This window comes from Oryx dammah, unplaced genomic scaffold (assembly GCF_014754425.2).
Source record: "Oryx dammah isolate SB20612 unplaced genomic scaffold, SCBI_Odam_1.1 HiC_scaffold_28, whole genome shotgun sequence".
Lineage (NCBI taxonomy): Eukaryota > Metazoa > Chordata > Mammalia > Artiodactyla > Bovidae > Oryx > Oryx dammah.
In genome coordinates, this window is record NW_024070212.1 from 99,430,334 (window position 1) to 99,677,584 (window position 247,251).

Here is a 247,251-nt window from a genome sequence, read left to right on the forward strand (position 1 = left end):
ATCAATGTCATCAAGGTTAATTGTAGACATTGGAAAGTGGTAATTTGGAGCAGCAGGCTGGCTGCCAGAAGACCCATGCCAGGTGGTACTTCCCATGGCAAATTTATCAAAGTCCAGACCCTGGCCCTCAGCCTTACAGGTTATACTGCCTCTCCAAAGAGGGAAAGTTAACAAAATCAGTTTGGGTATGTTGTGACTGAGGTTGCTGATGGCTATTCATGAGATCAAGTGGTCCAGAACTGAGAGAACCTAGGGGGGTTTCTGCATGTTCACTAAGTCGTAAAAAACTGAAGATTAAAACTAGAGTACCAGTTTATTAATATATGACCAGATATTTGCTGCCATCATCTTCTCCCTGTAGCCAAGTGGTGTGCAGCCAAGTGACAGCCATCTCCCAAAGTGTGTAGCCAAGTGATGTGCAAAGCCAGACTCCTGGGAGACCATGTGGTAAGCCCAGAACCAGCACACGGGGCGTTAAGTCACGAGATGAGGAGGTTTAACAGCACCAGGCTCTGAAACAGGAGCAGAGCACAGACTTTGAAATCAGAGAACCCTGGACACACACAGAGCCCCTTACTTCCTAGCAGAGTGGCCTTGGGCAAGTCACTCAGTCTGCAACTTTCAGTTCTTTAAAGGTGAATGACGGTACTGACATCACGGTCTTATTGTGAGGATTCAATGAGATAAAACATAAGATACTAGGCCAGCTCCTGTCGTGTGATAGGAGCTCAATAAATGGCAGCTACATATCCATCTCCACGTGTTAGGGGTTAAGGGTTCAAGTCAGCCTTGTAGAATATCCTTTGCTCTGAACAAAACAGGGCAAGCAAGCCTGGGGTAGTGAAAGACCAGTAAGAAGGATGCTTCAGTAATCTGGAACACAGATACTAGTGGCTTAAAACAGGGAGGCAGCCACAGAGAGGTGAGGAGCCAGAAGATAAATATACATATATTACTATATACAGACTTGAAAGATATTTAGGAGATAGGCAGTATGTTGAGTGTTTTACATAATTATTTATAGTCCCGACAGGAACTTATAAAGTGGTCCATTCTTCAGATGGAAGCCGGAGATATTAAGCAACTAGCTGCGGATCACATGCAGTGACTGAAGTGCAATCCGAATTATTATTGGTGTGGTTCCAAAATCTCTCTTCTTCCTACAAATATACCACCTTGGTTCTCAACCAAGATGTCAACCATGAGGAATAGAGTAATTTCTTAGTATTGAAGTTCAGAGAAATGATTGAGTTTTTAGAAAATATAATTTGGAACAGATCAAGGTCATCACTATAATAAATAACGTCACTTTTGCTCTCTTGCGTTATGATATGCTTTCTTGAAGGTGGGGAGACAGAGTGGAAGCAGAGCTCATGGATCAGAAATTGTACATCATTGTAGGTTTGTCTATGACGGAGTGCCAGGCACATGAACTTTATCCACTGTGTCATCCTGAAAACGGTTTTAGAAAGAAACAGGCATTCTTGTTGAGCAAAGAAAGTCTTAGCTGGGCCATACAAGGTTTCATTGTAACAATGACAGCTTTTCAGACAAAAAAACATAAGCATTAGTCAAAGGATAATCTCCTGACGCTGTGTTCCTTAGATTTTCATCTTTCCAGCCACACTTGTATACAAATTATAACCTACTTCAGTAACTTAATTATTTTATTTTTATTTTTTAAAAATCTATTTAAATTGGAGGCTAATTACAATATTGTGAATATGAATCAGCCATGGGTGTACATGTGTTCCCCATCCTGAACCCCTCTCCCACCTCCCTTCCCATCCCATCCCTCTCGGTCATCCCAGCACACCAGCCCTGAGCGCCCTGTCTCCTGCATTGAAACTGGACTGGCGATCTGTTTCACATATGAATAATATACATGTTTCAGTGCTATTCTCTCAGATCATCCCACCCTCTCCCTCTCCCACAGAGTCCAAAAGGCTGTTCTATACATCTGTGTCTCTTTTGCTGTCTCCACATATAGGGTTATCGTTACCATCTTTCTAAATTCCATATATATGTGTTAGTATACTGTACTGGTGTTTTTCTTTCTGGCTTACTTCACTCTGTATAATAGGCTCCAGTTTCATCCACCTCATTAGAACTGATTCAAATGTATTCTTTTTAATGGCTGAGTAATACTCCATTGTGTATATGTACCACAGCTTTCTTATCCATTCATCTGCTGATGGACATCTAGGTTGCTTCCATGTCCTGGCCATTATAAACAGTGCTGTGATGAACATTGGGATACACGTGTCTCTTTCAATACTGGTTTCCTCAGTGTGTATTTCCAGCAGTGGGATTGCTGGGTCATATGGCAGTTCTATTTTCAGTTTTTTAAGGAATCTCCACACTGTTCTCCATAGTGGCTGTACTAGTTTGCAGAATCCCACCAACAGTGTAAGAGGGTTCCCTTTCCTCCACATCCTCTCCAGCATTTATTGTTTGTAGCAGCCATTCTGACCAGCATGAGATGGTACCTCATTGTGGTTTTGATTTGCATTTCTCTGAAAATGAGTGATGTTGAGCATCTTTTCATGTGTTTGTTAGCCATCTGTATGTCTTCTTTGGAGAAATGTCTATTTAGTTCTTTGGCCCATTTTTTGATTGGGTCATTTATATTTCTGGAATTGAGCTGCAGGAGTCAGCAACTTAATTTTTTTTAGATGAAGGACAGTATCACATAATAGATTCGAACTCCTTTTCCATATGAACCAACAACCTAGGCCTTTTCTACTTTTACAGCTTAAATTTTTAACTGAACCGTAACATTTTACATTTCTTCTTATAAAATTTTGCTTTGAATTAGTTTGAGCTAAAATTTTCATCTTCATGAGATGGATGTAAATCAGATTCATTTCTCTGCAAATTTAATACTCATGACATCTCTATTGCTACTTCAAATATTGCTTTTAAGCAATGGCTGTTTTCAGATGTTTTATAAATTGTTCATTCATTAGACAAGCGTCACTGCATGCCACCCAAGTGCCAGGCCCCTCAAGGAATTCACAATAAGGAAAACAGATTGACATGTACCTATAATAATTGTTATAACATTAACAACAATTTGTACTATTTACCACCACCTGCTCTGTGCCAGACACTGTGCTAGGCCCTGAGAATGAAAAGAGAAATGAGAAATTTCTCTACATTCAGGGGTTTCCCATGCCTTCAAAGGGCTTATGGCTTATACAATCTGATGGGGGAGACAGGTATACAGACTAAACATAACGATAGAGTATGGTTAATCTGTGTACTAAACTGTATATTCTAGCCCTGCTAGAAAAAATAATAGTGTGTTGAGGACAAGAGATTGGCTGGAGGGGTTTCATAAAGGAAGTGACCTTTGAACTGAGTTTTAGAAACACAGTTTTTCAAGACAGGAGTCTACTGTGTCCCTCTTTTCTTTAAAATTATTTTTTAATTAATTTATTTATTTTAACTGGAGAGTAATTACCTTACAATATTGTGATGGTTTTTGCCATACATCAACATGAATTGGCCACAGGTATACATGTGTTCCCCCCAATCTTGAACCCCCTCCCACCTCCCTCCCCACCCTGTCCCCCTGGGCTGTCCCAGAATACTGGCTCTGGGTGCCCTGCTTCGCATCGAAGTTGCACAGGTCATCTATCTTACAGACAACAAGCTGACTCAGTGGAAAAGACCCTGATGCTGGGAGGGATTGGGGGCAGGAGGAGAAGGGGACGACAGAGGAGGAGATGGCTGGATGGCATCACCGCCTTAATGGACATGAGTCTGAGTGGACTCCGGGAGTTGGTGATGGACAGGGAGGCCTGGCATGCTGCGATTCATGGGGTCGCAAAGAGTCGGACACGACTGAGCAACTGAACTGAACTGAACTGAATCTACATTTCAGTACGTTCTCTCAAATCATCCCATCCTTGCCTTCTCCCACTGAGTCTAAAAGCCTGTGTCTCCTTTGCTGCCCTGAATGTAGGATCACTGGTACCGTCTTTCTAAATTCCATATATACGAGTTGATATTACTGTGTCCCTCTTTGCTTGGCAAAGTAATAAAGCTATTCTTATCTACTTCCTTCCCCACCCCCCAAAACAAAAGAGTGTTTTCCAAATTAAGGGCAAAAGGAAGAAAAAGGATAACTGGTAAAGACGGATGTACAACAATTTTATGCGTTCAAGGAACTGTGAGCAATTTGGTAGAGATGGAGGTTACAGGAAAAAGGGAGGGAGGAAGGGTTAAGAGGAACTTGTAAGAGCTGAGACCTGTTGGGCGGCAGGCAGATGATGGAGGGCCTTCCATGTGGTGTTGCCTGTGAGGCAATGGGGGTCACCGAAGGGTTCCAGGCACGGGAGTTACAAGAACAGGGCTTGTCTTGAAACAGAACTCTGACAGCAATGAAGAGGATGGAGTTAGAGATAAGGAGGGCAGTCAGAATATACAGAATATATCTGTAGGTTGGGAGTTCCGTGGTGGTCCAGTGGTTAGGATTTTGGGCTTTTGCTGCTATGGCCAGGGTTCAACCCCTAGTCATGGAACTGAGATCCCACAGGCTGAGATTCCTCCCTCGCCCACATATATATAAATATATATATTTGTAGGAGATTCTTATATGGAAATTGAAAGAGAAATACTAAGTCTATGAGAAGAAATCAGGTTAAAGAAAACTCAACAGAAAAATGAGCAAAACTTTGAATAAGTACGTCACACACACAAAAAATCCAATGGCCAATAAAGATATGAAAAGGTACTCTACCCAGTAACCAGGGAAATGTAAATAAGAACCACACCACGTCATCATTATATATCAACAAGTCTGGTGTAAATGAAAAGGTCTCACAATACCAAGCACTGGTGAGAATGTGGAAAAACAAAAATTCTTATGCACATGTTGGTAGTAGAATAAACTGGCAGAACCTCTTTGGAAAACAGTTCAATGTTAACTAATAAAATTGAAGAAGCTCTTATCTCAGAACCCAGCAATTTTACGTCCAGATTTCTACCCTAATGAAATTTATACCCTGTACACCAGGGCACTTAACAGTACAAATATTAAAATATTTTCAGTAGTACTTTTCATGAGAAGAAAAACAGGAAATACCTAAATGTATACCATCGTTAGAATGGATACATGAATCAGGGTATATTCATACAATGGACTATAACATAGAAATAAAAATGAATGAATTCTAGCTACATGCAATAATATGGACAAATCCTATATTCTTAATAATGAGTAGAGGAATCGAGACCCAATAGTACAAAACCACAATTTTACCCATCAGCTCAGTTCAGTCGCTCAGTCGTGTCTGAGCGACCCCATTGACTGCAGCACGCCAGGCTTCCCTGTCCATCACCAATTCCCAGAGCTTGCTCAAACTCATGTCCATTGAGTCGGTGATGCCATCCAACCATCTCATCCTCTGTTGTCCCCTTCTCCTCCTGCCTTCAATCTTTCCCAGCATCAGGGTCTTTTCCAAAGAGTGAGTTATTCGCATCAGGTAGCCAAAGTACTGGAGCTTCAGCTTCAACATCAATCCTTCCAATGAATACTCAGGACTGATTACCCTTAGGATGGACTGGTTGGATCTCCTTGCAAGTCCAAGGGACTCTCAAGAGTCTTCTCCAACACCACACTTCAAAAGCATCAATTATTTGGCACTTAGCTTTCTTTATAGTCCAATTCTCACATACATACATGACTACTGGAAAAACCATAGCTTTGACTAGATGGACCTTTGTTGGCAAAGTAATGTCTCTGCTTTTTAAAATGCTGCCTAGGTTTGGGATAACTTTTCTTCCAAGGAACAAGAGTCTTTTAATTTTATGGCTGCAGTCATCATCTGTAGTGATTTTGGAGCCCCCCAAAATAAAGTCTCTCACTGTTTCCATTATTTCCCCATTTATTTGCCATGAAATGATGGGACTGGATGCCATGATCTTAGTTTTCTGAATGTTGAGTTTTAAGCCAACATTTTCACTTTCCTCTTTGACTTTCATCAAGAGGCTTTTTAGTTCTTCTTCACTTTCTGCCATAAGGGTGGTGTCATCTGCATATCTGAGGTTATTGATACTTCTCCTGGCAATCTTGATTCCAGCTTTTGCTTCATCCAGCTCAGTATTTCACATGCTGTACTCTGCAAATAAGCTAAATAAGCCAGGTGACAGCCTTGACATACTCCTTTCCTGATTTAGAACCAGTCTGTTGTTCCTTGTCCAGTTCTAACTGTTGCTTCTTGATCTGCATACAGATTTATCAGGAGAAAGGTCAGGTGAGCTGGTATTTCCATCTCTTTATGAATTTTACTTTGCCAACAAAGGTCCATCTAGTCAAAGCTATGGTTTTTCCACTAGTCATGTATGGATGTGAGAGCTGGACTATAAAGAAAGCTGAGCACCGAAGAACTGATCCTTTTGAACTGTGGTGTCGATGGCTCTTGAGAGTCCCTTGGACTGCAAGGAGATCCAACGAGTCAGTCCTACAGGAAATCAGTCCTGAATATTCACTGGAAGGACTGATGCTGAAGCTGAAACTCACCATTGGCCACCTGATGCGAAGAAATGACTGAATGGAAAACATCCTGATGCTGGGAAAGAATCAAGGTGGGAGGAGATGGGGATGATGGAGGATGAGATGGTTGGATGACATCACGGACTCGATAGATGTGAGTTTGAGTAAACTCCAGGAGTGGGTGATGGACAGGGAGGCCTGGCGTGTGCAATCCATGGGGTAGCAAAGAGCCAGACATGTCTGAGCGGCTGAACTGCATCCAGTCAAAGGCTTTGGCGTAGTCAATAAAGCAGAAGTAGATGTTTTTCTGAAACTTTCTTGCTTTTTTTTTTAAACACACTTGATTTATTTTGTATAAAAGGGTTAAGTTTACAACTAAACTTTTATAAAAAGTTTAGCATGAATAAGTACATCATTACACTTTGTATGCAGAAATGTACATTTCTGCCACTATACAAGAAAACTTTAAAGAGTTCACTAGGTTTCACTCAGTATATATATATTTATATATAAATATATACACAGCATTCAGTAGGCTTGTGTCAAAAAGGTAATTTCTGACCAAAAGACTTCATTTAAGTAACTGAATACTGGATCCTTCTGGTATTCACGTTCCACCTTTGAAAAAAGTCAAAGTCTGCTTAAATTGGGCAATTCCTTGTAATTTTAATGTTTTCGCTCCCCGTGGTGGGAATAGTATATAAAGAAAACCTTCCAACTGCAGAAAGGGCATTTAAAAGTCTTTTTCATAAATAACTAATATCACAGTCCAGGTCAGAAAACACCCTGCGGAAGTTGATCATTCTTAAGTTTTCCTTCCTTTTTTTTTTTTTAAGATCCATTTGACTTGTTGTCCTCCTTGTGAAATGGTTGGAAAATAAGTTCAGTGCCTTAAAAGAGCCTGTGGATTTGTTGTTGTTGTGCAAATGGGGAAAAAAGTCATGAACACCATTTATTCAGCCACAGAGCGCTTTGCTGTCATTTGACATTAACTCAGAAGGGGATTCAGAAGCCTGCAAGGCAGGATGCTGATGTCGGTGTTGAGGGTGGTGAGCAGCATCCTGGACGCCTGGCTCGGGGTCGCGGGCGGAGCACACTAACGATGGAGGGGTGCGAGTCCAGCGCGATCTGCAAGTCGATGACGCGGTGCAGGATTCCCACCTCACTCACCGTCTTGTTTGCGGGTGCTGGGCGCCAGCCCCTTGAGCTTGGGGTAGCACTCGTTCACGTTGTGCAGCAGGCTCATCGGGCCGTCCACCGGGGTTTTGCTCTGGGAGATGCCCAGTCCGTGGTCCGAAAGGCTGTTTTTCCTAACGGACCTCACTGGACTGAAGGCTTTCATGCTGACCACGGGGAAAGGAAGCGAAGCGACTGGGAGGAGGGAAGCGGGCTGCCCCAAAGCTCAGGCCGCCACCACCGCTGCCGCCGCTGCCTGCGAAGCTCGCTGTGCTCGGCACCATACTAGGCTCAGAATCTCTCTTGCTTTTTTGATGATCCAGTGGATGTTGGCAATTTGATCTCTGGTTCCTCTGCCTTTTCTAAAACCAGCCGAAACATCTGGAAGTTCTCCGTTCATATACTGCTGGAGCCTGGCTTGGAGAATTTTGAGCGTTGATTTGCTAGCGTGTGAGATGAACGCAATTGTGTGGTAGATTGAACATTCTTTGGGATTGCCTTTCCTTGGGATTAGAATGAAAACTGACCTTTTCCAGTCCTGTGGCCGCTGCTGAGTCTTCCAAATTTGCTGGCATATTGAGTGCAGCACTTTCACAGAATCATCTATCAGGATTTGAAATAGCTCAACTGGAATTCCATCACCTCCACTAGCTTTGTTTGTAGTGATGCTTTCTAAGGCCCACTTGACTTTGCATTCCAGGATGTCTGGCTCTAGGTGAGTGATCATACCATCATGATTATCTGGGTCGTGAAGATGTGTTTTGTATAGTTCTTCTGTGTATTCTTGCCATCTCTTCTTAATATCTTCTGCTTCTGTTAGGTCCATACCATTTCTGTCCTTTATCGAGCCCGTCTTTGCATGAAATGTTCCCTTGGTATCTCTAAGTTTCTTGAAGAGATCTCTAGTTATTCCCATTCTATTATTTTCCTCTATTTCTTTGCATAGATTACTGAGGAAGGCTTTCTTATCTCTCCTTGCTATTCTTTGGAACTCTGCATTCAGATGCTTATATCTTTCCTTTTCTCCTTTGCTTTTCACTTTTCTTTTCACAGCTATTTGTAAGGCCTCCCCAGACGACCATTTTGTCTTTGCATTTCTTTTCCATGGGGATGGTCTTGATCCCTGCCTCCTGTACAATGTCACCAACCTCTCTCCATAGTTCTTCAGGCACTCTGTCCATCAGATCTAATCCCTTGAATCTATTTGTCACTTCTACTGTATAATTGTAAGGGATTTGATTTAGGCCATACCTGAATGGTCTAGTGGTTGTCTCTACTTTCTTCAATTTAAGTCTAAATTTTGCAATAAGGTATTCATGATCTGAGCCACAGTCAGTTCCCAGTCTTGTTTTTGCTGACTGTATAGAGCTTCTCCATCTCTGGCTGCAAAGAATATAATCAATCTGATTTTGGTATTGACCATCTGTTGATATCCATGTGTAGAGTCTTCTCTTGTGTTGTTGGAAGAGGGTGTTTGCTATGACCAATGCATTCTCTTGGCAAAACTGTTGGCCTTTGCCCTGCTTCATTTTGTATTCCAAGGCCAAATTTACCTGTTACTCCAGGTATCTCTTGACTTCCTACTTTTGCGTTCCAGTCGCCTATAATGAAAAGCACATCTTTTTTGGATGTTAGTTCTAAAAGGTCTTGTAGGTCTTCATAGAACCATTCAACTGCAGCTTCTTCAGCGTTACTGGTCGGGGCATAGACTCGGTTTACTGAGATGCTGAATGGTTTGCCTTGGAAACGAATGGAGATAATTCTGTCATTTTTGAGATTGCACCCAAGTACTGCATTTTGGACTCTTTTGTTGACTATGAGGGCTACTCCCTTTCTTCTAAGGAATTCTTGTCCACATTAGTAGATATACTGGTCATCTGAGTTAAATTCACCCTTTCCAGTCTATTTTAGTTCACGGATTCCTAAAATCTCAATGTTCACTCTTGCCATCTCCTGTTTGACCACTTCCAATTTACCTTGATTCACGGACCTGACATTCCAGGTTCCTACACAATATTGCTCTTTACAGCATCGGACTTTGCTACTATCACCAGTCACATCCACCACTGGGTGTTGTTTTCACTATGGCAAAAATTTTACCCATATGAATATCCAAAAGCACAAATTGTTTAAGGATAGAGGTATATGTAATAAAATTATAAAGAAAAACTGAAAGGAATCATTATAAAAGTCAAGGGAGGAACTTCCCTGGTGGTTCAGTGACTAAGACTCTGAGCTCTCAGTGAAGGGGGCTTGGGTTCAACCCCTGGTCAGGGAACTGGATTCCACATGCCGCAACTAAGAGTTCCCATGCTGCAACTAAATATCGCACCTGCCACAATGAAGACTGAAGATTCCGAGTGCTACAGCAAGACCTGGTGCAGCCAAATAAATAAATAGAGTTAAAGAAAAATGAAGGGAGTCAGTATCCAGGTAAGGGAGGGGTGGGTTGTGATCAAGGTGAAGGATACAAGGACTTCTAGGATGCTGGAAATGTTCTGTTGGGCTGGCTGCAGTTTCACTGAGTGTTCAATTATTTGTTTAACTGTACCCATATGTTTTGTGAACCTTTCTCTAGGGAAGCTATATTTCACAATATAAAAGAAAAAGTAATGCACTTAGGAAAAAACCAAGAGGCACATTAACAATAGTATACTGCTAGACACATTTATAAGTGAAAAGCTATTTTCGTTGAGAATTAAAAATCAGAAAAGGCTTCACATAGAAGATACCTGCGAATCGAAACATAAAGGATTCCCTGCTTTCCAACCTGGGTCCTACAAAGAAGGCTGGAGTGAATGAGAACTGTTCTGGCATCAGTGAGGTAGTGACTGCAGACTACACCATTAACAATTACAGGCGCATCAAAATGACAGAATGATTTCGGTTCGTTTCCAAGGCAAACCATTCAACATCACAGTAATCCAAGTCTATGCCCCAACCACTGGTGCCAAAGAAGCTGAAGTTGACCAGTTCTATGAAGACTGGTAAGACTTCCTAGAACTAACACCATAAAAAGATGTCCTATTCATCCAGGGGACTGGAATGCAAAAGTAGGAAATCAAGAGATACCTGGAGTAACAGGCAAGTTTGACCTTAGAGAACAAAATGAAGCAGGGGAAAGGCTACCAGAGTTTCACCAAGAGAATGCATTGGTCGTAGCAAACACATTTTTCCAACAACACAAGAGAAGACTCTACACATGGACATCACCAGATGGTCAATACCAAAATCAGACTGATTACATTCTTTGCAGCCAAAGATGGAGAAGCTCTATACCGTCAGCAAAGGCAAGACCTGGAGCCAACTGTGGATCAGATCATGAGCTCCTTATTGTAAAATTCAGGGCTCATCACTGACTCAATGGACATTAACTGGGGCAAACTCCAGAAGACAGTAAGGGACAGGGAGGTCTGGTGTGCTACACTCCACGGGGTCACAAAGAGTCGGACATGACTTAACAACTGAACCACCACCACCACCATGGCGTAGATTTCAAGAAGTATACCCCTCAGGCACTCAGATCTGGAAATTTGCCATGAAAAAAAAAAAACAAAACTCCAGATGAGTGCATTGATACCAGGCTCAATAAATTTGTCTGGGCCAAAGGAATAAGGAATGCTCTATACTGAAGCCATTCAGGTGTGGTTGTCTAGAAAACATACTGAGAATGAAGTTTACCAAATAAACTGTGTATGCCGGATACCTATGCACCTGTCACTGCTTTCAAAAATCTGCAGTCAATATTGGTGAGAACTTGTGACTGATTGTGAAATCAAGTTATAAAACTGAAAAAAGAAAAAAGGATTCCTTGACCTAATTCCTGTGAACTATGAGCGCCGAAGAATTGATGCTTTTGAACTGTGGTCGAGAGTCCCTTGGACTGCAAGGAGATCCAACCAGTCCTTTCTAAAGGAGATCAGCCCTGGGATTTCTTTGGAAGGAATGATGCTAAAGCTGAAACTCCAGTACTTTGGCCACCTCATGTGAAGAGTTGAAAGTGAAAGTGAAGTCGCTCAGTCGTGTCCAACTCTTTGCGACCCCATGGACTGTAGCCTACCAGGCTCCTCCTTCCATGGGATTTTCCAGGCAAGAGTACTGGAGTGGGTTGCCATTTCCTTCTCCAGGGGATCTTCCCAACCTAGGGATCGAACCTGGTTCTCCCTCATTCCAGGCAGACGCTTTAACCTCTGAGCCACCAGGGAAGCTCATTGGGAAAGACTTTGATGCTGGGAGGGATTGGGGGCAGGAGAAGAAGGGGACGACAGAGGATGAGATGGCTGGATGGCACCACTGACTCGATGAACGTGAGTCTGAGTGAACTCCGGGAGTTGGTGATGGACAGGGAGGCCTGGCGTGCTGCAATTCATGGGGTCGCAAAGAGTCGGACACTGAACTGAACTGATACTATGTACTTATGTCTTAAAATACTTGCTACAATGTAACATATTTGATTACTTATATATCTGTGTTCACAACTGTTAAGTTTCTTGAAGAAAGAAGCTGAGTCTTCTTTAATTGGATTCTTATGACCTACCAGTTCACAATGTATAGTAGTTAGGGGTGTGTGTGTGTGTGTGTGTGTGTGTGTGTGTGTGTGTGTGTGTGTGTTCAGTCGCTCAGTTGTGTCTGATTCTTTGTGACCCTATGAACTGTAGCCCACCAGGCTCTTCTGTCCATGGGATTTCCCAGGCAAGAATACTGGAATGGGTGGCCATTTCCTCCTCCAGAGAATCATCCTGACCCAGGGGTCAAACACGCGTCTCCTCTATCTCCGCAGCAGGTGGATTCTTTACTGCTGCACCATTAGGGACATCCCTATAATAGGTAAAGTACTCCATAAATTTGTGGAATGAAGAAATGCTGCTTGCTCCTCTTATAATCTTGTCTAAAGTAGTCTATGCATTATATTCAGTGGAGATCATAAACCTTCGCCATGTATTAAGTTTCTAGCTGCTACTCTGTCCTTTCCTCCACAGATCTCTAATTCCTACTTTAAATGTAGAGGCCACTAGAATCTTCCTCCCCATCAATTAAAATTATTATTTTTTAAAGTATCAAATTTATTTCAATATCTAGTTTTATTTTTAAATTAAAGCTACTGGACAATTTTTTGCAATTTAAAAATCACTATTGGAGGTGAGGAAAACATTAATAAGCTATTCATTATTGACAACAAATAAAATTATCAACCATGCATTTTAAAAAGCCATGTTTAAGAGTTAAAAGTTCCAATTATACTATTTAACTGAAGGAAATATTCTTTACCTCTTTTTTCTAATTATAACATTCTCATTTTGACATACCCTTCTCAGAATAACTGCTCATCTCCAAGGCTAATCCTTTATCTATCACCTTGACTGTATCTCTTGTACTTCTTCCTCAGATTTGCATCCTTCATTATTCCTGTTCTGAATGATTATACATTTAATCTTCCCCTCATTCATAATCACACCAGCTCAGATGATGTGAAGGTACCAGGTTCACCCTAGAAAATACTAGATGCTGTACTTAGGGAAACAGACTAATCTAGAATTCACATACTGATGGTAATTCTCTTTAATATCCTGTCATGCATGACTTTCACAGGCTCAGAAAATCCCTGGAGTTGTGATAGCAGACTAAAAGCCTTGGTCTCCATGGCTGCTTAGGGCTGGGGCAGCCATAGCCTAACACATCTTTCAACTGCTGGATGAGATGGGATTGTATCAGGGAAAGGACTTCCCATTTAAAAAAGGGGGACCAGCACTCTTTCTTTCTAAAGATAGAACCTTGGAAGTGGCCACCACAATAGGCTCTAGGGCAGGGGATGAATCAAGTCACACATTATGCTATATAGAAATGCCTCTGCCGGGCTTCAGATGTGATGCTCCAAGCATGCTGCTCTCCTTGGCAATACAGTCATGAGTCGTAGGGGCAGGCCCTGGGGAGAGCTCCCCCTTGAATGTGGCTAACGTCAACGCTTCTCAGGAACCTGAAGGAGGTTTCCTTTCAGACTCTGAGAAACAGGAGGTCAAGACTCCAGAAAACACTCTGCCTCTAAGCTCTCTCTTACACTTACTTTAAGGTGGGGTCCCAAGCTCACCCATGATTAATGTTCCCTCAATAGAAGAAGGACCATGTTGAAAAGGAGTCTGTTCTAAGTCAGAATCCCTTTTACCTTGATTGAGAGAGAATTTGGCAGAGAGTTCTGCAATCTGTTGCAGAGGTACAGGAAAAGAGCATGAGTTTTTAGCATCAGCACAAGTCTGGCTTTGAATCCCAGCTCTGCCACTAACTAGCTGTGTATTGGTCAGTGTCTTAAATACTCTGAGTCCGTAAAATGGAGATATATCTACCTGAAGGGTTGTTAAGGGACTAGATCTGATAGACAGAGTGCCTGATGAACTGTGGACGGAGGTTTGTGACACTGTACAGGAGGCAGGGATCAAGACCATCCCCAAGAAAAAGAAATGCAAAAAAAGCAAAATGGCTGTCTGAGGAGGCCTTACAAATAGCTGTGAAAAGAAGAGAAGTGAAAAGCAAAGGAGAAAAGAAAAGATATAAGCATCTGAATGCAGAGTTCCAAAGAATAGCAAGGAGAGATAAGAAAGCCTTTCTCACTGATCAGTGCAAAGAAATCGAGGAACATAATAGAATGGGAAAGACTAGAGATCTCTTTAAGAAAATTAGAGATACTAAGGAAACATTTCATGCAAAGATGGGCTCAATAAAGAACAGAAATTGTATGGACCTAACAGAAGCAGTTCATACTGCTAAAGAAGAGACATTACTTTGTCAACAAAGGTCCATCTAGTCAAGGCTATGGTTTTTCACGTAGTCATGTATGAATGTGAGAGTTGGACTGTGAAGAAAGCTGAGCGCTAAAGAATCGATGCTTTTGAACGGTGGTGTTGGAGAAGACTCTTGAGAGTCCCTTGGACTGCAAGGAGATCCAACCAGTCCATTCTGAAGCAGATCAGTCCTGGGTGTTCTTTGGAAGGAATGATGCTAAAGCTGAAACTCCAGCACTTTGGCCACCTCATGAGAAGAGTTGACTCATTGGAAAAGACTTTGATGCTGGGAGGGATTGGGGGCAGGAGGAGAAGGGGACGACAGAGGACGAGATGGCTGGATGGCATCACCGACTCCATGGATGTGAGTTTGAGTGAACTCCGGGAGTTGGTGATGGACAGGGAAGCCTGGCGTGCTGCGATTCATGGGGTTGCAAAGAGTCGGACACAACTGAGCGACTGAAGTGAAGTGAACTGAACTGAACAGAAGAAGATGATATTAAGAAGAGGTGGCAAGAATACACAGAGGAACTATACAAAACAGATCTTCACGACCCAGATAATCATGATCGTGTGATCACCCACCTAGAGCCAGACATTCTGGAATGTGAAGTCAAGTGGGCCTTAGGAAGCATCACTACAAACAAAGCTAGTGGAGGTGATAGAATTCCAGTTGAGCTATTTCAAACCCTAAAAGACGAGGCAGTGAAAGTGCTGCACTCAATATGCCAGCAAATTTGGAAAATGCAGCAGTGGTCACAGGACTGGAAAAGGTTAGTTTTCATTCCAATCCCAAGGAAAGGCAATGCCAAAGAATGGTCAAACTACCGCACAATTGCACTCATCTCATACGCTAGTGAAATAATGCTCAAAATTCTCCAAGTCAGGCTTCAGCAATACTTGAACCATGAACTTCCAGATGTTCAAGCTGGTTTTAGAAAAGGCAGAGGAACCAGAGATCAAATTGCCAACATCTGCTGGATCATTGAAAAACAGAGTTCTAGAAAAACATCTATTTCTGCTTTATTAACTATGCCAAAGCCTTTGACTGTGTGGATCACCACAAACTGTGGAAAATTCTTCAAGAGATGGGAATACCAGACCACCTGACCTGCCTCCTGAGAAATCTGTATGCAGGTCGGGAAGCAACAGTTAGAACTGGACATGGAACAACAGACTGGTTCCAAATAGGAAAAGGAGTACATCAAGGCTGTATATTGTTACCCTGCTTATTTAGCTTATATGCAGAGTACATCACACAAAATGCTGGGCCAGATGAAGCACAAGCTGGAATCAAGATTGCTAGGAGAAATATCAGTAACCTCAGATATGCAGATGACACTACTCTTATGGCAGAAAGTAAGAAGAACTAAAGAGCCTCTTGATGAAAGTCAAAGAGGAGAGTGAAAATGTTGGCTTAAAACTCAACATTCAGAAAACTAAGATCATGGCATCCAGTCCCGTCATTTCTTGCCAAATAGATGAGGAAACAATGGAAACAGTGAGACTCTATTTTTGGGGGTTCCAAAATCACTGCAGATGGTGACTGCAGCCATGAAATTAAAAGACGCTTACTCCTTGGAAGCATATTAAAAAGCATATTAAAAAGCAGAGACATTACTTTCCCAACAAAGGTCCGTCTAGTCAAAGCTATGGTTTTTCCAGTAGTCATGTATGGATGTGAGAGTTGGACTATAAAGAAAGCTGAGCACCAAATAACTGATACATTTGAATTGTGGTGTTGGAGAAGACTCTTGCGAGTCCCTTGGACTGCAAGGAGATCCAACCAGTCCATCCTAAGGGAAATCAGTCCTGAATATTCATTGGAAGGACTGATGTTGAGGCTGAAACTCCAATACTTTGGCCACCTGATGGGAAGAACTGACTCATTTGAAAAGACCCTGATGCTGGGAAAGATTGAGGGCTGAAGGAGAAGGGGACACAGAGGATGAGATGGTTGGATGGCATCACCAACTCAATGGACATGAGTTTGAGTGAACTCCAGGAGCTGGTGATGGACAGGGAGGCCTGGCGTGCTGCAGTCCATGGGATCGCAAAGAGTCAGACACGACTGAGTGAATGAACTGAACTGAGACAGGGAAATCCCTGTTTCCCTTTCACTTCTTCCATAACAGGCTGGGAGCATCAGCCTCAGTCCCAGGGTCAGCTTTGACAAAGTCCCTCCATTCTTGGCTATGCCCTCTTCATCTTTCGCCCTTCTCCCTTGCATAGTATGTACCTGCTGGAATGAACTCTTTTCAATTCCCTGAACACATAGAGCTCTTTCTTCACAGAAATGGTCCAACAGAACTTTCTATAATAATAATAAGAATAAAAAGAACTTTCTGCAGGATGACAAAGTTCCATATTAGGGAATTCCTTGGCAGTCCAGTGGTTAGGACTCTGCTTTCACTAATGAAGGCGTGGGTTCATTTCCTGGTTGGAGAATGAAGATCCCATAGGCATGCATGTGGCAAAAAAAAAAAAAAAAAAAAAAAAAAAGAAAGAAAGAAAAAGAAAAATCTCCATATTAAAGCAGCCCACTAAAATATCCATAGCCTTGTGGGGGTAGTCAGCACTTGAATGTAGCTAATGGGATCAGTGAGATAAAATTTCAATCTTCTTCAATTTTAATTAATTTAAATAGCTCCATATGGCTAGTGGCCATCATAACTTAAGAGTTCTAAACTGTAAATCTTTGCATTTGTCATTTCCCCACTCTTCACCTACCTAACTTCTACTTAGTCTTAAAATTTCAAGCTGCACATCTATTCTTCCAGGATGCATATCCTAAGACCCTGGACCCAGTTCAGTTTCTTCTCTGTTACTTCCATAGCATCCTCTACACTTCTCCTATAATATCACTTAACACATTTTTAAAAATTACTGTTTTGTATTTTCCATCAGGATATAAACTTCATTGGTGGTCTTAGGGCCCTACAAATGTCTTCTCTCAGGTATGGATACTTCTTACCTTCCCTTTGAGTGGACACCCATGGGACCTTAGGATTTAGACCCTTTCCAAGTTGGGAACTATTATCTTTGAGGCAATTTCTACAGATTGGAAGCTTTAAGGATGAATTAGGTGTGCCTTATACCTTTCAAAGTGAAAGTGAAAGAGTTAGTCTCTCAGTCTTGGCCAACTCATTGTGACCCCAAGGACTGTAGCCCACCAGGCTCCTCTATCCATGGAATTCTCCGGGCAGGAATACTGGGGTAGGTAGCCATTCCCTTCTCCAGGGGATCTTCCCAAATCAGGGATTGAACTCAGGTTTCCTGGAATGCAGGAACACAGTCTTTACTGCCTGAGTCACCAGGGAAGCCCAGAAATGATAAGCTAAAAGTTAGAAATGAAATAGGAAAGGAATAGTAAAATGCCTCATTATATATGCAAAATAAACAACAATAAAGCCCCACCAATATATCAAGACAAATGATAAACTGGGAAAAAATATAAAACATAATGTATATATAAAAAAGTATTAATAAAAAGAGTGCTTAAAATCAGTAAAAGAAAAATGGGCACCACAGGGATAAAAGAAATGAACAGGCAATCCAGAAAAGAAAAGAAAAAAAAAAAACTAATCTCAATATTAAAAAATGTTTAACTTTACTAGTAATTAAATAAATGCAGATTAAATGAACATAATACCATTTTTGCTTATTAAATTGGCAAAGATTAAAAAGTTGCATCATAATGTGTTGATAAGAGCATGTGTTGATAAGTAACCTGGCAAGAAGCACAAAAATTGACATAAGCATATTTTTATCCAGCAGTCTACTTTTAGGAATATATCCTCTGAAAATGACCAGGCATTTGACAGAGGTGAATTTATAAAGACGTTCTCGGTAAGTGTTGTTTGTAATACTGAAAAGCTGAGAACACTCTAATTAGACAATCAGAGGTTGGTTACATAAAATACTATATATCCCTGCTATGGAATACTGAGTAACTATTAAGAGTGGTGCTATATAGATCTGTATTTACCAGTATGGAGCACTATCTAAAATAAATGAAAAAGTGAAAAGAAAGTCACAAGCCAGCACATTAATATAATTTTACTTTGATAAAAACTTTTGGTCAACTTATCTATCTACTCATAAAAAGAATCTTGAAGGATATATGCCAAAATATTAATAGTTCTGTGAAGATGTTTCACTATTTTTCCCTGCTTAAAATCATGATACGGAGAAGGCAATGGCACCCCACTCCAGTACTCTTGCCTGGAAAATCCCATGGATGGAGAAGCCTGGTAGGCCACAGTCCATGGGGTTGCTGAGGGTCGGACACGACTGAGCAACTTCACTTTGACTTTTCACTTTCGTGCATTGGAGAAGGAAATGGCAACCCACTCCAGTGTTCTTGCCTGGAGAATCCCAGGGAAGGGGGAGCCTGGTGGGCTGCCATCTAGGGGATTGTACAGAGTCGAACACGACTGAAGTGACTTAGTAGCAGCAAAATCATGATAACTAGCCAGTCCTCCCTAGGATTCTCTTGTGCAGGGTTTGATGTTCTCTCACGTGGGTCACAGAGGACCTCAGATTTATCCAGTACTAGGTGTCCTGATTGATGCAGCTGTAGACTCTCTGGTCCTCTGTACCTTACCTGTTTTATTCACCACAGCATCCTCTGTGTTTGTAACTGCCTAGTACATAATAGGCATCCAATAAATATATGTTAAATTAATGCATCATACCAGAACACCAATTCTGTTAACAATAAAGCATATTTAAACATTGACAAATTAAATCCAGAATGTGTAATTCACAAAACTTAAGATAATGAAAGATTCCTAAATAAGCTTTACTCTTTATTCACCCTTAAAATGCTGGGGCCAGAAATTTACTTTCTTCTATCATCTGTGTCCTTTCCCAGAAGAGTGTGAAAAGCAGTGAACAACATCTTTGTGCAAGGCCTCTCCCACCCCCTTCTGACGCTAGGTATTACAATTTCTAACTCACAGATGAGAAAATGAAGGTTTGGCAGTCACTCAAGGTCACGCAGTTAAAAAACAGGGGAATCAGGACCTAAATCCAGGTCCATTTGTGTCCAAATCCATCCATGGCTTCGAGAGGTACAAAATAAGACAATGAAAAGGACACTGCAGGTTCGTGACAGCTAATGTTTGTGCTTCCTAACAAGTCACCACCACTTAGCCCTGAGCTCCCATGTCTAAGAGGTGCTTTTTCTTAACCCTTGGAGAATCCAGAGGACGATTTGTCACCAGGGTTATTAGCATTTCTCCCTGGATATCGACAGCTTGTCTTTCCTCCCTCCAACCAGTGACTGATTTCTTCAAATGCTCGCCAAATACAGCCCAAGTCACCATGGTAAACGTATTGACAGAATCATATTAAAAGCTACTGAGCATTTACAGGGTTGTAAGTTATGCAACGGGAGGGGGGAAAGATAAGAAAAAACACAAGGAAAGAAAACAAGTTCAATCAGCAGTGACAATTATTTATTTAGAAGCTGCTGGTTAGAACAGTTTTTTAAATATGCTTTAATTGCTAATTATGGTTTCTTCAAGAGAGGGGCCTCAGTTTGAGTTGCTTCACCTTAAAGCTAATCATTAATATTTTAGTTGCTCAGCTCAGAGACGATGTAAATGCCGAAGACCCACCCACAGCCACATCCATACAGATAGCATCTGCTGCTGGCTCCGAAATAGAGTCTACCCCATTGGTTTGCTACCCTAATCCCAAAGTCGGCCAGTCCACTTACCATAAGGGAGCAGACATTTAAGTCCTTATTTCTCTAAAGATTAGGGCTGGTTCAATAAGCAAAATTCTGCTCTAAGCTACCTAGACAACTGACAATTTTTCAAAGGAATGACCTATCTTTTCTAAGTTAATTTGCACCTTTTATTGGGGGACATAAGTGTTGCCTTAGGCAAGATAGAGAATACAGAAGAGTTTGTTTCCAGCTCCTAATTCCCTGGGTGCTTCGATGTGAACCTGATAACAAATAAGGTCAGCCTCCAGGCCCAGGAGGCACTGAGGGTAAACAGGCACGAGGGCTCCCGGGTCCCCGCGTGGGAGTTTGTTTGGCGGAGCCCCGTCTCCCGTGTCTCTGACTTCACATGCTTCTTAAGGAGCCTCTAATCCTCACAGGAGAGTTTAATCTGTGCATTTGCACGCATCTCATCAGCACCCTGCTTTGTGGAGGGCTGTTTGATGTCCCAAGGAAAAGACTTCGAAGTCTTTTAAAGCCTTTTTGATGTGAACCAGAAAATCACGTTTTGTCGAGAGTGCACTCAACTTGAACCTCAAAAGGTTCAGGATTCAGAAACCACACGGTTCAAGTGGGATTTAAACTGGGCAAAATCACTTCCTTGTCTTCCTTGGCAAGTCCCTCCCCTGGCCTTTGTGCTAACAGTTTCTGTACACTGTTGGCCCGTTCCCCCTTTTCACTTCTTTTCACTCACTCTCTCTTTCACACACACATGCACAGACACACATCTTGGCAAGAAAACCTTATGAGAAAGAAAGCTATATCACCCCCAAAGAAGTGGCTCTCACCTCTCCACTGAGGATGAAAGCAGTACCCCACTCCACCTGTCCTCAGAGATTCTGAATGGCCACAGCTGCAGTCTCAGAGACCTGGAATGCTCCAGGTGGGACTCAAATGATTTACAGAGTCCAACAGCTATGATTACATCCTTAAGAGGGGCATTTCACTAGGTACAAGACTAGAGATCCCTGTGCTCCAGGGAGCTTTTGCAGAGAAAACTGGAAACTTGCTCTGGGGAGTAGCTATGGTGCACGCGAAGGAAGCACGTACCTTAGGATTTCACTGTTTCATTTGGGAATGAAGTGACGGGAGACTTGACTCTTCCTAACATTAAAGAGTTTTCCAGTTGTCATGTACTGATGTAAGAATTGGGCCATAAAGAAGGCTGAGCACTGAAGAACTGATGTTTTTGACTTGTGGTGCTGGAGAAGATGCCTCAGAGTCCCTTGGACAGCAAGGCGATCAAAGCAGTCCATCCTAAAGGAAATCAACCCTGAATATTCATTGGAAGGACTGATACTGAAGCTGAAGCACCAATACTTTGGCCATCTGATGCGAAGAGTCGACTCACTGGGAAAAGACTGAGGGCAGGAGGAGAAGCGGGTGACAGAGGATGAGATGGTTGGATGGCACCACTGACTCAATGGACAGAAGCTGGAGCAAAACTCCAGGAGAGAGTGAAGGACAGGGAAGCCTGCTGTGCTACAGTTCGTGGGGTCGCAAAGAGATTGGAAATGACTTAGCGACCGAATAGCAAAATCAAAGGGAAAAACTTAGCTGAGAGGATAATATAACCCTAAGTTTATCTTTCCAGAGTTCTCTTCTTATTTTTTCTCTTTAGATTTGAAAATCCCGTTACGCAAGAGCCAGTGAAAGTTTAGATTCAGGAGACAGGATCTCAACTGTGAAAAGATTCAAAGTGTTTGTAACACCCTAAGGTACCCTCAGATGCCCTGTCCTCAAGGCTGGAACTGCATCAAAGCTCCAGGGGCCACTGTCTCATGTCCTGCCAGCCCATGTGCTATGCTTAGTCACTCAGTCATGTCTGACTCTTTGAGACCCCTTGGACTGTTGCATGGGGCCTGCCAGGCCCCTCTGTCCATGAGGATTCTCCAGGCAAGAATACTGGAGTGGGTTGCCATGCCCTCGTCCAGGAGATCTTCCCAACCCACGCATCAAACCCAGGTCTCCTGCGTTGCAGGTGGATTCTTTACCGTCTGAGCCATGGAGGAAGTCCAAGAACACTGGAGGTAGTCTATCCCTTCTCCAGGGATCTTCCTGACCCAGGAATCGAACCAGGGTCTCCTGCATTGCAGGCAGATTCTTTACAGCTGAGCTACCAGGGAAGCCCGCTAACCATCATAGTCACTATTTATTGAGTGGTTACTGTAGAACAGGTGAAAGTGAAAGTATCAGTCGCTCAATCCCACGCTCCTCTGTCCATACGACTTCCCAGGCAAGAATAAAGGAGTGGGCTGCCATTCCCTTCTCCACGAATCTTCCTAACCCGGGAATCGAACCTGAGTCTCCCACATTGCTGGCAGATTCTTCACTGTCTGAGCCACCAGATCAGGTACCATGCTATAAATATATTATCTCACTTAATTTGTTCAATAAAACAAAAACATGAGTTAGCTATTCCCATTTTGCAGACATGAAAACTGAGGCTCAAAAAGTTTAAATGACCTGCGCCAAAGCAGCACAGCTATTAAGTGCTCAAGCTGTAACTAAAACCCAATCTGTTAAGCATCAAAGTCAATGATCTTGGCTTAACATCCTGTTATGCAGCATCTGTTCTGTTGCAGTTTTGGGGTTTTTAAAGACAGTGCTTTATACATTTGTTTATTTAGTATTTATTAAGTACCTACTATGGGAAAGGCACTGTGGAGATTTCAAGAACTGTAAGACATGATTCCTGCCCCCTGTTCCACTGTGGCTAATGCCTTTTGACAGCGGTCCTCTTTTACCGGCACTTACCTTCCTTCAATTGGTTATTCGCATAGCATAGCAGCCTGAGTAATCTTTTTAAATGACAAATCACAACATGGTTATTTTACTGTTTAAACACTGTGTCCTCCTGTTGCATGGCATAGGAGGCATGTGGCCTCCTAGAACAAAATCCAAACTCTTTATGATCTAAAAGATTCTGAAGTCGAGCCCCTCCCCAGTTCATCTCCTCTGTATTCCCCCAAGTTCACCCCATCCTAGCCCAACTTTCTCTCTGCTCTTTCAATGAGCCAACACACTCTTCTTCCAAACATTTGTGTGATTGTCACCTGATCATCATTCATATTTCAATTTAAACATCACCTTCAGAGGTATATCAGGCATATTTGACACAGCATAGTTTTTTTATAACAAATAATCATGTCATAATCAGGCACAAACTATTTTTTGATTAATTCTTTAGTTTTAACGTAGTGATTAACAATTTTAAAAGAATGTTTTATTTTTAAACATTTTCTAGCTCAGTAAACTATTCACTAGATGAACTAAAATTTGCACAGACCAAACAAAAACGTCACTCACCTCAGTTCACAGCTTGTTCCACTGTTCCAAAATTTAAACATAAATGAAAACACCAAGTGGTCACAAAAAATTGAAATAACAATTAACATGCTCTCATTGTTTACTGTGAATATGCTGTTCACATGCAGAATATGCAGTATATATAGGACTTGGGAATAGAAACTGCCCTGAGTGAGCTCAGATGTTGCTGAGCTCTTAGGTGCTTTCACTTGAAGCGAATCTACAGCTGTTGGGGCCCACAGTGTAACTGGAAGTTCTCCCAGGTCTTCCTTATAGAACACAATGTTTATTAAAGAATGAATAATAGAAAAGGTGCAGACTTGAAACTTACACGCGTGTGTGCATGCTAAGTTGCTTCAATCCTGTCCAACTCTTCGCAGCCCTATGGACTGTGTAACCTGCCAAGCTCCTCTTTCCATGGGATTTTCTAGGCAACAATACTGGAGTGGGTTGCCATTTCCTTCTCCAGGGGATCTTCCCGCCCCAAGGTTCGAACCTGCACCTCCTATGTCTCCTGCATTGGCAGGCAGGCTCTTTACCACTAGGGTCACCTGGACACCCTGAAATTTATGTATGTAAGATTAAAATTCAAGAACCACAGCAATTTTTCAAATCCTAGGCCAACAAAAGGTGCTTTTTGAGAGAACCATTTTATAATCAACATTGTTTAAAACTGCCAGCCTGGTATTTAAAAGTAAGTAAACTTTTAGTTGATTGCTGTTTTAAAATTCCTCTATAGGGTAACATAACTAAACTACTCCCCTCACAAATGCATACTTCACTATCTTATCATGATAAAAAATGCTGCAACAGGGGGAAAACCAGGTATTATGGGAATAAAAACAGGGTTAAAGAAGTAGAAAAAGAACCAAAGGAGTATCATGTCCCAGAAGCCAAGGGAGGGGAGTTCCAAGAAGGATGAAGTCATCAATTCTATCCAGTACTATAGAGGATCCCTCCCATGAAGCAGGTGCCAAGGCCAATGGGAGGGCCCAGAGACCTCCCTCCACTCCATGGGAAGGTAAAACCAAGGCCTCCTTCTTCTGGCTGCCATGTAAACTAATTCAGAGGAAACATTTCTTTTTTTTTTTTGAAGCTGTATTTTACTTTATTTTTTAAATTTAAATTTATTTATTTTAATTGGAGGCTAATTATAATATTGTATTGGTTCTGCCATACATCAACATGAATCCGCCACAGGTGTACACATGTTCCCCATCCTGAACCTTCTTCCCACCTCCCTCCCCGTACCATCCCTCTGGGTCATCTTATACGTGGTCTTTACCATTTCTTATCATCAGTGGCAGAAAGAGATGTGGACACATATTGAGCCAATGGTAGGTGTGTTTTCTAGACCTTAAAGCTGCAAAGAACTGCCAGTGGACACTATGAGCTCTGATGGTGCATGGAGGAAAGAGATCCCACTTAGAGGATGGTGAGGGATAGAGTCTTCTGGCCTGCTCCTATGTGGCCACAGTGCCCCACGTGAGGGGCAAATCTTACAGAAATGGCCACAGACAGAGACAGTTAGGTGGGATTCCACGTACCACTCACATCTGTTCTCTGTCCACCCCACCCTGCTCATTTAAAGAAAGTGGCATCATCTGACCACCTTTAAGTCTCTTCATTTTTGAACCCCTGTTACCATATAGCTCCCAGACCAGTCTATACTTTTGGGACATTGAAACTGAAACAACCATCAGTTAAACTTTTTACAAACTAATTCAGAAAAGAAAATTAATAAACTACAACAAGAAATCAGACACTTGCCCAGAAATTGTGACTATATATCCCATACGATTTGGCCATGAAAGAAATGGAACCAATTAGTAATTAGTTCTAGAACCAGAGGAATCATTCCATTTTATCAATTCATCTCTCCAAGATTCAATCTTTAGATGCTAGGTTATGGGTCTGTCCCATAATATAGTCTTCCAGATTGTCTTTTTAAAAATAAACCTTTAAGAATAGCTTTTAGATTTACAGAAAAATTGCAAAGATAGTACAGAGAGTTCCCAAATTCCTCACACTCAGTCTCCCCTATTATCAATATTAACATCTTATTTTAGTATGGTAATTTGTCGTAATTACTGAGCCAATATCAATACACTATTATTAACTAAAGTCCATATTTTATTCAAATTTTTAGAGTTTTATTCAAATTAATGAGTTTTTCCCATTAACAAGGGCTTCCCCATGGCTCAGTGGTAAAGAATCTGTCTGTAATGCAAGAGATGCAGGTTTGATCCCCGGGTCAGGAAGATCCCCTGGAGAAGGAAATGGCAACCCACTCCAGTATTCTTGCCTGGGAAATCCCATGGACAGAGGACAGGCCATGTGGTTGCAAAAGAGTCAGACACGACTTAGCCACTAAACAACAACAAATTTTTCTGTTCCAGTGCTTCCAAATTATCTGTTTTAAATCATAAATCAGATTTTTAAATTATAAAAGTAATATATGCACATGTTAACTATTCAAATACTACAGAAGAACATAATTAAAGTATTAATCCTACTTTCCATCTCAGTCATATTCCTCAAAGGAGATACTGTTAGTAATTTCTTTTTCAAGAGTTCTATATGCATATACAAAGATATATACAGAGGCTCTTCTTTTCTATACAAAGCGGTCATATACTTCTCTGTACCTTGTTTTACATATAAGCATACATGGTCCTAACTCATTTTAAAAAACCACTACCTAATATTCTATTATATAGATGTATCATAATTTATTTTACCAATAAATGCATCAGTGTACATTGTTTCTGGGTTTTTTTTTTTCAAATTACAAACAATACAATAAAGTACATACTTCTTTATGTACTTGACCAAATACATGTAGGATAATTTTTTACTGTTGAATCTCATCGAAGGATATTTGCATTTAAAATGTTCATATGCAAATATTGCCAAACTGCCCTCCCAAGAGACTATACCACTTTATACTCCACTCAATGCTGTGTATGGGATCCTGTTTCCCCATACTTTCATCAGTGGCTATGTTACAAACAAGACATGTAATTCCTTGAAATGCTTCAAAACTTCCACTGTCTTCCTGCCTTCTTCTTCAGGTTTTCTTTCTTTTTTAGCTTTCTGGTCACTTTTCGTTTTCTTCCTGCCTCCTTCTGTGAAAACTGTCTTATATTTTTTCTACATTTATACTCCTGATACCCTTTCCTCACTTTACTAACAACTTCATTTTTTTTTTTACAACTTCATTTTTTATGCTCACAAAGTTCCCCTAAAGTTTCTCTGCAGCTCATCATGATTCAGTACAAAAAAAAACAAAAAGAAAAAACAGACTCTATTCTACTCTCTCAACCTGCTGGCCATCCAGAACCAATAAGGAATGTTAATAGGGAAACTCAAAAATCTTTAACCTGGGTTAAAATATCAGAAGGAATAAATTCATCTTGGCATAATTCTGAGGGAAAAAACATCAAGAAGAATTCTGCATTGTTTCCTTGCTAGAACTTAATCTGTTATTTTTTCCTATATTCCACACCTGGATTTCCTTCCTTTGAATCAACAGTTCTTAATTTTTTATTCACTACTCTTTTGCGTGTGTGTGGCTAGAATTGGAATGGAGGCAAAAGTTAAGGTGGAAGGAAAGAAAGAGAAAAAAAAATCCCAAAGCAGTTCATCGAAGCACAGGAACAAATGGACAGGAAGGGTAGTGGGAAGGGGGCAAAGTACAGCTCAGGAAAAAGCCAACTTAAGTCCTCTAAGAAAAGTTCTATACTTTGGCTTCATCACCATTCCCTTCACTCCTGAGCTCTGAAAACAGAATCATGGGGCAGGAATGGGTTGGATGGTAGGGCAGAATGGAAGAGGGAGTGAAAGCATCTTGTTCCTCTAACTCCACCCCCCATCTGCCACTACCCCCAACTTCTTATCCAGCAAAACCCTGTGCACCATCAGCAATCAGCTTAATAGAATAAACCACTTAGGGCTGAGGCTCAGAGAAAGTCAAAGACCCCACAATCTCCTTGCCTATTAAGCTTCTTAGAAGTTAGAATGCTGCTAAAGAAAGTGATATTGTGGCCAAACTACTTAGAAAGAACACAAAGATGCTAAGTTGGGAAGAGGGAGGCCAGTTTGGGGGTTTACGAGCGTCAATATATTCTTAACTACAGATGATGGTGGAGACTGAAGTGGGAGCAAAAGTGGCCAGCAGTGAGAATGGGGGCTTTCAGAAGTCTTCAAGTCTTCCAGTTGAGATTGAGGAGAGGATATTTGTACACTACAAATGGGATGAAAATCTGGATAGTAAATAAAGGAATATTTTTTCCTTAGGATAAAGGGGAAATTGGGCTTCCCAGGTGGCACTAATGCTAAAGAACCCGCCTGCCAATGCAGGAGACATAGAGATGCAGGTTCGAGCCCTCAGTCGGGAAGATCCCCTGGAGGAGGGTGTGGCAACCCACTCCAGTATTCTTGCCTGGAGAATCTCATGGACAGAGGAGCTTGGCAGGCTATTGGGTTGTAAAGAGTCGGACACACTGAAGAGACTTAGCACACCAAAGGGAAATCAATCAGTCTTAAGCTTCATGTAAGTAATTAGACAATAAGATAAATCAAGCAACCTGCAATAGTTCCTTCTTAGCTCAAATTTCCCAATGATTCTAGGCATTCTGCCACTCCCTTATCCTCTCCCCAGTATAGCTGGCAAAGAGCCCAGGGGCTCGCTATCTCAGTGACTGGCAGGGCAGAGGTCAAGAACAAGACTAACCAGGGATTCCCTGGAGGTCCACTGGTTAAGAATCCTCACTGCAATGCAGGGGACACCGGTTTGATCCCTGGTCTGGGAAAACCCCACATGCCATGGGGCAACTAAGCCCGTGTGCCACAATTACTGAAACTCTAGCATCTATGCTCTGCAACAAGAGACGCCATCATAATGAGAAATCCGTACACTTTGACTAGAGAGGAGCCCCTGCTGGCTGCAACTGGAGAAAGCCCACATACAGCAATAAGATCCTGCACAGCCAAAAATTAAAAAACAAACAAAACAATAGTAATCAAACCTTTGATCCCAAAAGAAAGTCCTGATGGCTCACTGTCCTTTCCTGGGTAGGAGTTCTAGTTATTTCCACCCTAAGCCTTTGAGGGTAGTTAAAAAGGGGGATCATCATCAGGTGATTTCGAGCCCTCCTCGCCCCAACCCCATTTAAGTGGAGTCAAGAAGGAGAGACAACATTGTGGGTACCAGTTCCTTAATATCAATCAGGAAATTTTTTCGGCTATAGAAAGACCTGTCACAATCTGTACTAACCCATAAGAGATCAAGGCTCACCAGAATCAGTATCCCTGTAATGTTACCAATAGCAGAGGTTGGGGGTGTGGGGTGGAGGGAAAGAGCCTGATTCAAGAGACTCCACATCTGTGCTCAAGCCCTGGTGAGTCTAGCTAACATGTATTAAAGGCTTACTTTTTGCCAGGCCCTGTCTTAGGACTTGATTTGTATTTTATATGAACTCATGTAACCCTTATAATAACCCTAGGGGATTGATGCTGTTGTTCAGTCGATAAGTTGTGTCTGACTCTTTGTGATGCTATGAACTACAGCACACCGGGCTCCTCTGTCTTCCACTGTCTCCTGGAGTTTGTTCAAATTCACGTCCATTGACTTGGTGATGTTGTCTAACCATTTCATCCTCTGCTGCCCTCTTCTCCTTCTGCCTTCAGCTTCAATATCAGTCCTTCCAATGAACTCCCAGGACTGATCTCCTTTAGGATGGACTGGTTGGATCTCCTTGCAGTCCAAGGGACTCTCAAGAGTCTTCTCCAACACCACAGTTCAAGAGCATCAATTCTTCAGTGCTCAGCCTTCTTTACGGTCCACCTCTTACATCCGTACATGACTACTGGAATAACCATAGCCTTGACTATACAGACCTTTGTCAGCAAAGTGATGTCTCAGCTTTTTAATACACTATCTCGGTTCGTCAGTTTTTCTTCCAAGGAGTAAGCGGCTTTAAAAGGGGATTGATATAGTGCCAATTCCACTTTACCCTGAGGAAACCGAGGCACAGAAGGGTGACATGTCACTGTCCTGTCTCAGGAGCTGGCTCTTCTGAATTGTGGCATCTGTAAAGTGCAGAGTATCCCCAAAGCAGGGCCTACACTGCAAGAAGCACCAGGACTCAGCAGATGCTAAAACATCTTCCCCTCCCATCCAGCGGAACACTGGACACACTGGTTTTTGTTTTGGTTTAAACCATAACTAGTACATTCCGAGCAACACGTGAGGCACGGACAACAGAGATGACACAGTCACCACTTCACAGAACTCACAGCGTAGACAGAGTGACAAAGGCTTGTGAAGGGCCGAGCAGATTGTGCCTAAGGGCTGTTCACTACAGGAGACTTTGAGTAAGGACCCAGCCTGACAGACGTAGGTGTGGTGCTGAGAACTGTGCCCAGCATGGGTGAGCAGGATTCAAGGATTCTTATTCCCTCACAAATCTAACCCACAGACCTCCCTCTCCTGGGGTTTATCCTCCTTCTCATCGGCTCTGGAGCCTGACTGCCTGGATTTGAATCTCATCTCTGCTATTTCTTGCTGTTGTGACAATGAATATATTGCTTAAACACTGGGCCTCAGTTTCCTCATCTGCAAAATGGAAATAACAATATCCATCCCATAGGGATTTTATTACGATTAAATAAACAATTGCCTGTAAAGCACTCAGAATTGGGCCTGACACCTAGAAAGCACTCCAAAAGTGTTACTATTCTTGTTAGGAGCAGCCTCTGTGCCTGTCTGGGTCCACAGTCATTCCACTCGCAATAAAAAGACTGAATATAAACGCATCTGGTACGGTTAGTTTAAGGAGGATAGGAAGTCTCTGGGACTAAATAGAAGGAGAACAGTTCCCTTGGGAGTTTGGAGGAATAACCCTGGAACTTGTTAATTAAGATCTTGTTAATGAATCTGCTTGTTAATAGTCTATTAAATAATCACACAATGAAGTTTACCACACAAGTAAAGCCTTTTTCAAATGCTTGTTCTTTCCAATCCTCCTGGCCCAGCTCTGACTTCTAAAGCTCTCCCTTAAGGGCAAGCCCTTCCAAATCCTTCCAATCTGACAGGGGCCTCTTCATCTTGTCCTGCTCGCCTGGAGAAGAGGGCTGTTCTCGCAGCCTAGGAAAGGTCTCCAGGGCAAAGCCCTCTTCAATTCGATTCTGCCCATCATTCCTTAGGCCAGGGCATTATGCCTCTGAGCCAAAACATTTCCCTCCAGGAAGCAGGAACAGAGTCACTGGCCCTGGAAACCAAAAAATAAAGGCACTTTGAATTTTGTTGAAAAGAAAGGCAGAAGGTACATGCCTTTCAGTGGCAATCTGGCAAGATAAAATTTCAGTGGAGGTGTCACAGATCTGTTACAGCAAGGGGCCTGCCAACCTACGTTCACAAAAAGTCTACACAACTTTTGTCCCAAACCTCCTAGGAAAATAAATAGCTGTGGCCAGTGTCAGGGAGTGCAGCCTCTTTGGGAGCCAACTGCAAGGAACAAACAGTGTGTAAAAGGGCTCCCTCCAGGCCGAACACTCAGGTACTTCATAAATTATTGATACTTTGGTCTCCTATGGCCATTCTTCTCTTTAGACAGATGTTCTTGGAAGAGGAAGATGTATATATTATATATATATATTGTGTGTCATTTATATGGTTACTTTTAGAAAACCAAAACACATCTGTATTATCTTCTCTGATTCAAGATGCAAGAGATGCAGGTTCGATCCCTGGGTCGGGAAGATCCCCTGGAGAAGGAAATGGCAACCCACTTCAGTATCCCTGCCTATCGAATCCCATGGACAGAGGAGCCTGATGGGCTATAGTCCATGGGGTCGCAAAGAGTCGGACATGACTGAGCGACTTAGCTTGCCCACACATTTAGAGTAGGGCAAGGACTGTCTGTCAGCTCTCATGGTATATGATATATAGGAGCTGGGGCCGAGAGAAATGGAGCAACTGACCCAAAGTCACACTAGTAAATGACAAGACAGAGCATCTGGCTCTGTGACCCTGTCCTATTGCTGAGCTGTTCCCTCTCAACGCCTCTATTGCTTGTCATCACCTCCCACTTGAAAAGGAGCCATGAGGTGCTCAGCCTTTGGTAGATCCTGTGTGGTTCTTCAGACTGTCAATGCATAGAGCCAGCTGGTAATGCTCAGCATAACTGGGCCCAGAAAACAGAGATCCAGGGTTCAGTTACTCTCACAACAAGTATTTATTAAGCCAGGTGCTACACGAGGAGAAATAGTGGATAGAATCACACAAGAAGATAGACATGAATCCTCAGAGGCAGGACAATTAAGCAAATAATTACAATACAAAGTGATGAAGAAGGAGGAAGTATGTTGGAAAAGACCACCACCCCAAGTCCATTAGCAGGGCCGAGAGCAACCATTAGTGTACAGGTGTCTGCAGCTACCTGAACATTGAACCAGGCCCCTATTCCTGGCTCATTTAACCTCCTGGCCACTGGCAGCTGCCCCCAGAAGGGTTAAAGCTTGAAGCACCGAGCCAGCCTGCAGGTGCTGATCACCAATGCTGCCACTGCAAAATTCCTCTCACCCTAATTTCCTTACAAACGAGCATTTCAGCATAAGAAATACGTCGGGGTGGGGGGAGAGGAGATAGAAGGCTGGCAAAAAAAATACTCTCCGGCCCATTCTCAGCAGTATAACAGCAGTGGAAGATGAGCTGGCTGGAACCCAAGGAGCACTGAAGTGCTCACCCGCCTCCCTCACATCTGGCTAAGCACCGCCAACCCCTCCGCTGGGCTGCCTCATAATTACAATGCTGCCCAAGAAAGGGGAGGTCTGCGCCCAAACCGTTAGCTGATCGCCAATAAAGGAGGAAAAGGGAAACAACTATAGGAGGAGCAAAGGCAAAGGGGGCACCCGGAGGCAGCTGGCCAGATCCCATCCACAACAGGCGACTGGAGAAGGTACCACTGTGGGCAGACCCCGGGTCTTCACCCTTACCACCTCTGGCCCCCTGGGTTTGTTCCCTCCCCACTGCCTAGCTTTGATTCCCCTTCCTCCAAAGTCACACTCCTCTGCCAAAGCTTCCCTCTGAGTACTCTCACCCTGGAAGAGGGGTTCATAAACTTTAAGGAGAATCACCGGCTTGTTCAATATGCAGATTTCCAGGGCACAGTCCCTGTGATTCTGATTGGGAGGTCTGGTGTGGGCCCTAGGAATCTGCATTGTAAATCGCATTCACCACCACCCCAACCCCAGGCCACCCCCTCCTCCTTCACACTGGCAAGTGATCAGGACGCAGGTGGTCCTTAGATCCCATTTTAAGAAAGCATCCTTGGGGATTACTCCTTCTCCTGAGATCCCAGAGCCTTATCTGTCTGTTATTTTACATTATCGTTTATTTTCTCCCATGTACATGTTAACTACTCACCTTAACCATAAGGCCCTCAAAAAGAGGAAGTATCATCTCCTGATTCTTCGACTCCCCTGCAAACAGCGCCGAGCACAAGGCTCTACACACAGAGCTCAGGAAATGCTGTGGATATAGAGCCACAATGGTGATAAGAGGCCTTGGGGGAAAGAAAACCACAGCAGAGATGGCAGAGTCCCGTGGCTCCGGTTGAAAGGAACTGATGTTAGTATGCCTACGCGTGCCAGGCGAGGACAACGGTTGGTTTCGCCTTCTTTCTTTCCTTCAATAGTCTTGGCACTACACCCCTAACCTCCGTCATGAAAGTCAAGTCTGTGCAATGCACCTCCTACAGGAAACTTTGCCAAGAAATCCTGCCAAGAATCCTGGGTGCTCTGTGGCTTAGTTTAATGGCCAGGAGTACTCCGGATCTTGAGACCCATCAAGTCTCCAGGCAAGGCAAGTATAGAACAGGAACAGGAACAGTAGTAGAACAGGAACTCTAGAATAAAACTTAGGGCCCTTGACCTACCCCCTAAACACCATTAGGGTCGAGGTTGTCCTGCATTTGACAAATATTTCCCAAGTGGCTGCTCCATCCCAAGCGTGGTTGTGGGTGCTCATGGTTCTTAAGATATGTGTCATCAGAAAGTATTTGCTAGTGATTGATCTTTAGAAAGCTACTTTACAAGAAAGATCCTACATGATGTTAAGCCTCAGAACCATATAAGCACCAGACAGACAGTCTCAAGAATGGCTGGCTATAAGATGAAATATAATAGAGATCCAAAGTCAGCTCTGAAGCCCTGGCAGAGAGAAATCCTATTCTTACTCACCATCATGGGGCTTTCTTGCCTGGAGAATTCCATGAAGAGAGGAGCCTGGCGGGTTATAGTCCATGGGGTTGCAAAGAGTTGGACACAACTGAGCGACTAACATACACACACACACTCACCATTATGAGTAATGCTTGGCAGCTCTGAAGTTCTTTCTTCCACACTCAGATGCCATACTTTGTCCAGAAAAACAAACTGTCACACCTAGCCTCTTTGAGTGACCTCCTGATCTTCAGATATCAGCTTATCCCATAGAAACTATCCCTGACTCATAGACAAGATTAGGTGCTCCTGATTCTAACCTTATGATGTTTTACATTTCCTCTATTAGAGTACTTTTCACGACATCCTGCAATTGGTTGTTAAGCTTCCAGCTCCAATAAGGCAAGGACTCTAATCTGTCTTGCCCATCATCATATCACCAGCACCCAGCACAGTGTCTGGAAGGACAGGTATTCAGAAAATACTAACTGAATGATTAAATGAACTAATGAACATATCATACTATCAGATGGAAACTGAACCATGCCTCCTGTACTCTGCCATAGGTTTATCCACGTGCGTGAGTGTTCAGTCGCTCAGTCTTGTCTCTTTGCAACCCCATGAACTTCTGTCCATGGAATTTTCCAGTCAAGAACACTGGAGTGGGTTGCCATTTCCTCCTCTAGGGGATCTTCCCGACCAGGGATCGAACCAGCATCTCTTGCATCTCCTGCATTGGCAGGCCGATTTTTTTTTTTTTACCACTGCGCCACCTGGAAGCCTCAGTTTTATCCACAGTGCCACCTAAAAACACCCTCGATGAGCAGCACCCTTCCTTCTGCAGTACCAGTATTTTATAGATGTGGAACAGAGACTCACAGATCACCCCAATAGAGATTCCAGGAGGCACTTCCCATGATCTAAGAAGGACACAACATTCCAAAGTCAATGTAATGTCACCAAGAGCCTGTTAGTTACACTTGCCAGAAGCCATAGTACCAGCTGGATGGTAAGATCTCTTTCAAGTCATTCAACTTCTCAGAGACCCAGCTTCTTCATGAAGAAGATTTTGGGTCCTTCAGCAGTAGGGACTCTCTTCGAATAAAGAAACAATAACAATAAAGAGCTACCCACACCATGAAGGGAAGCTGGGAGAGGAGGGTAGCGTTTCTAAGGAGTCATCTCGGCAGCTAGGAAGGGGTTAAGCACACATGTCTGTCTGGACCTCTTACCCGTAAATCAGCCTTGACTGCTGCTCAGGCTGAATGAAGCCCCACCAGGTTGGCCTGTCAGGAAGGAAGCCCATGCGTCCAGACTTTTGTTGTTCTAAGGATTTTTTTTTTACATTTTACTGCTCAGGAAGGAAGCCAAAGCCTAGGCCCTGACTGCGGTCCTGCTGATTACTTACTCTCAAATGCACTGCTGCCCTCGCCTCCCTATCTACCTCTCAGACCCAGCTCTTTCCTTTCCTAGAGTTCCTTCCTAACCATGACTATGGCATTGGAGCCTAAATCCCAGACTTTTCTCCCTTTCTTTAAAAACTGAACATTAACATTCAACATTTCCCTCCTTATTCCCATATGCCTCCAAGTCTGCGAGAAGAAAGAACTGGGGCCTGGGAGAGAGGAGAATGGGTGCCCTATGATCTATGGAGACATTCTGGCCCTCAAAGTGACCGGAACCCCTTCTCTTAAATGGAGCCATGAAGGAACTCATAGGGATTGAGGTATCGGACAACTGGCCTCCAATGGCTATTTCTGCTACACATGTATTTGAACAGCAGCCTTTTCAACTTTGAGCGGTTATATTCAAATAACAGACCCAAATCCAAGGTCCTCAGGCAGAGGGTCAGTCTTTCTCACTCCCATCCTCCTACTTCCCAACTCTCCCACTGATGGGCGGGCAGCTTCTGGTGTTCCCAAGCCCCCTGGGGCTTTCTTTCTACAAAGAGAAAAACACTGAGTTTATTTGTGCGCTCAGGGTAATGGACAGCCTTCTTTTACTCCTAGGAGAATGCACACAGACACTATGGAAGAGGTCTGTCCCCGCCCAACTCTGCCCTCCCCTTCCCCTGCTAATCCCTCCCCAGCAGCCCCCCCAGCTCAGTCCTGCTGCTGTATTTCTCTCCTGACCTACAAGGCCCCTTCAAGCCCCATCCTAAGCCTCCCCCAAGCAGAGACAATCCATCATGCTGTGGGACTGTGACACACACAGATGGGGGAAGGTTCACAGATTTCTCTTACATAGGCGAGAGGGGGAGAAAGTGCTTGTATAACTTAAAGTCTGAGGACATATTAGAAACTCTGGGACTTTGAATTCTAATACTAGTCAAATGCCATTATAGCAAATCTGATTATATATGGCCCAAATTTCTAGCACACACAAATTCTAATGACCCATCTATTTCAAATAATATCTGATAATACAAAATTCCAGAATAAGACAATCTGGTGAGATTTGGATTTTCTAACCTGGGCCACTAGGTTAGATATCTAGCCCTAGTTAAGTCCCTTCCTGGCTCAGAGACTCAGTTTCTTTAACTGAAATATTACCTTGTTTCTCAATAAAATGAAGGGAGAAAGAGGTCAGAGGGCCACCAGGGCTAATCCTGGTAGATGGATAATAATGCAGAGAGGTGAAGCAGCTGCTATCACAGAAAAGAGCTGAGCCTCTCTCCCTCCCCTCTTTCCACATCACCATAAGCCATGAGTGCATGAAAGGATCCTACATACATGCTAGCCATTAATGACCCTGTGTTTGACTACATCAGTGCTTCTAACAAGGACGATTATACCACCAGATTGTCCTTGAAATAATAATAGTTATTATGTATTGAACACTTAGTATGTGTGAGGAACTGTCCTAAGCATTATTAGTTTGCTTAATCTCATTCAGTCCTTCACAACAACCCTTTTAGGTTCTGTAATTCCCACTTTACAGATAACAGTACTGAGGCCCAGAGAGGTTAAATAATTTGCCTAGGGTCACAGAACAAGTAAGCTAAATGGTCATGATTTTACTCCAGAGGCTGAACTCACAGCCACTACGTTATATTGCTTCCCTACTTTTGATCTGAAACAGCTTCAAGTTGAGGCTCAAAGGGGCAAACACAGCATTTATCCCTCTAACAGGTATTTATTATGCTAAGCCATTCTGATTCAGTTTAAATCAAACCCTGAAAAGCAAGATCAAGTGAGAGCAGTATAGGATTAGCTAGCACCTAAATGGGAATCATATACCTGAAAATAAAGCAAAGGTCTCTCCAGGGCTGGCCCTTGCCCCCTCCCTACAGCTTTCTGACTGTCTGCTGCTCTAAGATGGATGCAAAGCCATAAGTCTCAGCCTACAAATGAATTTCAGTGGAAAAAGACAACCCTCATCTGGTGAGTCACATTCAGGCTTACTGGGCTTGATTTCTCATGAGACTGTACCAAAAGGTTCCTCCTTCACACATTCAGGTCTAGACTTTCCTAAAGCTCCATGTCTGCTGAACAGAATGCACCGGACGCAGCACCATGTTTCCCCCCACCCAAAACACAGCTTCCATTTCCTCTAGGTCATCTTCGATCAGAACACATTCCACAGAGAAAACTGACGGTCAAATGTCTGAATTGCCAGATGGTTTTATGTGTTTACAAAACCCACATATCACCTGTCTGTTTCCAGCTCCAGTCAGGATCCAGGTAGAAACTTTTTTTCCCTAAAATACACACAAAGCAGATCTGTATTTGTGGACTCCATGATAGGGGATGTGATGCTGTGGGAAAACATTTGGGAAGGGGATAGACTCTAATCTTAGGTTTCTAGAGTAAAGAGAGAAAAGCAAATTTTAAACTACTTTTTCAAGTTATGAAAGATTTTTTCAACCAAAATAATCAACAAAATAAATCTATATTTGAGAAAGGTAAGTGCACATATCTCTTGAAAAATTGCCTACCTACCTTTATCCTCATCAAATCTCAAGGCATATAAATTCTTCCTGCCTTTCCTCAAACCACTATACCTGTGGGACAGCCCAGTTTTATGGATATTATCTAGTGTAAGGCTGAAGTGTGGCAAATTGATGAAAACTTTAAAAATCAGATTATAATCACCACCATCAATTTATTCAATATTCAACTAACACTGAACCCTTTGCTGTGATTGGTACTGATTTAGTGTAAATTTTTTTTAACACTAGCAGTAAAATGTGATTGAGATAATAGAAAAGTCTGATCCATTGGGTAAGGTTGTAAGGGTATGAATTATTCCTATTTACTTAGCATCTACTAGATTGACTGATTTATACCACAGCCTCTCATTTCTCCAGGCCTAAACTCATAGCCCCAGTTCAGGATCTTTTCCTGGAAAAGGCACAACAAAGTGACTAAGTAGGTGAAAGTTCTTTTGCAGAAAATTCTCCTCCTTGCCCCAAAGAAAGATATTTAGAAATTTCCACCCTGGAGCACGTACTTTGAGGTTCCAAAGGATAAAATCACACTCTGTTCAACCACAAATGCCACAAATTAAATGGCATTTTTTTAAAAAAAAGGATTTAAGGCATTTTAGCTGCTATATAGCAATGTTATCCTTAGGTCTGCATCTCATCCCTCTCTGTTGTTGCCGTTTAGTTGCTTAGTCATGTCCAACTCTTTCTCGACCCAGTGCACTGTAGCCCACCAGGCTCCTCTATCCATGGGATTTCCCAGGCAAGAATACTGGAGTGGGTTGCCATTTCCTGCCCTAAGGGGGTCTTCCCCACCCAGAGATGGAACCAGCCTCTCGTGCATCTCTTTTTAGGGAGGGTGAAATGGCACTGGAAAATGTAGCTCAACTGTCTGACGGGAAGATTTGATTCCAAAAATTGTTAGTTTGGTGTTAAAATCCTGTGGGTTTTACAATAAAATGTATCATCACTCTGAGTCTCAAATATTTAAAAAGAGTACATTCCAACCTGTATTCTGATATTTATTGACCAGATGGATGTGGTTAAAAAGAGTTAAAAATATGAAAATCCATCATAAAAATATAACTCTATTAAATGTACTATCAGTCCAAATTCTGAGTATTTACAAAAACTAGTTCAACGTGTGCCAATATTTATTAACCAGATGGGTGACGTTAATAAGGGTTAAATATAAGGAAAACCAATATAAAAATATAATTCTATTTTTCAGTTTCCTCTTCCCTGCCTAATGAGGAAAGGGGGTGGGGAGGGAGAGCAACTTTTGTTATTTGGATACAATGTGTGTTTTTTGTTTTCAAACAAAAAAGGGCCACCAAATAATCAACCTGGGGCCGCTGACCGGAAGGCAGCCCCGGAAAACTTCCCGTGGGAAGAGTTCCAGAAATTGCCGCGACATTAACGAACCCCGCTGTGCTGGCTACGAGCCTCGGACGGTCAGAGGCTAAGTCCACTCGCCTCGCCCGAATACCAGCCATCCTGGCGATTCACGAACCCCGGGACTTGGGAAAACATTCCCCGACTTGAAAAGCAAGACGAACGCGGAAAACATTTCGAACCTACGTGAGAAACCCCAAGTCCTAGGGTGCCGAGGGCAACGCTAGATCCAGATGCGCGTGTGCACACACGTCCATCCTCCCGGCTCCCGCCTCCCCTAGCCTCGTCCCCCAAGCCCCCTCCCCTCGCAGTGTCCCCTAGCCTCCTCACTCCGCCACCCGCCCCTCTGCACCTCCCGCAGGGTCCTGGATCACTCGGACCTCCGCGTGGTCGCGCCCCCTCCTAGGTTTACACCCCCGCCCACTCCCTCGCTCCGACCCCATTTCTCTGCTGCTCGGACGACGTACGGGAAACCCGCCCGGCGCTCGGTTCTCAGCGCGACCTGGAGGCGCTGGGCGTGGAGGGCGGAGCGGGGGTGGGGGACCCGGCAGCCCCCGGAACCCAGCCCCCGGGGCAGCTCCCGGAGTTTTCCCGCAGTCCTGCCGAGCGACGGCGAGGTCACCAACATTTCTGAAACCACTTGAACGCCATCTCCGTGATGGAGGCTGGGGGGGGGGGGGTCCTTTTCAAGTGAGCCAACGGGGCCCACTCTCTGGTCCTTCTTCCCTCCCCCGGGCCGGCCTCGCGCCTCTCCGCGCCCCCTCCCCCCAAACGATCAATTACCAGCCACCCTTCTGCCGGGAGCGGCGAGGGGCTGGCTGGCGGCCGCGAGGAAACAGCAGCCCGGATCACTTCTGCATGACAATTGATGGGAGGGAGGGCGCGAGGCGAGGAGGGAGGACGGCTGCGGTGTCCGTTTTCTCACCATGGTGATTAGGCATTCCGGCCGTGCGAGGAGGCAGCCGCCGACCAGAGCGGCGCGGCGTGGAGCGAGGGCAGGGGAAGAGAGCGGGAGCGGGAGCGAGCCCAGCCGCCCGGCGGGCGGGCGGGCCAGCGGCGCGCCGAGCCAAGCCAAGCCAGGCCAGATGGCTCTGCAGCCATCAGGGACTGCTCCCGTCCAGCCCGGCCCCACTTTAGCTGTGCAAACATTTCTTTATCCCAACAAGACAATTAAACCCAGCAGCATGAAAAGGAGTCTCCATGACTGTGTTGGGAGCGAACAACCAGAAACAACCACACACATCACACGAGTTCTTGCCCCTCCCCTCCCCCCACCCCAGCTGGGTAAGGAACAGGGACTCCGGGAGAAGCCGGGCGCAGCTGAGCCGACAGTCGACAGTTGGGCTAGGCCTGGGCAGTCAGTACAGCGGGAGCCATCTGACCCATCTCTGATGATGTGCACGCCCTTTCAGAGTGGTCATCTGCTCCAGCAACGATCCAGAAGTTGAGCCCGGTGACCTGAGAACTGCCCCCAAACATCTTCTCCACCAAGAGCAATTCTCTTAAAAGCTCAGAGCAGGGTCCCTACCCACCCCAGTCCCAGAGCCCTTGGGACGTAGCCCCCTCACAACACTCCAGTGATGCAGCCAGCCAGCTCCTTTCAGGCTGCCCTGGGCCTATGTGGGTTCAGTTGACTTGATTCTTAGGACATAGGGTTTTCAATGATAGGTGCCTTTGGAAAGACACATCTCAGAGTACAAAATACCATCTCCTTCTCAGCGCTTTTCAAATGTGAGTCACTTTTTAAATATATCAAAGATGAGAGCAAAGCAAAACACCTGGAAACTGCATCTGGGAGCATTCAGGTTCCCTGACCACAGGGAAGGGTCAGGAAAGAGGGCCACCTGAAGTCAGTGCCCAGTACCCACCTCTGAGGTGAGCCAGAAAGCAGGGCCCATCATGGCTCCCCAAGGGCAATTCCGGTCCCTCTCAGCTCTCAGGGTGAACATGCATCCTGGCCAATGCCAATTTGGGCTGAGTGGACAGACTGGCAGGCTGGCCAAAGACTGGGTCTCCCAGACAGGCACTGGGCCCTGGAGTAGCCTAGAGAGAACAATCAGGAAATGCACATGCTTAGAGCCAGAGTGCTAAGGGGGCCATAAATGTACAGACTCTAGTACAAGGCAGCAGAGAATTCCTATTTTCCCTTTTGTTGTAAAGTTTCCTTAATGAGGAAATGTTTATTTTAAAAGCCTTGGGAAACATATCTGTAGACACTTGGTATATAAGACATACGTGGACTATTTGTAATTGGTCCATAAATTTTCGCATCATTTCCCAGGACATGGACAAGGAGCCTTGGGTTCAGGGAATGACAATAAACAGGAGTTACCTCAGTCCCCTTCTTGGGGAATCATGCATCCTCCATGAATGGCTCCTCATCAAATACTTCTATTTCCACGGTAAATAAGTCAGTCCTGTTGAGTAAAGCCTTCTTTTTTCCATAGAGCCCAACACCTACCTCAGGAATCACCTGTGATGCCAGGTAGATGAACAGCAAAATGGAATCATCTATTAGGAGAGACAATACTTTACCCAAGGAGCTGTGTTGGTTTCTACAAAAATGGGTACTTAACCACAAAAGAAATCCTTCCTATCAGTACCCAGATTGAAGGAGAGAACACGTGTGCATTACACCATGTCTGCAGGCCCCTCTTTCAAATGCTCTCAGATGTGGACATATCTGCATATGGATGCAGTGTGTGAGCAGGGGGTGGCTGCGACAGTAAAAACTGTCAGTGTTTCCATTGTAAAACTGATTTTTTCATTGACCTAAAACTCAGTCATAAAACTTCTACTCTAAGGGACACACACCCCCATACTCACCCCGCCCCCTCAACAAAACCCTCAAGCTACATGCTTGTTTAGGAGATTTACTGTTGTATTTAATTATAGCTTCTCTTACATTTTATGAAAAAAAATTTATTTATATGAAGAGAACTGAAAAATCAGTCAACTGTATCAAGGATTAGCTCTAAATTTTAAGAATTACAAAATCTAAAATATACATGGTTGATTTTTGGCAAGCTGGGCAAAAGCCACAGTATCCTATCACTGTGCTCCTGAACACTTTGTCCTCTCTTTTCTTGCCTCCCCACCCCCGCCCCCTTACTGCCCCATCTGCCCCTCAAGCGCTCCCCTTGGAAGCAGTCTTGTATACTGTCACTCGATTATCTGAGAAATATTACTTATTTCAAAACGGTTCTGTAGGGAGGACCTGAAAGGCATCTAGTGGGAATAATCAGGCCTTCTAACGGCCCTTAAATATGTATTTACATAAAACAGACCATAAATATTCTGACACACGTCGGCATATGACAGGAGCCAAGAAAGCTGCAGCAGACTTGGTCACGGTGCCTCTTCGACCCTTCCCTACAGAAAAATGTTTCCCCAGCCTTCCAAAACTCAAGATCCAAAGCACAAATATTCCCCAGGACAACCCTGTGATGGTTGCTACCCCACCCAAGAGAAGGAAAAGAGAAAGGAACACAAATCCAGGGTTATCACAAGATAACACTCTCCCATGCACTTTGTACCTTTATTTCTCATTTAAGATCAGTCACAAATGCAACTCTAGATAATGTGAGTGGACAAACATTCTACACTCAGACATGCCTATAGATCTAACATTTGTTTAAGAGGAAAAAAGAGAACACAAAATACTCACTAAAGGAAGGATATTTTAAACAAAAGGGGGAAGGGCTCAAATTTATACAACACTACAATTTGAAATAAGTTTCCCCACCCTTCTGATCAGAATCTCATTAATTTCAAGGTCAGAATTCCATTTCACTTTGGGAGACAGACTCATTTAATTTTTCTCCACCCAGGCGTATTCCTGTCTGAGGGATCCATCTCCATGGGGGATGATACCCCCACACAATGCGAACCAGGCAAACAGAAGAGTTATGGCTTTGACACTCGGAGGGGAATGGATATCCGCATCTATGAGTTCTGACTCGACTAACAAGCTTCCTCCTACTCTGGGGGTCTGATACAGGTTTGGGCTAAAAAATGGAAAAATGGAGACAAGCTGGATTTGTTAGGAGAGAAGAAAGGTTTCTTGATCTCCAGGTGTTACTTTGTGGCATGTTAGTTTTGAGAGGGTTTCATTTTCAACTTGTGTTTGGAGAAAAAAAGGAGCAGACTTGGTCACACCCGAAACCAGGGCAGTTTTGGCCAGAGGTCAGGTTAAAGCTCGCCTTGATCACTTGCACATTGACAAATGAAAACTAAACTAAACTGAAACAGACAGACACAACAGCATTCAGCAAGTATATCCCCAAAGCAGGATCATTGCGAGCACACGCACAGACACACACACACACACACACACGTCAGCTGTACAGAAAGGGGGAATAGGAGCTAAAGCAAAAGACAGAGAGAACACAGGCAGTTGTGCTGTCAGACACAGCCTTCTCCCTGAAGTGGGGAGGTCTCAGGCTTACAGACGCTGACATAAAAGACACACTCGCAACATATTTCAAAACCAAAGAGCGATGGATTTACAAGGCAGGTTGATTTTATGATGACTTTTATTGAAAAGGTACGCTGGGTTTAGGCAGATGCCTTTTAGCGCAGGAAAGTTAACACAGTGCCTAATTCAAGGAGACAGCCTGAGGAAGCAGTGCCGACAGGGGAGAGAGCAGCAACGTCTCTATTACTCTCCTCGGCGTCATAAAGAGAAGAGAAAAAAATGGCATTCGTGATGGTGGTTATAGAGAGGACGGGGGAGCACAAAAAACCGAGAAGAGGGAAAGCAAACCTCAAATGTAGTTTTCTTAAGAAAATAAAATGAAGCAAATCTTAGAACAAAGGGTTGGTTGGAAAAAAACATCCCCAGTTCATAAATTCTCACCAGGCTTGAAGAAAACTGCTCTGTGGGGGTCTACCCATAGTCCAAAAGCTTCAAAACACAATTATTTTCTGATTACATGAGAGGTGAGGATGGCAGGGTTCAACATTCCTAGTCTACAAGTTCCAAGCAAAGGTTTAGCCCCAACTATTAGTGAGTGTAGCCAGAGCCCATCAAGGCCCTTGGAGAATATGATAGAGCTGTTTCTTAAGCAGAAATTGGTAACAGTTGTGAGCATCAAAAAAAGAAAAAAAACAGCAGTCGCATAGACCAACCTGTCTAGTTCTACAAGGGAGCCCCAGGATAAGCACCCAGCAAGCCTGTTAAATCCCAAGAGAACTTGGCTTTCTAGCCTCGCGATTGCAAGGAAAACACAGCTGTTTGAAATGCTTTATGGTGATTGACGACACCTTTGTCCTTCTCTGAAAAATAGCCTGATTTGGACAAGGGCTGAGAGTTGTGAAAATAAAATCACGTGGAGTCTGCTGGATGTGGTACAATGGAAAAGCTAAAAAATAATACCGAGGTCAGAGAAACATAATGAGGAGAGCAAAGGGAAGAGGGATGGACGGGTGTCTTCAGTGCCCCCTCCAACACACAAATTCCCTAGGAACCTATGCTTACTAATGAAATGACATTCACTCCGGTATATATACGGCACCCCCCGCCTCCACTCCAGAGTCCCCAGAGAATAAGCCACTCGTGCCCCGGAAGGAAGAGCAGTGCAGGCCAGCGTGCCTCCAGCTACCTTCAGAAAAACGTTTCGTATAAGAACTATCAATGCTCATTGACAAGACACAAGTAAATGTCAGCACTCCACAGCTCCTGAATGGGAGAGTCAGCCCTTCCCATTACGAGGAGCATGAAAAATGCCACCGACCTGTTGAATACTACTGTAAGGCAGGGCCTACTGGGATTAGGGGAGGGCTGCACCAAGGTACTTACATCTGTCATTCCGATCTTCTGGGCTAGATGAGGCTTCCCGATCTGAAATGAGGCCAGAGACAGCAAAAATCTTCTTCCCAGTGTCGTCAACCTTAAGTGAACCGGGGGAGCTAGATGGCAGCTGTGTCCCAAAGTCATATTCCTTGCCATCTGCATCTGAGAAGCGCAAGTGGGGAGACTCTGTGTCATGGCAGTTTTTAAGTCGCTTGGCGGGCGTGAAGGCTGACTGATAACTCTCCCGGTCCTCAGTGGAAGCAAAGGGACGGAAAGCCCCCACTCCGCTGTGATTCAGCATACTGATTGGGGTGCAATCTAGATTTGGGGGAGCAAACTGCGGGTGGAGGTGTAGCAACGAAGGGGGAAAATCACGATTGGCAAAAGTCCCTGGTACCCCACCTTGCCGATGGTACATAGAGGCAAAGGTGTAGGAACCATTGGTGAACGGAATATGCACGTCCTTGTCTACTGAGACAGGTACACCGAAGGGTCGTGGCTGCTGACAAGGGATGGATGCATCACGGCTGGCCTCAGCCGTGGACGCCAGGACCATCAGGGCTGGGGATGCCAGCGGGTTGGGGAGGTAGGATGAGTTCTCCATCTTGAAGGCTGCCCGGTGTAAGTCCATCGGAGTCTCTCTCTGTGGCCCGTGTCACACAAGAAGCAGTCTTCCCTGGGAGGGAGTGGCACCTGGGAGCAGGGCAGGGAGTATTACTGGGGCATTGTCCCCTTTTAAGACCTGTGGAAACAGCAAAGAGAAAAAAAAGGGGGGGAGGAAGGTCAGGGGGAGGAAAGACAAGGGAAACCCCAAGTGATTGAAACACCATCCTTCTGGCTTACACATGCTCGGGCATGAGACACCACAGGCTTTAGGAGCCAGTGGGCAGCAGCATCAGACCATTTTCATTCAGGAAAATCAATAGACAACTTACTGTGATGTACGCGTAGCTGACTTTGGTCCCTACACGTTCCGGGTGAAATGCGCCTGAGCCCAGCAAAGGAAAAAAAATCATAAAACCTCCAAATACAATATTCCCTGAGCAAATGAGCTTTGGAAGGCCAAGTCACCCAGTAGATGAGGTGGGGTCTCTATTTTAAAGGGCCTGCACCTGCATACACCACTCATGACAGGCCTGATGTTCAAACAGAGGCCAGGTTCTACTCATAAGACCCCTCTATATTTGCATCCTCTCATCTTCCCTAACAATGCTCGGAGACTGAAAAATCCCTAAATCAAGCACATTTAAACCATGAATATCTCCACATGTTAGTTGGTACAAATTGTACGTGTGGATAAATCACACATATTGGCACGTACATAAACACCCATCTTCATGTATCATCTAAGTCTCTTTCCAGAAAGAAGTACTATGTGAAGAAACAACAGCAGCATTATTTTTGATCCACACCCCTCTTTAATCACATAGGCTTTCTCTTTTCTGAGAAGGAACAAAACCTTCATCAATAAAGCGCCTGCCATCTCTGACAATATTTAAAAACATAATGGGTGCCTTTGGCATATGTTGCGGGGAAACGTCTGTCTTCCAGGGGCAGCAAAGAACGGATTGGTAATTTTAGTTACTAATGCACTCACTCTTAAGTAGATTTGTAAACTGCCTTGAATTTGCCATTAACATTTAGAGCAAAATGTTAACAAAATTTCTGACTTATTTTCCTCTGCTTATTGGCCCAGTCAGAGTTGATGTCCGCTGAAGGCCCCTGGAACAAATTGGAGTTCAGAAAGACCTCCTTCAATTTCCCTTTTAAATTTAGGTTGTACATTTTCATAGACACTGATCCTGTTGCAAAATTTATTCTGAGTAAGGGTGTGAGAAGGGCTGTAGATGAGTCAGGATAACATAAGATGAACACTAGGACTTATTAGCTTCAGAAATATACTCTAAATAAAAACTTAATGAAACTCAAAGTGTAACCAAAAAGCACCATCTGTTACAAATTATAACCTCTAAACTAACAATCATGTCTCAAATAAAATCTGTCCCCTTTCTTGAAAAAAAAAAAAAAAACAACCCATCTAGATAAAGGAGTATCTTTGCTATTCCCTCAAACAGAGAGATCTCAGCTAAGCACTAGATGAATCCTCCCGGCTTAATGCAGTGCATAGAGAGTATTTCCTTCTCCCATCCTGTAGCAGACGTGTCAATGACTGTTATTAATTGGGAAGATGAGTGCACACCATCAGACTGCTTCCTCATTTGGCATCTTTCCTTATAGACATCATTGCTAAATTACCAGATTATGTATCTCACATTAACGGATTTTTCTCTCTTCCAAATTTTAAATAACTTTCCTGTCAAGTTATAGCAGTGCAGGGAATGATCTGCCAAGGACAGCCAGTTAGCCTGACAAGTCTGGGAATACTGTTCTTGGCTGTTTTCAAGTCAGATTAATGGTCATACAACATGGATGCTCTGAAAGTGGGTCCAGGGCTGTTCCAAGGGTTCTAAGCAGCTCCTCACAAAAGAAATAACGAACTACTTGTCTGTCACACAGGCAATACTACATGAGGCAAGCTGGAGAAAAGGGCAAACATGATACACGAGGGGTGAGGGGAGGGATTTTTTTCCCCCAAAATAACCATCACCCAGAGGATTCGCCCTTCTATTTTTACTTCCTGGATCACCTCATTATGTTAAATGAGTTTCATAAATTAGTAATCTGGCGACAGCACCGGACACTCCAACAGAACACGGTGAATCACTCAAACCTGGTTATTCATTTGAAACTTCATTATACTGAAAATAAATCAACAATATTTTCCCAGGCCACATCTCTTTTACTCCACTGTGTGGGCGTTGGTCTCTGTGGGGGAGGGGGGTGCCGGGTTTCTTTTCCTTTTCCTTTCTTCCCCCCTCTTCACATTAACAACTTGTATAGATGAGGCTTCAGCAGACCACAGTCATTATGAAAATCTATAGTTAATACACTCCCAATGTCAAAATGTCATGGGTTTAAACACAGAACCCCAAATAAGAAAACTAACTGACCCTCTTAATTAAAAAAATATGGATTGTAAGATAATCAGCTTGATGGAGCATTTGGGGGACTGTAAAGAGCCAGGCAAAGGGAAAGTAAGTAACTGTTACTTTTCTGCCTCTATGCTGATTTTTTTTAATTTAGCACTTCGTGCAAATCCAGATTAAAATAACTCCAGCTATTGATCCGAGCAGTGGAATTGACATTAATTTTAGTTCACTTCTCACTTTGCAAAGGGATCAATAGGAAGTAATAACAGCTGACATCCCTGCTGAAAGGAGGAGAAAGAAGGGCTGAAGACAGAAATCGAAAAGCAACCAAATAAATCATCAGCTACTTTTCCACGGCATCAGACAAACTCCAAACAGATTGCAAAAAGTCTTTGTTGAATTAACTAAACAAGGAGGAGGGATCAATTCACGAAGCTAAATAAATTGTCTAGCAGGCAGTGAGGTTGGACGGAGGGACCAACAAATATTGAGTTTTAAAAATCTCAAATCCTTGACGTGATGCTTTTGGTTCAGGAGTGTATGTGTGGGAGTTTGTTAAATCACACATCCGACCCTGGTTTAAAGTGATTACAAAACGCCAGCTAACTGAATAATTAGTGAGATTACTAACTGCGTTGTTAAACATGCCAGAACCAAGACAAATGAAACGAAGAAGGTGACGTTTGGAATGTGAAGATGTCTGAAACTGGGCTGATGCGCAGCGCTCCTCGCTCTCCCGCGCGAACTAGCCACTTTCGCATTGAAAAACCGAAAGCCAGAGAGAAAGTCTCAGAGAGCGGGCAATCTCCCACCCCAGCCTCTGATCATCCCTGTCCAGGGTCTGGGCTTCCTGACCCGCGCCCGGGATCGGCGTAGAAGGAAGCGCCGCCGCTGCTGCTCCTGCTGCAGCCCGGAGCCAAACCCACTTGTAAATGACTGCCACAAAGAAAGCTGCAAAAGCCTCTTTCCCGGAGCCCGAGCTCTGAACGCCCACCAAACTACGACTCTGCCGGTAATTAAATCGCACACACAACCCGCCTCTGCTTATTACAACAGGTGACATTTTTGTGGTCTGAACCATTTCCAAAAGCCAAGAATTAAAATAATAGAACAAATTAAACGATATTTTCCCTTTGCATAAATAAACTTTTAAAAAATTAACAGGCAACTTAAAAAGCAAAGAACAATGGGAAATGGGGCCAGGGTAGTGGGGGGTTGTTAAGAACTCAGGAAAGTTTTTCTTTTTTTTTTAAGTTCACAGACTGCTTCGCTGGAAGAGAATTCCCGCACACTAAATGCCCGGGGGGTATTTGGAAACACCGCTCTTGCAGAAATTTTACCGCCATCTGCACGAGCTCAGGAAGCAGAAGGCTAACCTGGTTCCACGGCTGGGGCCAACGCCTGCGGTTCAGACGTGGCTGGGTATCCGTCCCAGATTTGGACCCCGACTCAGGTCGGACTTGGCCGGCGGGTGACCATCTGGCCAGTCCGAGAGTGCGGGCCCACGGGGCCGCTGGTGCACACTTCGGTCGCTACATCTTCACCGGGAAAACCCAACTCTTAGGGAAAAGGAAGAAGTAAAGGCGAAACCTACATAAACTTAGGGCCGACGCAGAGCCGAGCCCACCAATCCTCGGCCTGACCTCTCGGTTGCCTTTGCACAAAGAATACTTTAGACCCCAACAACCTCCGCACGAAACATCTGTTTGTAACTTTGGGGAACCAGGGCTCCGGCCGGGGAAGAACCGTTAAATGCGATGGGCCCTGGTGCGCGGCTGGGTCTGACCTGCGGGGCTGCAGCTCGGAGGAGACTACCTTCCATCAGAGTGCAAGGACCTCGCCCCCGGAACAGCCCCGCCCCGCGGGTCACCCGGGTCCCGGCGCCGCGCGCCACCGCTTCGGCGGGCAGCTCCCGGGCTCCTGGACTGCGGGGCTCCTGCCTAGGCGAGCCGGCGCGGGGACAGCCGGGCCCTCCCGGTTCCCGGGCAGCGGGCCTGGGGTACGGGAGGGAGGGCTCCGCCTCTCGCGCCGCGGCCGCCCGGCCGCCGCACACGACGCGACTCGCAGAACAGGTGTGTGTCCCCGCTCGCTCAGTGCACGGCCCCGACACCTTCTGTCACCGGCGGCGCGGCGCCGCCCTGTCCTCGGCCTTTCCCCGCTCGCCCCGGACTGCCGCGAGCGAACTCAACGCCACTTTTGCCGGGTTTCCGCGGGCCGGGAGGGATCGGCACCGAAGACGCTCTCGTCGCTCTTCCTCGACGCTCTTCCTGCCTTTCCCTCCTCGGTTCATTTTCCATTTGCGGGAAGAACCCCTGAGGCGGGCAGAGGAGGAGGCCGGTACCCCTGCCCAGTCCGCTCCCTCCAGCCTGACCCGCAGCTTCCTCCTGGCCCGCCCCTTTTTTCCTCTTTATTTTTCCTTTCTTTCCCCTTTGCCCATCAAGCCGAGTCTGGTTGGGGGGGACGAGAGGCGAGCCGTGGCTGGTGGGCATCGTGGGCAGAGAGTCTCTGAGCTGCTCCGGGGCAGGAGGCCAGGGACCCCAGACTGCCGGCCCGGCCCCACCGGGCAGAGCTGAGCCCCACGCCGAGCGCCCCCGCCCCATACACCCGCGCCCGGTGCGACGCGCGCCCGGCTCGGGGCCCGGGCCCTGACCCTCCGCTGGAGCCGCGCGGCCCGGCCCGAGACAGCGCGTTCTGATCGGGAAGCGAGAGCTCTTCCCCTGCCTCCGAGCAGCCCGAGCCCCGGCTACTTCTGGGCTCCCGTCGGCCGGGGTCCACCCGGGTCTCGAGCTCTGGAGGGGCTCCTGGAGCGGAGGACAGACCGGGCATCCCCTCAGATGGCCTCACCACCGTGGGCGGCCTCGCCCGGGGGGCCACACGGAAGCTCTCCGCCCAAGTTTGTTGTGCCCTGGAAGAAAAGGTTTTCCCTTACAAAGCACAAAGGCGAAACGCCCAGGCGGAGCCCTGAAAAGCCCGGGGTTGGGGAGGGGGCGGCCGGAGCCTCGGGAGCGCGGTGGCGGGCCAGGCTCCGCGCGGACAAGGTCGCTCCGCCGCGACTGACAAGCGCGGCTGTGGCGGCCGCAGGACTGCAGTGCTCGCCGTGCTCGCTGAAAAGTTTTGTTCTCAAGTCGGAGGAAGAGAAATTGTTACTCAGTTTAAGGCAAGTCTAAGATTAAAAATAAAACTACAAAAAGAGCCACGCGTTGCTGTCTGTACCGCGGTCCTCCCACCCCGCTCGGTGGAACCGCTGGGAGAGAGTCCCGGCCCGGGAAATGCCGGAGACAACCCCCCCCCGCCGCCTCCACGGGTCGGGCTGCTCCGAGGCCAGGCCGGCGGGCCGGGCGGAGCGCGAGTTTACCGGCTGCGTTTCGAGCGGTCCACCTCTGGGCCAGCACCTGCCTCCTTCCTGCTCGCGGCGGCTCCCCCCGAGCCCACCCCCACCGCCTCCACGCCCTTCACCCCCGCCCCCTCCAGGAAAGTAAGCCGAGCCCCCGGGGGGCCCAGGCTTCGAGCCTCTCGCCGAGTACCCAACCCGGGCCGGCCGCGTGTTGTGTGGGGGCGGTCGAGGTCCTTTCTCATTCGGATCGCCCCTTTCCCATCCCGCCAGCCGCCTCGGGCACCCCGCTGAGTACCACCCGGCTCCGGCCCCGCCGGAAATCACCGCGGGATCCACGGGGAAGCCGGGCGACAGGGCATTCCGGCGCTCGACCCAAACAAAGTGGGAATGTGGCTTATTAAAAGATGGAGAAAAAGAGTCCTGCTCCTTTCCCTCACTGCCCCTGCCCCCTCACCCTCCCTGCCTGTCCAATTCCCGCGTCTGGTCCCTCCCCCTCGCACCCCCCAAATAAAACACATTAAGGAAAACTCAAGACGGAAAGTTTGAGTGAGGCAGCGCACTGAGTGCGCAGGGCACCGATGCCGGGAGGCACCGTCGCGAAGATCCGAGACGCGCCAGTCCAGGTCCCAGCCCCTGCCCCTATCGCCGGGGAGCCGCCCGAATCCCTAGGAAAGCGACCTGGAAAGTTAGCCGGGTTCCTGAGACAGCCGGCCGCCCTCGCACCCACCCCTCTGGTGTACGCACACGCATCCACACCCTTTTCTGGTCTCCGTACTTGCCGTGGAAATTCCTTGGGAGAACGGTCGCACTTTTCAGGACACAGAGGGAAGGAGGCTGTGAGTGTGGTGCATGAAAAGTCCCGGGTGCGCAGAGCCGGCGGCGGCAGAGGCGGCGGCGGCGGCGGCAGCAGCAGTAGGCGGCTGGCCCCGGGTTTGTGTTCGCGAGCTGCCTGGGATTGCATGTACAGATCAAGAGACTTGGTTGGTGTGAGAGAAGGAGCAGTGCTGCCTCTCAGCGCTGGCTCTAATCAGTGAATGAGCCTCCACTCTCCCAGGGACTCGGAGACACACGCGCGCACACACACACGCACACACGCGCACATTCTCTCACACTCACACACATACAGGCACTCTGAGCCCTGAATACATTAGGGCACTAAGGGACTCTGGGAAATGGAGTCCAGACCCAGGACACTCGCGAAAGAGCTGGAAAGTCTTGGGGTCGCGAGAAGAGAGATCCTGCTTTTGTTCATGTTTACCCCCACCACTGAAAGATCTCCGTGGATGGTTGACTGTTCTTCCTTTCTTGAACCAAAAGCGATCAAGAATAAATGGTTATCTTTAAAACGGACATCCACTGCAGCTGAATGACTCCCTCATAAACTCTGCCTTTTTCCCAGAAAAATCTTGCCTATCGCCTTGCTCCTGGAATGCTTCTCTGGGTCTTTGCCTATAAAAATAAGATAATAAATGAATATAAATAAAACTGGTACTGGCAGAAGGGATGGACAGGGCCTAGGTTAGCACCCATATTTGAGAATAAAAAATTTTATTGGTGTTTATATTTACAGTTCGTTCTTTTTAAATAATTTTATATTATCCTTTAATTCACCACGTACAGAAAGATAAATAGGGGAAATGGATAGAGAACTAACATTCCCTGAGTGCCTTCTAGCAGCTGGGTCATGGGACTAAATGCCTTTACATAATCTCATTTAATCCTTAGATCAATTCTGGACATAATATTAGCACTATTTTATATACAGAAGAGGAAAGTGAGTTTGAAAGGGTTTTGTAACTTGTCCATGGGAACATGGGTGACTGGTCTAGGATAGCAGGTAGTGAAACCCAACCAAAATCTAACCCCAGTTTACGACATCACTCCTTTCTTTTGTGGCTCCATTTCTAAAACCACAGATTTCTCATCTCAAAAAGAAAGGCTGGGGGTAGAATACATACTGATAATCTGTCCTCCAAAGAACCACATGGATTACAAATTGCTTACATAAAAAACAAAGAGCCCTCACAGTCTCATTCTTGGTATTGTTTTGTGGTCTCCCTTTTCCTCACAATTTCCTACACATTAAAGTAGCATCTAAAAATATTATATATGTTTAATGTGTTGTATGTGTTGTTTGTGTTTAATTTTTTTAGTTAGCAACTCTTTAAATAGTTAATTTGATTAACCTAGAGTTCTATGCTATGACTATATCTGTCTCCACGTTGAGTCATTCATTCACACAGCAGCATTTAATGTATTAGGCACTATTCTTCACTAGATTAGTCTTTCCTGCTGGATTATAAGCTTCATGAAGGCAAGAACCATGTTTGTTTTATTTAACATTATACCTCAGCATCTAACAGCATCATTCTCTTATTTGAATAAATGAAGATATACAAGTAAAATGAACAAAATTTCTGCTTCCATTATCTAGTAGGTAGGACTAGAGTTAGAAAAAAATTTGATGTGTGCTGTGATTAGGGGACCATGTAATTTATTGGCCTCAGACAAGTTTAATAGTGAAAAGCACTATTAATCATTATGCTGGGATGGAAGGGAATCCTGAACCAAGTGGATTGAATGGTCACTCTAACTAGGTAAGGTGTTTCATTCATTAATTTAGCAAGCATTTATTGGGAACTTTCTTGTGTGGTGTGTGTGTTGGAGAAACTATAAGCCACTTGTAGTATGAGCACTGACTACAAGAGAAAATCAGGAGAAGTGGGGCAAAGGACTGTGGACTTATGCTACAGCTGATGAGAAACACCTAGAGGGTTTTTCAGGGGTGTGACATGATAGAATTTCTTGGTTAAGAAGAGCACTAGTTACTATGTGAGCAGAGTAGAGTTTTGACTGGAGGTAGGGAGACCAATTAAGGAGTCTGTTAAAGGTAATTCACTTGGAATGTAATAGGGCCTGAACCAAAGCACTGGGGCTGTGGGAATGGAGAAGAGAGGACAAACTACTGTGAAATCTAAAAGGTGGAATTAACAGGATTTAGCCGTTTACTATAGTTGATGAAGGCAGAAAACCCCATATAAATCCTAAATAGTATTTTATTATCATAGGGCAAGATGCTATCAGTACTTTAATGTTCCTTAGTAATAAAAGGCTTCTTCAGATGAGCTTACAGAGTTCCCACAAATCCAGTGCACGTAGATGATACTGATAAGAAGCCCCATGTCAATCACCAAGCCAAACATTCTAATTGCTACCATATTCTACCATCTGCACTATGATGCAAGTACTTAGGATCAGAAGAAATAATCCCTGTCTACAAAGACAATCTAAATTTAAAAATCAAATGCACAACCCCCACAAAACCATAGTATTATCCTATAATGCAAAATCGAATATGTGATACCTCACTAATTCACAGGGCATACGTCCAGCAACCTCAGCTATCCAAAACACAGTGAACCAGGAAATAAGCAAAAGGGGTCCCAGAATAGCCAAAATAAACATTACAAAGACCATGCACTAAAGTTAACACATTTTACCCCTAGGAGAATTCCTCAAGCCTTCACTCAGAGCTGATTTACTTTTTCTTAGGTACAATTCTAATAAGCTTGATTATTTGGCTTTCCCATTCACAGCTGATTAAGATTGTCAAATTAAAAGGGGGCAGCCATTAAAAAGAATGAGATAGACTCGAATATACTGACATGTAAAGATACCTATTGTATTGTGGAGTGGGAAGAAAAGCCAGTCATAGAACATTGTGCAGAATATGACTTGATATTTGTGTATACACGAGTATACATATGCATGGACAGAAAATGACCGGAAAAGATACATATGGCACTGCTAACAATGGTTGTACCTTGAGAGTGAGTGTGGATGTCGGGGAGGGGCAAGGTGGGGAGCCAAGAAGGAGGGAGGACTTTGAGTTTTTACTTGGAATGCTTCTGTTTCTTTGTCAGTGAACATATTCTTTTATAACTTTAATATTCATTAAAAGACAAAATAGGAACAAAAGGCAGTGTTGTTAGACGGAGCACACTGACATCAAGTCATGACCAAAACATAAGAATCGAGCATAAGACCTCTCAACCCAGAAGAGGATGGAGTTATTTGGTGTGCAGGCAAGAAGTCCTATCCCATCAGTGTCCCCAGAGGATGTCATGGATTCCAAACCAGCATAAGGTTGGTGCTTTCAGGGATAAGTCATCAAGGAACACATTATGCTTAGTATATTTTACTTAAGAAAGGAGGCATGTAAAAACTTAAAAAAAAAATTCCCACTGAAAGCAGGTTTTGATACTTTAGGAAGTAAATTTCAGTTGCCTGGAAAATAGACTTTTTTGGAACACATCACTCCCTAACGATGAGAAGGAGAGGAGATATTACTTTATGTAAGAGCAGAGGGGATGCAGAGGAGATGGTCCATAAACTCAATATTCAAAAAATATTGATTGACGTTCTAGCAAGTGCCAGTCACTAACTAGTCCCTGCCCTCAAGAAGCTTACAGTGTAGCAGCAGCAGAAATGGATAGGAGAACAGTGAGCAGCACTGTACAATGTGAGCAGTGCTGTAACGGAAACTCTGGGTAAAAGGTGGTGGGAACACAAAGGAAGGTAGTCCGAACTCTGCCTGGCACTATTAGGAAAGGAGGCAAAATGTAAGTGGATGTTCAAAAAATAACTGTTGTATGGGACGACATTTAAACTGTTAAAAAATGACTCTTATGGGATGACACTTAAATCGAAATTTGAAGGGTAAGTAGAGTTTGTTGTTCAGTTGCTAAGTCGTGTCTTACTCTTTGTGACCCTATGAACTGCAGCACTCCAGGCTTCCCTATCCTTCACCATCTCCCGGAGTTTGCTCAAACTCATGTCCATTGAGTTGGTGATGCCATCCAACCATCTCATCCTCTGCCACCCCCTTCTTTTGCCTTCAATCTTTCCCAGCATCAGGGTCTTTTCTAATGAGTCCGTTCTTCACATCAGGTGGCCAAAGTGTTGGAACTTCAGCTTCAGCATAGTCCTTCCAATGGATATTCAGGGTTGATTTCCTTAAGGACTGACTACTTTGATCTCCTTGCAGTTCAAGGGAATCTCAAGAGTCTTCTCCAGCACCACAAGTCAAAAGGATTAGTTCTTCAGCCCTCAGCCTTCTTCATGGTCCAACTCTGACATTTATATATGACTACTGGGAAAACCATAGCTTTGAATACATGGACCTTTGTTGGCAAAGTGATGTCTCTGCTTTTTAATACACTGTCTAGATTTGTCATAGCTTTCCTCCCAAGAAGTAAGTGTCTCAGTTTCTTGGCTGCAGTCACCATCTACAGTGATTTTGGAGACCAAGAATATAAAATCTGCCGCTGTTCGCACTTTTTCCTCATCTATTTGCCATGAAGTGATGGGACTGGATTGGAGAAGTCAATGGCAACCCACTCCAGTACTCTTGCCTGGAAAATCCCATGGGCGGAGGAGCCTGGTAGGCTGCAGTCCATGGGATCATGAACAGTCGGACATGACTGAGCGACTTCACTTTCACGTTTCACTTTCATACATTGGAGAAGGAAATGGCAACCCACTCCAATGTTCTTGCCTGGAGAATCCCAGGGATGGGGGAGCCTGGTGGGCTGCTGTCTATGGGGTCGCACAGAGTCGGACACGACTGAAGCGACTTAGCAGCAGCAGCAGATGGGACTGGATGCCATGATCTTAGTTTTTTGAATGTTGAGTTTTAAGCCAGCTTTTTCACTCTCATCTTTCATCGTCATCAAGACACTTTTTAGTTCCTCTTCACTTTCTGCCATTTGAGTGGTTTACCTAGGGAGAAACTAAGGACAGCACTCAGGATGAGGGAATAGCATATGCTAAGCCTCAGAGACCTGAAAGTTCTTGGCACATTAAGATACTGCATTTCAAACTTTTCCACAAGAAAGAGGTAGTATCTGAGGACAAGCTTGAAATGACTTTCTATGTATCTTGTTTTATCTTTTAAAAAAATCAATGGAAATGTTGCCTTCGAGTTCACAAATATATTGTGCTTTCATACAAAACCATACTTTAAATTATTTATCATCTGGTAATACTGATGCCCCGTAAAGATGCACCGCATTTACCCAGGACTTCCTTGTATCCGATGTATAACACTAAATGATCCTCTAGGGATTCTTGTTCCTAACTTGAAAAACAAAGGTATATGAGACATAGGGTGCAGTGGAAATGTGAAGCAACAGGTTGTGAAGGTTTTGTTTGTCACACTAAGGAACTGGATGCTTCAGAGTCTAGATAACTCCTATTTGTGCTTCAAGACTCGGCTTAGGCATGGTCTCTTCCAGGAAGCTTTGCTGTCTACCAGTCCTCTCTCCTCTTCAACTGCTGTTAACCTAGCATCCAATGCATTTATCTATCCACTTACTACATTGTACTGGAATTATTGATTAAGTTCTCAGGCTCCTCCACTAGACTTTGATCTGCTTAAAAGCAGTTGTTTTGCATAGTACTTAGCACAATAGAATCTGGTATCTGTTGAGCTGCATTGATTTAAATCTGAGGAGAAGACTTAGGAAGCAGGGACAGGATAAGGTGCTCCTCTCTATACTCCCACAGAATCTGTGCCTACCCTGTGAATGCTAATATGAGACTGTACCAATACTGTCTGCTTACCTGTCTGTCTCTCGATCTAGACCATAAGCTTCTTGAAGGGAGGAACTGGTTACTCACAAACACTGCATCCCAAACAGTAGGCGATGGATGAATATGCAGAATGACTGAATGAGTAGCCATTACAAATTCTCAAGACAGGGATGACAGGATCAGATCAGGGTTTAGAAAAATAAGGTTGGAGGCAATTTTAAACGTAGACTATGTGTGCTAAGTAGCTGTCATGTCTGACTCTTTGCAATCCTATGGACTGTAGCCTGCCAGGCTCCTCTGTCCATGGGGATTCTCCAGGCAAGAATACTGGAGTGGGTTGCCTGTGCCCTCTTCCAGGGGATCTTCCCGACCCAGGGATCGAACCCATGTCTCTTATGTCTCCTGCATTGGCAGGCAGGTTCTTTAGCACGAGCGCTGCCTGGGAAACAAAGAAATTAGAGGGAAATTGCAAAAGAAACATAGGACATACTGGTAAAAGACTGTCTTAAGAAATGTCTTTCTAATTGGCTAACTTGATTAAATGTTTATATTTATTTTACAGGGCTGATTTCTTCCTTCTTTTAGGATTGCCAAACAGAGGATATTCAGTTACCTCGTTTAGGAAGCCTTCTCTGACCCCAACCCCCATTATGCTGGTGCCTCCGTGTACATCTGGGGGTCACTGAGGGCAGCGATTACGTCTTATTCATCTTAGTATCTCCAATGCCTAGGACGTGCCTGCTCAATAAATGTTTGCTGAATGAATGAACACATAAATTGATCTATTAGTATACTGTACTCAAGTTCCGACCAAGACACAGAGGACCTAATGATCCCCAGCGTGCAGGTTTCTGGATCCAGGAAACTGAACAAATAAAGCAAGACTAGATACGGAGGTACACCTATTCCACAGGTAGCACAGGGTAAATTTCTCTCTCTGACCCCTCCATCCTCGTTCTGAAGAATAACTCTCAATGAGTGAAAATCAATAAAAGTCATTTTAAGGGAAGTAGGTTTAGAAAAAGGCTCTGCAGGAGGAGAAAGGAGGAGAGAAACTTCAAGTTCAACCAATTTGGACTTTTTTATGAGAACTTGTAAGCTTCAAAAAACCTTTACAAAATAAAAAGTCAGCCTTTTTTAAAGGAACCCCCCTACACACACATACAAACCAATAGTCTTTTTAAGATTCCCAGCTTTATAACCAGAAAGGAAAAAAGTAAATCCACAGCAGAAATAAAAACTCCTCCATTTCTCAGAATGATATCAACAGAAAACTTTCTGAAGTGGTTGCAGACAGCTCTCAGAGATGTTCAACCAACATTGATGATGAGACTGACCCAGCAATCAATCACCAAATATTTACTGGCAGCATACTATGGATAAGGCATTAGGACAAAATTTTAAAAGATGTCCAAAAAAAGAGACATAATAAGATGCACTTTCTATCCTCTGAGAAGTTTATGGATTTGTGATGTTAAGCCATAATCAAGTGAAAGTCACTCAGTCGTGTCTGACTCCTTGCGACCCCATGAACTATACAACCCATGGAATTCTCCAGGCCAAAATACAGGAGTGGGTAGCCTTTCCCTTCTTCAGGGGATCTTCCCAACCCAGGGATTGACCCCAGGTCTCCTTCATTGTAGGCAGATTCTTTATCATCTGAGCTGCGCGGGAAGCCCAAGTCATAATCAAAGAAAAGTTAAATAATATCCAACTCAATTGTATGCAGATAAAATTCATCAAATAAGTAACATGGCGGACTGTCATATGATTTTAAAGGCCAGAGAGACCATCAGGATTTCAGGTGTCCTGAAGTGTTTTGGGAGAAAGTGGGATTTAAGTAGGGCTTAAAGGAGTTAGGATTTGAATATTGAAGAGTGCAAAACATCACAAAAATAACACCCATGGCATTATTTGTCAGGAAACAATTTACTCATTATGGCACCTTAAAGACTGCAATGGTAAGAGTTATTAAAATCTGAGGTGGAAGTAGAACACTGCAGTTAAAAATGAGTGAAGACAAAGTCTGAGATTGATCCTGTTTCAAAATCCCATGGAGAGAGATGGGCTGGAGTCCATGGGGTCACGAAGAGTAGGACACGACTGAGTGACTTCACTTTCACTTTTCACTTTCATGCATTGGAGAAGGAAATGGCAACCCACTCCAGTGTTCCTGCCTGGAGAGTCCCAGGGACGGGGGAGCCTGGTGGGCTGCCATCTATGGGGTCACACAGAGTTGGACACGACTGAAGTGGCTTAGCAGCAGCAGCAGCAGCTACCACTTATTGATTACTCTCCAGCGTGGGGAGTTATTCTTTACCATTTGTAGCAAATAAGTGCTCAGTGGCTGATAGATCCTTGCTCTCCCCTCAAAGTCAAAGTTTGTAGTCTGAAACTTCTAGGGATTGAAAAAGATTGCTTTAACTGAAAAAAAAGTAAAAAACAAACCTGTAGAGAACAGGTCGCCTGCTCTTTGCTTTCACTCTGTTCAACAGAACAGCATTTCCTCTGCTGGTTTCCATTTGGAGTAAGACTTTAGTATCCTTATTGTTGATTTTGAGACATCACTTCCTAAAAGTACTCTTCCTAAAGCTATTTTTACTGAAAAGTTCTCTGAATCCTTTTCACCTCTACAGTCATCTCCAAGTTTTTCTAGACAATAGAATGCTTCTGGTGGAAAGCAAGGAACTTTGCAGATTTCAGATTCCTGTTACTTGCATTTATTTAGTCATTGATTTAATAAATATTTATTGAGCACTTGTTTTTGAAATGTGAAAAGCCATCAAGTGGAAACAACTTCACTTCCCACCTTCTACTTGCACCTGAACCTCTCTCTCCTTGTTCTCTCCTATTGCAGAGAGGGTGAGAAGGACAAAAGCCCCTCCCTGCCTTTAGGGTGGACCCTCACCTGTTCTTTGGAGCCCTGGCTACCTTTGGGAACCTTTGCACTGGTTTGTCTCTTTTCTGTTTCCAGTCTTCCTCTTTAGTGGTTCTTTCTATTCAGTATTTAAATGTATTCAAGTAGCTCTCATAGGACACAACAGACCCCGTTAGTTCTTCATCTACATGTTTCTTCAGCTCTCACTGTATTGTCTCCTCTCTCCTTCCCAAGCTTATGGCAAGTGCTACCTATATACTCTGCCTCTATTTTCTCACCTCCCACTCACTCCTAGACCCACTAATCTGGATTTTGTGCCTGCTATTTCTCAAAAACTGTCCTCAGTAAGATCTTCCAGTTTCATTTTTCACGATTCCTTCTTTTAAATGTCTTCTTTCTTTGGCTTTTGTCACATCACATGTTTGAGATTTTCTTCTTTCTTCTCTAGCTGCTCCCTTTTAACCATTTTTGATAGATTTTCTTTCATGCAACCATTAAATATTTTACATATTCTGTTCTAATGTCTCTTCCCACAATTGAATTTTTCCTAACATAAATGCATACACCTCCCTGGCTGTATCACCACTGATATACCTAAAACTGCCAAATCAGTAGCTCCAGACAAACAGATCCAACCGAGCTCTCCACCTGAATATTTCGCTGGTACCTCAAACTCAGCATATCTAAACCTGGACTCATTATCTTCATTCCCAAACCTGGTCCTTCTCTGACGTTCCTTAACTCAGTCAATAACAGTGCCAGCTGTTTGGGGAACCATCCTCGATCATTTCTTCTTCACCTTTCATAACAAATCAATCACTGATTTTGTCATTATGCCTTCTAGATATTTCTAAAAATCATACTTTTCTCCATTTCTACTACCATCATCTCTAAGCTGCTGCAACAGCCTTCTTCTGCTGCTGCTTCTGCTGCTAAGTCGCTTCAGTCGTGTCCAACTCTGTGCGACCCCATAGACGGCAGCCCACCAGGCTCCGCCGTCCCTGGGATTCTCCAGGCAAGGACACTGGAGTGGTTGCCATTTCCTTCTCCAGCCTCCTTCTAGAAAGAGTGAATCTGTTTACATCACTTTTGGTGCTTGAATTATGGCTGCCCATTGACCTAGGGTAAAGTTCACAGTCCTTAATAGGGTCTACAAAGTCTTAGAAGTTCTGACTCCTGCCTGCATTTCCAATTTCATGCCATGTCCGTTTCCCCCACTCCTCTTTCCTCTCCTATCATGTTGATCTCTTCTCAGTGTTTTAATTCATCATATTCTCTCCACCTCTAGACCTTGGTCTCTTTCCCATTCCTATCAATCTCTGCCCTTCACCTAACTTCTTTTCATCTTTTCTTATTTCAGCTTAACTGTTCTGGACTTAGTTGCATAGTTGGTTAGTTCTCCTTTTATGTATTCACATGATGCCCCCCTTTTCTAATACTCCTCACTATTATACTGTCTGTCTTCCCCAATAAATAGCCCTATAAGCTTCAAGAGGACAAGTGTCATACCTTTCACATTTATCAATGTATTCCATGTCCATAGCATTGGTTGTTGTTCAGTTGCTAAGTCGTGTCTGACTCTTCATGACCCCATGGACTGTAGCACACCAGGCTTCCCTGAGCGTCACTGTCTCCCGGAGTTTGTTCAAGTTCATGTCCATTGAGTTGGTGATGCTATCTAACCGTCTCATCCTCTGTCACCCTCTTCTCCTTTTGCTGTCAGTCTTTCCCAGCATCAGGGTCTTTTCCAAAGAGTTCACTCTTTCCATCAGGTAACCAAAGTATTGGAGCTTCTCAAGAGTCTTCTCCAGCACCACAATTCAAAAGCATCAGTTGTGCACTCCATGTGCTCTCATGACTACTGGAAAAACCATAGCTTCGACTATACAGAACTTAGTCGGCAAAGTGATGTCTTAGCTTCTTAATACCCTGTCTAGGATGGTCACAGTTTTTCTTCCAAAGAGCAAGCGTCTTTTAATTTCATGGCTGCAGTCACCGTCCACAGTGATTTTGGAGCCCAAGAAAGGAAAATCTGTCACTGTTTCTACTTTTTGCCCTTCTATTTGACATGAGGTGATGGGACCAGAGACCACGATCTTAGCTTTTTGAATGTTGAGTTTCCTCATCAAGAGGCTCTTCAGTTCTCCTTCACTTCCTACCTTCAGAGTGGTATCATCTACATATCTGAGGTTGTTGATATTTCTCCCAGAAATCTTGATTCCAGCTTGTGACTCATCCAGTTTAGCATTTCACATGATGTACTCTAGATATAAGTTAAATAAACAGGGTGACAATATACAGCCTTGTTGTAGTCCTTTACCAATTTTGATCCAGTCAGTTGCTCCATGTAAGGTTCTAACTGTTGCTTCTTGACCCGCATACAGGTTTCTCAGGAGATAGGTAAGGTGATATTCCTATCTCTTTAAGAATTTTCCACAGTCTGTTCTGATTCACACAGTCAAAGGCTTTCGAGTAGTCAAGGAAGCAAAAATTTGTCTGGAATTCCCTTGCTTTCTCTATGATCCACCAAATGTTGGCAATTTGATGTCTGGTTCCTCTGCCTTTTCTAAACCTGCTTGTAAATCTGGAAGTTCTTGGAACACACGTACTGCTGAAGCTTTGTTTGAAGGATTTTGAACATAACCTTGGGGCTTCCTTGGTAGCTCAGGTTGTAAAGAATCCACCTGCAGTGCAGGAGACCCCAGTTCAATTCCTGGACCAGGAAGATGCCTTGCAGAAGGAAAATGGCAACCCACTCCAGTATCCTTGCCTGGAAAATCCCATGGACAGAGGAGCATGTTGGGCTACAGCCCACGGGGTGGCAAAGAGTAGGACACGACTGAGTGACTAAGCACAAAAGAAGCACGAACATAACCTTACTAGCATGGGAAACGAGCACAATTGTCCAGTAATTTGAAGATTTTGAAGGGCAGTGTATAGCATAGCACTTTATCTAGCAAATTATAGTTAAGAAAATATTAATTCATTCATATAATAAGCCACAGGCCAACTTCATCTTTATTTCTGTAAGTACTTTCTTGAACCCCCCAAGCAGAGTTGCTAACTTCCCTGTTGACATCATCACTTTACTGAAGACATTACTTCTATTTTTGGACTTCAGATACTAAATTGCAATTGCTTATCTACATGTTAATTATTTAATGTGAGCTTCTTGTACATTGGGATTGTGTCTTATTTTTCTTTTTATCCTTAGTCCTTCACTTAGTCTCTGGAACAAAGTAAATGCTCGTTAAGTGTTTATAGAATTGAATTTGACAGACTCTGCCAGCCGGCTGGATATGAAGGAATATGGAAAGCCAAAGATAAACTCTGAACTGTGGTCTAGCCTTCAGTAGAAATGGAGAAGTTGGTAGTGGAGGGTGGTTTAAAAATAAACATATGCAGTTGTTAACATAGGTATTGATGGCAGTGGTGACAAAAGGAAAAATTTACTGAGTAGGAAGGTCAGTGAAGCAACTGAGACTTGAAGGGACAACCATGAAGATATTGCCCAGGGTAGGAAGCAGTCTGCTGTAGCCAGAAGGGGGCTAATGAATAGGTTACCTTTGAATTTGTTTAGGACAGTCCCAGTTGACACCTGTTGTCCTAGCATAACAATTGATGGTTCCCTCCCCCTTATACTCTCAAAAGTGTCCAGATAAATTATATGGTCAGTCTACTAGAAGACCACGTGAATTTGGAAAAGTTGAATGAGTGAGTTCAGGAGAGGAATATTTAGGACAAGAGCATGGCAAGGGATTAGAGTGATTTCAAATTGCAAGTAGTGAAGGAATGTACTGACCTGAGGGACATTTTTGACGCGTTAACTATGAAATGAAATGGCTAGCTGCTCTTAAATAAGTGCTATCACTTAACTCTTACAAAACCTATAGGTAGGTATTTTCATCTATATTTTTCAGTTAAAATAATTGATGCTCAGATTAAGTAACCTGCTCAAAATTTAGCTAAAACATAGCTAAAAAGGAAAAATAACGAAATATAAACAAATAATTGGAAAAAACAAGTCAAAGGCGAAACCATCTGGAAGTCCCTGGAGGTGCCTTCTCTGATAACCTGCAAGCAGTTTGGGTAGGAAGGGAGAGATAAGGCACCAATATTATAGATTGACCATAGCGTAGGCCAACCACTACTACCAGGATCCTTTGCTGTAACCTATGGAATCAGTGCCCATTATTTTCTGGAGTAGTGACCTTCATTGAAAGGCACTCTGTTTTTCCCAAGAGGTAATTAAATCCAAAAAGTATCTTCAGTAAAATTGGAAAATAGACCCTTCCATACTGGGACACTTCTGGCTTCAAAACAAGCTCTCAGGTAGAGAAAAATCAAATATTCAGGGGCTGCTGCTGCTGCTGCTGCTAAGTCACTTCAGTTGTGTCTGACTCTGTGTGACCCCATAGACAGCAGCCCACTAGGCTCCTCTGTCCCTGAGATTCTCCAGGCAAGAATACTGGAGTGGGTTGTGGGCAAATGGAAGTTAATCTTAGTTAAAATGGATGTCAGATAATATATCATTGCAGTGACACGTGAGCAGGAAAGGGATAACCTAAGGAGAGCCTGGAAATGCGGTGTAGAAGCGAAAACTATTGCAAAAGTCAAACAGAAGCTAAGCAGTGGAGGAACAAGAAGGAGGGGTGTGCAGAAGAGCCATGCAAGACAAATGAATATAAACATTTCATGAGAATGACTTAAAGGTGCTAAGTTGGAAAAGGAGTTGACGCTTGTGATAATTTCTTCAAAGAGAGTGAAAATTGTATTTTAGCAGTAAATATCCTTCAGTCTTTCCCAAGAGCTAAATAAGGCGCTCTTTACTGTGCAATAATAGTAGTTTCGCTTTTACCGCCTCCCTCATTGAATGATGCCTAATAAGCAATTATGCTTTAGCTCTGCAGTATCTTCTCCCACGCTTTCTTTTGTAGACTGGAAAGAGATGAAGGCAACAGCACATGTGCAGTTTGAATTTCACTTCATGGCAAACTTTGCAAAAATGAGTTTCATTTAAGAATGCTTTCGGTCCATCTGCCTTTCCATGGGACAACACAGACTAGTGAAAAGAACAAGTACTGTGAGCCAGGAAAGCAAGGCACTGACTAGTTGTGGAACTTGAGCAAATCATATGCTTTATTACTCTTTTTTCCCTACCTGTATTATAGGGGGGGGTTGGTGACAAATTCTATACAAAAGTAAGGTAGGTGTTATTATGGAACACCTACCAAGTATTAAGTCCATTTAAAAGTCATAAAAGCAGTTGACTAATTACACTTTCATCATTTCTTCCTTCTATTTTTTTTTTAAACAATCTAATATTTCATTGACTAAAGACTTAGGGACCTTAAGAGATTGAAGGAATGCCAGAGGTCTAGTTAAAATTTGATTGAAGAAGTAATTAGAATTAAATGACCCCTTCTTAAATTACATATTAGTCAAACAACAGACAAACATTTGTTCAGTGCTTCCTATGTGTCAGGACTTATCTTAGGTTGTATGGGGATGTGCTAGGAAGTACTACAGTTCATGTAATCAAAGAATTTCCATCCCGATATCAAAACTGTTTTCCACAATGTGGAAAATATGCATCTTAGGAGTGATTGTATGTGGGTGAAAAATAAAGAGCTTCCACAGTGAGAAAATAATGGAATATACCCATAAAAAGCTTCAAGTATTGGATTCAAAAGGATCCCAGAAGTTTAGTGGAGCAAGAAGTCACAAGGAGTCTCACTGTGTATAATTCTAGCCTAGTTCTGCTAATGTATTTCCTATTGATTCTATAACGTGTTGTAAGAAAGAACAAATTAAAAATTAAGGTTTATACTTCCCCCCTTAAATGTGACAACTTTAAGTTTTGTTAAGACTTCTAAACTCCATGACTTCTCTTATGTTGGAAATTTTAACTTAAACTCCCAAATTTTAAATTAAAAATTAATCAGATTTTTTTTCTTAATCAGATTTTTAAAAATTCTGTTCAGTCACTCAGTCGTGTCCGACTCTTTGTGATCCCATGGACTGCAGCATGCCAGACTTCCCTGTCCATCACCAACTCCCAGAGCTTGCTCAAACTCATGTCCATTGAGTCGGTGATGCCATCCAATCATCTCATCCTCTGCCATCCCCTTCTCCTCCTGCCTTCAATCTTTCCCAGCATCAGGGTCTTTTCCAATGAGTCAGTTCTTTGCATCAGGTGGCTGAAGTATTGGAGCTTCAACATCAATCCTTCCAATGGATATTCAGGACTGATTTCCTTTAGGATTGACTGGTTGGATCTCCTTGCAGTCCAAGGGACTCTCAACAGTTTTCTCCAACACCACAGTTCAAAAGCATCAATTCTTTGGTGCTCAGCTTTCTTTATAGTCCAACTCTCACATCCATACATGACTACTGGAAAAACCATAGCTTTGACTAGGCTAGATGGACCTTTGTCACCAAAGTAATGTCTCTGCTTTTTAATATGCTGTCTAGATTGGTCATAGCTTTTCTTCCAAGGGGCAAGCATCTTTTAATTTCATGGCTGCAGTCATCATCTGCAATGATTTTGGAGCCCAAGAAAATAAAGTCTGTCACTGTTTCCATTGTTTCCCCATTGATTTGCCATGAAGTGATGAGACCCGATGCCATGATCTTCGTTCTTTGAATGTTGAAAATTAAAAAAAAAATTAATTAAAAAATTAAGCAAATATATAATAAGCTAAAATAAAGAAATTGGGGGGAAATGGCCCAAATCATTTAAAATTTGAGCCTGAAAGTATAAATATTTTAAAATAATGGTTTAGGTATAATTTCTATATGTGAGAATGAAAATAAAGATTGTGCTATAATAGAAGTTCTAAACCTTATCTGCACATGGAGATCTAGGCTAGATTCCTGGGCCACTACTAAGTCCCTCCCCTCCATACACCCCACCCCAAGCCACAGGCACCAAGATCTCCAACCTCTGATTAAATAGGACACCAGTGGATACTGAGCCTAAGAGTTTCATCTTCTTAGGTCCACTTTTCACCACTCCCTTCAAAGAGCCTTGAACCTCAAGATTCTTTGCTCCCACTGCTCACCTCTGCTGCATCTGCTGTGACTAATCATATGTCTACAAGAAAAAAGTACTTGCAGAACCTTCCAGACCATAACCAACTTTTATTAAGCCCTGTGTCCACTGTTTTCCATGGGTCAGTTGTGACCAAACCTGCCAAGCTTTGTTCCTATTTTTATAGATCAAAGACTGAAGTAAAAGTATCTGCTGCCCTCCTAAATTTGTCCTCTATGGAGTGTCATACCTAAAATGTGCTACCCTTTCTTCAGCCTAATCGAATCCCCTTCTTGTCCATGCTAAAACTTTCCTTTAGCCCTCTGGAAATTCCAAGTCCTCTACGCCTTCAGTCACTTCTCTGAATGTTCTTTCTGCTTCTTGTCTTATCTAAACCTGGCTCTTTTTTCAGTACTTTCCCTGCAACTCTTCCCAGTAATGTCTGCTCATATTCTCACTCCTATGTAGTGTCAGGCGAGGAGGAAACTCCCAAGTGGCACTAGAAGTCCACTGCTTCTTCACCTCTTTGTAAGAACCCCCACCACCTTCACCCTGGCTGGTCACTGTAACCTATTTCAAATAGTGATGGACACTTTGAAGACATAAAACTAGGTGCTTTGAGAGAGTAACCAGAGTGTGGATACTCTTAGAAAGAGTCATCGGAGGAAACCTTTCTGAGGACATGACGCTAGAACTGAGATTTGTTTTTCCCTAAGAGCTACAGTTTAGGGAGGATTGGGGTAGCCTATGTATATATCTGAAGCCTGAGAACATACAAGGAGGGTGAGGGATGCTTAGCTGTTATGATGACTATTTTCTTTTTAAGAATATATTATTTTTAATGAGGTAACAGTTGATGTACGATAGTTGATGTTTCAAGTATACAATGTTGTATATATATATAAGGAATTCCTCCACAATAATAGCATGGTAAATGTGTAATTATAATATGGCAAATAAAAAAGAAAAAGAAAAAAAGAAAGAAAGGAATATGGCATGCAAAAAACAAAGAATGCACACTGCTGAGGAAAATATAACCAGAGGAAAAGAAAATTGACCATGAATGGTTCATACTACAAAAGAAATTTCTAAAAGCATAGATTAAGTAAAAGAATTTAAAGGTAACATGATAAAACAACAGAATGAGATGAAAAGAGGTATATAAAGCAGAGAAAATTAGAGACTCAATGAACACTATTGTATAACTTATAAATTAAGTAAAACAAGAAGGAACAAAATGATTCTTGGTTTAATATTGGTGAATCAGAGGAAAAAAGGCAATTTTATTTTAAAAAATTGAGATAAGATTTTTAAAAATATGAGAGACACACAAAGATGATACAGCTTATGGAAAATTGATGTTCTCAGAGAATGCAACAAATTAAAAAGAAATCTGTTTTAATGTATAACAGAAGAAATTTTTCCTGATATGACCTATGGAGAACTGAATTACTCATTAAAAGGACACACTGTGTTCCAAGAAAAACCAGTTACAAACAACTGAAACCAAGATAGATCTTGATTAAGTCCTTCAGCTTTAAGGAGGAAGAAGGAATTCCTCAGGCATTCAGGCAGAAAAAAGAGGTCACTTAAAAGAGATCTCAGACTTTTCCACCAGATTCGATGGCTGCAAGGTTTCTAGGGAAATAAAGTGAGCCCAAGAATATCACATCTGGTCAACTTATCATTTAAATAAACACACCAAGACACACATTTTTAAACAAGCAAGAACTTAGGGAATAAAGAACATATGATCCCTTCCTGAAAACAAAACAAAACAAAAAAACACAAAAACTTAAGATGAAATCAAACCCATCAAGAGATGAATGAAAATGCCGGGATAAAAGAACTAAAGGAACTCGCAACATCACAAAAACAATAGAGCCACGGACTTTAGGATCTGAGGGGGAAAAAATGCAACTCATTTTTAGGCAAGTTGTCTTTCAACTATAATATTAATAAAAAGTAACATTTTATAGTTGTAGCTCTTTTAAACGTTTAAAATTTTTATTTATTTATTTGGCTGCACTGGGATTTAGTTGCAGCAAATATAGTTCCCTGACCAGATCGAACTGAGGCAGGGATGGAACCTGGGTCCCCTGCACTGAAAGCACAAAGTCTTAGCCCACAGGAGAAGAAAGAAGGTGAAGTTGCTCAGTTGTGTCCGACTCTTTGTGACCCCATGGACTGTAGCTTACCAGGCTTCTCTGTCCGTGGGATTTTCCAGGCAAGAATACTGGAGTGGGTTGTCCTTTCCTTCTCCAGGGGATTGTCCCAACTCAGGGATCGAACCCGGGTCTCCCACATGGCAAGCAGACGCTTTACCATCTGATCCACCAGGGAAGCTGGCCACAAGAGTCACATTTTAATAAATACTTCCAAATGATCCTCAAAAAGTAGCTGTACCAATGGATATCCTACTAGCAGTATTTTGAGAATACCTGTTTCCTCACACCCTCATCAATTGTGTTAAAGACATTATCAAAATTTCAATTAAATACTAGTGCTACACCCCTCTCATATATCTTTCAAAAATTATATATCAATCTTATGGAAGGGAAATATCACTGCTTCTTAAATTTCATTTCCTTAGTTAAAAGAGAACTTGAATCATTTTCAACTGCCTGTGAGACATATTAATATTGGATGTATTTTCTGTGACTTTCCTAATTCATATCTTTGCTCATTTTTCTATTGGATTGCCTTTTCCTTATTCATTATTAAGTTCTGTTCATATATTGTGGATCTTCATCCTTTATTTATCCTATATATTGCAAATATGTAATCCTAGTCCATAACGTCTTCTGAATTACAGTATTTTTCTTTGTATAGAATTTGAATTTTCTTCCTTAGTTAAATGTTTGCTTTACAGTATCTACATGTTATGTCTTACTTAAAAGGAACATGTCAACTGCAAGATTTTAAAAAATGTTCTGTACTGTTTTCTCATGGTCTGTAAGTTTCATCTTTTTCACTTTGATCCTTATCTAATTATCAGCTTTACAAAAACTAAGATTACCAAACTTTGATTATCATACTCACATAAGCAATGGAGATATAATTTTCCATTTCTCTCTGGAGGTACATAGGGAGCAGAATTAGTAAACTGGTGTGCTGAGGGTATTCTCAGAACTAGTACAGTTGACCCTTGAACAACATGGCTTTGAACTTCACGGGTCCACTTACTTGCTGATTTTTTTCGATAGAAAACACTACGTAATCCATTGTTGGTTGAATCTGTGGGTGTGAATCCTCAGATATGGAAGAAACTTGTAGTGGGAGGGCCAGTTACAAGTTGCGCACAGATTTTCGGCTGCATGAAGGGTCAGTACCCGTGACCGTTGCATTGTTCAAGGGTCGACTCTAATTAAAAGAGGGAAATTTTCACCCAGGAGGTCACAGATGAGAAGAATGCTGGGTATCTTACCGAGCGAAGCAGAAGGGACAGTGGAGCAGGACCTCTCCTGGGTGGAGGAAGTATCAGCCCTGAAGACTAATGACTGAACTGTCCAGGTTCCTCTGTGTCCAATAACTTTCTCCCATGGACTTTGCTGGATGCATTCAGCCAAAGTTTATTCCTCTGCCTTTCCTCTCTTTCCTATATATTGCAGACCATACTGAAGCTTCCTTTCTTTAGGTGTGTTAATACCACTGATTAGAAATCAAGTAACTGTTCCGAGGGGCCTCGGAGAACTTGGGTTCCTTTCATCACCTGCTGATTAAGTTAAAGTCTCTCAAGGGCAACTTGATGTTCCTTATTTGTAAGTTTTATGTGCTAACTAGAAGAGTTTTATCTGGGAAGAGAAGTCTAACAAAGAAAAGTCATTGAACAATACAAGATAGTACAGGACAGGCAGATAATTGTCTAGGACAAGAGAGCCATGGAAGATATTGAGGCATGGGAGTGAGTGATGAAAGTGAAGAGGAGGACTGGTTTCTTGGTCACATGAAAATGGAAGCTGAAGTTAGGGAACAGTGGAGGACACTGAACACAGGGAGACTAGTCAGAGAGCTGTTGCAGTAATCCAGGCAGCCCAGCTCCAAATTCTGGACCACAGAGTCTTTGGCAAATTAGACAAATACCACATGATATCACTTACATGTGGAATCTAAAATATGACACAAGCAAACTTATCTCTGAAACGGAAACAGACTCACAGACATACAGAATAGACTTGTGGTTGCCAAGGGGGAGAGGGAGGAGGGGGAGGGAGGGACTGGAGTTTGGGATTAGCAGACGCAAACCATTATATATAGAATGGAAATACAAGGTCCTACTGTATAGCATGGGGAACTATATTCAGTATCCTGACATAAAACATAATGCAAAAGAATATGAAAGACAATATGAAAAATATGTATAAATGAATCACTTTACTGTATAGCAGAAAGTAATACAACACTGAAAATCAACTGTACTTCCATAAAATAAGTTTTTAAAAAGTGTCATGCTAAAATATTGTTTATCCTATTAATTTGTTAATCCTCTTAATTTGGCTTAGCAATCTCTTTCTTTGTACTTATGCCAACTATTTACCAAGGGCTGGCTTCCTGGTGGCTCAGACGGTAAAGAACCACCTGCAATGTGGGAGACTTAGGTTCGATCCCTGGGTTGGGAAGATCCCCTGGAGGAGGGAACGGCTACCCACTCCAGTATTCTTGCTTGGAAAATTCCATGGACAGAGGAGCCTGGCAGGCTACAGTCCATCGGGTCACAAAGAGTTGGACACGACTGAGCAACTTTCACACTCACAATGTGAGTGACATTTAAACATTTTAATATAATCCCTAAAATAACCTTATAATGATTTATAGGTAAGCAAAGCAAAGGTCAGAAAATTTTAAGATACTTGTACAAGGTTTCATAGATAGGAAATGACAGTCAGACACTAGATAACATACCACAAATTAAGAGAAATGAAGTTTTATTACTATTCTGAAAAACAATAATTATTTTTGACAAAACCTGAGCCACAGACAAGCTAAAATAGTGATCTCCAGATTTCTTAACCATGCAAACTTACTAGGAAAAAAGCACACACCCCCTTAAGATATTTATTTCTAATTTACTATTCTTAGCTAATATATCAAGGTACAATAGTGGAAATTTTGTAATGATTGTGTAAACCCATATTTCACAAACTCTTCTACTTTTCTAAATAATTTTTTAAAGTTTTCGATGATTTCTTGTCAATTTGATAAACTTGTAATTGTTTTTAATCTGATAATCTGACTAAGGACTCCTACTAGGAATAGAAGTGATTGCTTGGGCTTGCATTTTGGGAGTATTATTTAAAAGTCATGTTTTCTTTGTAGGAATCTTTTAAAACCATCAGTCCATTCTATGAAAATGTTCAACTAAAACTAGTTAATATAACCAGCAAATCCCTTAGCTGGACACACGTTAACTGCAATAGGTTATAAGCACCCTAGTTAATTCCACATTGTTGAATTCCGTGTCTCCTCTCAGGATACCTCAGGCTCCCTACAGGACAGGTGACCAAGTGACTTACAAGAGAGGGTGCCTGTCTCAGTGTGTTTGTCAAATATCAGCAAATCCCAAATTGCTTTCTTCTTCACATTAAAAATACATATAAACTATCGTTCAAACATTTTCTTCCTAACCTTTGAAGACCCAGAGATCAGAAGGTTGTCTCAAGTAACTAGGTTTTCTAGTTGGCTTTCTATATTCAATCCAGAGTCTTCCTGAAAACGAGGTTCCAGGAAGAAACAGGGGTACCTGGGTCTCTCTGTTCACCTTGTAATGGGTGAGCCTACTCTGCCTGGAGCCTGGGGAGGAGGTGGGCTGGGCATGGACATCTCAGTTTTAAGGTTCCAGAGCCCAGAAGAGTCGTAGCAAAACCCTAGAACTGAGCTCTGTCCCCTTGTTTTCCTGGTGACTGTCACAAGAAGACACGGAATTTCAAATGGGCCTGGTGACGAAGGAGGCTTTAGTGGAAACTTGTCAGGCTCCCTGTTTCACTGGAGAGGGAGATGTGGAGAGAAGTGCCCAAGATCCCCCAAGCCAGTGGGCCTGGGGCTTTTTGTGACTCAACCAGGGGCCAAGTTTCCTTCTGGGCTTATGTTTTCTCTATCATGTTACCGCTTTCGGCCAGGGCCAGGAACCTGGGGATGAACCCATGAGCAGCACGGAACAGGGGCAGGCCAGGGGTGCAGGGCCACCTGCACACTGCACGGACGTTCCCCTCCACGTGCCACCTCCACTCCATACTCTGTGATCTGAAAGGCAAGGGGATACCACATTCTCCCTACTACTCATGGGTGTAACATCTAGACCAGTTAAAGGGGGTGCCAGGCAGCCCCCAACCATTTTATGCATGTCAAAAGCCTGGAGGTCTCCCATCACCTGGAGTATAGCCCTTCCCTTCCATGACCCTTTTAGAGGTGGAATTCTCTGGACTTTATCAGGAGTCTCCTTAGCACCCCATCATATACACCACTCCTAGCCTAAATCTCTACTCCTTCTCCTTACCTCCCCTTCACTTTGAATGACTTAGAAATTTACTTCCTGATGTTTAGTTTGGGTGCTACAGGCATCCTAGTCCCTTCCAGATCTCTTTCCAATAAATAATAGTAGCTAACCCTTAATCAACATTTCAGTTCAGTTCAGTTGCTTAGTCGTGTCTGACTCTTTGTGGCCCCATGGACTGCAGCACACCAGGCTTCCCTGTCCATCACCATCTCCCGGAGTTGCTCAAACTCATGTCCATCAAGTCAGTGATGCCATCCAACCATCTCATCCTCTATTGTCCCCCTTTCCTCCTCCCTTCAATCTTTCCCAGCATCAGGGTCTTTTCCAATGAGTCAATTCTTCGCATCAGGTGGCCAAAGTACTGGAGTTTCAGCTTCAACGTCAGCTTCCAATGAATATTCAGGACTGATTTCCTTGAGGATTGAGTTGTTTGATCTCCTTGCAGTCCAAGGGACTCTCAAGAGTCTTCTCCAACACCACAGTTCAAAAGCATAATTTCTTTAGCACTCGGCTTTCTTTATAGTCCAACTCTTACATCCATACATGACTACTGGAAAAACCATAGCTTTGACTAGACGGACATTTGTTGGCAAAGTAATGTCTGTTTTTCAATATTCTGTCTAGGTTTGTCATAGCTTTTCTTCCAAGGAGCAAGCGTTTCTTCCAAGGAGCAAGTATATCAACATTTACTATATGCTAGCATATTCAAAAGCAGAGACATTACTTTGCCAACTAAGGTCCATAGTCAAGGCTATGGTTTTTCCAGTAATCATGTATGGATGTGAGAGTTGGACTGTGAAGAAGGCTGAGCGCCGAAGAATTGATGTGTTTGAACTGTGGTGTTGGAGAAGACTCTTGAGAGTCCCTTGGACTGCAAGGAGATCCAACCAGTCCATTCTGAAGGAGATCAACCCTGGGATTTCTTTGGAAGGAATGATCCTAAAGCTGAAACTCCATGTGGAGTTTGGCCACCTCATGTGAAGAGTTGACTCATTGGAAAAGACTTTGATGCTGGGAGGGATTGGGGGCAGCAGGAGAAGAGGACGACAGAGGATGAGATGGCCGGATGGCATCACTGACTTGATGGATGTGAGTCTGAGTGAACTCTGGGAGTTGGTGATGGACAGGGAGGCCTGGTGTGCTGCAATTCATGGGGTCGCAAAGAGTCGCACACAACTGAGCGACTGAACTGAACTGAAATACTTTATATGGATTAACTCCTTTAATCCTCACAGTAAGTTGGGGAGGTAGATACTATGGTTACCCACATTTTATAGGTGAAGAAATAATCACTGAGAAGCTAAAACCCTTGCCTGAGGTCACCTAATTGCTTAATGGTGAAGGTAGACTTGAACCCAAACAATCCAGCTCCAGAGTTCTGTTTTTAACGACTACACCATGAGTTAAGACACACACCATCCAGAAAACGGATGTTTTCTCAACTTGTATAAAGTATGACTGTTAAGAAACAGTATTGATCTGTATCATACAAGCTATACCAATGCAGCTTCAAGGTAAGTCCCCCCAGTGATCTTCCAGCCAAACTGCTGCTGCCCCAGAGACCTTCCTTCATAGAAATTCTGGAACTGCTGCTGCAAGGCCCTACATTCTGCTCCTCCTTGAGACCCTTGCTATCCCATGGTCGCCTACATTGGTGGTCCGGTCTGCACTCAGTGATATTCCCTTCCACTCCTCAAGAGGACACCTGCAGTGCTCACTTGCTTAATGTTTACTCCTCCTTCTGGAAAGGAGATGAAAGCAAGCAAGGAGAGCTGGGTACACAGCCATCCATCACGGCAGCTTTTGATCTCTCTGCTCAGGAAGCAGATTTCACACCCAAGCCAATGGCAACAAGTTTTCCTAGTGAAGTTTCCTGTGTGGAATTGAATCTGTCCAGAGGTGAGTCCCCTCATGCCATGCCCCCCGAGGGCCCCGGGCTTGCTGTGGGGTGGGTGCAGGGAACCCTCTCCAAAGACAGGATGTGCAGTCAACTCCTGTAGAGGCTGGGGGGCCGCATGCCTCACACTTCGAGTTCCTGCTACGTGCCGAGCCTATCATGTGTCTGTACCGGCAGCCACAGCCCACCCTGAAGAGAGACTTGCCGGACAGGGTGACCTCAGCTGTGGCCACAGCAGCTGCGCTTGAGCCCATTCATTTTGATGCAGGATCAGGCAGGGGACCTGGGCGCAAGTGAAGAAACTGTCTCTCTGAAATAAAAAGGAACTGGACAAAAGGATGAGGGGTCTACCAGGAGGAGATGCCAAGTGGCAGCTGGAGAAGAAGAGTCAGTGAAGGCAAGGAGGGCAGGGGACCAGCTGTGATGGAGGCCAGACAGCTGGTTGGCCAGAGGAAACCCTGTAGGAGGTCATTCCAGGCCTGAAATGCACCCTCAGCAGGGTAAGTTATTGCAACGCCCTTGCAGATATAAAGTGCTGTACAAACACTAAATCTAGAATGGCTAATAATTTTGTTATGTTAAAGCATTCATGTCAGGTAATTAATGTACTCATTGTGATCATTTAATTTTATGGCAGGTAGTGTAGGGCTGGACAGAAATAGGGCTCTTTGGCCCAGTCCTCTCATTTCTCGTTAGATAAGCCAGCAGAGTCTCCCTGATCTGTGCTGAGGTCCTGCGGGAGGAGGCTGCTGCAGCAGGGGCACAGCTCCTGGACCTGAGGCTTCCACGCTTTGTGGCTGTCCTTTCCCTTGGCCCCTGGTGCCTAGAAGCCCTAGTGCCCCCTGGTGGTGCCTCAGGCACCACCAAGTCCTCAAAGAGGACAGAAACTTCTCCCTTGACGAATGGGCCTCAGAGCCACCAGATCCCATGCACAGTAAGGAGGAGCTGTCGTTGCTGTGTGGGGCTTCTTGCGGAGCTGGTGGAGCAGAAGGCTTTATAGCAGTTGGAGTTCCTGGAGGGAACCAAGAGGTGCAGCAGCCATATTGCCCCAGAAAGTCCTAAAGGGAGGCCACTCAGGCTCCTGCCACAGCCCAGGCCATGAGTGTGCTCCATGGAAAGAGAGGCTTTCTTTGGTCCTTGTGTGATCTGCCGAGGACCCAGCCTGCAGCACTGATTCACCCTCCCTCCTCTCTGTATTCCTTCTCTCTGCCCATCATCTATCTGTCTGCCTCAACATAACCTGAGTCAGGCGACTACTTGCATTCCTTTCCCCAAACCTTCTTTCTCTTTCATAAGGAGCCCTTCCTGATTAAGTAGGTCCCAGAGAAAAAACTCACCTTCCATCGGCTCTCAGTCCCAGGCCCTGTACTCAGTCCCAGGGCTCAAGAGGGTGTAAGGCTAGGCTTTGTTCTGCCCTGAATGAGCCTCCAATCACAAACATGTCTACATGCACATAAATGTACAGACAGCTGTCTCCAGCTTGATCTTCTTATTGACCCATGTATGCCCAGAGGTGGTGACCAGAAGGCTCCTCCAGGCTAGATATGTTAAGGCTGGCTTGGCGAGATACTGAGTTATAGCTTACAGAATCCTTGATTGAGGTCAACATGCTCTTACTTTCTCTCTCTCTCTCCCCTCTCTCTTCCCTTCCCCATTCTCTGCTGGATAAAGAGCTTGAGGGTGTGAGATTGACATTACACACTGCTATATTTAAAACAGATAACCAATAAGGACCTATTGTATAGCACAGGGGACTCTGCTCAATATTCTGTAATAACCTAAATGGGAAAAGAATGTGAAAAAGAATAGATACATGTATATGTATAATTGAATCACTTTGCTGTATACCTGAAACTGACACGACATTGTTAATCAACCATACTCCAATGTTGGACTTCCCTGGTGGTACAGTGGATAAGAATTCACCTGCCAAAGTGCAGGGGACACAGGTTGGATCCCTCGTCCAGGAAGATCTCACATAGCACAGAGAGGCTAAGCTTGTGCACCGCAACTACTGAGCCCGTGCGCCCAGAGCCTGTGCTCCACAACAGGAGAAGCCACTGTAGTGAGAAGCCTGTGCATTGCTACCAGAGAGAGTAGCCCCTGCTCGCCACAACTTGAGAACAACTTCATTGCCCAGCAATGAAGACCCAGGGCAACCAGAAATTAATTAATGAAAAAACGACACTCCAATATAAAATTAAAAAAATTTTAAAGGGTAAAGAAATACAAATAAAATGTATATTGTATTTTAAAATGCTGTGAAGTGGGTCCCTCCTGTGCTGTAAAGTGGGTCCCTTGGTCCCATGTGGTGGATTTTGTATGGAATTCTATGCTAGTGGATCAAACACCCTGTAAACCTTCCCTTGGTGATGCTAGCTAAAGCCCATTAGACACAAAAGACAAACTCATAAGTGGAAAATGGGACTATTCCTGTCAAAGGGAATTTCTGCTCCTCCTAGAATAGAAAGGGCCCAGAATAGTCAGCTTGCTGCCAGTTGGCTGATCGATCTCTTCAGCAGAGGGTCCCATCCTAGGATTTGGCACTGGTCTCTGTTACTGGTAGGTTGGCCATTCTGTAGTGGCAGTAGCCAGATCAGCCTTGGTAAGTAGCAACTCGTGCTTTTGGCCCCGTGCAGGACTTCCCTCCATCCCTGCCATCACAGCTCCTTCATTCATGCATTCATTGTGCTGATGTTGGGGTAGCCAATGAGAGGCTGGTCGGTATCAGTGGGCTGGTTCGTCTTGCTTGCTTGATGGTTTGGTGGCCCTTCTATGATAGATACTCTCTGCTGGGCATTAACATGTGATATAAAAATCATCACACTTTTTGTTCATTCTCATAGGTCTAGTCACTGGCCACCCCCAGACCTTCTTGTCTATGATCTTCTAATCTTGTTCCTTCTAGGCCCTTGACCAGTCAGCCCAGTCATTAAGTCCAGATATATTCTGGACTTATTCCATATGAGTCCAGATATATTCTATCCTTGAATCACTTCTCTTTCCACACAAAAAGTGGATGACCAGTGCTCTGCCCATTAGGAACACTGTCCCTCAGCACTGTCTCTCAGTGTAGCCCCTGTCCATTTTCAGCATGTCCCCCAACACTGAGTCAACCCAACCAAGAACCAAGTTAGGGCTTTTTCCTTCTACCCCCTGGTTATTCCTCCATGCAAACAGGTGTGAGCAGGGGAGAGGCACTCGTGCACCAGTGGAGTAGATGACACAGGAGTCTGGGACACCCGCTCGGCAGGTGGCTTGTGCCCTACAGTCCTGCTTGCGCTCAGTCTCACACCTGCCTCTTCCATCCGAGGATGGATTGTCACCAGGCCTGCACAGCCTTATGACTTGGTGTGTCTCAAAGTCCAGTTTTTATTAAAGAATAAAGTCATGGGACCTGGCTAGAAAAACCCATGTAGCAAGAGCTAGGGGAAGAGCAGTCTCCTAGAGAAATTTTGAAGGAATACAAGGTGGAGGTGAAGGGAGAATTAGAGTATTTTATATATCACTGCTTTAATGTTCTTTACTGTTTTGATTTTGTTGACTTCAACCCCATCAAGAGTCTATTTCTGTGTGCCATGCACACTATTCTAAGGTTTTTATATGAATTATTATCCAGCACTCTTGCCTGGAAAATCCCATGGACGGAGGAGCCTGGTGGGCTGCAGTCCATGGGATTGCGAAGAGTCGGACATGACTGAGCAACTTCAATTTCAATTTTCACTTTCATGCATTGGAGAAGGAAATGGCAACCCACTCCAGTGTTCTTGCCTGGAGAATCCCAGGGACAGGGGAGCCTGGTGGGCTGCCGTCTATGGGGTCGCACAGAGTCGGACACGACTGAAGTGACAGCAGTAGCAGCAGAGCAAAATCTGAATCTCAGGACTGTGTGACTTCAAGGCCTGTATTTTATTCTTTCTAGCTAATTAAAAAAACTGAACTATAGTTCACACATAGTATTATATTAGTTTCAGGTATACAACAGGGATTTAATATTTTAATACATTATGATCACTACAAAAAGTAGTCTAGTTAACCATCTGTCAACATACAATGTTGTTGCAATATTATTAACTATATTCCCCATGTTGTACATTACATTCCCATGACATTTATTTTATAGATGGAAGTTTGTTCCTCTTAATCCTCTTTACCTATTTCACTTCTTTCCCTACCTTGCTCCTCCTGGCAACCACCAATTTGTTCTCTGTATTTATGAATCTGTTTTGTTTTTTAGATTTCATGTATAAGTGGAAACCACACAATATTTGTTTTTCTCTAACTAATTTCACTTAGCATAATGCTCTCCTGGTTTATCCATGTTGCTACAAATGGCAAGATTTCATTCTTTTTTTAAATGTTGGAGTAATATTCCATTGCATATATGTATCACATCTTTATCCATTTGCCTATCAATGAATACTTAGGTTGCTTCTAAATCTCAGCTATTATAAATAATGCTGCAACGAACATAGGAGTACATATATCTTTTGGAATTGGTGTTCTGGTTTTCTTGGGATAGATATTGCAAAGCAGAATTGCTGGATCTTATCAAGACCTTTTCTTTAAATAGCCACACCATTAGCCATTCTCTTCAAGCCAGATGCCATGAGATAGAATGAAGAAAGAGGAGTGTGTGAGGGGAGGTTGAGGAGCTTTTCTAGTATACTTGAGCTGTGCTATGCAGAAGAGCTTCAAGATTTCTTACTGATTGAGTTGGTCCTTCATCCAACAACAATCACTGAATACCTAGTTAATAGAGAATAAAAAGGAGGGAAACATGTCTTGCCATTATACCCTTGCTACTTCCCTATGGGAAGGTTCTCCTGTGGGGGAAGTTTACTGCTCAGGACAAGAGAAGGGAGCCACCTGTAGGAAGGGCTGTGCGCATCTGCTCACGACAGCTCTGAGGGCTGGAGGAAGGAAGGGAAGGCAAACTGCTCTCCTCTCTGCTTCCAGGAGCTGCACCTGCGGAGTCTGGGCAGACGTGTCAACATTCTGGTCCCCAAAGTTCGTTTCAATAGCCTAGTTTCAGTCTTCTCGCTTCTCAGGGATCTCTGAGCCCTGATGTCTCAGCAGCACCCTGTCCCACCTCATCACTAGAGTGATGGATTACTTTCTGTCTTTCCGGCCCTCTTTTCTGCTGGCTGCCTGGGTGAATTTGGAGCTGCAGCCATGCACTTAGCCCAGGTTTTTAACTTCAGCCTGGAAAGATTAACAACTAAAATAATACCTTACATTTAGTAAGCACTTACTGTGTGTCAGGCCTTGTGCCCAAAGCTCCGTGGATGCTTTGATTGCAACCTCGTGTCAACCCCATAACAGAGGTCCTGTTAGATACAGAGCATGCAGCTGGCACATAGAACTGGCTCTGTTGGCCAGGATCCTGCCCAGACCACCTGGGCCGGCTGCTCTAGCCTCACAACACAGAGCACCCCCAGGTGAGCCCACTGGTGGATGGAGTACACCAGGCTGTGGGCAGGTTTCCCCTGGCCCATTCCCTTCCCTGACCTGGTCTGTGAGGGGCCAGCTCTCTTTCCCTCTGCTTCCCTTGCGCTTTTCCTGGCCTCGGCTCATGCTGTTCCTTCTGCCTAGAATCCTTGTGTTCCCTTTTCTGCCTGGTAAAATCCTTATTTTCAAGCCTTGCTTTAATGTCATCCTGACCTCCCTGGCCTCCCCTGTCAGAATTAATTGCTCCCGCCTTTGTGTTGCTCAACAGCACTTATCACGGCGAACTGCAGTTACTTGTTTCACCGCTCAGCCTGGGGGAAGAGATGGCAGAGGGCCCGTCTGGTCCACCTCCTCATCTTGGGGGCTCAAGGGCCGCCCAGTAAGTGTTTGCTGAAGCCTATTGGGATTGGGGCAGGCGATGTGAAGCTTGATGTCCCTGCGGACGTCCCTGGGCCAGGCCTGGCTTCTCCCTGCCTCCCTGCTGTCAGTCTAACCTCTTTCTCCCTGCCTGGCCAAAGCCGGATTTCAGGGACTGTGACATGACTTCCCCTTCTCTGGGCTATGTGTATCTTCCTCCCCTTCCACATGAGTCTCCTTCTTCAGGGGCCACTCCTTGCCTCCCTTCTGCATCCCCTCTAGCCACCCAGCTCTCCCCATTTAGCAGCATCTGCAGAGTTCATTAACTTGCTACTTAACCCCTTTCGCTCAGATCAGCTCTGAAGATGATAAATCAGGCCCCTGGCTCGTCCCTGCAGCGGCCACCCTCTCTGCACCCCCTCTGATGAGGCTCTGGTCACCCCTATTCATCACTAGCTGCCCTCTCTCCTGCAGTATTACTCCCTGTAGTCTCCCTGCCCCACGCAGACCATGTCAGTGTTGTTACAGCCCAGTCACTTTGGATTGAATTCTGGGACTGGATTTCAGGACAGACCCTGGACCACCTCAGTCCCCTGGGGGAACTGAGTCTTGGCTTCCACAGGCAACGGGGTTAGCCCAAAGGCAGCACCCAAGAGCTACAGGGGAGGGTGGACTATGGCCCAGGAAAGGATGGGGCGGGGTAAGGTACACAGGCTCCCTTCCTCACCATAGGACCCTGCTCATTTGCCCTTAAGAGGGAGCATGGGTAGTGTTAGAGTGGGCTTGCATGCTCCCCCCCCTTACTTTCTTCCTCAAGCCCCACCCTTCCCTCCCTGCCCAGATTCTCCCAAGAGCCTGCCTCTAAATCTCCTCTGTGACCCTGCTTTTCTTGCAGGCACTCACCCTACCCCCATCTCCTGACCTGGGTGGTGGGGGGGTCAGAGCACCATCCAGACTCTCCCCACTGTAGTTCACCCTGCAAGGTCACCTCTTCTCTGGGACTTCTCACCCTCATCTTTCTAGTTCATCTTTCTTTTTCGAAGCTCCTCTGCTTACAATCAACCTGTGATGCCACCTGTCACTGAGGCTGCCATTCTGCTCACTGGGTGGGTCACCCGGGCCTCCAAGGAGTGCTAGAGCTGGCCAGCAGTGTGCTTTTTCCAGAACTTAGCAGAAGGGCCCATCTCTTGTAGCTCCCTTGGCTCCTTTCCTAAGCCCCACCCAAATACTCCCTCTCATTTTCCTTCCTCCATGTGAGAACCTTGTGCTCTCTCCTTTCAACGTCAGGTCTCTCCTTCTGACTTCTTTAAAAATTTTATTTATTTATTTATTTTTGGCTATGCTGGGTCTCCATTGCTGCTCAGGCTTTTCTCTAGTTGTGTTGAGCGGGAGCCACTCTTAGTTGCCGTGTGCGGGCTTCTCACTGCCGTGGCTTCTCTTACGGCAGAGCATGGGCTCTAGGGCATTGTGCTCAAGAGTTGTGATTCCCAGGCTCTAGAACACAAGCTCTATAGTTGTAGTGCATAGGCTTAGTTCCTCTGTGTCATGTGGGGTCTTCCCAGCCCAGGGATCAAACCCGTGTCCTTTGCATTAGCAGACAGATTGTTTTTTACCACTGAGTCACCAGGGAAGCCCTCCTCCAGACTTCTTTTTCCTTCTGTCCCATGCCTCCTCGCTTGTTCCCTTCTGCTATTTACCGACATAGCGTTCCAAAGTTCAGATCAGTTCAGTTCAGTTGCTCAGTCATGTCCGACTCTTTGTGACCCCATGAACTGCAGCACGCCAGGCCTCCCTGTCCATCACTGACTCCTGGAGCCTACCTAAACTCATGTCTGTTGAGTCAGTGATGCCATCCAACCATCTCATCCTCTGTCGTCCCCTTCTCCTGCACTCAATCTTTCCCAGCATCAGGGTCTTTTCCAATGAGTCAGCTTTTCACATCAGGTGGCCAAAGTATTGGAGTTTCAGCTTTACATCAGTCCTTCGAATGAACACCCAGGACTGATCTCTTTTAGGATGGACAAGTTGAATCTCCTTGCAGTCCAAGGGACTCTCAAGAGTCTTCTCCAACACCACAGTTCAAAAACTTCAATTCTTCGGCACTCAGCTTTCTTTATAGTCCAACTCTCACATCCATACATGACTACTGGAAAAACCATAGCCTTGACTAGATGGACCTTTGTTGGCAAAGGAATGTCTCTGCTTTTTAATATGCTGTCTAGGTTGGTCATAATTTTCCTTCCAAGGAGTAAGCTTCTTTTAATTTCATGGCTGTAATCACCATCTGCAAAGAGACCACCCCAAATATGACAGGGGCCTAGAATTTTTGTGGTTCTAATCAGGGTCCTGCTTTGCCCCATGTCCTTACTCTGAGCCCCCTTCAATCACCTCATCTGCCCTCATTCTGGCTCTCCTTTTATCCCCACTCTCACCCCCATTCTCACCTTCATTCCAGCCTTCACAGGAGACAATGTTGGAGAAGGTGAAGCATCCTGCCTGGCTCACAAAAGGCTCCTGAAAAACATCAATTAAGCCCAAACAGAGTCTCCCCATCCCAGTTCCTTACCTGCCCCTTCCCAGGTCCTCCAATGATCCTCTGTTCTACCCTGTGTTGTTAGCCTTCTCCTGGGGTGGCGGTGGGCAGAGTCAAAGCCACTGGATATTCACTCAGTGCCTACTGCCCCCACTCCCCCAACCACCACTAACGTGTGCTTTTTGTCAGGTGCTATTTTTACAATGTCTTCATTACCTCCTAATTGGCCAAATCTCTTTTCTTTATTTTTCTTGTTAAAGATAGATTTAAAGAACGGGTTCAGTAGCTCAGCCATTTTCAGGCCATCATTAATTTCCCACCTTCTTATTTATTAATGGGGCAACTTCCTTGCTGGTATTTCTCGTTCCCTGGATATCTCTGTAAAAGCCTGCCTGGCTCATGCAGCCCCTGGGACCAGTGCTAACTCACTCTGACTTTGTGCTGCCCTCAGCGGCTCTGGCATTCCCTCCGCAGCCCCCCTGCTCTCTCAGCCCTCTCTGGTCAAGGCCCCTCATCCACTGCCAGCAGGGAGGACAGCAGGGACTACAGCTTCATTCTTCCTGTGCATGAAGAGAACAGAGACCCCTAGTTCCTTCCTCCACCTTCTCCCCTCCACTAGGCTCCAGGTCCTACTCTAAGCGGGACACAGGCTGTCCCAGCAACTCCTCAAGACCTTTAAGAACACTGCTGCATTGCAATTGCAGATTCTTTACCAACTGAGCTATCAGGGAAGCCCAAGAACAAGACAGGGGGCAGCAATGGCTTGCCCAGAGTGGCTTGGCTTCGAAGGAACCAGAGCCAGGATTGGAACCCAATTTTACCATGTGACTCCACAGCTTGAGCCTTTCCTCTCTGCCAGCCTGCCTCCGGGGAGCCCATGTGAGAAGTTCAGGTTCAGGATAAGTCTTGACACAGAGGGAGAAACCAAGGCCAATGAGAAGGCAGCAGCAGTGGGATGCAGAAGTCAGTGGCCTGAGGATCAGCAGGGCGGCGGTCAGCAAACTATGCTGAGGGACTTGTGTCTTCCTCCTGGACCTGGCTTGACCTCTTAGTGCTCCACACTCTCATCCTCCATGTCGGTTAGCTAAAGGACTCGTGTTCTCTTGGTGACATTATGTGGGAACAATTATCTGGGGACTCTTGCCACCCTTCTGAAGGGTGGGTCCGTGCACATGGCTCCCTTTGAGAACTTCTGGTGTGTTCTGGGTTGATGCCTTTTGATTCTGGTTCTCCCAGAGCCTCCATCTTTCCCTCCAGGTGAGGGGGTTGGCCCTGCTGCTGCCCACTAATCCCTGCTTTTGTGGGCCAACAGCTACCACTCTAGAGCCCAGGGCTGAGTCACCATATGCTGACTCTACGATGGCTCTGAAACCTTCTCTGAGTGACAGGGACTTGTGGAATGGTCCTGTTAGGACCCTCCTCAATATTCCCATAATCAGGAATACTGTTTGTTATCCCCTTGGCTCTGAGCTCAGACTCCAGGTCAGGGCTGATCAAGCCACAGTGGCTAAGGTTGTTGCTGCCTGCACATGCAGACGAGTGATCCCAAGCCAGCAAGCAGGCCTAACAGACAATCTCGAGGACCCTGGGGCTGCCACCAAATGCCAAGTCATGCTCTTCTCTTTGGATAGGAAAGCTCTGGGCAGGCCCTTAGAAAGTTCCAGAGAAGTGGGGAAAGAGAGAGAACCCAGGGCAGAATCACCTTGCCTGACCTGAGCCTCAGCCGGCCTCCAGCTGCAGTAGCTGGGAGCAGCAGCAGTGCCGAGAGGAGTCCCCTGGGGCCAAGCCCTGGGAGCCGTGTTTTTACACTAAAAGACCTTGTTTCTTGTCTCATCCTGGTCATAACCCTGCTTAATAGAGACATTAAGATGAATGATTGAAGCTGCCTCTTTCCCTGCAGCCGGAAGGAGGGGCAGCCTGGGTGACCCTGGACAGAGGGGACACAGTGGGGACGGGTGGAGGTAGGAGGGAATCCTCAAAGCATCCCCCTGCAATGTGGAGCCGAAGCTTTGGGAGGCTGAAGCCCCCTACCCTGTTAAGTGCTCCCAAAAGGCTGCTCATCCAGCGGGGCATCTCTGCACTGCCGGCTTTGAGAGGTGTTCTGCCTCCTCCTTCACCCAGCATCAGGGAGAGGATGGTGCAGGCAGAAAAAGCCATCCTGGGTGGCCCAGGGATAACAAGGACTTTCACGCATATGAGCTTTCAAAAAGGCTCTGGTAAGCTCCTGTACACACAGGATCTAGTTGCTGTTTTTTAATTAATTAATTTGGCTGCGTTGGGGCTTAGTTGAGGCACACTGTATCTTCACTGAGGCACATGGACTCTCTAGTTGCCTTCCACAGGCTTAGCTGTATGTGGGATCTTAATTCCCTGACCAGGGACTGAACCCAGGTCCCCTGTATTGCAAGGTGGATTTTTAACCACTGGACCACCAGGGGAGTCCCAGGATTTTGTATTTTAAAAAACAATAGCTAGCAGTTATGGGGAGCTCTCTGCTTCTTCCAGGGGCTGTGCTTTATGGGCACTGCCACATCTGACTCTCACAACAGCCTCGTGACACAGGAAGAATTATTATCCCCAATTTACAGATGAGAACACTGAAGCTTAGGGAGGTTAAGCCACTTGCCCAAGGTTACCCAGCTAATAAGTAGTGGAGCTGGGCGATGAACCCAGGCAGTCTGACTTCAGAGCCTGCGCTTGTAACTCCTGTCATCACATGTTGCCTCCAATTTTACAAACTGACATAGTCTGAAATTGGGAGGAGGGTTAGGGAAGACTAGGGTTTGTGTATCAGACAGGGAATTGATTTAGAGGTCAGAGACAACTGTTAGGGATAAACAGGCTCATCTCTGGATGGGGCTGCCGGGGAGGTGGGGCCCCAGGGAGCACTCCTGAGACAGGCCTCATTTACCATGTTTATGACAGGTCTGGCAGAGGGCAGCTCACAGAAAACTGCCCCTTCTTAGATGACATGGAACACTTTTGGGCAGGAAAATGTCTTGCTTTTTGTCTTCCTGAGCCCTGCACCCTCTGCATCGGATCCTTTGCTGGGTGTTTAGCACATATTCAATTAACAGCTTCTAAAAGATAGATGCTAAATAAAAGTGAAGAGCCACAGAAGCCTTGAACCATTTTCAGTGAAAAGAATGCTCTGTGAGCAGATGAATTGGGGAAAGTGGGAAGTGGGACCAGAGAGATTGCACAAAGACCAGGCTACTTCTTGTGTGATCTGAGGACCAGCATCACTGGGAATCTCATGAGAAATGCAGAATCTGAGGCCTTTCCCAGGACCACAGAATCACAATTTGCATTTAACAAGATCCTCAGGTGATTGCAATGTGAGTACATTAAAGTTGGAGCAGTACCACAACACCAAACTGACTCAGTCACGGTCCTGCTTTAAAAGCTCCCTTCAGTTCAGTTCAGTCGCTCAGTCGAGTCTGACTCTTTGTGACCCCATGAACTGCAGCACGCCAGGCCTCCCTGTCCACTATCAGCTCCCGGAGGCCACCCAAACCCACGTCCATCGAGTTGGAGATGCCATCCAACCATCTCATCCTCTGTCGTCCCCTTCTCCTCCTGCCTTCAATCTTTCCCAGCATCAAGGTCCTTTCAAATGAATCAGCTCTTCGCATGAGGGGGCCAGAATACTGGAGTTTCAGCTTCAACATCAGTCCTTCCAATGAACACCCAGGACTGATCTCCTTTAGGATGGACTGGTTGGATCTCCTTGCAGTCCAAGGGACTCTCAAGAGTCTTCTCCAACACCACAGTTCAAAAGCATCAGTTCTTCAGCGCTCAGCTTTCTTTATAGTCCAACTCTCACATCCATACATGACCAGGGGAAAAACTATAGCCTTGACTAGATGGACCTTTGTTGGCAAAGTAATGTCTCTGCTTTTGAACATGCTGTTTAGGTTGGTCATAACTTTCCTTCCAAGGAGTAAGCATCTTTTAATTTCATGGCTGCAATCACCATCTGCAGTGATTTTGGAGCCCCCCAAAATAAAGTCAGCCACTGTTTCCACTGTTTCCCCATCTATTTCCCATGAAGTGATGGAACCAGATGCCATGATCTTAGTTTCCTGAAGGTTGAGCTTTAAGCCAACTTTTTCACTCTCCTCTTTCACTTTCATCAAGAGGCTCTTTAGTTCTTCTTCACTTTCTGCCATAAGGGTGGTGTCATCTGCATATCTGAGGTGATTGATGTTTCTCCCAGCAATCCTGATTCCAGCTTGTGCTTCTTCCAGCCCAGTGTTTCTCATAATGTACTCTGTATATAAGTTAAATAAGCAGGATGACAATATACAGCCTTGACGTACTCCTTTTCCTATTTGGAACCAGTCTGTTGTTCCATGTCCAGTTCTAACTGTGGCTTCCTGACTTGCATAAAGGTTTCTCAAGAGGTAGGTCAGGTGGTCTGGTATTCCCATCTCTTTCAGAATTTTCCAGTTTATTGTGATCCACACAGTCAAAGGCTTTGGCATAGTTAATAAAGCAGAAATAGATGTTTTTCTGGAACTCTCTTGCTTTTTCAATGATCCAGCAGATGTTGGCAATTTGATCTCTAGTTCCTATGCCTTTTCTAAAACCAGCTTGAACATCAGGGAGTTCACGGTCCACGTACTGCTGAAGCCTGGCTTGGAGAATTTTGAGCATTACTTTACTAGCATGTGAGATGAGTGCAATTGTGCGGTAGTTTGAGCATTCTTTGGCATTGCCTTTCTTTGGGATTGGAATGAAAACTGACCTTTTCCAGTCCTGTGGCCACTGCTGAGTTTTCCAAATTTGCTGGCATATTGAGTGCAGCACTTTCACAGCATCATCTTTCAGGATTTGAAATAGCTCCACTGGAATTCCATCACCTCCACTAGCTTTGTTCATAGTGATGCTTCCTAAGGCCCACTTGACTTCACATTCCAGGATGTCTGGCTCCAGGTGAGTGATCACACCATTGTAATTATCTGGGTCGTGAAGTTTTTTTTTGTACAGTTCTTCTGTGTATTCTTGCCACCTCTTCTTAATATCTTCTGCTTCTGTTAGATCCATACCATTCCTGTCCTTTATCGAGCCCATCTTTGCATGAAATGTTCCCTTGGTATCTCTAATTTTCTTGAAGAGATCTCTAGTCTTTCCCATTCTATTGTTTTCCTCTGTTTCTTTGCACTGATCACTGAGGAAGGCTTTCTTATCTCTCCTTGCTATTCTTTGGAACTCTGCATTCATATGCATATATCTTTCCTTTTCTCCCTTGCTTTTCGCTTCCCTTCTTTTCACAGCTATTTGTAAGGCCTCCTCAGACAGCCATTTTGCTTTTTTGCATTTCTACTGCCTTCAAAATCAAATCCAAACACTTTAAGAAGGCTTGCCTACAAGACTACACATGAGAACTTCCCTAGTGGTCCAGTGGTTAAGAACCTGCCTGCCAATGCAGAGGACATGGGTTTGATCTCTGGTCCAGGAACTAAGATTCCACATACCGCAGAGCAACCAAGCCTGAGGGCCAGAACTACTGAGAAACAAGAGAAGCCACCACAATAAGTCCACACACTGCAACAAAGAGTATTGCTTCCCCCACTCCACCCCACTCTCTGCAGCTAGAGAAAGCCTGTAAGCAGCAACAAAAACCCAGTGCAGGCTAAAATACATTTTAAAAAATAAAAAAGATAGACTATGCACGAATTTAACTCTTACCTACTTCAAGCTCCTCTTGTACCACTTGATTTTCCACACTTTCTCCACCTGTAGTCCTTTCTTCCCATCCACACATGGGCCATTTCTTTGCTTTTGAGTCTTTGCTCATGTTATTCCCTTTGCCTGGGTTGCCCTCTTCATTTTTTTCCTCCCCGCCTCCTGGGCCTGGGAAGTTTCAGTTCAACTTTTCAGACTTGACTTAAATGTCACGTGCTTGGAGAAACCTTTCCAGCTATGAGTTGTTCCTCATCATCAGACCACTTGGGGATCTGGAAATGCTTGGGGGATCAGGAAATACTTCCTGAAGCAGGGCACACTTCTCTGGGAGTTCAGTCATAGAGATGGGAATGGGGAAGGTTTCCGCAGTTTAGAGAGCACCACCAGTAAAGTCTAAGAGGCAGAAAAGTGCGAAGCTCCTCCATAAGTAATAATCAGCTCCTTTGGTCTGGAAGATAATGGAGTTGAGAACTACTAGGAATTAAGGCTGGAAGCATAGGTTGAAGCCTAAGTGTAGAGGATCTGATGCCAAGTTAAGACCAGGAAGGAGGAGCTATGAAACCATAAGGGCTGCAGTGTAAGGATAAGGCTTCATTAGTCTGGGAAGGTAAAGGAAGATGGCAGGTAGTAAAAGGACTTTATTCACTAAATCTTGGGGGGAAATGTAGTGAAATGGGGGTCCTGATGGGTTTGGAGCTGATAACTTGGCTACTTCCAGTGTTGGCGAGTTAGGCAACAACCCTGAACCCAAGTATCTATTTGAATCCATTGTTTTACATTAGGCTGAAAATCCTCTTAGAGCAAAACAAATTTGAACTGAATACTTAAGTGGATCAGGTATACACCTGTATATACAGATAACCCAATAGACCCTCTATTGCTGGAAAAGCCAGCAGAACTCCAAAGAGAAAACTGACACGGGAGGGGGATTCTGCCAGTGAGTGTTTCCACAGTGGGACTAAGGGTTGAAGAAGGATGGTGGCTCTGGTTCAGTATGATGGCTTTTATTAAACTCACCCTGTTTTCCTTCTTCTTATGGTAGTAGGTGTGCACAACGGGAAGAAAACAGTCTGGTTAAATAAGTGGGAAGAACTGTCTCTGAAACACTTAGGAGCTCAAACCACAGTGCTATGAGGTGTTATGTCCCCCTGGCTGCATGAAATATGGAGGGAGTCAACTTCTTACTTCATGAGAGAGTGCCATGCGCTCACGCTGTCATGGTACCATGAGAATTGAATGCATCAAGCAGAAGCATTCAAGGAAGCATCCATGGTGCTCTTAGTGACAGATGCCAGTGGAGCTTGGATTGCTCTAATGGCACAACTGCGGCTTTTTTTAAAGAACATTGCTGTGGATTGGTGTTTCCACAGAAGTGGGTGAGGGCCTAGAATAAGCACGACTGGTGACAATGTAAAGTTACTGATACTACTACAAGCTGGTGTAGATGGTAGGGAGCATATGCATTGTTACAAGGCAGGCCAGGGAATAGAGCCACCAGGAGACAGCAGTTTGTGAGTACTTTTGGGAAAAATAGAGGGAGCCTGGGTTAGAGGAGAGGAGAAATTGGCACCATTTTGAAGGGGCCAGGGTGAATGCTGGCATCTGAACAGCGATGGAAGGGTTCTAGCAGGCAACGAGAGCTGAACTTGAAGATGAGATGCGGACAAGTAAAAAATGGGAGTGCTGGTGGCTGATGACCAACTTCAAGGGAAAACTGATGAAGGGAGTTTCACTCACTGAGCAACCTACCTCGTGTTGGTTGGGCACTGTTGAAGGTGCTTTCCTTGCCTTATGTTTATGTAGGTATTCCCTCCATTTTATAGTAAACAATCTTTACTTATATATCAAATAGACACACTTGGAATATAAAGATGATTAAATCACAGTCTTCCTCCTTGAGGATCTCAGCATATTTTAGGCAAGAGATACAGAGACAAATCATTTTATTACAGAGTGGTCCTTAGACAAGAATAGAGACAAGCACAAGATACACTGAAACCACGGAGAGGTCCCCCAAGTCACAGAGTAAGTATCAGAGACAAGGTTCAATTCTTGGACTATCTGGATCCCAAACTTAGCACCACTCTATACAGCAACAGCTGTCAGGACCCTTAGTCATAGTCTGAGTTCTGAAGAACAGTAGCTCTTTCTGCTGGCAGGAAACATTTAAGAGCAAGAGGAAGACATGAGGAATTGGGATGTGGCAGGTACAAGTGACCCAGCAACGTGTTAGGCCCAGAAGAGGAGATGGTGATGAGGAGAGGAGAGGTTACCAGGTCATGAAGCCCCTCCCCTGGGACAGGATGGTTCCAGAGTATAGAGGTGGCAGTGAGTGGTTCTCCTTCTAGGAACCAATGGGGCAAGCAAGAAAATGAAGAGTTTCATAAATCAGCTTGGGATCGAGAGGAGGGGCCATATTGGGAATGGCAGTGAGGATGTGAAAATGAAATCAGACAATTCTTGGGATGGAAGGAAAACCTGCCCAATTTCTAGACTCCTCATTTCCTTTTCATTTCTGTAGAGCTCAGTAGGTCCTGACATGATGGTCTGCCTTTTGGAAAACAACCCTTTTGCTTAAAAATTTTTGCTTTTTCCTCCCTTTTGAGCACAGGTCTGGAAGAGGCCTAAATCTATTTTAGGGGTTCTTTGCCTCTGACTAGTAGTTGGATAGCCTAAGCCAACCTTCCACGGTTGGGACAGCACGGTGGGCCCTATCTCTGGGGCACGTGAATCGCAATTCTCTCTGGAACAACGGGCAAGGCAGGGAGAAGTCAGAGGATTAGGGGTGGGAAGGCTAGGACTAGAGAAGGAACAGTGGAGCAGCTTGGGGAAGACAGCCTCCCTGGGCAGGTGGCTCCATTTGATTTCCAATTTAAAGGGGAGGCTTAGATAGCCAAGAAGAAAAAGGCTAATAAGAAAAATATTAAACTGCAGTGTGTGTGTCCCCAGGGACTTCCTGTTGCCATGACTGACCTCCCGGAGAGCGCCATTCGTTCCCGAGCATGGCAGCTTTATAGGCACTTGTAGGCCTGCAAAGAACACCAATTTGCTGCTGCAGTTTGTTTTGATAACTGAAACTTTCAATAAATCTATATTAAAATCAAAGGGAAAATTAACTAGGCCCCGGTGAGGGGCAGAGAGATAAGGGAGCACATTACCACCCTGGCCTCAGCCACCCCACATCCATCTCTTAGTTCAGATTCAGGTCACCAGGGAGATGAATGGCTCAGGCTCCTGGGGAACAGCCCTGGGGAAAGCAGGGAGAAGAAGGCATGGTAGGTCTAGCCCTGACTGCTCTTGGAGTGGAAAAAGCTAGGGGTTGGGGGGGTGGCGGGTGAGGGGTGAGGAGGTAGTATGGTGGTGATCACAGTAGGAAGAGGAGTTGCCAGAGGGGTGGGGGAGGGGTAAGAATAATAGTAATAGTCAATACATACTCAACTCTACCCAGGGTACTGTTCTAAGCATGTTTAATTCTAGTAACAAGTAGAGACTAGTATTATCTACACTAGAGAGATGAAGGAACTGAGCCTCAGAGAATATGTGACTTGCCTAAGGTCACAGATAGAGCCAGGTTGCAAACCTGAGCAGACGCTATCCACTCTCTCACTCCTTATAACTGCACTATGCTATCTCACACGGCTTACAGGGACTGAGAATGGCAGAGCGGTTTTTCTAGTTATCAAATAAGATGGTTTCAGACTCAGTCTGGGTTCTCTTAGCTGTGCCATGTTTTAGGGCTGCCAGGCACTGTCCTTGGGTCCTTGAGCCGTTTAACTGATAATTAAGATCCCAACTTTGACTGTCATCTTGCTGTTTTTCCTGGTGGCTTGACAGGGCTGCAGAAGAATCCATGTGGTCCTCTTTGGTTCTTGCTCTCAGTGTTCACTTTAGCTCAGTCACTTAATCCAGTAGCCAAGTGGTCTACCCACGGTGTATCTGTGCCTGTATTGGACTCAGTTCATCTGTCTCCAACAATTCACTTGCCCCATCTTTCACATCCCACCCTGGGCCTTGGCCTCCTATTTTTTGGACAGCCCAGCTGCCACTACTATCACTTCATTTACTAATACATTTGATTGTCATCGCTTCCTTCAGGAGGAGGGTTAGGTTGTGATAGAGCTTCCAATGTGCCCACTCTGGTGAGACTGCTGCTGCTGCTGCTAAGTCGCTTCAGTCGTGTCTGACTCTGTGCGACCCCATAGATGGCAGCCCACCAGGCGTCTGTCCCTGGGATTCTCCAGGCAAGAACACTGGAGTGGGTTGCCATTTCCTTCTCCAGTGCATGAAAGTGAAAAGTGAAAGTGAAGTTGCTCGGTCATGTCCGACTCTTCGCAACCCCATGGACTGTAGCCTACCAGGCTCCTCCGTCCATGGGATTTCCCAGGCAAGAGTACTGGAGTGGGTTGCCATTGCCGTCTTTGTGGTGAGACTGCAATGGCCTATTTTGATCAAGCCAGAGGCTCCTTATGATTAGAACCACTGTGCTTTGGGGTGTGGGATCTGGTGCCCCCTGTGGCTGTGGCACCCCTTTGACAGTGTGGATCACAACAAATGTGGAAAATTCTTAAAGAGATGGGAATACCAGGCCACTTGACCTGACTCCTGAGAAATCTGTATGCAGGTCAAGAAGCAACAGTTAGAACCAGACATGGAACAACAGACTGGTTGCAAATCACGAAAGGAGTACATCAAGGCTGTATATTGTCAGCCTGCTTATTTAACTTATATGTAGAGTACATCATGCGAAATGCCAGGATGGATGAAGCACAAGCTGGAATCAAGATTACTGGGAGAAATATCAATAACCTCAGATATGTAGATGACACCATGCTTATGGCAGAAAATGAAGAACTAAAGAGCCTCTTGATTAAAGTGAAAGAGGAGAGTGAAAAAGTTGGCTCAAAACTCAACATTCAGAAAACTAACATCATGGCATCCAGTCCCATCACTTCATGGCAAATAGATGGGGAAACAGTGGAAACAGTGACAGACTTTTATTTTCAGTTCAGTTCAGTCACTCTGTCGTGTCTGACTCTTTACGACCCCATGAATTGCAGCATGCCAGGCCTCCCTGTCCATCACCAACTCCCAGAGTTCACTCAAACTCACGTCCATCCAGTTGCTGATGCCATCCAGCCATCTTATCCTCTGTCGATCCCCTTCTCCTCCTGCCTCCAATCCCACCCAGCATCAGAGTCTTTTCCAGTGAGTCAGCTCTTCGCATGAGGGGGCCAAAGTACTGGAGTTTCAGCTTCAGCATCATTCCTTCCAAAGAACACCCGGACTGGTTGGATCTCCTTGCCGTCCAAGGGACTCTCAAGAGTCTTCTCCAACACCACAGTTCAAAAGCATCAATTCTTCGGTGCTCAGCTTTCTTCACAGTCCAACTCTCACATCCATACATGACTACTGGAAAAACCATAGCCTTGACTAGATGGACCTTTGTTGGCAAAGTAATGTCTCTGCTTTTGAATATGCTATCTAGGTTGGTCATAACTTTCCTTCCAAGAAGTAAGCATCTCCCAGGGGGGGCTCCAAAATCACTGCAGATGGTGATTGCAGCCATGAAATTAAAAGACGCTTGCTCTTTGGAAGAAAAGTTATGACCAACCTAGACAGCATATTAAAAAGCAGAGACATTCCTTTGGCAACAAAGGTCCATCTAGTCAAGGCTATGGTTTTTCCAGTAGTCATGTACAGATGTGAGAACTGGACTATAAAGACAGCTGAGTGCCGAAGAATTGATGGTTTTGAACTGTGATGTTGGAGAAGACTCTTGGGAGTCCCTTGAACTGCAAGGAGATCCAACCAGTCCATCCTAAAGGAAATCAGTCCTGACTCATTGGAAGGACTGATGTTGAAGCTGAAACGCCAATACTTTGGCCTCCTAATGCAAAGAACTGACTCATTTGAAAAGACCCTGATGCTGGGAAAGATTGAGTGCAGGAGGAGAAGGGGACGACAGAGGATGAGATGGTTGGATGGCATCACCGATGTAATGGATATGAGTTTGAGTTGGCTCCGGGAGATGGTGAAGGACAGGGAAGTCTGGCGTGCTGCAGTCCATGGGGTCACAAAGAGTCAGACACGACTGAGTGACTCAACTGAACTGTGGCTTCTGGAGTGGTGAAGTAATACAACCTTCCTTTCCTGTCTGAGAAGTGATGGTTTTACATGGTCTGTAGGACAAAACGACTGACTAGCTGTGCTTTCTTTCAACCTTTGTTCATATTTATATTTTCTTTTCCTCCTTGCTTTCCTCACTTCCATTTTCCCCTGACTTGCCATCCTGGATTTCTACTTCCCAATGAAATCTTACAACATAAGCCTTGCCTCAGGCTCTGTTTTCTAGGGAACTAGAACACAGCCAAGGTGGAATAGTGGTAAAGAATCCATCTGCCAATGCTGGAGACACAAGAGATGTGGGTTTGAGCTCTGGGTCAGGAAGATCCCCTGGAGCAGGAAATGGCAACCCACTCCAGTATTTTTGCCTGGAAAATTCCATGGGCAGAAGAGCTTGACAGGCTACAGTCCATGGGGTTGGGTCGTAATGAGTTGGACATTACTGAGGGTGTGCACACGTGCACATGTGCACACGCACACACACACACACACACAACTCAGCCAAAGGCTTGAGGGAGCCAAATGTTGGCTTAGGCAACAGTATAAGGCACCAAGTGTACTTAAACTATCCTATTATTTGGGTGCATTTTGCCTGGTCCATGTCCAAAAAAAGCTTACAATTTGGCGAGGCCCTGGAAGTTGTCCAGATGAGCTCTAGAGCACCAAGCTGGAAAAAACATATTTTGGGGCAGTCGAGGGGACCATGAAAGTCTCCATGGAGAATCCTGGGGCTGGGCACTAAGGAAAATCTCCAATCCTCATGCAGTACGTTTACTTCATTCTTACAGCCAAGATGGCTGGCTATGACCTATTCTCAGACTAGATTTAGGATATAACAAAGCCAGAGGCAAGAGAGGCCATACTAGGGCCTCTTACTGGTCTAATTTGTGTGACTCACTCACCAATGAATCCTCAGCAAAAGAAACAGTGCCTGACACTTATCAGAGGCACTATATAATGAAACATGTTGACTGATCTAATCAACTGGGATTAACATCTAGATAACATTAATGAGAGGAAAGTGAAAGTTGCTCAGTCGTGTCCTACTCTTTGCAACCCCATGAGCTAGAGAGTCCATGGAATTCTCCAGGCCAGAATACTGGGTATACTGGGAGTGGGTAGCCTTTTCCTTCTCTACAGGATCTTCCCAACCCAGGGATTGAACCCAGGTATCCCATGTTGCAGGCGGATTCTTTAATAGCTGAGTCACCAGGGAAGCCTTTAATGGGAGGAGGAAGACCCAGTTCCAGCTCCAAAAATCAGGGGATAGGTAGATGTACTTTCACTTTACTGACCTTGGGTTAGGAGACACTGGTCTCTGCTGATGCTTATTTCCTGATTTATTCACAAACATTTAGTGTATGCCTGATTTATATCTGGAACTGTGCTGGGTATTACTTCACAGCATAAACAATATGCAAATAATGCCTATGTTAAAGGAGTTTACAGCCCTGGGGGAGAGACAAGAAAGAAACAAGACAATTATAAAACCATGCCATAAATTCTGTAGGTGCAAAGCAGAATCGCCTAATCCACCATGTGGGATTAAGGTAGGCATTCCCTGATATGGGGATTATCAGGTTTTCCCAGCTCAGGCGGAAACCATATTATGTTAAAGTCAGATCTCATGGAGGTGGTAAGGCCCAGAAATGACATCATTTTCTTAAGTGAATATATTCAGATGGCAGACAGAGCGCTTGGTGACTTAAGTTGGGCCCAGACGACGGTTTCTGGCTGAGTGGAAGGCTGTCAAAGCCATCAGTGGCTTGGCCAAGGCTGGGATTCTGCAGCTCAGAACCTGGTACTCTTGACTTCCCAGAGAGGCATAACCAAGATGAAGAAATACATCTCTGGCTTTGGCCAGAGTTTCTTCCAGTTGACTGAAGTAATTGTGGAAATTCTCCGTAGCTGAGGCCAGAATCCTTTTAACTGTTAAGTTCCCTGTGGAGCTGATCTGACCAACTCAGTTCCCTCTTCCTTGGGAAGGCCTTCAGAAATCTAACCATTTTCTTCTTCGCCTAAGATCCCCCTCCTCTCAGGTCTTCCCCACGCTCACCTCAGAGAGGTAATGATAATAATGACTTGTTGAATGAACGACTCATGAGGTGACATCTAAGTACAACATGTCACCTTATGAACCTATACTCACCTCATGAGCATACTGGACGGTGGGAAAACGGAAGTGGGTTACCTGGGTCGTTCTAGGCCTCAAAAAGTTTCGTTTTTTAAAAAATTTTTTTCACAGCTCTGAAGTGAGGCCCCTTGACTTTCTTCTAAATACGTGCAATATCAAAACTACAAGTCCCATAAGGCCTGCCGAAGGGAGTCACCATCTTGGCACACCTTACCGCGCATGTCGGCGGGAGAGCGAGCCTTCGGGGAGAAGAAGCCCCGCCCTCCTGCAGCCCATTGGTCGGAGGAGCCGGCGGCGGGCTCAGCGGTTGGCCACCGCGCCCGCCCGTCCGCTGCGTCGGCCGGGGTCAGAGTGCGCGGAGGTGAGTCGGTGTGTTGTGGACTCGTGGTGCTGGCTGCCGCTGTTGAGGCGGCCGGGAACGGGCGGTGGGGAGCGGGCGGAGCTGGCCCTGCCTCTGCCTGGCCGGCGCCGCAGTCGGCGCGGGCCGCGCCCGCCGCCGTAAACTGTCCTGAGCTTCTGCTCAGGCCGAGGGAGACGTCGGGGCCTGCACCTGGAGGGAGCCTGCCGCGCTGGCCCCGAGGAGGGGGCGTTGCCATGGCGACAGCCTCTCCCGCTGCTGACGGGGGGCGGGGGCGGCCCTGGGAAGGAGGGCTGGTCTCCTGGCCCCCTGCTCCTCCGCTTACAATCCCTTGGACTTGGATGGGCCCGAGTTGGGGGCAACATCCTGGGGTGGGTGATGCGGCGAGGCCCCCCAGATTGGGCCCTGGTAATGCATGCGGGGTGAGGGTCGCGGCGCGCAGTTTGGGCCGCCTGGGGTGCTGGCCCATGTGCTCACCCTGGATGCATACGGTCTACTGAAAAACGTTCAGGCGGAGAGGGAGAGGGGCAGGGCTTTGCAGGACAGGCTAGGTGAGGTGATTAAGCATGCTGGCTTCTTACCTGGGGTTCCTTAGGAGAAAGAGGTTTGATCAAAGAGGATAGAAAACTAGCAAGGAGATAGTAGATAGAACATCCCCTTTACCCTCTCTCCGACACACATAACGCGCAGACACGCTAGGTTAGCAGTTTACGTCTTTGTAAATCTGTATCCGTGGTAGTAGTTATGGTGGAAAGAGTGAATAAAGGGCCTAACTTGGCTAGCTTCCTGTTTGCTTTTCCTGCAAATGCTCCAGCAACAGGTGTTTTCTTAAAAAGTCATGAACTTGGATTGGGGCTTGACTGCAAAGTCTTGCAAAATATAACTGCGTCTTGTTGACTTGAAAAATGCTGAACATGGCTCCTCTTTGGGGGCTTGAATTCTGTCCTTAGGGCTGGATTTTGCAAACTAGTACTACCCATCATTGCCTCTGTTATAGGTTGCTGGTATTAGTTCTTGTCAGACATTTTATCAGCCTTCCAGCTGAAGGGCAAAAAAACAGGAATCCCATTGGCTAAAGACTGTACACTATTTGAACTATAGTAGGTTGTGATTGGCTGAATGATTTTTGATTGTAGAGTTTCTACCAGAAATTGGCTTCATCAAATTCTGCTTTATTTGGACTTTATCATACACAGCATGCCTTGTTTTGGTGGGTTCATGCCTGGAGCTTAAGTATATTATACCTGAATTCCCTACCATTTAAAAGCCAATTTATAAACAGGGACTTGGAGTGTGACTCCACTAATGTGTGTGTCTGTGATCTTGGTTAGAAACCCACTTGGCTGCCTCTCCTCAGAGAGGTGGGGGTTGGGGGAAGGTAGCTGCCGGGAAGTGATTGATAAGGTTTCCTTTATGGATTCTGTGGTGCTTCACTGGAGCTCAGAGCACTTTGGCAACTTAAGCACTCCAAATTAAAAGCTCATTAACAATTCCTGCCCAAAGATCCTGTAAATAATCGGCTAGCTAGGTCACAGAGCTTGGCTGAGAGCTCTCCTTGCAACTTGAAATTTCCAAATAAAAGTGCTTTTATTCCCTTTCATTTTGAAAAGTGTTTTCTTTGTGGTGGGGTAAGTTGGCGAGTGGCATTTTCCTAGGGGATCTAAGTAGAATAAAGTGTTAAATGTGTAGAGTGGTAGACAGGAGTAGATTGGTTCCAAACCTAGGTGTTTGTGCAAGTGCGATGCTTACTGGCTTACAAGGGCACCTCTGCAACTTCCAGTCTTTTGGAAGATGTGGTTAGTAAAAGGTGTAAGATTTACATGCTCTGAAGAGAAAGTATGGAAGATCTGAATTAAGTGATAAATATGATAGGTATCCATTGATGATTTGACTTGGGGTTTGGTTACGTTGACTTTTTTAGAACTTGAGGCAGACCTGCATGTATTCTGCAAGTGTTACCTGGTCTGTGTGGCCCATTTGCAATATAGCCTGTGGTTTTGCAGCAGTCAGTGCTTGCCCCAATCCCTGCTTCAGTTCCTGAGTTATGAATATTGTCAGCTGTTACCAGTGTCCCCTCCTTGACTAAACTAGGATTCTGGATTATCCAGAGAGCCACCTCTTCATGGCCATATTTCTCAGTCCAGGCTCAGATATTTTAAATGTTTAGTGTCTCTAGGAGATAAACCTTTGGAAGAAAAATATGCCACTAGAGAAAATGAAATTCATCATTCCAAAAGTATATATGTTGACCATTGAAAAACGCAAGAGTTAAGGAGACCAACTCCCCACACAGTTGAAAAATCTGCTTATAACTTTTGACTCCCTCAAATTTAACTACTAATAGCTTTGGCTGGAAGCCTTACTGATAACATAAGCAGTTGATTAACACATATATTTTGTTATATGTATATGTACTTGCATTTAACACATTCATAACGTCTTATTTTTTTCTTAAATTCTTTGGCATGTCTAGGCTGCTTGGCTTATCTGCAAGTTTTTAAAAATTGTCACGCATCTCCAAAAAAGTGTCTAGTATATTTATTGAAAAACACCCTAACATAGGAAGTAGACCCACACAGTTCAAACCTCTGTTGTTCAGAGGTCAACTGTAGCTTCTGAAAACTGTACTGGTACTGTGCTTTCACACAGATAACTGTTATCCCAAAGTAGATTGAGTTTAGGAGTTTGAAGTATAGTGTGGTCTTTAGTTGTTTCAAAGAGCAGCCCCCTGGGGATATGATCATTTATATTGAAATAGACTTGTTGCAGAGATGTGTATTTATCCACAGCATTGGGGCTTTCCAGCTCTCACTGAACCTTCAGCATCCCCAGCGGCCAGTCTTGGCATCTTCGAAGTAAGGAGAGGTGAGAAATCTTATTGCATGGTCAAGTTTTGGCTTGACGTCTTCCTGATGAGTATTTGGGCTTGGAGGGAAGGGAGTGGGGACTGGTGCACATTTTACTCTTCTGTAGCTTTTTCTGACAAAATACCATATGCTGAAAGATGACTGAAACTTATGCAAAGTTTATGAACTGGTGAGAGTTGGAGGTGGGGTATCCAGACTTTCAAGTTCTGCCATGATTTCTTTGTGGACATCGCACAAACACTACTTGAAGTTCAGGAATGTTGACTAGAGCTGGAATAATTCTTTGTCCTAAGAAATACACGTCTTAAGACATTAGGAAGGATCATATTTATTTGTTTTTTTTATAAATGCATTTTACAAAGGCTTTTGGGATGTTGGTTTAATTTGGGTTGTGGATCACCTCTGGGTAGATGGTTAATTCCAGCCTATTCCCATTTTATGAGGATTTTTGGGGCTGGCTAAAAAGTTATACTCTGTTGATTGATATCCAGGATCTCAGAGGCTGTTTGTTGAATAACTGAGGTCCAGGCATTTTGCTTGGTGTTGGGGTTGTGGTGAACAAGACAACTGGTATCTCTGTCCCTAAGGAGCCTACATGGGAGAGACAGATAGTAAAGAAGCAGTTATGAGACCTCTGAGAGGGCCGTAACAAGGTAAGTATATGTGCTCTAAGAGTACTTAGAAGGAGCTCCAACCCAGACTGGTGGGTTCAGGGAAGGCTTTACGGAGGAAGTAACCTACTCAGCTAGAACTGAATGAAGATGTGAAGAATTAAGGGTAAAGGTAAGAGATTTGTTGAGTTTGAGAAGCTGAAGTTCAGTGTGATCGAAACACACAGAACTCAATGGGCAGGGGACAGGAGAATATGGTAAGAAATGAAAGGGGAGAGGTAAGCGGAAGCCAGGGCCTTATCAACTCTTAGGATTAAATAGTGGGTAGAAAAGAAAGATTTGGTCAACAAACTTTCTGTATAGGACCAGGTAGTAAATAGTTAGCCTTTATGGGTCTTTGTCACAACGGTTTACTCTGTGGCTGTGGCACAAAAGCAGTCATAGTATGAAAATGAATGAGCATGGCTGTGTTCCAGTAAAACTTTATAAAAACAGGTGGCAGCTGGGTTTGGCCTGTGAACCAACCACTAGATCAGACCATCATAAAAGTAGTGAGAAGGCGTTGAAAAGTTTTAAGCAGCAGCCTAATACTACATTTGTGTTTTGGAAAGTTTGCTTTGATTTCAATGTTGAACGTTAAGAATAGTTTGGGATAGGCAGAGAGACCAGTGAGGAGGCTGTGGCGGTTACCTATGGATGACATTTTATATTTTCACTATTGAGGCAGTGTTTTGAGAACTAAAGAATGAGTGCACCCAAATCTTTGCATCAATGTGTATGCTGTCCTCTTCACTAATTTTCAGATTATCTACTTGAGCTTAAAGGATATCTACCTGAGAAATTGTTGGCAATACCAGCCCTTATTTCACAGACTAGAAAAGATGGGTGGGAAGGACAGGTTGGTGTGGAATGCATGAGAAGTTTTGGGAAACTCTTTTCTATTGAAAAAAGTAAGAAATAAATGTAGTCTGGGAGAGATTTTAGTCTTTGGTCTCATAGCTTACTGTCAATTACTTTGAACTTCCTGAACTATATACACAGAGGGGGACCCATGTTCCTAAGCTTCCCAAGATATTGCCTTATTCTCTATATGTCCTACTTAGTCTCTCCTTTGTTTGCTTGTAGGAAACCGGTGACCTTTCTCTGGTTTTGAGCATGTCTCCTAGTTGAGTATCACGGTATGTGTCAGGTTTAGGGACCAAATAAAGTATTTGTTGAGTGTCTGATGAATTGTCTTCCTCCTCCTACAAGCTCTGGTGTGCATTGCTGGAGGGAAGCCTATACGTTTCTGATAGCAGTGCTTATGTGACCTTGGGCAAATGACTGACTTCTTTGAGTTTAGCTTTCATGTCTGTAAAATGAAAGGTTGGTTAAGGATTTGATGAGATGTAAAACTCCTAGCACGGTGTCCTTAACTTTTGTTATTAATAGTATTTTACACAATTTTTTTAAAAAGCAGCTAGCAATCGGGTGACTTGGCCTTTGGCTTAGTACGTTTGGGGTCCTCACAATTGTCATTGTGGCCATGGGATAGAAATGCAGCCCCTGGTGGAGGCAGCCAGCAGACAGGAGTAAGTTATAATTAAGGCAAGACACTGCTTTTCACAATGGAAAATTTTCAGACAGCAGGAGTTCCATTCAGAATTCCAGAACTTTTCTTTGGGGGGGACCTTAGCCTCAACACCATCAGTGAAGTGAACTGGATGAGCAACTACCTGAAAGAAATTCATCAAAGTGTGACCAGTCATTTCTCCCAGTCTGTCAGGGCCATTTATTAGTGTTGCCACCCTTGTGGTCCTTCATCTTTGTAAAGTGCCTCTTGAACGTTTTTTTTTAAGTTACTTTTCACCGCCCCTCTGGGAAGTGGATCAGGTGCCAGCGTTATTGTCCTTGCTACACAAGTGAGGAAACTGAGGCCCGGGATGGTTGATTGTGCTGTCAGCTGGTGCGGTTGCCTCCCGATGAAATTGTGTGTTTATTGCTGTGATTTCTCTTCCTTTGAGTGAGAGGTGTATAGCTGATGCAGAACCGTGGTCTGCTGCATGCCTTCTCCACATCTGCTCATCTTGATCTGCGTCCGTTTATTCACTTGGTCCTGTTGGGTTTTAATTGATGACTGCTAGGAACAGGTCTGCTGGGAAGCAGATTCCCTTCGGGTCATTGTTTTTAGACCATCCCCCTTTGGGGACATTCTTGGGAGAGCCTTGGGTGACGAGAGATTGCTTTGATATGTTCAAAATTGTGCCTCGTGCCCCACAGCTACAGGTAAAATCAAAAGGCAGATAATTTATGGGAGTGTCAGAGTTGGCCGCTGGCACCTCAGGAGGCCATTAGTATGCCTGTTCAGACCCTCTGTGTCCTTGCAATTGATTCCTCTTTGCATGAGCTTGATTTGGGAAGCTGTAGATTTGTGGGTAGTGATTGGATGTGACAGTCCAAACACCGGTCCCTAAATTAATCCTTTTAATAGTATTCCCGCACCAAGGCAATGCTGGCTCACTCTCTGTAAATGGGGAGGACAGAATTGGTGGGGGGTGGGGAGTAGGAAGAAGAGAGAAAGAAAAGAAGCTTTTCCTGGTTCTTAGGCCCTGCTCTGTTCTAACATGTTCCAGTTCCAGAGCAGTTGACGTCGTAAGTCGTTCAAATGTTGCCTCCCACTTACTTTGTGCCTGGCCCTGTGCTGAGAGTACAGAAATGAATAAAACGTGGTCCTGGCCCTTAAGGATCTAGGCCTAGTTCAGTGTTCCTCACACTTTTTAGAACTCATATACTCCTTAGATGGAGAAAAACTATGCTTTACTTTAATGCTACTTGGAATTTTAAAATGGTTTCAATGGTCCAACTTAAAGAAGTACTTTTATCTTCCATTATTCTCACCTGATGAAACTCCCTGAAAATTCTCATCTCCCTGAAAACGGCTAGTAAGAGGAGAATCAGGTAACTAAAATCTTACAGTATAGTGAGATGAAAGTTAGGAAGTAGGAATAAACTGCGCTGCTGGATCACTTAAGCAATCAACTTTCTGACGAGGGGTCAGAGAAAGTTACTAATGGGGAGATTTGAGCTGGGTTTTGAAGAAGGAGCAGTAATTTGCCTGATGAAAATGGAAGTACATTTCAAAACAGAGGGAGCAGCAATTGCCAAGGCACAGACTTGTAAAAGGAAACATCACGTTAAGGGGCCTGAGCAGAGCTGGTTGTCACCCTGCTTCCTGCCAGTTTCTTTGCTCCATGAGATGGGAAGTTCTGCTCCTATGGAACTGGGTTGGAGGAGAGGCTTTGAGTGCGTTGTGCTGCGGTTGTTCTAATCCAAGACATTGCTTCCTGTTTCCGCTTTTGTACCCAGGGCTGCAATTTGTTTTTCCTTCTTAGAAACAAATTTGGGTGATTTGGACAGACTTAATTATTGCTTATGGTTGAGTTTCTTTTAGTTAAAGTCATATCTTAGCTCAGAAGAAAAACTACAGTTGATATGCATTGTTAGCCCCATGGCTGATGGGAGAATCAGCCAAATGGAGACTGTGGCCCTCAAATATAGGAGAGGAGAACAGAGCCCTGAAGAGCTGAGTGCATCTCAGCCTTAGTGTTCTCATGTGTGAAATGGGAATGCTGTTACCTATTTTGCTTGATGGCTGGGGGGCTTAAATGAGATGAAATACGTAAATTACCCACTGTAGTGCCTGGCTTATAGTAGATTTTCAGAAAATAGTAGTTTCCTTTTCTCTTTCTTCTGTATTAACAATAATTCCCTTTAACTGAGATCGTACTATTGTGCAAAGCACTTTGTACATATTATATGATCTAATTTAATCTTTATGAGATAGGCATTATTGTTCTAGCTATCATTACAAAGAACATATGGTGGAGTCGGGATTTGAACCAGTGTTAGTCTCATACCAGCATTTTTAACAACTACTTGTTTCTATTCCAGTTCTCCATCTTGGAAGCAGGGTGGTACCCAGTTCTGGGTACCTCCCATCTGGGGTCAGATACTGTTCTAAGAGTGTGGGAGGAGCTTAAAGGGATAAGAGTACCATACCATACCCTGCCCTTTCTCCGTTTCTATTCTGTTTATGGTGTGTTAGGAAACGAGCCTTTGCCCCCTCTTCTGTGCCATGGGCACAGCTGATATGCAGGTCTTTGCAAAGAGAGGTTTCTCAGCCTTGGCCCCTTAGAGGAGTTGGCCCAAGTCACTGGATGTGGCTGAGGGTTAGCAAACAGCAGGCAAATCACAAACGGGCACTTCTTTTTTCTGTGCTGTCTTGAGTGGCTGAGATGGGCTAATTGAAGGGGAGAGGGAGCCTCCTATGGCTCGTGATGTTGCTGTCAGAGTTTTGTGTTCCTGAAAGTCTTTAGCGACTTTAGCTCTGCTGGTAGTTTGGGTTTAGCAGCTGCTTCCGATGTTGGACAGATTCTCCCTAGCCTTGTGGAGCTGAAGTAGCTAAAGTGCCAGGCCAGGAGGGTGGTGGGTTGTACGGAGGAGGAGAGTGTTTTGTTTGAGATGAGGACTCAGCTTTAGAGTTCCTGCTTCCATTCTGCTTTGGGGCCATCAGGAAGTCATGTAGAGGTTCCAGGCTTTTGTAGGTCTGTCAAGCTTTGTGCCACCGTCGGCAGACTAGACCGAGCCCTCAGGCTGCTCGCCTCCCCTGTGAGACTGCAGAAAAGCTGAGGGGACAAGTGCTGGTGCCTGCTGCTGGTGTTGGGGCAGTGGCTGGAGGCTCTGAACTGGGAGTTGGGAGTCCCAGTTTCTCTTCTTACCCTTACTTGCTCTGTGAACCTTGGACTGTTCTTTTCTCTTTCTGGGGCTCATTTTCCCTGACTGGACTGTGTCTCCTCTTAGGTTTTCTTTCACCTTTGACAGTCTGTGATTTTCAGCAGCAGTAAGAATGCATTCATTAGACTGAACATTATGACTCTCAAAGGCAATCAGTTTATTTATATTTTTCCCAGGTTATTTTTACTCGCTTGAGGTAGGGCCTGTGACTGATGAGTTGCAGACAGGTGTTACTGTGTTCTTGAGGATGCCTCTGTGGCTCAGGTGCCTGAGTACTTGTGCTGCTGCAGTCAGATTGGGGCAGGGACTTGCCCTGAGACTTGGTGCTGGGGATGTCGCGGCTGTCCCACGTGCTTCCAGTCACCTGGACCCAGAACCTGCCTCAGTGCCATGGGGTTTCTCTGGAATGCACCTCTTGCCTCCCAGTCTGGCTCCCCCACCCCACTCACCAACATGTGGCTTGTAGAATCTTAATTCCCTGACCAGGGATTAAACCCAGGACCACAGCAGTGAAAGCCTTAAGTGCTAACCACTGGACCACCAGGGAACTCCCCAGTCTGGCTTTTTATGGAATGGATTGAGTTCAGGGATGGTACAAACCCATACCCTCCCCAGAGATATCCCAAGTGGATGGGGAGGTGGGATGGGAGTGGACCCCATATTTCATGATGGGCTTCTCTTCTTTTCTCTCCCCCAGGCTCCCCTGGCCTGCATGTGGATATTAAAGGATGGCCCCCTCCTTTCGCCCTTCCTTCCCCCTCCAGTAATGGAAGGCTATAAAATGTCTTATTTACCCAAGACACCAGAATGACTCCTCTGTGGTTCCACTAATCTGGTGATTTGGTGCTTCTCTGGTCTCTCAGGTAAATACGGATCGAGGCTTTTTATAAAGGCATATTATTTCCCTCATTAACTGTGTGTTTTGGCACATGCGTTATTTACCTGACCGACAGTAATGGCTGCAGAGAAGCCGTTGTGTCTGTTGTGTAAATACTCTGCCCAGAGACGGTCCTCCAGGGGCTGTGGCGCGGGCCCGCGCCTCCGAATCGGGCCGTTTTCCCCTCCCCTGCCCCACTGGGAGGCTGGTCCCTTTATTTTGAGGAGAGAGAATCATTCATTTTCCTCTTTGCCATAGGCTACTTACTACCTTTAATTTGCTAGGAGAAGGAAATGGGTGTCAGAGTAAATGTGTATAAATCTTGGTCTCGGGTGAAAGCTGGTGTGCAAATAGATATACTGAGAACATAAACGGTTCCTTTTGAGTTCTGCCCGTCAACTAGATTCTCATAGTCCCGGCTGATGATATAGGTTATCGACTTATATTCTGCAGACTTGTGGCTGAAGTATAAAGACATCAACAGAAAGGGGAAATCCCTAAGATGTCAGCGGGTAGACAGGCAGGTGGGGCGCCTCTGCAGGGAGTGCAGGGGTGTTTCCGGAGCAGATGCTAGCAGCGGCAGGAGTGCCCAGTGAGGGGGCGCTGGGCGGGGGCACTTAGGATGGAGACTGTGCATTGAGGGCTGGCTTTTGCCAGCCTCTGGACAGCCTACCTTCTGTAGGCAGTACAGGATTATGGCTCCTTCATGTACTGTTCCCTATTTCACTTTTTTTTTTTTTTTTAAAATAACATTGCATGTGGCTTAAATTTTTTTTTTAAAGTTTGAAATAGGCCAGACTTATATAAAGTTAGAAGTAGAGTACAAAGAATTTTTTTTCCTGAACTGCTGAGTTGCCTACCTAACACTCCGTCACCCTAAACACTTTGTATATATTTCCTATGTGCAAGGACATTCTCCTACCTAACCATAGCACAATCATCAAAATTAATGTTGATATGTTGCCTCCATTTAATCCTCAAACCCCGTTCAAGTTTTGCCAGTTGTCCCAATAATGATCTTTGTAACAAAATGATCCAGTTCAAAATCATGCATTGCGTTTAGTTACCAGGTCTGTTTAATCTCTTGTAGACTTTTCCCAGTAAAATTTCCATGATATTCATGACTTTGATACTTTTGAAGATTACAGGCTGGTTATTTTGTAGACTGCCTCCCATTTAGGGTTTATCTGGTATTTTCTCATGATTAATTCAGGTTATGCATCTAACGCAGGAGACCCTGGTTCGATTCCTGGGTCAGGAAGATCCACTGGAGAAAGAATAGGCTACCCACTCCAGTATTCTTGGGCTTCCCTTGTGGCTCAGCTGGTAAAGAATCCGCCTGCAATGTGGGTGATCTTCGCTCCCCGGGTTGCGAATATCCCCTGGAGAAGGGAAAGGCTACCCACTCCAGTATTCTGGCCTGGAGAATTCCATGGACTGTACAGACTATGGGGTCGCAGAGAGTCAAGCATGATGGAACGACTTGCACTTCATTTCGTGCATCTTTGATAGAAGTATCACAGAAATGATGCCTTGATTTTCTCATTGCATCCTGTCATGTGATGCATGATTTTGATTAATCCCATTACTGATGATGTTCATTTTGCTCACTGGATTGGGGTGATGTCTGCTAGGCTTCTGCACTGTAAACTTACTCCCTGTTAGTAAGCATTTTGTGGGTAGATACTTTGAAACTATGTGAATTTCCTTGCCAAAGTTTAACTTTTAAAGTTATTCATTCATTTATTTTTATCTTAAGGCCTCATGGTTTCCTTTTTTTATTCAGTGCATAATAATCCATTAATATTATTTACTTGCCAGTGGGAGCCCCTTCAAGCTGGCTTCTGCATCCTTTGAGTATCTCCCTGCTTTCTGGCACAAGATGTTCTAAGCTCATCTTGTGCTTTCTCTGCCATAGCCCTGGAATCAGCCATTTCTCCAGAGAGTGTTGTTACTCCCTGGCCCTTCAGTAAACAGAGCTAGAAAATAGATATACGTGTGTCTATATATTTGTGTGTAGATATATACTCATCCTCACATTTACATCTAGCTTTATTTTTATAGCATATATATCAGAAAGCTTGAGTTCAACTCCAATTCCAGTTGAAGATATTTCCAGTTCCACTTGGATATACAGGTGTTTTTCCCTTTCCATATTTACAGTGAGAAGCCTGGCCGCATTACCCTTAATGCAATCCCCTTTTGGGTCAGTCCCTCTGTATGTAACTAATCTCCCTGTGTTGCCACTGCCCTTTCCCTTCTTGGGTGTTTCTTTTACCTCCCCGTGGCTCCCCCATCAGGCTGCTCTGCCCCCTCTCCCAGTGGATGCCCTTCGTACCCAGCTAGGGCTGTGGTGCGCTACATCACGCCTTCCTGCCTCTTTATGAATGCTGATACCCACCCCCGCCCCCCAACACACATACTCTTCTGTTCCTCCCACTGCAGCTGATGGAGACTTCTACTTTCCTCTTCCACAATTAATGGCTCTAAAGCTTTTAGACTGACTTTTGTAGGAAGAGAAGAGCTGCCTTCTTTTTCTTGACTTGAGTTGAACTCGATTTTAGAAGTAAGGGAAGTATGGAACCCAGTGACTGCATATATGTGGAGGCCTGGTCTACTGTCTGCTCTCAAGTCTTTTTTTTTTTTAATTCTTTAAAATTATGTTTTTATTGGGGTATAGTTGTTTTACACTGTTGTGTTAGTTTTTGCTATATAGCAGAAAAGTGAATCAGCTATATGTATACATAGATTCTCTCTTTTTTGAATTTCCTTCAAAGACTTTTTACAAGAGAGAAACTTTTTGATGTGGGTGAAATCAGCTGAGAAAGGAAGCGTTGGCCATTGTGAGGACCTCTGGCTATCAGTGTGTTTGTTGTCCATGGCAGGGGATAGGGCATGTATAGTATATGGTATGGGAGGTCTAGAGCAGTCGGGGGAGGCAGAAGATGTTGATGTTACTCTGAGATTGCCTTATGCATTGGGTTTATAGGCTCAAAGTATGGAGGTCCTGGGTTGGCCAGGTGGGCATAACCCAACAGGATGATAGTAATAATGGTAAGCTAATACTTATTGAGCCCTATGTGCCAAACCCTGCTCTCATTTCACTCTCATTTAAGGAGTAGGAGCTGCTATTGTCATTTTACAGGTGAGGAATTGAACAGAACTTGCCCAAGGTGCCATGGGCAAGCAAATAAGTGGTAAAACCAGGATTCAAACCCAGAAGTGCTCCTTAATCACGATGCTTAATTGCCTGCAGTATTTGGCAAGTTGAGTCTGATTGACCATAAACACTTTACATAGTATATATACATACTGGAAAACATTAAAACTTTCAAAAGTACTTATACATGGCCTGGCTTTGAGGACTTAGAGAAGAGTTCTAAGGCACTGAGGGACTTTGAATACAAACTAGAATGTATAATCTGAGCAGACTGGTGTCTCCCATGTCAGCAAGGCTTCCAATACTGTTCAGGAGTGGGTGACGTGAAGAGTTATTTTGGATTCCAGCTTTCAAAGGAGTTTTGGCCCGTTTGCCTTTCCAAGGGATTCCATAATGGAACTCAAGCCAGCCTTTGTCTATCTCAGGCTCTGGATCTGGGCTGCGGGGTCAGGCTGCGTTTTTGGAGAGACTGTGAAGCCACAGTGAAAACAAGCACTGTGCTTGTGCTGGGATCATGAAAAACTTAAAATACTCTTCAGTCCTAGTTCTACATGGGCTCTCACTGTAGGAATAGGGAAATTGTGGACCCACACCAGTGTATAAATATGCAGGCAAGTTATTGTAGGTCAGTTTGTGTGTCGCAGGAGAGCTGGGATGAGAAGTAATACTTGGCATTGTTTGTGTTCACTCAGGTGGTAGTAACATCGTTGCCTTGAGGGTGCGCTGGACTTCCCGGCTGCTGGCCTCCATGCTACAGCAGGGAGCGAGTGCCCACTGCAGTCTTTCAGAGACAGGCTTTTGCATCTGTCAGAATGGGGCTTCAGAAAGCTTAAACTGTGGCTGTTTCCATATTGAGCAGCAAGATTTCTTGTTTAACTTTGAGGATTAAAGTTGAGGGAATTTGAGTATTGGGTATGAAATGGGAAAAACACAAAATTTCTGCTTTATTCCTCTTTTTTTTTTAAGGAAGCTTGAGTTATTTGTGAGTAAAACTTAGGCTTTGATTTTTATATTTCGTTAGCTCTCTAAGGAGCAGAGATTCTGCAAATTTAAAGGGAAAACTTGAAAAGTGATTTGGATTTTTTTTTTTTTTGCACATGTTCACTCAGAAAACTTTACTAGATTTTTAGCAATGCTCCCATTACTGCCACATCTGGGTTTTCTCTTTTTCTTCCCTATTTAAAAAAGTCCTGCAGTCATTCAAGGCCTCTAGTAGAGAGTCTAAAGGCAGGGGAGGGAAAGGGCTGAGGCTGTTGCCAGCTGTGCTCTGCAGGCGTCATTCATTCCCCCAGGTGGTGCCACTTACTGTCTGGGGGCTGGAGAGTCCCCAGACTATGGTGAGCAAGCTCCCTGTGATGACTCTGCCTGCCTTCCAATTGGAAGAATGGAGGCGGGCATATGGAGACGGCAAGATACAGAAAGGAATGCCAGGGGCAAGTGGCTGGGAATGTAGCTGAGGAGAGAATCCTGGGCATTTCCTGCTGTTTGTCTGAGTCTACTTAACGACTGCAATGGGGTCACCCCCGGGTAACTTTGGGAAACTTAGCTTTAATGGTAACTGTTGCCACCTGAGACGTGACCACAGCATTTTTGTCTCTCCTCTCTTTTGAACTTCAGAGTTCCACTTAAAGATCAAGGCCAGTGCTGCATCTTGTTTTGAGATGGTCTGGGAGCTGTCATAATGCTGTGGGGGCCAGTGTTTAGGGTCTTGAGCTTCAGTCATGAATACTGGGGTTTAGAAAAGGGGCACAGAAACACTGGGGAGTGGTTCATGTTGTGTGAATATTCCTGAAGACTAGATGGAACAGGGCCATGGTGGGAGGGAGTAACCCAGACTCTGTTCTTTTTTTTTTTTTCTCTTTCTTTTCCTTTTTTTTTTTTAACTTTCCTCCCCTAAGTTTTAGATGCTTCTGGATGTTCAATGCTAGCACCTTTACAGACTGGAGCAGCTCGATTTTCTTCATATTTGCTTTCAAGAGCAAGAAAAGTGCTGGGCTCTCACTTGTTTTCTCCTTGTGGTGTTCCGGAGTTCTGCTCCATATCCACCAGAAAGCTGGCGGCCCACAGCTTTGGCGCATCCATGGCGGCAATGATGTCCTTCCCTCCCCAGAGGTATCACTACTTTTTAGTGCTGGACTTTGAGGCCACGTGTGACAAGCCACAGATTCATCCTCAGGTAACTGTTGGGTCATTGCTTCAGCAAAGGTGGGGTGGGCAAGGAGGGAGGGAGGAGAGACTGGCTTTCTGGGACACAGAGGCACTTTCTCTTGTCTTCTTGGCTTTTAGCTACCTATCTGGAGTTCCTGCCTAAGAAGCAAGACTTGCCTCAGGCATCCCAGGGCGAGGCAAACCTGAGAGGCCTCTGGAGGCAACTGGGCACACTGTTTCTCTCTGGTCTCAGCCTTTGAGAATCAAAGATTTCCTTCTGTCCCATCCTTCCTCTCTCCTTTCCCTTCCCTCCTTCCTTCTCCTGCTGCTGCTGCATGTTGTTCGAAGGAATACTGTGTTAGTCAGCCTGCAAGTTGGCCCCCCGTGATCCTTGCCTCCCGATATTCCTACCTGTGGTAGTTCCCCTTCCACACTGAATCAGAGCTAGCCCTGTATAGTCAATAGAGTAGCGCGGAAGACACTGTGTGACTTCTGAGGCTCAGTCATAAAAAGCATCGCAGCCCACCTTGCTCTTTCGGATCACTTGCTCTGGAAGAAGCCAGCCACCATGCTTTGAGCACACTCAAGCAGCCCTGGGGAGAGGTGCATATGTATGGGAACTGAGACTCTTAGCTAAAAGCCAGTACCAACTTGCTAGTGATGTTTCCTGGCCCTGTCTCGAAGTGAATCTGCCAGCCCCAGTCAAGCCTTCAGATAACTACAACCCCAGTGGACATCTGACTTCAACCTCAGGAGAGACCCTGAGTCTGACTGACCAGCCGAGCCACTCCTGAATTCCTGGCTCATAAAAACTGTGAGAGAATAAATGATTATTGATGTTTTAAGCCACTAAGTTTTGGGATGATTTGTTAGCATTTGATAACTCAAACAACCATTGTTGGCACTGTTGGAAAGGAAAATTTCTTGCTTTTCTTTTTTCTTAGTTAATTACCAGCTGTGTTCAGGGATCTTTTACCTTTTAAGGTAGTGCTGCTAGGAAGCTTGGATTAGCAGCAAGAGACTCGTGCACCTGTGATACTAGAGTGCTTGGTATTTGCTTTGGGGGTGTGTCTGGGGGGCTGATATGGCAGCTCATTATAGTGTAGGGGTCTTGGGTGTGCCTGACTCTAGAACTGTAACTCTTCCCTGTAGGGCTGGATTATCAGGTGTGTAATTTGGGGGTGTGTAGACATGTTGGTCTGGGAGTGGCTTTTAGTAGTTAGAGGAGGAGAAGAGGATGTTAGGAGCCCTGCAGAGGTGAACTGGGTTCATTTCTCATGGTTGGTTTTTTCCCAGGAAAGGGTTCTATCTTTAGATAGGAGATTAATTTTCAGAAAGCAGATACCATAACGCTTTTACCTTCCCTTACTCCTCTCTTTCCTATTCTCCCTTAAGCTAGTGGTCTACTTTGGGAAAGGACTGAAAGCAGGCCTGCTAAGGCTTGAGAAGACAGGAGCCGTATGAGGAGAGCGTCCTAGGGAAAGGAACTTTGCATGAGAGGGAGGACAGCCTGGGAGCTGCCTGAGCCACTTATTTTCTCAGCCTCTTGCTCCTACCCACGCTGTAGAGTCATCTTCTCCACCTCCCCAACCTCCTGGAGATTCTGTAATGGGTGTGCTTGGGTGGTGGGTGGGAGTCTTGGTTACATAGATTCTCTGGAGTTGAGAATCAGGGAGACATACCCCAATGTCCCATATCTCCCTTGCTGATGATTGCAGGCACTGAGTAAGCCCAAGCAGGACCTGAGTCTAAAAATCTAACACATCCCTATTGCACAGGATTCAGCCCTCTTCTGAAGCCTCACGGTTGCTGGGTACCTTCTCAATGACATTTCCTGCTTTCTGCTTCCTGACACCTGCCTGTGTATGTTTGTTTCTGAACTTTTCAGTTAGATTGTATGCTGAGATAATGATGTAGCTTTGTTCTCTTGCCCTACAGAGGGTTCTGCCAATGTTACTGAAGATGAAGCTTGATTCATGTCTCATTTTGGTCCGTCAGTATTACCTTTCATTTCTCTTTCAAGGACATTGTTCTTTTAATTTTTTGTTCTTTTTATTAATTTATTGCAGTGCTGAAAATGTAATGCAGTGCAGACTTAAATCGCTTGTATCACCAACTTCCTTCCGAGGAAGGAAGAAACCTTCTGGACTGGGTTTGAAGTTGGGCTTCCTGCTGTTCACCAGGATCTGAGCCTGATTAAAGATTATCTCCAGAGTCAATGAACCCAGATGATGTGATTCCAAGGGCACTTAAGGAATTGGCTGTCCTGGTTCATTATTAGCAAAGCATTAGCTGTTGCTGTAGAGAACTCAGGAAGAAGCATTTGCTGTCTTGCTTATCTTTAAAAGGCGAATACGAATGATCTTGGAAATTATAGACCCGTTAGTTTACTGTGATTCCAGAGAAGATACTTGACCTGATCGTCAGATAATCAATCAGCAAACAGCTAGAAGAGCATAGGGTACTGAGTAATAACTTACATGGGTTTGTGAAGAAGAGCAAATCCTGTCAGATCAATCTAACTTCTTGCTGTGACATAATGATGGATTTGAGTGGATCTAGGGCAAGTGATAAATGTAACGCATCTCTACTTCATTAGGTCTCTACAATGCTGTGATCAACAGGTAGGAAGGTGAGTTTGGGGCCAGACAGCTCTGTTGTTGAACCAGACCGGCTCTCAGGAAGGGCATGGGTGGCTCAGAGTGACTTGAGACTTACTGTTATTGGCAATTTAAAGCCCTCCTCTCTCTCTCTCTCTGAAAACAAACAAACAAACAAACAAAATCTTCCCTAAAGTTTGCAGGTGGTGGAGTCCTGACAGGATTCAGAGAAAGTTGGAAGGTGGATTGGAAAAGTTGTCAGTCCCAGATAACACCGTGTCCTTCCACAGGTCAGGTCTCATTATAGCCTCTACATTGTTTAGGTCTTTTGATCAACATGGCTAGTGAAGGAATTGGAGAGAAGCTTAGGATAAGAGGAACAAGAATTATTAAAGGCACAAAAATTAAGACTTAGAAAAAAAAATTCAATATACTTTTAGTGACTGATTTTTTTTGTCCAGACTGGGAAGGAGTTGTTCCAAGGAGAATGATAATAACTTGCTTGTCATTTTAATAAAGACCGAAAAAGGATTTGAACGGGAGCAGGAAAGACTGAGATTTGGGATGAGCCCTTCTAGACATGACAGTGAGAGAACCGGAATATGCTGTACAGGTTAGGTCCGTTCTCCCTAGTGGCTTGGTGACTGTCCACCTGCAGAGATACTTCACGGGCAAGCTCTGCATGCCTCCTGGGGATGCATGTGGACTGTGAATGAGAACCACCCCAGCTCCTCTCCTGCCTGGCTCCGAAGAGTTGAACTCTTGAGAATGCTTGAACACAGTGCACTTCTGATTATTCTGGGCGTGTATCATATCCCTCATTTGTGTAGGAGGCAGGAACAAGTTTTGGGCCAGGGCCTCTCTGCAGTCTTGGCGTGGGGTTCATTTCCCTCATCTGTGTCTGCCATTCAGAAGTCCCTGAGTCAGCTTGTAGGGACTATCCGAAAGGATTGCCACCATACAAACGGACAGGCACAAACTCAGTTGTACTTAACAATACTGATGGTAAATATGGTAAAACATCTGGTATTTTCCATTTGTCATAATTTTGCAGCTTACTTTGGCACTTTGTTCAGATTGCTGAAACTGGAATGGTTGGTTTGCCAGTAACAGGCTTTCGCCTTTCTGGAATTTGCACTCATTTTGTTTTATGTGTTTTGATTCAGATTGACATGATAGGTATAGGTTGAATATGAGACTATTTTTCATTTGAAGATATTTTTTCACGTAATTTAGGTGGATTACCATGTTTTAGAGACTCAGAACGTGAGGTATACAATTCCTTTCTTGCCTCAGGAATTGTTTCTCGGCATGAAAGTAGGTTTTTATCTGGTTGAGAATCGTGACTGCCTTGTCCTCAATCAGCAAGAGTTCACGTTGCTCTTTTTGGTGTGGATGTGCATCAAATGATGCCGGCTGTGACCCTGAAGCCCAGGGAGCAGCCTGAAAGCTTTGGTGGGAACTTTAATTGTGCTGCTTTAACCTGGGGGCAAGTCCTCCCACCACCTCAGTGTTCAGAAAAGCCCGAAGCAAATGTAAGTGAGGGAAATGAGGGGTAGGCCACAAAACGTGGGGAGGAGGAAGTAACCTGGGCTGTCCGGATGGCCAGGGAGGGGTAGCCCAGGGCTCCTCTCTGGGAGCACACGTGCTGGTTGCCCCTCCTCTCCCTCCCGGAGTTTGTCCACCAGGCTCTGGCAGGCCCCAAGGTGCAGTCTTTTCCTCGCTGCTCCGCAGCAGCCCCACTGACTGTTTTCCTTCCCATCTGTATTCAAGTGCCCATAACTTTGGAGGAAAATGACCTTTGGGGTTGAGGTTTTCTAGTGTTTGCTCTTTGTCCACAGGGACTTTTTTTTTTTTTAAGGAAACCTTGAAGAGACTCCATCTGCATTTTGAGTTAGAACTATGAGTAAAGGCATTTCTTTTTTATAGAAAGTTGTCCAGATGCTGGGTTATTTGGGGAGGGCAGGGTTGGAGGAGGGTTGATGGTGATAGGAGAAGGGATAATATAGAAGAGGGGCATTTGGTGGGTTTTTGGTGTAGTTTGAAGCTGACTCCTCATTATTAGTCTTGTGAAAGAGACATTTTGGAAAACTTCACAGGAAATTGATTACGATCCCTACAGATCACACTGTATTGGTCTCCTCCTCCATTTGAGGCTGAGCAGCAGGAGGCCCCCCCTCCCACCCCCCAGCCCCCCACCCCCTCATACACACACATTGCTGTTGCTCTGTATTCGGCTTCTTCCCTTCTCTGCTCCTGGTTCCTGCACTTTGCAAGTGGATGGAAAGGTCATTCCCTAGAGAAAGAACTCACCCCTTCCTTGCCTTTCACTCGTCCTGGTCCAGGTTCCTCCAAGTGGGAGGGGTTGGGTCAGGCTCTTTAGCAGGAGGGCCCAGTTGCTGGGTTGCTGTCCATCTGCCCATGGCCCCAGTCAGCCCGCCTCCTTTTTCTGTACAGACAGGCGAAGGCGCTGACGCTATTCTATTCTTCTAAACTGGGAAATGAAATGCAAAACCGACGTTAATGTAACATTATGGTTGAGATTAAATGCACCAAAATCAGGAAATTCAAAGTTATGCTTCCCACAGCAACTATAACTCAGCCTCATCTGGCGTGTGTAGTATTTTGTGTTAGTGCGGATGGTGTTATATGTTAAGACATTAAAGTTAACACCATAAGCAGAGCACAAAATGCTTGAGGGGGCTGAGTTATGATGACTGTGTGAGCCATAAGTGTTCTTGCATAGGCTCTCAACTCCTGGAATAATTTTTCCCCTGCCCATCAGACCAATTATTGCCTTTCTTCTTAGTTATATGTCTGCTTTAACACATCTCTTCTTCCAGGGTCACTATAAATGAATTCCTCTATTGGTGGCCAGTGATGGGTGGGAATGGGGCAGCCCACTAGGCCCTTTTGTCCTTTTTGTTGCTGCTTCCATAAATGTGGTGCCTCCCCTGCCCCCTCCCCAGGCCCCCCCTCCACAGGCTGCTGTTTCCTGGTGGTCCCTCATCGGGATGGGCCTCCCAAGGCTCTCACTGTGGCTCCTCACTAGTGCTCCCTGAATGGGAACAAGCATTTGCTGTGTCCGGGTCTTGGCCCTGTTGAAACTTCAAGTGAAAGCCGAACGGGCCTTCTTTATTCGGAGCAGACATAGCAATGGGAAAGTAAAATATACATCTCGGGGAGCGGAGCACCGGTGCCTGGTGGCGCTCTCTGGTGTGTCTGGCATAGCAGAGGTACAATCGAGGTGGGTTTATTTGCACTGTTCAGTCTGCTCCTCTACCTTCCCCAGGGTTTATACCTTTAACCTGCCATAGCGTGTAGCTAGGCTCTGGAGTTGCCTGGGGGTGGGACCAGGAACTTTCCTTGGGAAGCGCTGGGTCACTGGTAACAAAATCAACCACGTAATTTAGTGCAAATCAGGAGACATTTCCCCCAGCCTGTTATTATCTGGTGGCCTCTCCAGGGCTGAGACAGCTGTTGGAATGCAGATTTTGTTAGACACTGGGCTAAGGTTGGTGGTGGGGAAGAGCTCCAAAGAATGGGGCCATTGATGAATGGTGAATGAAATCAGGGATTGTAAATGAACAGTGACACTGAGCTGCCTTTTAAGGTTTTTGTTGGACATGACAAAACCAACCAAGTCTGTAAAAGAATAGGGAGGACCTCATGGTAACCACCTTAGAGGCAATGAAAAAGCCTCTTTTTACTCTCTGGATAAAAACTTCAACCTCTATGTTAGATGCCAGGATATAAAAACAAGAAATGGTTCCTACCCTCAAGGGGCTCATAGTCAAGGAACATGATAACCACCATCGCCTGGGTGAGTACTTGGCACAGTGGGCGCACAGAGCAGGGGAACAGTCAGCCCTGCTTCTGGAGGGGGGTCGCATAGCTCCCCATTAAGGAAAGTCAGGAGGTCAGGAGTGCCAAGTGGACCCAAGGGCTCTCAGAACTGCTGTAGCAGGAACAAAAGAAGGTGCTCACAGAATGCACCAGGACCAACTGACTGAAGTCTGAAAAAACTGAGCTGGATTGCAAGCTTGCTTGTGTGGATGTTGAAAATGAGGGAGAGGGAGGATGAAGACTTTGAACTGGCAATTTTTTTTCTTTTCTTTTTTTTTTTCTGTGCCACGTGGCTTGCGGGATCTTTCAGGCCCCAACCAGGGATTGAACCCAGGCCCTGAAAGCATTGAGTCCTAACCACTGGACCACCAAGGAAGTCCCAGAACCCAGCCAATGATTTCACCATTTGGCTAGCAGGATTGTCTGTATCATTATTATGGTATTTTTCACATTCAAGAACATCAGTGAGACTATAAAAGCTACAAAAGGTTTAAGAGAATTTTATGCAATAAAAGTGTGAGAGGCGGAAGGGTGAGGGTCAAATAGAAATATGTGAGCTAAGGCCCTGAGGCATTGTCAGGGAGCTGCCCCGGAAGATAGCACTTGGCTGGACTGTGAGGTCTCTAGGGAGAGGCAAGGGCTAGGGGACGACATCACCCCCAACCCCCTGCTCCCAGTACTGGCAGTTAGGATCTGAATCTGCTAGGCATCCCATGGGAAGACCTCCTTCCATAGACTGGGGAGGTTTATACCCTTCAAACAGATAAATGGCTGGCTGACTTAACACTGAGAACAGAAGGAAGGAGGGAAGGATTAATGAAGAGGCAGGAGGAGAGAAATGACTTGCTACAGACGGGAGAGGGTGGAAGGTGGGGACAAAATGAGCTGTCCGTGTGAGCAGCAGCAACAGGTAACAGTCACAGAAAGAAAGCCGGTGCTTTGGGAAGGGGAGGGGGAGTGCAATCCTGAGGAGCATTTAGGGTTGGTCTTGGGCTTCACTTCACTTCTCCCTGCCCCCGTCCTGTCTTGCTTTTCCTCTCCCCTCTGTTGATCACATTTCGTACTTTGTAGACCGGAATCGCTTGTCTGACATGAGGAAAACAGATATTAGGAGGCGCTTCCTCCATCTCTGTGTCTTGTTGGGAAAAAGGGTCCTGCATCATTTTGATTAAGACGCTTTGGAATGATTATTTTTTATCCTCTTATCCTAGGTGTTCACAATACTTAAAAAGCTCCCACAGTCATACATTTATGTGATGAGTTTTGAGCTCTAGCTGTGGAACTTGAGTCATTGCCTAAAAGCCTGGAACAAGAGTGTTCCCGGATTGACATTAGCCAACCCCACCCCCACCCCCGCCCCCCAGGCTGGCAGGTCTGCGGCAGAAGGGTGAGCAGGCTAGGACAGGCACAGATGGTTTGTGTGTGTTGAGTGCTGCTATGGGCAAAGCCTGGTTAGGTACTGGGAGAATCAGAAAGGAGGGAAGAGAACTCTGGAGGGGAAGTCAAGCATTATGGAAGCTCTTCACTTGAAGTAAAACTGCCTTGGAATGGGCTTGTTTAGACCCTGACCCTCCCGTCTAGTCAAGGCTATGGTTTTTCCATTGGTCATGTATGGATGTGAGAGTTGGACTATAAAGAAAGCTGAGTGCCAAAGAATTGATGCTTTTGAACTGTGGTGTTGGAGAAGACTCTTGAGAGTCCCTTGGACTGCAAGAAGATCCAACCAGTCCATCCTAAAGGAGATAGGTCCTAGGTGTTCATTGGAAGGACTGATGTTGAAGCTGAAACTCCAACACTTTGGCCACCTTGTGTGAAGAGCTGACTCATTTGAAAAGACCCTGATGCTGGGAAAGATTGAAGGCAAGAGGAGAAGGGGATGACAAAGGATGAGATAGTTGGATGGCATCATCGACTCAATGGATATGGGTTTGGGTGGCCTCCAGGAGTTGGTGATGGACAGGGAGGCCTGGCTTGCTGTGGTTCATGGGGTCGCAGAGTCGGACACGACTGAGCGACTGAACTGAACTAAACTGTCTGTAGTGGCCAGTAGGAGATCTTGGTCCAGGGTAGTAAATGTCTGTTGTGAGTTCCACTGTTCAGTGCCCTGGTCGGTGTCTAGTCCAGGGGAGGCCCTTCCAGCCAAGGGCTTGTCTGAAGGCTAACTGCTAGCAGAGGCTCTCACTGGGAGGTGCTGATGTTGCTGAAAGAAAGGACGTGCAGAGTCCACAGTAAGGTTGATAAAGTAAAATCGGCAAGCCAGGAAAGGAAGTGTGAATGTTGTTGAGTGGAAGAGAGGAAACAGAAGTAGATGTCGTTAGCCAGTGTTCAAGGGAATGGAAGGGAAGGTGTTCCAAGGGGTTAAATATGGGCAGAGGGAATCCGGTTAGGAGCTATTACTTGAAAGTGGGTTAGTGGGTTGGACTAAGGTGGTGATGGTGGGAATGGAAAAGAGTTTTGTGTTGTAGCCCTTAGATCTGCTGGGAAAGAATCAAGCTTGAGAACCATACTCTTTAGTAGCTCATAGCTTTTTGGGGTACTGGTGGGCTCTGGTTGTCAGTGGTGCTAAGAGATTTGGTGAGGAGTGGAGAGGGGAAACCCGCGGTGGTTATAAACGGAGTGCTCTGCACTGAAGGCCTTTGTCAGGGACACCTGACGTAGGTGGGCTTAATGATGTAGGCAGTTACTTTACTCCTGTGGTATCTGTTTGATGACCTGTTTGACCGTGTCCTTTGGGAAGTAGATGGTGATAGTGGGTAGGCTGAAAAGCTTGGAATGTTGCTCTACCAATGTGATAAACTGAGGGCCATGGCTTGAAATTGCAGTGTCTGAAATGGAGTTCAGGGACTCTGTATTGATCACAGTCTGTGCTCCCCTCTCCCCAGCACTGCTGCTGCTACTGCTGCTAAGTCGCTTCAGTTGTGTCCGACTCTGTGCGACCCCATAGACAGCAGCCCACTAGGCTCCTCTGTCCCTGGGATTCTCCAGGCAAGAACACTGGAGTCGGTTGCCATTTCCTTCTCCACTGCATGAAAGTGAAAAGTGAACGTGAAGTCACTCAGTCGTGCCCGATTCTTAGCAACCCCATGGACTGCAGCCTACCGGGCTCCTCCATCCATGGAATTTTCCAGGCAAGAGTACTGGAGTGGGTTGCCATTGAATGAAAAACCAACTGATCCGCTGAAAGGGATTGGTAGCTGGAGATGGAGGAGGCAGGATTGATGCCTGGGAGGAAGCATGCCATTTTGATAAGGTCTCCTTTCACTAGAGAGGTAAGGTGACCAGAGAAACAATGCCAGGGGCAGGCCTTAGAGGAAGTTCATGGTATGGCGTGGAGGTGGTGAGGTGTCTCCAGCTCGGGCCCTCAGGCTATTGTAGGAATTGCTGTGATCCTGCTCTACATCTGTGGCCAGTGTTAGGCTTAATCAGGACCAGGGGTATAAAGAAAGCTCCTGGCTGATGTCTGTAATGAGAGGTCTTCCTTGGAGAGGTATCTCCAGCCCCACTTTTTGGTTCATTTTTCTGGAGAGAGTAGTATGATGAGTGCTCTGTGGGTAGCTGATGCCCTGGGTCTTGATCACGTTATTGAAGGGAGCAGGCGTTGCCTTGGCAGGAGGACCTCTTGCAAGCTTCCTAACAGAAATGTGTCAAGTTGCTCTACACAGTTCTGGGATGTGACATGCCAGCTTTTCTACCATGGATCTCTGCAGCCAGGAGAATGAAATGTCTGATGGCAGAAGCCAGGAGTGGTTGGCAGGTATAAAGGGCTCACCTGAGAAGCTTGCAAGTGGGCCGAGCAAGGGTTTATTCTAAGAGTCAAGAACCCTGGGCTCTGATGTTCTTTTGTCAGTATCTCTGTGATAAGGACTCAGTCACACAGATATTCTAGACTATACCTTGGCTAAAATGTGGTCTGAGAACCAGTGGCATCCCCATCCCCTGGGATCTTGTTAGAAATACGGAATATCAGGCCCTTGCTGTTCAGTTGTTCAAGTCATGTCTGACTCTTTTGTGACCCCCATGGACTGTAACCAGGCTCCTCTGTCCATGGGGTTTTCCAGGCAAGAATACTGGAGTGGGTTGCTATTTTATTCTCCAGGGAATCTTCCCGGACCAGGGATTGAACCCAGGCCACCTGCGCTGGTAGGTAGATTCTTTACCACTGAGCCACCTGGGAAGCCCGTTATCAGGCCCATCGTTAGATAGAATGTAGTTTGACAAGATGTCAGGTAATTTGAAGTCTGAGAAACACTGCTCTACTCCACCAGTGGTTCTCAAACTTCAACAAGTCTTAGAATTACCTGGAAGCTTTTTAAAACACAGATTGCTGGGTCCACCCTCAGGGTTTCTGATTCAGAAAGTCTGGATTGGAGGCCAGAAACTTGCATTTCTCATAAATTCCCAGGAGATGGGAATTTATGCTGCCTGTAAGGGAACGTGCTTTTAAGTCACTGACCACCTTAGCTTTCTTGTCTATAAAATAGGGCGGTGATGCCTGCCTTATGGAGATGTGGATTCCGATGAGCCAGTGTGCGAGAGAAGTGTTCAGGCAGTGTGGACAAGATGTCAGTCTGTGTCACTTGCTTACTGGTCAGTGATTTTGAAAATCTGCCGTCATGGCAGCCCAACTGTTTCCCTGTCCTGGCTTCTGGCTGTTGGGCACACACAGAGAGCAGGGATCTATGAAGCTCCCTTGGGGGATGCTGTCTTCTGTGAAGAGACTAGCGGCCCCTGGGACTGTGAATGGGAATTACTGTGCAAGGCTTCCTGAAGCCCAACTAGCCTCTCTGGGCTTCTCTTCTAGTTGCCTGGCCAGAGCCCGCTCTCTGCCTGAGTGGGCCTGGTCTGCCTTGATCACCTGTTACTCAGCCCCACCTCTTCACTCCTGGCTATGGGTCTTCAGTGCAATATTTGCATTGATTGGAAAAAATGGACTTTGTCAAACCAAGCCCTTAATTCATCTTTTGTGTTACCGAACTTTCCCCACCCTAGTGGCTGATTAACTGAATAGGCTTTGGCTGCAGCATGTGCCCTTGTGCCAGAATGTGGACTCTCAACCTCCCCTCAAAGTGAGGTGAACCGAGGCAGAGGCTGTTCTATGAGAAGCAGTATAGCAGAGTGCTTAGGAGCAGGGACTCCAGAAATGGACCCTCTGGATCCGAGTCTGGTGTCCGCCACCAGTATGCGGTGCAGTATGACCTGCCTTGAGTGAGTTACTTGTACTTTGTATGCCTTAGTTGGCATTATTGGCAAAATGGGATTAATAATAGTACCAATCTTATAGGACTATTGGGAGGATAAAATATAAGAGCTTAGAACTGTGCCTGGCATGCATGTAATAGCTATATGTGTCAGCTCTTGTTAGGAGAATTCCTACTAATGTTATTTTGACTCATGGCCTCATAGTAAGCTATTGGGGTACAGCAGGTAGCTGGGAGGCAGGCCCTCCTTCTCTGGGGAGCATAAAGAGAGCCTGCAGGTCCTCTATCAACATGTAGACGGAGCCACAGCACTATCCAAAGAGAGTTTTTCCCTCCATTAGAATGGTGAGTTGAATTTGGCGCCCTTCCACTTCCATGCCCTCCTGTGCTGCTGCCCCTGGGGGACCTCTCCTGCACACAACCTGAGATTTGTTTAAATTAATTCCCTGACAAATGTAGGTATACAGGTAACTATAAAGAAATCATTTGGTTGTTTGCTGCCCGGAAGGGTCAGCTTCACAGAGGCCACTAATATCAGAAGTTATTTACAATTGAGTATCTGAAGATGTTTAAACTGAGGCTGATTCAGAGTCGTGTGTGTGTGTGTAGACACCAGCTTGTACACCCCTGGGTGAGGATGTAGTTTCTAAGATTTTTGGTCTCCTTCATTTATTGGTATTATATGTTTTTAAAAATTCAGATTTCAGTAAAATCTAAATTATAATTCAGTTTGCACTCCCCCTTACCCCCGCCGCCGTAAAGAACAGCAGTCTCTATTTTCACCCCCTTTTCTATATTTTAATTGCTTTGGGGTCTATGGGAATGGGTGAAGACAGACGTGTAGGTGAAAAATCAGCCTTGTACAGCTTCAATTTTTTACCCTTCCTTGTCCTGAAACTTCGAGCATCAGCTCTCATCTGTCAAAGTGTAAATCAGCAATTAAAACCCAAACAGCCAAATGCCAAAGATGACCTGAAGCACAAAGCAACTGACAAACAAGTCCGGACAAATCGACGGGTAATTTATAAGCTTTGCCCTAAAATCTAATTATTTGGCAATTCGAATTTGCAGCCAGCCAGGGCTCAGCAATAAATTTAACCCGCCATAAATTATTTAGGAGCAGGCTGTGGTGTAAATCAAAACCACGAGTGTTTGTTTAAGAAATAAGCTCCTTGTGCATAAAATGTCTTTTTTTCTCCCCCCCAAAGGAGAAAAACTGTTAAGTCAACTACGGTCCCTTCATTACCCAGCGCAGCCTGCACTTCTCCCTTCTCCCTCTCAACTTCCCCTCTTCCCTGTGGTCAAGAGGCTCCTTGATCCCTTGGAGAAAGGTCTTGCCTTTGCATGAAACTTTTATCCAAAAATCTTTGTCTGGATAAAATCCACGTTTTCACTAGGTACTGCTTTTTCTGCCTTGTCATGTGTTGATGTTGCTTTTGGATTTTGTCAAACCTTTCTCTGCAGGAGTGCACACTTTTTGAACTTTGAATCAGTGGGTGGAGAGAAGGCATAGATTAGTTGTAAACTGAGAGAATGCCGGAGAAGGCAGTGGCAACTGACTCCAGTACTCTTGCCTGGCAAATCCCATGGATGGAGGAGCCTGGTGGGCTGCAGTCCATGGGGTCGCTAGGAGTCGGACACGACTGAGCGACTTCACTTTCACTTTTCACTTTCATGCAGTGGAGAAGGAAATGACAACCCACTCCAGTGTTCTTGCCTGGAGAACCCCAGGGACGGGGGAGCCTGGTGGGCTGCTGTCTCTGGGGTCACACAGAGTCGGACATGACTGAAGCAACTTAGCAGCAGCAGAGGGAATGCCAGTTCCTAGATTGAGAAGGGGGAGCCATGAAAAATGATCTGCTCGTTTCAGAGAAGACCATAGAAAGATTGGCTCAGGGCAAAGAAGAATCTGTGCTTTGGAGAAAAGGTCTGTAAGAATGCCACACTATTAAACCCTCTGTCCCATTGTCAAAAAATGCCTAACCCAAAGTCCTTCTGCTTAAAATCCTTTTGTTGTTGTATCTTTGAATATAGTCTTACCACTGCAGACACTTTAGCTTAAGGGAGTTGGAATACCCTGAAAGCAACCTACACGTTTATTTATTATAATCTACTGATTGTGGGCGTGAAATTTCATTTGAAATGCTGTTGCAGTTTTGTCTTCAGTTTATCAAGAGAATCACTGGGGTTCCTACTTCAGCAATTAGAAAGTAGCTGCATTTGAAATCTTTGCTCCAAGTGAAACTTCGACTCAAAAAGATAAAAGAATATTTGCTTGGTGCTTCCTTTTTATCTCTCTGTCTTTCTTCCCCTTTAAAAAAATACTTACAGCTGGCATTTTATTGAGTGAGACAGCAGATACAATAGGTTTGGAACCATGGGTACTTTGAGAAATCCAAGTTCTAAGGCTTTTGTGCTTAGTTGTCAAGTTGTGGCTAGTTCCCATCCATCATCAGCAGACCAGCTTTTTGGGGTTGTGGTGCTCTGCCCTTGGACAACCTAGTAGTGCAGGTAGCCGTGGATGGTGTAGGGTGACTAGCTGTCCTAATTTTAGCAGGTTTCTGCTCCAGGAATCTGTGGTCCCAGGCACACAGAAAACTGGGACGTTGGTGGTTTGTAGCAGTCGAGGGAGGCTGGGAGATGAGAGGCAGGGGATCAGGTAGAAAAGTTCTTTGCAGCCTGGCTCTGCCACCTCCCATCTTGTTACCTTAGGTAGGTCACTTCACCTCTCTGGTCCTATGGAGAACTCTGTGAAAACAGAATTTTCCTGTTAGAGGCATGCTCTTGGCTTCTCTCTTGACATTTATCAGCCCCTTTATGTGTTTACTTACCGAAAGCTGAGCGTGGGGTCTGTGTGCTGGAACAGACCTGGGTGCTAGAGATGCAGACTGAAGGCTCATAGTTCTCACCCTCCCTGAGCACAGAGCCCAGCACTGTGTGTGTCCCTGCAGCTGTAGTGGAGGCTTTTCAGCTGGAATCCTGCAGGCCTTTCTGCCTGGATGGTTCACATTCATTGCTCTTATAACTCAAGAACAGTCTTTCTTCTTAGCAGATAGAGCACTGAGCTCCTTAAAGACAGTCTTTTAGACTAAAAGAATCAGATCTTTCTTGACCCTTCAGATTTTGAGAGCTGTTAGTCCTACAGTCTTTAAATCTCATTTTCCCCATTTGGAGTCCCAGCTCTGTCCCTTACTAGCAGTGCAACCTTGAGCAAGTGACAGCTGCTTTTGGGGTCTTAGTTGTTCTGTAAAACAGGCCTAGTAGGGATTCCCATTTCATGAGCTGTTAGGTAGATTCAGTGTCATCATTCCTGTTGCCCGTTTAGCAGAGTGTCTGCCACTGCTGTTGTTCAGTCACTCAGTCGTGTCCGACTCTGCAACCCCGTGGGCTGCAGCTTTCCTGCCCTTCACCATCTCTTGGAGCTTGTTCAAACTCATGTCCATTGGGTCACTGGTGCCATCCAACCGTCTCATCTTCTGTTGTCCCCTTGTCCTCCTGCCCTCAATCTTCCCAAGCATCAAGGACTTCTCTAATGAGTCTGCTCTTCCCATCAGGTGGCCAAAGTATTGGAGCTTCAGCTTCAGCATCAGTCCTTCCAGTGAATATTCAGGACTGATTTTCTTTAGGGTGGACTGGTTGGATCTCCTTGCAGTCCTAGGGACTCTCAAGCATCTTCTCTGACACCACAGTTCAAAAGCATCAATTCTTCAGCGCTCAGCTTTCTTTATGGTCCAACTCTCATATCCACACATGACTACTGGAAAAACTGTAGCTTTGACTAGAAGGACCTTTGTCGCCAAAGTAACGTCTCTACTTTTTAATGTGCTGTCTAGATTTGTCATAGCTTTTCATCCAAGAAGCAAGCGTCTTTTAATTTCATGGCTGTAGTCACCATCTGCAGTGATTTTGAAGCCCAAGAAAATAAAGTCTGTCACTGTTTCCATTGTTTCCCCATCTATTTGCCATTAATGGGAAATAGTCCAGTGATGGGACTGGATGCCATGATCTTCGTTTTTTGAATGTTGAGTTTTAAGTCAGTGTTTTCACTCTCCTCTTTCACCTTCATCAAGAGGCTCTTCAGTTCTTCACTTTCTGCCGTAAGGGTGCTGTCATCTGCATATCTGAGGTTATTGTTATTTCTCCCAGCAGTCTTGATTCCAGCTTGTGCTTCATCCAGCCAGCATTTTGCATGATGTACTCTGCATGGAAGTTAGATAAGCAGGGTGACAATGTACAGCCTTAGCGTGCTCCTTCCCAATTTGGAACCAGTCTGTTGTTCCATGTCCAGTTCTAACTGTCTACCACATCAGTTCAGTTCAGTCACTCAGTTGTGTCCGACTCTTTGCAACCCTGTGAATTGCAGCACACCAGGCCTCCCTGTCCATCACCAACTCCCGGAGTTCACTCAGACTCATGTCCATTGAGTCAGTGATGCCATCCAGCCATCTCATCCTCGGTCGTCCCCTTCTCCTCCTGCCCCCAATCCCTCCCAGCATCAGAGTCTTTTCCAATGAGTCAACTCTTTGCATGAGGTGGCCAAAGTACTGGAGTTTCAGCTTTAGCATCAGTCCTTCCAAAGAAATCCCAGGGCTGATCTCCTTCAGAATGGACTGGTTGGATCTCCTTGCAGTCCAAGGGACTCTCAAGAGTCTTCTCCAACACCACAGTTCAAAAGCATCAATTCTTCGGCGCTCAGCCTTCTTCACAGTCCAACTCTCACATCCATACATGACCACTGGAGAAACCATAGCCTTGACTAGATGGAATGGGAAGAATGAAATGATTCCATCTTGTGTTTGTCTCTGAAGGTGTTGGGGCCAGCTCCTCACTACCCCTTGCCCAGGCTCCCAGCACTTCGGAGAGAGGAGACGCATCACATTGTATTTGCCTTTGTGTCTACACCCAGCCCCTGCCTGGTAAATAGTAGGTGCTTAATAGTATTTGTTTATGACCTGATGATGATGACAATATGACTTACCTTCCAGGATTAAAAAGGGTAAGATGAGAAGATGTATTTGAAAACGTATAATAAAAAGCATAACCCTGGGTATGTTGCTCCATTAAGATACTTCTCGTAGTGCATTGTTCGTCATTTGCTCTTTTGCTCTCTGGTTCATGTACTCCTCCAAAGCAGACCACATCTTATCTCTAAATCACACTCCCACAACCTGACCAGAGTCCCATACAGAGTAGATGCTCAGGTAGTTTAATTGGATGCAAACATCATACAGAAGTAAGGAATTGTGAAATTACTATTAGGGCTTGAAAAGAGGGCTGTTAAACACAAACCAGTTCTTCTTTCCTTCATGGTGCTGCCTTTACACAAGCAGACACTCAGCTGTTCCTTTAAACAAAACTTTGTCCAAGGGGAATGAGGAAATTGAGGGAGGGCAAAGGAGGAAGGGCAGAATAACAGGTTCATGATCCGAACAGCTGCCCCTAGAAGTTGCCACTTAGGGACATCTTCATAAGCTTTGGGTGGAATGAATGTGATCAGCCTATAGCTTTGGGGTTCCCTCTCTGATCATTATCAGCTGAAAACTTATGAAGTGTTTGGCCTACCCTAGGTGTACAGGCTGCAGAGTTTTGTCAGCTGGTACAGACTGGGGGTCCTCTCCCATGAATGGGCTGTTGAGAACAGTGCTTTGAGGTTCTGGGCTTGTCTGGGCAGTATGGAAAGGTTAGAAGTAGCTAAATGAAATCCTTTTTGTTCTAATTCCCCAAAGGGTCTTCTATCAGAAGTTCCTCTTTTGCATCTTCCGTGGCTCAAAATATGCCAGTGTGTAAGGTCGTTGTTACAGTAGCTGATGGTGGTGCTGAGGTAGGACCCCTGCAAAGTCATGTTCTGAGATTGGCCTTGTTCTTGGTCTTGGAGAGAAGGCTTGGCTGATGGCCAAACAACATTGGAGAGGTGTTTAGGATAGGTCCAATCTGCTGCATGCTGGCCCGCAGACATTTCAGAGGGGTTACCGCTCTTCATAAAGAGCCAAGGCTGACTTGTTCCCCCTCTCTGGGAGGGTGATTTTGAGTGTGAGCGCTTAGGTTGGCTCCATTTCCCCAGGGGCGAGGAAGCCAGTGGCAGGAAGGATTGAGCTGCAGTAGGGAAACCCAAAGGCCAAGTTTTAAGAGTGTCTACTGGGAATGCTGACTCGGTGCTGGTCAGAGCGGGAGCTGAAGCGCTTACTATTTTACAATAAATACTAATAAAATTCTGGATCTATAATAACATTTCAGATCTCTAAAACAAACCATGTGCTTGTAAAAAAGTGGAAAGAGATCAACTTTAAGCCATAAATTCTTGGTAATAGAGGGGTTTTTTTCTATTTATGTTTGATAGATATTTTTGTTTCCAGAGGAATGTCAACTCCTAATTTCATAATGTATCATGGGCTTAAGAAAATTGAATTTAATAAAAGCCAGAGACGAATGGCATCCTTAAAGGTCCCAACACTTGTCTTTATTAGCAGGACAAACTGCAGGTCTCCAAACACTGCTTCTCTCCAAATGAAAGTTTAAATGAAAAGTACAGTTGTGTCACAGGTTAAATTTCATTGTGGGCCCAGCTAACATTGTTAGTGAGGAGCTGGCTGTATTTGTTTCCTTAGACACCAGGGCTGCCAAACCCACCAGGCTATGGAGCTCTTTCCGTTGGAGAAGTGTTTCTTCTGCTTAGTGGCAGAGAAAGGATATATCAGAAACGAGCCTAACTCAGATGAGCCCCACCTCAGAGTTAGAGTCTGGAAATATTGGGTATCTGATTTTTCAAGGGGGCCGGTGTGTACTTTGTGTGTGTGTGTGTTTTGTTTTTCAGAGCCAAACTCTCCTCTCTGGCCTACCCTGTGGTACTCTGGGAGGAGAGGCACCACTTAGTTTAAGCAGCAGCCTGGGCCTCCTCTCCTCTCCTCCTCTGCCTCAGTCTTAATTTTTCCGCCCTTCCTGTCTCTAGGGGCTCCTGCCAGCTTCCCCATCCTTGGGGCAGCCCAGGGAACCCAGGCAGCCAGAAGCTTTGAATTTCTCTGTCATGAAATCTGGCTGCCTTGGTTTGGTCTTCAGTCCTGCTGTGATCTGTTGGATAAAGATGCTTGAAAAACGAATCCCATAGAGCAGGTGTGTTTGGTGGGGAGACACCAGGCCGTCCTGGAATATCAGGGAGATAGGCCATTGCTCCTTCCGTCTCCCCACTCATCCATTTCCTGAATGCAGTCAGGTGTCAGCGGCTTCTGTGTTGTTTCTCTGGGCTGTCCCTGGAGAGAACCAATTTGCCTTGATTTTAGTGATGCTGGAAAGGTCCTCAGCAGAATGGGTGATCTGGGGAAAGGATGCTACTGGAGCTGACTGCAGGGGCCACTGAGTGGGCAAAGCCTCCCTCCTGTCTCTGCAGTGGAGGCCTCTTTCACATGCTAATTTTACTCGGAGGATTTTGCTTTTATTTATTTTTTTTATTATTTCCTATTTGTCTCTTCCAGATGTTTTCAGGGCAGTTTTTGTGTGTGTGTGTGTTGTAAACTAATTCCATTCATGTTTTAAAAATTTATGAAAGCACTAATAAAAATGTCAAAGTGGTAAAAATGTTAGCTTTTCCTCTGCTTTGATTAAATTTTGCAAACTGTTTTTGAATATTAAAAAGCAATAATTTTTTTTATTCTCTCTCCTGGCTTCCCCTCGTCTCTCCGGCGCGTGCGTGCTCTCTCCAGCCCTCTCCCCCCCGCTCTGGCGTGTTCCTCCCTTCCCAGGAGCGATGTATGAAGCGGGCTGCACAGTCGGCATGCTGCAAGCCTGTTTGCACACCAGGACCTTGGTGCTGTGCATCTCTATTAAATAACGGAGACAAATTAATCTTAGAGACACCAAACAAATTGTCACTCCTCCTCGTTCTCTTCCATTACGTTCCAGTGGACTGGGAAGGGCTGGCTAAGCGATTGAGTTATGGGGGGGCCAACGCTGAGGGGTGGATGTGCTGCCTGAGAGAAAGGTGGGAGGCACTAGCTCTTAATACTCTTACTCAGGTTTCTCCTCTTCAGTATCGTCTTTGGCTCCTTTGACTTTACTTACTGCTTATCTCTCTCTCTCTGTTTTTTTTTTTTTTTCTTTTTGTAAAAGCTAACGAAACTCGTTGGCTGTGTTTAAACTTCATGCACAGAGGTCTGTGCATTAGTCTGATGGCTGGTTATCTATGTGGCTGGAGACTTAGGCCCCTTCCAGGGAAGGGACCCAGGCAGGAGGAAAGGGGTTCTCCTTTTAGGGGCTGGAGTGAGCAGACCCCTGCTGGAGAACCAGGGGTGGGGGGGAACAGGGCCAGATGCTCCCACTGTGTTCTTCCCCTTCCCAGAGACCATGGGGGTGGAGTGTGTGTCGGGTCCCTGGAACCTGTGAGGACGTTAACTGTGGGAGGCTCAGGATTATAACTGAGCTGGCATCTTCTCACTCACAGTCTTCAGTTTGACCTGGCAGGAGCTAATGAGTCCAAAACACTCCCCCGTTCTTGATTCTGAGTTGTTTGAGATGGTTAGTTTAGAAAAAAACAACTGATTCTTCCTTTTCTGTGCCTTTGCCATTCCAGGAAATCATCGAGTTCCCCATCCTGAAGCTAAATGGCCGGACCATGGAGATTGAGTCTACCTTTCACATGTATGTCCAGCCTGTAGTCCATCCACAGCTTACTCCCTTCTGTACAGAGGTAAGGGCCCTGGCTAGCGGCAGGTGCTGCTGGGACAGGAGCTTGGGGATCATTGGTGCTCTATACCGGCTGCTTAGGGAAAGCATAGGTCTTCTCAGTGGTTAAGGCAGGTACACATTGGGCCCAGCAGTTGGCTTTTTACAAAGTCTGCCACTCCCCTTGGATCACTGTGGTCATCGGGGAACCCAGGGAGAGTAGTGATTCACTCTTCCCTGTAGTGATTCCCGGCTTCCCTGACACTTTCCCTTCCTCGTCATGCCTACCTTTCCTGGTAAACCAGGCACTTGGAGTCTAGGAGTCGGGTGGTGCCTCTAGGGTTCAGCTTCTTTTCAGTTCCATTTCCCCTTAGGGTCCTTGGCAGGAGGTGAAGATTTCAGCTTCTTGGTTATGTAGAGGCTTTCTTAGCTGTCTGGTGATGTTTTTCTGTCCTTGAATGAAGTGGTGCTCTGTGAAGCATTGATGGAGTTTGTGGGAAGCACAGCGCTATCACTAAGGAAAGAGATGGGCAGTCCAAGTTGGGTATGAGGACAGCATGGCCAATGCGGAGATGTCTTTATCCTTATCCTAGGCTGCTTCTGTACTTGGCCACCTTGCCAACAGATTAGTGTGGCCCCATTTTATGGATTTTGAAACTGGGACTGAGATCTCGGCGCTTGCTAGGGGCTCAGAAGGGCCATTGGCAGAGAGGAGGTGCCCCAGAAGAGTCTGACTCTCAGGACTGTATGAAGAAGCCTTCTGTGGCTGCTTTTCCCTGTGGTGCGTCATGTTATATGCTCTGTACTGGGGTGGTGGAATCATGAGCCAAGTGTGTGTGGTAGCAGAGATCCTGGGAAAACGTGAAAGCAAGGCGATCAAACCAGTCAATCCTGAAGAAAATCAACCCTGAATATTCATTAGAAGGACTGATGCTGAAGCTGAAGCTCCAATCCTTTGGCCACCTGATACGAAAAACTGACTCATTTGAAAAGAAGCTGATGCTGGGAAAAGATTGAGGGCAAGAGGAGAAGGGGGCAGCAGAGGATGAGATAGCATCACTAACTCAATGGACCTGAGTTTGAGCAAACTCTGGGAGATAATGAAGGATGGGGAAGCCCGGCGTGCTGCAGGTCATGGGGTTGCAAGGAGTTGGACATGATTTTGCGACTGAACAACTAGCATTTTGGGTGAGAGTACATTAGAGACTTTGTGCCATCATCCAGGGACCTGCTTTCTCCATATGAGTGAATCAGGAGGACAGAAGTTCTCAAGTAATCCCCAAACAATCCCTTTGGTGTGGAGGGGGTTGGGGAAGTGCCTGCCTGTGCTGGTTGGGGAGCTCAGTGGTCTCTGATACTAATTTAGCCCAGATATGAGGTCTTGAGCTCCTAGCCTTGATGCCAATGCCCCAGGTGGGCCTTTTGTTGTAGGTATCCAACTGCCAAGGTGTCTAGTCTCTCCAGCCTTTTGTTGTTCCAACCAATGGTGATGAGGCTCTTGTGTCTCCCCTCATTCCCCTGGGAATTACCTGTACCACTAGGGGGCGCTAATCTGTCCTGTTTCCCCCTTTGGGAAAAAATCGTCACTTTAATGATGATGAAAATCCCCTTCCTTATGGGAAGGGAAGGGAAGGAAAGGGAAGACTTTCCTGAAACTAGCCAGGTTCTTGAGCCCTCCACTGGCCTGAAAGTGTAGTGTCCCCTTATCTTTTCCTTCCTCCTTTCTGTGTGTGGCCTCCCCCTTGGGGCCTCCAGTTCCAGCTCACTGCCTGACGTCCACAGGCAGGCCTAAATTGGAGGAAGCTGGTACTTGTTTAGGGGTGGAACGGAGCATTGCTGGAGCTCAGCTCTGGGCAGGAGTGGACGCTTGAGGATATTGGGAAACGGGGATTTTTCAGAGCAAAGTTGCTACTGCTTCTCTTTTGAGGGAGGGGAGAAGGGATTGCAAGACTCTGATGAGAGATGGTTTTTTTTCTGGAAAGTCTCACCGAGGGACACGCATACATAATTTGGAGGGTAGTGGGCTGGGTGGCATAGGATCCTCCTTATGAAGCCTGCTCTGAAGCGAGGCTGTGACTCTGCTGTAGGCATGGATTCTGCCGTCCTTTCTCAGGCTCCCAGAGCTCAGAACTCCTCCCTGGCCTGGTCCCTGCTTTTTCATCTAGCCTCAGATCTCCCTGCTTCATCTCCCCCTCACTTTCCACAGTCTGTCTCTACACACGATGGTCCTTCTGCCTGTGTGCCCCGCCTGCCCTCCTGCTTGTCCTCCAGCACTCTGCTCAGGGTCACCTTCTCTGGGAAACCTTCACTGAGCCCAGGCTGGGCCGTGCTCAACCCGGCACGGCACCGTCAGATACGTTATACTGCAGTCATTTGTCCATCTCCTCACTAGACTGTGAGCTCCTTGATGGCAGAAACTAGATGTGATCCCTGTCGGTCCTATCCTTAGGGCCTGGCGCCAAGTAAAAATCCATGTTCCTCAAGTGGCTGGTGTCAAGGAGTTTTTCTACCACAGCCTGCCTCCCCCCAGGGTAGCTGTACTGCTCACTGCTCTTTTGAGTAAGTAACGTCTTCTTTGAAAAACCTCAGGTCATCTAGATATCGCCCTGTCTTCGTACTAGATGGACTGTAATGCCAAGGGAGGCACAGACCCAGGATGGGGCTGTCCTTCTGAGACCTCATCCAGTCTGGCAGAATGTGCCTTTGCGGACGGGGAAGGGTGAGATCATTCCAGCCACAAGGAATCTTTCATTGGTAAGGGTAAGGAACAACCCCAAACCTCCAGATTTTTCTAAGCAGGTCCTCCGGGAGGATTTTCTCTCTTGGACCAGAAGTTTTTCTTTAAAGAACCCTGGCCATGTGTGTGCACGCGCGAGCACATGCTTGTGTTAGGAGAGAGACAGGCTCAGCGCCGGGCAGCCAGAAGAGGGGTTCTGCCTTGAGTGAATCTGCAGCCCGCGTGCAGACACTCTCACTGCTCTGAGTGATGAACATGTCATTAGCCTTCTTGAGGTCCTTTCTTAGTCCCAGTTGATAGGCTGCCTGGAGATGTTCTGACAGAAACAGGATGGGGGTGTGTTTTCTTCCTTCCCAAGCCCTTTCCTACCACCTCTAGAATCCACTCCAGCTCATTACGTCTCTGCCTGTAGCAGCTGGGCTGCTGCACAGTCCCTGACCACGTGCAGTCCTTTTTGTTATTGTTGTCACTATGGAAAAAAAACAAACTAGGAAAAAATACCCATTTTGCTAAATGCCAGTAAAGGGCTTTGTCTTGCACCTGTACTTGTAAAGGGTGAGATTTATTGGTCTCTTTGTCTGAGGAGAAAGAGTGGGTCTGATTATCAGATTGCACACCAGAGACAAGTGCTTATGTAATCAACAAACTATCTTGGTGTCAGAATACGATTGTGCTGGAGATAAACTGTGAAGGGAGAAAGCACTGGATGCTGACATGCTATTGGCAGCGAGCATCCAGGGCTGCTTCCTGTAGTTGCCCGTATTTACGAACGAGGAAGCCCACTCGTCCCCAGACAGAGCTCTGGTGCGGGTAGGGGATCTCAGTCACCAGTTACGTTATCAGTCAGGGTCAGAAGCCCCTCGCCTTGTGGTTTCTGAGTCTGGGGAAGCGGGAGTTAATCTGTAATCCCTCAGTGAAAGGAGCCACAGAGCACACATTAATCCTTCCTCTCACCTCTCCTGCTTTAAGTGGTTAAGGTCTCTGAGCTCTGTTTAGCCTGTGAGCCCTGGTTCTCAGCTTAATAAATACTTGGCTTTGCTCTAGTACCTTTCATTGTGAGAATGTGAAAGCTTTTTACCAACATATTAACTCAAGTGGGAATGGGCTTAAATAGCAGCGTGAAAGATTTAGGTTAGGCCTAAGGTATCACTTCCCAGTATGTATTTTATTATATTTTCTTTCTTCCTCACAGTTTCTGGTATGTCTTATAGGTTGTCGGTATCAGGTACGGGGATTGACTTCTTAAATTTCACCCTCCACCATCTTCATCGAGTGCCTTGACAGAGCTGATCAGATGTGGTCCATTGTTGGAGGCGTTAATGCAGGGGATCGAGGCCTGTTCCTCAAGCCCCTGTGTCTCTGGGGGTTGAGTTCAAGTCCCTTAGCTGTAAGCTGTAAGCCATGCCTTGGACCACAGGCGGTTTGGGAAACATGGAGAGAGGAAGCCAAGCTCACTAGGCTCCTCCCAGTCTGATGATTCTAGGATTGCTGACCACTGCGGGGGAGTGTGAGAAAGCCCCAGAATTCTGGAGGCCATCTGCACCCCTGCACCCGACAGTGTCAGGAGGCGGGCCTAGTCTTTGGTGAGAGACCCCGCAGGTCAACACCTCGGTGGCTGTTTTCGATGTTGTGCTTTTCCTGGGACCTAGGGCAGGTGCTGACCTCAGTCCCATCTCCAAGGAGTGAGGGTTCTTGGCAAGGATGCTGTTGGTCTCCTGTGTAAGAGGGATTTTCTGGAAGCCCTTCAGAGTTCATCTGAGTGACACTTGGTGGGAGCCAAGAGGAGGAGGCCCAACCTTGCCTTGGGAAACTCAGACTGGACACGAGACTGTGAGCAGACCCTGGGGCTTTCCCTGACAGGTGGCTCTGTGCCCTCTTTTCCAGGATTGTCCTGATCCAAAGCCCCAGCGCCAGGCTTGGGGATGTGACTCAGCCCTAGGAGAACCTAGCAGGAGAGAAGCTGGGCGAGAAAGGGCAGTAGTGGGTGCAACCAGTCATCTGGCTGTGGGACCTGGAGTTGGCAACAGGCCTGCTCCAGACCCTGCCGAGACAAAACACAGGGCCCCGCCTGCTCAGTTGGCTCTGGGTGCCGACTGGACTGGGCCAGGACTGGGCTGCCAAGAACTCAGATTCCACAATGGCAGGGTTGTCATGCCTTTCTTCACTGCTGGATTCCTGCTTGCTTGAGTGGGGCCCAGCCTTTCCAGCAGTAGATGCTGACTGAATGGAAGGAGAAGTCTCAGCACTCCACGATGAAAGCCACAAACCTGGGGCTCTTCCCTATCCCCACCCGAGCCCTCAAGGGACCACCTTTTCTTCTCTTTGGCTCAGGCCCTCCCTCTGCTGGGCAGTTCTTTGGTCTTCCAAGCAAGGAAAGGGTGTAGAAGTGCCAGCCGGGTGGGCATGCTGTGGGTTAAAGCCTCGCGAAACAACAGTGTAGTTAATCTTTCTAATTTATTTTCCTTTTAGACCATGGGAAGTCTGTAGGCAGCAGCTGTTACCCAATTAAAATACAGATTAATATAAAAACAGTTTCTGGAATATAAAATAGAGTGGCTGTGTCCTTACACTTCCTTAAAATACCACCTAATAATGACTTGATGAACTACAGAAACCCACCTAGAGGAACTCAGCGTTCTTAAAATGAAAATTTCTTCCCTAAAAGGTGTGTATTACCATTCCGTGTAAGTCGCTATGAGAAAATAACCTTCCCTCTTAGAGCCAGCGGTTTGTGTGAGTTGGGTATTTGGTATTCATTACACATAATTATAGTTTAATTGGAGTTTAATCCCCACCCCCCACACTTAAAAAAAAAGAGAAGTTTCCAAGCAGGCCTGAGATGCTACTCTGTCTGGAAGTGGCCGGGGGCATGCTGGCCATGGTGATTTCCAGCTGGGTCCACGTCTGTGCAGGGGCCTCCTGCTGCAGGCCGTGAAGGCAGCCTCTCTAGTCTGTACTTGAGGGATATTTTCCACTTCAAAATAAAGCAGACCAAAGCACCAAGCTGGTTGGAACCTAGGCCTGACCTGGGTGGAGCAGAGGCCCTTGAGTGAGAAATCCTCTAGACTAGGTTTGTAGGTTTTTTCCTCTGCTGAAGGTGCCAGTTTCCTGCTTGGCCAGCTGGTATCGAGGGCCCAGGAATGCAGGGTGAAGGGTGGATGCCTGGGGGGCACCCTGGCCCTTGACTGGTGCAGAGCGGGAAGTGCTGGACACCGAGGCTCAGAGAAAGGGGGACTTGGAACTAGAGGTGCTGGTCCCATGTGCGGGCATTCCCTGAGTTCTGCAGGAACTCCTAAGGAGCCTGGAGGTGAATTTACTTGGGCTTCCCAGGTAGCTCAGCTGCTAAAGAATCTGCCTGCAGTGCAGGAGACCCTGGTTCGATTTCCAGGTCAGCAAGTTCCCCTGCAGAAGGCATAGGCTACCCACTCTAGTATTCTTGGGCTTCCCTGGTGACTCAGATGGTAAAGAACTCACCTGCAATGCGGGAGACCTGGGTTCAATCCCTGGGTTGGAAAGATCCCTCAGCCTACGTGAAAACTAAAGCCTTGATAGCTTCCTTGATGGCTCAGCTGGTAAAGAATCTGCCTGCAATGGGGGAGACCTGGATTTGATCCCTGGGTTGGGAAGATTCCCTGGAGGAGGGCATGGCAGCCCACTCCAGTATTCTTGCCTGGAGAATCCCCATGGACAGAGGAGCCTGGCGGACTACTAGCACAGTAATTCGGGAGGAGTTATTGCACCTACTGAATACAAAAGATGTGTAAAATCAGATTTTCTGCAACATGAAAGCTGAAAACAGGTCTGAGATCCAGCCCTTGCCCCCATCTCGGGGCAGGAAGTTGTGGGGGTACGTGATCCCCAAGGCTTCTGCCAGGTTTGGAGCCTACAGCTGTGCAGGTCAGAGGCTTTTACTGTAGAAGGAGGAAAACAGAAAAGACTCCAGTCCAGCTTTGAGTCCCTGCGTCCCTGGTTTCCACCCATAGGCTATTTCTCTTTCCTTTCAGCTCACCGGGATTATTCAAGCCATGGTGGATGGTCAGCCAAGCCTGCAGCAAGTGCTGGAGGTAGGTTGAGTGACCTTTAATTCCTGACCTCTGACCCCTTCCTGCCGCCTTCCCCTCCCTCCCCTCCTGAGAATGTAGCCGTGTAATTTGACTATGATTATGGCTTGATTAGAATAACATTTGCTGTCACATCAGTGACATGCTGTTGAGAGTATTGAACCATTGATCTGTCATCTCCAGCTGTTCCCGTCAGGGTTACTGACAAGATGTCCGCGCGCCCCCGGGAGTCGGTGGAGGCCCCGCCTGCTCGCAGCCTGAGGCTGTTGCTGGCCGGTGGCTCCAGCGACTATCGGGCAGCCTGTGCCGGGAGGCTGGGAGCAGGGGAGCCGAGCTGCGGCACTGTGGGCGGCCCTGGGGACTGGAGGTGTTTTTGTTTAGCTTTAGTGTTGGCTTCTTGTGGCATGTGAGCACTTCATTAACTCGCCCAGAACTCCCCATTGATGGCTTTTGTTTGCTGTCAGCTCCTCCAGGAGGTGCGGCCGGCCCGCCTGCCCCACTGCAGCTTGCCGCTGGATGCATTGTGCCTGTCAGGGGTGCGGAGGCTGCACGGGGTAATGATTCCTAATCAGAATAATTACAACAATTGCCTATGTGAGGAAAATCAAATTAAAGGCTTTAGAACCCTTGGCAGAGACCACACTTCTGGGATGTTCTCCTTGGGGAGCTGGAAAAGGTTAAGACGCGCTTCTTATGCTCCAACCTGAGGGAGTCGGGAAGCCGTGCTTGGCCTCAGCTCATCTCCCACCCCCACTGGCCTGGGGTTTTCAGAGAGAGAGAGAGAGAGAGAGAGCCCCCCCCGTATCCCCGCCCCCGGAACTTCCTTCTCTAGGGGGAGGGGAGAGGAGAAAAAGCCTGTGGATCGCATTAGGTGCTTTATTTATCCTTAAGAGCAACCCACTCCAGTGTTCTTGCCCGGAGAATCCCAGGGACGGGGGAGCCTGGTGGGCTTCCATCTAATGGGTCGCACAGAGTCGGACACGACTGAAGCGACTTAGCAGCAGCAGCAGCAGCAAGAGCAGCAAGCCCCAAGCTCTGCCCTGATCACAGGAGCAAGCCGTGTGTCTGGGAGGACAGCAGAGCACATGTATGCTGGAGGGAGTAGGGTGGTGGCAGGGAGGAAGATCTTTTTCTTGAGTCCAGAGGGCCTGTCCCATGGAGGAGAGACATGCAGACTGAGTTTCCTGGGGCTCCTCAGGGTGGAACCAGGGCCAGAGAGACAGGTCCAGGCTCACCCAGCAGCCGAGTATGTTTCCAGTCCCAGGGAGCATGCAGGCCCAGGCTCTGTGGCTGGTCAGGCTCTTGAAGGGTTGGGAGAAGATGAGCTCTGAGGTGTCTCCCAGCCCCACTGACCCTCTTCTTGGGTGGGGAGATTCACCCTTATGACTAAGGGGTCTCCTCACCCTGGACTGCTCTCTCCAAGACCAGACTCAAGGAGAAAGAGGGGACCCTTCTGTCCCTGTCTTCAGCCAGCATCCCAGAGCGAGGCCAGGGGACAGGCAGCTTTTCCCTGGAGTGTCTCTGGCTGGGATCTTGGGAGGAAGATGCTTTTTCTGGGCCAGTACCAAACCAGGGCTGTTGAGGTTATGGAGTTTTCTCCTGGGTGGTGCTGGTTGAGGGGGAGGTTGGTCTTCAGGAGGCTTTCCCCTGCTGACCCCGAGCCAACCCTGAAACAGGGTGCTCAGAGGAGTCTGCGTCTCACCCAGTCTCAGTGTACTTTGTGGGTGAAGAGGGGAGATTGCTCGCATTGAGGGAGTCTCTGGGGGCTCGAGGAGACCAGACTGGGCTCCACTTTTTCCCATGAGCCCTGAGCTGGTTAAAGAGCTGAGGAGCTAGTTCTCATCCTAACCAAGGCCTTGAGCAGATGGCCAGATGGGTGTTTGTTCAACACATTTGTTCTTGCCGATCTCAGACTAGGCTTCTCCACACCTTCAGTAGTCAGGAAGGCTAGCTACTGTGGGTTGTCTTGGTGGTCCGTCCAACCATCTCTCCATTCAAACAGAGAAGGGAAGGAAAAGGACAGGCCTGATTCCAAACACATGACTTCCCTGGACAGCCTCGTAGCAGAAGCTGCTCACTGAATACCTGCTGCATGAGTGAATGGCCTTGGCCCTAAGCTTCCAAGGAGCAGCGAGTGCTTCCCATGGTAGAGGCCTGGTCTTGCTGGGCGTTGCCTCCTGACAGTCCTGTCCTGTCCTGCTCTCTTTTCCAGGACCACTGCTCAGGAGTTGGGGCGTTGGGGAGCCCCCTAGCAGGTGGGGCACTTACCTTGGGGATTTAAGGCCAGTGAACCGGAGCGAGATTAGCTGACTTAGGGAGCTCCAGGTTTGCCTTACCTCTTTTCTTACATAATGTCTTCCTCATTTTCTTTAGGTCACCCTAGGGAAAGGATGCATGTGTGCATGCATGTGTATGTGTGCGTGTGTGTCCGTGCAAGGGCTGGGGCCAGAGTGGCCTGGGAGACACACATTCAGCAGTGGAAGGTCCAGAATTTAGCTGCCAGGGAGACCCTTGCACTGAAGAGGATGCTCTGGGGTGCAGATTGTGAAGAGGGTCTGCAGTCTGGCCCTGATGTCCCAGGAGGTAGGGCTGCCGTAGCCATGAAACTGCATGGGACCCTCGGCCCTGCTCCAGGACTGCTTCAGCTGGGCCAGACCTCCAGAACCTCTGAGGATCCAGGAAGCCCAGGGTTATCATGGGCTGTCCATTATCTGCTGGGTACACAAGGCCGTCACAGTCTGGCCTCCCCCAGCCTCAGTTCCTGCCCTTCCTTTCAGTCACTGCAGAACTCCAGTCACATTACTTCTTACTCATATCTCAAGAGATTGAGAAGGGACTGTGCTCGGTTAGGGGTTAGGACAGTGAATAAGTCACCTAAGAGCCCCTGCCTTCATGGTGCTGATAGTCTGGTGGGAAAGGCAGACTTTAAACAGACAATTGCTTCTCAGATGCAGAATGTCTGTGCCTTTGCCTCCTGTCCTGTGTTCCAAGCTGTCAGGCAAACTCAGCCACCCAGCCATGAGTTCAGGCATCTTTATACAGCCTTTCTGAGGCCTTTCCCTGTGAAAGGTGGGGCTGGCCTCCACCTCTTCTTGGTCGGATGGCATCCTGGGTGCTTCTCCATTGATGCCTCTGTTACATTGTATTAAGATAATCTGTCTTCCTCGCCTTCCCAGCCTACTGTCTATTTTTAGGTAGGCATTTAATCCATTATCACATATAATTCGCAAAACAACCCTGTAAGGTTAGTCATCCTACCTCGTTTTATAGATGAAGGAAACTGAAGTTCAGAGGGGTTAAATGACTTTTAAATGACTTGCCATCAGTGACACAGCCAGGATACGGAAGAGCCAAGGTTAGAACCCAGATGTGTCTGATTTTTCAATCCCGAGTTTCTAACAACTGTGTGATATAGCCTTTAAAAATAATCCTCCTGTGTGAGAGGCACAGCGGTGTGATCTGCTGCACTCTTGCCCCATGCCTGGGATCTTCTGAAAAGTAGGCACTGCTTCGTGAATGCTTTATGGTAATTCTCTCGTTATATACTGATTTTAGTGTTTGTACTTGCAGTGTGAGTGCAAATAATAAAACGGATCCAAGGGATGAAGGGGAAGAAAGACTTAAAGTGTGTTTAGGAGCAGTTTCTTTCTCTGTCTAGGAGTTGAGCTCAGCCTTCAAAAGATTCTGCTGAATTTGAATCCCCAACCAGGAGGAGAAAAATATAGATTCTGGGTCCAGTTGATGAATTTCTAGCGACTGGAGCAGGCTGTGCTCTCCCAGTTGTCAGAATGGGGCTACAGCCCGGCAGAGGAGCCTCTTCTGCTAGCCTCTTGGTGAAAGTTAACTTGACCTTCATTTGGAGAATAAGTAAATTAATACATTTGGTTAGTAAATATTTGGTGGGAGGGTGGAATGACTAAACAAGCGAACGATCCTATGGAGTTCCCTGCTTGGGGCCCTCCTTCCAGCCTGTTCTCATGGTCCAGGCCAGCCTGTGTCTGTGCTAGGCAGTACCTTTGTTTGAGGACCAGAGGTATTTGGACTGACCTACTGGCTTCTGTCCTTATCCTGTCCAGGGTGGGCTGCCAGGCTCTGGGAGAGTGGAGGGGCTCCCTGCCCCCACCCCCACCCCTCCAGCACTTGGGCTTGTGGGATCTGCCTGCAGGGATCATCCTGCAAGGGCCTCCATAGTTCTGAGCCAAGGCTGAGAGCCCAGAGTGGAGCTGTGGTAGGATAAGATTACAGTTTTCTCTTGCTCTGATTACAAGCAGCTTATCTGCGTTTCACTGTTGTGGCTCTTCAGAGACTCAGGAAAAAAAAAAAAGGAAAATCTCATCTGTTCTTGTTGTGTACTTTTCAGAGGGTCGATGAGTGGATGGCGAAGGAAGGCCTCTTAGATCCAAACGTCAAGTCAATTTTTGTCACCTGTGGAGACTGGGACTTAAAAGTCATGTGAGTATGAGCAGGACTCCTTTGCTGACAGCGCTTGGAGCCTGCGGGACCAGGTTTTGCCTTTCACAGTCTCAAATGTCCAAGCCTACAGGGCAGCTGGGTCAGGCAGTCCTTGGATCTGGGGGCTGCCTGGGCAGAACAAGGGCTGGGAGCTCTGCCTTCTGCCTCTGGATGGACCTTTCCAGCCCTGCTGTTGCCGTCTTACCTGTGCTGGGAGAGCTCTTCCTATTGTGGGCTACACGTTACTGCCCTGAAAGAAAGGTGTTAAAAGAGGGTCTTTAATTTTCTTCTAAACTAAGTACATAGTATTTATTCTTCTAAATGCTTTAAAAATAGTGACTCATTTACTAACCCTTGGGACTCTTATTATTCCTATTTTATAGATGAAGACATTCAGGCGCAGAGAGGTTAAGTATCTTGTCCAGGGACACACAGAGCCAGAATTAAGACCCAGGCAACCTGGCTCCAGGGTCCATCTTCCTAACCATGATGCTATGTTAGGCTCTCATGTGGGATGTGAGGCCCTGATGATCCCCCAGAGAGCCCAGGGTGGGGATGGGAGAGGGATGCTGCTGCCGGGTCACCAGCCTCCTCTTTTCCTCCCTTGTCCCCACTGCTTTTTCTCCTTTGTCTCCTGATCCTGCCCCAGTTCTGGAAGACAGGGCTGGTTCCTTTGCTGGGTTGACACTTCTGCCTCTTGTCTACCCTCATGGATACTTGGCTTCAGAAAGTCCCCAGGGAACAAAAGCAGGGTGGAGGTCGGGAGCGGGGGGGCGCTGTTTGCTGAGGATTGATAGGATCGATACCTCTGTGTTCTTTGTGACTGAAGGCAGCAACGAGCATTCTGTGTGTGTATGTGTGTGAGTTTTTGAGCATAGCATGGGGTATTGGTGGGGGTGGGGAGTCATGGCTCTGGAGTGACATTTCCTTCCAATTCAGGCATTATTTTCTCACCAAGATCCTTTTTATGCCTTTTGCTGGGCATTGAGGTGAAGTTCTGCACCCGGGTGGCTGTCCAGCCTGCTGTTGGACCCAACCCTCTAGGTGAGGTGGGAGGAAGAGCAGGCCCAGGCCACATACTCGCCCGCACACCTGTCTCCCCCGGGCCTTAGATCATATGCGCGCGCTGACTGCATAAGCACGCTCCAGAGCGCCCCATGACGCTCATTGTTGGGGAACTTAATAGGGGCTGTGCCTGGAGGCAGAGCTGAGTCAGGGAAGGGTTCCGAGGAGAAGGTGAGGAGGAAGAATGCTGTTGCTCTGGTTTACAGTGTTCCATATCCTGGGCAGCTCTGAGCACTCAAGTGAGAAGGGACGGCTGGGGCGGGAGCTCTGACCCAGGAGAAACTGTCCGGGGTGGGGCATGGTACAGGCTGACACCCAGGGTGCTAGGGCTCGTGTGGCCCAGGCCAGAGGCCTGGTTTCTCTAGTTAGCTGAGACTCCTACTCTCCCAGTGGCTTCCTCTCTCGTGTTCATGTCCCAAACACCCAATTTCAGCATCTTCTGTGATAGGGGTGAATGGGTGTGCTTATATGCGTATGTGAGAGCTTTCCTGCGCGTGATGTTGGGGACTCTCTGGCTGGGCCTCCGAAGCTTGGGGTTGGTTTCTCCATGACAAGGAGAGGGGATGGCTGGCATTGGAAGCCTTAGCATGGTGAGCCTTGGACAAATCTTGGTGACTCAGGAGGCTGCTTTGCATCTTGATGGAACTGATGTCATCAAGAAGAGGGATCAGGCTGGGGAATCAGAGCACATGTAAAAGGAAAATCAGGTGTTAATGAGCACAGTTTCTGGGTTACTCTTTTCCTTTGCCTCCTGGGGAGAGTCTGTTTCACTTTTTCATTTCAACTACTAAGGGAGTGAGGGAATAGAGGAAAAAAGGAAAAACGTGAACATGACAGCTAACATCAATTTCAAGAACTACATTTTATGTTTCTGATCTTATTTCTTAGTTGATATTTCTATGATAACATTACTACTCTATGATGCCAAAAGAATTTCATTAAATGGAAGAAATTAGATCAGTTGGGAGATGAAGGCAAAACAACCAGTTAGATTGGCAGAATCTTAAAATCTATAACTTGTTTAGGCATGGAAGGTTGAAGTGTGTTCCCCCAGCATAAGTGCCAGGGCCTCTGAGAAGGCAAGCAAATATAGACACCATCTCTGCTCTCGAGGTAGCTCATGGTACAAGAAAGGGGCAAGGGTATAAAAAGGAAGGAAAAAGAGTGATACATTGATAACAAATCAGGAATAAGAAATTAAGGGACCAAATACAAACAATACACCCTTTTGAAAGTGGCAGTGACTGTAATAAAGTGCAATTTAAAAAAATGTTAATGAGCACATGCCGTATGTCTCTCAGTCCTCCTACCTGTCTTCTTGGGTAGGAGGTGGTGTCTCTCTTTTATAGATGAGAAAACAAAGCCAAATTAAAACCCGAGGCTCAAATTGGTAGACCCAGCTAGGCATAATCAAATTCTTAAGGCCACATAGCTTCCAAAAGAGATGACTGGGGCTGACTTTGGCAGCTGGTGTGGGTCTGGCTCGTGAAGGCCGGCCAAGCTCTGGAAGCGAGAGTGCAGGGAGGAGTCAGATGTCTGGTGGCAGGGGTAGGGGGAGGAGAGCTCTGTGGCCGCCTTTTCGAAGCAGGATTCCGCGTAACTGCTGGGAAGGCTCTTAATTAAATGTGTAACAAAATAAAAACAGCCAGAGAGGAAACCTAAGCAGTGCTGCGTGACGGCGCACAGCTTCTCCGTGTTCCCGGAGCCTCTTGTCAGATGGCTCTCGTCAGAAGCATCACCTTCTCACATGCCTGGTAAAGCCTGCTGATGAGCCTGACAAGGGTAGTGTTAAACTGACCTAACAACTTGTTAGTATGTGTCTCACTTCTTGTTTTGACATCTATTTTCAAATTTAACTAAGTCTAAGGAACTCAGCAAATATTTTCATTTCCCACTCTAGTCTCTCTGAGCCACGGCTCCCTCTCATTGCTCTTCCCCCGCCCCCTGCCCCCACCAGCCTCCCTCTCCCTGCAGCCAGCTTCACATCACTTTTGTTGGAAAGGGCCTGATTAGTGTGGCACTGAGAAATGGGGACTGAAGTGGCAGTGGAAATCCCACTGGAGAAAAGAAATCTCCCCCCATCCTGACAAATTAATTTTGTGTCCATCGTTTGTCAGCCTGAATGGGGTGATACTCAGGTTTATGTGGGTTTTGATGCTGTCGTCACAGATTCCGCTCAGTTCAGTTCCGTCGCTCAGTCGTGTCCGACTCTTTGCGACCCCATGAATCACAGCACGCCAGGCCTCCCTGTCCATCACTAACTCCCGGAGTTCACTCAGACTCACGTCCATCGAGTCTGTGATGCCATCCAGCCATCTCATCCTCGGTCGTCCCCTTCTCCTCCTGCCCCCAATCCCTCCCAGCATCAGAGTCTTTTCCAATGAGTCAACTCTTCGCATAAGGTGGCCAAAGTACTGGAGTTTCAGCTTTAACATCTCAGATGGGTTTTAATACAGTGGGTGCAGATTTCATTTTCCTTCTAAACCTTTTTAAGAAACAATACTAGCAGTCTTGGCTCTTGGTCAGCTTGCCTTCCCTACCTGACCTACCTTTCCTTTGCCTTACCTATTGTTTCTTGAAGCTCCTTGTAGAGCTTAGTGTTCTTTCACCATGTTCTCTCTCCTCTGCTTATCCAGGCTCTGTGTTGTCTCTGTAAAAGGCTTCCGTCTTTGGCATGGTGAGAGGACAGGGAAGATGCAGTGAGGATTGGCACCTGCTCAGGTGCTGCCTTTGCGGAGCTTACCTTTTCGCCTGTAGTTTGGAGATGTGGGTTTGCCAGCTGAACAGCACAGGTGGCTTAGAAGCTAGGCCACAGGGTTTCGCAGTGGCATGTGGGTTTAAGAAGAAGAGCAGTTCAGGAGGACTGGGGGTTGTGGAGAGGGCTGGGGGATAAGAAGAGCTGATATGAGGGTGGACCTGGGCCTCCGTGCCTCAGGGGTAGAGGCCCTTTGGAGGAGAGGGTCAGGGTTATCAGACCCTGCTATGGAGGAGCAGGGTCCAGGGGTCTACTCTGGGTCTGCCGGGAGGGCCCTCATGCAGCTTCCCCTCAGCTTGGGAGCAGGGCATTTTCCTGCCATTGGAGGCCAAATGTGTGAGTGCAGGGCTGGCATTTGCATACCACACCCCTCTGTTGGTGCTATGCAGATGTGGACCAGAAAGTCTGGAGATCAAAAGATATTTAACATTTAACATAAGTTTGTGTGAGACCATCTGAACTAATATTTTGCAACAAAAAACTCAGCCACCTGGGTAGCAGACTGTTTGAAAATATAATGATAATTTATAAGAATGGCAATTGGGGGAGAGCTCTTAATACTACGCTGTCTAGCCAAAGAAAATGAGATCTATTTCAGTTACTTCAATACTCGGACATGAAATTTTTTGTATTATTTTATTCTTAATCCATCATGAAGAAGACCCAGTCAGGAGGCAGGTGGAAGCACCTCTGTGAAAGTCACTCCTGAATTCACACTCCTTTTTTTTTTTCAGATGATTGAACCCGTTCTAGACTACATAGCTCTCCCTTTCTGTTTCAAGTACAGACAAACATTGTCTCTGAAAAAAAAAAGACACTTGCTCAAATTATCCTACTTACTGTTTGATTTGGGGATATATACTCAACGGGGGCTTGGGCTTCCCAGTGGCACTTGTGGTAAAGAACTCACCTGCCAATGCAGGAGACAAGAGATGTGGGTTTGATCCCTGGGTCAGGAAGATCCCCTGGAGGAGAGCATGGCAACCCTCTGCAGTATTTTTGCCTGGAGAACCCCATTGTCAGAGGAGCCTGGCAGGCTACAGTTCATAGGGTCACAAAGAGTTGGATACAGTTGAAGCGACTTAGCTCACGCGCACGCACGCACGCATGCACACACACACACACATTCATAGGGTCACAAAGAGTTGGATACAGTTGAAGTGACAGCGCACGCACGCATGCGCGTGCACACACACACACAGTTGAAGTGACAGCACATGCACGTGCATGCGCGCACACACACATATAGTTGAAGTGACTTAGCGCACACGCGCGCACACATACACACTGTCTCAACAGGGACTTCAGAGGGTCCCGCAGCCAGGACGGTGGGAGAGCAGAGAGTGCTGTCCCCTGGAGAGAAGTCTCATGGCAGAGGAAGCACATGCCGGGGAGAACTCTGTGGGGTACACAGTATCTCGTGGGATGTGTAGGTGAAGTTTGAAAGGCTTGCTGGGGGTCATCCTGGGCCCTCTGGGCATCTTTCATCAGCCTACTTCCTCCTTCTTGAAGCACTCTTTGTCTCTACTTATGTGTCCTGTTTCTCTGACTTTTTCCTTCCCTTTCCTTTCTATGATTCTTTTTCCCTTTTCTCTTAAATTTGGTGTTTCTTAACTACTGGCATGTCTTTGATCTCTCTCCTAGCTGTCTTTTCTTTTTATCCTACACACTCACACTTATGGGAGTGATCTCATCTATTCCTCAGCTTCAGCTATTCTCTGTACGCTGTCTTCTCATCTTTTCCTCTATATGAGAAATGGAACCAACATGCAGCAGTGATCCCACTGGAGAAAAGGAATCTGTTCCCTCTGCCATTTGAACTCTGAGCCTTCATATCCAGCTCCTCTTCTCTATCTTACCTAGATACCCTTAAAGCTTGTGCTTAGTTGCTCAGTCGTGTCTGACTGTTTGTGACCCCATCAACTGTAGCCTGCCAGGCTCCTCTGTCCATGGGCTTTTTCAGGCAAGAATAATGGAGTGGGTTGCCATTCTCTCCTCCAAGGAATCTTCCTGACCCGGGGATCAAACCCACGTCTCCTCCTCTGCAGGTGGATTCTTTACCTGCTGAGCTATCAAGGAAGCCTTAAAACTTAAAGCTCAGGTGTTATTTTTTCTCCCAACACCTTGTCCTCCAGAATTTTCTTGAATAATGACTCACTGGTACCAGCTACTCAGTAGTTCTGTCAGAAAACTGAAAATCTTCCTTGGTTCCCTCCTCTAGCCATAACCAGTTAATTGCCAGACCCTATTGATCCTTTCTCCCAGAGGTTTCTCAAAGTGGTTGCCTTCTTTCCAAACCCACTACCCCGCCCTAGTTCAGGTCACATGTTTTTCTTGGATCCCTACGAATGTCTTCTTGCTCGTTGGTCTCTCCAGCTGTCCTGTTTCTTATATTTCTTTCTCGTAATTGTAGCAGATTACATCATACCCACTTAACACCCTTCAAGGCTTCCCCTTGTCCTCTAGGCAAAGTCACACTGATTATTGAAGGTTTCAAGGCTCTTGTTTATTTCTCTAGCCTCATCTCTTGATGCTCTCTATGTACTCAGGCTCCCCCTACCCCTAGCCAGGTGCTCTAACTGGCCAGTTCCTAAGGATCCCTCCTAACATCTTTTTTTAGGTGCCTTCCTGTACGTTCCTTGAGTACACGTACTTATTCATACATGAAATTGTGTTGTAGCTGCCTCGACTTGTCTGTCTCTTTCCCTAGATTGTGTGCACCATTATAACCCCAGGACAATGCCTGACATGTAGTAATTGTTCAGTAAATGTGTGTTCAATAAATGACGACAAAGGCATGGAGTGGGCCTGTAGAATCCCTGCCCAGGAAGAATGGCAGCAGGTGGTAGTGAGTGGATTCAGGGAGAATGGAATGGAAGAAAAAATCTCAGGTCCTCCTGCCCCAGACTGAATGTGAGGGGGTAGAGGACTGCACTGCTCATGCCAAGAAGCTCCTGGGTTCCCCTGCCAGCACTGGATGTTGGGCCCTGCAGGGTGGGTACTGGGTGAGATGGTGCAAGGGCCTGGGTGAGGGAGAAGGGGCTTGGTCCTAGGAGCAATGTGAAGGGCTTTCTCTCAGACATTTGTGTCCCCAGGACTGAGGGCTAGAACTGCTCTGGAAAAGTGACATCAGACAATAAAGATAGCCAACATTTATTGACTACTTACTACATATGAGGAGTCCTGCTGTGCTATTTATGCATTATCTCATTTAATCCTTACTGAAATCCTATGAAATAAATTATTTTTTAACACATAAGGGAGGAAACTGGGGCACTGAGAGGTAAGTAAGTTGTCAAGGGCACGCAACCACTTTGTAGCAGGGATATGAACTCTGGAAGCTGCGTGTTTGACCGCTTGGGTATCTGACCATCTGCTTCTGTCTTCCAGCGTGGCTTTGGGCTTGGTGGGAGTGCCCTTCCTCCTCTCTTTTGTTTGCACTTAGTGACAGAACCTTGGGATGTTATCTGACACCCTGGGCTTCTGGTACCTGGGCTGGTGTTGGTTGGAGGGCTGGACCATTGTGTTCGTTTTGCTCTGGGGATGTGGTTGGCCAGGAGGTGTGGTGGGGGATGGCTTGGGGCTGAGAGGCTCCTTGCTGATCTACAGATGAATGAATCCTCAGATCTGTTTTAAGGAAACCACTGCCAATATTACTTTGGACACCTCTATCCTATAGTATCCGTGAAAGCACGTGGGGCATCTCATCGTGTCTCTAAGCTCGTGAGAACCTTGTCCATGGGTTTGCCAGTTGGTTTCGGCACGGAGCTGTATCACCTTTGATTAGCAGCCTGTTGGGGGAAGGGGCTTGAGTCAGAACTCCCTGGCAGTCCTGACCTGTCTCATTTCCTGATACTTTTATCTGTCACTGCAAGCGCTTGGGCTCCCCTCCTGAACTAATTAAGTTTGCATGTGTTTAGACACATTGCCAAATAGGGCTTAGCAAAGCGGAACTGAACTACATCTCTTTCTGAGTAGGGAAGGAAGGATATATGAATGCTCCACCACGAGGGCCGGGGAAAGCGTGGACGACATGGAGCCTGTATGTACAGATGATAGGCATTCTGCCCTGGCCTCCCTGGGACACAGCAGGCCTGCAAAGCAGCCTTCTGATTGGCTGGCAGCAGCAGCTGAGGGCCCACCCTCCATCTCTCTAAGTGAACTGGGCATTCTCAGAGGGCCGAGGATGGAGGACAGGCTCTGAAGTAGGATTTTTCTCCCAAGCACAAGCAAAACTGAACAGCAAGTTTAATGGGATTTGTAGGGTAAGTTTCTAGGCCTGTGTGCTATTTGCTACCAGCCCGAACATACCCAGCTCCACGGCCTAAAACCACCTGTATGGCTAGCAGAGTGCAGCCTCTGCAGGGCTGTGGGAAGTACATTGGAAACATGGGCCATGTTTTCCTTTTTGCCTTGAAGACCTCAGGCCATCTTGCTCAGTCTCATGATCGCTGTGGGGTGGCTCCAGGAGGAGAGACGGAGTGTTGCTTAGGATTCCCCCACCCTGGAGGGAGGTCAGCCTAAGGGGTCAGCGCAGTGCGGTACTGCCGACATCTTTCCACATCAGACTGATGCCTGCCTTTTCCTGCGCACTGGGTAGCCTGAGGTCTGAGATGGCCACACATACTTGGGTCCTGCCCACATAGCTGCAGACATGGGGCCTTCTCATGTCGTGGACTCCTCCTCTGAGGTAGGGAGTGAGGGTGTTTCCCATAGAAAGCAAGAGAAACAGCTGATTACCATGGTCAGCGCTTTGATATAGCTGTGAAGCCCGTGGGTCAGCTTCCTGGCCACGAAGAGGCTCTCGGTAAGGCGAGATCAGCTCAGAGTCAGGCCAGGCTTGTGCTGCACACCGTGTGTGTGGGTGGGCTGGGGAGGGGCTTCTGGAGGTTGTATAGGAATTCTGGGCCTTTGAGCTGCAGCCTGAGCCCAGAGCGAACAAGAACCAGACCTTCTGCCCTCCCTTTAGCTTCCCTAGAGCCCTCTCGTCAGCAGAGGTGCGTCGGGTTAGCCCCAAGAAGGCAGCTTGCGTTGATGGGGTCATGTTTCAGCTGCAGCTAATCCAAGTCACTCGATATAAATCTCTCCCTGTTGCCTCCCCCCTCCCTCCCATCCCCAACCCACAGACAGGGAAATGAATCCTGGCCCTCGCCCTGAATACATCATGGCAGGCCTGCCTCTAATGAGAGAGGGCCATTCATTGTGGGGTGAAGCTCCCTGCAGAGCCTGGGATGCCATTAATTAAAGAAGAGCCACCTGAAGCCAGTCGTGCGGTGCAGCCTGCCACGCTCAGATGGAGTGGTGGTGGGGTAGCCTCGTTAGCCTGACAGCTCCTCGGGCCCAGGGTTCCTGGGCGCTGGGGAGCGAGGGGTGCCCCGCCTCCACCTGAGAGCTCCGGCCTCTGGAGCCAGCCTTCTCACAGATGTGGGCGAGCCCTTTCCTGCACCTGTCCTGGGGCCGGGACCTGGCAGGAAAGGGGCTGCTGACGGTGGGCTTGGCTAAGGATTACCCATCTCCAGCGTGTGGGCCTCAGGGCAGGAGCAGGCTCCTGGCTCCCAGCTGGTGCTCCTCCCAACCCTTCTCCACGTGGTTCTGGAGTTGCGGGTTGGCAGGCCATGCAGCCTGCTGCCTTCCCTCAGAGCCTGAGTCCAGGGAAGGACTGGAGGGACCTTCGGCCTGCAGGGACACTCGGGAAGAAAGAAGCTTTTCCATCAGGTGTGCGGGCACAGCCCCTCCCGGGCAGACGGAGCCTCTGGTATTCCAGTTTCTGGGCATTTCTAGGCTGCAGGGTGGGGCTCCAGTGGCAGACTCATCTCCTCGCTCCCTGGGAAGGTGTTGGAGGGTATTAAGCACTTCAGTGGTTGTGGGAATCCCTGGAGTGGGAGTTCTGCTCAGTTAAAACCCTGATAAAAGACGGAGGTGTTTATGTAGTGGCCAGCCAGGCGCTGAGATGTTTCTGGTGGTGGGAGCCTGCTGTGGCGCTGCTGACTAGACGACTCTTTATTGCTTCGTTGGTCCTGAGGTGAGTGTGGCTGCCAGGTGTCTGGCCCCCGATGTGATGGATGGAGTGCCCCTCGACCATCCTTGAGGGTCTCACTGCCTCCTCCTTGCTGGCAGGAGGGGCCGTAGGCACTCGGACCTTGACCATCACCTAGAGCTGGAGTGGATCAGCTGGTCTCTGCCTGGCTTGTCAGGAAGACAGATTGTTTCTGTGTCTGTGGCTCTTCTAGGCAGTGTCTGGAAGTCTGGTTCTGTGCTCCATGAAAGAACCTGAGAGGCTTCTTCAGAGAACCTCAGAACCAGCAGGGCATGGCTTGACCAGGGTGCCAGCTCTACTTCTGTGGAGTCTGTGTGGTCTGGAATAGAGGCTCCACCTAAGACTCAGGTGGCATTGCTTTGTGTTTTGAACAGTTTCGGACCTTCACAGGCCTTGGCCATTCGTTTGGGCCCTTCTGTCCTCTGGCGAGGGCTTCCCAGGTGGCGCTAGTGGTAAAGAACCTGCCTGCCTGTGCAGGAGATGTAAGAGATGCAGGTTCAATCCCTGGATTGGGAAGATCCTCTGGAGGTGGGCATGGCAACCCACGCCAGTATCCTTCCCTGGAGAATCCCATGGACAGAGGAGCCTGGCAGGCTACAGTCCATAGAGTCTCATGGAGTTGGACATGACTGAAGTGATGTCCTCTGGAAAACAGAGAGTGAAAAATGGGGGGCTTGTGTCCTGAACTCCAGGGAGAACTCCTGAACTTCCACTGTTGATGCTAGAAAATATTTTTGTATGGGTGAGATACTTTTCGCGTGACTCTTGAGACCCAACTTAAAAAAATTTTTTTTTTATTGTGATTTCCCCAGCAGTCCAGTGGTTAAGACTCCACACTTTCAACACAGAGGGCTCAGGTTTGATCGCTAGTCGGGGAACTAAGATCCCACATGCCGTGTGGTACAGCCAAAAAAAGAAAAAGGAAAATCAAAAAAAACTTATCTTTTTAGAAATGAAAGTATGAAATAGGTACAGTAGGGTACATCCAGTATACATGTGTGAAATGGTCAGCTCAGTATATTTTTATACATGTCTACACCTGTGTACCACCCAAATCAGAGTGAACTTTTTGCATCATCCCAGAAAGTTTCCTTGTGCCCCTCTCCTGTTAGTAATGCCTACCCTCTTCCAGGTAACCACTACTCTGACTTCCGTTACTTCTGGCTCATTTTCTTCTTTTTGGCTTTCATATACATGGAATCATCCAACATGTACTCTTTCGCTCAATGTAATATACAAGAGATTCATCTGTGTTGTTGTTGGTCGTTCACCCTATTTATTGCTGGGTAGGATTCCATTGTATTACTACACTGCAGTGTTCTTTTGTTGGACTATATACCTTCTTTTGGTCTTTTCCTTCATGTTTATCAAGTGAGTATGTGAATGTTCAATCTAATACGAGCATCTGCCTAGTCCTGCCAGCTTGTCCTAATCTCCCTCGTCCTTTTAAACCTAATTCCAGCCCCTTAGACATGTGGTCTTCCCAGTCCCTTGTGGAGTCTGCACTGGCCTCCCTCTTTTCTGAACCCCCAATGATAGAGGCTGACCCCAGGGCTGTGGATAGAGGCTGACCCCAGGGCTTTGAGCCCTAGTCACCCGTTTATTTATTCTTTCAACAGATATTTATTGAATGTCCATGATATGTCTTATACTGTTCCAGGTACTGAGGACTTAGCAGTGAAGAAAGAGATAAAGCTTCCGTACGTTCTGCCTTCGGGGGGCTTTCATTTCAGTGCGTGCAGCCAGCACTGCCCCGTCTTTTGGACGCTGATTCCAGGAGACTTGGAGTCTTGTCTAGGCTCCTTTGTCCCCTGGGATTCTGTAGGAGCTGAGTGGCAGTGGCCCTCGCCACCTTGACAGGGCCTCTCTCAGACTTTTGTGGGCTTTCGTCTTCCTTTTTTGCTGCTACTACTGCTGCTTGGCAGTGAAAGGGTTTCTCAAGGTTAGCGCCTCCTTCTGCTATCCTGGAGTCTGATTCCCTCTGTGAGAAGGAGAGAATTAATCTCCAACTTTCCATGCCTGTAAGGTGAGTGACCTCTGTTTTGTCAGCGCTCGCCAATCTCTCCTCTAATTCCCAGCCAGGGTAATGTAGACATTACTTTGTGTTAAAGCAAACCACCAGCAGCGCTCTCAGTGTGGATTCTGTCCCGATCTAGGCAGCTCAGAGAGGATCTCCTCACAGGTGCTCAGGCACCTGAGCATCTTTGGTCCTGAACAGTGTTTGGCAGGTTCAAGGAGGGAAGATGCTCTTCCACTGTGTATCCCTAACCACCATCCATGCCAGCTAGGCAGCTGCTTCTGAAATTGGTCACTGTGATCAGGCTCCTGAGAGCACGGAGGAGGATGTGAACACCCCAGTGAGGAGGAAGTCAGGAAGCAGAGGGCTGGGAAGGTGTGGGCCAGGGAACCCAAGGCTGCCGCTGGCAGACTGGCCCATGCCTGAATGATCCGTAGACTCTGGGGGCTTAGCTCTGTTGGGCTTTGGGAAGGGCGCCTGTGAGCGGGTGGGATAAATTCTCTGTCCCTGGCTAACGGGTGACATGACTCAGACTTGATAGTTCTGTAAAACTGTTTCTTCCAAAGCCTGCAAGGATGTTGGTTTGGGGAAGAAAGCCAGCCAGCCCAGAGAGTCCCGGGAGCCTGACAGGCCTTTTTCTCTGCGATTCTTTCTTGCAGGCAGCCCGAGGCAGCCTGTCTCTTTGTTAACAGAGTGACAGCAATGTGACACCATGGAAATAATTACTAACAAATCACGGTGCTGACTGCAAACAGCTCTCTGTCTTCAGAGGCATGTCAGGGTGCATTAGAGCAGGACTGGAGGAGCGGCACGTGGGGGCTGAGGCGCAGCCCGTGCTCAGACGCTCTCCTCTTCTTCCCCCACCCTGACCCCTTGCTGCTTTGTCTGACTTTCCTGCTCGTGGCCTTAACCCACTAAGTCAGCTAAGGGACCTGCTGGATAAGTAAGTGGCATGTGGCTTCCTCTGGGCAGGTAGCTGGGACTCCCATCTTTGCTAGGGAACACCTGGGTGTGATGGGATGGTTAGATAGCGTCACTGACTCAACAGACGTGAATCTGAGCAAACTGGGAGATAGTGGAAGGCAGAGAAGCCTGGCGTGCTACAGTCCACGGGGTCGCAAAGAGTTGGACACAACTTAGCAACTGAGCAGCGACAGCCTGGGTAGTGGTGAGATCCAGGAGTTTTTCTGTTACGGGGCCCCCAGAAGGGTGAAAGAGTGCTCTGTTTTTGATGACTGTCTACCAGTTGGGACCAGCTTCACCTGCTGGTGGTTTTGGTGTGATGGAGAGTGTTCACGCTAGCTGCACCCATAATCTGGGAGAAGCTTTACATCTCAGTATTGGCTCTGCTCCCTTCCCCCACAGCCCTGGATTCTTCTTCAATTGCCATAGTCAGTTTTGGGTAAGTCGACTTTGTCCATTCCCTCTTGGTTAGCAGAGTGATTGCTCTGACTGTCAGGGCTGTAAATAATGTTCTTGGTGTGTGTGGCTGGAGGCAGCCGCGTCGGGTGGGGAAAGGAGCGGAAGGAGGAGCAGCTGGCCCCCTCCCCTCTCATACAATATTTATCCAGGGATGGGAGTCAGATGCAGCGACCTCAGGGTCACCCAGTTAAATAGCTTCTGAACCTCCCTGCATTCTAATTGCTGCAGTTGTCCTTTGCTCTGGAGACTTCTCCTCCCCATTGTCTGCTGAGGCACACGCTAATGGCTCTCCTCCCTGGCCCTGCTGGGAGGCAGATGCGGGGTGGGGGGCTGTGGAGGGAGGGAGAGGGCTCACTGCTGCCTCCTTTTCCCTGGGGAGGAGGGAATCTGGGGCCTATTAACAAGTGGCTTCAGCGCAGAGGAGCACAGTCCCCTGCCTTCCTGCTGCCGCCTCCCCAGAGCTGGCTGGAGGAGACCCAGGAGGCGGGCCTGGTTGATGGGCCGAGGGGTTTTGCCTGTTTCCAGTCCGATAAGCGGAACTGTGGGACTCGTGACTCCTGGCGGGCACAGTCCATGGGGTTGCAAAGAGTCGGACACTACTGAGCACGCACGTGCGAGTGCCTCCTCCATAAGGGCAGGCCCTTGAGTACTTGGCTGAGGAGCATCATCCTGTGTGCCAATGGTCCTGCTTCTGTGGCTTGGAAACGTCTAATGAGTGGTATTTCCTATTGGAATGTACAGCATTTTGCCCATAGATTGGCCAGATGCAAAAGCCTCCTTGGTCCCTGGTTGGTTTAGATGATTGATGATGGTAGCAGGTGTGCTGCAATTGGTGATTTAAGAGTGGCACGTGCCGCACGTCTTCACTGGGACCTTCCTGTAAATGTCAGTTACCACTCACGGCAACTCTTGTCTTCCAAGGAGTACTGTTAGAAACTTCCATTGAAGACACTAGCCACTGTGTGTCCTGGAAGAGTATTCCAGCAGGAGCCTAAAGTGAGCCCCTGTTGAGAGTTGCTCTGGGCCCAGTAAGGACTGTGCTGGGGACTCTGGGGACCACCAGGTGATCGGGACAGAAGGAGCGGCATGTGCAAAACCAGTTGTAGGCTAAGTAATAAGAAAGGTAGAGCCTGAGAACAGACACTACAGAGAAGATACACAGTGGATGCCGTGAGAACCCAGACAGCACAGGAGAGATCGAATGGGTAGTGTTTTTAGCAGGAAACTTAAAAAAAAAAAAATGTTGTTAAAGAAAGCCCAATATTACAAAATATATAAAAGTTGAGCCGTTCTTTTTAAAGCTGGGGCAAGACCCTGCCCATTCTTCCTCTTCCCACCCTCACCAGTCCACAAAGTAGCTCCATGTCCCTCCTAGAATGCTAGAGCTCCATGGAGCACAGTTGAAAATGCCCACCAGAAGTGTGACTCTGTAGGCTAGGTTACACATTCTGAAGGAGTCAGGGGAGCCGGGATCAGGGCAGAGGAGATCAGCGGGGTGCGGGGAACAGCTGTGTCCTTGAAGCAGAGGTCAGGCTGCCTGCCGCATCCCGAATGCTTGCAGGATGCTCTCTGTGGAGCCTCCAGAGGGCATTGTAGGCCAGGCAAAGGGCCAAGGGCCCAGGCAAAGGGTCAAGATGGCCATAGGCCAGATGGAGACTCTAGTGGGGGATGAGTGAGGTATCTTTGAGACTGCTCAAACCTCTACAGAGTGCCTGAGCCGAAAAAGCAAAGAGCTCGCCATCTGAGACACTGACCAGAGTGCGCTGAAAACCTCCCAGCACCTGCCCACCCTCCTCCCCCAACCCCACTCCCTGCTGCCTACTGGGCCTCTGCCATTCCACCTGCCCAAGTCCTGGCAGCCACTCCAGCACTTCTTGCAGCGACACAGGTGGGCACCATGCCCTTTCCCTGGAAGAACAGCAGCAGGAGAGGCTCTGGAGATGTGCCTGTCTTATCCTTTCACTGGAGAGGGGCTGGCGAGATACACAGTATTTGATTTTGTGGCGTATTTGTGGCACTGGGTAGGCGCATGTTATATGTTCCACAGGGTGTTTGTGGCTCTTGTGTGCTGTGTGTGGTTATTTATATGGGCTCCACGAGGGAGAAATGGGAATAGAGATAGGTGGCAAGTGGGCCGGAAAGCCGTGGCGCAGGGAGGCACACCACACACATAGAACCTTTTGGAACATCTGCTTGCCTGTGGGGATTTGAGGTTGGTTTTCTCTGGGAGGATGGGCAGCTCAGCCTATGGGGCGTCCCTCTGCACCCGCCTGTGTTCTGGTTTCTGTTTGGGAACTCTCCAGAGCAGCATGTCTGGGAACACTTCCAGCTGTGCTGCCAGACCCAGACGCAGGTGACGGCCTTTAGTCTGTACCACAGGGAAACCAAGAGGAAATTAAATGTCATTTGCCCCCTGCACAGCAGGTCATTGCCAGATCAGACACTGCTGATCAGAGCTGTACGGAGGGCACCCGAGGGAAGGCTCCTGCCTGCAGCCATGCCCTCTGAGCCGTGGAGACTCCCAGGTGATGGCCTGGCTCATGCCCAGGGCTTGCTCTGTCAGGCTGGGTTCACCCTGGCCTGGGGCCCAGCCATGTGCTACATGGCAGCTGTGGCCCATGCCAGCCAGAGGTGCATGTGTCTCTGGGGGAGGGAGCGGAGGGGCAGGGCGGGGCAGGGCAGGGCAGGGCCTGGCAGTTGAGGGCACTCAGGAGCCAGTGAGTGGTCAGCCCCTCCTCAGAGAGGTGATGGTACTGTGGAAAGAGCGGAAAGAGCAGGGCCTTTAGAAGTGAAAGAGACCTGGGTTTGAGTGTTGACTCCACTGCCTGCTAGTTGTAGGATCTTGGGAAAGTCACATTACTCCCTCCGCCTCCATTCCTCATCTGTAAAATGGAGAGCATAATAAACTCTGGCTCCTAACATCCGTGGCGGAAGTAGCTTCCTCTTGGGACTGACTGGTACTCTGGTTTCCTCACCCCACCTCCCCTAGATCTGGAACGATCTAGGAGCCCTTGCTTCTGGGCTCAAGTGAAGTGAGCTGGCTGAAGTTGCTGGGAAGTGGATCAGGGAGGGAGGGAGTCTGGTCGACTGGTCCTCTCTCTTGTCCTAGTCCTCTCAGCCAAGCATCCCAAGGCCGTTAAGAGATGAATACGGTTGATGGTGGTCACCTCCTGTTGGGGGGCTCAGCTGGCTTGCTCCAGCCTCACAGTTGCACTCCCCTTCCTCTTTGGGAAGACCTCAGGGCTCAACCCAAGCCCTCTCCCTCCTTTGCCCTAAGTCTTAGTGGCAGGCATAGTTCTCGGTTCTGCAGTGGCATTTATTCACAGGGCTTTGGGAAGAGACGTTTTAATACTGTGAGAGTTTTCCCTAGAAAACTCCCCACCCCACCCCCACCCCCATCTAAGGCATGGCTGCTGGTGGTGAAATTCATTAGTGTTCCCTGACAGGCAGTGGCGACAGAGGCGCGCTGTCTGCTTCCCGCTCCCTCGCTCCTGTGCTCCTGCTTCACGCACACTGATATTTAAAGCTGATGGGCTGCTTATAGACTTCTTGTACCATGACAAGTTTGGGGAGGGGGGTGGGGGAGGAAGAGACAGACAAGGAGCCAGCTGTCACGCTGGTATTTCAAACAGTACTCTCTCCTGACCCTTTGCAGGCTCCGGCAAGTGTATCATCTTTCTGAAGCCTGTGGTTGGAATTGTAACCTGCAGCCGTCCCAGAGGATGGGGGCAAGTGTGGGGGCCAAGGGGGCCGATAAGTCGGCAGTGCATCCTCCCAGGGCTGTGGGCAGGCAGAGAAGAGTGGAGGGACAGGGGGAGGGAGGGAGGGAGGGGGAGTGTGTGTGTGTTTGTGTGTGTGTGTGTGTGTGTGTGTGTGTGTGAGAGAGAGAGAGAGAGAGCGCAGAGGGGATTGAAGCTGAATCTTTGTAAGTGCTCCCCAGCATTGCCCTCCCATCCCTGGAAATGATATGGCCTTTTCGCAGTAGTCTCTCCTGGAGTGATCATTAGATTCATCCTCTGGTTATCTCCTAGGTGGTCCTGAAAGCTCTGCATCTCTAGGAATCATGGTTGCTTGGCCCCTGCCCCCTGAGGGTCCTGGATCTCAGTGACACTTGTAAATAGTGGTTTCAATTGAAGTAGAAAGTTCTCCCACTTTGTGTGTAAACTGGAGCCTTGGCATTTGTTGCCTTCTATGTGCATGGTGAATTTTTAGATTTGGAGGGTGAGTACCAAGGTGCCTTCTTGTCCACAAGTCCTCCCCTCATCCCCAAGCTTCTTGGAATTCATTCTGGCAGCTGTTGCGTGGTTTTGGATTTCCCTGACTGTCATCCCCGGAAAACTTCTCCAGGAAACTTTTCCTGACCAAGGCACTGTCTTCTCAATGCGGGCGGCTTGGAAGTGTCTCCAAAGGCAGTTGCAGGTGTGGTCTCAGCTGACCTCCTTACAGCCGGGATCCCTTCTGTAAGTGCTTATTTATGAAATGTTTCCCTTGGCTGGCTCCTTTAACCTTCGCACAGCAGGTCATGGAGGTGATATAACTTGCCCGGCGACACATGGTCACTTGACCAAGTTTTCTCCTAGTGTGGCAGAACCACAGACCTGAGCCTTTCCCCCATCAGGGGCCCTTCTAGCTCCAGGGTCTGCAGTAGGGGAAGTGATTGGGGAGCAGAAGTGACTCCTCCACCCCCTGCTTTTTTAGCCTTGTCAATGCTGTCAGTACTCTTGTTGGCTTCCTCACTTTCAGCATAGCTGTGTGGGTGGGTGGGTGTGTGTGTATACACTCGTGTTGGCTTCCTCACTTTCAACACAGCTCTGTGTGTGTGTTTTTGTGAGAGACAGTGGTTACTCACTTCCAGCACAGAGGTGTGTGTGTGTGTGAGAGAGAGAGAGGGGTGGGGGGTTACTCTCACAGCATAGCACGCTCTCTGTGTGTGTATGTGTTTGTAGTGCGCTGTGTGTGTGTGTGTGTGTGTGGTGGGGGGGACAGGCAGTGTTAACTTTCAGCACAGAGCTGGGTGTGTGTGTTTGTGTGTGTGAGTGAGAGAGACAGACAGACAGAGAGGGGTTACTGGCCGGCTCCTGGTGGAGGGTGGAGCCAGAATGTCTTTTCTCTCTGTAGACTGAAGTGTACTCTGTTTTGTGTAATTAGTTTGTTTTGCTTTTGCCGGGTCTTCACTGCTGTGCGGGCTTGTCTTTGGTTGTGGTGAGCAGGGGCTGCTCTCTAGTCGCGGCATGCAGGCTTCTCACTGTAGTGGTTTTTCTTGTTGCGAAGCGTGGGCTGTAGGGTTCTTGGGCTTCAGTGGCTGTGGCCTGACGCTGAATACAGGCTCGGTAGCTGTGGCGTACGGCCTTAGTTGCTCCATGGCGTGTGGAATCTTCCCAGACTAGGGATCGAACCTATGTCTCCTGCATTGGCAGGCGGATTCTTTACCATTGAGCCACCAGGGAAGCTCTGAAGCGTGTTCTTGAACTGTCCAGGATCGTCTTTGATGTGCTCACCTCCTACACCCTCGCTGCCCCTCTCCTTCCCCCACACCCCACACATTAGCCTGTAGGTTTCTAGTAGGCATTGCTGGCGCAAGGCATTGCTTTCCTCTTCCTTCCTGTCCTTGCCTGGCCGGGAGTGGCTGGGCTGTGTCTTCTATCATGGTGTGTCTCTCAGGTGAGATGGAGACTGGCCAGCTTTGATAAGTATGAGGGTCGAGCATTAATTTTTTATACATCAGCAGAGGCCAAGTGAGTGAATTCAATTATGAGTCTCCTTTCTCTCCCCCCTCCTTCCTGCAGCGTGGTGGTTCTGAGCAGAGACTAAGGAACCTGTTGAAATGAGAAACCCTTATTTCCTGGTTTGACCCTCTCACTAATTCGGGTTAAATTGCTACGTGATCGCAGTGGTGCCACATTGTGCCTGCCTCTGTTTGTCTAAGAGGATGCAGTGGGGGCGGAAGGACCAATTTGTGCAGAGATAAAAGGTGTCATGGGCAGATAACTAAGGTCCCAGCCCCATGCCTGCTCTCACTGTAGCTCGGCTGGCTCTGTGGGAAGCCGGCCTCCCCGCACAGGGAAGGAAGCCCAGCCTTCCTTGCTTCCTTCGCTCCCCCTGCTCATATTTTACCTCGATGCCACAGCATAATGATGCCCTGTGTAGTGGGGGAGGAGATCGGCACCTCTGGCTGACAGCCCTTCCTGATAACCAAATTCTAACCCATCCATCACCAGCTACTCTCCTCAACTTGAGGAAAAGTGATCATGAAAGGTGGGCCGTTTATCACCCGGGGTCTGTTTATCTCCTCTGGGTGGGGAAACAGGAACAGGAGAGACAAAGAGCTGCGTCCCCAGCAAAGTGCTGCCTGGGCTCTGGTAGCCTGCCTGAGCTGGATGCAGACGCCTGTCGTGCTGACTGTGGGGCTCTGACTAGGACTCCCAGACTGGGACCCAGGGGAAGGGGACCTTTCCTGAGGCTCAGCCTTGGTGGGACTTGGAGACAAGCCTAGGAGATGCGTTCCGAGGTGCAGGACGGCCAGTGACAGCATCTGTGGGAAGGTTTGCATCAGAATGAGCAAGAGTAGAGCCCCTCATGGAAACAAGCCCCACACCCCTCATAGGTGATCCCTCAACAGGAGCTCCCTCTCTGACCGGTCGGCTGGGTGTGCCGCTTCCGCTTTCCCCAGGCTTGCCTTCCGTGCCTCTGTGCTCTGAGATGACTTTAAAGAAGACAGGGCCTTTCTCCCAGCTTTTCGCCTCTGCACCTCCACACGCCCCCTTTTCTGCATATCAGATGGAACAAAATAGTTTGCCCTTGCAGGTGAGCGATAATGTGCTCTTGGGTACAAAAAATGACAGCCTACATCACTCCGAGATCCGGGTCCCACAGCCTTTCCAGAGAAGCAGAGAGGGGTCAAACATAGCCCTTAGATTCAGCTGACTTCCTCCTCTTAAAGGCTTGAGAGTGACCTGCACGTCTCTAAACTTGCAGAGAAAGAAACCCAGAAGGAAGAGCGTCCATGATCTCTGCCAGCACTGGTGCCTGCTCTCTGGCTGCTCCTGGCTCTTGGTGTCTGCCAGTCTGTTTGTCAGACCTCCATGGATGCCGCTGGCCCCCTCCGCTGAGGCCAAGCAGTTCCAGCAGAGCCCCCCAGCTCTGTGTCACCCAGTCTTCAAAGCTGAGCTCTTGCTAACAATGGCTTCATCCCGCCCATACCCATTAGCGAGGGTGGCGTTCCCTTAATGAGCCAGTCCCCTGCCTTGGCTGGCGCCGAGCTGGTCACACCTGTTTGCCATCAGGGCTGTCTGGGCCTAGCCCTAGCGCAGGGCTGCAGGTGGTGGGGCTCCCTTTGCTCTGTGCTATATGCTTATTGAGGGGGCTGTTTCTTATACCCTTATTCCTCCCATACTCTTCTTTCTAAGTAGAAGAGGGCTTTCTTTGCATTCTGTTACTTAGCCGAAGTAGTAAGGGAACTTGAGGAGTACCCCACCTTTTCTGACTTCCCCCTGGATGGAGTAGCAGGGAGCCAGTCAGGCCTCAGAGGGGAAGGTTTCATGGTCTGTTTTGATGACCCTAGGGGGCCAGTGTGATAAGAGACGAGCCCCGTGGTAAACACCAAAGGCGGAGCCCCTCTCTGGCCCTTAGGCCCCATAGTATTTGGAAAGCAATCATATCGCTTTTAGAGCCCACAGGCAGGACTGGGGTGGGGGGCTTCCTTAAAGAGGGCCCCTTGCATTCATGAGGCTGAAGGAAGTTTTGATTTGGTTGAAAAAAAATTCCCATTCCTTTTTATGGCCTGGACATAATTGGCTCTTTTCTATTGGCCATCAGTGATGTCATTCCGACCCTCATAAAGAAGGGGAAATCACACCTGTGGACTTGGTGCATAAAATTTCATTGGGCAGCAGTAATAAGCATGGCCAGATGATGTTTGGGCAGTTGAGGAGCTCTGTGCCCAGTGATCCCAGCTGCATGGAGGCCTGGGCACCATAAACCTGCCTGCACGTTCATGCCCGTAGGCTAGTCCAGGGCCCACTGCCAGTGGCTCTTTTCCTGGGATCAGTGTCTGGTAGAAACTCACAGCATTCAGGCCCTTTGTGCCAGGGGCACTTTCACCTTTTTCTTTTCCAAATTAGTGGCACCACGTGCCCACTAGTACCCTCTGACAGTAGCCTTATGCTCCTAAGAACTATGGACCCAGCAGTGACCTTGAGCACCAACCACTGTGCTACCTACCCCTGTGAAACCCAGACCTTGCCTTCCTAGGGACTTGTAAAGACTGCATCTACATGACTGATGCCTTGTGTAGTCAGAAGGCTTAGATCCCATTTCTGGTTCTGCCCTTGGCTTCTTGTCTGATCAAGCAAATCCTTTTTGTTCTCTGGGCATCAGTTTCCACTTTTATGAAGGGATGACCACTGCTGTAACCTACCCTTCCTCATGGGGTTTCTCTTGGTGCTCTCTGAGCTGGGCTAGGGCTCTGTCATAGAGATGTGTAGCTAGCTGTCTTCCCATGAGGCACCTGGGAGTTCAAGTTCTGGCATGTAGCTCTGTGCTTCTTGTGAAGACAGGCCTGGGTCCTGCCACACCTGTAGCAGGCGTACTGCTTGCGTCTTGAAGTCACAGAGCTAGGACCTTCCATCAGCTGGAGGACTCAACAACTGGAATGCCTGTGAGTCTACAAATGGCAGGTATACCCACAAGTGACTGTACAAGCCCCGAGTGAGGGTGATGGTCCCACCGCTCTCTGCTTCAGTCAGCCAAGGAGCCCAGGCAGCACTCCAGATGCTGCCGAACCATATCTGAAGCTGCGTCTTCAGCCTGACAATCTGTCTAGTCTGTCCTCCTTCAAGAGAACCAGGCAGGATCCTGTGAGACACTTCCTGCCTGGATAGAGGACACTTTCTGTCTGACAGCCGACAGTTGACATCTGCCCTTGAAATCCTGCTGAAGGGGGAGCCCTTCCTCTCCCATGGCCAGCCACAGCCAGGAGCACTCCTGGCCTGGGTCAACTAAATGAACCAGAGGGTGCCTTGGGAGCGTGATAGGTGACTCCGGACCTTTGCCTTTTCCCAGCCAGTCCCCTGATGTGCTCCTTTGCAGATTCTGCTGCTTCTGGTGGCCCCCTTCACTCACAGGCCTTAAATGTGATGTTTTAAAAGTAGCTGACCCAGAGAGATGTTGTGGGGAGGGGGGTGGGAGGGGGGTTCATGTTTGGGAACGCATGTACACCCGTGGTGGATTCATGTCAATGTATGGCAAAACCAATACAGAATTGTAAAGTAAAATTTAAAATAATAAAATAATAAAATAAAGATCACACACACACAAGAAAGTAGCTGACCTGAGCAAGCATTTTCACAAACACCGGGGATAAGGAACATGAAAGAAAAATTGAAGGGAATAAGAAAATTTCCCAAACATTACAGTTCTGTGTCTTAGGCAACCACATTCTAGTTCCTAAAGCTACCTTTTGTCTTTCAGAATCTTGCCTCATTTCCTTATAATCTTGGTCATTGGTTCCCACATGGAGACGTCCTACCTGGATACCCCTTCATCCTCTTGGTCTCAGCCAGACTTTCCCTCCCAGGAAATTGACTGGTTGTAGTTAGTGTCACTCTGTCATCTGGGTGTGGAGAGGTACCTTCCCCATGGTAAGGTATTTCAGGTCTTAGAAAAGTAAGTGCTTACTCTACTAGCAGCCTAAAACACAGACATTGACTCCCACTTCAGTTCAGTTCAGTCGCTCAGTCGTGTCCGACTCTTTGCGACCCCATGAACTGCAGAACGCCAGGACTCCCTGTCCATCACTAACTCCTGGAGTTCACCCAAACTCACGTCCATCGAGTCGGTGATGCCATCCAGCCATCTCATCCTCTGTCATCCCCTTCTCCTCCTGCCCCCAATCCCTCCCAGCATCAGGATCTTTTCCAGTGAGTCAACTCTTTGCGTGAGGTGGCCAAAGTACTGGAGTTTCAGCCTCAGGATCAGTCCTTCCAATGAACACCTAGGACTGGTCTCCTTTAGGATGGACTGGTTGGATCTCCTTGCAGTCCAAGGGACTCTCAAGAGTCTTCTCCAACACCACAGTTCAAAAGCATCAATTCTTCAGCGCTCAGCTTTCTTCACAGTCCAACTCTCACATCCATACATGACCAGGGGAAAAACTATAGCCTTGACTAGACGGACCTTTGTTGGCGAAGTAATATCTCTGCTTTTTAATATGCTATCTAGGTTGATCATAACTTTCCTTCCAAGGAGTAAGCGTCTTTTAACTTCATGGCTGCAATCACCATCTACAGTGATTTTGGAACCCCCCAAAATAAAGTCTGACACTGTTTCCACTGTTTCCCCATCTATTTCCCATGAAGTGATGGGACCAGATGCCATGATCTTCGTTTTCTGAATGTTGAGCTTTAAGCCAACTTTTTCACTCTCCTCTTTCACTTTCATCAAGAGGCTTTTTAGTTCCTCATCACTTTCTGCCGTAAGGATGGTGTCATCTGCATATCTGAGATTATTGCTATTTGTCCTGGCAATCTTGATTCCAGCTTGTGCTTCATCCAGCCCAGTGTTTCTCATGATGTACTCTGCATAGAAGTTAAATAAGCAGGGTGACAATATACAGCCTTGACATACTCCTTTTCCTATTTGGAACCAGTCTGTTGTTCCATGTCCAGTTCTAACTGTTGCTTCCTGACTTGCATAAAGGTTTCTCAAGAGGTAGGTCAGGTGGTCTGGTATTCCCATCTCTTTCAGAATTTTCCACAGTTTATTGTGATCCACACAGTCAAAGGCTTCGGCATAGTCAATAAAGCAGAAAAAGTTAGTGTCTGTCAAACGGTTGAAGAGCAATGGAGGGAAGGTTGACTGCCCTAACACTTTCTAGGGTAGAAACAGTCATTTCAAGTGGATTCTTGTTGCCAAACCTCAAGAGGGAGTTTCTGCTTGTGGTCTCCACTTTGTTTCTTGTCAATCTTCAACACGTCACCTGCTGCCTTCTGTCCCTACCAGCCCACTGATGCCAAATTCATTGGGCTATTCTCATCTCTCTCTTACTTGACTGCTTTATGGCATTTGACATTAATGACTTGTTTTTTAGGCTCAAAAATCAATTATTCCAGAAAGGGTAAGCTTTCATCATCCTTTAGGTTGACCACAGGTGATCTGAAGTCTGAAATATAGTCACTCAGTCATGTCTGACTCTTTGTGACCCTACGGACTGTAGCCTGCTAGCCTTCTCTGTCCGTGGAATTCTCCAGGCAGGAATATTGGAAAGTGAAAGTGAAGTCGCTCAGTCGTGTCCAACTCTTTGTGACCCCATGGACTGTAGTCTGTAGACCGTAACCAGGTTCCACCATCCATGGGAATTTCCAGGCAAGAACACGGGAGTGGGTCGCCATTTCCTTCTCCAGGACATCTTCCCAACCCAGGAATTGAACCTGGGTCTCCCGCATTGTAAGAAGATGCTTTTACCGTCTGGGCCACCAGGGAAGCCACCAAGGAATACTGGAGTGGGTTGCTATTCCCTTCTCTAGGGGATCTTCCTGACCCAGGGGTTGAACCCAGGTCTCTTGCATTGCAGATGGATTCTTTACCATCTGAGACACCGGGGAGGCCCCAGGTGATGTGACATAGGGTCCAAAGAGCATGTGTTACCTTGGCTCTCTGATACGAGGAGCCTTGCCCTCTGGGCATGGAGGTGGATTGGGTGAGTCCTGCCTCATGGCACGTTATCTCGAAGGAGCTGAGGCTATGTGACCTGGAGAAGGGAACTTGGAAGGAAGCTCCCTAGGCTGGCACATCTTGAGAGGTTCTGCAAGGAAGAGATGGAAGTCTCATTCTCTAGTTTCTAAAGACATGCCTCAGACTTGTGGGTGGAAATTACAAAAGACAGATTAAAGTTTAGCATTAAGGAAGGATGTTCTCTTAACTGGAGGAGTCCACAATTAGAGCTGACTGCTGTGTGTAGTAGTGAGTTCCTTGTCTCTGGTGTTGATCTGGTACAGGTGGCCTCATTTCATTTTAGCTCAGCAAAGCTTGGTGGTCATTGTCATTGGTGAAAGTCACTTAGTTGTGTCTGACTCTTTGCGACCCCATTGACTGTACAGTCTGTGGAATTCTCCAGGCCAGAATACTAGAGTGGGTAGCCTTTCCCTTCTCTGGGGAATCTTCCCAACCCAGGGGTTGAACCCAGGTCTCCCACATTGCAGGCAGATTCTTTACCAGTTGAGCCACAAGGGAAGAATACTGGAGTGGGTAGCTTATCCTTTCTCCAGTGGATCTTCCTGACCCAGGAATCGAACTGGGGTCTCCTGCATTGCAGGCGGATTCTATACTGACTGAGCTTTGTGAGATTAACCTGGGTGCTCTGCTCCTCTCATTCCATAGTCTTCCTGGGTAATCTTGTCTTCTCTCGTGGCTTTAATTTTACTTAAATTACACGAGTGATTCAGCAGTTTGTATCTCCAGGCCAGATCTCTCTTCAAAACTGGATATCCATCTGCCTCTTAGACATCATTCCACTGCTAAATGTCTCCTAGGGCTCTCAAACTCAACAGATATTGAGTGCTTAGCAGGCATCAGGCATACCTCTCAAATCGCATTCCCAAACTCATGCCTCCATCCGGTGGGCTAGTAGAGGGAAGGCCGTGGGATGATGCCTCGTGTAGGGAGATACTGTATGAAGAGAATTTAAAAACAGTAATGAAACTACTAAATGCTGGTTGGTCTCGTCTGCGTTGTCACATATGCTCTCTGTGTCCCTAACTTTGTCTCAGTAAGAAGCACAGAAGCACAAAGCTGGTCTAGCCACGTGCCTCTGGATTGGGTTCTACCACTTTCTCTCATTTGCTCACCAAGATTTCCTTTCCATCTCTTTTTTTCTGTTGCTTGCTCACTGTCTCTATGGCTACTGTCTAGTCTCCTGGCTACTACTTGGCTTTTGTAATGTATTGTTTTTGTTGCCCCTGGAACTATCTTTGTAAATCACAACTCTTCAGAGGCTCTCTATTGCCTGTGGCCAAGCTCCTCTTAGCAAGAAAACTATGGTGTTCCCCAGCTGATATTTCTTGTATCTTCTTCCATCCTTCCATGTACCCCAGTGCTTTAACTTAAGGCTTTTAATCTATTTCTTTAACTGTTCATTCTGCTGAACAGACTGTGAGTCCCTCATGCGCAGGAGTTAAGTTTTACTTTTTGAGTCCTGAGTGCCTGACTCTTATTAAACATCAGTGTTTAATAAGTATTTGTTTGAATGGATTTGTGTAGGCAAAATGGCATCATCAGCTAGAAGGGGAGCGTTTATAAATTATAATTTAGAGAAAAATCAAGAACAGACTCTCAGTTTACATTCTGACATCTTTTTCTCTCTCTTCTCTCTATCACAGAAAGCTTATTGTTAGACTTAAATGTGAGGCAAAGGTCCTGCCCAGCTGTCTCTAAATCATGTGCTCTTTTTCCTCTTTCCTCCTGTCTCTGTAACAAAAGGACAACATCCTGTTGCACTGGAAAGAACACAAGCTTTTGAATGAGACAGACCTGGGTTCAGTTCTTGACACTATCATGTTTTAGCTGTGGGGACTTGGGTAGCCTCTCTGACTCTTGTTTTCTCATCTATAAAGTGTACAGATCTACCACCTCCCAGCATCACCCTGAATTAATGTGAAAATGTAAGTAAGAAACTTAGCAATATCGTAGGCCACCAGAAAGCAGTGTGTCTGATATTATTTTGAATAGAGTCTCCAGGTTCTCACATTTGGATCTGAAGACTGCAACTGGAGCCTGGTATCCAGGGTGCTGAAGGTGGGGTGCCTTTCTTGGGTGGGGTAGGACCCATGGTTGGTGGGATGTTAGCCTTTTGGGAGTCTCTCTGACTTATAGACTCTGTTGAATGTCCTGTCTTAAGACTCCGTACCTGCGACATGGGTTGCTCAACTTGTTCTCTCCCCCCTCTCTTTCTTCAGGCTCCCAGGACAGTGCCAGTACTTGGGCTTGCCAGTAGCAGATTACTTCAAGCAGTGGATTAACCTGAAAAAGGTACTGTATCTGAGCCCCTCTCCCCGTGTCCTCGGGTTCTCCTGTGCCTCAGACGCCATCCCTCTTGCTTTCTTTTCTCATTTCTGTTCTTTCCATCTTGTTGTTCTCTTTTCTTATCGTTCTTTTCTTTCCTCAATACTCCTTCCTCCTCCCTATCTAATATGGAAGGTTGTGGTTATTTCTGAGAGTGGGGAGCTGCTTAAGGGACCAGGCTGCTGGGTGGAGTTTGACACCATCCTCCTTGGTGTCCCCTAGATGTGCAGAGAAGTCCCGATGAAGGGGAGTTTCCGGTTCTTGCTCAGAGTTCCCGCTCTGGGCTGAGTTGCATTCCTCTAGGAGGGAAGTGCCAGGAGTGATCATGAGTGTGACCTCTGACCCTCCTGACTGGCCCTGGCATCTCCTTCTGGTGGCGAGGTGGAGTTGGTCCAGGCTGGCTCTGGTTCTACCTACCCCTAGCCAAGCCTGTGGACACTAGTACCCACTTCTCTTTGGGCGTGGGGGAGGAGGCTGGCACTCACCTAGCCCCAAGCACATGGGGAGTGGGCGCTGAGGCTGTGGGCCAGGAGGGACCCCATGCAGCTAGGAAAGTGGGCCCTGGCAGAGAATGAATCACCCAGAAAGCTGTACTTTTCCTAGTGTGTGCTGTACTTCCTAGGTAAGCAGAAGAAGGGAGGTGTAGGAATAGACTTCCCAGATCCCTGCTGTCTTAGGATCCTGGCTGTGGGAGGCCCAGGCCACTCAGGAGACTTTACTCCCATGAATCCCTCCGATGGAAGGGTAACAGACGAGGGGCAGCCCCAGTAACCTGTGCCATTAGCCAGCTCAATGACTCCCAGGAAGCTCAGAGGAGGGAGAATACACCAGGAGTCAGAACAGTGATTCCCTGGGGGTTGGGGGAGAGGAGTGCTCAGAGAAGGAGAGATCTTAGAGGGCCAGGCCCTCTGGTATTATAAGGATTAGGGTCTTGAACTGGGCATTCTCGGAAGGCGGGATCTGAATCTGGGGAGAGGGGACTTGTGCGTAGGGGGAGCAGCATTCTTTGGTGTGTGGGGGTGCTGGAGGCAAGCGAGCATTTGGAGGAGCCATGGAAGACAGCCACCCTGGGCTTTGTTCTGCAGGTCCCGGGGCAGCTGCTCTCTGTGGCAGTGTGTGTGCACTCCTTGGCTGTCCTCTGGTGTATGTGTCCTTTGCCCTCTGGCTTGTCTGTGTTTTGACCCCTCCCCACCTCTCCTGCTGATCTCGTTGCAGCTGAACAATAGCTTCCTACTGCCTCCCAGCTGGGGCTGAGGAGCCCAGGCTCTGTCCTGCCTTTGGGCCTCGGCGTGAGGCCTTCTCTCCGTCTGAAGCACCCCCAGTCATCTTCATCAGGCATATTCCCTCTCCTTGATGATTCAGCTCAGGTCTCACCTGGGCTGAGAAGCTCAGAAGTCGATCTCTTGCCTTAAGGCTTTAACACTCTGGATATCCATGATCTTTGAGTCCACGTGTTTCCTTGCAGGCGTGTCCCTCCAAAGCTCAGAGACTGAGCCTAGTTCCTCTCTGTCCCCGCTGGCCAGATCAAGGCTAGGTGCAGAGTGTATGCCCAGTGAGCAATTGCTAGCTGGCTGACTGATCCTTGAGAGCTGGCTCCAGAGAGGGCCTCTCACGCGGGCCTTGGCAGGGCTATGCGTGCGGGTGTGGCCAGGCCCGTGCGCCTGGAAGAGACGGCATGCCAGCTGTCAGAGTGCATCTGAGGCTGCTTGCTGGTCTCTGCAAATGCAATGTGAAGGGCCGGCCAGGCGAGGCGGGCGCTGACCATGAACAATTGCTCTGTGAAGTTCACTAGACTTTTTGGTGTATGGATAGCTCCCTGCCTCTAGGTTCCTTGGCAGAGAGGCAGGAAACCAGCCGACCCATGTGATAACATTGCCACTCGGGACTACCTTGGTGCTGCTGGCAGTGGAGGAAGCTGTGCTGAGCCTATTCAGCTTGGTTCTCTGCCAGACTGTTCTGAGTCGTAGAAGGGGAAATGGGTACTAGGGGAAATGGAGGACTCTGTGATCGCCTCCTGGGAGGTAGACCACGTAGGTCTAAGAAAAACCAGGGGTCTCACCCCTTCCTTTCTGCTCTCCAGCCACACTGTGTTGTAGCTGTGCTTGAGGTGATCCAACTGTAGTCCTCATCAGCCATTCAAGACAGGGAAGCTGCAGGACCCTGGAGGTCCAGGCACATGGCGATCTTTCTGACCTTTATACTGCATGACTTGTGCAGGTTGCGCAGGGATTTCTGCACTCTTAAAAAGAGCAATGAGAAAAGCTAAGCCAGAGAGGCCATTGCCGGGGTTGTGGGAATACCACGTAAAAGCCTCACTCCTCTTTCCCCGGATGGGACCCAGGCCCTGGCTGTCTGGGCTTCTCTCCCATCCTTGACCTTACTTTGTCCTGCCCCCTTCCCTTCCTTTCCTCTCCTCAGTGCCCCAGGAGGGCTCTGGCCCATGAAAAGAATGGGGAGGCTCCGGGCCTGCTTGGCCCCCTAGACCTGCTGAGTGAGCGAACAACTGGGACTGAGGTCTCCGTCCACACTTGACTAAGGCCTCTGGTCTGAGCAGAGGCAGAATGTGGTCTTTCAGCTGCCCTCTCCTGTCCATAGGTGGCATGGGTGGTCTCAGGGAAGGGCAGCTCTTCCAGGGCCAAGTCTCCACTTCTCCCGCCTCCACTTACTTTCCCTGTAGCAGAGAGGAGCGAACTATTGTTTGCTGACATTTGGAATGTCATTGAATAATCTATGCTCTTATTGAACTGTCAGCTTAGAGAGGACTTAGGGCCCTGCTTCCAGCGGCCTCCAGGAGGTCAGAGCTGTCACTGAGGGGCCAGAAGAGTGTATACACACATGCGCATGTGTACTCATGTGAGTGAATACACTCAGGTACCCAACACTGTATGCATGTATCCATACTTGAATACATGTGTATACACCTATTCACGTGCAGAAACATGAAAACATGTACAAATGTGTTTATATATACATATTCATAAACTGCAAAGGCACGTGCACATATATAAACATACACATCTGCATAAATAGGCAAAATATTCTTGAGTGCCTTTTGTGTTCCAGATACTGTGCTGGGCCCTGGGGATATAACAGAAAATATGTATGTTAAATAAACAATTTCAGTTGTGTTATAATACGAAAAAGTTCAGAGTCATAGGTTCATATCACAAGGGATATGACAGGATATCATAGGATAATATCACCTGACTTAGTGGGATAAGGGGGAGGAAGGGGGCCTAAGCTGAGACCTGGGGGATGAGCAGAAATCGACTGAGCAAAGGAGACCATATATGGCAAGGCTTTGGGTGAAGAGAAGCCTGGCAGCTTCATGGAGTTAGAATGTAAGCTCCATGAGGGTGGAGAATGTTTGTGTTTTGTTTTCCCTCTTCCGTCCTTGTCACTCTGGATAGTCCCTGGCACACAGTAGATGTGTAGTCATTATTTGCTGGACAGATGACTGTCTGAAGCACATGAGTGTGGGGAAGAGAGAAGGCTGACCTGAACTGAAACTAGAGGGGAGGCAGCAGCTTGTAGACCAGACTTTAGGTTTTGATCTTTGTTTGTCCTTAGGGTGAGGGGACATGATTGAAGATAGGAGAGGCATCATCTGATTTGCGTTTTGAAAAAAAAAAAAAAACAAAAAAAAAACCTTTCAGGCTGCAGTGTAGAGAGAGCTGGTAGAGACAGGGGACCAGTAATAGAGCTGTAGCTGGCGTGTTGGGATGGGCAAATCATTGTGTGGGCAGCATGGTTGAACTCGCAGCATCCCCAGCCCCTGTTTGTTGGATGCCAGGAGAGTGCCCTTCTCCAATTCACTGTGACAACTGAAAATGCCACCACCCACCCCAAACAAACATATATTTCCAGTAGCCTGGACGAAGCTGGAGTGGGGAGGTACCGTACCTACTTGAGAACCATGGAATTAGACCATTGCTTAGTTCAGGTGAAAAGTGATAGTTACTGGGATTGAAGTGACAGCAGTGGAAATGTAGAGAAATGGACTGAGTCTGGAGTATTAAGTGGTATAGTCAGTTCTCCTGTGGTGGAACATACGCCTCCTTGTAGATCACCATGCTGTGGAAAGCTATGCAGTAAAAGTGGGGTTAAGAGCACAGTCCTCACAAACTTCATCAGCGGTACATGAAAAGAGATGGGAATCTAATTTTAAAAAATGTAATAGAATAAAAACTATGGGTAGTATGACTTTACATGCATTAAATGATTAAGAAATACACAAATACTACAATAACTATGGCATTTTTACCTTGAAGAAACTTGAAGTTTACTTGGAAATGAGCATGAGAAGGGTTGCAGCTTGTGAGTTACTATGAAGTGGCGGAACGAGAGTTCTCTGAAACCAGAGATTGTAACCAGATGGATGTGGCTTGTAGCACAAGTGGTGGTCCAGGTAGCTGGTATGTGTTTGGGATGTGTGCATTTTGTATGTTCTTGCACAGCTCTGTTCAGCTGGGTGTAGCTTCCTGTGTTTATCTTATATTGTTTATGGACAGAGCCTCACATAAATGCACAGTGTGTGTTCTGCTGAATCGTCCCCTAATACTCCAGTTGCACTGGAACAAGCTTGCTCTTTCAAAATGAGTGTTCCAGCAGAACCGACTGTAAAATAGATGGGAGATGGTGACCGATTGGCTGTGAGGGTTGAGGATGAAGGAGGAAACCATCACGACCCCAAGGTTTATGATTTGAGCAACTGGGAGAATTGAAACGAATTTACTGAGATAATGGAAGAAGACGTGTAGGCACTGGAAGAGAAGGCGAATTCAGTGTGGGACATGTTGAGTTAGATGCCCTTGAGGCATTCTGGTGAAGCTTTTGAGAAGGTATTTGAATATATAGTCCTCGGACTCAGGGATAAGGTCTGGATAAGAGATGCAGATTTGAGGGCATTATTGGTGTGTGAGTGATAATTGAAGCCATGGAATGGAGTGATTAAAATGAGAAGAAAAGAGCCTAGTACAGAAGACTGGGAAATATCAATGTTTGATACATAGAGGAGGGAGAGTCAGAACTAGAGGCAGAGGGGGAGTGGTCACTAGTAGTAATGATATTTCTTAATTAACGGTTGTATTTTGTGTGCTAGACCTGGCAGTGTCCAGTATAGTTGCCACTGGAGAAGGAAATGGCAACCCACTCCAGTGTTCATGCCTGGAGAATCCCAGGGACGGGAGCCTGGTGGGCCGTCGTCTCTGGGGTCGCATAGAGTCGGACACGACTGGAGCGACTTAGCAGCAGCAGCAGTCACCTATAGCAATGAAATACTTGAAGTGTAGCTAATATGATTGGTGAACGAATTTTAAATTTTATTTTAACTAAACATAAGTTGAAAACTTTCAAGAAGAACTTTTAAGTATGTTTAGAAGTGGATTGGTAAATCTGTATTTTCAACTGTTAATTGTTTAAAATCTAAATACAGCTGAAGTATTTCTGATGAAGATTTAGCATCTCAATTGAGATGTGTTGTTAGTGTAAATTACACACTTGGTATGAGAAAATACAAAATACTTCTTTAATAATTTTTTATGCTGAGTCCATATTGAAATGATAATCTTTGGATATACCAAGTTAAATAAAATACATTCTTACAATTAATTTCATTTGTTTTTTCACTTGGGCTGCGCATTGAATCCCTAGTGTGCTTATAGAGCTCACATTATGTCTGTGTTGGACAGTGCTGTGCTCATGTATCTACATTATCTAATTCTCACAACTCTGTACTGTAGTTACTGTCATTTTTTGCATTTGAAGGTTGAGAAAACTGAGGCACAGAGTGATGACGAAACCTGCTCAGCATCTCAGTTTGGTACGTGACCAAGTTAGAACTCAAAGTTAGCTTTGCCTGCATCTGTGCCAAAGAGAATAAACAGAGCAAAAAAAGACAGTGAAAGGATGGCAAGAAGAGGAGGTAGGTCAGGAGAGGGTGAGGTCACAGAAACCAAAGAAAAAGAGTATCTTCTGGGAAAAAAGGATTGGTCAGTTCAGAGGGGCCACATGATGTAAAGACTGAAATACAAGTGCCAGACCTGGGCTCAAGGACCTTGGCGACCCTCGTGAACCCTCTTGATGGCATGATAGGGATGGGTCAAAACTGGAGCACATTGGGGAGTAAATGAGATAAGAGAAATTTGAACTTTTTCAGAAATGTGGTTTTGAAGGAGGGAGGGAGGGTAAGAGCTGTGGTGGGGCAGCTGTGGAATCGAGGCAAGTTTTGTGTTTTAAGGTGGAAGATGTATGTTCTCGTTTGTGTATTAGAGAAGAAAGGTTGAAAATATAGGGGTGAGGGAGGTCTCTAAGAAGGTGACAGGAGAAGGGATGGAAAACCCAGTCGCTTGATACTGACTGTCTTCAGGGGGAAGGCTGCTCTCCCACTGGGACAGGGGGAGGAGAAGTGCAGACAGGTGCAAGTAGGCCTGTGGATTTGGTGATGACAAGAGGCAGTTTCCCTCTAATGGCTTTTGCTTTTCTCTGTGAAGTAGATCAGTTGTTTGCTAATAATGACTAGGGGAGGGCTGGGAAGGTTGGCAGAAAGTTGAAAAGGATTGCTATAGTTTTAGCAAAGAATAGCAGTGTGAGCTTTACTTGAGAAGTTCAGTAGGATTTATAGGCAGTGTTGAGGGTCCAGTTGATGTTGGTGACACTAATTCACAACGGAACCTCTCTGTTCAGCTGTGTGGCTTTTCTTTAGCAGAGCTCAGCTGCCTGGCTGTGCACATGCAGAAAGCAGACATTTAGATTCATCCACAGGAGAGAGATTCCCAAGGGGTGTGATGAAAGCAACAGTTGAAGATATTGTCAAGACAGTGGTTGCCAGGATGGACTGTGGGGTTTAAGCTGGATGTTGAAGGAAGAGAAGACAGCAGGGGACCTGACAGATATGGAAAAAGTAGATGGGTCCCAAGAAGATGAGGGACAGGTAGAAACCAGTATAGTGGGGCCTGCCAGATGGAAGGATAAGAGACTGTGGTTGGAAAGCGGCATATCTGAATCAGTGATTTCAGAGACAGGGTGCTTCTAGGTGTTGGCAGGCTCCAAGTTGCGCCCAAACGGGTGGGTGGCCAAGATTAGGTGGAGGAGAATGTTATTGTAAATAAGAGATCAAGAAATGGGTAGGTCCCAAAGGATGTGAATATGTGCATATATACATATGCATCCATAATACGTGTCTATTCACTGCAGGACACATAGGTATAAATGTATGTGTAAGTGCGTGCCTGCACAATAAGCACTTCATGTATGGTCAGACCATGCCATGCAAGTGTATGTGTATACATTCACAAATGGTCTGGAATTCCCTCTGGTGCCTGGGCCTGTTTGGATGTGCTTTTGGGGAAGCCAGCAGGCAGCCTTAGGAGGATTCTGAGTCAGTCCTGGCAGACAGGGCTCAGACAGTCCTGCTGAGAAGTTGTAGGGTTGGAGGTCACCTAGAATTTGACAGACTCAGATGAAGCAGGTTGTGAAGATTGCTGCTCCACTTTGCCTCTGCCATCTGTGCCATACACCCTGCCACAATTGCTGGGTGCTCTGAAGGGGATGGGGTTGAGACCAGCTCTGAAAGAGGGAGAGGAGACCTTCTTGGGTCCCTGCACGAAGCCTTTCTTTCTCCCCCCTCCCCTGGGATTGGACAGCAGGAGAAACTGCTGAAGGGAGGGTTGGTGTCTACGATTGAGTATGACTTTTCCTGACCTTGGAGCATTCAGAGTCCCAATCAGCGCAGTAATAAATTAAGGGCTTATGGAGGAATAAATTCTCGGCCTTAATGAAGTTCTTCGCTGGGGGCCATAGGCAGGTCAGCAAGTCGGGATGGTGCAGATTGGAGGCTCCAGTGAGTGGGCTGAGCTAGCCGGGAAGCCGTCAGGACTGAAAGGGTCTGGAACTCGGCCGGTCAGGTCACTTTTTTGGTGCTGTGGGGAGAGAGCTGCTCCAGTGATAGGCAGCCTGACAGAGGCTGGGATTCTCTATACAGTGGTGGCCACCTGGTGCCTGCTGCAGAACCCCTTATTGGAGTGATTTGGAAGAAACAGTAACAAAACAAAAACAGAAACCAAGAGAGGCGTGAAGATGTAGGGGCCCTGCCAGGTGTTTGTTTTGTTCTATTTTGGAGGGAGGAAGGCTCACACTGAGATGGATGCTTCTGGACCACTCAGTGGTCAGGACCAGAAAGGTAGAGGCTGTGGCCCAGGTCTACAGCATCATCCGAAGTATAGAGCACTGTCTGTGGGGTGTTGACAGCGTCACACAGGCCTCTGTCTTAAGGGGAACTAGCTCTGCGGCCAGGTAGAGGAAGGCCTCTAGCAGCGAGAACAGGACACAAAGCACCAGGTAGAAGTATGGGAGAGGCAGGGGCACAAGCAGGGACAAGGAGAGGCCAAGTGGGAGAGCAGCCTGGAGCGTTTGCCACAGTGTTCGAAGCTGAAACCCTGGGAGGGGTCAGCTTGGAGGCTGGAGGCTTTGGATTGAAGAGCTGAAACTGGAACCTGGGCCTCAAGAATCCATGTCCTGAGCTTTACTCCTTTCATCCCATCCCCCGTGACATCACCCCTTGGGAATGAGCTCTTGAGATGAAGCCCAAAGGTGGCAGAGGAACCAGTGCTGTTTGGAGTCGGGGCAGCTGGAGCTGGAGAGGCTGTCTTCTTTCTTCCCATCTCCCTGCCCCCATGGCGTAGTGCCCTGCCTGGGCTCTTCCTTTAAATATGTCTTAACAGCTGTCTGAACTCTGAAATTTCTTTCACTCCTTCCTTTGCCTTGTTAACATGTGTTGCCTTTGGGGTAATCAGGGAAAAAATATTATGTCCTTTTACAATTACCGGGTTTTGGAATATTAAAATGTCTCGCTGCATCGGCACTGTTATTTTGATTGGTATTCTAACCTTTGACTAGCCCATAAAGCGCGCCGCTCCTGAAGCCAATATTGCAGGACTGAAATTTAATTCCGGAATGATTCCAGATAATAGGGAGACAGATAATATATGCATGAAGGATATTATGTTTGGACTAACTGCAGCAGGGCCAAGGCTGGGGAGCTGAATAATAGCCCAGAGTGAGTTATAATCTGTGGGACAGAAATGCCTTACTGTCAGGGCCAGGAGAGGAACTCTTAAATCAAAGACCCAGGAAAGGGTGCGATTGCAGTGTGCGTGTTTTGACAGGAAGAGCACCAGAGCCAGGAGGGTAGGTATGGGAGGCCCATCCCTCCTCTTGAGCATGGTACCCAAGGCCTGGAAGATGCAGCTCATGGCAGCATCCCTGTCTTCATAGCTCCTGTCCTCTAACATTCCAGCCATATCAGACTTCTTACCGCTCTTCCAGTAGGCAGGACACTTTCACTTCCCTTTGCTCATTCTGTTCCCTTTGCTTACATTCCTTTTCCTTTTTAGAGTTTTGGAAAAACTCCTGTTTATCCTTCAAAACCCTCTTCTGTGAAACCTTCTCTGATACTACCCCAATTCTGGTTCAGTTCAGTTGCTCAGTCATGTCCAACTCTTTAGAACCCCATGGACTGTAGCACGCCAGGCTTCCCTGTCCATCACCAACTCCTGGAGCTTGCTCAAACTCATGTCTGTCGAGTTGGTGATGCCATCCAACCATCTCATCCTCTGTTATCCCCGTCTCCTCCTGCCTTCGGTCTTTCCCAGGATCAGGGTCTTTTCCAATGAGTCAGTTCTTCACATCAGGTGGCCAAAGTATTGGAGTTTCAGCTTCAACATCAGTCCTTCCAATGAATATTCAGGACTGATTTCCTTCAGGATGGATTGGTTGGACTCTCAAGAGTCTTCTCCAAGACCACAGATCAAAGCATCAATTCTTCGGCACTCAGCTTTCTTTATAATCCAACTCTCGCATCTATAGATGACTACTGGAAAAACCATAGCTTTGACTAGATGGACCTTTGTTGGCAAAGTAACGTCTCTGTTTTTTAATATGCTGTCTAGGTTGAATATTGGAGAAGGAAATGGCAAATCACTCCAGTGTTCTTGCCTGGAGAATCCCAGGGACGGGTGAGCCTGGTTGGCTGCCGTCTATGGGGTCACACAGAGTCAGACACAACTGAAGTGACTTAGCAGCAGCAGCAGGTTGGTTATAGCTTTTCTTCCAAGGAGCACACATCTTTTAATTTCATGGCTGCAGCCACCATCTGCAGTGATTTTGGAGCCAAAGAAAATAAAGTCAGCCGCTATTTCCACTGTTTCCCCATCTATTTGCCATGAGGTGATGGGACCAGATGCCATGATCTTAGTTTTCTGAATGTTGAGCTTTAAGCCAACTTTTTCAGTCTACTCTCACTTTCACCGATTCTGGTAGACATAGTTAATCACCTCCTTCTCTGTAGGGCTTCAGTACTTTGTAATGAGTATATCACATGATCTTGTAATCATCTGCTTACATGTTTGTCTTTTCTACTAGACTATGATCTCCTCGAGGCCTACTTACCACCCGTCTCTGTATGTCCAGTGCTCAGCACTGGGCCTGGTACACACTAGGTATCAACAAGCACTCACTGAACCCACACTGAATATTAACACCAGACTAATGAGCTCCAGAGTCCAGATGCCCATTCCTCTGCCAGATATCCCAGACAAATGGAGAAGTTAAGTAATTTGCCTAAGGGCACACAGCCAGGAAGAGGGAAAGCTAGGATTAGAACCCACATAGGTGTTGGTCTTTTCCCCACCATGTCTCCTCGGCAGATGGGCAAGGGAAGGAGTTGGAGGCCAGGATAGGAAAAGCTCACTTCCCTGACTCTGTCCTTCCTTCCTTCCCTCCCTAGCTCAGGACTTGGGTCCTCTTTGCTGGAGACTACACTGATTCTTAATACTCATGGGACTCGACCTGGCAAGGATTGTGCCTCCTGTTTATGTTAATGACCTTTAGACAGTTCTTCCACGCAAAAGCTACTTCTGTATTGTGAGTTTATGACTGAGGATCAGGAAAGTACCTGAGAAAAGTACTAGGTGTGGTAAGTACTAAGTGTGGTTTTGGAGAGCTCTTAGGGAGGTAGGCAGACAGAGCACATGGGGCTCTTAGTAATGTTAGAAAACTTCACAGGACATTGCTTTTGGCCTTGAACATCTGGTGGAACTAATATTGGGTGTATGGTGATAAAATTGCATAATGAAAAAAGCTGCAGTGAATTTGGTTGGCTTTTAAAGGCGCTTGTATTTTCTTAATTACAATGCTAGCTGCATCATCCTAGACAAATGGTATGGCTGTAGCTGACACTTACCCTTCACTTAGTGTTCAGGTGATACTTGATGTGTACACTGGGCCCTGTGGATGTGGCTCAGACCAGAGACCACTGGCGCAAGAGAAAGAGCTTCAGAGCCAGGTGAGTCTGGTTCAAACCAGATGATACTACCGCCAACCAGCTGTGTGATCTGGGGCAAGTTCCTTAACCTCTCTGACTATGAGAGAGACCAATATCCGACACACAGATTCTGCAGTCCAGTAGGCGTGGTGTAGAATCTTGATTCTGCCCGCTTACTAGCTGTGAGATTTTAGGAAAGTCACTGCATTTCTTTCAGCCTCAGTATCATCCTCTGTAAAACAGTAAGAACAGTACCCACTCTGAGAGTTGTCCTGGGCATGAAGTGATAGCACGCGCCTCTGTTCCTCCCTTGCCCTCACACAGAGCACCAGAGATGAGGCAGCTAGGCCACGAGGGGAAAAGAGACAGGAGTTCAAGGTAGACGTATAAGCCTTTGTGGGCAGGAGCTAGGAAAGGGGGGTTCCTCCAGCAAAATTCAAGTGAGCCCAGGGAGGAGTAGCCAAATGCCATCCTCGGACTGACTTACCCTCAGCTGACACCAAGGAACAGAGTCTGTCATCTCATGTCCTGGACTCCAGCCGCCACCAGCGTGCCTGGCTGTTCATGGGTACAGAGTCACATTCACCTTTGGGCAGTTCCCGGCTCTGCCACCTCGCTGTGCTGTGACCTTGGACAAGCTATTTACCTTCTCAGTCCTTGCTTTCCTCACTTGTAGAGTTAATTAATAATAACAAATAGGTGCCGCTCTAAATGCTTTTTATAAATTCACTGAGTCCTCAAACAGCTCTGAGATAAGTGCTGTTAGCCAATTCCAGATGAGGAAACTAAGGTACAGGAGTTAAGTACCTTCTACAAGATTCAGCAGCCAATGAGTGATGGAGTTATGCAGCTGAATCTAGGCAGTCGACTCCGGGGACCACGCTCAAAACTGATTTGCCCTGTTGCCTCCAGTGCAAACCGATGTTTCCCCTGGGGTGTGGGAGAGGCAGTCAGCCAAGCTTCACTGAGGAGGCTTGAGGTGAGCCTTGGAAGACACAAGAATTTTCAGGAGTCAAAATGGGAGCCATGTGAGCGGAGGCCTGGAGGGAAGGAGCTTGCTGCACTTGGGAACTACAAACAGTAGTTTTCAAGTTTTTTAAGCTACGATGTGGGCCAGCTGTGTGTATGCCTTTTAGTGGAGGAGAAAGCAAGTGAGCACAGGAAGGAACCATTTCCCGTGGTCTGGGGTGGAGCCAGCCTCAGCTGCCTTCTAACAGTAGGGCAGTTGCTCCAGGAAGCTGCCGTGTTTACGTGCAGGTGAGGGAAAAGAGCCTTTGGGCCTGGATGGCAGGGAGGGAAAGAGGCCACTAGGCTTTGTCACATTATTGGCTGTGAACAGTCTGAGACTGCTTGGCCAGAAGACCCCAGAATCCTTACGGTAACACGTAGGAAATTACAGGGTGAAGAATCAGTTAGGTGCTGTTTGTCGAGGTTCTAGAAGAGTGCTGGTACTTGGCGTGGGGTTGGGCAGCCCAGCAGAGCCTCAGCCAGGGAGCCAGCCTGCCTTGCTCTGCATCCCTGGTGGGTGTGGCCCTGAGGGGGAAGGGAGAGGAGTCAGCTCAGGGCAGCCGGGATCCTTCCTTCCTCTGTGAGGTTCCCCTGCAGCTGCTATAAGTCGACCTCCAGCTGGGGGTGGCCTGCAGTGCCCTCCGTGGCAGGTCTTCACCCTGAGGCCTGCCCCTGCTCTGAGTGCCTCTGGCTGGCTGCTGCTCAGAGTCAGTGTCCTGTCAAATGACACAGCATCTCGGTCCTGGTCCCACCCTGAGCCTCCTTTGTCTTTCTTTTGTGTCTTTGAGGAAGTGAATTCCCAGCCCACTCTGGAGTAGGGGAGAGTGGAGAGCTGTCCTGGGTGTGTTGGAGACTGGATTTGAACCTTGGCATCCAGACTGCAGAGCCTGTACTCTCACCCTCGGGCCAGGGGCTAGTCCGTGCCTCTTGGTTGTTGTGTGTGGTTTGGTCTGTCCCTGTGCAGGACCGTAAGCCACTTGAGGGAAGGACCAGGTCTGCTGCTTCTCTGACCACCTGGTGAGGTGAGCAGAGGGGATGTCAGGAGGCTTGTAGAGGCATAGATACTGTGGAAGAGGTGGGCCCATCAGAGTTCAGCCAAAGGCACCCTTAGTTACTCTGCCTTCTCACAGGTTCATTCTTTTTTTCTTTGCTTCCTTCCTTCTTGTGTTGTTGTTGTTGCTGCTTTGGACCCTGGAAACTGGGAAGACTTACAAAAAAGGGGAGAAAAGGGCACAGAGACTTCCTGAACGCAGGAGGCACAGCCCTGTCTCCCAGCTGCTGTTTTACCCTACAGTCCACTCTGGAAAGGCAGGTGTGGTCACGTCTGTCAGTATCAGTAATAGAGTCCTAGCTGGAGCCAGGCTCTGTGCTCCACGCGCTTCGTACATGTAGTCCTCACAGCTACTCCCCAAGACAGGGCCATTGTCCCTGTTTTGTGGGTGCTGAAGTAGAGACTCAGAGACATTAAGAAGTTTGCTCAAAGTCACATGACCAGGGTGTTAATCCAGGTTCTCTCTTTCCATGACTTTCTTCTTGTGACTAGTCCCATAGCAGATATTACCTGAAGGCAGTTCCTCTGGTCTGGCCTGGGCTGGAGGCCTGGGCAAACACACGCGGGCCATTCCTAGTTGTATGGCCAATGAGGCAGTGGTTGAGGAAGGACAGAGTTTGGTCTCATGCTCCAGCTCTCTTGGGAATGACACCTATTTAATGGGGCTCAGAGAGTGAGCCCATGTGTACTTGCACATTATATGTGATTAAAGATGTGGATCTTGTATTTCTCCTTGTGGGGAGGCTTGTGTGTGTATACTCAACTATGTGTATGTGCCCTCGCATGGGAATTCAGGAGAGGGTGTGGGTATGGGCCCTATGGTCTGACTCCACCTGGAGCTGTGCAGATGCAGGCCTTGTCTCTAGAGGACAGCATGGTGCAGTACAAAGAACTCTGGACTGAATTCGAAGCTGGAGGATAAAGACGTGGGCTCTAGTGTTGGGTCTCGTGCCCTTTCTGAGGCCTCAATGTCCTCATCTAACAAATAAGGAAGCTGAGCAAGGTGATCTCTCTTGTGGTCTCTTCTCCCTTTGCCATCCTAAGATCATTTATGGGACCTGAGGTTTCCTCATTTTGCTCCCAGCAAAAAATGTGACAGATCCAAGGAAGGCAAGAGAAGTCCCTCTTTGACTCTTACTTACTTTGAGCTCTAGCCTTGGGGCTACTGCTGTATCCTATTGGGAAAAACTGAGGGTCCGGGAAAGGCAAGGCATTGCCTGGCATCAGGTCGGGAGAGCTGGGGACTCAGATGTTGGGAAGGAGTTTGGATGGCTGGTTATCCCAGAGTTTGAGGTGACCTGGACTGGAGCTTAATGCTATTGAGGCTTTGGGTGGCTTCTCCATGAGAATATGGGGTGAGGAGAAGCTTATCACCCTGCTTCTGCAGGAGGTGGCCGGAGGGGGCCTCTCAGTACTCTAAAGGCAGGGTGCAGTCCAGGCCCTTCCTCTGGCCTGTGATCTTGGCAGACAGGGACTGATGGCCAGATAGATACCAGGAAAAGTAGCTGAGTTGGGTTCACGTTCATATGGGACTGTGCTGGGTTAACCCAGGGCCCTTCTGTGAGCTCACCTGGCCTGCTGTCAGCTCCCTTTGAGGGAAGAGTGGTATAGGGTTGGGTGCTTAAGTTTTCCCCAGCCTACTCAGGGCTGATCTGTGTGGCTCCTAGAGTCTGTTTCAATCTTCAAGTTGGATTGGAGCGGGGTTTTGCCTCTTCTGTTTCATCAATTAGCCATTCATTCCCTGAAAGTTTGAATTTGATTGACTGGATCACTAGAGGAAGAATGGGCATTGGTGAGGGCTTCTGACTCTATTGGTTGTGTTTTGATCAGCCTGGACCTAAGCCTCAGGTAGCAAGTGACCTGCGCTCTGCCTGGGCCAGCACATCTCAGTTAACACCTCACTTACCACCATTCTTTGACACAGCCCTGTGCCTCAGGGCATGTAGACTCAGAGAATCAGGTCTGCTCTCCACCTGTACAGAGCTCTGGATCTAGGAGGGAAGATGGACGGGTCAAAGCAGATAGGGGGAAATACAGTAGAGGTAGCAAATGAAGTAATAAGAATGTGTGTGTGGTAGACTCATTTGAATCCAGCTCTGTACTGAGTTGGCATTTACAGGAGAAAGAGACCATGTAATCACGCCTGTGCGCCCAGATGTCCCCTTGCCTATGCAGCTCAGGAAGCTCGGGGCTCCCTGCAGGAGAGAGCCCCTGCTGCAGCCAGGCCTGAGACCTCTTCAAGGGTCTTAGAGCAGGGCCCTCTCTAGCCCTTGGCTATCTGACTTGGAAGAGAGGAGCGGCCTTCTTGGGGAGATGAGGTCCAAGCTAGCTGCTCAGGAAGTGCTTGTGTGTGGGTGTGGGCAGGTGTGTCTGTGAGCAGGCACAGGCGTGAGGCCAGGTATGCACACGGCAGCAGCCCGTGGTGTGTCCTCTGCACCACCACCAGGTCTGCTGGTGCTAGGCCTGGGCTTGGCACCTGCGTGGCTGCAAGCAGGAGGGCGGGCTGCAGGCAGATCCCAGGGCAGCCCTGCGGCCTCCCCAGTGGAGTGTTTGCTGTGCCTAATTACCCGGCAGTTGTTTAACTATGCAAGCTGCATGCCTGCCTTTATTGCGCTGTGATTGCCGAGCTGCCTATGGGGAGTGTCATAAAAAGATATAAAATGCCCATTATCTGTCTGACGCCCTCCTCCTGGACTGTGGGTGTTTGTGTTTTATTTTATTTTTATGGCTCGAGGGAAGCTCTGCAGGAAGGAGAGGGAGGGAAAGAAAGGGAGGGGAGGGGAGAGGCCTGAGGGCTGGGAGATGGAGGAGCCCCCTTCCTACTGTGGTCAGCCATGAGCTGAAGGGCCCTCCCGACCAGAGGGGAGGTATGGAAATGGCAGCTGTCCAGGGGCAGGACCGGTGCTCAGGAGAGAAGGACCAGATCTTCCCCTCCTCCTCCCTCCTCTACCTACAAGTCCTGAGCTTCTGTTCCCACCCTACCTGTGCTTGGCTCCCTGTGAGGAGGCTTGCTGCTGCGGGTGCAGGGCGGTCTGCAGAGGGTTCTGAGAATGCACTGTGGGAACAGTCTCATTCCTGCTCGGTCCTTTACTAACCTGGACAACTCGGATTGCCTCCTGGCTTTCTGAGCACCATGGCTGACTTTGGGATAAATACCATGGGCATCACCCTCTGCTCCTTCCACCCTTATAGCTTCAACTTCTCTTTTCTTGCCAACCACAGTGAAGTATTCAGGCCATGCCTCTCCAAGAATCACTGGGTCTCAGGAAAACCTCCTGGACCAGGCAAGGAAAGGGAATTAACATTGACTTCAGCACCTGCCCTATGCCAAACAGAACCTGTGTAAGGCAGTAAGACAGAAGAGATCAGAGATCAGACAGGGTCCCTACCCTTGAAGAGCTCACTCTATGTAACCAGAGTGCCAGCTTCACAGTAGGTATTCAATAAACGCTTGGCAAATGGGATTGAATTCAACATAGCCATCCATTCATTCATTTTCATTCAGTAGATGGCTGTTGAGCACCTACTAGGTCAGGCACTCTGCCAAGCACTGGGGATAAAATAGTGAGAAAAATAGCAAATTCCCAGCACATGCTGGTTATTTGAGTGTATTTGAAGAAGAATTGAAGAATTTTAAATCCTGGATATCTGACTCCAAAAACATGTCCTTGCAACTTGGACGTGTTATTTCTCCTACCTGAACCATCAGACTCCAAGCTATCCTGTACTGATCACCTAACTTCTCTGCTTGAGAAAGCTTGGTGTCTCCTGAATAAAGTACAAGCTCCCTGGCCCCTGAACGTACCTCTCCAGTAATACCAAGAATGTCTGTGTGACTGTCCATTTCTAGGCCTTATTCACATTGGCTGCATCTGCACGGGACGTCCCTTCCTTCATTCCTGCCTTGTGAACTCCTGCTGACCCTTCACAACCTAACTCTATCCTCTGTGCAGACTTTCCCCCTGTCCCATCGGTAACTCTCTTCAGACACCTGTTTCGAGTTCCTGAGACACAGTCAGGCTCTGTGCTAGAGCTTTCCCTGGCCCTGTTCATTGCTGGTGAGCCTGTACTACTTCCATCCTACTGTACATGTTTTAAGAAAGAGAGAAAAAAGAAGCTTTATTGAGATATAATTCACATACCATGCAGTTTGCCCATTTAAAGTGTTTCAATTCAGGGACTTCCCTGGTGGTTCAGTGGTTAAGATTCCACACTTCCACTGCAGGGGATGTGGGTTCGATCCCTGGCCAGGGAACAAAGGTTCCATGTAGTGTGGCCAATAAATAAATAAATAGTTTCAATTCTGTATTTCCTGGTGTCTTCACAGGGTTTTGCAGCCATCATCATCATCATCTAAATTTAAAACATTTTGTCACCCCTAAAACACTAGCAGTCACTTCCCATTTCCCCTCAAACACCCCAGCCCTAAGCAACCACTGATCTACTTTCATCTCTATAAATTTGCCTATTCATGCAATTCTGGAAATTTCTTAAATGTAGCCTTTTGTTTCTGGCTTCTTTCACTTAGCATAATTTTCAAGGGTCGTCCCTGTTGCACCTTGAATCAGCTCTTCATTCCTTTCTATTGTGAATAATATATTCCATTGTATGAATATACCTCATTTTATTTATGTGCTCATCAGTTGATGGACATTTAAGCTGCTTCCACCTTATGGCTATTAAATAATGCTGCTATGAACATTTGTGTGCAGTTTTGTTTTATTGCTTTTGTTTTGCAGACAGAAAGATACTTGTCTGTCTTTCCCAGTAGATTATGACCTCCTAAGAGTAAGGGTCACTTCTCTACTGTTCCCTGATGTGTCCCCAACATTCGACCCATGGTTAGCACTCAGTAAATGTCAGAAAGTGAGTACATCCATGCTTTCTAATTCTCTTTCCCCCTCAGAATGAAATAGCAAATTGTGAGGACCTGTTTTAATCCCATAACCCACTCTACCCGCATATAACTCGTATCTGCCACCCACGCTGAAGCATAAGTTGATGTATCAGTGTCCTGGACCATGCCATTTTCACTCCACCGTTGGCCTCTCTGGTGTAAGATCCTTTATGCAACAACAGGTGATCTGAGAAATTGAGTTGCCCCCATGATGGCAGATATAGCGTCTGGCTAACTTTGACCCTGAGGCAGAGACCAACTCCACCCTCCCCTCACCTCCCCTCTTCTCCTGAGGGGCCCTGCCCTTCTTTATATGGAGGGCTGACTCTGTGGAAGTACCCCGGAGAGAGTGTGGGGCTGGGTGGCCTCCTGGCTCCAGGCCAGGCCAGCTTTGTGACTGTTCCGGATGCCCGGACCTCTGAGCAGGAGGAGAAGCTACCCCTGCCATTCCAGTCAAGAGCCCATGTGAACTGAGTGTACAGAAGAAAAGGAGTTTCTGGAACCAAGAGCCTCTGAGAGATTAGTAAAACCAATATTTCTCTTTTCTTTGCACTTACTCACCCTAATAGTTTGAGCCCATAATTAGAATTGGGCTTTATTAGGCTAATTAGGAGGTAGGAATGATGGCAGGAGGGCATGTGGAGATGTATCAGCGTGGTGGGCAGTAAATCTTGGGTTTTAATAGGTTTGTTCCGTAATCGGGTGGCCTGGAAGGCTGGCGGGGCGGCTGGGCCCCCTCCCTCCCGTCCTCTACTCCCATCGCTCCTTGAAGTGGCCTTCACACTTTGTCGTGCTTGTCCTCGATACTGGCGGTGGCGCTGGGATATGGGGGCTTGGGAGGGAGGGAGGGAGGGAGGGAGGAGACCCCACCCGGAGCTTCATTGCCTATGCACGCGCCGTCCAGCCTGGCGGCATGATTACCTTGCTGAGAAATCCGTCCAGGCGCAGGGCTGCTGATAGCAATCATTGATTAAGAGGGTAATTGTCCTGAAAATTCAGATTGATCAGAAGGCAGAAATGATAACTTGTGTAACTGTGTTTAAAGCCACGTCCTGTCAATAGAAGAGACTGAGATGTATCGCGCCAAGAGGGGGGCAGAACGGATGGGTGTATGCAGGCGGCCGGGCGCTGCCATCCTTCTCTCAGGGCTGAGCAGGATGTTTCTTGTCAGTAACCTGGACTATTGGAGATTCAATCACTTTTATCTCCCCCTCTCTCTCAATCCAAATGCCTTTTCATATTAGGAAATTAGAATCGGCCCTGCTCATGCAAGATTTATTAGCTCTGCTGAGCAGTCGCACCGAAGAGTAAATGATTTTGCTTTGCTGGAGCTTTTTACACATTAGGACCCAACTTCTTCCCTGCTCTGTGCCCCCGGCCGCCTCGGAGAGTGGGCTCTAGAACCAGGTACTCAGGGAAAGAGCTTTTCAAGTCTGGTTTGCAGGGAGAGTATTACTCGGGTCTGGCCTCTTGACCTGCTGGAAGAGGCTGGCTGACTTTTCTTCTGTCTGACCACTGGCAGGTCCTTTACTGGGGTGAAGGTTGACTCTCTGCTGCAGGGGATTCACCTCTGAGTTAGATGGCTGCAGGGAGGCCCTGGTTTGTATGTTGGGTAAAGACAAAGGATAGAGGGGCCACCGTGGTTTCTCTTCCCAGGGCCAGAACTGTCCCGCTGTTGGGGGGGATAGCTCTCTTAAGCCCCTGGGGGAGCTGGTTAGAGCAAGTTTCGGGGTGTCTGGGCCTGCTGGCTGCTTGTGTCTTGAAGGCTACAGGCTTGACTGGCTGAGGCCCTCTGATCTGCCAGCAGTCTGGGCTCTTAGGGAAGGAAGGGCCTGAGCTCAATGCTTCTGGAACTCTGCTGTGACCTTGGCCTTGGCAGCCTCATGGGCCTGTGTGCCAGCTGGACCTAGCTTGCCCTGGAGCCCAGGGTGCTACTGGTGGGCTAGGTGGGTTATAGGGTTACCAAGACAATCATTCTCTCTCCTTCTTGTCCTCCCTCTTCAGTGCTTTGGTCAGTTGGACTCTTGGACAAACATTAGTCACAGTCATTCTTCCAGGCTTCCCTACTATAAGAGTCTCATCCTGGAGGCCAGATGGAGCAGGTAACAATGTGAACAGTCCTTCTCATATGGGGCTGAGGGAAGGTCAGCAGAACTGGAGTTTTGGTGAATGGGATTTGATCCCAAGGAGTACCCTCTTACCTACATTGCTCTCTACCTTGCCCCTATGAAGCCTCCTTTTCTCCAGACTTTCCCCAAGCAGAGATATAATGGTCAAGCTCGAGAGTTGGGACTGGAAGCGCTGTGGTCCCCATAGTGAGTGGTGGGAGTAGGTAGCAGCCATTTTGATCCAAAAGGAAGACTGTGATTGGGGCAGAGGGTAGAGGGAGGCTTTTTGGAGGAAAGTATCTGACAGGTGTCTGCAAGATATTCCCTAGGAGGAAACTACTTCTAAAGAAATCACCAGGCTACCAGCTTTCTACTGTGGGACTAGTCTGGGTCTTTCCTGTCCACCATCAGGCTCCTTCCTTGGGAAAGACTGGACTTTCATGGAAGACTCCTCCTACTAGGCTGGATTGGGCAGGACAGGCCTGCCTTCTGCATATATGCTGCCCCACCTCCCGTCATGAGGGTGTGCTGAAAGAGACAGTGGTCCAGGGAGCTTGACTGATCCCCGTCCAGTCTGATGGACTGGGAAGTGAGTGGGTGCACATGGAGGGCTTCTGTCCCCTCGCCTCGGGGCGAAGCTTGCCAGTTGCATGGGAATATTTTTTCGGTCCTAAGGACGGCTTGAGCCTTGTTTGGCTTAGTCTCCTGCCAGGGCTACTTTGGGCAAAGTTGAGGATGAATGGAAGCGCCATGGGCACCTTGTTCCTGGGCCTAGAGAACTCAAAGGACAGACTCCTAGTGGAGTGAAGGCAACAGGTTAATGTGAATTATAGCATAATATGAACGGTGTTGTGTTCCAGAGCCCAGAGCAAGGGAGTGCCTGAATCCTCTTGGAAGAGCTCAGCCAGGCATCCAGAGGGCCCTTGCACTTGTCCGAGAGGAGGGTGGGGACTGTGCTGTGGAGACTAATCTGGGCGCACACATGGGCAGGGAGAGCAAGAAGTGTCACAGGCCCCATGTGTTAGTGTGGGCCATACCTTGGTGTTTTGCAAGCTTAAGGGGTGCCTACTTTGACCATCTAGCTGAGCTGCTAGCAGCTGGGGCCTTGAATTGGCCTAGCTAGAGCCTTAGTTGGAGAGATACGCAGGACAGAGCCCTGGGCCCCCGGCTCTGCTCTGTCCTCTCCCCTCTTCTGCCTAAGGAGCAGGAAAGGGGCAGGGGTTTAGGCTTTAGGCCAGCTCGCTCCACCCCTCGCTAAGCCCCTGCCCAGCCCCAGCCCTGCCGCCAGGGGCCAGATTGGTTCCCTGGGCCTGATAGGGAGGCTGGGAGGAGACCAGGAAGCCAGGAGACTCATTTTCACTGGAATTTGACCTAAAGCAGGATTGGAAGGGAAGAAAAGAATTTGAACAAAAGTGCAGGCAGGAAGGAGCTGTTAACAAGCCTTTCTTTCTCTTCGGGGACAGAGCGCCGCGCATAGCGGGGCGCAGCCGCGCTCTCCTCTCGGCTCTCTGAGACCGTCGCAGTCTCTGGCCGCTGCCTGCTCTGGCCCGCTCTCCTTTTTTCCCCTCTCCTCTTTCTCGGCTCTCTCTATTATGGGGACTTGCTCCAGCTCTTTCTCTCTCTTCTGTCTCTCCTTTTGTTCTCTCTTTGTCTATTTATCACACTGTGAAGGTTGAAAGAGATGTTATTAATCTGGGAGAATGAAGGCAGGATTAGTGGTATGAATCGGATTTTGAGAGGTGTAATGATAGAAAGACTCGCTCGGCTGGCGGCCTGCGTGAGCTTGATAAATGGGGAGCACTCCAGACTGACTCGCGCCTTCCTCCGCGCTGTGCGCCCTGCCCGCTGGGGCGTGCCGCGCTCTCAGATCTGCCAGCCGGCCCACCCCGCTCCTACCTGAACCGGAGCAAAAAGCCAAGGGTAAAGCAGACACAAATATCTCCCATCGCACTTGGAGACATCATTGCTTTCAGCACCCTTTTCAACTGGAGGCCTGTCGAGTTCTCAAAGGGCTGTGGGCAGAGGGAGTTGGGGACCCAGACTTCCACCTGCTTCTTCGGCCTGTGCCGGTGGAGCTTCCCTGCTGCCCCTGAAATGGATGTCAGGGGTTGAAAGTGATGAGACAGTCTCTCGACCAGTCAAGTAAGGGTACCAGACCATATGTAATAGGTAATTAAGCAAAGTGCTGTTGGGAGAACTGTGGTATGAACTGTGGAGGTCAGGGTGGGTCCTAGAGGCAGGAGGAAGAGAAATCAGGAAAGGCTCCCTGAAGGCGGTGTCCTGGCAGGGTACAAGAAGGCCTGGAGAGGGTAGAAATACGACTTGGAGAGGGTAGAAGAAGGCTAGTGTTTCAAGTGGGAAAATAGTATAAGCAAAGATGTGGGAACAGAAATAAGCCTGACTCTTATGGGAGCCTGAAGAACCAACTGGTGAATTTCAGACCAGCAGTGGACCTAAGAAAGCAGGTAATTAAGCTCCTCTCCCCCATTTTCTTTAGCTTTTACAGTATAGTTGATTTACAGTGTTGTATTAGTTTTGGGTGTTCAGCAGAGTGATTCAGCTATATGTGTATATATGGTTCTTTTTTTTTTCAGATTCTTTCCCATTATGGGTCATTACAAGATATTGAATATAGTCCCCTGTGCTATACAGTAGGTCCTTGTTGTTTATCTATTTTATATATAGTAGTATATATCAAATTCCTAATTTTCCCCTCCCCGCCACCACCCTCCAGCCCCTTGTTTTCCAAAGAGGAAACAGCCTGGGGACTGGAGTTGCCATTTCGGGAAATGATTTTCTGTTCAAGTCCTGTTGCTTGTTTTAAAGGTGCTCCATCCCCCATCCTTGGATGATACACTGAGCTTTTCCATCTTCTCCTCAGTGGCTTTGGTCACAGCCTTTCAGCCTTCATCTTTGCAACGGGAAGATCCCAGCTTAGGTTCGCTGCTGCTCACGGCCCTCCTGCCACCCCTGCCCCCCGCCCAGGCTGCAGCCTATGTCGGGAGTGCAGTCTCTCCACCCACCCTGGCTGGTGCGATGAGAGGATCCGAGGACAGCGCTCCCTGTGCTGAGCTCCAGATCCCTCTTATGGGCCTGAGCACTGTCCTCCTTTCTGTCTCTACCTCAGTTCTCTTTAATCACTCCATATCACTGTGATCAGGCATTTCCTGACATCTGTTTCCCTGCAAAGGACTGGGGGTTCCATGAGGACAGGCTTTATAAGGGATTCAGCTGAGTTGCCAGGGTCTGGCAGGCCTTCAGTGGATGTGCGAATCTTAGAATGAATGAATGAGGTCATCTGCTCATGCAGGTTCTTTCTCGCCTTCTAGATTAAAAAAAAATGGTCCCTGGTTCCCAGGCCTGTCCACCCTTAGGAATAGGGAGGGTTAGATGTGCCAAGGAACTAACTTTTGATGTTGTTGGAGCACCTGAGATGGCATAGCATGGCAGTGGCAGACACTTTGATGGCTTCTCATCACCTTAGGAAATGGTAGGGAACCCTTATCGTGTCCTCTGAGGCCCTGGCATCTCCTGCCTTCTTCATTAGCCTCATCTCATGCTGGCTCTCTGTGCTCTGGGAACATTAGCCTTGACTTGGTTCTTTCTAAGTGCTGTTTGCCTAGAGGCCTTAGCACTAGTCTTTCCCCTGTCACCTCCCCGTCAGTCAGTTTCTGTTGAGTGTCCTCAGAGTTCCCCATCTAGGTCAGGTCCCCCTCTTCTGTCCTGTAGACAGCCTACCTTTCTTCTCTGAGTCCTTCTGAAAGCTATAACAGTGCTTATATATGTTGCTGTTTATTTAACATGGGCTCTCTCCAATAGACTGGAAGCTTTCTGGGGACAGTACTGTGTCTATATTGCTAGCTTCCCAGGTGGAACAGTGGTAAAGAATCCACCTACCAGTGCAGGAGATGCAGGAGATGCAGGTTCAATCCCTGAGTCAGGACGATCCCCTAGAGTAGGAAATGGCAACTGACTCCAGTGTTCCTGCCTGGAAAGTTCTGTGGACAGAGGAGCCTGGCGGGCTACAGCCTGTGGGGTCACAAAGAGTTGGACATGGCTGAGCGCTCACTCACTCACACATGTGGTCTGGCACGTAACAGACTCTCAGTAGTGTTCGTCGTGACTAAGTCAGTGTGACCAAGAAGTCTGCGCTGCTTCATCCTGTCACATCTGGGTTAAGTGAAGGTGGAGATAACAGGAGAGCAGAGGCCAGGATGTTGGGTGTGCCCAGAGAGCCTTAGCTCTGGAGACACTGGTGTTCAGCCTTCCTAGTTTCCATCCAGACAGCAGAGGAAGAAGGGCCTCGTTGGCCCTCAAGGCTTATTCTCTACCCAGGTGATCTTACCCAGTCCTGCAATTTCCTGCACCACCCCTGTGCTTTCCAAGGACTTTCTTGAACTGAGCTCCTGGCCTGCATGTCCACCTTCCACAGGCACATCACCTTGGAAGTCGCATTGAAGGCCATCTTAGTCCTTCTTGGTTACTCCCCCCAAGGCTGGTTTCTCCCTTGGGGCTCTTGTCGGATCTCAGTCCCCCACCCTGTGTGAGCTGACATGTGTCTCCTTCCAGCTTGGAAGCTGCTTGAAGTCAGTGGCCTAGCGTGGTTGATCTCTGGCACTGGGCACAGAGCTTGGCACGTGGATTTGCTCATGAGGTGTGTGTTACATGAACACACCAGCAGAGAGAGAGGGCGGTCTGGGAGGAAGGTGGAAGCACTTTTTCCGTTTTCTGCATGCACAGGGGAGAAGGGAAGGTGTGTGCTGGGTCCCAGCATGCGCATGCCTTCGCGTGTGAGGGCTGGGTGGCTGTGGTGGTGGTGGTGTCACATGCCCGATGAAGGATTATATTTTAATTTGGAAAGCACTTTAGAAACTTAGAGTGCTTTGCCTAAGTGCTGACTGCTATTAGTGTCTCCTTTTTATTAGGAAAAAGGACATGATTTTTCTCTTTCATCTTCAGGCCTGTCTGACTTCTGAGCGTCAAACTTAGCAAAATGCCTGCCCCTCACTGAGGACTAGTTACATGCCAAGTTCAAAGCTTTGGACTTGAAACACAAAATTCTGCTTTGCAGACTGGTTTCTGACACCCCTGAGGGGATTAGTCCTGACAGCTCAGTATCAGGAAGGGGGTGGGAGAGACAGGGTCACTTGACATTGTTCAGGCTGCAATCCCAAGCCCCTCCCTTCTCCATATAGGCCTGGGGGGAGGACGTAAGAACTTGGACCATTTGTGGGGGACAGGGGAATGACTCCAGTGGTCATCAGAAACCTGCTTATCATGCAGTACTCAGGGCCAAACTTCAGAGAGAGAACTGGGGAAGAATGGCCCCTGGAAGAACTGGGTCTGCTCAGCTCAGGGATGACAGGGCCAAAAGGCAGAGACACCACAGCTGTTAGACTTGGTGATGTTAAGAGCTGCCAACACAAAGGACTAGGGCAGAGGGAAGAATTCTGACTCAGGAGGCCATGAGGCAGGAGCTTGCCTTGTGCCCTACCAGCACCTTTGGGGGCCTTGCTGGTCTGAAGGAAAGGTCACACCCCTCCCCATGGAGAAGATCTGGTGCCGCAATGGCTCAGAGGTCTGGAAGGCCCAGCTGCCTTGTAGTTGGGCCTCTCTGTGTGGCCTCTGCCCCAGGCTCTTGCCTGAGCAGCCACAGGACAGATAGCACCTGGGTCTCAGTCTGGCCTATGTCTGCCAGCCCTGGATGCTGAAGGCTCTGCCCATGGCTCTGAACCTGAGAGGCAGAAGCTTTGGCCCATCTTGCTAGTGCTTTGCAGTTCCCATCTCCTAATCGGGTCCTAATCTGGGGGAGCTAGGGCGGGGGTGTGGTGGGGGAGTACGTTGAGCCTTCTGCCTTAACTGAATTTCCATACCTCCTGTTGTTAATTATAGAGATGTAATAATGCGATTAGTGCACGATTAAAAAAAATCCCTGATATGATTACCATGGATTTAATATCACATGATATATCATTATATCGTTATGCAGTGACAGATGTAATTGAAATACACTTATTGGAGCCGGGGGTGGTGTTTCATTCAATCCTCAGCACCCCGGGGAGGAAAGGGCCGGATCCAAAGAAGCAATGGGAGAGAAAATTGTAATGAAAACAAAGAAAACCCACAGTGTGGCTTTCTCCCTGGGCAGCTGGCTCGGGCTGACCTGCTGCCTTGACTTGGTGGCACGTGGGGCCCCAGACAGGCCAACCTCTTCTCTGGGGGCTCAGGCAGCAGGGCTTATGCTCCTTACCTGCTTCTCTCCCCAGAAGCCTCAGTGTCCCCAAGTCCTCTCTGACTCGGCAGAGAAGCAAGGGCTCTGGGAACATGAGGGAGATCGCTCCACCTAAAAATAGACTCAGGACCCAAGGGATCAAACTGAGCCGGCAGCTGTCTTCCAAATAATTGTGGGTCCTGGACCTGTAGTGCAGCTCCTGCCTTTGCTGTGGTGGTGGTCCCATGTACTCGAGGCAGCTGTCCTGTTGTTCGGCAGTGAGCGGGAAGGTTAAGTACACAGAGAAGATAATTATCCCACTCAGGTTCTGTTGATGGACAGAGGCAGCAGCAGCAGCTCTGGTGCCCCTGAAGTGTGTCGGTAGCCAGGGAACACTGAACATGCAGAACTGCCGGCTGGGGGTGGGAAGGATGGTCTTGTGCCACCTGATGGGAGTGTCCTTCCTTTTGCTGCTATAGCTGTGTTGCCCAGGTCTCTGCTGGCCTGAAGAATGGAGTCAAGGCTATCTATAAGCCCAGAGAGTTCAGAAAAGGAGGAGACAGAAGTAGTCTCCCCTTCTTTCCTAACCCGGGTAGCTGAGCCCTCAGTTCCAAGGACGGCTGGGGATGGGGTGGAATTGCTCTTCTGCTAGGCGAGATCATCCATGGTTCCTGAAGGAGATGGAATAAGACTGGCAGGAGCAGCCTCTCCAGAAACCAGGCCTGGCAGAGTTATGCCCTTCCCTCAGTGGAGACCGTTCAGAGAGAGCAGATACAGTCCCACCCCAAGAGACTCCCAGCATCATGGGGCAACAGATGTGTAAACAAATCTAATATTCCAGGTGCTGCTCAGAGTCGGGGTGTGTTTAAGGAAGGGAAGAGTCAGGAAGGCTTGCTAAAGAAACGTACTTTTTTATGTATATACATTAAAAATTTTTTTTTTCTTAATTTTTGGCTGTGCTGAGTCTTCATTGCTGTGCACGTATTTTCTCTAGCTGCAGCGAGCAGAGGCTACTTTCTAGTTGTGGTGCGCAGGCTTCTTGTCGCGGTGGCTTCTCTTGTGGTTCGCAGGCTTAGTTGCCCTGTAGCAAGTGGAGTCTTTCCAGAGCAAGTGGAGTCCCCTGCATTGGTAGGCTGGATTCTTAACCACTGGACCACCAGGAAAGTTGAAGGAAAGTACTTTTGAACTGAATGCTGAAAGAAGAGTATGTGTTCATTAGGGATAAAAACTGGGAGAAGGCAGAGGGCACCCTAGGTAGGCTAAGGAGTTGCTCAAGTAGAGTCTTGGGGGACATAAAGCAGCAATCCCAGGACTTGAGGAGAGGTAAGGAAGAAGAAGGGAGCAAGGCTGACTCCCTGCATCTCTGGTAGACCAGGTAGATGGTAAGAGTTTTCATTGGGATTGAGGAGCCCAGGAAAGGGAACACTTTGGAGAGGAGATGTTGAAATGGGTTTTAACCCTATTGAAAATGAATTTCCTGAGTGGACTCCAGGTGGAAATGCCAAGTGGGCAATAGAAGATATCTGTTTGACACTTAAATAGTGGCAAAGAATAATCGATTTGAAAATTGGACAGGTTGAAGACCAGAGAGTTGAGCGAATCACGCAGGGAGAGTAGTAGAGCACAGACAGAAACAGGCAGGGAGCAGGCAGGAGCCACACGTGACCAGGTGAGACTCTACAGGAGACTGTGAGGAAGGACGTCAGAGAAGGGGAACTCAGAAGAGTTTGGGTGGAGCAGCTGGAGGCTGGCTGGGCACCTCTCTCTCTCTCCATCTAGTCCCAGGGCTTCTCCACATGGTCTCTCCTCCTGGACTGACTTGGGCTTCCTCACAGCATGGCTGCCTTAGAGCAGTCTGACCTCTTACAGGCAGCTCAAGGGTCAGGGAAAGTGTTCTAGCAAATGAGGAGGAAGCTGCCTTGGCTTTTCTGAAATAGCCTTGAGATCACACAGCATTACTTGTGCGTCACTCTTTTGGTTGAGGTCATAACAGAAGCCCACCCCTTTCCAAAGGGGTATAGACTCCCCTCTTAACGGCAGGTTTATCAGAGTCATATCAGAAGTAGACAACATGTGAGATTGAAGGTAATGTTAATGACCATCACTGGCAAACACAGTCTGCCGTAATCAGTGTTAAGCTGAACCTGGAAAAAGGAGTGATAGCATTCTCAAAGACAGTCTGCGTTTTGCGTGATGGCACCAAGAACATGTGGGGATAGAGGTGGGACTGGGTGCTCCTGAGTCACCTCAGGTATACCTGGGAGAAAGAGCTAACATCCCATCTTATAGTACAGGAAGTTGAGGCTCAGAGGTTTCATGACTCATCCAAAGTTATGGTGTGCTTTTTTTTAAAAAAACATATTTATTTGTAATTGGGGGATAATTGCTTTATAATGTGTTGGTTTCTGCCATACCTCAGCATGACTCAGCCATAGGTATACACATGTCCCCTCTCTTGAACCACCCTGCCACCTCCCACCCCATCTCACCCCTCTAGGTTATCACCAAAGTTACACTGCTAATAACTGGCAGAATTGGGAACCAACTTCTGAACGCACAAGCTTTCCATGAGGCCCGGGCTGCTGGGTATGCCATCCTCGTGTATCTCTGTAGCCTTGGTGTTTGGTTTACCAACTATCGACATGTCCGGTTAAAGAAAAGATTAGGTAGTAGTTCTGTCTGTCAGACTTCCTCTCCTGCATCCTCCAGAGTATCACCTCCCTGTCTTTGTCTGTTGGGCGTTTATGGGAAACACAGGTGATTTGATTTGGTTCCTCGTCTTGGGAAATGGCCCCTCCGCCATAGGCCACCCCTCAGGGTGACCTCGTGGGGAGTCAGACGTGCCGCTGCCAACTTTCAGGTTCTGGGTTTTCTGCCAGTTTGTGCTTCTCTTTGTGGTCTGAGCTGGGTTCTAGCCCCAGCCACTGCCCTGCCCACGCTGTGTCCAGCCGACTCTCAGGGCCCTGGTGGGTGGTGAACCAGTGGGCAGAGCCACCCTAGCAGTGTCAATGCCTCCTCTTTCCTCTTTGAAGGATCTGATGCTGCTGCCGATGAGGGCTACTTCATCTATTAAACCGAATACACTTGTCGCAGCTGCTAAGCCCTCGTAAGCCGCCGGGTGCCGTGTTTGTGATGGGACTGACAGTGCATGGAGGAGGCTGATTATACACGATTCCATTTCGCGGGCCCAGCAATGTAATTTCACAGGGCGATCAGCGTTTGCATGTAATAGCAGGCTGTGCTGAGGTGTCAGAATATTAAAGGCGCTAATGGCAAAGCTCCCTGTTACACAGGGGGCCACCCGCCGCGCCTACAGCAGGGCTGCGCGGCAGGCCCGTCGCAGATGGCTGGCCACTAAGCTAATGGGGCAGCAGCCAAGGCAGGCAGAGCTGCGAGAGGGGAGAGCCAGCCGGGAACAGCTCGGCACCTGCTTCCCTGCGCATGGAAATTACAGCAGCTCAGGGGAAGGGAAGTGTGCATGCTTGCCTGGCACAGGGCTGGGGTGGGTGGCTTGGGAGGCCCAGCATCTTTCACCCTGACTCTGCCTGCCCTGGAGAGGACTCGTCAGTCATCCTTCCCCCTGCCCCACCGTCTGGCCAGGAACCCTCAGCTGGGCAGGTGGGCCCTACTAGCTAGGAGAGGTGCAGCTGGAGAAGTGGCATCCAGAGAATTTGGGAACCAGCATGGGACAGGGGCTTGGGCACAGGCTCTGGCTCTCAGATTTCTGCCCAGCACTGATCAGGTCAGAAAGCTTTTGGGTCCCTTACCCCAGGCCCCACAGATTGGCAGAAGAGAGAGAGGGAGTGAGGATAGGAAGCAGGCAGGAGTAAAGGGGGGGCGGTAGATGGTACTCGAGCCCCTTGGCTGATGCCAGCATTGCACGGAGCTGGGAGACAGCACCTCAAGATGTCTCCACGTTTTCCGCCCCAGCCCAGCCCTTGCCTGTTGCCATCCAGCTTGCTCCTATCATCCTCCTTTGTCCTTGCTGTGTCTTCTTTCTGGTGCCTCCAGTACCGCTCCCTTCAGGAAGCTCTCCTAGTCATCTCCAGCATGGGCCAGTCTGTCTCTGGTGTCCTTGTGGGCAACACACAGGGTTCAGCATCCCCGATTCTCCTGCTCTGGTGGCTCTCTGGTGCCAGCCTTGACCCCTCTGCCAGAACTTGTAAGACACAGCCCACATCACCTTGCCCTGAGCTGGGCTCCTGGGAAGGCTCTGCTAAGATTCACAGATGGATGTAATCTCTGAGGGAGGGCGTCGGGAGGGGCGTAGGGAATGGAAGGATGGGCTGAGTCACCTGAGGGAGAATTTGGTGCCTGTGTGGATGTGTATACCCGTGCTCAATGGTGTGTGTATCTGGGGAGGGGTAGGGACTTTAGCAGTGAGTGCCGGGGGTGGTGGGCCTGAAGGTACAGGCCCAGAGGGGCAGCAGGAACAAGATCCGGAACACGCAGATAGACGCTTAGGTGGCGGAAGAACCCTGTGTTCTCTGCTGTCTGCTAGCTGTGCTGAGGGGTGCCTGAGATAGTAGGAGCTGGGGGGAGCTGTGGTGCTGTGCCCTGGGACTGTGCCTCGGGGGGGTTCCACGAGGCAGGCCATCACGTCGGAAGGTTCGGCTCTGTAGAGGCGCGTGGCAGTACCTGGAGGAGGCCTGCCAGGGTTCTCTAGCATGGGGAGAGCCCAGGCTGAAAGAGAGCAGTTTTAATTAACCGTTTTTAATATCATTTTGGACTTCGGCTGGTACGTGAAGGCCCGGCTGGAAGCAGCATTTGTAAAAATTAAATCCCTCTTATTAGGAGCTTGGCAGACCCATGTGCACGCGCCTTCCCTGCCCCCGCCCGCACCCCCGGAGAAAGTGCTGGCTGAGGCCATGCCATGGCAGCAATTGGTTAGCATGCCTTATCTGGGAATAGGAGACCGTGGGGCGTGCCACTGGCGGCCACAGCAGAGACGCCAATTCATCTCACCCTGGCTCTGACAAGCTAGACTGCCCTTCCTGAAAGGCATTCGTCAGGCGGGACTGGGCTGCCGCCTTGTCTGGTACCCCTGCTTCCCCCCTGTGGGCCCCGGCTTGCCCTGGACCAGCCAGGCCCTCCTGGGCTCTGCTGCCCCCTCACTTTCCAGTCTGCAGAAGATCTTGGGGAGTCATCATTATAATAATAATCTAATCACGGTGACGCATTGGGGCAGGCGCCTAATGTTATCTGAAGTGGTCTTCCCGCTTAGCGGCGATAAGGCTCAGGATGACGCGCAGATAACGCCAAGCTGCCCTGTCCCCGAGCCGCACACAGAGCAGAGGGGCCTCCGCAGCCCTGCCGCCCGCCCGCCGCTTTAAGCCGGGAAGCGGCAGCACCTGCTAATGCAAGTGTTTAATATTTGATGGGCTGGGATAAAGCAGGATCACCTTCGAATTGAATTGAGTGTCAGCCGAGAATCTATTACTGAAATTCGGGTGTGATTTGACAGCAAAGTAGACGGTGTTATTCTTCACTAGTTACCGCAATCTTCTCCCCGACATCACTTAAATATTTTTTTCTTTGCTTGAGTAAACACACATTATCCTTCTTTTTTCCCCCTTCCTTCCCTTTTTCCTTTTTAGAAGGGGAAAAAAAAAAGAAAGAAAACCCATCCAGCTTGCCTTCTCCAGGCTGATAGAGTAGATTGTTATTTCTTTATTTGTCCTATTAAATGGAATTTCTGATCGTTTAATCCGGCCTTTGTAAGTGATTTTAAAGTACTTGAAAGGCGGCCCGCCACTGCTCTCTGGCCCACTGCGCTCCAGCCGCGGCCCTGACCATGCTCAGCAGTTCCCCCAGCTGTGCACCGCCCACCGGCTGCTCTCCCTGCTGCCTGCATCCCGGCGCTGCCCTGGCTCCGAGCCAGTGTCTTCTCCCCTGTCCTTGAGCCTCGTGCTCAGCCCCCGATTTGTGGGTACAGTTGTGGCCTGGGGAAGCGTGGGAGAGCGGGCTGGGAAGTCGGGCGGTGGCTGGTACCCCTGTGGTCAAGCAAAGCGGCTCTGGAAGGAGCTGAGGTTGAGGTGCACTCTCTCCTGGCCTCCCAGGGCCCACAGGGCTGACACTTGATTCCTGCAGCTGGGAAGGAAGGGTGCCAGCTCTCTGCTCAGCCCCTTGGTCCTGGCACAGCTTGCGTGTTCAGCCTCCTGTGCTCTGTTTTGACCCCGTGCTGGGCACTCTTCCGCTGGGAGGCAGTCGGTCGGTGGTGGGATGGGGACTTCTCTGGCCCAGTGGTGGACGGGAGCTCTGTAGTGCCTGCCTGCCCATGGCTAACAGTCACCTTAGTTCCACCAGTGGACTCACCATCCAACTTCTGGGAACTTACCCAAACATCATTTGCAATGATCACTGTCTTAACCACCCTGTCACCTTCCTGCCACTGGGAGAAGGACAGCTTGGTGCTGGGGATTTCTTGGGAGAAGAGATGGGTACTGTTTGAAGGGTCAGCTAGCTATGCAAGCCCACTGATAGAAGCGTGGGACTTGCTGGCAGGCTGAATAGGAATTAAACCCCTGTTGGGCCACTTAATAGCATTCTGACCCTTGTGAGTCTCTTCTTTCTGGGCCTCAGTTTCCTCATCTGTGATAGCTGGTTGTCATGCCTGTAAGGGATGTGAGAGGAGGCGCTGTCCCTGCTTGATGTGTGCCCCACCCCCCGACCATGGAGGAGGTGGGTGGTGGCCTGAGGACAGAAGGGGGCAATGGAGTGCTGGGGGCTGAACAGATCGATGCCCCCAGCGCTTGCTTCCCCAACCCCAGGAAAACAATTAAGTACAGATCGATGGGTGGCCGCTTTGAATATGCATAAGTGAGCACTTGACCTTCAGCGAGATCTGCTTCCCACCACACACACACACACACACACTCACACACACACACACACACTCACACTCTTCATGTGCTCCCCTCACAGCTGCTTGAGTCGGCCAGGTGACCTTACCCGTCTTCAGTTGAGGCCCATATGGCACTCAGCTCCACAATCTGGCCTACCTCCAGGTCAAAAGCACCTTGACCACAGGCATTTGGCCGGCCCCCTCGTCTCTTGCTTCAGTTTTCCTGTCTTTGGAGTGAAGTCTGGATATATTGATCTCCAAGTCCCTCCCACCACCAGTCTTTGTGACCAGTAATACCCAACGAGGCCCAGAGACTCTGGATGGAGGGGAGGGGGGTTGCATGATGAAGGGGATGCCTGGTGGGAGGAGGAGTCTTAAGAAGGAGGATCTTAGTAAATGAGAGCTCTGGAGAGGAGCTTGGTGAGGGGCACCCCATGCGGGCTGGGGACCTCTGATGGGGAGACACCCAGGAGAGAGGGAGCTCTGAAGGTGGAAAGGGTTTTCTGGAGGGACTTTGGTGGAAAGGGGACCCAGCAAGTAGGGAGGACTCTCATGAAGTGGTGTGATGAGAGTAAGCCCTTGCTGGGAAGACATGGGGGGCTGGGGGTGTTGGTGAGTGATGGGGTTGGGTCAGGGTCTCTGGTAACCACTCTTGCCTCCTGTCTTCCAGGCTTACAGCTTCGCCATGGGCTGCTGGCCCAAGAATGGACTTCTAGACATGAACAAGGGCCTCAGCCTGCAACACATAGGCCGGCCCCACAGCGGCATTGGTCAGTCCCTCCACACATCCCCCTGGCAGCTTGGTCAGTCCCCTGCCCACATACCCCAGTCCCGTGGCACACAGAGGGGTTCTGGGGCTCATTCAGTGCTCCAGCAGGGTGATCTCCGTAGCTGGGGGGAGCGGGGAAGGAGGGGTGGAGTGAGGGGAGAGTGGAACCTGACTGCTGGAAAGGGTCTCTCAAAACAACTTTCAGGAGGAGGCTGGGGTCTGGGCTTTGGGTGGATCACAGGTGGCCTTGGATTCAGACCAAGGGATCCCACCCTGGGTTGCATCTCTGGCGGGTGATGTCCTCAGAGGGGTGGGCACATCAGCCTACCCACCCCCCTGGAGCTGGAGAAGGCTGTTTAATATTGTTTCAAGTCTGTGGCCACTAAACTGGGCGATCAATGGGAGTTAAGGAGATGAATTATTTAAACCTCACCAGCTTTTAATTAGTCGGGGTCCTTCTGACCGATGGCTCCGTCCACAGGGTATTGAACTGCCCCGTAGGAGCAGCAGCCGCCACTGAGTGGGGCCTGGGCTGGGAGGGGCCACTTGGGGTACCAGATGGGGGTGCCTCCTCAGGGGGATTGCTCTGTGGGAGGGGGCTGGTTCTAGGCACGGGAGGCTCTGCTGGCTTCTTATATACCATTGTGGACGTGTGTCTGTGAAGGGGTGAATGGCATCTTCAGCTGCCTGTCTCTGTGTGTGTGTCTGGGAGTTTGTAAGTGTCCCTGTAATGTGTCTTTTTGAGGGATGCGTGTATGTGTGTATGGGTCACAGTGTTCTGTGTATACCTTCCTGAGGGCACCTGTCTCTGTGGAAGCAACCATCAGCCTGTGTGTGTATCCATCAGAAAACGTGTTTGTTCATTTCTGTGCATCTCATTTGGTGTGTGTGTCTGCACACGTGTACATGCAAATATTTTCAAGCAGGGTACTTGACAGGCATAGACTTTGTTCCAAGCGGGGAGGAGCAGGGGTGTTCCTGGGTGATGTTACGCATTAGCATAGCCTGTGTACCTTTGTGGAGGTATGACAGGGAAGGGGCCCAGCAAGATACACTGAAAGGTGTCCAGTCACCTGCTACAGACTGGCCTCATCCTTTCCGCAGACACTGCAGGTGCCTGCTGGGGCCGGGCATGCTGAGCGGATGGTCCTGTCCTCAGGGAGCTCCTGGGAGGAGGCAGAGACTGAACTGGGCAATCTCCACCCAGGGTGCTCAGGGTCGGGATAGAAACACCTGGGCTACCCCAAGGATGGTTTCCCTGCCCTCAGTTGCCAAGGGCTTCTTCTTCATTTACATTTCACTACTTGAGGATGCCCCCATATCATTTTTATTGGCCCTCAAGGTTCTCTTGGGGTCCCAGGGGAAAGAGGAAGTGGCCATCAGGCCTGGGGAATTGGGAATCCCCCACAACTGCTGTTCCCTCCCATAGGAGCTGTTTTATACAGCCTAGAGGAGACCCCAAACCTATCATGCTGATAGGCCTTTGAAGTCCGCAGGAAGTTTCCTAGAGAAGATGAGACTTGAGTCGAGGGATCCCTGAAGGATGAATAGGAGTTTGCTAGGCAGACAGTTGGGGGAAGGGTTTTCTACTTTGGGGAGGCCATCTGTATACCAAAGCGCAAGGGCAGGAGGAAGCCTGTTGTGATGAGAGGACAATTTTGGACATCTGCAAGTAGTTTCCTGTGACTGGAGTGGAACATTTGGGTTAGGGAATGAAATGGCTAGAAGATAAATGGGGAAATAAGCCAGCCTTGAATGCCAGGTCAGAGGATGTGGCTTTTTGTGAGGTTTTAAGGAGACAGGAAAAGACAGGATCAGAGCTCTGGTCCAGAATCAATGAGGCAGTTGAGTGCTACACACACTAGTTCTAAGTAGGTGCTCAACAAGCGCTCTGGTGGATGAACGGACAGCGAGTGAGCAATGAATCAGGGCAAGGGTGTTGGGCAAGCGAGGGAGCAGAGAACCGGGCCCGTGGGAAGGCGTGTTGGCCCAGGGAAAGAGGAGCTGCCAGAGGCAGAGGGGCTGACAGGGCTAGGGTGATTCACCCCACGCAGCCTTGAGCGGGGCTCCCTGCTTCTGTGTATCTGTCCTGGGGGCATTTGTGAGAGGAAGGGGTGCCTTGTTCCCACTCTTGGCTGCCTCCTGGGACTCAGTGATGGTGTTCTTGTCTGTTCACCCATGTTGGCTCTAGGTGGGGACCCTTGAACTATTCCCTCCTTCAGAGAAGAAGGTGTTTCCCTCTGGGTGGGCCCCAGGGGACCACCCAATGCTCTGGCTGCTGGCAGCAAAGTCAGGGCTTTGGAGCTAGCAGCAGTTCAGGCCCTGTGACCTTAGATCAGAGGCAGTGCCACCTGTCTCCCTGGGCTGTTAGGAACAGCTGGCTCAGTCTGAGCGCACAGTGGGTGCTCCAGGAGCTGCCTCCTCTGTTGCTCTGCCCAGGGCACGGGGGGCTCCTGGCACTCGATCCTTGTACTCGTGAATGAAGGGGGCTGCCCTGCCAGCTGCTGGCTGGCTCTGAGGAGTGGGTGAGGGTGCTTGGAAGGAAGGGAGGATGCAGGGCATTAATTGGGCTGGGAGAGGCGGGGAGGGGAGGTGCAGATTTTGAGCGGTGAGGTTAATGGCCCTCGCGCCAAAGAGACAGCTTTAATGAGCTTCAGCTGGCGGTGCCCTGAGTTACTGTGCGTGCTAAAAGGGTCGCGCTGTAAGAGTTTGATGTGGACTGCTTCCCAGCCCTGGGGTCAGGGGTCAGCTCCTGTCACTGGCCACTCAGGCTGGTCCTCAGTGACATGGTGCTAATTAACTGTGTGAGGAGCTGCCAGCCCCAAGTGGGGAGTGGTATGTATCTTGCTGGGGGGTGAGGCAGCCTTGGTGACTCTGGGTAAGGGCTCTGCAGGTCCCATAGCTTAGCCCTCTCCAGGGGCTGCTGGCTTCTCCCGCAATGCCTTGGGTGGGGGGGAGTGGCAGGGTGTGCTGAGCTCCAATGATCCTGGCCCCTGGAGGAATCTCCTGAATCTCCTTCTAAGGTATGGGTGGCAGGGGAGGGCTGTGGGGCTTACCTGGCAGGGACTCCTGCTGGGCACTGGGGTGGTGGAGGTGCTGACAGAGTAAGGGGGCAGGTGTGCTGGAGGTTTGGCTGGCCAGGCAGGAAAGGGACCTTGGCTGTGGAATGGAGGGGCCCGCTGGGATAGATGTGCATGGCTGGGCTGTTTGAGGGGGAGCCGTAGGGTGTTTGGATAGAATGACCTGGTCAGAGCTGGTTCCAGTCAGTGCCATCTGAGAGTCTGTGTAGAAAGGACTAGCAATGAGAAATCACGGAAGGGGAGGCCACAGGGCAATCAATAGAGGGGGCAGTGGGGAGGGTAGGTGAGGGATGCACGCAGTAAGCTATGCGGGAGGTGGTGGTTATTCAGGGCCGGCCAGCTGGCCGTGGGCAAGGGGAAGGAGGTGGTGAACGGCTGCCTTGCACCTGCTGTTCAGGAGCTGTGGTAGGTGCTAAACCTGCATTGGTCCGGCCCCACTGAGCTCCGTAACCAGGATGGGGAGAGGGCGTGGCCCTGGGGACTGCAGTAGGGGGAGCATCAGGGATGGAACGCCTACCAGAGATGGGGCTCAGGGGCTGTCAGCGTGGCCTTGTGGTCAGGGAGAGACACTTCTTCCTGGGGGAGTGGATTCAGCCTCGCGACTCCAGGGAGCAGGGTGGCATGGAGCAGGTTGCAGGTGAGGGGGACTACACATTTGCAGAACTGCTGACTGGCTGTGTCAGCGGGCTCCGTTAGCGTTCTTGACTTGGGCGGCCTCCACAGGGGCCTGCTGAGTGGGCCTTCTTTCATTTCAGCAAGTGGTCAGCACAGCACATTCACATTATTTGGGGGCGCTTTGTATTAACTCATGTAGGTTCCATACAGTCTGATGAAAGCAGCCATCGTCATCCCCATTTTACAGATTGGGAGGCTGAGGCTCAGATGAGTAACTTACTTGCAGTCACACAGGCAGTCAGACCAAGGAGCCAGGATTCACTCTCAGGTCCATCTGAGCACAAAGTCTACATTCTTACCACCGTGCTGAACTAGGAGCACCTTTTTGGTGTTGGGCTTTGTGCTGCCAGCAGAGACAGTGAGGAAGAAAACAAGCTTACATTTGGCATTTCTCTCAGTGTCACATAAAACCCACAGGTCTTCGCAAAGCTTTGGTAGCAGCAGGTGAGGAAGAAAGGGGAAGGGGGCGTGGCCACCCTGGCACAGTCACCCTGGGAGCCAGGGCCCCCCCCCCCCTACACAGTGATTTCCGTTTGCCTTCCATCCAGGAGATCCTGCGCATCATCTAGGGGCCACCTCTCGGAGGGTCTTGCCTAGCCCTCCCAGTGTGAGTGCACAGAATAAATCCCTAGGCCCCAGTTAGAGGTAATGATCAGGCCCTACATACTTGACCTCCCTAAGGGCACGGCCTGGGCCTCCTTCCCTTCTTTCTTGTTGGAAATCCACACAGGAAACCTCAGTAAAATCTCCCCTGTTGTTGGGACATGGAGGCCCTGCAGACTGCCGGCGTCACAGGTGGGGCAAACAATCGAAACCTTCCCTGGTGCCCAGCTGGGTGGTCCTGCCCTGGCTGCTTAGCTCCTCTGCTCAGGGACCGGGGATTCCACAGGCTCCAGGTGAGATGGGATGGCAAGTCACCGGGTGAGCCCTCTCAGGAGCTTGCTGCCCAGCACAGTTTGGCAAGAGAGCTGGGCTGGCAGGTGGCTGGGTGGGGCCCGGCCCTGGGAGGCAGTGCCAGCCTGTAGGCTCCCCTGAAGGAGTGGGGTGTCTATCAGAGTCCAGTCAGAGCGCATTAGCTCTGTGACACGGATCTCATTAGCGCCCGTGAGAGATGTCACTGCAGGAGAATCGTCGGTTCGGGGAGATGCTTGTACCAAAAGGAAGAAAGGACAGTGACAGCCTTTTCTCTGCCGCCTCCGCCGCTGAGCTCCCTGGGCCGCCCGCCCTCCTCCTCGTGGTGGGGGTGGGGGGGTGGGGGTGCTGGCTAATGAGCTCGTCTGCAGTACAGCTCTGCCTTCCCCTCCTTGAAGTTCCCCGGTCCCTCTGAAGACCTTGGGCCCGGGATTAGCACACACCAAATGCCAGCACCCCCCTCCTTGCCCAGCAGGGAGTTCCTTCTGATCACCCTGCTCCTGCTACCCTGGGTGAGGGAAAGAGGTTGGGCTGGGACAGAGCCATTGGCAGAGGGGTCACTCCTGGAAGGCTCCAGCTCCTTTGCCTCCCTTGACAGGGTGACCATGTCCACTTCTCTGCAGTGGGCTCTTCCTTCCCAGAGTTCCCATCTTCCCCCCCCCCCCCATGACATCTGCTACCCATCCCTGCGCTGAACTCTCCTTCCAAGGCAGGGGAGAACGTGGGGCCTCTGGCCGAGGGCCCAGCAGGGAGGATGTAGATCTGACCTGGGACTTGCTGGCTGAGCTAGAGGGCTTCAGAATCAGCCAGAGCCCAGTCTGGGCTTCTTTGGATGACCTGAGGGTGGTGAAGTGTTGAGGTGAGGCCTCTGCGACCTGACAGACTTGTTCCTGGCCATCCTGGAGAGGCAGAGGGGTGTCTCGCCCCCCACTCCTGGCTTTGGCCATCCTCAGGGCAGGCGGGCTGGGAGGGGAGAAGTCAGCACAGCTTCTTTATGAGGAGCGGGGAGGGACAGCTGGAGTGTGTGTTTCCCCAGCACTACCACCCCCCTTCCCCCTCTCCCCCTACCCCATCCAGTTCTTTCTAGAGTGTCCCAGAGTAAATGATGAGCTGGGGGTGGTAGCTGACCACAAGAAGGGACAAGTCTAGGCATCCACAGGGCCTCCACTGGGCTGCCTGCATAGTGCTCAGGGCTGTTCACACCTTCCTCCCTGGGCTGGCGCACTCGGAGCCCAAGGAACATCTGAGGAACTGGCCCTTGCCAGATACAAGAGATGGAGAAATGGATGGATGGATGAGTGGAGTGGCGGACAGGCGAAGGAGGTTCTGGTGTCTGCCTGTGTGTGCTGTGTGTGTATGATGCACTGGGAAGTACAATCTTTGTTTCCCTACCTTCCTAGCCCCAGGCCCAGCTTGGCCTCCCCTTGTCTCTCTCTGTATCTCCTGTCAAACCATCGCAGACGTAAATGACAAAGAAATCAGAAAGACAGATCAATGCCGGCCAAATTAGCACTTGCAGATAGACTGTGCGGGGATGTCAGCGCCCTGACCCCTGGTGATCTTGCAGCCTCCGCTGCTGATATTATGCAAATTGCATCCATCTGGCAGGACCTGCGTGCTGGCTGCTCCTACTCAGAGGAGTAATGGGCTGGGGTGGGCGGGAGTGTCGGAGCAAGAGTCGTGGAGTGAGTGTGTGCATGTGTGAGCATGTGCTTGAGTGTGTGCGAGGGCGTGCGCTGCCCACCAAGCACTGGGCGGTGATGGAGTGATTGACAGGGCAGATAAGGGGCTGCATTGGATTCCTTTGGGCTGGGGGATTAGGAGCAGCCACAGATGGGAGATAACCGGACTTCATTTCAGTTTATTTTTCTCCTTATCCCTCTCCCCACCGTCACTCCCCGAAAAACACAATCTCTGTAGTTTGCGTTTCCATCAATATTTGCAAGTCATTACCACTGGTTTAAGGTGAGAGACAATGTCAAGGCCCAGACCAGTCCAGCCCTTCCCCCAGTCCCGTACAGGTCTGGTACCTTGAGAATGAATACCCAGAGTGACCCAGAGAGCCTGCATTCCCGTGATGGCCCTAGCACCCCCTCCTCCCAAGCCCACAGTACTCAAGGGACGATCTCTATCTCATGGGCCATCCCTACTAACTTGCCTCATCTGACCTCGGTGCCACCTGACAGTCCTTAGGCTGAGCCCCTGCCCCTCCCACCTGACACTGCTGGGTGACATCCCTGTCCCCAAATTGTGGCTCCAGCATCGGAGCTCCTGCCCCTGGTGTCAGCTGGGTCCCCTGGGAGCTGCTCTTTTTTTTTTTTCTACAGGGCTCTGAACCCTTCCTCACAGCTTTTTCTGTCCCTGACATTTTTGACCCAGCTGGGCAAAGTGAGGCCTGTGGAGAAGGGAATTTGTTTGTCCTGGTCCGAATCCACCGCCCTTCCACTGTATCCTTCCATAAGATATGCTGGGGCCAGGTGTAGTAGAGAGGACTCTACACCTGTTACCTCAGTGAATCCTCAAGCCCTGTGAGATTGGGGCTGTCACCTATATCGTATTTAAGGAAGCTGAGGAAGGCTGTCACACACCCAAGGCAGCAGAGCAAGGAGGTGGGAGAGTTGGGGTTCAAACACATGTCTCTCTAGGGTCAGAGCTTACCACCCAGCTCCCCTGCCTCCCTGCCGTGCCACCAGCCCCAGACGCTCACACATCACCGTGCCTGGATCTGCTTAAGGGAACCATCCATGCACAGTAGGCCGACAAAGTCCTTCAGCTCCTGGCTTCTGAATGCAGACCGTGGCCCACAGCAGACCCCCTGCCAGGCTGAACCAGCCCCAAGGGGACAGGATTCAAACACAGCTCACCCTCAGGAGCTATGTGTCTGAGACAGTCGGGCTGTAACAAGAAGGACACACAGAGGACAGAATGCACACAGCGGCTGAGCCGGCCCAGGGACATGTCACAGCACGTGGCCTCTGGGCTCCCCGCCGCTCAGGCCAGCCAGCTGTGGCTGAGGGTACAGCTGTCCCAGGAGCCCCTCCAAAACTGGGTCCCTGCTGTACCCTCCCACCAGGCAGGGTTGGGAGCTGGGAGTGCTGGGGACATGTCCGGGGACACGTGTGCAAGGGGAGCTTGTCCTAATGAGGAGAACATGGCTGCTAGTTAGGCGAGGGGCGGGCGGGGAGCCGCAGAGCTGATTGAAGGCAGGGGCAGGGGTCAGACAATTAGGCCCAGATCCGGCCGTTTGATGTGAGTTCTGAGGCCTCAAAGCCTCCCTTCAGCCCGCTCCCTCCACTCCCTCCTCTCCCTCCTCTTTCCTTTCTTCTTCTGCCCAAAGGCAGGAAGGATGGAAACGCTTACTCTCACTGTTACTATTATTAAACTCTGCGGCAAGCCAACCAGACCCCAAGACTCTTGCCCACAGGGGGCACCCCAGGACCCCCAGGAGGCTCCTTGGGCCCCGGGGAGGTGGGGGTGGGGGAGGGTGTGCAAATCTGGCCAGAAGCCAAGGCCAGCTGGAGGACTGGGACGAGCTGAGCCGTAGGGCAGGGTCACCTGCTGCCTCTCTTGCTTCTGGCTGACTAAATAAGGTTGCCCAGTGGGGAATTTGGTCCTGGGGCCGGCTTAGACCGTCACCTCCTGCAGCCTCCTGGTTCTTTCCTGTACTGCCCTGGGGGCTTGGGGGTCAGGGCGTGGGTCATTCATCCTCATACTCCATCACAGAGATCATCATTTGTAGCCCCATGCCTTGCCCCAAAGATGAAGATGCACAGAGTCACGTGGCTCCACACTGCTGTCGCGCTCACACACCAAAGCAGGACCCCACCCTCATCTCATGGCCACAGGCACCATCACGAGGTCCCGTACACCCCCAGGGTCTTGCGCAAAAGCCCTGACTGTCCGTGGCAGCAGGGCCCTGGGAACTAAGCCCCTCCCCTGGGGTGGCTGGGAACAGTCTGACCTTTTGTCTGGGGTGGGTGGGTATCGGGCCTTTCCAGTCCCCCATCCTAGGTAATAAGCCTTGCGAGCTGGTACTGACCAGAGAGCGGGAGGAAGCCAGACTGGGGGGGTGGGGGAGAGGGTGGGTGGGAGCAGAGATAAATGTTAGCTCATTTCTTCCGTAATTAGTTACTCCCTCATCCCCGCGTTGTAATTGTGAACAAGCTGTAATGTTTAATTAGTCTGTAAATGAAACCCCAATTTCATAATGGCCTGGCTGACAGGGCTAAGTGAGCAGGGGGGTAGGCGAAGGGGAGGTAATAGGGAGGGCCTGTGGCGGGGGGTGGGGGTGCGGGCTCGCGGTCTCACCTCCTCTTCTCAGCCCCAGCCTGGTCTCTGGTTGGGGAGGCTCTGAGACTGATGGCATCCTGCCTTCCCGCCTGTAACCTCTCCTCAGGCCTTTCTTACCAGCAAGAGAGGGAATTTGGAAGGGTTCCTGACATCCTTCTCCCTCCCTCCCTTCCCTGCTATTCTCTGGGTGGCATACCACAGTCACAGCCCAACCCAGATGCCTCTGGTTGGAGAAACGGACAGTGGGGGGTGGGGGGGGTGGGAGGGAGGCAGACCCAGTCGGTCCAACCTTCCCCCTCCCCAAGTCATCCTACTAAGAGACCCTCGCTTGCTGGCCCCTGGACCTGATATGGCCCGAGACCTCGAGGAGCCAGTGATTGGCATAGATAGGCTCCGCCCCTCCGGTGCGGCGGCTAACGGGAATCAGCCTCCGCGCTAGGCTGACACCCCAGGCCAGACGCGGCTCTCGGTAGGTATCTCCGCAGACTGCGATGAACCAGAGCTGCCGCAGGGGGGAGCCCCCGGCCCCACCGCGGCCTCATGGGTTTTTCCTGTCTCCCCCACAACATCCTCATCGTCTGCACGCGCCCCCGCCCTGCCTGCTGCAGCCATAAATCTCAATTTACGAGGGCGGCTCTGGTGGGGGAGGGAGGCAGCGCTGCTAATGACGGCTCCTCAGCCGGATTTTTCATGTTGCACAGTCATAAATTTTTAAGGACAGCATGGGCAGCACGTTAGCGAGTTATCGAGGCTGCCTCCATGCTGGCTGCCTAGCTCCAAGAAGACGGGCTGAGCGGGGTAGAGCAGGCGTTTGGGTCAGGGTGAGGCTGGGTCAAGCAGGCAGGCTAGCCAGAGCCTTCTCACAGCGTGGCTAATGCTGCCAGAGCAGCCCCTAGTAAGGACAGACACATGGGGTGGGATCAGGCATACGGGCACCCAGGCCCTGGCGTTGGGAGCTGCTGATGGATGCCACTGCTCCATGACTTGACACGGTGATGTACGGAGAGCCTGGAGACATATGGATTTTCAAAGTGGCCACTTTGAATAGAATTACAAACCCCCAAGCATGTGCACTGTGAGGTCTTTGCCCTGGCAGAGCTACATTTGGTTCATAAACAAGGTCCCTTTTAGGATTGCTCTGAAGATTGGGGATCCCTGGAGTCACCAGGGGAGATTCCTGGGGGAAATCCCTCCACAGAAGGGGCAGATCTATGGACCTGCCAGGAGCCTGTAGCCATGCTGACCTCATTCTGATTACATCCACCATTTCGGGTTGTGTGGTCCTGGGTAAGTCATTCACCTTCCAGGGCCTCTGTTTCTTCCTCTTTAAAGTGGGATTGTTGATGGTGCCTACCTGTGAGGCTTACCATGAAAGTACTGTACCACCCTGCATATGAGTTAGCTCGTTTATCTATATAAATCTCTGGGAAACTTTTGAGGCAAGTGTCTGGGGAAAGATCTTTGTGGGAGATGGTGGGCATTCATTTTTGTGCAGTGATTCATTCAGAAGGTGTTTGCTGGGGTCTTCTGGGTGCCCAGTCTGGTGCTGAGTTTTCAGAGATGAGGCCACTTCCTTCCTGGGAGGTGATTTGAGCATGGTGGCTAAGGCCAGTCAGTGTCCCCAGCCCTGGCCTGCCACACCTAAGCTTCCGGGCATTCAGAGGCCCACACTGGCCTCCTCAGAGTCCTCCAGGCCAAATGCTCACCTGAATTTCCTGATCTGTGCAGCTGAAGGCTTACAGTCTTGACCACTTGTCCAGTGCCACAGGCACAAAGGGCAAGCAGTTCAGACACTGCTCGAATCAGCGGAGGTGGTGTGAGTGTGTGCTTGTGTCCAGGTGTTCGGGAGGACTCTGTGCTAATCTCCTGGGACAAATGCCGGTCACTTAGGGAGAGGAGCACACCCAGGCTGGGCCTCGTCGATGTAGGGCCCTTCTGAAGCCTCTCTCCTCATGCCCCTGTACCGCAGCACCCAGCACCCTTCCTCCTCCTCTGGAACCTGCCATGCCTTCATTTACCTCCGGGCTTTCCCACCTGGCTTTATTTTCCTTGGGAGCCCCCATTCCCACCCTTAGCCTAATTCAGTCCTGCACATCCTTCAGAGCACAGCTCAGTTTGCTGTTCAAGGAAGAGTCCTTGACTCCTGGCCTTGGTCAGGTCCCCTCCCCTGCACACTGGACCTTTGGAGCATGCCGTCATAGTCCTCACTAAGAAGCTGTTAAATGCCCCCTCCCCGCTCCACTGCACTAGATTGAAAGTTCCCTGAGGGCAGGAATTTCTGTCTTTCGTTCAGCTTGTGTCCCCGAAGCATAACATAGTGTCTGACTCCTGTGGGTAGATAGTGGATAAAATGTGTTGTTTTGAATTGAGTTAAGCTGTGCTGAGACAGCCCAGGCCCACCCCTGGGTGCCAGGGGAGGGGGGAGGGGGCTAGGGAAGTGCCTGGAGCTGAGGTGGTTCCCATTAGTCCTCATGATTAATTCACAGCCACACTGTGATGGAGTGGGCTTGTCCCCAGTCAGCGCCTCCGCTGGGGCCCACCTGTTAGCGACAAACAAACAAAGGGGATAAATAATGCATTGGGAGCTGAGCCAGGCAAGGCGGCAGTATTGAAATTAATAGGGATTAGCTGAGCAGCTTGAGGATGAAATATTTACCAGGTGGGACTGGGCTTAGGGAGGGCAGCCCCCGCTCCCAGAGTCCCCAGGCTTAGTCAGGCCCTTCTCCAGGGCATCACTGGCAGGGACTGTGGAGCCCAACACTGCTCCTTCTGCACCTAGATGTCTTGATTCAGGACGGGCTGGCCAGGTCAATGAGAGCTCAGGTCCCAATCTGTCTCTGGCACAGGAGATCTTGTGGAAATAAAGATACTCAGAACGAGTGGGGGTGGGGAAGGAGCCGAAGCTGCCAGCACGTGGGAACCTGGGGCAGGATTGGGGCTGGGGCCTGTCGGGGCTGCAGGCGGCAGGTATCAGGGCCAGAGTAGGCTCACGTGATCTTGTCCCCCCATCCTTCCCTCTTACTTTTCCTCCAGTCCTTCCTTTCCTCCACTTATTACATATTTACTGAGGGCTTCTGTGGAGATAACAGGAGTGCCCTCAAGGGATTTGTGGTCCAGCAGGGGGTGACATGGGGGAACAGTGGGTGCTGTGGGAACACACAGAAGGGGTTCCCAACGTCAACATGGGAGTGCAGGCAAGGACCTCAGGAAACCGCAGCAAACTTCTGTCCCTCAGAATGGCCTAGCAGTGGGGGAAGAGCTTCCCAGGCAGAAGGAAGAGCATGTGGAAAAGCCAAGAGGGAGAAGAGGCTGAATTCCACAGCCCAACAGGAGTGTGGGAAAGATGAGGCCCGAGAGGGACCCTGGGTAGATCCCCGGAACTGAGTGGAGGAGTTTGGACACTATCCTTAGAGCAGTGAGGCTTTGTTGAAAGTGGTGGTGGTGGTGGGTGTCTGTTTTTGAATTATGAACTCTTAAACTTTTTACTTGGAACTGGTTTTCTCTTTGCAGAAGCTTCTCTTACCCAGCTTTCCCTAGTGTTAGCCTCTTGCCCAGTTGCAGTGCAGCCATCAGCACCAGGCCGTTAGCGTTGGTCCCTTACTGCTTATTAAACAAAAGGCCTTATTTCAGTTTCACAACATTTCCACTGATGTCCTTTTTCCGTTCCAGGAGCATTAAAGGGGTTTAAGACAGGGAGTGAAATGACCAGATTTGTGGCTTAGAAGGACACCATGGAGGAGGAGGTGGAGAGGGGGCAGTAATGTCACCTGGTCGAGAGAGGTTGACTCCTGGACCAAGAGGATGGTAGTAGGTGTACAGGTTGAGAAACTATTAGAAGATAGGTGGTAAATAAAGCTTACGTTTGCTGAGGGAGAGTGCAGAGAGTCAAAAGGGAGGAAGGCCAATGACCGTGGTCAGGAGGAAAGGCCACGGGGCTGGAGGAGGGGAGGGGAGAAAGGGTGGTGCCACTGAAACCCAGAGAAGCATCTCAAGGCCGGAGTCAGCCCACTGAAGCTATATCAGAGAGAACAGGGGTTACTCACAATGTAAGACCCCCTGAAAAGCAGTCAGGGTAGACTCCAGAAGCCAGGTAGAGCTGGGGAGAGGGTGGCTTTGGAAGTAACCTCAGGACAATTCCTCTGCTGTATCAGGATGAAAGGCAAGGACTGGCCCAGGTGCAGGGGGCTGGCTTCTGTGTTTCCTGTGAAGTAGGAGACAAGATTGTGTGGGTGAGGCAGTCAGGGGTGATGCTGGGGGTAGGGGTTAGAGAGTTGTAGAAAGTAGAGAAAACGTGAGATTGTCACTAAGGAAAAAGAGCGCATGCACACAGAAAATGGGGTGGTGTTTATACACCCAGGTGAGGTCGCTGACTCTGATTTTATGAGTCACATGAGCCTGTAAGGTTACTATTTTCTCTAGTCACACTCAGCCCAGATGTAAGCTTAAAGAAGGCAGTTTGGTTTTTCCAGGCAAGGGTGATGGGAGGAAAAGGGAGCAAGAGAGTTGAAACTACTGGCAAGAAAGGACTGAGATGATGGACTGTGGAATCCAGGCTCCAAAGTGAGGTGTATCCGTTATGTTGCCTGGACCAAAACTACTTGGTATGTACCCAATAGCCATTGACCTTCTTCCTCATTAGAGCCCCTGGATAATTAGGGGTAACATGGCGTACCCAGTTAAATGCTACTTTAAGTTTCTCATACAACTAGATGTTTATATCTCTGAGTTCTGGCTAGTGAGATAAAAAGAAAAGTGTGTGGGCCTGAACATACTGAACACACCTATCCCTTTCAGGAGCAATACTGAAAGGGAAATGACTCAGTTGGAAAGTACATTAGTCTTGCTTTTTTCCTTCTTCCTCTTTCCTAAAATGTGGATGTGATGGTTGGAGCTTCAGCAGCCATTTTGGACCATGAGATAATCTAGAAATTGGAAGTGACATTGCTAAGAAGGGCAGGGTAGGAAGAAGAAACCATGAGTGAGTCTGTTGACTTTGTATTGCTGTGGGGCTTTGAAAAAGTCTACTTAAATTGCATGTCACATACATAAAAATCCTTTCTCAGTAAAGTTGTATTTTTTTCCCTCTGTTTTCTCCTGGGTTCCCATCTAAGCTTGACTTCTTTTAGCCTTTATGGTAACATTGCCTGTATCCTGAGATATAGCAGGAAAACATTTTGAGCAAATATTTTAAGAGAACATAACAGGGGTTACCAATTCCCTAGCCTCAAATAGTGCCCTTGCTGCCCTTTGCCTCCCCTGATTTATTTTCTCACTCTCTTTCCTGCCTGTACATTCTGTATCAGTTACTATGCTTTTGCCTACAAGAAAAAGAAAACCCAATTTAAATCTTAAACAATAAGAGGGTTTATTACGTCACAAGAGAGGTAAGGTTATCCTAGGGTTGGTTCATTTAGCATCTCAGCAGTGTCATCAAGGACATTCAGGGTTTTTTTGTTTTTCGTTTTTCTGTTCTTTTATCTTCAGCATGTTCTTCACAGACTAACTGCCCTCAAGGCTGGGAGATGGCTTCTTTGGTCCCAGACATGATGTACAGACATGAAAATGTCCAGCCAGAATATAAAGGACTATTTCCCCCTCATGCTTCTCTTCTTAAGAGTCAAGAAATTTTCCTGGAAGGTCTTTCAGCAAACTTACCATCATATCCCAGTAGCCAGAATGCTTGGCCGCTCCTAAACCCATGACTGGCAAGGGGTTAGGATCCCCACAAATGGCTCAGACCCTGGGGGTTCCCCCTGGGTCAGTGAAGCAGGAGCGGGCCCCACTAGCTCTGCAGAGAGGAGTGGCTGTTGGATGAGCAGTCAACAGTGCACAGAAAGACCAGAAGGGGAAAGAAAGTCTTCCCTGGTGCCTCAGATGGGAAAGAATCTGCAGGGCAGGAGACCCAGGTTCAATCCCTAAGTTGGGAAAACCCCTGTTTTGGGCTTCCCTGGTGGCTCAGACGGTAAAGCATCTGTCCTGCAATGCAAGAGACCTGGGTTCGATCCCTGGGTTGGGAAGATCCCATGGAGAAGGGAATGGCAACCCACTCCAGTACTCTTGCCTGGAAAATCCCATGGACGGAGGAGCCTGGTGGGATACAGTCCACGGGGTCGCTAAGAGTCGGACACAACTGAGCGCTTTCACTTCACTTTCACTAGGGATATATGAATTTAGTATTTCAAAGGAAGAACAGTGGAGGAGGTTAGCAAGGTGGAAGGTGTGATTGTGGAAATGGGTGAAAATAAGATATAACGGAGATGGTTGTTAGTGCCGACGGCAAACACTTAAGAGGCTGGCAGCAAGGTTCGCAAACGACAGGATGCAGAGGCTGTGACAGGCAGGGTTCCCGGGAGGGAGGTGGCCGTGGTCTGTGTTGATAGTGCATGCTCCCAGGACAGACCTCAGATAGGCTGCTGGCCCGTGGGTCTGGGGCCAGGTCACAGGTGCCTGGGGCATGCAGACAAGCAGCCTAACCTCTCTGTATCCTGGGTGTCCATTTTGGAAAGAATCTGCCCTCATTGGTCAGGCCATTCTGGAAAGAGGGGAAGCCCTATCACCTTCCCAGTGGAGCCACTCCAGGGCCCCCGGAAGACAGTTCCACAGGAGACCCCTAGGGTCAGGCTAAGGTGGGAGCTTGGTTGGCTGCCAGGCATGGCGGCTGTGCTCCGCAGTTCTTAGTGGCCACTTCTTCCCTGCTCCCCTCCCACACCAGATCCTCTTTACTTGGCCTTAGGTTATCAAGCACTTTTAGCCGTGGTGTCCAGAGCCAAGAGGAAGGGGAGGCTTCTTGGCCCCTCTAGCCCGGTGGGGTCTTGGCTGAGGATGAGTGGGGGGAGGCGGGCACCCGTTGTAATGGCCAGAGCAGCCGCCCTGTTACTACGGCGTATTTCACTTTTAATTCTGACATATAATGTAATGATCTTTTTTAAGGCCCGATGATATTATCTGCCTGACTAGATTATTGAGTCTTCATCATCTCCAGATAAATTTATGGCCAGGACGAGGCTCAGGATTTATCATCAGTCAATAGAGCTCGATACTCTAACAAGGCGTGTAATAAGATATACATATTTAATGATCCAAGGGGAGGAGCGCTAATGGGAGCCCAGAGTGACTGGTCCATGGGGCTGGGGCTCTGCCCTGGGGCTGCCGTAGCTGGAGGGGCATGGATGTGGTCTCTGCCCCATGGTCCCCAACTCAGGACTGCCTCAGTCTCCTCCTGTCAAGACCCTGAGGGACAGGCAGACAGGGAAAGGGTAAGGCAACAGGGATCGTGTCAAAGCTGGGCCCGGTGGGTGTGCACGCGCCCCAGTGGGAACTCCGCTCCCTGCTTCCAGGCCTTGGAGGGCTTTGGGGTGTCCTTAGACCTGTACGCCTGGGCCCCTGAGCGTTAGGGCGGGCCCACAAAGGGAGGGAGTGTCGGGGCTGCGTTCCCAGCCCGCGCTGATGGTGACGGATGGTTTTTCATTACAGCCTCTCAGGTCCTGCCCGCGCCCTGTGTGGAAATTCTATTTATTCCCTAATTTGTAAAAATTCCCTCTTTATCTGATCCCAATCAGGGCGGGGTAATTGGCTCTCTGGGGCAGCGGCTGGGGTCCTTGATGAAGAGCTATGTGGATGTACCCGGCCCGGCCCCCGCCCGGCCCGCCACCAGGGCCCACAATTAATAATGATTTGCAAATGGCAGACAAGCAATAACACAGAAAGATGTGGCGTCCGCGCTGCCTCTTCATTTCCTCCCCTTGCAGATATAAATGGCCACAGAACAAAAACCCAGCACTATAAATTCTGGAATTAGTTATTCACCGGGATAAATGGGGCCTGGAGCCACCCACCCCTCTCTCCCGCCACCCTTCTTGCCTCCTTTGCCCAGTCCGAGTCTGTCCCTAGGTGTGTTCCTGAGCCTGGCCCCTGACTCAGTCCCCCAGCTTGCTTCCTCCTAGACCCTGCTCTACCATGCCAGCTCCCCTTCCTGTGTGGCCTAGAATTGGGAGAGGACACTTGGGTCTGCAGCTTCCGCCTCTTTTCATTGACCTCTCTGGCTACCCGATCAGGCTCCTGTCCCCAGACTCCACTGGGGTTTGAATGGAGTTGACTTGTCCTGCCAGGCCTGGGAGTCTGGACCCAGGTGAGTCTTGAGTGCCTTTGGCATTTGGAACCTGTCCCGTCATCTGCCTGGCCAAGTCTGAGTCAGGCTCCTGGTGGCCACATGTCAGTGGCCTATAAGTGATTCTGTGCTTACTGGTCAGGCTGTCTCGGGCTGTTGGCACAGGCGTTTCAAGGCACTGTGCCCTCTCGGCCAGGCGCATCCTCTCCCCGCCCCCCAAGTGGCTTCGAGCTGGCGGGTAATGGGCGTGTAATGGCCTCATTTCCATGCCCGGCCTCCAGGAGCGGCGGTAAGTGTTTGATTGCCTTAATTTCCAAACACATCATTATCCCAGCTTTACCAGCGCTTAATAAACACTTTATGAGGATTTTTTTAAAAACATCTTCGGTCCGCATACTTCTCTGAAGTGATAAACTCTAATTAAGTCTAATATTTAAAAATATGGTAATGGTGAGTTGTTTGAATAAGTGGACTGCATTTCTGTAATTTCATTATTACGTAAAACACGCTAATTATTTGGAGCGCGCTTATTACGGAGAGAGAAATCGCCTGCTAATCAAGATGAAATTGCCTTTTCCCCTTATTGTGGAACCACCGTCATCCTTCACCATCAGCCCTGTGGCACCTCCAGGCACCTCGGTGGGGTGGAGGGGGGTTGCGCGGGGTGGGGGGCGGCTGGAAGAAGGGGTCACTTTGGAGCTGAGGCTAAGAGGGCCCTGTCTGGGGGGAGGGCAGGCAGCTGCAGCAGCCCTGCTGGTGGGGAGAAGGGAATCTGTGTCTGGGGTGGGGTGTTTCCGATGGGCCAAGGTCACCCTGCCTGCGGGTCCAGGGGACCGCGTGGGCTGTGTCTGGGACAAGGACTGGGAGTTGGGGGATAGCAGAGTATTTCTGTTGGAATAACAATATTATCATTGGATGCTATCGGAATAACACTACCAATACTACTACTAATAACTAACCCAGCCATTGTTTTAAGCACTTCACAAATAAAAACTCATTTCATCTTTTTAACAACCCTTTGAGGGAAGTAGTTGCTATAGTTATGAATTATTATTCCCATTTTAGAGAAGAATCTGAAACACAGGTTAAATAAAGTACAGTAATCTGCTTGTGTTCACACAGTTGTCCAGTGATGGAGTTTGGATTCGAACCCAGAATCTAGGGATGCACAGGGGCCCTCTGCTGGCTTAGTCCTGTATTCCCTGCCTTGGTCTCCTGTCTTCTGAGCTCCCATTTGCTGTTGTGCCCTGAACTGCGCCCAGCCATAGCTTGAGATGCTGCCCCCAGCACCGAGTAGCCGAATTAGCAATAAAAACATAGTATGCCAGTTAAATTAGGGTTTCAGATAAACAGTGAATAACTTCTTAGAGTAAGTATGTGCCACGTGGGGCTGGGAGCAAATTTGCTCTGGCAGTCCCTCTGATCCTTTGCGCTCAGGCATGCTGCGGCCAAGACATCTAGCAGAAGGAGGCAGAGACGGGCTGAGGTTCTAGAATGCTGACACGCGCCAGGTTCTTGCCGTCTTCCTTCCAGTGGTTCCTGCTCCTTGCACTGTTCTCTCCACCCATCTCGTGGGTCCCTGCTTGGCGTGCTCCAGCCCTGTTCCTCGCTGGCTCCTGGAGATCACTATACAGTGTGTTGCCATGCTGAGCGTTTTAGGCAGGGGACCTCAGTTGTGTCTGAGTCTTCCTTTAGGCCTCACTGCCTCACAGCCTCATAAGGTCAGCAGCTTGTTACCCTTCTGCTCTGGGTGTCCTCTCAGTATGATTTGCCTCTCTGGTCATTTCATGTTCATTCTCTTTGCTGGCTCTGACAGATCCACGTATGGAAATTGTATATATGAGCTGCTACTGCTAAGTCACTATAGTCGTGTCTGACTCTGTGCGACCCCATAGAGGGCAGCCCACCAGGCTCCCCCGTCCCTGGGATTCTCCAGGCAAGAACACTGGAGTGGGTTGCCATTTCCTTCTCCAGTGCAGGAAAGTGAAAAGTGAAAGTGAAGTCGCTCAGTCGTGCCTGACCCTCAGCGACCCCATGGACTGCAGCCTTCCAGGCTCCTCCGTCCATGGGATTTTCCAGGCAAGAGTACTGGAGTGGGGTGCCGTTGCCTTCTCCGTATATATGAGAGGGATCATTTCAAAAGTGTGGGGCAGGTGTGGACAGTTCAGTCAGTGGTGACAAGACAGCTGGCTATCCACTAGGGAAAAAGCAAGTTAGAGCTGCTTCTCACCACATACAAAAGTAAATTCCAGGCAGACTAAAAAGTCAAAGTTTTTATAAACAAAGTATTAGATGAAAATATATGATAGTTCTCTAATAACACTGGGATAGGGAAGGCCTGTTTAAGCAAGCTATAATGCCCAGAACCCATAAAAGAAATGCCTGATAAGTTTAGTTGCCCCATAGACATCTCAAGACTTAATACGTCTGAACCTGAGTTCATCACTGACCTAAACCTGTACTTTCTCCTGTTTGCCTTATTACAGTGACTGGTACTCACATCCTAGACTTGTGCCTCCTCCAGCCCTCCTAGTCCCCTCATCAAGTCTTGCTCATTCTATTTCCTGAAAATCTCTTGTCTCCACTTCTCCACATGACCATTCTCTCTCCACCTTCGTCTCCACCATCACTGGCCTGTTCTGGGCCAGCATTTCTGACCTGGACCAGAAATACATAGTACAGTCTGCTAGCTGATATCTCTGCCTTCTGGGTTAACCCCTCCAGTCCTCAAAGGATAATTCTGAAACTCAAATCGGAGCCCATCATGCTCCTCAAACATGTGTCTTTACCATCATTCCCAGAATAAAGAAATTAAAGCTCCTTAGTTTGGCATTTGGGGCTCTGCAGGCATTCCTCTGGCCAGCCAGTGCTGACCTCGCCACTCCCCTGTCTCTTCTTCACCTCCACCCACCATCTGCTCATCTTAAACTTGGGGGGACACCCCACATTTCCCATTGAAAGTGTGCCTGTGCTGTTCACTATGCTGAGAACACCTCGCCACCTTGCTGGCTAGCCGCTTCTGCATTTTTAACTTACTCCTCCCAGGACTCTTCTCCTGACCCTTGACTGAACGAAGTGCCCTTTTTGGTGCCTGCGTTTCGCACAGCGTTGTTCACACTGCGCCACCGCAGATGCGGTCTCTGAAGCTCCTCGAGGGCAGGGAGCTGCAGGGTCTGCAGGCCGTGGCCCAGCATGGGCCTGTGCACCTGGCACCCAGGAGGTGTCAGTGTATTTGCTGAATGAGTGAGTGTGTGGATACATGGCCCTCCAAGAGCTTCCTGGGGCCCCTTCCCTCCTGAGGGTGGCCCTGGCCAAGGCTCCACATCCTGTCCTCTTTCAGGTCCCAGACAAGGGCACCAGCTGGAGCCTGTCAGCCGCAGGGGGCTGCCCTGTGTGAATTCTCACAGGCTGTCCTGAGCAATCTGAGCCACCCTCCACTAGCAGCTACCTTGCCAAGCAGGTATTTGACTACCCTTGGGCCCAGCCAGCAAGCTCATCCTGTTAAGTGCTGACCCCACTCACCTTTGAGGAATGTATGCAACTAGCCCCTCCCCTCCATTACAGCCTTGGCAATATAAAAACATTAAGAATTAATTCCAACATTAAAAATCTTAATGCCCCCCAAAAGATGAGGGCAGTCTTGTCACAAGTTGATGATCCTGCAGCAACATAAAAACAGGTTGCCACTGTTGCTGCTAAGTCACTTCAGTTGTGTCCAACTCTGTGCGACCCCATAGACGGCAGCCCACCAGGCTACTCCGTCCCTGGGGATTCTCCAAGCAAGAACACTGGAGTGGGTTGCCATTTCCTTCTCCAATGCATGAAAGTGAAAAGTGAAAGTGAAGTTGCCCAGTCTTGTCCAACTCTTAGCGACCCCATGGACTGCAGCCCACTAGGCTCCTCTGTCCATGGGATTTGCCAGGCAAGAGTACTGGAGTGGGGTGCATTGCCTTCTCCAAATACAGGTTAGTCTTCTAGAATTTGGAGGTGTGGAAGACCTATTCTTAGAGGCCTCTGCTGTGGGCACAAGGCTCCCTGCTCTTGACCCCCCAGAACAGCCTCAGGCTATTCCCAGTCGCTCAGTGATGGGCCACAAGATGGGACTGCTGACCCAAGGCTTCGAGCCAAGGATTTTCGGGAGGCCATGTTGTTATCAGGCTCACCCAGAGCTCTATCTGAACTTACTATTAAAAGCCCAGATTTGTGTCTGTGCTGATCAGTGGAGTGCTGACTCTTAGGTCAGCTTCCAGGGGTGGAAGGCCAAAACTGCAGTAGTACTGACCGGCTGGATGAGCCCAGTCTGGGTCTCTCTTCATTATGATAGACCAGTTACAACAAGTTAGACTCCGGAATCCCCGGTGGACGAAGTTAGTAGTCAAGAGTTCGTGGCATGAGTGATAAGTGGTTTTACCAAGTGTGCTGGCCCCTATGTCACCTATACCACAGATTGTACACTACACACCTTTTCACCACTGGACCATCCTGAAAACTAGCATCCTTCCCTACCCATCAAGAAGAGGAGATATTCCAGACATAAAGCATGGGCAGACAGGTGGCAGTTTCACTCGCTCATTCCTGGCATAACACTCAGGTAGCACCTCTTATTGCCCCGGTAAACCTGAAGTTTGGGGAAACTTGCCAACGGGTGAAGTTAAGACTAGAAACAGGTCTGACTGACTCCAAAACCTACTTTGTCATTTTCAGAAAACAGTAAGTGGCCCCTTGAGGCTGGAATCTGGGGGTTGAGGCTAGAGAGTGGCAGAGGTGAGACCAGAGATAGCAGGGGTCCGGTTTTGCAGGGCTTTAACCTTGAAGTCGTAATGAGTGTGTGGGCTTAAGGGCAGGGAAGCCACTGAAGAGATTTAAGGAGAAAAGAACGTGATCAGATTTGTGTGAGAAAGATCACTTTGGCTGTGAGAATGGATTAAAGGGGAGAAAGAGAAGCCGCTGCTGTTGGAAGAGCAGGAGATGCTGGGCTCTGGACTGGGAGGAGGTGCCAGAGTGAAGGGAAGAAGAGGAGAGAGGACGCCGACAAAGCCTTCAGTTCATGCTTGGTTGGACTGGGGGAGAAGGCAGGATGCCAGGCTTGGGTCAGGTTTCTTCCGGGACGTTTCGGGGTGCCATTCACTGTGATGGAGAACATGGGAGAGTGAAGGAGCTGGGGGGAGTAAACTAGCTCACTGCTGGCCGTTTTGAGTTTGTGTGTGAAACTAGGAGATGTTCCCGAGGTATCTGGATCTGGAGCTCAGGAGGCAGTTTTCAGAAGTAGCTGGAGCTCGGGATGTGGATGGACCCCTCCAGGGTGTAGAGTGAGGAGAGGTCAGGGCTGAGAGTGGGGTGCATGGACCTTCACCCAGCCCCAGACCAGGCACAGGTGGGAGATCAGTGCTTGCCCACTGGATGGCTGGTGGCCTGGGGGGAGGGGCTGGGCACATTCACTTGAGCCAGGGGAGGCAGATTGAGCGATTTGTCCAGCAACGAGGGAGGAGCCAGATGAAGTCAATAGAAAACTAATTTTCTTTTCTGCTGGAAGAAATGAGGTGTGTGGCTGCTGGGTAATTGCAGATAACGAGGGGACTTATTCTTAATATGCAGTGGCCATGGTCCCCAGAGTGTCAGAGACAGGAAGGACTGGAGGTGCCCTGACAAGGCCAGACCTACCTGGGAAGAAAATCACCCTATCAACAGTACCATCACAGCTCCTGGACCCTGTCGTTAAGGCCCTTCTGTCCCGCTCCCACACCTGCCCCTCCTGCACAGCCCTGCCCCATTCCCCTTCCTGAGGCTGCCTGGCTCCTCCTGTCGCAGCCCCCTCCCTCCACCCTCTACCCCCGCAGACTAGGCGAGCACACTAAGGGAGACAAATGACGGGGCGGCAGCTGAGCAGGGCGCGTGTCCGGCCCATAAACCACAAGGATGGGTCACGTCTGGAGTTGCCATGGCTGCCCCTACCCACCCATCTGTCTTCGCACTGTTCTGCCTAAGACCAGCCTTCATGGCTTCCCAAATGCCTGGGTCACCTGTCTTTGCCCACATCCACCCCAGCTGGCTACATCCATCTCGAGCTCTGAGAAACAGGACCATGTGTGACTTGTCTGCCCTGTGCAGGGTCTGCAGAGCTGGGGTCCAGCTGATGGCATAAGGCTTGGCCTGACCGGACTTGCCCCATTCCCACGGTTGTCCTCGCTCTGGTCAGTCCCATTTCCTAGTCTAAGATCCTGGCAAGGAGAGGCTGGGAGCTTACTGGAAGGGGTTGGTCTTTGACAGATGCAGGGCCTCCTGACCTCACCTTGACCTTACCCCCCCCCACCTGATTATGACATCGATGTACAATACTTCTGCAGTCCTAGCATCGGTATTTTAAGGGCTGTGGCAGCTGAGGTCCCGGTTGTGGTATAGGAGCCACCTATGGGATGTGGGAGGCGGGTGGTGCCGGGAGTCCTGGTCCATGACCATGACACTGAGGCTGCAGGAGTACCTGCGCCTGTGGCTGCCCGTGTCTGGGGTCTGGGATGGCTTTCACCATGGAGTTTCTCATGGGAATCAATACTGAAGACACTGCTGCCAGGATCTGGCAGGCGCAGATGTCTTTAATCTGAGATACTGCCAGAGTTAGGGTCTGAAGCCTGCCTGGGAAGGAGAGTGAGCTTGGGCTGAGCTCCACGGGTGTGTCTGGGAGAAGGCTGCTGGCCAGGGCATGAGAGGACCACAGACCTGGCCCTTCTCTGCTGGCCTGGGCTGCACAGAACCAGGCACCCAGGCAGCTCCTGCTGGAGCGTGTGAGCCTGGGGCCCCGACTGGAAGTGCCAAGGCTTGTGCCTTGTCACCAGTGATTATGTCCTGGGCCACATCTCCCACACACACGCAAGTGCCGGCAAAGTCACCCTGGCCGTGGGCGTGATGAATGGCCGCACAGTAATGAAATGGAGACATCAAGGAGGGTGGCGGGAAGACGGAGTGTGGCGGACGGGCCGTCCCCACGCGGCGGCAACAAGAAGGATCGCCCAGCGGCCGGGGGCCGTCAAGGGAGAAATTACACATTTACTCTGCCTTTTTCTTACTGCGACGGCGCCCATACATCACCGCTGGGGCCGGGCGGGACACGCTGGCCAATTTCCAGCATGAATTATGGGACTGAGGCCCTGAGACCAGGCTTCCTGCCGACCCAACCTGAAGCTGGAGATGCTGCCACCTGGGGATAGGACCCCCCTGATTTAGAGCCTTTGGCTCCTGAATCCGATCCTGCTTCCCATGACACCCATTTAGGAGCACCTGTGGGCCCACAGGGGAAGGATCTGGGGCCCACCTAACTGTCTCCTCTCCCTCCTTTTAGATGACTGCAAGAACATTGCCAACATCATGAAGACACTCGCGTATCGAGGCTTCATCTTCAAGCAGACGTCAAAGCCGTTCTGACTGGCCGAGGATGGGATGGGGCAGGACAGGGTAGCTGCTTGGCCCAGCCCAGAACCTTTCTCTCCCTCACCAGAGGGGCAAAGGGAGAGTGGCACAGCTCTGCGTCCAGAGTGTCTCCCAGCCTGCCCTGTGGGCTTCTGCCCTGGGTAAGGCCTGGCTACTTGGCCCCTCTGGAACAGACACTTTGTGCCCCCCACCCCCACCTCTCAACCTCAGCCCAGGATCAGCCCCTCCCACTGTGGGCCTGGGCTGGGGGACCTCCTCCTCACCGCCTCCTCCCAACACACAGGCTTCTGCTGGGGCCACCAAGCCCCCCTGTGCCCCCTCCCATCTCTAGTGCATGGTGTGTGGTGCCCCAGGGCTCCAGGACAGGTCAGGCCCCACCTTGTGTCTGCCCCCGTCCCCGCTGTGAACGTGCCACTGAATAAAGTCGGGGAAATGAGGCCCTGGGTGTGTGCGTGTGCGGACCAGGTGGTGCCGGGCCTGATGGCGTCTGGACGTGTGGGAGACAGCACACACGCCAGGCTGCCCTGTGCTCAAGGCCACCAGTAAGCAGAGCTGGCATCAGCGGAGCACCTGAGACCCTCTGAATACGCACAGGGCTGTGGGGACTGCCTGAGCACGAGGCTGTGTGAGAAGCAGCTGGGATTCTGTGTGCAAACCAACCCAAGTGTAGAACGATAGGTGTTCCCGGATACAGGAGTTGGGGGAGCTGGTTGGTGGTTACAGGGCTGCCAAGGGCCTCAGTGCAGGCAAGCCCCAGGGCCACCCCTCCCGGCCATCCTCCCAGCCAGGGGCGTCAGAAGTGGTGAGAGGAAAAGGAGGCAGCCCAGTCCAGCTCAGCAGCTCTATTTACACAGCAGCGTCCCACACCCTGTGGGGCCTCTCATGGCTTCTTGGCTTTCTTCACAGAAGAGGAGCTGGAGGCCGATTCCCGCCGCTTCCTCTGAGGAGACACAAGGTGCCGAGGTCAATGGCTGGACTCGGGCTTGGTGCCTGTGTTTCATGCTCTGAGTCAGGAAGGTGACGCCCACTGGCCACCCACTCATTCTCAGAACCCCTCAGAGCGATGATCCCTGTTTCGGGCGCTAGAGGGGGTGGGGCCCGTGCATGCACGTGCGTGTGCTCACTAGCAGGGCCAGCTGGAGCTCTCCTGGTCAGTCCAGCCTCTTACCGAATTGGGCGTGAGGGGTGCGCCCACCACATCGATGATGGCGTCCTTGCTGGGGTCAGAGCCAAGAACGGGTTCAGACACCGCTGGCTCGGCTGGGGCCGGGGCCGGGCCTGAGGCCGGGGTGGTGGGGCCCCCCAGCACGCCGGCCCGGGCCAGCGCCTCGTGCCGGTGCCGCAGCATCTGCAGTTCGTACTCGCAGTTGGCGCAGGCCTGCTTGAGCTCATAGAGCAGCACCAGGTCACTCCGCAGCTCATTGAACATGTGCACCAGCTCCTCCGTGGGCGTCGGGCTCAGCTCTGTGGGCGGGCAGGAGGCATAGTGGTGGGAGGCCAGCAGCAAGAACTGCCCCCTACCGCCTGGCCTTCATCCACAACCTCGCCTGGGGTGGGGGGGGTGGGGGGGTTGGTGGGAAGGTCCATCCTGAGGGGCCCAGCCCCCACACTCACCCACACCCAGCTCCAGCAGCATCTGTTCCAGGGCCTTGATCTTCTTCTGTCCCACAGAGCTGGGCAGCTTCATCTGCAATTACCCAGGAAGCTCAGCTCAAGCAGGACCCTCTCCCGACAAGCGGTTCAGAATGAAGGGGACAAAAGGAATTGGGGCGGGGTGGGGAGGGCTAGAAGAGAAGTTAACTCCTAGAGGCAGCTCTGGGTCACAGAAGGAAACAACCAGTGAGTAGAAGAGCCTGAAAGCTGAGCTCAGCCTGGCGTTCGCTTGAGATCCTGTGTGTCCACCTCCACCTGCTCCAGGCCCCTGGCCCACAGCGCTCAGGCCAGAGCCGAGGCCCAGACACAGAGAACAAGGTGACTCACGTACCCGCTGGCTCCGCAGCGTGACGCCCGCAGACTTGAAGTCTGGGAACTTGATGCCTGCCGTCTCAGGAACAGCCTGGGGAGGAGCAGTTATGGAGACCAGGGTGTCATGGGGAGAGGGCCCAATGTTAGTCCCAGCCCCCCACCCTGAGCTGGGCTGGCTTAGTCTCCACACCGGCTTCTCAGCCTCCTTTTTCTGGGGGAGCTTCTTCTTGGGGGCCTTGCGTTCCGTGCGCCGCTGCTCGGCAGTGGTGTCTGCCGCCGTGATCAGCTTCTGCAGGTCCTGGCTGCGCTTCTCCCGCTCCTTCTTCCGGGCCTCAATCTTGCGTAGCTCCTGCAGCAAGTACTCCTCCTCCGCCACCTGGGAAAGAGAGACGCTGAGAGGAGTGTGAAATTCAAGGGGCAGTGAAGGGGGAGAGGGAGATGGAGGGGTGCTGGGCAGTCTGTGAGGGACTCTTCAGCAGCAAGGGGCCAGGAGGCAGGTGGAGAGCAGGGAGGGTGGCTGGTGAGGGGTGGGACTGGATGGGGTCAGGGCGGGGGCAGTAGGGGAGCCGAGGGCATGGAGGATGGAGGCAGTGGTCAGGGGGTCTCAGGGCTTAAGAGTCGGTGGGACTCGGGGCTGACCTGCTCTGGGGTCCGGTTATAGAGACGCTCCAGCTGTTCCTTCCGCCGTCGCTCGTGCCCAGCATCAAATACTGGTATCTTGAGGTCTGTGCCTGGTACAGCCCGCACGTTGGCAAGCTTGGCACAGATGTGGTAGTACCGCTCCTTCAAGTCCTCCACAGAACGCTTCTAAGGACAGACATGGAGAGAGAGACAAACGCTCAGAGGTGTGTGAAAAGGCAGGCATGGAGCTAGTGGCCTGCCGGGCCTGGGGGTTGGGCACACATGCAGATAACAAGGCGCCAGCTCACCTTGAACTGCTGGTGGTCATACCGGTCATGGATGACGACAAAACGCAGATCAAAGCGGCGGCTGAGGTCAAAGAGGTGGTCGGTCTCTGCCTTTGTCCAAGCATCATCATGAAGGTAGAGCTGGTACTCCTGCTCTGAGTACACGGGCACCTGCACTGTCTACAGGCGGGGGTGGGGGGGAACGTCGCACAGGCTGCAGCCCCGTGACCAGAGTCCCTCCTGTTTACTGCCCATCCCTGCGCTGGACAAAAGCAGATCCTCTGCCTAGGACCCTGCACAGGACCCCTGGAGATGTTTCCAGAGCAAGGAAAGAAACTGATGGCTTGACCAAAGGCCCTGATAGGCTCCAGGACTGTCGCCCGCCTCTGGATCCACTCCAGGACTAACTTCACAAAACACATGCTCCTGACCCTATGGTTAAGGTGAGGGGCCCACAGGTAAGCGTGTCTGTGGAGTCCAAGGGTCAACTTTGGAGTAGGGCAGACGGCTAAGTTCAAGGAAAGATCCAGGAGCCCCTAGCAGGGGACACTTGTCTGAAGCACTCCTGCCACCCAATGGTGACAGGGAGACTTGCAGCTCCCCAAGCTGGCCAAGGTTTCATCTCTATAGAAAAGGCACCTGAATCCTGCTCCCAGCATAAACCCCCATACCAACCCCCATGCCCCGTCCCCCAGACCTCCCTCAGGGGAAACAGCGCCACTATGGGCTGGGTCTGTCAGTCAAGAGACCCCTGGAAGGAGACAGTGCTAGGCTGGACCAGGGAAGTTTCTCCATCAAATGACACTAGCTCTCAAAACCCTTGTGTCCAGCAGCCTCTGGGACATTTCCTACTGGAGGTCCTACATACATCTCAAACTGAATGTGTTCAGGTGATGCGTGTTAACTAGATTCTCTGGGGTGACCATTTCACACTATATACAAATACGGGATCATTACCTTCTAAACTGAAGCTAATATATATGTAACAGTTATACCTCAATAAAAAAAATTCAGTATGTTCAGTACTGAGCTCACTGTGCTCCCTCAAACTTCTATCTCCTCCAGTTCAGATCTCAATGTTGGCATCACCCAAGCAAGAACCCTAGGAGGCATCTTTAATTCCTACCTTTACCCTTGAACCCCTCCTCTTTCCCAAATCTGTGGCTTTTACTTCCCAATTCTCCACTGCCATGCCCATGTCCAGACCATCACTACCCCCTTGCCTGGATAGTGACACAGCCTCCCCACTGGTCTCTCTGCCTCCATTTAATCCTCTTCCGGGCAATTCTCCATCTGCAGCCAAGATGGGACCTCTCTGACACTGCTAAAGGGCAGCCTTTAGACCAGTGCTGCTACAAACCTGGTCTACAGTAAGTACAGAAATGAGAATAAGCATTTAGAAAGCTTCACGACAACTCTATAGCATCATACACTGCTAAATAATTCAGAAGAAGCATGGACTGATGCTCTGTCTTTTCTTACAATTTTACTCTCTTTAGTAGTCTCTGATGAATTGGGAAATTTTTAAAAATGTCCTTTATCACAGATAATTCGAAAAGCACTGTTCTAGAATATATAACTGATGTTACCCAACCATCCCTTATGAAACCCCTCAAAGGCTCCCTGATATTTTGAAAGTGCCTTCTAGCTAATTTTCAAACTTGCCAAAAGCAAGGGTTGTCTGGATCACTTCCTACCTCCTGGGTTCAGCACAGGACCTGCACACTGTAGGTGTTAATGAATATTTATTGAATCAATCAGTGAACACATGGTAAGTGACCTGGCCTCCCTCTGCAACCACTGTCCTTCATGGACCCTAAGTTCCAGCTGAGCGACTAGCAATTACTGGAATATACCAGGCTCTCCCCCTCAGGCTCTGTTGTTCTTGCCTGAAATGCCTTCTCACTTCCACATTTCTTCTACCTAGATAACTTTTCATCCTTCTGATCTCTCTGCAGTTAGTTAAGTATCCCTCCTATGCATTTTAATTCCATTTAACTAAAAAAAATATGCTCAAGAACAGTGTAGCTGGTCCTGTTCTCAAGAAGCTCATGATCAGGGAATTCCCTGGTGGTCCAAAGGTTAGGAGTTGGCACTTTCACTGCTGGGGCTCAGGTTTGAATCCTGGTTGGGGAACTAAGATCCCGCAAGCCACATGATGCAGCCATAAAAATAAAAACAAGTTCACAGTCAAGCGAGAGAGATCAGCCAATATTTATTAATATCATGGGCCTGCTAGACCTATGCTAGGGACACAATGCTGAGTAAGATGGGCCTTACCTTCTCGAAGCTCACAGTCCAGCTGCAAAACTAATTTAGTACAGTGAGGCAAAATTGATGACAAAGGTATGCCTAGGATGTAATGAGTGACACCTGATTCAGCCTGGGACAAGGGTTGACAGGGAAGAGATAAATGAGGCCTGGTTAAGTATAACAGAAGTGAACTGGTGAAAGAATGCAGTGGAGAGACTCCTAAGCAGGGGGACCATGTAAACAGGGATGAGAGAGAAATGGCCAGAAGCATCAGGACACATTAGGGGAACAAGAAAAGGGCAAGACAGGGAAAGGCCTGAGAGAGCCTGGAGAGTCAGCAGAGGGGAGCTGCTGCAGGCCTATACGCCCGCTAAGGAGTCTGGAATTCATTCTGTAGGTGATGGGAGCCAGAAAGGTTAGTTTTAAAGAGAGGAGTGAGATAGTCCTGATTCCCTTCTACAAAGACCACCCTGGCAACAGTGAAGACAGAGGGGGTGAAATATGAGCTTGGGAGACCAACTGGCAGGTTTAAGAAATAATCCAGGTAGGAAGTGAAGAGGCCTGAAATAAAGCAGCAGCAGAAGGTAAAGAAAAGGGCACAGACTTGAGAGGCTTTAAACATCACAGGTTGTGACAACTAGCCATAAGGGGTGAGGGAAGATGCTGTCACAGGTAACTCCTGTGTTGCTGGCTTGAGCAAGAAATCGGATGGGGAGCCACTGACTGAAAGCACAACCCCAGGAATGAGCAGCATTGGCGGGAAGATGGTTAGTTTCCTTTACTTTGGCTTCATTCTCCACCCATAATCACCACAATCTTTCTAAAACTCAAATCTGATCCTGACACCATTCTACTTAAAACCTACTTAGTGGCTCCCCGAAGACATCAGCGCAAAGCCCATTTCTGAGCCTGGCTGCCAAGCCCTGCCTGACCCAGCCCTGCTAGCCTCTCAGGCCTCTTCTCCCACCATGTTCTGTCCTGGACTTCAGGCTTCATCCACAGGGAAATGCCCACAGCATCCCATACACATGACTGATTGTTCATTTATGTCTTTGCTCACGATGACTCCTCTGCCTGAACAAGTCACTGTACTCTTTCCTACTATTTCCTGGTGACATCCTTCAAGAGTCAGTTCAATACGTTATGACCCAGAATCCTGTGCCTGGGCAGATACCTGGAGAAAACTTTAATTTCAAAGACAAATGCACCCCTATGCTCACAGCAGCACGACTGACAACAGCTAAGACATGGAAGCAACCTGAATGCCTACTGACAGTGAACGGATAAAGAAAACTAGTATATATACACAATGGAATACTGCTCAGCCATAAGAAAGAATGAAATAATGCCATTTGCAGCAACATAGATGCAACTAGAGAAGTCAGACAGAGAAAGACAACTGTCATATGATATCACTTATATGTAGAATCCAAATATGATACACATGAACTTATTCACAAAACAGAAATAGACTCACATACACAGGAAAAACATTTATGGTTCCCAAATGGGGATAGGGGAGGGATAAATTAGGAAATTGGGGATTAGCAGATACAAACTACCATATATAAAACAGATAAAAAAAGGTCCTACTGCATAACACAGGGAACTATATTCAATTAACTTGTAATAAACTAAAACGGAAAAGAATAAGAAAATTTATACATATGTGTGTGTGCCGACTAAGGTCCGTCTAGTCAAGGCTATGGTTTTTCCAGTAGTCATGTATGGATGTGAGAGCTGAACTGTGAAGAAGGCTGAGCGCCGAAGAATTGATGCTTTTGAACTGTGGTGTTGGAGAAGACTCTTGAGAGTCCCTTGGACTGCAAGGAGATCCAACCAGTCCATTCTGAAGGAGATCAGCCCTGGGTGTTCTTTGGAAGGAATGATGTAAAGCTGAAACTCCAGTACTTTGGCCACCTCATGTGAAGAGTTGACTCATTGGAAAAGACCCTCATGCTGGGAGGGATTGGGGACAGGAGAAGGGGACGACAGAGGATGAGATGGCTGGATGGCATCACGGACTCGATGGCCCTGAGTCTGAGTGAGCTCCGGGAGTGGGTGATGGACAGGGAGGCCTGGCGTGCTGCGATCCATGGGGTCACAGAGTCGGACACGACTGAGCGACTGAACTGAACTGATGTGTGTGTCACATACATAGTTTAGTCGCTAAGTCAGATCCAATTCTTACAACCCCATGGACTGTAGCCCACCAGGCTCCTCTGTGCGTGGAATTTCTCAGGCAAGAATACTGGAATGGGGTTGCCATTTCCTTCTCCAGGGGATCTTCCCAGGCCAGGGATCGAACTTGCATCTCCTGCACTGGCAGGTGGATTCTTTACCACTGAGCTACAAGGGAAGTCCTGGCATGGAGCAGTATTTACAAAATACAAAATGAACACTCTTGTTTTCACCTTGAATTGTCTTATCCAACCTTTCCTCCCCCACCTCAAACCTCTTAGATATCCCTTCTCAGTCTTACATCTCCAGCCTCTCCCTCCACTGGACCTGAAGGGCCTAAAGATGGTGGTGGAGAAAAAGCAATTTGGGGGTGTAGGGGAGAATGATGAGTCACACCTGGACATGCTGAATCTGAAAAGCCTGTGAGCCATTCACGGGAATGTATCCAGGTGCAAGTGGATGTACTGGCTGAGGGGAAAGAAGTCAGGACTTGGGAGTCCAGCTACAAGCCCCTTGGGCTTTCAGGCTCAAAGATTAGGCTGCTCTAAGCTGCAGGCACTGGGGTCCATATTGTGTAGTGGCTTAAACAATGGCTAGGGAATCTTGGCCTAGCCCAGCTGTTTCTCACTGGTTGGGTGAGTCTGGGTAGGGCCCTGCTCCATCTGAGCCTCAGTCATCTAGACCAGAGAAAAATCAGCGTGGACTAGGGTGCTGGTACAGAGAATGAAGAACATATGCAGATGTCATTTATATAGAAACCATCAGCAGGACTCATGACGAGATGTATCACTGAGGTCTAGCTCAAATCCTAGCTTCTCAGAGAGGCCCTCCCTGACCACCCTACCTAAATTAGGCCTCCCCTACAAGTTCCCTCTTTATCTCATTTCATATCCTGGTTTCATTGATCAGTCCTATCTGAAAGAATCCAACTTGTTTCCACGTTTGTTGTATGTCTTCCCTACTTCCTTTGTTCTGTTGTTGATTGAAATAATATGAGTGCTAAAGGAGGCTTAGTTAAGGATGAGTCCCAAATTTCTGGTTTGGGTACTGGGTGGATGGTGGTGTCATTCACTGATGTGGGGAACAGGTTTAGGGGTGGAGAACAGAGGGAAGATGCTAAGTTCTGCTTACAGGAATCCACTTGATCTGAAGTACCTGTGGGGCCTTTAGGGAGAGAGGTAAGCAAATGACTGGATATATGGGAACTGCTGCTCTGGACTGGAGATATTAAGTTGGGGTTAGTGACACAGAGAGGGTAACTGAGGTCATGGTGTAAATGAGACACACTAGGGAGAAAGTAGAGAGTGAGCAGAGTAGAGCACCTAGGACATAGCTCTGAAAAACAGCAACAATTGAAAGGCCAAGGCAGCACCCCAAAAATCAGAGCAGGGCTAGGAGAGGATAGGACCCCAAGGGCAGAGAAGACCCTGCAGGCATGTGTCCCAAGGACTGAGTGGGCAAACATGGTCGAGACCTGGTCTGAGAGTGCCTCTGGCGCCAACCAGGAGACTCAGGCATGTGGCTCAGAGGGGCACAACCTTAGCCTATGTCCCCATGGTGGTGGCTCACCTTATTGAACCTGGCGAAGGGGTAGTCCTTGCCCTCCTCAGCTGCCCTTCGCCAGTGGAAGAACATGGCTCCATCCTTGCGGGCTGGGTTGGTGAATGGCATCCACTTCCAGGGCCGTACCTTCTTGGAGCCCAGCTTGGCCTTCACTGTGCGGTAGCCTTGACCAGTGTCACTGGGTAGCAGTGGGGGTGCATCCCTGGGAGCAGGGTGTAAGGAGGTGGGAGATCAGAGTCAGAAGATGTGGAGAGAGCCTTTGGACCCAGGCTGCTGCTCTACCCTAGAGCAAGGAAGTCACGTCCTGGAGTGAGACATCGAGCTCCTGCATCCTAGTAGGCAAGCAAGAGCCCTGGGTGAGGAGGAAACTGGCTGGGATAATCAGGAGCTAGGGACAAGCAGGTTGGTCAGGGGCCTAAGCCTGGGGCCCTGGGGTTCTAATACTTGCTTCTTGTCAGAGTAGAGCAGTGCATAGACCTCCCGGTGCATGCCCTCGGGCCTCTTGAAGGTCAGTGTCTCCGAGGACTTCTTGGACTTTTTCTGGGGAGGGAAACCACAGGAGAGGAACCACAGCCTAAACTCCCTTTCCTGAAACTTCTTTAGCCCAGCTCAATCCCTGAACAAACCGGCACCTACAGGTAGAGCGACACACATTCACACTCTGCCACATCATGACCCACTATGAAGGTTCAGAAACCCACTCCAGGGGCGCCTGGGTATGAGAGGGTCATTCCCCACCACACCTCTAACCTCAGAGCCCAACCTGTCAGAGGAGCAGCTACTTCTCCAGCATCTCAGCATGGCCACCCCGACTTGATGCCCCTCCCCCAAATATCCCACACAAGTGTCACTCTCCAGGTCCTCTCCTACACACGTCACACTCTCTCGGTCCCCACCACTTTCCACGGGTGTCCCCCTCCTCCGTCCCACCTCACCAAGGGGACACATGCTCTCTATCCCGTTGCGCCTCATCTTTCACCGCCCGTCTCACTCCAGTGCGGCACCCCATCTCTCCTCGAGCCCTCGTCCGTTGTCACGCCTCCTCACCACTTCACTCCCGCTACCCAACTCCCAGGCACCACTGCTACCTTGTCCGGATTGATAATGTCCTTCTTGCTGATGGTCCCAGAGGCTGCATCTCCCTCTGGACCCCCGAGTTCTAAAATGTCCCGGACATCCGCGCCTGTAGCCATCGCGCCCAAAGGATGGGGGAGCGCCCCGAGGTCAAGGGTCAGTGCCTGAAGAGCGACCAGGCTCAGATCAGGAGGCGGAGCCACTTCAGCCCCAAGTGGGGGCGGGGTGAGGAGGCGGGCCGCGAGGACGAGACTGGCCCAGGGTCAGGTCGGGACCTCGCCAGTGTCCCGCCACCTGAGTCTCCCCAACGGCCCCAGCTGTCTCCTAAGTCTCAGCGCCTCCACACCTAGGCTTCCCAGCTGCGGCCCAGCGGCACCACTATCTCCTCAAAGCCGCGGACAGAAACTTCCGGTCGTGCGCTTTAGAAACGTGGCCGACAGGAACGCTTCCGGTCTGTGCTAGCGGAAAGCAAGCCGGCTGGCAACCCAGTATGAAAACTACTGACCGCGCAGAGCCTGTCACCTACCTTGCCTCCCAGGAGCTCGCCGGTTTCTTGGACTGCCTGGGGTTGTGGCATTTTCCCTCTGCGTTGCGCCATCGCGCAATGAAAAGAGAGTGCACAGCTTTGTGACCCTGGGAGTCGCTTAATTTCTCTGCACTCGTTTCTTCAAAGTGGAAACTGTCATGGTACCTGCGTAAACGAAGTGCCAATAATCCATGTAAAACATTAACACGGTGCCTTTTTCCATTATATGAATTAGTGGTGTTAATTGCCTCTGTTCATTAAATGCTAAGTACCTACCAGACACTGCTGAGCGTTGAAGAGATCAACCAGACAAGGCAGAGCTTTGCCAGGGTGGCTGCCAAGATGGTGTGAGGTGGGGACCCTCACTTGCACCTCCTCTGATTGGGTTGTCTGTGGATCGGGGTCCCGTGGGACTTTACTGGAGCCCAGCTTTCTGAAACTTCACTTGTCTGGGAGCTAGCTGCTTGTGTGGGTTCCAAAGAGGTCCAAGAGCACAGCCCCGAGCAGGTAGCAACTGGAAGAAGTATCCCACAAGGGAAGAAACTTGCTGATCTTCCTGGAGAGAGAGAGAGAGAATTCAAGAGCAGAAGGTCCTGAGAAAGGGCAAAGGGACAGGGGAAGCAGCTCCTAACTTCAGCCTCTGCAAAATCGCCTGCAGACATGGAAGACCCTGGGCATTGGGCATGGGAGATGGAGTGGAGCTTGTAAGGCAGGGGTCCCCAACCACCAGGATCTAATGCCTGATGGTCTGAGTTGGAGCTGATGTAATAATAATAGAAATAAAGTGCACAATACATGTAATGTGCTTGAAGCATCCCGAAACCACCCCCTCCTGTCTTCCATGAAACCGGTCCCTGGTGCAAAAATGGTTGGGGACTGCTGTTGTAAGGTATTAAGGAGACCAGATCCCAAGCCAGGGGCTTGTCAAAAATCTAGGAGCAGACAGCCCACACAAGTGAGCTATCAATGTTGTATCCTATACTGACCTGGGGAGGGGGAGGGGGAAATTGCTGCTGCAGCCACAAACCTAGCTAGATCCCCAAAGTTTGGAGAAGTGGGCCTAGAGATACAAACCTTGCCCTGCTTCTGAGGCCTAATTCCTGGGTGAATGCTCTGAGCTCTACTCAGTTTCCAGGGGAAGCCAGGGTCTTGCAGCAGCAAATGCCCACAGGGTATTTGGCGCCAGAAGTGGACAAAGCAGTGGGAAAGGGTCCTGCACCTCAGCCTCAAACACTTGATTCTGCTTGTAATCAGTGTTGCAGGATTATTTGTTTAACATATTTCTCTCCTGATAGAATAATTGCTGTGAGGACAATGATGTGGTACACCAATGTGTGTCTGTGATAGGCATTATTCTAGGCTTTGGGAATGCAGCAGGTGAATAAGATACAAAAATTTCCCAGTGGGGCTCATATCTAGCATATGAACAATAAAATAGATAGTGTAAGTTTCATAGGGACAAGAGCTATGAAAAAAATTAAATAGGGTAATAGGATAGGGGACTAAACGTAGTGCGTCAGGAAAAGATTCTCGGGGAGCTGAAATTTGAGCTGAGGTTTAAATGATGGAAACAGCCACAAAATACCTGGGGAAGGAGTGTTTCAGACATGAGGAATAACAAGTACAAAGTCCCTAAAATGGAAGGAACACTGTATGTTGAAAGGACATAAAGAAAAGAGGCTGGTGTGGTGGCCGTTGGGTAAGGAGGGGAAGAATAGGAAGACTTAAGATCAGAGGCAGGCACTAGGGGCCACAGTAATGAGTTTGGGTTTTATCCTAAGAGTAATCATTTATCTTTCTGTCTTGGACATGGCATGGTTTCTTTCCTTTTCTTTGAGTGCTGCCTTAGTTGCTGTCATTAGGAAATCCCTCAGAATGATTGGTCCAGAGCTTCTCATTCCTTGGGGAAATGGAGTCCAGGATTGGGGAAAAGGGAGTGAGAGAGGGATGCCTCTCTCTTGATTCTTCTGGGAGCCACTGCCACACTTCCTGTATCACACTGCAGCTGACAGTGGGTCTCTCTGCCAGGCCCGAGGGGAGCTTGCTCTGCGGTGCCCACCCAGCTGACCCTCCACAGAAACCCAGCATCACTTCTGAATAGACTCTTGCATTGCAGTGTCCTACTGAGGGCCCTGGGAGAGGGATTTCAGGTTGGGGTGCCATGGGGCTGCAGAGTCAACTTTAAAAGAGTTTTCATTCAACCCTGAGAGCAATATGAAGGCGTTGAAGGGTATGGGGGGCGGTGGCATGGGGAGGACAGTTGGGAAGAAGGTTGAAAACAGTCAGATTCGTCTTTAAGAACGATCATTGGTGGCTTGCTGGTGCAGGGAGCTAGAGACAGGAGAATGAGGTGGGAGGCAGTGGTAGGGTCAACTGGAACTAGGAACTGATGGGATGTGGATATAGGAGGAAGAATAAAAAGGAATCCTAGAAGCCCATCCCTCTTCAGCCTATCTGTTGACAGCTCAACTAGAAAACAGTAGACTGGCGCCCCCGAGGGTCTGGCCTGGCTCTCTCCTTCCTTTCCTCCTCTCCCTTCTCTCTTTCTCCTCCACCCCTTCCCCTCCTCCCCTCTCCTCACCAAGTCTATGCACTCCTTAAGTGTGGCACTGGGTTTTCTCATCCTCTGGGCTCTCCCAGCAAGTGGTCATGTGCCCTGTTTTCAGGGGCTTCTTAGAAACTGTGGGGAAGGGAAGGTGGTGTGTTCATGCTGTGATCAAGATCCAGAGCCATGCCATCTGCCCTGGTCTTGCTCAGGTGAATTATGAAGGACTTTTTCCAACTAACAGGACAAATTTCCCACGTTTTGAGATGGGCAAAGAACATGATTAGGAAATTCACACAAGTGCAACAGCCAATAACCATACAGATAAGCATTCCACCTTACTGGGATTCAAAGAGTTGAAGAACTGAGAGCTATCATGTGAAATCATTTTATGACTATCAAATAGCTAAAACTTGAACATAATTGTGATACCTATTTTTGATAAGGGTGTGGTTGAAATAGGTGCCATATTTCTATATGCTGTTGTGCATTGACTTGATTTTGTTCATTAGTTTATTCAACAAACAATTGTTCAGTATTTAACTGTAAAGTGAAAGTGAAAGTGTTAGTCACTCAGTAATGTCCAACTTTTTGCGACCCCATGGACTGTATACCTGCCAGGCTCCTCCTGGAATTCTTCAGGCAAGAATACTGGATTGGGTATCCATTCTCTTTTCCAGGGGATCTTCCTGGCCCAGGGATTGAACCCGGGTCTCCCACATTGCAGGCAGATTCTTTACCTTCTGAGCCACCAGGGAAGTCATTTAGTTAGGCCATTACATGCCAGGCCCTGTGCCTTAAAGGCTCCAGCCATCCAGAAGGAAAATGTGATTACTGCCTTCAGTAACGTAATGTACAACATGTACAGTACACTGGTACATTAAGAACCGTGCACTTCATCGCATGAACATTGTACCTCAATATAAAGGACCAAGTAGATGAGAACTGGAGGTGCCTGTGAGCCCTGATCAAGATGACTACCTCTCCAAAGCATTCTGTGCCCCTGGGGCAAAAGCCAGTGGGGAGCGGGATTGACAAAGTCCAGGGCAAGGAGCTGGAGGACAGGGGTCTCGGCAAGGCCTGTGTGGTCCCCCTCCAGTTCTAGGGGCAAAAGGAAGATGAAAACCTCTCTGGGATGGCTGGAGGGCACGTATGGCCCCAACCCGGAGCAGTCCCAGGACAGTGTGTGTGTGGAGGCGGTGGGTGGACAGGTGGGGAGGGGGGGTCGAGCAGGCAGAGTTGGGGGTGGCTCCCTCCTCCCGGGATGGAGTCTCCTGGGATATTCTTGGGAGCCCTGCCCCTGTCCCCACCCCCAGAAGTCTCCAGAATTTGCAGTAGATTGAAGAAGCTTCCAACATTCTCCACAAAGGAAAAGATTTTTGTTTTCACACTCAGCTCCCATAGATTCCAGGATTTGTGGGAGGTCTCTCTCTGTACCATTTCAGCTTTTTTGAAATTCTAGCTCTTGCAGGCATCTCCCTTCTCCTTCCCCTACCAGTTACATGTCATCAATTATCAGCTTTCCTGAGCGGACTCCTGTGGTCTATTTTATGTTATTGGGCTTTTTTTATTTTTTGGCAGAACAGTCTCCTCAGTTGCCAGAATTCTAAGAAATACATTTCTTTTAAGTCACTCCATCTATAGTTATTTCTGTTATAGCAGCTCAAGCTAAGACATCTTTTTTTTTCTTTTAAACACATGTATTTTTTTATTTGTTGAGCCAGTCTTTCCAAAATTTGGAGTCTCTTACAGACTTCCTTGTGAGACAATTCTTTTGCTTGTCTACACTAAAAATAAATAAACAAAAATTAAAGTAAGAAACAAGAGGCCACACCTTGTACCACTCACCTCAAAGAATTAGAAAGCTTGATGGCCCTCTTGGGTTTGGAGGCCATGTGTACTATATTTGAGCGTGCTGCTCTGACTCATTTATCAGTAACCTGTAGGTTTAGAGAGGAGCCTGGCTCCAAAAGATAGACCTAGGTTGCAGTGCAATCTGTGTTACCAGTTGGGCCTGATTATGCAACAGACCCAATGTTTTGGATGTATTTTTGTGACAGAAACCTTACTTAATACCTTCAGGGAATTCCAATTGGGGAATCACAGCATGGGCACCCAGGATTCTGAAGCAAGGCTCTGATCCCACCCACAAACCACGGGCCACTACTTGAGAAGGGATTTTTGGCTTACAACGACTGTTGCAGAAACTAAACACTTGTCTATGAGAGGCCATGAAACCACCCAATGAGAACTAATTATTTGATCCATTGGACCATAACGTTGGGGATGCCAGCCAGCATTCCATGATAAAATGTAAGGGGTATGTGAAGTGAAGTGAAGTCGCTCAGTCGTGTCCAACTCTCTGCAACCTCATGGACTGTAGCCTACCAGGCTCCTCCATCCATGGGATTTTCCAGGCAAGAGTACTGGAGTTGGTTGTCATCTCCTTCTCCAGGGGAGCTTTCCAACCCTGGGATCAACCCCAGGTCTCCTGCACTGCGGGCAGATGCTTTACCGTCTAAGCCACCAGGGAAGCCCATATAAGAAAGCCCCAGGGGTATATTCAGTTCAGTTTAGTTGCTCAGTCGTGTCCGACTCTTTGCGACCCCATGAATTGCAGCACGCCAGGCCTCCCTGTCCATCACAAACTCCCAGAGTTCACTCAGACTCACGTCAATCGAGTCGGTGATGCCATCCAGCCATCTCATCCTCTGTCGTCCCCTTCTCTTCCTGCCCCCAATCGCTCCCAGCATCAAAGTCTTTTCCAATGAGTCAACCCTTCACATGAGGTGGCCAAAGTATTGGAATATCAGCTTTAGCATCAGTCCTTCCAAAGAACACTCAGGACTGATTTCCTCTAGGATGGACTGGTTGGATCTCCTTGCAGTCCAAGGGACTCTCAAGAGTCTTCTCCAACACCACAGTTCAAAAGCATCAATTCTTCAGCACTCAGCTTTCTTCACAGTCCAACTCTCACATCCATACATGACCACTGGAAAAACCATAGCCTTGACTAGACGGATCTTTGTTGGCAAAGTAATGTCTCTGCTTTTGAATATGCTATCTAGGTTGGTCATAACTTTTCTTCCAAGGAGTAAGTGTCTTTTAATTTCATGGCTGCAAGCACCGTCTGCAGTGATTTTGGAGCCCCCTAAAATAAAGTCTGACACTGTTTCTACTGTTTCCCCATCTATTTCCCATGAAGTGATGGGACCAGATGCCATGATCTTCGTTTTCTGAATGTTGAGCTTTAAGCCAACTTTTTCACTCTCCTCTTTCACTTTCATCAAGAGGCTTTTGAGTTCCTCTTCACTTTCTGCCATAAGGGTGGTGTCATCTGCATATCCCGGCAGTCTTAATTCCAGCTTGTGCTTCATCCAGTCCAGCGTTTCTCATGATGTACTCTGCATATAAGTTAAATAAGCAGGGTGACAATATACAGCCTTGACGTACTCCTTTTCCTATTTGGAACCAGTCTCTTGTTCCATGTCCAGTTTTAACTGTTGCT

The 247,251-nt window shown here is 48.1% G+C and overlaps 3 protein-coding genes and 1 pseudogene across 22 annotated transcripts in view; 1 reads left to right on the forward strand and 3 right to left on the reverse strand.

Annotated features, from left to right (window-relative positions):
• The window catches only part of RNF220 (ring finger protein 220), a 262,276-nt gene extending 216,704 nt beyond the window's left edge, over positions 1 to 45,572 (reverse strand). Inside the window, exon 1 of one of the 7 annotated variants that reach the window (XM_040231303.1) lies at positions 44,842 to 45,572. In XM_040231303.1, the coding sequence (XP_040087237.1) occupies positions 44,842 to 45,466 (625 nt within the window). In that variant the 5' untranslated portion in view covers positions 45,467 to 45,572. The remainder of the gene's footprint in view (positions 1 to 44,841) is intronic. The other 6 variants (XM_040231299.1, XM_040231302.1, XM_040231300.1 and 3 more) reach the window with 6 other exon arrangements.
• On the reverse strand, positions 6,976 to 7,975 carry LOC120856250 (annotated as a pseudogene).
• A 53,101-nt stretch (positions 45,573 to 98,673) lies between the features above and the next one.
• ERI3 (ERI1 exoribonuclease family member 3) lies at positions 98,674 to 231,165 on the forward strand. 14 transcript variants are annotated; one of them, XM_040231371.1, is made up of 11 exons: positions 98,687 to 98,704; positions 101,491 to 101,566; positions 107,650 to 107,815; positions 112,888 to 113,165; positions 133,342 to 133,458; positions 140,175 to 140,234; positions 144,592 to 144,683; positions 171,929 to 172,001; positions 183,292 to 183,375; positions 206,144 to 206,243; positions 230,640 to 231,165. In XM_040231371.1, the coding sequence occupies exons 4-11, from the start codon at positions 112,911 to 112,913 to the stop codon at positions 230,720 to 230,722; spliced, it is 864 nt and encodes a 287-aa protein (XP_040087305.1). In that variant the 5' UTR covers positions 98,687 to 98,704; positions 101,491 to 101,566; positions 107,650 to 107,815; positions 112,888 to 112,910; the 3' UTR covers positions 230,723 to 231,165. The 14 variants fall into 14 exon arrangements, with proteins under 14 accessions (XP_040087313.1, XP_040087310.1, XP_040087306.1 ...); XM_040231370.1 differs by lacking the exon at positions 107,650 to 107,815 and having other exon boundaries at positions 98,683 to 98,704; XM_040231378.1 differs by lacking the exon at positions 183,292 to 183,375.
• Positions 231,166 to 231,555: 390 nt separating this feature from the next.
• On the reverse strand, positions 231,556 to 241,104 carry DMAP1 (DNA methyltransferase 1 associated protein 1). Its single transcript, XM_040231365.1, has 11 exons — positions 241,019 to 241,104; positions 240,687 to 240,836; positions 240,047 to 240,138; positions 239,605 to 239,800; positions 233,623 to 233,781; positions 233,333 to 233,500; positions 232,884 to 233,069; positions 232,713 to 232,784; positions 232,343 to 232,415; positions 231,897 to 232,192; positions 231,556 to 231,668 (listed from the first exon to the last, which is right to left on the reverse strand). Exons 2-11 carry the CDS (start codon positions 240,789 to 240,791, stop codon positions 231,609 to 231,611), a joined length of 1,407 nt encoding a protein of 468 aa, XP_040087299.1. The 5' UTR covers positions 240,792 to 240,836; positions 241,019 to 241,104; the 3' UTR covers positions 231,556 to 231,608.
• Between the last annotated feature and the right edge of the window lie 6,147 nt (positions 241,105 to 247,251).

Bases quoted from the DNA above. Each gene is read 5' to 3' on its own strand.
- ERI3 (XM_040231366.1), top strand. From the start codon at position 98,938: ATGGCGACAGCCTCTCCCGCTGCTGACGGGGGGCGGGGGCGGCCCTGG. The intron at 113,166-133,341 runs GTAACTGTTGGG...TTGCCATTCCAG, and splicing joins AGCCACAGATTCATCCTCAG to GAAATCATCGAGTTCCCCAT. The intron at 183,376-206,143 runs GTGAGTCTGGTT...CCTGTCTTCCAG, and splicing joins AGAAAGAGCTTCAGAGCCAG to GCTTACAGCTTCGCCATGGG.
- DMAP1 (XM_040231365.1), bottom strand. From the start codon at position 240,791: ATGGCTACAGGCGCGGATGTCCGGGACATTTTAGAACTCGGGGGTCCA. The intron at 233,501-233,622 runs GTGAGCTGGCGC...GTCTGTCCTTAG, and splicing joins ATGACCACCAGCAGTTCAAG to AAGCGTTCTGTGGAGGACTT. The intron at 232,416-232,712 runs GTACGTGAGTCA...GGGTAATTGCAG, and splicing joins TCACGCTGCGGAGCCAGCGG to ATGAAGCTGCCCAGCTCTGT.